This window comes from Kogia breviceps, chromosome 8 (assembly GCF_026419965.1).
Source record: "Kogia breviceps isolate mKogBre1 chromosome 8, mKogBre1 haplotype 1, whole genome shotgun sequence".
NCBI lineage: Eukaryota > Metazoa > Chordata > Mammalia > Artiodactyla > Physeteridae > Kogia > Kogia breviceps.
Genome location: NC_081317.1, coordinates 34464721 through 34696503, shown reverse-complemented (window position 1 = coordinate 34696503; position 231783 = coordinate 34464721). Strand labels below are relative to the sequence as shown.

At 42.2% G+C, this 231783-nt stretch overlaps 4 protein-coding genes across 10 annotated transcripts; 2 read left to right on the top strand and 2 right to left on the bottom strand.

Annotated features, from left to right (window-relative positions):
• Positions 1-9527: 9527 nt before the first annotated feature.
• LOC131760787 (ADAMTS-like protein 3) lies at positions 9528-131723 on the bottom strand. Its single transcript, XM_067041060.1, has 12 exons — positions 131699-131723; positions 130158-130315; positions 78032-78185; positions 66298-66580; positions 65280-66071; positions 54966-55093; positions 52702-52830; positions 27574-27762; positions 24937-25053; positions 21944-22127; positions 16895-17095; positions 9528-9573 (listed from the first exon to the last, which is right to left on the bottom strand). Exons 1-12 carry the CDS (start codon positions 131721-131723, stop codon positions 9528-9530), a joined length of 2406 nt encoding a protein of 801 aa, XP_066897161.1.
• Positions 131724-160184: 28461 nt separating this feature from the next.
• On the bottom strand, positions 160185-189456 carry LOC136794738 (double homeobox protein 4C-like). Its single transcript, XM_067041059.1, has 5 exons — positions 188981-189456; positions 187754-187836; positions 166260-166411; positions 161967-162808; positions 160185-160657 (listed from the first exon to the last, which is right to left on the bottom strand). Exons 1-4 carry the CDS (start codon positions 189454-189456, stop codon positions 162074-162076), a joined length of 1446 nt encoding a protein of 481 aa, XP_066897160.1. The 3' UTR covers positions 160185-160657; positions 161967-162073.
• On the top strand, positions 189148-203057 carry CDK20 (cyclin dependent kinase 20). Of its 7 annotated transcripts, none has more exons than XM_067041168.1 (8): positions 189148-189625; positions 189988-190101; positions 192236-192424; positions 192670-192791; positions 192979-193041; positions 193774-193897; positions 194343-194498; positions 202548-203057. In XM_067041168.1, exons 1-8 carry the CDS (start codon positions 189551-189553, stop codon positions 202560-202562), a joined length of 858 nt encoding a protein of 285 aa, XP_066897269.1. In that variant the 5' UTR covers positions 189148-189550; the 3' UTR covers positions 202563-203057. The 7 variants fall into 7 exon arrangements, with proteins under 7 accessions (XP_066897269.1, XP_066897266.1, XP_066897267.1 ...); XM_067041165.1 differs by lacking the exon at positions 202548-203057 and adding an exon at positions 195973-196964 and having other exon boundaries at positions 189149-189492; positions 189988-190097; XM_059071771.2 differs by lacking the exon at positions 202548-203057 and adding an exon at positions 195973-196964 and having other exon boundaries at positions 189151-189625.
• FBXW12 (F-box and WD repeat domain containing 12) lies at positions 197418-213255 on the top strand. The gene is given in 5 exon segments (XM_059070903.2): positions 197418-200045; positions 202601-202638; positions 209467-209630; positions 210080-210205; positions 212719-213255. Coding segments are annotated over 5 exon segments (1104 nt in total). The 5' UTR covers positions 197418-199721; the 3' UTR covers positions 213171-213255.
• The last annotated feature ends 18528 nt before the right edge of the window (positions 213256-231783 follow it).

The following is a 231783-nucleotide window of genomic DNA, read 5'->3' as shown; positions in this document are numbered from 1 at the left end:
AGGGATATGCATTTTTAACCAGCACTGCTGGTGATTCTGTTGCTACAGACACAATGCAGTGGGCAGGTATCGGACTCTTCACTGGGCATGACAGGGAACGGAAAGAAGGGCTTTCCCACTATGTTTATAGTCTTGTGGGAATGATAGTCCCACAGCAAAGATCAGGTAAACGAGATAACGACACATTATAGTCAATGAGATGAAGGAATTGAGCAGTGGGTTGAGATAGAGCAAATGGGAATGGTTGCTCTTTTCACCTTTACTCCGTTCTTTCTTGATGCCTTAATGATTCATAATGGAAATTTGAAATAACTTTCACACTGTTCATGTTTATCGAATAAACATTTTGCATTTAACCAACTCGGAGTGTTAAAATCAAGAAAGTTTAACCTGCCACATCTCTCTGTCAAAGGCAGTTGCTTTTCCATTCTGGGCTTTCCCAGTTGCCTTGTTCAAGTAGCCTGTAATAGTAAAAATAATAATAATAAAATAAAAAAATAAAAGAAAGAAAGAAATGTCCCAACTCCCAAAAGGTTCAAATATGCCAACAAAAGCAAAACTTCCATTTCTTAAATCATCGTCTTTCCACTTCCTAAAACATTAGATCTTTTCTTCGTAGTTTGACTAGGGAACTAGCAGTATTTCCAAGAGCCATATTCAAGGGGTTTGGAAGTCTTGCTTGACTCCCTCATGGGGACCACGTTGACGAGGCAGCAGAAAGCCACTGATTCATCTGTACCAACACAGAATCATGTGTCATTCTGTTCTATACTTCTCTGTAATACAGGAAGAGACTGCGTAAAGAGCAGATGTCTGGACTTGTACAGGACTTTTGATCCTTTATAGCATTACAGCTGTCGCACAGTAGATGATCGCCAGAGTTGGCCGGAAGTCTGCCCTGAAAGTATGATTCCAGACACGTCAAGGGTTTTAGGATGTATCAGATGACTAAGAGTGCATTTACCCTTTACTACTTCTCCATAGAAAGTAGCTTTGGGTTTGGAGGTAAACTTTCTAACTCCTAACTAATCTTACTAGAGAAACGAAGACTTCTAAGCTTCCTCTGTCCTCTCCACTTCCTGACTGCATTTTAGCCTATTCCTCTCTAGCTGGTATTTGGGAAGAGCAAAGAACAACTCAGATGTCTTGAGAAGCAGAGGTATGGGATTTATCCACTAAATAATATTTCATGGGCATTCGTTAAGTGTCAGGTGCTATGCTAGGCACCTGGGATAGAGTGGTGAGCAAAGCAGTCATGATCTCTGTGCTCACGGACGTTGCAGTCTCGTGAAGGTGTCAGTCAAAAACATCACTCAAAATAAGTATGAAATAGCAACAGTGATCAGATCTGTGAAGGGTAGGCGCAAGGTAACTTCGGATCCGGGATAAGAGGCTTGACTTTATCGGGGAAGTGAGAAGAATGAGCTAAAATCTGAAGGCTGTAAAGCAATTGACTGGATTAAGACGGTAAGAAAGTGCCTTCCAAGGAGAGAGCAGCCTGTAGCAGGAAGGAGCATGGAAAGAAGGAAATGGTCAGAGAAGGCCAGCAGGAGCAGAGAAAAAACAAGAGGAAGCACGGTGTGATTTGAAGCTAGTGAGAGAGGCCGTGTTCAGGTTTTTCCTATATCCTTAGAGCAATAAGAAGCCACTGAAGCTTTCTTTTATTTCTTGTTTTTTGTTTGTGTGTTTGTTTGTTGAGGGGGGTGGGGTACGAAAGAGAGGTGAGGAAGAGGCTAGGGAGATGAGGGCAAGAATGACCTGATCAAATTTATGTGTGACAGGATGACTGTGGGTGCAGTGTAAGAAAAGATTGGAGAGAGAACTAGTAAATGAGTTTAGGAAGGTATTGAATTGATTTGAATGAGCTATTATGAAAGCTTGGGATGGTGATGAGAGAGAGAAAAGCGGATTTAAGAGATATTTAAGAGGCAGAATTGACAGGAGCTGATGATGAACGAAATATAGGAGGGAGGTGAGGCGTGAAGGGTTAGTCCTAGGTTTCTGAGTGCAGCTGACGAGACGGTGATGCCAGTCACTAAAAATAGGGAAGAAGCCAATAGGCCCATATTTGTTGGGGGGGAATAGTTTGATTAGGGGTCTGCTAAGTTTTGAGGTGCCACTGAATATCCAACAGGCCACTGTAAAGACTGGTACGGAGCTAAGAGAAGAGGTCTTGAGTGGAGACGTACGAGTGAGAGGTGTTTCCACATAGTTGGTAATGGCAGCTGTGGGAGTAAGAGGCGTTGTCCTCAGGAGGGAACGTTGGGTGAGAAGGGGAGAGTGGGTAGCCCCAGTGTCGAGGAACTGCCCAACTTCATGACGGACTACAGGAGGGCGAAGCTGCGTAGGAGACCAAGAAGAAATAGCGAGGAAGGCAGGGAGAGAGAATTTCTCAGAAATAGAGGGAGTGGGCAATAATGTCGATTACGACTTGAGAGGTTAAGTAAGATGAGGACTAAAAACGCCTGATGGATTTAATCACGTAGAAGTCACGGCGCACCTTCAAGCTGTGTTAGAGAAGTGACAGTGCTGGCAACCGGGTTGAAGTGGGTTGATGGGGGTGAGGCAACGGAGTTAACAAGTCGGAGAGGTCACATCGTGACTGGAGAAGGGATTCAGTGAGTTTTGGTTTTTGGAGCTTATGGACATAAACAGAAAATATTGATTAATACAGGATGGTTTAAACAAGTGATGCAGTGAGTGGAACAGTCCATAGTGTCCCAGAGAAAAAAAGCCATTTTGAAGACGTGTAGTCATCTGTAGAGCTAACATATCATCCTTACTGTGTACTGAACACTCATGCGTATGCTGTACATGCGTGCATGTGTCAGTCCTTCCAACCGCCCGGTGAGGTAGATGGTATTCTTGTCCTATTTGATATCTAAGGAAACTGGAGCATAGACAGGGTAAAGTTATCCCACATGATAAATCTGGTGAATGACAGAGGCAGCATTTGGACCCAGGGAGTCTGATCGGTCTGAGTCCGTGGTCTCACCACCCCACCAGACAACCTCAGCGTCTGCAGTACCACCTCTGCCACATAATGTTACATAATGCCCAGGATGGCTAGGGTACCATATGACTCTGACCCACATCAATACTCTGAATATGATGTATGTCTAAAGGCCAGAGTTTAGACGTTAAATTCTTTCCTTAATTGATTACTTAATGGTGAGCAGAAAGACAGCGTTACTTCAACAAGAAGAGAGCATGCCCAAATCGTTTATTAGAGTCCTTAATAGGATGAAGAAGGATTTTGACAAAGTGGACCCAGGCGATAGAGTTAAAATTGTTTTCAGATTCATTAAATCTTTAACCTGAGATTTCCTTCCGGGTTAGGAAAACATTCAGTGATTTGAAGATGGTATTTATGTAAGAGCCAGTTAACTGAGGATCCACTTTAAAGATGTTTCGAAAACTAGGATCTCTGACATTTATTTTTCTTATATTTACTCACTGGATAGGACATAAAGGAATTCAGTAATCTCTTTCAAGGAGCTTATCAACAATCACCATTTTAATATCTTCTTAGACTTTTCAAGTAAAAAAAAAAAGTCTGGAAAATTTTACTACTGCATTGAAAAACTTAGAAATAAAAGAACCTGTGAAGCTATGTTTCAAATTTATATGTTTCAGGTCGGATTCTCGTCCTTCTGAAATAGTCAGACAGCCTCGCCATGCACCAGAAGTACTATAAACCAAAGCAGGGGGAGATTGATCTTGGTACCACCTGCACACGGCATCTTCATTCTTGTAAAGTGCAGCGTGTGGCAATAGCTCGGCCTTTGGAGAGACACGTTAAAAAAGGGAAGTTGGGTACCGTCCCGACCTATAAAGGTAACCTGCCATTTCAAAAACTAAAGAGCCAAAAACCAAAACCTTCCTTCCAGCTTTGAGATCTAACATCAGATCATGATTTTGGTGCATTGCCAAACGTAAGTCTCCGTGGCTTAGGAAAAAACTTTTTTCCCTGTTGTCTACATAGTATTGTATAGTGAGAAAAAAGCGGACTGTTGGCTTGATGGAGAGTTAAGAGGCCTGGATTCCTGTCCAAATTCAGCCACTTAATTAGTTTTCTCTGTCTCCAACCATGAAAACAAAGGATACCTCTGAACAAGCATTATGTCATATGTGTCACATTATGCCACGTTTAGTCGGCACTGTTCCTTTCCTTCCATCCCAGCATGGGTTGAAACTTTACTGAGCATACTGGAGCCTTTGAGAAAGTCAAATAAAGAGCAGCCCTCTTCTCCATTCAAGTTCTGAACCAAGCGATAAAGCAAAAGAGTGAGCAGGTAGAGAACCAAAATACTCCCTTTATACTGAGAAAGGCTGGAGTAGAGGGTGAAGCTTGCATCTGTTAGCAGATGGTCCCTGATACTGAACCTCAGAATACAATAGGCTTGTCCACCCAGCGAGACAGTGTTGGAGCACCACCTAGGCAACCTGCTCCTCCAAGACTTCCAGCCTGGAATACCTCCTGCCTCCTGGCAACTGACTTGGAAGAGTAAGGACTGTACAACGTATGACCAGGTTCTTCCGCCCCAATCAGTCTGAGTCTATAATGGTCTGTTGCTTTTGGGCAGGGAGTGGGGTCCTTTATTTTTACACAATAGGCTATCTTGTTAGTTCATATTTTTTTCGTTAATAATGTAATTGCATATTTAGGCTTATAGCCTTTTCACTGGTTATGTGATATAGCTGAACGGGTATGTCCTAATATACAACCCTTTTGTACGAGTGATGCCATCCACAGTAAAAGTAATGATGTATACGTTAAACCGGTAATAAGAGAATACATACTTTTTCTTTCAGTGTCACTCTTACCAGTTTAATGGGTAACTAAAGTATATGGTATCAGTATGGCTGTGATCTGTATGTCAGCCCAGGAGGGAGATCTGTACAAAGGATACATTTTTAAGACAATGCACATGGTGAATAAATATATTGTTAGAATCTAATACAGCATACAGTAATTGCTAAGTTATGTATTTATTGGTATGCAGAGGAGACAGTGTATTGTGTAATAATTTGACATAAAAGGTAATTGGTGAACGGTCTGTACTAGGTCTTTTAAAACAACCATAGTGAGATTTTCTTTTCTCTTTTTTTCCCCACAAAGTCTATTGAAAAATACAACAATAGTGATACTCCTTGATGCTGTGACTATTTACATATGAGACACACACATACACACACACCAACGCTAGTTCTGGCTTCTCATTAGCTGGGTTTCCTATAGATTCCTGTACTTCCACTCCCGTAATCCAGTGTTGAGGATCCCTGGGTTCCTTCTGGCCTTCTCTCTCCTCATCTTCCCTAGGGAGGAACAGGGATCCTTGTATTTCCAGGTTTTCGGGCATGGGACAACGAATACTAAGGGCCGAGGGAATAATTCGTCGTTCTGCGTGATGATTGTACTGCAGGTTTTGTAGATACCTACGGCAGGACAGACAGGTCTGTAGCTGAAGAGAAATCACAATGGGAAGGGACTCTCTCTCACTGTCACCGAAGAATTAAAGAACAGAGCAAAGGCAGAAATGGGATATGATTAGAAACAAAAACGAAAAACTCTACAAGATGGTGAGAAGGGTGACATGTAGATTCTGGAGACGTGGTTCTGTGAAACTGGTGGCTCTTAGACACAGAAACATACCTGCCCCTAGCAGCAGCCTTGCTTTAGAAAGTCATTCAGATGAACATGTAGATAATGAAAATAGGTCAGTATTTGATGTGATACTTTTAAGGGACGACTCTTCTGTGTGCTGGGCACTATAAGGAATAGAGATCTGAATTGAGCATCGTTGTTGACATTTAGAAACTTTACAGTTGAGTTGAGAAAGAAGAGCGGTAATAGCCTGAAGAATTAGGTAAGTCATACGCGAAATCAAAACAGGAGATATCACAAGAAGAGGCGAATAATTCACAAGAAAAGTAATGGAACAACTAGGGCTTCAAACACTTAGACTAAGCAAGACACCACTCCAGGCTAGTCTGGGAATGCATCACGGACTAGTAAGTATTGATATATAGAAAGAGGAGGGATATCCTAAAAGCTTAGGTTGAGGCGAGCAAAAAAAATCATACAGCCAGAAAGATAAGAGGGTGGTTCAGCAAACATGGTGGGAACCAGAGAATTTCAGGATCTGAGAGATCGGTGAATGCTTCCAAACATGTAGGTTGAGATCAGATTGTGAAGTCTTGCTTGTCAGACTGAGGAGCTTCATTAACGTTTTTCTAGTAGCCAGTAACAAGTTCTCAGTTCTGCTACCAGATAGGACATAGCAGATGGCAGAAAGCCATTACTTCCACTGAAACAGCTTAAAAAGATACATAAATTTTAAAAAATCTCTTTTTAATGGAAGCAAAGAACTAAAATTACAGACCGAGGGGAGCCCTTCCTACATGAGCTGAGATGGCCAACTGTGTACTTCTCTGGGAGCATTTGTCAAGTCTAGGCCAAGGCTGAAAATTCGGGTAGCATCAGCAGCGGGGCCCTCCTAGGGGAAGGGAAGGAAACCAGCGGAGCACCTGACATGTAGGCCAGTGTGACCAACCGGGGTCTGTAAATAGCCCTGATGTGTGGCTGGTTTTCCTCGCGGGATGTGTGCTGAGTGATGAGGGGGCATGGTAGGCTAGAGGACTGAGACTTCTAATCATCAAATCACGTTTAAAAGGAAGCTAAGTAACAGAACATTGGTTTCCCGAGGGCAACACCAATTTTCTGTGGTAGGAAAAAATGTTTATGAGAGCTGAAAAACATCCTGTTTTAAAGTTTTAAACGAGATTTAGAAAATTTGTCACCAGGAGGTGGGGAGAACGCAAGGAGGAGTGCAGACCGTGATAAATGAGGATGGCTGTACTACGAATGAATCACAGAACCACACTGCAGGGGGTGGGAAGGAAGGGGATGACCTAAGTCACTCTGGAAGTGGGTTCTCACTGGACACCATAAGGCAGTAGACAAAAAGAATACTATACAAATAGTGTACTCTAGTTGGTAATTTCTTGTTTTGCTTTCACAGGGGTATGTGTTAGCAGCTCTGAAACTACGACCAAGAAAATACATTGCAGATAACGAAAGCCTGGCTTCTCCCTGTCAGAGACAGAAGTTTACAAACAGGAAAAAGGTACGGACTATATAATAATGACCCTGTGTGCTGGAATGGCATTCAAGGTTTCAGTATGAACGCATAGATACAGGGAGGAAAAAAAAAAATTGCGTGTGTGTGCGCACGCGTGCACGCATATTCAAGGATCAGGGTATACACAGTCAACCTTTTAACCCTCCCAATGGCCAAAGCTAGCATGCTTTGAGCAACAAAATAATGATAGTGTTGGATTTCAGTCCCTCGATATATATGTAGATACAGATATCTATAACTATGTCTAGGTATATATGCATCCCCTGGAGTCTATATGGATATCCATAAAGTGCATAAATGGGGAAGAAGGGACAACTCTTCCCTTCCAGAGGATTCCAATTAGCAGAAGTAGAAGGAACGAAGGAAGTAGAAGGTCACGGTTAGAACAACTTCGGGATAATTGTTGTAGGCACAATGCACAGTGGACGCTAACATTGAGGGATAGTACTTTAAGAAGAAGCAGAGTATTTGTACAGTGTCAAAGGATTGTCTCTCAAATAAGTATTTATTAATTACAAGGAGAAAAATAGGAACTTAATAGACAGGAAACTTGGCAGAAACTACCTGAACCAAGGATCAAGTCACTAGTAATAGGACTTAGTGACCTATTGTTCCCCCTGTTAGTTTGCATTAAGAAGGGCAATAATGCATAACCGCGCTCTAATCTTGAGAAAACACTAGATAACCCCGGATTGAGGGACATTCTACAAAACCTGTAGCCAGTGTCATGGTCAAAAGTGTCAAGGTTATGAAAGACAAGAAGAAATTGAGGAAGCATCACAGATCGGAGGAGGCTAGAGAGGCAAGGCAACAAAACACAATGTGGGATCCTGGATTAGACCTCGGGCAGAATAAAGGACAATATTGGAAAAATGGTAAAATCCCAAAATGTTGCTACGTAAAAGCCCAGAATATTTGGGATTTCATCACCCTGTACACGAGAGAGGACCCAAGCCTTACATTAGTGTTTAGATTGTAAAATGTGGACTTTGTTCGGTGTCCTTGCGGAGTTACTAAAGATTACAACGTATTTCAAACTGCCAAGAAAATAGAGGGGATTTCCTAGAAAAATTTATCTGAGTTGGAAATAAAGGTGTACCTTTTCCACTGTCCCGATAATGCTGCCCACTGCTTGTAACCTATGTAGGCCTTAGAGAAGGAAGGGAGGGAGGGAGGGAGGGAGGGAAGGAAGGGGAAAGAGTCAAGGAGAGAAGGAGGAAAGGACAGAAGGAAGGAAAGAAAGGAAAGGAAAGAAGGAAGTAGTACATCGTTGAGATCTCTGAGGTGTCCCATTACTTATCTTCTGTGTGGCTCAGCCTCATTAGGCTAACACAGTCTTACAAGTTACTGTAAAATGGTTGATTTTTGTGTTCATCAAGTGACCTTGGAAACTCCAAGGCCTGTCGCAAGTGAAGGGGAATTTCAATTCCAGCACCATGAATGTTTTCTAGAAAGACTCACTGCTCATCTTGAAGCACTATACACTTGACCCTTGCACAATGTGGGAGTTGGGGCGCCCCCCTTCCCCGCCAGGCAAAATCACAAACAGAGTTCTTCTATCCCTAAATCATCTGTCAGCTCAGACTTCTATAAAAGAGGGAAGCATTTTTGTGTGTGTGTCAGCCCCTTAACGAGATAAAAGTTAATTTTATTCTCTGCTAATAACGTTGGACGTGATTCTGTGCCAACGTCCTAATCAAACAGTGTCTAGGGCTTCCCTGGTGGCGCAGTGGTTGAGAATCCGCCTGCCGATGCAGGAGACACGGGTTCGTGCCCTGGTCCGGGAAGATCCCACATGCCGCGGAGCAACTAAGCCCGTGAGCCATGGCCGCTAGGCCTGCGCGTCTGGAGCCTGTGCTCCGCAACGGGAGAGGCCACAACAGTGAGAGGCCCGCATACCGCAAAAAAAAAAAAAAAAAAAAAAAAAAAAAAACAGTGTCTAAACAAAGGAATAAAGTAGTTCCTTGAAAACACTAGGTGACAGATTTAATCTGTAAACCTAAATGAAATATTATGAGGCTCCATCAGCTTTGTGTATAGAGGGAAAGATACCTGTCTATTCTCAGTGCTACTTTTTCCTTTCTCTTTGCGGTGTCCCTGTATGTTGAACATCCAAATAATTTGTAATGATAAATAGTACATGTTAATGAGTATTTTGGTATAATACATAGTATTGAGGGTGGCACCATGAGAAATCATAATTTAGTAGGAACTGTCCATTTTGAGAGGCGGTACAGAGGACAGAGGATGCCACTTTCAGGCGATCATAGTCACTACTGAGGTGGCAGAGGTTGTGTGCTGCCCTAGGGCGGGGCCGGTACCTCCTGTCATCACAGCGGGACTCAGAACAACCTTGGGGTGTTGACAAATTATATGATGCTGCTACTGCATCCTCACAGCGTGACCCAGGCAACGTCCAGGACACTGGAACAAAAGCACAATGCGGTATAAACAACGTTGTGAGCTCATGCATGCTGGGGTTCCAAAACCGTGTGCTGCGGCGGCATTGCTGAGGACTAGCTACAGGGAGGGGGTCAGCTGTCCCCGAGGGAAGTGAGGGAGGATGGAAGCCCAGCTCTAAGGACCAGACAGCCCTCCTTCAGAGCCAGAAGTTTCCTTTCCTCCTCTTTTCCCCCAGAAACTTTGACCACCTCTGGGCAGAAGGGGAAAGGACAGGGCCAGTCTGTAATTGACCAGGCTTAGGTTCGGCAATGACTGTGCTTAAAACCAGAAGCCATGGGCAAGGTTGGGTTTTCCTGCTCAGAGCAAAAATGAAGGCTCTGTATTGAGGTGAGTTCAGTTACAGAAAAAAAAAAATATTTTGACATACATGCAGTTCTTAAATTTTTCTGTACTCATAGCACCTATTAATTTTTCTTGTAATGTGTTTTATGCTTGAAATGGTCTTTCCCGTCCTGATAGTTCTAGTCCAGTTTAGTTACTTTTACACTGAGCACTTTAATCAAGTCAGAATTTATTCTGACGTACGTGATGTATGTGAGTTTGAGCTCTCATTTTGCTTTCTTTTCTTAACATTAGTTGACCAATTTCCCTCATACAATCTTTTTTTTTTTCTAACAACATTATTGTGATATAATTCACATACTGTACAAGTCACTGTTTAATGTATACAATTGAATGGTTTTTAGAGTTGTGCCACCATCACCACAGTCAACTTTAAGACATTATCACCATCCCCCAAAGAAACCCTGTCCCCTTTAGCATCTACTCCCAATTCCTCCCATGGCCTCTCCCCCTCAGGCCTAGACAACTGACTGTTGAGCTACTTTTTTCTCTAGAGGTTTACCGAGTGTAGACACTTCGTATGAAGAGAATCATACAATTTGTGGTCTTTTGTATCTGCCTTCTTCCCTCCCTGACCATAATGTCTTTAAGGTTCATCACCTTTGTAATACATATTAGTACTCTATTCTTTTTAATGGCCAGATGATATTCCATTGTACAAATACACCACATTTACCTATCGGTCAGTTATTTCCAATTTTGGGAGCTTTATTATGGCTTTGATTTGAGTTACTCCCACTTTTTGGTTCTTATAAATAATGCTGCTGTGAACATTCACGCACAAGTTTTTGTGTGAACCTGTTTTCATTTCTCTTCGGTCCATACCGAGGAGTAGAATCACTGGGTCATATGGTAACCCATACATGGAACCTTTCGAAGAACTGTCAGACTGTTTTCCAAAGTGGCTAGACCATTTTACATTCCCGTTTGCAAAGTATTAAGGTTCCAATTTCTCCATGTCCTTATCAACGCTTGCTACTATCTCTCTTTGTGATTAGCATTTCCCCAGTGACTAATGATGCTAAATATCTTTTCCTCTTCTTATTGGCCATGTGTAAGTCTTTATTGGAGAAACGTCTATTCAGCTCCTTTTCAATATTTTAATTAGTTGATTTGCGTTTTTATTATTGAGTTTGAGTGTTCTTTGTATGTTTTAGAAACAAGTTCCCTTTCATATATATGATTTTAAAATACTTTCTCCCACTCTGTGGGCTGTCCACTTTCTGGATCATGTCCTTCGTAGCAAACAATGTTTTTAATTTTGATGTGGTCCGATTTATTTTTGTTGTGGTTGTAGCTTGTGTTTTGGTGTCATGTCTAAGAAACCATCTCCTAATCCAAAGCATGAAGATTTATGGCTACACTTTCTTCCAGGAGCTTTATTGTTTTAGCTCTTAAGTTTAGGTGTCTGATAAGTTTTGCCTTAATTTTTTATATATGTTGTAGGCTAGGAATCCAAGCTCATTCTTTTGTATGTGGCTATTCAGTTGTCCTGCACCATTTGTTGAGGAGATTATTCCTTCCCCGTTGAAGGGTCTTGTCACCTTGGCAGAAAATCAGTTGACACCGATACGTGGATTTATCGCCACACTTGCAACTCTCTTTCATCAATCTGTGTGTCTATGCTATGCTAGTACCACACTCTCATGATTATCACAGTTTTGTAGTAAGTTTTGAAATTGAGAAGTCTGAGCCCTCCAACTCTGTTCTTTTTCTAGATTGTTCTGGCTATTCTGAGTCCTTTATATTTCCACATGAATTTTAGGATCAGCTTGTCAATTTCTGCAGAGAAGCTGGGATTTTGAAAGGGATTGTGTTGAATCTGTAGATCAGCCTGGGGAGTGCTGTCATCTGAATAATAGTAAGTCTTTTGATCCATAAATATAGGATGTCTTTTCATTTATTTAAATCTTCTTTAATGTCTCGGAAAAAAAAAAAACTTTCTGTAGTTTAGTACTGTTTATTTTCGTTTGAACTATTCTTCCCTCTATGATGGGCTGCCTTTGAACGTTAAACTCATTTTACATGGGTCTGTTTCTCTACTCTAATTATATTCCATGACTCAACGTCTATTCCTGTACTAATGCTGCACTATTTTACTACAATAGCTTTGTGGCACACTTTGACATCAGATAAGGAAAGTCTTTCTATACCTCTAGTAATTTGCTTTTCTAAAACTTACTCGTCCTCACTCATTCCTCCCACATGAATGTCAAAATTATCGTTAAGTTCCGAAAAAAGAATTCTACGGTAATCTGAGTTGGAATTACGTAACATGTTTCAGTTCACTTAAAGAAATGGACTGTTCGGCTTTTCTGTTACATGGTTCAACGGTGTGTTACAGTTTTCTTTATAGGTTCTGTGATGGTTAGTTTTATGTGCCGTTTCTCACCCATACCTGATCAGGTGAAATTTAATGAGGCTTTGGACTTGGAATTGGTGTTGGAATAGGTTAAGACCTCTGGGGATATTGAGATGGGGTGAGTGTATTTTGCCCATGAGAAGGACGTAAATTTTGGGGGGACCAAAGGGCATAATGTTCCGGACCCGTTTCTGTCCCCTCAAAATTTATATATTGAAGCTCTAACCACCAGTGTGACTGTATTTGGAGGTAGGGTCTCTAAGGAGGTTAGGGGTTAAATGAGGCCATAAGGGTGGGGCCTTAATCTGACAGGAGTAGTGTCCTTCTAAGAAGAGGAAGAGACCCCAGAACTGGGTGTGTGTGTGCACGGAGAAGAGGCCGTGTGAGGATGTAGTTAGAAGGTGGCTGTCCACAAGCCAGAAAGAGAAGTCTGACCCAAACCAACCCCGACAGCACCTTGATTCTGGACTTGTAGCCTCTAGAACTGGGAGAACATAAATTTCTGCTGTTTAAGGCACCCCATCTGTGGTTTTCTCTTTTGGTGCCCTGCAGACTAAGACAGGGTCTACTACACATTTCTTAAGCATTTTTTCCAAGGTATTTTTTTTATTATAATAGCATTCAAGGTGGTATTTGGAATACTGGTTCTGAGACTTCTGTGCACATATTACTAGTGTTCCTCTGCTCCTTTTCTTGAAGCCTGCTCTTGTCCCTGTTGCCTCAGATCCATCTATCTTGTAGCTTGTTATTGAGCTGCTGCATTCAAAGGGACCCGACCTTGGTTATTAACCTTTGTACTGGAGACGGAGACACTGTGATTTCCAAATGCAGTCCTTGAGGTCAGACATGTACATTCATTCATCTTGGAGACCGGTCGGACTTTTCCCCCAAATTAAAAACAAGACAGTATTAGAAACGAGGTGATGATTTGTTACGTGTGTGTGCTTTCTTATATATTAGTCTCTTAAATCAAACAGAAAACAAAAAGCGGAGCTACAAACCAAAGTTACGACAGTACTAGCTTTTCTCATCACCCGTCTATCTACTTTTACCCGAGGTCTTTATTTCTTCCTAAGGCTTTGAGTTACTACTGTCCAGGGTCCTTGACTCCAACCTGAAGAACTCCCTGTGGCAAGGCAGGTCTGGTGGTTAAGAACTCTCTCAACTCTTGATTAACTGAGAACGTCTTGATTTCTCCCTCATTTTCGAAGGAAAGTTTTGCTAGATACAGGATTCTTGGTGGACGGTTTCTTTCCTTCAACACTTCAAGTACATTGAGCCATGCCATCTGGCCTCCGAGGCTCCTGATGAGAAATCTATCTGCTCATGACCTTCCTGGCAAATCTTCTCTCAGCTTCATAGACTTTCATAATGTGCCTTATCGTGTCTTATGCAACAGAACATTTTGTATGGTATTGTGAAGTCAGTTAAGTTGTAACATTATTTGGAGACCAGAATTTAAGGGGAAGGAATTGAATGTTTCAAGTGTAGACATTATGAGGTCTTTAAAATTATTACACATTTTCAAACTAGAAATAAAAAGGCCACTGAAGTATCCTAACCGATTTTAATTTATAACAAAGTGAATACCAATATCTAATAACACACGTAAAGAAAAATTTCTTGGGGATCCTTTTTCCTAAGTGTAAAGGGGCCTTGAACTCAAAAAGTGAGAAAACCACTGTGGTTTATCCCCAGCTGCGATGGGTCCATTTCTTGCTCTGACCTCACAGTGCACCACTGTGATGTACTTCACAGAAGCCCTATAAGAGCCCAGCTGGGCCCAGGTTTTTGGTCCTTGAAGCCCAGGAAGCTGCTTTTGGTGACCTGACGGCCTTGGACCCACAGTTAGCTTGTTTTTTCCTTGTTCCTGCCATTTTGTTGATTTTTTTTAGTTATATTTTTTTATAGTTACAGTTTTTTAGCATAGTTAGTGTAGTTAGTACCAGTTAGCGCTGTTGGCACAGTTAGCATAGTTAGCGTTGTTTGTTAGTGAGGATAGTTATTTAGCCTTGCCTAGTCAGTGTAGTTAGGCCACAAGGATGCAGGGCCTCACAGCCAACTCCGCTGCCAAGGAGGCTCATATTAGTGATTATGAGATCCTCCACACCATTGGCGAAGGCAGCTTCGCTAAAGTGAAGCTGGCCCGGCACATTCTGACCGGGACACAGGTGGCTGTGAAGGTCATTAAAAAGAGGCGTCAGAACTTCTCGGCTTTCCAGAAGCTACTGTACCAGGAAGTGCACAGTATGAAGGCTCTGAATCACCCCAATATTGTCAAACTGCTGGGGGTGACTGACACAGAGGAGGCGATGTTCTTGATAATGGAGTACCTCAGTGGTGGGGACATGTACAACTACTTAACCACACATGGCCGTATGCCAGAGGCACAGGCCCGAGGCCTGTTCCAGCAGCTGGTCTCCGCTCTGCAACACTGCCACCAGAGGGGCGTCGTGCACCGGGACCTGAAGCCACCGAACCTCCTCTTTGATGGCAACATGAACCTAAAACTTACAGACTTTGGCTTCAGCAACATGTGTGACACCAGCAGGACACTGTACACGTTCTGCGGCACACTCCCGTACACTGCCCCGGAACTCTTGCTGGGGCAGAGCTACAGCGGCCCTGCGGTGGACGTGTGGAGCCTGGGAGTAGTGCTCTACTTCATGGTAACCGGGTCCCGGCCCTTTGTGGGAAAAGACCTGCAGGAGCTGCGGGAGCAGATCTTAACAGGGCAATACCCCATCCCAACCTACCTTTCTTTAGAGGTACGGAGTCTCCTACGAAAAATGATCGCCCTCAACCCCAGTGACAGAGGCACCTTACCTGACCTCATGAGGCACCCATGGGTGACGATGGGCCGGAAGAAGCCACCCCAGCCACCCTGTGAAGAGGACCTGGAGGGGACGGTGACGAATATGCTGGACTCGGTGTGGGACGACATGCAGGCCGGAGGAGAAGGCAGCGTGGGCTCCAGGAAAGCAACGGTGGTGTCCTCCATCACAGCTGCAGGGCCCTTGTGTTCCGGGGACGTCCGTGGCGGTGAGCTCGAGCCTTTGCCAAGCCCTGAGTTGTCCACCCGGGAAACCGGGCAGCTCCACCAGGGAGAAAATGTGCCACAGCGGGAAGACCGGCAGGCAGGGCAGAAGACCAGTGAGCCTGCCTGTCCCCCAGCCAGCCTGGAGTCGAGGACTGCCACCCCCAGCCCAGCCCACCAGTGTGGCCCTGGGGCGTCCCCCTCCCCCAGCAGCAGGACTGGAGCCCCAGAGGGAACCAGCTGCCCCCTGCGTGTGTCCAACAGTGGAAGGTCCTCCCGCGCTGCGCAGCCTGAGAGTATGTCCTCATCCATTCCCTCTGGCCACAGCCAGAAAAAGCAAGGGGTGGCTGGGAGAATCTGGACCTTCTTTGCAAGGCATCTTTGTTGCAGTTGCAAACTGCCCAGCATGAGGCGTCACAATAAAGTGAAGCCCATCTGAACCCCATGGGTGACCGAGGCAGGAAGGTCAGGCTGCCGCGCTCCCTGGGACCCGGTCCAGTGGAAGGTGTGTGTGTGTGTGTGTTCTCTGCACGGCCTTCAGAAGCATCGTATCCAAGACCCTGGCCAGCTCAGAGGATGGTCCGGAGCAGCCAGGGCGACTGAGAGAGAGGCCACCGTGGCTGCAGGTCCGCCCCTCAACCCCAGTGTCCCGCTGGGTGAAACTTAAGAGACTGGACTGTGATTCCTGGGGCACGTCTCCCCTCCCCCAGTCTTCTGTCTTCCGTGTTGGTGGGGGAGGCGGTGGGGGGGATAGTTCTTGTTCCAAGAACTCCTTGCTTCTTCCAATTCTAGTTAATAAACTTGATGCTCCAGAAAGATGTATCACACTCTGCTTTGCGTCTTCCCTGCACAGAATTGGGGCTGTGCATTTTCCAGGTAGACAAGTGTGTAACCATGTAGCGCTTGGAGTTAATCAGAACAACTAAAGGGCAAGATGACCTAAGAGAATTAGCACAGTGACTCCCAACAGCAACAACTGCTGCACCGCAGGGCAGAGATGCAGAAAGTGTGAAATACCTTCCTGCGCTAACATTACCGAACATTTTCAGAAGGGCCGAGGGGAACGTTTGGTCCCTGCAGCCTGTATTCATGACAACCGAGAGGCCCCTGAGAGGATAAGAAGGTCCTGTGAACCAGCCTGTGCGCGGTGTGGTAAGGTCCCTGTGCAGCTGAGTTTCATGACTGTCAACGTGGCAGTTGGGCTCTCCTCTTCCCCCGTGCGGAGGGGGCCCTGATGCATGGGTGTATTTTATTTTTTGGATGTGCACCATTTTAAAAGTCTTTATTGAATTTGTTACAACACTCCTTCTGTTTTATGTTTTGGTTTCTTTGGCCGCGAGGCATGTGGGATCTTGGTCCCCGACAAGGGATCCAACCCGTACCCCCTGCCCTGGAAGGCAAAGTCTTCACCACTGGACTGCCAGGGAAGTCTCTTTTTAAATTTCATTGTTTTGATACAGGGGTTTGACCACGGGGACTGGAAGATTATACTAGATGAGCATACTTTCAAAACACTAGATTTGTCAGCGTTCCCTGGTTCCCTGGTTCCCTGGTTCAATGAGCCCTTGAACACACGGGTGACTGGAGCAGGGTCTTCTTCCCAGAGGCCTCTCTCTGGGGGCACATGCTCTCGGAGGCATCGCCTGCACAGTCCCGTTGGCTCTCGTGCGCTTACAGGTCACTTGCCGACTGCGGAATCCTTCACCGCAAGACACAGAGCGCTCTGACCGCGTGCCCGTGAACCACCTAAACAAAAAGTACAGCAGCTTAGTAAGGACAGGTAGGACAGATCCTACAGGAAGTGCCTTCCAAAGGAAAAATCGATCCTAACGTGATGACTTGTCGCAGGGCCCTCACACGTCTCTCTGGGAATGGGCAGCAGCACAGATAACTCCCAGCCATACGCTCAGCTTTTCTTTTACTCAGAGAAGCAACAGAATCACCACGTGGAGACAGCCAGTAGAGGGGCGGGATAGAGCCGTCTTCAAGTACGTAAGGAGCCATGACTTGTGCGGCTTCATAGAGTAGAGCTAGGGCAAAATTAGGTGGAAACTTCAAAAAGGTGGGTTTCAACTCACTGAAACCAAAGGGAAGAAAATAGTGCTAAGTCACCTATGTGCTCTTTGTGCTCTGAGACATTTGCATGTTTTCTAATGTAATTGTCATCTTGTTCCCATTCTTGCAGTGAAGACACCGATGTCCACAGGGTTAAATGACTCTGGTCATTTAACTAACTCTGGTCACATGACTCTGGTCACATGACTAACATGCCAGCAAAGCTGGGACTGCTTCTAGTTTTATCTCTCACCCTAAAGTTCACAATGATTAAAGGGGACTGAACCAGGAACTGGACACCTTGGAGATATTGAGTGCTCTGTCACTCAAGATGTCCGAGCTGCCACCAGGAGGCTGCAGAGTAGGGGTTCCTAACGTGAGCCCCATGGTTCTCCAAGGGAACCATGGACTTGGATGGGAAAAGGAGTACATCTTCATTGTCACTAAGCTCTAACGGCGGTTGAGTATTGCCTTCAGTTGTAAAAATGCAGGCCACAACGTGTAGTAGGAGTAGCAGCAATACCTGTGATTTTGTTACCAATAGAAATCATAGCTCTTTTCACATGACATGAAAATTGTGGCAGGCATCCAAAACAGCAATTGCATTCATCACCGTTTCAAAATCAGTGGTACTAGTAGATCCTATTATTTCGTGTGTTAATAGAGAAGCAGCTTTACTACTACATCACATTTAAAACTCCTGCAGTTACTGTATTTCAGTATAATTAGTTGGCTTCCTTTGGAATCAAGTGTATTTTATTTTATAGATTTAAAACCCTTGTTTGAGAAGGGAGCCACAGGCTTCTCTAGACTACGGAGGGCTCCGTGGCACTGAAATGGGAAGGACCCCTGATGTAGAGGGACCTAGGGTTAGATGATCTCTACTGTGTCTTCTCGGTCTGAAAGTGTATGACTCTGCTTTTTCTAGGAGCGGCTAAAGGCTTGAGAGCACTCAGTAAATAAGGATAAATTTCCCAGTGTGAATTCTCACTTTGTGAGAATCAAGAATTGACGTAAACCAGTTTTCTTGGATCAAATCCCTCCCAGTTATTCTAGCATGGGTTTGCTGCTTCCTGAGGGACAGATGACTCTTGCACAAGCTCTTCCTTTGAAGGATAGGAAGAGCTCATGCCAGAGTCAGGGTGCCTGCGGCACTGGAAGAGAGGTCAAGGGGTCTGCGGTACCCACGGCTCTTCTAAGAACGTGTTCCGAGGCATCTCCTTTGTTTCACGGTGTGACCATGCCTCCCGCTTCTCCTCCAAGGCACAGATCATGGATCCGGGGTGGGCATTTGCACAGAGCAGTGAGCTGTACAACATTATGTACACCTCCGATTCCTCCTCGGTAAAATGAGGTTGATAATAGTGTCTGCCTCACAGGTTTATGCTCAGTAAGTGCTACTAGTGTTTGGTTTTTTTGTCTTGGTTTGTTTGGTTTTTTTTTTTTCTTTGTTTTTACTGTGAATTTTGGCACTGTGAGCTACAATATTGCCTGCCATATCAGTAAACAAAGGATGTTGCAGCCATCAAGCCATCACACGGCTGCCCTGATGGTGCACCACGCCGAGAAGACTCAGGATGAGAAAGCACAGGACACTGGCCCCAGACCGTGGAGGTGCACATCCAAGGAATGATTTCAGTGAGCCCAGACTCTTGCATCTTCCCATAGAGAGAAAGACGCTAAATTCCTTAACTTGAGATAGCTGGTTTTCTTTAACTAACAGTAATCTTTTCATGTTCCAACTCCCTGGTCTTTTGTTGCAAAAACTCCTGTATATCGTGGCTCCCCAATCCGCTCCTTGCCACTTCAGGACAGTTTCTCAGCATTATCTGGGATGCTGTGTCCCAAGTTTGAAGTCCTCAGAATGTCTATCGAATAAAACATATCTCTCGACTTTTAGGTTGTGCATTATCTTCAGTCGACGGCATCACCGGTCAGTTATCTTCTAGGGACTATGCTATTCAATCATTCATTCATTCATTCAACAAATATTTTTAGAGTGTGCAATGGGGCAGTCGGTGTGCTGAGTGCTGGGGATAACTTGTTAAGTACAGCTGCGGTGGATTTGCTGTCCTGGAACTCATGGTCCAGTACGTGGGCAAGACAGGCAGATTGTGGTAAGAGCTGTGCAGAAGAGTGACACGGAAATAGAAAAACATATAGCACAGGGGTCTGGTTTAGTTTGGGGCCTAGGTGGTTTCCCTGAAAACAGATGAATAGAAATAACTAAGTGAAAAGAGAGGAAGCAGTATGTGCAAAGGCCATGAGTCAGGAGACAGAACGGTATATCAAAGGGACGAAAAAGACTATTGTGGATGGAGATCCAATAACCAGGCTGGGAGACACAGCAATGAGGCAGAAAGGTGGCCTGAGACCCAAGCACGGAGGGACTTTTATTCTTTCACTCATGTATTCCGGTCAGGCAGCAAATAGGTACTGGGCACTTACTGACCATGTGCAAGGCATTATTTTAGACATTGGGGGGACAAAGTGAACAGGATAGACACAGTCCCTATGCTAGGAAATTTGACCTTTGTCCTAAGTACAATGGGAAGGCATGGAAGGTTTTTTTTTTTTTTTTTTTTTTAACATCTTTATTGGAGTTTAACTGCTTTACAATGCTGTGTTAGTTTCTGTTTTATAACAAAGTGAATCAGCTATACGTATACATATATCCCCATTATCTCCTCCCTCTTGCGTTTCCCTCCCACCCTCCCTATCCCACCCCTCTAGGTGGTCACAAAGCAGCGAGCTGATCTCCCTGTTCTATGCGGCTGCTTCCCACTAAATATCTGTTTTACATTTGGTAGTGTATATATGTCCATGCCACTCTCTCACTTCATCCCAGGTTACCCTTCCCCCTCCCCGTGTCCTCAAGTCCATTCTCTAAGTCTGCGTCTTTATTCCTGTCCTGCCCGTATTTTCTTCAGATCCATTTTTTTGGTTTTTTGTTTAGATTCCATATATATGTGTTAGCATACGGTATTTGTTTTTCACTTTCTGACTTACTTCACTGTATATGACAGACTCTACGTCCATCCGCTTCACTACAAATAACTCAATTTCGTTTCTTTTTATGGCTGAGTAATATTCCATTGTATAGAGGTGCCACATCTTCTTTATACATTCATCTGTCGATGGACACTTAGGTTGCTTCCATGTCCTGGCTATGGTAAACAGAGCTGCAATGAACCTTGTGGTGCAGGACTCTTTTTGAACTATGGTTTTCTCAGGGTATATGCCCTGTAGTGGGATTGCTGGGTCGTATGGTAGTTGTACTGTTAGTTTTTTAAAGAACCTCCATACTGTTCTCCATAGTGGCTGTATCAATTTACATTCTCACCAGCAGTGCAAGAGTTTCCTTTTCAACTGAGGAGCATCATGATGAGTTTGTATTTAGGGTTTTTGTTTTTGTTTTTGTTTTTGCTGTATGTGGGCCTCTCACTGTTGTGGCCTCTCCCTTTGGGGAGCGCAGGCTCCGGACGTGCAGGCTCAGAGGCCATGGCTCACGGGCCCTGTTGCTCCGCGGCACATGGGATCTTCCCGGACCGGGGCACGAACCCATATTCCCTGCATCAGCAGGCAGACTCTCAACAACTGCGCCACCAGGGAAGCCCTAGGGTTTTTTTTTTAAGGTTTTTTTTTGATGTGAACCATTTTTAAAGTCTTTATTGAATTTGTTACAATATTGCTTCTGTTTTATGTGTTGGTTTTTTGGCCGCGAGGCTTGTAGGACCTTAGCTCCCCAACCAAGGATCAAACCCACACCCCCTACATTGGAAGGCAAAGTCTTAACCAGTGGACTGCCAGGGTAGTCCCATGAGTTTGTGTTTTCAAAGATGGTTCTGCTTATAGAGTGGACAAGGCACTCTAGAGAGGAGACAAAACTCAGGAGGCTCCTGGAGTGGTCCTAGTGAGGAATGATGATGGCTTGTACTCCATTGGTAACAGTGGGAAATTGACAAGAACGGATGGAAGTGAGAGGAAGGGGGGACTTTAGGATGCTGTCAATGTGATCTGGAACACTGGCGACGGATCAGATGTGGTGGAGATCATGGGTTTGACTTTGGACATTTTTAAAACCACTGCTTTGTGTTGTCTGTGACACAGAAAGGTTAGTAATGGTTTTACCCCGTCTAAGGAACTGTGCTTTTAGCTAGTGCCTCCCATGATCTGGCCCACTGCCTTATCTGCAGGGTAAACCCATGAAATCAGCTTCCCTGTGCTCTTAAGATACACTGTGAGTACAAGAAACAGATATGGGTAGCAATTAAGAGCACAAGCTGTGAAATCAGACTATCTCAATTTGAATTCTGGCCCTTGTAACTGTGAGGCCTAGGGGAGTTGTTCCAACTGTAAAATAGAAAATGAACGACATCGATCTCATAGGTGACTGTGAAGTGATCCACATAAAGCACTTAGCAGAGTGCCTTGTATGGTACATGCTAAGCAAATCATAGTGGTCGAGTTATTAAATCCAAATGACTGGGCATTTTAAAACAAGCCAAAACCTGGTACTGATGAGATGACTACACATACCTTGAGGGGCAGTCCCAGATGTTACAGGGCTGGAACCCAGCCATCGGCTTCTGGAGGTGCTCACAGAAGGCCTCACTCACTTCCTGCCCGTTGGCCATTACGCACTGGGGTCTCTGAACTCGGGCTCCCAAGTGGCCGCAAGTGGCAGAACAATGTGTCCAGCTATCAAGCTCCCAGAAGGTCTCTGTGGAAAGAAAATGAATGTCTTGACAGATGAGAAATGATGAGGGGCTGGAGACAACCCTGCCAGAGACCACCGCCAGCTGTTTTCTGGTTAGCTGCCTGTCTGGTACTCTGAGTATCACACTGAGAATAAGCCATCATACAGTGCAAGGGAGTCCTTTAAATCTCCTTTTCCCTCAACTAGCTTATTGTAATAACTGGTGGGAATGGCAGCCAGAATGGGGCCCTTGGACCACAGCCTGGGAAAGGGGCTACTGCAGACCAGCTGGATCTGCCAGAAAAATCTCAGAGAGAAGCCGGAGGTATCCTGTGCAGTGCGCTGGCTCCTCAGGACTCTCCAAGCAGAGCCAACAGGACAAGAGTGGAGGGTCTCTCAGGGGATGCCCTAATGGATTCTATTTCTCCGAACTGGATCAGGCCGAGAAATGAAAGATGTTTAGCAGGGAGCAGGGATTAACCAGAAATGTTAAAGTTGCATTTCAATTCCATTCTTACTTTTCCATTAATTCTGAATCTAAACTTCAGATTAGTCCTGAAACTGCATATATAATTTGTCCTGGAGACATCGAGAAAGATGAAAATGGGAGTTTCCTTTAGAAACGTTGAAGCTGACCCCCTCCAATAATTATAGCGGTTTTTTCTTTAATCCCCATTCCAAGCAGCCTTTCCCTTCCCTTTTGACACATGGTAAAAAGATGAAGGACACGATGATGACACATTTGTGTATGATCACAGAAAATGCCAGTTTTTTTGTAATAATCAAATAATTGACAGCTACCAGCTGTGTCCAGAGGCTTCCTCACAGAGGGACTGATTTCTTTAACTTGTTTTCCCAGTTTTCCTTTTGATTTTGCATTTTTTTGTCCTAAGTTGCATATGGTATTATTTGCAAAGGAGAAGAGAATATATTTTTAGTTGCCTCTCCCCCCCAGGATTACAGTTTATTTAAAACAAATTTTAAAAATTAAGTTTATGGGCTTCCCTGGTGGCGCAGTGGTTGAGAATCCGCCTGCCGATGCAGGAGACACGGGTTCGTGCCCTGGTCCGGGAAGATCCCACATGCCGCGGAGCAACTAAGCCCGTGAGCCATGGCCGCTAGGCCTGCGCGTCCGGAGCCTGTGCTCCGCAACGGGAGAGGCCACAACAGTGAGAGGCCCGCATACCGCAAAAAAAAAAAAAAAAAAAAAAAAAAAGCTAAGTTTATTGAGAATTTTCCAGGTGATAGGTATTGAGTTAAACACTTTAACATCAATTTTCCATTTAATCCTTATGGCCATGTTGTGAATTAGATTAGTTTTACTTGCAGAGGTGGACACTTAAAAAAGCTAAGTGACTTTCCCAAGGTCCTTCGACTGGATTGGAGCCCAGTGTATCTGTCTCCAAATCTAACTCTTTCTAGTCTGTCACATTTCACAAAGACACCTTGATGATTCAAGGCAGGACACACGTGCATTTCTTTAAAAAAAATATGTATTTTTTTATTGAGGTATAATTCATATACAGTAAAATGCTCAGATATCAGGCATGTGGTTTTATGAGTTTTCACAATTGTATGCACTTATGTAACCGTGATCCAAAGCAAGGTATATAACGTTTCATCACCCCGATAATTTACTCCTTCCTCTTTTTAAATCAATCCCCCCCCCTCAGGCAACTACTTCTTCATTTCTATTAATATACCTCAGTACTATCTGTTCTTGGACTTCATACAATACGTACTCTTGTGTGTTTGGCTTTTTTTGCTTAACATAATGTTTTTTAGATATACCCATATTGTCCTGTATATCAGTCATTCATTCTTTTATTTTTATTACTGAATAATATTTCATTGTATGAATACACCCACAAAGTTACACGTTTTTCTCATAAACATTTCTGATTTTCTTAACTCTGCCTCTCTCCCTTGGCCTCCTAAGGAGTTTTGCAAGCTTGAAATACCTAGATCAGGTTCTTGTGACCAAGTAGTGATATGTGTGGAAAAAAATATTTGTGAAAGAAGACAAATGAAAGAATTGATTGCATAGTTCTTAGCAAATCTTCCTTCTATTAATATTTACCAAGTTAGCAATTGTTTTGCAACTAGAAAACCAATGTCTGCATTACCACCAATAATAATGCAGATTTGGGATATGACCTCTGTGGGCTTCCTCAGGAGTGAATTTTTGTTTGTTTGTTTTTTCCGGTACGCGGGCCTCTCACCGTTGTGGCCTCTCCTGTTGCGGAGCACAGTCTCCGGACGCGCAGGCTCTCACGGGCCCAGCCGCTCCGTGGCATGTGGGATCCTCCCAGACTTGGGCACTAACCCTCGTCCCCTGCATCAGCAGGCGGACTCTCAACCACTGCGCCATCAGGGAAGCCCAGGAGTGAATTTTTTAAAAAAACGTTCAACATCGAAGATAAAAGTTGAATCCCCGAAGGTTGAGGGGGAAGGGAAAAGCTAGCTGGATGCCTAGGAATAATTTTACTTATTGCAAAGTGCAAAACATGGAGGGTCTTTTTTTTTTTTTTTTTTTTTTTTTTTTTTTTTTTTTTTGGTGGTACGCGGGCCTCTCACTGTTGTGGCCTCTCCCATTGCGGGGCACAGGCTCCGGACGCGCAGGCTCAGCGGCCATGGCTCACGGGCCCAGCCGCTCCGCGGCATGTGGGATCTTCCCGGACCAGGGCACGAACCCGTATCCCCTGCATCGGCAGGCGGATTCTCAACCACTGCGCCACCAGGGAAGCCCCTGGAGGGTCTATTAACTAAGTCCTTTTCTTAGCACATGCCTTACCACCAGCAAATACCCCCAAAAAACCCAAATCCCAGAGACCTGAAGGTAAGGGTTCTCTTGTTGGCCCATTACTGTTGGTTCCAGTGTTGGATGCCTGGAGCATATGCTGTTTATGGTCCTTGGGAAATAGAAGTTTACTGCCTGACTGTCGTTGTACTGAGACAAAAAAAAAAGGAACACTTGTTTACCAATTAGAAGTTATCTAATTCTTGTTCCAGCTTGGGTGTTCTGAAAGACGACAACTCCTGGGAAATAATTCCTTTGCAATAGAATGCTCTGTCCCAGGACACTCAGGCTCCCACAGATCTGGGAGCTATGTGTGGGGCTGGGTGTGCGGAGTGCCACGGGGGCTTAGTTAGAGTTATCAACTATGCTAACATGTAGCATCTCTGCATGTTTTCAGGGTTTATAGCCTAACTAACAAGGTAGGAAAAAATATATTCACCAGAATTCCAAAAGGGACTGGAGGAAGCAGCTGGGGCTTAGAGGGCTCTTCCCCTGCAGACAGCTTTGGGAACAGAAGAAGGGTGATGTCTCATAGGGCACCTCACATGGTGAGGAGTGCATGAGTGTAAGAGCAGAAGGATGGTGGAGGAATGCTGTGTATTGTGTGATGTAAGACATTCTTGATTCCTCAGTCATGTGACCAAAGTCACGAGCTGCCTGACTGGAGAGACTTCTGAGAGAAGAGGCATGCAGGGCAGAACTGAGACACCCACACAGACTCATGAGTGGAGAGGGGGAGAGGCAAGGAATAAGGCTGGGACTTCTCAGGGAGCTTGGGGAAGGCACTCGAGAATCAGACAGGTTAAGCTACCCCATTTGTTGACAATATTCCATATTAAGATCCTAGAGGACCACAGAGGCTCTTTGGGAAGGGCCACATGGAGGTACACCAGTGCCTTTCTGATCACTGAGAGGGAGGGCAGTATGGAGAACACTGAAAGAGATGACTATATATTTGGGCTCTAGTAAAGCTTTCTTTTTTTTTTAAAGAAGTTTATTTATTCATTTATTCATTTATTTTTGGCTGTGTTGGGTCTTCGTTGCTGTGCATGGGCTTTCTCTAGTTGTGGCGAGCGGGGCCTACTCTTCTTTGTGGTGCATGTGCTTCTCATGGCGATGGCCTCTCTTTTTACGAAGCACGGGCTCTAGGCATGCGGGCTTCAGTAGTTGTGGCATGTGGGCTTAATAGTTGTGGCTCACGGGCTTAGTTGCTCTGTGGCATGCAGGATTCCCGGACCAGAGATCGAACCCATGTCCCCTGCTTTGGCAGGTGGATTCTTAACCACTGCGCCACCAGGGAAGTCCTCTAGTACAAACTTTCAATGAGTAGCACGTTTCCTCATTTATACAACGGGATAAAAGATTACTGCCCCCAACACTGTGCTATTGTAAATATCTAAAGAGTTCATGAACATCAAAGTGCTTTGTGCATGACACCTATTCCAACTCCCCATCTATTTATGTCTCTGGGCTCCTCTAACTGCCAACAAGAAAAGCCATGGAGAAAGCTCTTTCCATAATCCTCTTAGTTTGGCATTGGATTCTATAATCTCATACCAGTTCTGCCAGTGACTCAGTTTTATTCATTTATGAAACATTTAATACTTAACACCTGTGTTAGGTGCTGGAGATACAAAGGACAATAATACATGATCCCTAACGTCAGTCTAACTGACTTCTGTGATTAACTCTCAATCACCTCCAAACTCTGTGGGGGAAAGAGGAGTATTATTTATTGAGTACTCAAACCCCTGCAAGTTAAAGCTCATTCTGGTGACAAGACTTCCGTGAGCTCCAGATCGTATCCCTGACAGACAAAAGCAGAAGAAGTCAGCTTCTCACCCTGTGCCGGGGGCTCACTGCAATGACCTTCCCCAGATTACAATACTGACCCCACTACAAGGTGTCTTAAGACTCAATTGATTAGTATTTGTTGAGCACCTACTGTGTGCCTCCTACTCTATTATATTCTTAGGAGTGCAAAAGAAACATTAGACATGGTCTGTACCATTAAGGGACCCACAATTTAGCTGAGGAGACATAAATGAAAGAAGAAACAATTGGAGACCAATGTGTGTTAGGACTTAGGGACCAAGGGGTGAGACCACAGAAAGGAGAGGTCCAAAAAAATCAGAGACGGATTCACACAGAAAATAGGAATCAGTTGGCCCTACAGGATGGGAGGTATTGGGGCAACATGATAAAGGCAGTGAGTAGTATACGTGCAATGAGCACTTTTTCTGGGTAAGCAATATGAATGGAAGCCACACTTCCAGGGAAGCAGCATGGGGTGTGTGTGTGGAGGGGGTTTGGAACACAGGGCAGGAAACCATGTTGCCTAGAACATAGTTTAGTGCTAGCTTACAGTGGAGGTCAGGGAAAAGAATTAAGCAGATGTAAAGGTGGGATATGAAGGATCTTGATTCTGGGCAGAGAGTTTATATCCCAATGTACGTTCTTAGGCAGAGAAGGAGCAGCAAGAAAGTCACAACCTTCTAAGAGAAGAACTGGTAAGACAGTATTAGATTTAGTGCTCGTTTGTGAGTGGGCAGTGGCAGCAACAGTTAAAACCATTTAATGTCCACTTGTTTAATCCTCGACCCCAGAATCAACCAAACCAGGTCCTACTTTGTACATATTATAGCACTTGAAGGACAACAAGAATTTGACGCTTAACCAGCAAGTGGAGGATGGATGTTGCCATCGCCTTTCCAACAGCATTGGTGGCTGTACAGACATAGGTCCCTTCACTTTCAAGGGAAACATTCTGCAGCAACAGGGATCCATTGAAAAGCAAGGAAATATTGTCACTCAGAGATCCTCCTTTCTTCAACCAAGTTACATTAGGTTGAGGGACACCTTTGGAAGAAAAACAAATATGACAAAGGCAAATTCCTTTAAGAATAGGGCCACAGGAACATATGCAAATACCATTTAGCATTTTGACCACAAGTCAGGAAATGGGTTTAATCACATATAATAGGAAAAACGGCTCTATTTCTATAGCTCCTCTATGGCAGGTGGGGGATGCTGCTGAAGCAAAGGGCTTTGGTCTACTGAGCACCGGGTTAGTTTATGTATATAAGTCAAGGAATAGGAGCCAAAGAGGGTGGGCTTGCTCTGTATTGGGAAGGGAGAGAAATTTGAAGTTGAGTGGGGGTAACGGGAGAGTGGTTGGAAAAGAGGAGCTGATTAAGCCGGATGAATGTGGAGGCAGAGACACAGAGAGAAATTCCTAGCAGTGGGTTGTCACAAAGAAGCCTTTTGGAAACAAAAGTATTGAATATGGATGTTTAAGTGGTTTGCTGTGCAAAAGGCAATGCAACGTTCCTCCCTTCAGGTGGAATAAAAAATCTTTAGGGAAGTAGATTTTGTTCATCCCTGCTTTTGTGAAAGAGGATAATTTCAGGGAACAAAAAGAAGTGTTGCATTTTAAGTTTGGGTCAACGTAGGGGTGAGCAGACTGTAAGCAACATTTCTGGACACAGAGAGGAGCGTGAGGAATTGAAAGAATTTCTTCCCCCACATCTTGAGAAGTCTTAGCAGTTTGCTGGGCTTTGGGAGGTGAAACTAAGAGGAATCTTCTTTCGTTCTTTTTTTTTTTTAACATCTTTATTTGGGTATAACTATTTTACAATAGTGTGTTAGTTTCTGCTTTACAACAAAGTGAATGAGTTATACATATACATATGTTCCCATATCTCTTCCCTCTTGCGTCGCCCTCCCTCCCACCCTCGCTATCCCACCCCTCTAGGTGGTCACAAAGCACAGAGGTGAACTCCTTTCCTTCTTAAGAGCTGGGGCAGCCTCCAGTGATCCAGCAGGGCTACTGGTTTTGAGGATGTCCTTTCTTCCTGCGGTGCTCTGGCTAGAGAGGCTATGGCAGACATGGCAAGGCTTTCTGACAAGAAAGACATGGCATCGCTCTAATCATGACATCTACAATGCACCTTACAAGAGGCAAAACACATGCTCCATGAACACTGAGACACTTTCTCACGATTATTCCCAACTCCTGGGAAGCAGTCATTGTTAGCTCTGTTACAGCTGAGGAAGTTAGTCAAGTCAAAACTAGCTCAGAACCTAAATACACAGAGAAGTGCTAATCACAAGTGCATATATATAGTTTTGTAGTTTCTTCTACAAATATAAACACATGGAGAGGTTAAACTTTCCTAAGGTCAACAGCTAGTAAACACTGGATCTGAGATTCACACCCATGCAGCTTACTCCAGAACTTACCTTTTAACCACAATGTAGGTAGGTCTTGTATATTTCTTGATAGATTTATTCCTAGGCATCTTATACTTTTTATGGCCATAGTAAGCAGGCTCTTTTAAAGTATATTTTATAGTTGTTTATTCCTGACAATTAGGAAAGCAATGAACACTCACGTCTTTATCTTGTATCTAATCATCTTACTAAAGTTTATTATTCTGAATAGTTTTCAAATGATTTTGGTTCTTTTAAAGGTCAACAATCACATCACTTATATGTAATGACAATTTTATCTCTTTTTTCCTATATTTATACCTATAATTTCTATTAACTATTGCATTGTATTAGCTAATGTCTCTAGAACAATGCTGAATCATGTTACAGCAGGCAAATTTGTCTTGTTTCCAGCTTTAAAGGGAACATTACTAATGTTTCGTCCTTAAGCACGTTGTTTGCTTTTGTTTTCTGTTAGCTGTTGTCAAATCAAAGAAATTTCCTTCTGTTTCTAACTCAACGTGGAAATTTCTAAACCTTTGAGCTAATATTTAGTTTATTTTAATTGGATTTTTTTTAAATTAAAGTATTTAAAGTTATTAATTTTCCTTTGAGTACAGCTTTGACTATATATAATATTTTGAGGTGAAATAAACCATTACCATTATTTCACTCATTCAAAAATGTTTACAAAGTGCTTATTATATGTGAGACTTTATGCTGGTGCTAAGGATATGTGACCTAAGTTTCCTTCAGAAACTTGATTTTAGAAGCCTTAATTTTGTGGTCCTCTAGGATCTTAAGATGGAAGATTGTCAACAAACGGGGTAGGCTTAACCTGTCTGATTCTCGAGTGCCTTCTCCAAGCTCCCTGAGAAGTCCCAGCCTTAATTTTTAAATTTTAATTCCCTCCTTTAGAGGGAAACATGATTGCAATAAAAGGACATGAGGGCTTATGATAAACATAAACACTGGATGCCACTGACACGTAAAAGCTGTATTTAATGCAGACTGGAGAGAGGGGAAAGATTCCGACATGAAGGAACATCTAAGCTAATACTTTAGGACAAGTAGAAACACGTCAGGTGAAGGGGGTGGATGTGGCGGTGAGACTGTTTTAGCCAGAGGGAACAGCATGCAAAAAGGCACAGACACGAAGGAAAATATAGTGCATTTGGGGAATCATAAATTGTTTTGTGTGTGTGTGTGTGGTACGCGGGCCTCTCACTGTTGTGGCCGCTCCGCGGCATGTGGGATCTTCCCGGACCGGGGCACGAACCCGCGTCCCCTGCATCGGCAGGCGGACTCTCAACCACTGTGCCACCAGGGAAGCCCATAAATTGTTTTTTATGACTGGAGCTTAAAATACATGGAGTAGGAGTGAGGAGAGATGACTACAGAGGTCAGCAAGTACCCATAAAATGAAAATTTATTATCCACAGTAAGGAGTTTGGTGGCATTTATCCTAAAGGAAATAGGAAATAGTTTCATTCTTTTAAGCAGTGGTTAAAACTACTGGATTGCTGCTTCAGAAACATCGTTCTGGGTGTGATGTAAAATGGGGACGAGGGAGGTAAGGGTCAGTAGGACCACTTAGGTGGTTACGAAAGCAATCGAGGTGAGATGCAAAGGGCGCTGAAACAATGGTGGGAGCAAGGGATCTGGAGAGAATAGATTCACTTAGTAAATATTACAGAAGAAAAATCAGTAGGATTTGGTGACTGATGTTCTACACGGGAGTGAAGGAGAAAAAGGATTTAAGGATGACATGCAGATAGAGGGTGGTGCCATTCATTGAAACAGGGAAAATAAGAGAAGGAGCAGACCTGCATGATAAATTCTTATAAGCATGTTGCGGCCTGAGAGGCAGGTGTCGACTTTTACACATACTCCTAGGAGCCTGCGGGAACACTCCGGGGACGAGGACCGGTGGGCGCCATTGTCATGCTCTCCCTCTGCTGTGCTCCAGAGCTTCAGAATCTCCCAGAAGAGAGCTTTTACACAAGTCTGCCCTGATTTTTGTGGCTGCCACCTGCGGATGCCTCTGGAGGACAGGGCAGCCTGTGTTCCTGGTCCCTTGAGACCGTAATAATTGGTGTCACCCAGAAAAGAGCTCATACTCCTATCTGGCACCCTGATTTTTGTGATTGCTGTCAGGGGAAACCTCTGTATCACATGGCTCTGGTGGCCAATGGGGCTTATACTTGTGGGTCCCACAGGATTGTGGCCAATGGCGAAAGAGTTCTTAAACAGGTACCGCCCCCCAGGGCACAGCAAGAGGCCACAGACCCAGGTGCTCCTTCTTTCTGTGAAGGAGGCCTATTAGCTAAGCATCTTGACTGCACCCGAGGGGCAGGCTTCTGATTAAATATGCATCTTGGGGCTGACTGTGATCCCTTGCAGAGACCTCTGAGGGTGGGAGCTGTCTTCATGCTCACCCTCTGCCATGCTCCGGGGTGCCAGTGTTTCCTGCAGGCAAGCTTTACGTGCATCCAGTGCCCTGGTTTTTACCTCTGGTATCCTGTTTTTATTTTTATTTTATATTGGAGTATAGTTGATTGACGACATTGTGATAGTTTTGGGCGTACAGCAGAGTGATTCAGTTATACATACACATGTATCCTTTTTCAAATTCTTCTCCTATTTAGGTTATTAAAGAATACTGAGCAGAGTTCCCTGTGCTATACAGGTCCTTGTGTGTTGTCCATTTTAAATATAGCAGTGTGTACATGTCAATCCCAAACTCCCCATCTATCCCTCCCCCCAACCATGCTTTCCCCAGGCTAACCATAAGTTCATTCTCTAAGTCTGTGACTGTTTCTGTTTTGTAAGTAAGTTCATTTGTATCTGGCACCCTGGTTTTTGTGGCTGCCACCCAAGGGATGCTTCTTGATCTGGTGGCTCTGTTGGCCAGGGTTGGAAGGGGTGGGTGTGGGGTTAGCGGTGGGATGGAGGTGGGGGAGGCGGAGGGTGGCGGCTTGCATTCCTGGGTCCCACAGGACTGTGGCAATCAGAGAGGTAGTTCTTGACAGGCTACCACCGCCAGGGCACCACATAGACGACGGACTGAAACACACCCTTAGTCTTTCTATGAAGGAGGTCTCTGCTTGTCCTGGAGTTTTGGCCTGAAGGGCTGGCTTCAGGTCTGGCTCACATTTAGTGGCCTATGGAGTTGCTTTTCAAGGAACGTAGGCTGTAGAATGTAGCACCCCTTGGCGCTCTCCCTCCGCCTCACGCTAGCTCACCACTATCACCCAGAAAAGGAACTTACACACTCATTTGGGGCCCTGCTTTCAGCAGCTACCACCCAGGAGACCCCTCCAAATCTTCTGACGCTGGTGGGCATCAGGGGTTACACTTACAGTCCCACAGGACTGTATATATCTATATACTTAAAGGAAAAACTGATCCTGAGGGTCAAGCTTGCAGTCGGCCTGAATCTAGGTTCTGAGAGCCTCCCGTTTGAGACAGTGACAGGTCTTAGCACATCCTCAACTATGAGGAGTTGTTAAATACATACATTAAGTCCCCTACATGCAAACCTTCAAGTTGCGAACTTTCAAAGATGCAAACGTGCATTCGCGTGTCCAATCACGAAGTTAGTTCACGTGTCTACAGTACATTGTCACATCGTGTGCATCTTCTACAAGTGGTTGTGCTTTTGTGTACTTTACAGTACTGTATAGAGGGCAGTAGTACAGTATCTTTAGTTCAAGCCCAGGAAGTCTGGAAGCAAGTGTAAAAGCAGCAGTGATATAGCTGGTACTTTTCAAGGTAATGTACTGTAAGATTAAAAATGTTTTCTTTATTTTTTGTTTTTTTTTTAATGTATTATTTGTGTGAAAAGTATGACAGACCTATTACAGTTCAGTACTATAGAGCCAATTGTCTTAGTTGGGTACCTAGGCTAACTCTGTTGGACTTGCCAACGAATTAAACTTACGAACGCACTCTTGGAACGGAACTCGTTCATACGCAGGGGACTTAACTGTAGTAGGTTAACTGTAGTAGGCTGCTTGCACAAGCACAAAGGTTAGAGAGACAACCAGGAGCTGAGGCAGAGCTGAGTGACAAGGTTCATCTCCTGCATGAGGCTACTCCTTCAAAACTGGGAAAGGTTGTTGCTTCATCTCTATAGAAGCCAACACAGACACAGAGTGGTTGAATGGATGAAAAACCAAGACCCATCCACATGCTGCCTACAAGAGACTCCCTTTAGATGTAAGGATACACACAGACTGAAGGTGAAGGGATGCAAAAAGATATCCCATGCAACTGGAAGTTAATTTCATGAGGAAAACTGTAAAATCACATAGATGTGGAGACTGAAAAACATGCCACTGAACAACCAATGGATCATCTTGCTTTTGTAGATTTTCTTGGGACATAGCACATACACTACCTAAGATTGACCTTGGTGATACAGTGGATGCTCTCGTGTGCTTCTTGAGTGCTAGTTCAATGCCATTTTTTACCGCCTAACCTCAGCATTCTGACTCAGAGCTCTAATGAGCAGAAATTCCTCCTGGCCCCATCTAGATAGATCCCATCCAGCATCTCTGCTCCCAGTGCTGACTATACTTGGTATCTCTTTTACACACTTTATTTTTATTTCAAAGGGTAACATTAGGAACAGCAAATCACGTCTCCCTCTTTTCTGCCTACAGACCACAGAAGTAAATCTGCGGTTTCCTGAAAGCCTCAGACCATACTGCTCAAAAATGTCAAGAGTAAAGTTGAGAGACTAGGTTAAATTTCTCTTGGGATTCCTTTCAGCTGAAAGATATGTGTGAGATAAATTCATCCGTTCGTCCATCCACCCACCTGTCACTTTATATATTTATTCAACTCACTTTTATTATGTACCTCCTATGACCAGCACTCTTCTTGAGCATTATTACTGCATTAATCTCTCACCTCTCCAGTAGATCATGAGCATAGCGCCTGGCAAAGAGTAGACAAATGAATATTTGCTGAATGCATAAATGAGTGAACTACTAGAAGAAAATTATATCCCAAAGATTCGTCAGCATGACTTCCTGGTTATTCACGCCAGTGTTCTCTTCCAAGTGGCAAAGATAAAATGCTGACTCTATTATTAAAAATCTTCATAAATTCAGATGCTATTATTTTGGAATCTGTGGTAATTTAGAAAAGGGCGGTATTAGCTGGGAGGAAAATAAACTCCGTAAATATTTTGAGGCAAAAAATGTGAAACATTTCAGAAATCCTTTCAAACACTTAACTAGCCTCTGTGTATATGAATTTAAATTGTTATTTATTAATTAAAGGGATTCCTTTAAGACCTCTGCTAAGTCATTCTCTCTTGAGTAACTGAACATTTTTTAAAGCAACACTAAGTTTGAAAATATTTTACAATTTAATTTAATTTTATTTTATCTCCTGCAACTAGTCCCAATTAAGGGGAGTTTTCTCAAGTTATAAAACCTCTTACAGTGAGAGACCCTGAAGCACTTCACATATATTGGCTTATTCATTATGCCTCTATCATAAGAAGCATGCAAGCAACAGTGCTGTCAATTCTAAATTGAAAACAGGTGTACTAAAGCCCTTCAGCCAGGTAAAACAAGCCACGTGGAGTCCTCGGGGAAGAGCACTCCAGGCAGGAAGAACAGCTCACGCTTCAGCCCTGAAGCAGTGTTCTTACCATGGGGTCCCTGAACCTTATGTAGGTCCACAGATGGAATTCAGGGGTTTGTGACCTTTCCACTTACTCCAGCTGAGATGTAGCATTTCCATCAACTAGGAACATAAGCAACAAACCAAGGTAGCAGTACCTTGGACGAAAATATCTGGAAATCACAGATATTTTCATATCACATTATAATTCTTACAGATATCTCACAATATCTTTTATACCATCACTACTTCAAAACTATGGTATTTATTGGATGAATGTTAGCTTTTCAATTGAATGCATTAGTAAAAAAACGATTAGATCGCATACTTACTTTATTAATATTGTGATATCTGTATTTTGATTATAATTGGTTTTCTTTGTAATATATAGTCTGCATCTGAAAACACTGTTCTGAGAAGCAGTCCCCTAGGCTTCATCAGACTAGACGTCAGGGCATGCTTCTCTTACTTTGGAAAAAGATAAAAGAACACTGGCTGCAGGGATGTGAGCAAGGTCAGAGAAATGGCAGGTCAGGTGGGGACGCAGATCACAGAGAGCCTTATAGGTCATTGTAAGGCTCTGGTTTTTATTCTAAAGGCTTTGAAGAGTTGTGTGTTCTGACTCTTGATTTTAAAGGATTACTGTGACTGCTACGTTGAGAGTAGATTGTAGGGGGCAATGGCAGAGAGGGAGACCAGCGAGGAGGCTGTGATTACAATCCAGCCTAGAGGTGATGGTGGGTTGGAGCAGCTTGGTAGCAACTGAAGTGGTGAGAAATGTTCAGATTCTGGATATATTTTGAAGGTGGATATATTTTGAAGGGTTTCTCTGGGGAATGGGGGATTGATGGATAGAGGGCTATGTCAGAGAGAAATGCAGGTCAAAAATGATGTCAGGATTTTAGGCTCACGCAACTGAAATAAAGGCACTGCCATTCTCTGAGACTCAGAGAAAAACTCCATGAAGAAGTAATTTTGGGAGAAAAACTCAGGCATTCAGTTTTGGATAAGTTAGGTTTGAAACATCTGATATTCACTGGGAGATGCTGAATAGGCACTTGGATCTGTTCACCTAGAGCTGAGAGGAAAGGTCTGTGCTGGAAATACAAATCAAGGAGTTGTAAGCATACAGATGACATTTGAATCCTTGGGCATGAATGAGATTGATGAGGGAGTGAGTACAGCTAGAGAGCAGAAAATGTCTGAGGACTAGTCCTGAGGTACCTTAACTTAGAGATCAGAGATATGAGGCAAAGCTGGCAGAGGAGGCTGAAAAAGAACAGGTGACACGGTGGGTGTAGAACTGGGAGCGTGGTTTCCCAGAAGCTGAGGAGAAAGTATTTCACCAAGGAGGGAATAGCAACTGTCAAAGGCAGTCACTGCCAAGTAAAAGGTCTGAGGATTGACCACTGAATTGGCAATGCACAGACTTACATGGTGGGCCTGTTGGTAACCTTGAGGACAGCTCTGAAGGTTGAGTGGTGCTGATAAACTTGGCTGTAGTGAGCTCACGGGAGGATGAGGGGAGATGAAATTGGAGACTGTACAAACTACTCTTGAGGTGTTTTGCTATGATGGAAATTGAGGAATGAGGCAGTAGCTGGAGGGGGGAATGGAGTCAAGGTCAGGCTATCTAATGATGGCTTCACTCACCTGGAATTTGCAAACTCTTCCTAACCGTTCTCCCTGCTCCTACACTGGCCTTCCTTTCACTCTTTGATTCCCTACAGTCTATTTTCAACATGGTAGGCAGAGTGTTTCTCCTAAAATATAAGTCAGATCAGCTCATTCCTCCAATGGCTTCCATCTCATTCAGAATAAAAAACAAAGGGCTTATGATGGCTTATATGGCATTACGTGATCTGCTTCTATTATCTAAAAAAAAACAAAAAACAAAAAACAAACAAAAAAAATGCTGAGAGCCAGAGAGAGACAGATTCTTGATGAAATCATTTATGTTCCTGAATCTAGATGTGTCCAAAGTTAGCTACACCCTAGGACTTTTCAGTTTCCAGGGCCAGTAACTTCTCTATTTTTCTTGAGCCAGTTAGAGGTGGGTCTAACACTTGTAACCATGGGCGTCTGGACTAAAAAGTTAGGTATGAAAACAACCCAGATGGCCAAATGGCCACAGCAGCACGCAATTCTGGGAACAAACTGGCATCATCGTGTTCCAAAAGAAAATGTTGGAGATAAGAAGTTTGCAATGAGGAGGGTGAGACCATAGCACTCTACACGAGTAACCTGACCAAGTTCATCAGCTTTTAAGAACACAGTGATAATTCCTATGCTGACAATGCCCTCATCTGCCTGTCCAACCTGAACCCATCCCTCAAGTTCAACACCAACAGCTCCTAGACGTCTCCCATCCACAAGTCCCAAAGATGCCTCAAACGCAGTAGGTCCTACAGCAAATTTGTTCTCCCTCTCCTCTTACCTCCCCATAGGCTTGTTCCACATCATCATTTCAGCACTGCATCTGTCCAACCTCCCCACCTCAGAGCCTCAGAGCCACGCCCGGATCTCGCCTCTGCATCCTCCATGCTTCATTTGCCACCAAGTTAGAAAAAAAAATGACTTCTAACTTAGGGTGTTCCTGGATCATCTCCTCTTCTCCATTCTCATGGTCAGTGCTGTGGCTCAGAGCCAGAGTTCCTGCCTTAGTTACTGAAACAACCTCTTAGCTGGATTCCCCACTCTCCAACAATTCTTGTTTTTTTAAAAATTTTTATTGGAGTATAGTTGACTTACAACGTTCTGTTAGTTTCAGGTGTACAGCAACGTGAAACAGTTATACATATACGTATATCCACTCTTCTTTAGATTCTTTTCCCAAACAGGTCATTATAGAGTATTGAGTACCTCCTAGACCATTGGTGGGAGTGTAAATTGGGACAACCATTATGGAGAACAGTATGGAGGTTCCTTAAAAAAGTAATTACAGAACTACAGTATGATCCAGCAATCCCACTCCTGGGCCAACAATTCTTCACGCAGCGCAAGTCAGAGGGAGCCAAGTGCTGAGCCCTGACTGCCTTCAGAAGCTCGTGGCCCTGGCATTGTCAGTTCCACATCATTTAGCTCCAGGCACACTCCTAGCCTGACTTTCCAACCCTCCTGCCGGGTCTCTCCTTGCACAGACCTCAGACTGTAGCCAATTCCGTGTCCTGCAGCAAGCCTGCCCTTGCATGCCAGCTGTCCTCACTCATGCTCTTCACTCTGGAATATTCCTACCTTTTTGTCTTCATGGGCCTGGTCACACCTCCTGGGACCTCCCACACAGAGCTGCTTGTCTATTCCTCCCAGTTCCTACAGTGTTTTATTCGTGCGGACACTATCGCATTGACAACGTTACGTCATGGTCAGTATCGCGTCTTTCTGGGAGCTCCTTTCTGTCAGCTGAGCATGTAGGAGGTGCTCAGAAGAGTGTGTTGAATTGAAAGTGTTCAGGCTCTTCTTGGCGACGGCCATTCTGACTGGTGTGACGTGATACCTCAGTGTAGTTTTGATTTGCATTTCTCTAATTAGTGATGTCGAGCAAAATTGGGTCATTTGTAGAGATGTGGATGGACCTAGAGTCTGTCATACACGGTGAAGTAAGTCAGAAAGAGAAAAACAAATATCGTGTATTAACGCATATATGTGGAATCTAGAAAAATGGTACCGATGAACCTATCTGTAGGGCAGGAATAGAGATGCAGACATAAAGAACAGACGTGGACATGAGGGGGGAAGGGGAGGGGGAGACGAATTAGGAGATTAGGACTGACATATATACACTACCATGTGTAAAACAGATAGCTAGTGGGAACCTGCTGTATAGCACAGGGAGCTCAGCTTGGTGCTCTGTGATGGCCTAATGGGTGGATGGGGGCGGCTGTGGGAGGGAGGTCCAAGAGGGAGGGGATATATGTATGCATATAGCTGATTCACTTCGGTGTACAGCAGAAACTAACACAACATGCATGGTGAAGCAACTATACTCCAATAATAATTTTTAAAAAAGCATTCAAGGCTCCTGTTGTGGACTGGATGTTCATGCTGCATTCCTCCCACCTCCACCACCAAATTCACCTGTTGAAGCCCTAACCGCCCACAGGATGGCATTTGGAAATGGGGCTTTGGGAAGGTAATGAGCTTTAGATGAGTTCATGAGGGTGCATCTCCCATGATGGGATGAGTACCCTTATTTAAAAAAAAAAGGAAGATACTGGAGATCTCTCTCTCTTTCCATCATGTGAGGAAACAATGAAAAGATGGCTGTCTGTAAGCCAGGAGTTCTCACTAGACACCGAGCCTTCAGGCACCTTGACCTTGGACTTCCCAGCCTCCAACACTGGGAGAAATAAATGTCTGCTGTTTTATCCACCCAGTCTATGGTATTTCAGTATAACAGCCTAAGCTAAGGCAGCTGTAGAGGAGGACTTGACTTTGGGGTTGTTGCCTGTCATGGGGCTCACCCGTCCTCAAGGCCTTAGGAAACAGGTTCTGCTGCATTCACACCCCAGGCTGGCTGAGACCCTAAGGGAAGGACGTCACCTTAGAGCATCTAGCGGGGCGCAGTCTCAATTCCTGCAGTGCCGTCCTGCTCTGGCCGCACCGGCTCGGAGTGACCAGGCTCCTCTGCCTACCCAGGGCTCCTGACAAGCTCCAGAGCCTCTCCGCAGTTCAGCCAACCTGAAGTCTGAGCTGCAGGTGATTCCATGAGGGGAATGAGCTCCCGTTTCAGGGTGCTCCCTGAAGACACCCCACCTCAGTTGTTCTGAAACGCAGAGCAGGGGCTGGTGAGGATGGTGGTGTGAACGCTGTGCTCAGGAATTCTGCGGTTCATCTCAGCAGAACTTACTGTTCAGCAGAAATTTTTTTTAAAAAGGGAAATCTCCCAGCATGATGTTTTTGGAGTCCATTTTGGTCAGTAGTTATTGTGATTCTCTATGACTTCCTAGTTGCTTTCAGTCTCCCGTGCCTGTGCTTACATCACGTGGTGTAGGAGATGACACATCTGCTACTCCGACTGTCCCCCCACCCACAATCGCCTACACCTTTATGCAGACAAGATCCATCCATCCACTGAATGCTCTGGAAGTGCCTACTATGTGCCCACACTCCTCTAGGTACTGGGGTCCTAGCTTTGCTGAAATGCTGAACATCAGCTTCTCCCACCGTTAGGCTTTCAGCAGAGTACAAGGAGGGTAAGACTTCTCTCAGGAGTCGGCCTCTTTTTTCAGCAATCTAAGGAGACACACTCTATGGGCCTCTCACTTCGTATGAGGCCTCAGGCAACCATCAGCCAGCGAGTTTCCTCAGGGCTGAGACATGCAGATTGACCTCAGGAACACCAGAGCAGTGCATTACACACAGCAGGCGTGTTGAAATAAATTGAATGGAACAAACTACAGGTCAGAGAAATTGTTCTGATCTACAGTATACAACTCTGGTTTTCTTTTTTCTTTCTTTTCTTCTTTTTAAGCTTTAGAGCTCTTTCATTTCATTTAAAAAAAAAAGTTTTTTTAAAAATTTATTAATTTTAATTTTTGGCCGCATGGGGTCTTAGCTGCAGAGCACAGGCTCTTCATGGCGGCACACAGGCTTCTCTTCTAGCTGAGGCGTACGGGCTCAGTAGTTGTGGCGCACGGGCTTAGCTGCCCCGCGGCACGTGAGATCTTAGTTCCCCGACCAGGGATCGAACCCGTGTCCCCTGCATCGGAAGGTGGATTCTTAACCACTGGACCACCAGGGAAGTCCCTCTGGTTGTCTCCTAAAGAGGGTGATGCTTCTCCTTCAGAATATCTTGCAAGGTTTAGATGCGTGCATTTGTAGGCAGCGGCTGCGTAAGAGGGAGAGAAGAATATAGAGTTCCTATGGCGATCCCAGGAGGTTACAAGTGAGGACAGGAAGGCTGAGGGTGAAGGAGAACAGGGAGAAGAAGGGCTGAGTCATGACATGCCTTTGCCATGATCCCTGCATCTTCGGCCTTGCTTGAAAACCTTGCCAAATGCTTGGTATTAATGGATGTACTCCTATGAGCAGAAACCAGTCAAGGAAGTGAGTTTTTCATCCTTGGTTGATGGAGGGCAAAAGAGAGACCATACGAGGTCGGTGCAAGAGAGAGTGAGAAGTAGAGGGTCCAGGGCAGTGTAAGCCCCCAAGAACTATCCGAAGTCACTTCCAGAAGGCTTTGGAATCTCCAAACCCTTCTGGAACTGACAGGGGTCAGAGACAATTTAAACCTAAACCAATGATACTGAGTTTACGCAGATAGTAATGTTCTACACAGATAAGGAATTTCAGAAAACAAAACTAAACTTGGCAACTTTTTAGATGTAAAGGGGGAGACAAAGGTCTCCAGTGCTGAGGAAAGGAGCTGACCCTGCAACTCAACACCTAGAGCATCACTGCACCTGTGAATGTTTTCAAAGAACTGCAGAGGCCAGAGGAAACTCAGATGGAATTCTTTATGGTCTTTCAAACCTACAAATGTTTGCTCTGTTGAAACAGCCATAAAATGTCAGAAATAGTTTAAACTTATTTATCTAACCTCAAAGACAGGCTATTTCCCCTAAGACTTACAGCTCAGAAATATTCAATGTTCTGTTTCCACAATGCTGAAATCGTTTTTGAAAGGCAAATGTTATGGAAAAAAAGTTCAGATCTGGAAGGGCTGTGAAAAACGCGTGTTGCAAAAAGTCTGCACCTCTGGGGTGTCTTTAAAATAGTCACTGTTTAAAGACAAATTTCCTTCACCCTTGAAGGGCTCATGAAATATTCTATACTATAAAATCCTTGGCCTCTTCAGACTGCTCTAAAATGCTAGATTTTTCTATCAATGTATCACATATATTACACTTGTATGTTTTGTTCATTGGTTTGTTTCCTCCAGCTACTCAACACTCATAGTCTCTTTTTCACAGATGAAAACTGAACATTTAAGCTACCACTAGTCACCTCCAGGGAATGGGAAGAAATGATGCTGCCAGTTTATAAGATTAGAGGCAAACTGAACACAGTGTAGGCAAAGCACAAAGGAATCGTTACTAATCGATGAAACAAATGAACAAGAGTTCACAGTTTCAGTGTCAAAGAAAGTATCTCAAAGCTACTAGCACAAAAGGTACATACCCTTCTTGACTGGCAGGGTCAATCTTCACAATGCAGTACATTTTGCAAGGCATTTCCCTCTTTTGAGTTAACTGCATACCCTTTTGTTCTTTTGGCAACAGATATGTAACTGTGTTTTCTGGATATAAAGGATTTTCCTTCAATGAGGCCATATCCAGAACTTCCTCCAAATATAAGGCTCTGGCTTTTACCATTCACAGAATTCTCTTGAATAGCTACGGAAGTACGTCCTCTTTAGTAGAATTATGTTAACATATTGGCATAATCAGGTCCCCAAGTAATTTGATCTGAGGACCTTAGAAATAATCTCGGTCATAGCATCGATCCCCAATTCCATAATCAAGAGTCTTTCCTCAAAGGCTTTTATTTTTATTTTTATTTTTTTATTTTATTTTTTTGCGGTACGCAGGCCTCTCACTGTTGTGGCCTCTCCCTTCGCAGAGCACAGGCTCCGGACGCACAGGCTCAGCGGCCATGGCTCACGGGCCCAGCATGTGGGATCTTCCCGGACCGGGGCATGAACCCGTGTCTCCTGCATCGGCAGGCGGACTCTCAACCACTGCGCCACCATGGAAGCCCTCCTCAAAGGTTTTTAAAACGTGTTTATTTTGCCATAGAGGAAGGGTGCCTGCCAGCAAGTCCTCTTCCTGGTGTGGTCATCCCTGACCTCTCAGCAACCCTGGACTCCTGCTTTGCTTGGGACTGAGCAGATCTCTCTAACTCCAACAGTCGTATCTCACAAGCACTCCACAGTTCACTACTGGATAGTGTCCTCTGGGGTCCCGTTTATAGGCTAGAAAGGACCCCTGAGAGTTATTCTACATATTTTCTGAAAACCGAAAACCTCCAGTGGTTCCCTGAAGAACAAGACTCAAAGTCAAAGCTGGTGCAAATCAAGCACAGGGATGCATGCTGGAGTTTACAAGTGTTGACAACCACTGACCCCAGCACAGGGAATTCCTCAACAGCAGCTCAAATGGGGATAATCTTGGGACATTCGGAGGCCTTTCCTGATAAACATCAATTTTGGTAATCTATCAATGTAACATTGGGACGTGGATGGACAAATAGCTTTGATACGTTCCTTAAAAGCTACATTCAATGTATGGCTTGTTTGGAAGTCATACACCATGACCTACAAGTTGATCTTGCTGCGGCCACCAGCAAACCCTGGGAACTACGTGTGGGCTGCTGTCAGTGGAGCTCCCGGGGTGATCTCTCAAGGCCTGGTTGACTCCCCAAGGCTACTTTTCCTTCTCCCTCAAGGCATTGACACTTCTCTTGTGTCTCTGAGCTGCCCCACTTACCCTGTTGAGCAGTTCCTCTCTCCTCAGGAGTGATGGGGAGTAAGATTCAGTTTTCCTAGCTCCATAGCTTTGACACTTCTTGGAGGAGAAAAGCACAAAAGCCCTTCACTGTACGGGTACCACTGCTCACAACAGCTCATCCTCCGGCCCCGGGAACCTCACCGTTCTCACCTCACTGTGGGTAACGCTAAGATTTTCTATGTGCCTTCTCTCCACTAGGGACTTAGTTGCTATTCTCTTTTATCACTTGGAAAATTTCTACTAATTTTTAAAAGAGCCATCTTAAAGCCACTCTTCCATGACCCCCTCTGACACTGAAGCTGATTCCTCCTCTGTGGACCTTTGAACATGCTGACATGCCTATTCCACCTTCAGAATGAGCCCAGAGCATGGCCCTGGCCCTGCCATTTAACCCCGGTTTCTGGTTCACTCCTTGTTACCCACTGTTTCCTAAGGGAGAGTCTCTCAATTTTGAGATAACATTTGAGATAAGTTCCAGGAGGCACTTTGGCCCCACTTACTGGCTAAAGCACTGGCTCTTTACCTTAACCTTGGCTACACATTAGAATCTTCTTGGGAGTTTTAAAAAACCTTGATTTCCAGGCCATACCACGGACAAATTAAATCAGACTCTCTCAGGGCAGGGTGGGGTGGGGTCTGAGGTGATGTCCAGGCCTGAACTGACACTACCCATGGTAATAAAATGGCTTGAGCAGATTGTCTGTCAGTCATGAAAATGAATACATGGGTATTCAATTATCAAATACATAACAGGCAGGAATAAATGAATGAAAAATAAGAAGAAACAGAGGGGCTCCTAAATTGGGATGTTACCAAAGATGCTGAAATTCTATTCCGGTCCTCTGTTATCGCACCCTAATGTGGGGTGTTCTCCTCACAGTGACTCTTTTTCTAACATCAGTAGTTCCTGAATGCCTTTTTCAGGCTGTACTGAGAAGCTTTTAAAAATTTCTGGAGATTGAATTCCAACTAAATTTCCTCTCCTCAAGTCCCCACCTCCTGTGGGTCCTGTGCACCCTGCTCTCTCTCTAGGAAGGCGCGATTAGGGCAGAGGAGTGAACGTGGACAAACATGTCATCCGAGGGCTTCTGATGGTTCTGTGTGTTTAACACGAGAAGGATTCCTCCAGCCTCCACAGCTATCCTGAGCTCTCCACCCACGTCCAGGGGATCTCAGAGCATAAAAGAGCTCAAGTTGAGACCCCTGGGGGGCAGAGAGCAAGTAGGCCCTTTCTAACAAGAGAAGCAGATACGATTGGTTTGAGGCGTTGCCTCTTACTGCCTTTAAAGAAAAGCTCTCCAGCTGCTCCCTAGCAGATCTCAGACAGGTCTGGGGAGCTCAGCACCGACCACGCTGGCTTCCGCTCTGACAGCATCTGAGGAGCCAAGAGGACACAGGGCCCGCCCCAGGCATCACTTGGAGACCCAGGGGAGTGAAGCAACTTGTCACATTATAAAACTGAGCTTCAGAAGATCACCAAGAGAAGACCTGAAGTCGGAAAGCAAAGAGGAGGAGCCCAGGAGGAACCCTGCCCACGGGATCAGCATCCAGCAGGCTCCCCCAGGACCCAGTCATGACAGTGTAGGTGGGCTTAATGCGTCTTCATATCAGAACTGTGGTAATAAAAAACCATGGGGGTAAAAGCTGTCATGGCAGAGAGCTTATATATTAGTTTGGGAGTCATAAGCCCTATTCTAGTATTCCAGCCAGTGGCTTTCAAACAGTAGCAGAACCGATTCTTAACCTTTTTTTTGTATACATATAAGGAAGTCCAATTGACAAAACTGCAGAAATGTGGAGGTCTCTTAGTTTGTACTGTATGCTGTGGGAGAGGCTAGGTAAGGTTGAAAGGTAAGTTTGGGGTCCCTGACAAGGCTCCATGGAACCTACAGTTTGAAACTCGGTTTCTTCACTAGTCTGTTGATGGCGAATAGAAGAAAAGTGCATGGTGGTTTGGAGGTCAGAGAATAAATGGGCACAACGTGAAATTACATGATAAAAGGCCTTGTGGGTCAGCTCTTTTTACAGTGTGAAGGGGTGAAGGTTAACACAGGGCTGGGTGTCTGTGAGGTTTTTCAGGGCAGAGAAACATATTGGTGAGACTGATGACATGAGTGGGGAATAGATATTTGGGGAGGAAAGAAGTGTTGCTGATGACAGGCCTGGCCCACGAGAGCTGTGGTCTGAATGCTTCAGGAGATGGCGGGACTCAGTCTCTGCAGACACAGAAGCCCAAGCACATGGCTTTTTGCAGTAAGTATGAAATGTGACAGGTGCTTGAATAGTCCTTTCTGTTTTTCATTCTGCACATGTAGCTACCTTATGCCAGCATTTCCTTCTACTTCTTGACTGTGTAGAGATTCATGTTTCCTCCAAATGGGAGATTGACATGGACCAAAGGAGAAGAAAATCATGTTCCAAAGAGCATTCAGAATCTTCAGTGGATCTTCAAAGAACAGACAATTGCTTTACATAATCCAAGTATGAGTACAAAGAGGTCTGGGGCAAGTATATCAAGGGTTAGGTGAGGCAGCGGGGAGTCACTACCGCACGGTGCATGACTCGCCATGTTCCTTTCCTGCTACTGCAGTGATGGGCGAGGCATGCATCAAGGTGGGGCCTCAATCCTCCTGGGGACAGATGGGGACACTCAGGCAGACCTCTGGCCTAACACTGGCTGGCATCCTGCAGGTTGGCGAGAGGCCAGCCTCTCTGTGGACTCTGCCTGGATCTTAGACCTCCCACCATGGGACAGTTCTCCAGTGGGCCCTGACTGCTGCTCATACCTGAGCCTCTGACACCTTGTCCCTAAGCTGCAGCACCTCCGAAATCCTACCTCAGACCTCTGCTTTGACACTCTCCTCTCTGATTAGACCACCTGGGTGCCCATTCTGCTGTCTCAAGCCCAGAGCCTCCTTCTCCCTCCAGTTCCTTTGGAGTCACACAGATTTGGGATTAAATCTTAGCTCCCAAACTCGTTACATATACACACACGGGTAAGTAACTGCACGTAGGGACGTTGCTGGCAGTCCAGTGGTTAAGGCTTCTCCTTCCAATGCAGAGGGGGCGGGTTCGATCCCTGGTCCGGGAGCTAAGATCTCACATGCCTTCTGGCCAAAAAACCGAAACATAAAACAGAAGCAATATTGTAACGAATTCAATAAAGACTCTAAAAGTGGTCCACATCAAAAAACAAAAAAATCTTAAAAAAAAAAAAAAGTAATTGCACATCCCTGAGCATGTTTACTCTTTAGCAACACAAAGATAATGATAATATCCACCTCATAACCTATTCAAGCTGATACATATTAGGTACTCAAGTTATTGTTATCTGGGGTGATGAGTGTTGATGGTTTTTCAACATGTTTCTTACTGAGATGCTGCCTGTCAGCATATAATCCTTAGCTCTTTGCAATGTAGTTTCTCTCCATGTTTGACTTACCTCTGTGCCAACATCCCAGTCCTAGCCTGGGGACGACTGTGTCCCAGATCCTCAATTAATGACACATCCATTGCTAACTGCTTGATATGCCTGCTCTCTCTTGGATAAGCTCTCCAGAGGCATGGAATCATAATTTAGTATCTTGAGTGACTGGCTCCACAATCCAATCGATGACCACTGAGCTTAATTTATGACTTTCTGCAGTTTCTTCTCCCCCCAGCTTTGCATCCATACTATAGACAGAATGTTCTCTTTAAACACAGATTGGGTCATACTATTACTCTACTTAAAACATTTCTTGGGACTTCCTTGGCAATCCAGTAGTTAAGACTCCACGCTTGCAATGCAGAAGGTGTGGATTTGATCCCTGGTCAGGGAACTAAGGTCCCACGTGCTGCGCAGCCGAGCCAAAAAATGAAAACAAAAAATGTTTGCCTCCCCGCCTCCAATAAAAGAAAGTCCAAGGGTTTTAGCGTGGCATTAAAAGCCCTTCACAATCTGGTCCCAATGTATACTTCCACACCCACCTCTTCCTACTCTCCCTCACACCCTCTGCTTTATGTGGATCTGCTTATGGTTTTGCAAATAAGCCAGGGGCTCTCATGTTTCTGTGCTTTTGCATATATGCTGTTTCAACAAAAATGGCCTTCCTTTTTGTTCCAAGTGGCCTGGTTATAGTGTCATCTCTTCAGTCAACCTTCTCTGATCCTTTGGGAGCCTTAACTCTTCTCTCCTCCGTGTGTCTTCATAAACACTTATACTTTTGCATTTGCTATATCATGGTTTCCGTGTCTATATATCTGCAAAAACAAGATCTTATTCATCTCTGTACACTAAGGAACTAGATTGGGCTTAGTAGATGCTTAGTGAATGCTTGTTAAATGGATGGAAAGGTGGATGGAATTTCCAACCTTCTGTGATTGATTGTTTGATTGAATTTAGGGTTCAGAGAGGAGAATGGTGGGAAAATTTCTGTATCATAGGCAGAAGTAGGAAAAATGAGGGGGGTAGGCTTTTTGCATGGCAGAAGAGGTTTTAAAAACACTTTAAAACATATTAGCTATTTCAAGGATTGTATATGGCGTAAATAAGAGATATAAACATAGTACAGAAGAGGATACATTTCAAAAACTAGAGATGAAGCAAAATAAATTAGCTTTGATTTAGAATATGGTCAAAAGCACTAAAATGTTCGGTTCATAAAACAAGAGGAAGCAGATTATCCTCAGGTTTTCTCTTTAAGTATTCTGAAAGTTATATGGAAAACGTCGTGGGTAAATGTATTTTTCTGGAGAGAGAGTTTTTTGCAGGGCGTGGGGGGTGGTCAGAGAGATTTGTGACTAAAAGATGTTGAATCACTGCAACTGAGTTCCACACTGCATAATGTCAACCAGTAGCTGGTAGGGGAAAATAACTGTCAGACACATGAGGCTGTGTTCAGGAATTTAAGCATATAATCTTGCTGCACCACAAAAATTTTCTCAAAGTCCTCCCATGTAAGGAAAATCATTAAAGCCAGTAAAGAAAGCTAATAATTCAGTTAGACATCAACAAAACTCTAGGCATATTTCACAGCATCTTAAGCCTAAAAAATTCTCCAGATTAAGAAGATACTTTTAAATTTATGTAATACGTTTCTTCTGAAACTGACCAGCATCTCTTAGGTATAAATGGCTTACCTTCTCTCTGTTCATCTCATGGAGCACCAGGCACCCTGCTGCTACCTGCTTAGACCCTTGCTTCCCACCATCTGCTTGTACACACACTGTGTGCACTCAGCTTTGTACCTTCTACCTACTTATTCTCCCATCCTCTCCTATCAGTGGGGAACTCAGAAATAACAGAGGTGTAGGGCTTAAATCTTCATCACTAGTAAGTTTAGACTTCCTAGGAAGCAATTTGCCTTATTTGCTTTAGTTCTTGTTTAAGCAATAGAGCATTACACCTACAGCTAACGTTCTGTCCCTAAACTTTGCTTTCTTTTCTCTCCCAGGAGTACCAACAATCCTGACATTGGTATATATGTCCTTCCTATGAATGTTTGTATATTTTTGCCATATAGTCATACACTCATAAGTAAAATATATGATTGTGCCGTAAGTTTTAACTTTACATGCTAATATGTTGTGAGTATTATGATTATGATTTTAATGAGATATAATTTAAATCCTATAAAATTCACCCTCTCAAAGTATACAATTTGGTGTTGTTTTTTTTTTTTAGTGTACTCATAATAAAGTTGTGCAACCATCAGTACTATCTAATTCCAGGACATTTTCATCACCGCAAAAAAGAAACCCGTGCCTATTAGTCATTACTCTCCATTCTCTTGGCATTTTCCTCTCCTCTTCGCCACTGGCAGCCTTTAATCGGTCTCTATGGATGTGCCTACTCTAGACATTTCATGGATATGTAATCATACACTGTGTGATCTTTTGTGTCTGGCTTCTTTCACTTACCATCATTTTTAAAGATTCATCCATCTTTTAGCATGTATCAATATTTCATTCCTTTTTATGACCAAATAAAATCCCATTGTATGGCTATACTACATTTTCTTTATCTATTCATTAGCTGATGGATATTTAAGTTGTTTCCACTTTTTGGCTGTTAAAAATAAAGTTGCTATGAGCATTTGGGTACAAGTTTATGTGTGAACATATGTTTTCATTTGTCTTGGGTATATAACTAGGAGTGGAATTCTTGGGTCATATGTTTAACTTGGAGGGAAATTGCCAAACTGTTTTCCAAAGCATCTTCCTAGCTTAACCTCATTCCAACCTATGGACCAAGAGAGTTTCTTGGAGACTAAAGAGGAGCCCAACACACAAGAACACTTTAGAGCAAAGACTCAGATCAGCTGCACCTCTAATGAGCTTAAGGAAGAAGAAAAACAAGCAACCCAATACACACCTAACATGAAATTATAGGATAAATAATGTTCTTGCTAAGCATTAACACACGAAAAAATAAAATATGCAGCTCTTGATATTTACTGGTCATTTTACTCAGACGAGCTTCCCTGTCTTACCAGAAGGTGGCAGGAAGGTGCATTTTAAACTCCCCACCCCTCTCATTTTTAGAAGAAACATTTTTTTTAAAGAATAAGACAAATAACTCTCACAAATAATTTAGAACTTTTAACCCTTAGAAATGCAGATTATCAGGTTCTATTACTTAATAGCATGATTAGAAATATCATCTAAGAGTGACTACGGACAATCACTATTGATATCTACACCACATGCATTAAATAAAACATATTTGGCTATAACAAAGAACTATGAATCTGTCTAAAAGGTCTGAATAGATAAGCTCACTCTGATTAGTAGAAAACATTTTAAGGGTAACTGAAAAGTAAGAGAAAAATTGATACATGCCACTGATTGACAGTAATAATGTAATCTCAGTTTGCAATATGAGAATGTAATTTTGGAAAGCAGTATTCAAGTTTGTAAATGTTATAATGTCCTCCTCTATCAAATGGGGCTGAGTTAGATGATAACCCAGGTCCCTTCTTCCACTAATATAGTAGTGTATTTCCTATTTTAGAGATGGGAGTAGCACAGACACGGGACTCACCTATGGTCATATACTAGCTACTGACGGATCTGTCTGTAAAACCCAAGTCTTCCTACCCTTCGTCAACTTCATCATTACTTCCTCTTCACGAGTGAAGTAAGTCAGAAGGAGAAAAACAAATACCGTATGCTAACACATATATATGGAATGTAAGAAAAAAAATGTCATGAAGAGCCTAGGGGTAGGACGGGAATAAAACAGAGACCTACTAGAGTATGGACTTGAGGATATGGGGAGGGGGAAGGGTAAGCTGTGACGAAGTGAGAGAGTCTCATGGACATATATACACTAACAAACGTAGGGTGGATAGCTAGTGAGAAGCAGCCGTGTAGCACAGGGAGATCAGCTCCGTGCTTTGTGACCACCTAGAGGGGTGGGATAGGGAGGGTGGGAGGGAGGGAGACACAAGAGGGAAGAGATATGGGAACATATGTATATGTATAACTGATTCACTTTGTTGTAAAGCAGAAACTAACACACCATTGTAAAGCAATTATACTCCAATAAAGATTTTTAAAAAATAAAAAGATGAATCTCCATAAAAAGCCAAGTTAGCTATGACTTCTGCCAATAAGAAAACACAGTAAGTTCACTGCAGGCTTATTTAAAATGGCACATCACTCAAAATGAGGTGTTTATTTTGAAAAGGAAAGACCTCCTGATGAGTTCCTGGGGTGTAGGCCATAGGGGATGACTGCCCGGTAAAGCAAGACCAAATGGGTCCATTCCTAGTAAGAGCTGAAAGGGGGTGGGGGGGAGGGCAGAGGAAGACTGCCAACACTGAGCTGCATCGTGGGCCCGAGGGGGCACAGCACAGGGTCCAAGGGACTGCAAGAGTCAAGGAGGGGCCAGAGACGGCACAAACGCTGACTGGGCCTGGCCGGAGAATAAACCAAGACAAGCTTAACGGTCTTAGCTGGAGGCTTCATTCATGAAAACAGTTTCCACTGAATCCAGTCCCTGACTTACGACAGCAAATAATACACCACAGTCCTTTCAATGGCTCATCCCCCCAAAAGCCTAATTGTAAACTATTGTTGGGAAGTAAGAAATTTAGAAATAATGTTAAAAGCTGAGGTTTCTCTTAATAGAAGTCAGATCTATTTTGCAGAATCCTCTGCAGGTGTAGAGCTGTAGAAACTCTAGACATTTGTGGCTTGGCAACTACAGAGTTCCGTTCTTCTCTCCTTGCTGCAGCCAGAGAACGCCACCGGCTCTGTGATGGTAGGTGTGTTTTGCCAGAAAACTCGCATATTTGTGGGTGGAGTCATTTGGGAGGCTGGAGGGATTTTTCAAAAGTCTGCGTAGGCCAAATACTGCAGGGACTTCCAAGGGGTGAAAAATAATACCTTGGGCGTTAGCAACTTTCCACTGCTTGTGAAGCCAAAGGTGCAGCTCAGGAAACATGGCAAGTAACTAACTGACAATGACAGGGAGGGAGAGCCTTAGAGGTGGATGGCTGTGTCCTAGGATCCTGTCATTACATGCACCTTTACTCTGGTACCGAGACCAGCCGTGAGGGCTCCTCTGGTTACCCTGGGCTCTCTGGCCTCGGCAAGATTCATCTTAAGTGGCTGCAACTACAGGTACCCCGTTAGAACTAGGAAACCAGGCAAATACAGTTCCCCAGAGAATTAAATCAATGCACAGTAAATGGCAGGCACATGCAAGGTCACCCTAACATTGTAGATCTTAATTTTGAGTTTATAAGTCTCTCTGAGAAACCGATCAAAGCTATTCACACAGGCCCCCTGGCCCCAATAAAATGTATGTGTGTACAGCGTATAATATTAATCTCAGTTGGGGCATGCATGGGCCCGGGGTAAGACTTAAGAATCCATGGCTTAAAGAGACAGAATGGCCCTAGATTAAGAAAACGTCAGACTGAAAATGGCATTTCTGTTAAAGAAAGAATGAGTCAGTTAGAAAGAAGGTTTAGCTGCTGTTGTTAAACAAAGCAGAAAGAGCCGCTGAGGCACAGACTGGCGCTGCTCACCCAAGGACAGTCCAGGACAGACAGTCTAGGCCACGGGACTCTGACATTCCCACTCTCCGACCTGGCCTTGCCTAGCACAGCCTTTGTCCAGATGGAGGACACAGCTAATGATTTCCAACAAACCTCCTTGCTCCGACTCCACACTCACCAAGCAATCACCTGCTAGAAGCTGGCCTTTTGTGCAGATCTGCCCACCGGGACAGGGTGTCCTGGTCTTGCCAATATGAGCATGCCAGTGTACAGGGCACGTCCTGTACATGTCCTCAGAGTCCTCAATGAGAATGATTAAACTGCATTCTGTTTTACACACTGGTCTCACGAGCTGGTGTCAGCTCACCCTTGAGAGAGATCCTCTGTCGGGTGCTGGAAAATCAGATTTTAAGCTTGTAGGGCTGTCTGAGCTACCAAAATGCCAGCTGGCGACTCCCGGCCACACTGGGCTGGCATTGTGCCCTCCCACTGGAAATGACCACGCTCACCTTTTACAGAACATTGGATGGTCACGTTTGCTCGCTGGGGTGCTTCCACGATGCCTCCAATCACGACAGAGAGATGGCTGTGCTCTGGTCTGGTGATATTTCTTCCAATAGCCAAGATGACAGGTGCGCCTCTTAATTCAAAGGGAGCAGGAAACTATGTTAGGTTCAGGCTTTTCCTCTGAGTAAACCGTGCTGCATTTGGTAAGCTTTGCTGAGTTCTCTGAGAGCAGGGGCCGAGTCCTGGCTCTCTCCGTATCCCTCGTGGTGCCCCATGGGGACCTGCACATCCACAGCCTGGAGGTGCTCAGGGGATGGATGGACGGATGGGTGCATTCAGAGAGGTATCTACAAAGAGACTTTGCAACAACCATATACAGACTGTGAGGACAGTTTGGTTTTATAACCAAAATTGAGGATAAAGTCCTCTTTGATACTTTGAAAAAGAAGGAATTCAGAAGTTCATGCAAACAAGACATGGCACGGCAGGACTAACATCTCTGCAGTGCAGCCTTGGATGAGTTAAAGCAGGACCAATACACACGAGGGCTTGGGACCACCTGACTCTTTTCCTGGAAGGAAAATTTGAAACAAACCTGTATAACACTTGCACGGAAAAGATGAATAATAAAAACAAGGTCATAAAGAATCAGGAATTCATTCACAGAATTCTATTTTCCTGGATTTTAAGAACCATGTAGTTTTAACCAGATTCACTTATGAACTCACTCAGGAAACATACTTTGTGCCTGGGCTGGACAATGGGAATATGAAGTTGGAAAACAACCATTCTTGCCCTCAAGCAACGCATAGACTGGTAGGAGACACCATTACCACCATTACAGGGTGCTGGCTGTTGAGGTAGGGAAAGGTGCTGGTTGCCCAGGTGTCTCTCAGGAGCATGTGGGGGTCAGAGAAGGCCACATTCCTCTACTGCAGAACTATTGCCATGGTTGGTTTCCCTCCTCCACCCCATTAGCAGGTAAGCTCTTGGAGGGAGAGGCTACATCGTATTTCTTTAATCTGTTTTATCACCAATGTATAGGACATGAAAGAATAACATTTTGGTGTTTGGTAACCATGTATTCTGTAGAAGAGAACTTGGGAATGACCATGTTTGGGTGAAAAAAAAAACTCCATTTGCTCCTGGAGTGCTTGGGGCACTGAAATGCTATCCTGAGAATTGAAAAAGATAGGAACTCTTCGGCTGGGAAAGGGCTGTCATTGTCCTATGTCCTCTGGCCCCTGAGGACCTTGCACCAGCTCTCCCATGAATCTGAGCTGTTCTGGGATGGACTTACGGGGAAATCTGTGAGCTGCAAGAGAGACTTCTATTCCTCCCAGCAATTCCAGAACCTTGGAACTGAGGTTTTCTGGAAAAGAGCTGATGCTCACAGGAGAGGACAGTCCAGGAGGGTCAAGGCACAGAAAATCAAGGCCTGAAGGCCCTACCTTGGGAATGCAGCCAGGAGAGGGACTTAGCATCAAGCCTGGCACATTCAAGGAGCTTTTAAAATCAACTGGTCCAACTTCCTCTATTTAGAGATGTGATGTACTGGCTACATCAATGCTTAGTTGTCTAAATGCTGGGTTGCAATCCCTGATATTGTCTTTTCCTCACCGTAGTTTATTTGAGCCATAGATACCAGAAACCACACAGCAGAGAGTTGGAGGATAACTTTCTTATTTTAGTTTTAATCCCAGAACATGAGCCTGACACAAGGAAGCATTGCTTACAACTTTGCCACCTAAAAATGTTCCTTCATAAAAAAAGCACACTTTAATATTAAAGTGACTTTGTCTACATCCTGGGACAATTTACAATGACAATTTCCTGAAAGTGTTTCTAAGGATTGGGGGGGTACGCCATTGCGAGGTACATACATCAAGCTTTAAAGGATAATTACTCTCTTTCGCCGGCTGGTGGCGCTTTAAAAATGAAAAGTCCATACTATCAACACTGCCGACTAAACCCTGTCTCATTAATTCCCAATTCTTAGAAAGCAAACTCCAGAGCAGCTGTTTTCCAGTGTGCTCCTCAGGCCAGCAGCACTGGCATAACCTGGGGACATGTCAACTATGCACATTCTCAGACTCCAACCCAAGCCTGCTGTGTCGGAACCTCTGGGAATGGGGTCTAGAGATTTGTGTTTTAACCCCACCCCGTGGTGATTCTGCTGCATGAAGTGTGAAAACTGCTGCTCCAGAGTTTAATGTTCAAAACAAAACAAAACCCAGGCATTCCAGGTTTCAACAATGGGCATTACCTGCATACAGCACAGAAGAACTTTCCACATCCGAACCCAGATGATTAGCGACAGAACATCCGTATATTCCTTGTTCTTTCTTTGTAGGTTTCTGTATCTGCATTTTCCCCATTCCATCCACAATGACTCTGTAGAACAGTCAGAAAGAGGATGCGCTCATGTAACACACTGAACTGTTCTAGAACCACAGCAACTCACAGAGAATGAAGATGGCAAAATTATTGACTTTGGGCTGGCAAGGATCCCAGAAGATGATGTTGTCAAGCTTCCTGCTTATAAGCGGACAACTATATAGACTAGAGGGTGGAAAAGTCCTTCTCGGCTGAAACTCAGGGAAATGGTAGAGCTGGACTGTGCTTAGAGATCCAATCATCCTATCTCACTTTGCATGAGAACAGACTTTTCTGGATGGACTCAATGCTTAATCTACCATGTTTTTAAAAAGACAAACGAGATTGCAAACAAATTATAAGATTCGTTTAATTGTAAGATTATACATTTCAAGAAAACGCAACTGCAATTTTTCTTGGTACATTACATAGTTTTCTTTCAAGCATGAAAAATACAGTACTGAATACTAATAGTGAGTTTAAATAATCTGATTTTTCCCTTTCTTTTATAATTTGTTAGTCATTATTAAAATTTCACTAATGTTGCACCTTACAAATCCATATGAGACACGTGTGTCATTCTCTACAGGAAAATCAAAAGTCCAAGTAAGGTAAACTCTAGGTGAAGTTACAAAAGAAGTATAGCAGGGATTATTAGGCACACACAGTCACCACGCTACTGTTCCTTAATAGTATGGTTTACTGGGAAAGACAATCTCAAACAGGGATCAGCATTGATTCCCTTGTGTATAGTTCAGAGATACTAAGTGATGCTGTGTCTCCTGCTTCTCTATTTCTCAGTTCTACACATACTGAATTTCACCTGTCTGTCATCATTATTGACCCACACCTTACTGTGTTACAGTTGACTTTAATGGGTACTACTCCTTTGAAAATGTTAGAAACATTTGCAGTGGGAGTAGCAACTCTGAAGACTAGGGCTGCTTCTAGGCTATCTAGGATAGCCTAGGATATCTAGGATATCTAGCCTAGGATATCTGTATGAATTTGAAAAAAAGTTGACCCTCATCCTTGGCAAATGTAGCCTCACAGTTCAGGGGTTAGTGAGCAGAGAGTTCCCTTCTGTCCACCTCCTTCCCTTCCTCTGGAGAGACAATGCCTTTCACAGCTTTGTGGGCAATTTGCGGGCTCAATTTCAGCCAGAGATTTGCCCATTCAGCTGGGTACCTTTGTGCAAAGTACAAACAGTATACACATGCATGGTGGTCCTGAACATGATTTTGGCTATGGAAGGAAAGAGAGAAATAGAAAATTCCCAAGTGTTCAGTGAAATATTAGGTATAAGAGAGTGGAAGAGGTTTTTAATAAGGAAACAAGAAGGAAACAGTTGAAAGGGAAAGTTAAAGACAGCAAAATCTGTCAATGGCCAATTGAATCTCCTTTACTAATTTTTTAAAAATTCAGTGTTGACCCACTCTACCACTTATGAACAGAAAATAAACATTGTGCCATAAATTATTATACTCTATATCAATTTTTGCTTCATATTATTTTAACTGGAGTTTCTCTTCTAATTCTATATGAAATAATAAATCTTTTGGTTTATGAGACTAGAGGACCATCCTATATGACTGTCAGTAGAAAATGATTTCACTATTGTTTATATTCTTTCAAATTTCTTCAGAATAAATGTTGAAAACTTAAGAAAATTTCTTCAAATGTTACTTACTTTTTATTATAGCAGTTTAAAAGTCATTGAAAATAGAGAACTTAACTTTCTCCTGAAGTCACAAGTGAGAAAACAGAGATAATGGATTCTACTTTGTAAATGACATGCCTAAAATTGGATGTTATTAATTTTTTAGTTTTTTTAATGAATGAGGACAAAATCCTCATTTCTAAATCTGTCACGCTTAAATTATGCTCTTATTTGAGTCCTCAAAGGATCAAGTCCAGTTTTATGACTGTCACTCCTATAAACTCATTTTTATCCAAGTGACATAACCTCCAGAAATACATAATTTTGAAACTCTCTTCAGACTGGCTTCCACTATTATCGCTCATAATAATAAATAAAGAACATCTGTAAGTTTCATTTTCCAATGTTTACAATACCCAATCTCCTAAAGAACTTATGGGCTAACTGTATTGAGTTTCCTGAAAATAATTTGTTCAGTGAATAAGAACATTTTAAAAATAAGTTTACAGTGTTATTTAGAATGCCAGAGATCTATATCATATGTAACGTTTAATCAATGTTACACTTTCTGTGTGTCAATATTTTCCCACACAAAAGTTTTAAAACTTATATTAAAATGTTTAAAAACTAAAAAAAATTAAAAATAAATGAAAAAGACAAACAAGCAAACCTTAATTTGCCGTTTGTTAAGCCCTCATTTTCTGCCCCGCTCCTTCCAAACAAACTGTAGATGTGGACTTTACATTTCAGATTTTCACACTGGAAGTGAGTAGACCTTTACTGCTGCCTGGCAATGGTTATTATCTCACTCTCATGGTATGAAAAAGTCAGTGTAGGTAACAAAGCTCAAGCTGCATTATATTGGATTTTGACCATGCTGTTAAGAATCAGGACTACACTGTGTGAGTTCCTTATGGCTTCCCAAGTATTACACCTTCATGTAAATACCACTTGATATTCACAAACACCTGCATGTAAATACCACTTGGAGAATCAGAGATGGTCAGATGTATCCTCACGGGTGAGATAATTATTCAGGAAATGAGAAAGAGTACTTGCTCTGCTTTAATTTCATTTTAATTTTTTCTTAATGATTTGAAGTTGCTAATAGGTTGTCAGGATCAGTGGTCCATATACTTTTTTTTTCCCTGCCCCTTCCCACCTTACAGATCTCAGCAATATGGACTGTTCTGACCACTAAATACTATATGTTTCTTCATGAACTGAACGGGGCCACTTCATTTCCTGTCACTTCATGTTGCTCGCTCATCCTATGCTCCAGCCATAATGAACCTCTGACAGGTTCCAGGACATTCTATGATCTGTCATCACCCCGAGCTTTTGCATATGTTGTTCACTTTATTTGGAATGCCCTTCCCCACTGCAGGCAAACTCTGAATTACCCACTGAGTCCTGGAGCAAATGTAATTCCCCCGGTAAAGCTTTCCCCAATACTCCTAGAGTTATCTTCTGCCCCCTCTGGGCTCCTTCTTCTCTGGTTCATATCTTTAAAAAGATATTTATAAAATATCTTTTTATTCCCACCAGACTGTGGTCTTGTCAAGAGTAGGGACCAAATCTTTCTAGCTGTGCATTTTCAATGCTTAGTACAGTGCCTTGTATACAGCAAGTTTTCAAAAACATTTAATGACAAAATACATGAATGATTAGAACAGAACAGAATAATGGTAGAGAATAAATGTACTAGGAGAATGCAAGCCCCCCTGCAACCCACAAATGAAATATACAAGGGTGGGCAGAAACCAAAACAGCTGAATTGCTCAGAACAAAAACAGGAATATGGCAGACCTAGCTATTACTAGGGCTAGACTTGCACTGTCAAATCCCCATTAAGGAATAGTTGATTAAGAACAAAAGTATAACTAATAACTCTACTTGACAAATGTTTATACACTAAAATGTTTTATTAAATTATTTCATATGTACGTTTGTATGACTCAGCAATTCTCAGATGATTCCTTTGTTTTCTTGGCCTCAGTTTTACAGCCCAGTGAGAAATCACTGAGATTAGAAATAGTCGAGGGCTTCCCTGGTGGGGCAGTGGTTGAGAGTCCGCCTGCCGATGCAGGGGACGCGAGTTCGTGCCCTGGTCCAGGAAGATTCCACATGCCGCAGAGCGGCTGGGCCCATGAGCCATGGCCACTGAGCCTGCGCGTCCGGAGCCTGTGCTCCGCAACGGGAGAGGCCACAACAGTGAAAGGCCCGCGTACCGCAAAAAAAAAAAAAAAAAAAGAAAAAAAAAAAGAAATAGTCGAGCACATGTGAACCTTCCTGCTAGGTGGTGCCACCCAGTGTCCAGCCTGGACCAGTCCGTGGGCTGAAAGTTCTTTAAGGAATCTGATCTTGGCCTTTGCTGCATAACCTTATTCTTAACCTGAAGTAATAACAAGGCTGATCTTTCCATAACATCATCCCTAGTGAATCCACCCACAGCCTTCCCTTCCTAGCTGAGATTTCATACTCTGCTGGCATCCAAACGTTCTCCACGCCCACGCTGTTTCCTCTTAAGGGAGAGAGGCTCTCAGAAACATAATTCCATTTCAGAATTTCTTCAGTTGAAAAGATTTGTGAAATTCAGAAAAATATATCTAAAACTGAGAATCTTTGTTGCATAAAGGAGTTTAAACATAAGTTTAAAAAATTAATTAGGTAAATTTGAGAAAAAAATGGAAATAAAAATAGATCTTCAAAAAATTCCCTTAGGGCTTCCCTGGTGGCGCAGTGGTTAAGAGTCCGCCTGCCGATGCAGGGGACACGGGTTCGTGCCCCGGTCCGGGAAGATCCCACATGCCGCGGAGCGGCTGGGCCCGTGAGCCATGGCCGCTGAGCCTGCGCATCCGGAGCCTGTGCTCCGCAACGGGAGAGGCCACAACAGTGAGAGGCCCGAGTACCGCAAAAAAAAAAAAATTAAAAAAAAAAAAAAATTCCCTTAAAGCATTAAAAACAAAACTCTTAATAGCCATATAGGATTGTTTCCATATCAAATGGTTGATCCTCAGAGTATGCAGAAACACATGTGAGTGGGATGTCAGAACCTTTACAGAATTAACAGGAGTCTCAGCCTCAGAAACGAATGTTAATTCCATTTGAACAAATCAAACAATCTAAAATCAACTCAATTCAACAAACATTGACTTAAACTGACCACGCTCTACTACATCCCTGTAGTACTTTATGGCCACAAGTCAACTGATCAACCTTCTCAGCCTCTGTTTCCTTATAATTTCTAAAGTGAAACTGTTGAGCCGTCCTCAAAGGGTAGTCCCTGGATGCCAGGGGTCCGTGAGCTCAAAACTATCCTCGTAATAGTAAATACTAAGCCATTATTTGCATTTTTCACTGTGTTGACATTTTCACTCATAGTAAAAGCAGTGGTGGGTGAAACTATTGGTACCTGAACTGGAACCAAGGCAGTGGCACCAAAGGGTACCAGTAGTCACTGTATTCTTGGTACCACACACTTGCAGTAAAAACAAAAATGCCAGTCCCCCTTAAGAATGTCCTTAATGAAGCAGTAGAACTTATTAATTTTACTATAACTCGACCCTTGAGTGGAAGTTTTTAAATATTCTGTACGACAAAACAGGAAATACAAAGCACTTCTGCTGCATGCCCAAGTGTGTTGGTGTGATTGTGTGAACTGCTAGCTGAACTAGCTGCTTTTTCATGGCATACCACTTTACTTGCAAGAATGACTGACAGACAAACCATGATTATTCGGACTTGGGTATTTGGAAAATAATTTTTTAAATGAACAAAAACGAGCTAGCCAATTCAAGGAAAAGAGCTGACAGTATTTGTTGCCAATGATAAAATTCGAGCTTTCAAGGGAAAATTAGAATTTTGGAAAATCAGTAACCTTCATTGTGAGTTTGACTGCTTTCGAAAACTCAAAGATTCTTCTGAAAAACTGGGTAGTAATATTAAAGAATATACGTCCTTTTTGTACCGTATAATGAAATGTGTCAACATTTGGAAGACGCGTATAAATCAGTCAGCCAGTATTTTCCAAATGACCAATGTATGATGTTATAAAATCTAGTATAGTTAAAAGATTCATTCAAAGAGCAAGAGAAACCAACAGATTTCATTGTAACAGAGTACCAAAATCTCATTAATATGATTTTAGATTCCACATTCCAGCTAACCTTTAAGAAACTACCACTTGTCTAGTTTTAGTGTAGCATAATAAAAAAATAGCCACAATTACCTGAAAGGGCTATGAAAATATTCCTTCTCCTTCCAACTGACATATCTGTATGAAGCCAAATTCTCTCTATAAACGTCAATAGAAACAACACATCTTTTTTTTTTTTTAACATCTGTACTGGAGTATAATGGCTTTACAATGGTGTGTTAGTTTCTCTGTATAACAAAGTGAATCAGCTATACATATACATATATCCCCATATCTCCTCCCTCTTGCGTTGCCCTCCCACCCTCCCTCTCTCACCCCTCTAGGTGGACACAAAGCACCGAGCTGAGATGTTAAAAAAAAACAAAAAAAATATCATTTGTATTCAGAACAAAAGAAATATTGTATGCAAAGAAAAACCAAAAATGCAAATTAAGGAAAATATCCATTGTGCTGGCTTTTTATGATAATCCACTTGCACATGTTTAAAAAAAAATAGCACACCTAAGGAAAAAGAGAAAGCCAACAGAATATTTCAGGGAAATAAAATTTTCAAGTGAAGAAACCAAAGAAAAACAGGTTTTAAATCTGTATTTGCACTTGGACTTGAAAGATCTCAGTGTCAGGAATAACAGGGTGTAGCTTCTTTTTTTTTAATTGAAGTATAGTTGATTTACCATAGTATATTAGTTTCATAACTTCTTTTTAACTATGGGAAAAACCACCAGGAAATCCAATGTGAGGTGATAGATCCCCATCTTACTAATTCTAAAGGGGAACCTTATGGCACCCCAAAGGCATGGAAATACCCCAGAAGTGCTCACATGCACACACACCGTCATACTAGTCACACTTTATAGAGATTTTCCTAGAATATATGTGTTTTTTAGAAATCGTCTTGTTTCCCTTTCGTTAACTTGGGCTGTAGGAATGAAAGGTGAAGCTAGTGTAATGTCATGATGCATTTTTTCGTAGCCTTCTTATACCCCAATCTTACAGAAAAATGGTCTGAGAAGGGGAAGAAAATCATTAATTTTTTGTTTCCATTTAAAATTTATGACAACTGTTTCTCAAATGGGTGTGAAGTCAGAATGATCCTGGTTACTTGACCAGCTGGGAACTAAATTATTAAATTATCCTTCGAAAATTAAAAAAAAACCCACAACCTATCACAACAGATTGAATGTAGAAGCATTTAGGAGAATCCAGCTGTATTTTATTAAGCCAGGAATGAAAGAGATTTGCAGAGACGTAGAACAATGTCATTATCAGTAATTTTTAAAATACTGCTTTTCAAAAATTATGTTATTTATGTGAACATGAATTGGGCTTATTACTTATTTCTAAATGGATTAATAAATGGCTCTTTTAAATGTTTCATGGTTTTAATTTCTAACATCACTAGATATAACTCACATTACCAAAAGCTCTTCGGGCTTCTCATCATTTTTTTAAGTTTAAAGGGATCCTAAGAGCAAAAGATTTGAGAACTGCGAAGTTAGTTGATCTGGAAGGTTAATTCCACTTCAAAAACTTCATTATACTCTTGTGTTCAGCGTTCCAGGCAAAACAATAAAAAATTAGACTTGTTCTATCTTTTCATTCTAAGACATAGCCTAACAATTTAATATAAAATTTGAATTTTACCTACATTTCTTTTAATGTTTCACATATTAGGTGATGCACAAAAAACGACATGATAAAAATAAAATTTGCATTTTTAAAGTAACTTATGGTTTGCAAAGCAATTTAACATCTGGTGTTTTGTGTCTCTCAACAATCCCTAGAGGCAGATAAGGTGCAGCTTGAACTCTTAAACTCAAATTGAAAGAAAGCAAAAGGTCTATAACCCTATGTGTACAAACAGCCAGATGTGGAGACAGAAAAAAACACAAAAGTGAATTAATATTTCTGTTATCCCGTTATTTTGTGTAAAATGAATGAAATGTGATATTTTTGCACTGATATGGATAACTATCCATAAAATAAGGTGACTTAATATTGTGTTTCGAACATCTCAAAAAACTTTGATCCTTATCATCTTATTTTTGGATTTTGTGACAATTACTTCAGATTCTCAATCTTTCTACCAAAGCTTTTACTTGTGTGATCTTCAAACAGCACTGGCAGTGTTCAGGAGATAAGGTCCCTGGTTCTGACTGGCCGTGAATTAGTCATGAGATTCTGTTTTTCAACGACCTCATCAGAAAAGTATTAACCCCTACCCTGCCAAACTCATGGGGCTGGTGTGAGTTCATATGAGATACCACATCTTCTAGATATGGAAGATTCTAATTTACAGTTCCTACACAATGTAAGGTTACTGTAAGTATGCTTTTTTAATGCCCTTATGTTGATTTTATTTTTAAATGTTAAGTGACCTGCAAAGAGAGAGTCTGTACATGCTTAAATTCAATCTTAACGGTATCCAGTCTTGTATCACACCTATGTGATAGTGATTGGGAAAGTACGATTTCATTTTGAGAATTCCCATGCACATGTGAAAACCATACCCTGACTTTTTTTTTTTTCATTTAAAAATACCTTTAATTGACAGGTGATTGTATGGAATACATACAGTAGCAACACATTTTAGAGTATATAATGTAAGTAGAAGTAAAATGTATGATAAAAAATAGCACATGAGAGAGGGGAAAAGGAAGTATAATACTATTAAGATTTTTTTGTTTTGAGACACATAAATTGAACTGTAATTATCAGGCAATAAAATTCACTAACTTTAAGTGTACAATTTGATTTCTGACACATGTATACATTCGTGTAGCCACCACCACAAGCAAGATATATAACATTTCTATAACCTCAAAAAGTTTCCTTTGCTCTCTTGCAGTCAAGTCCCCTCCCCCCAAACCTTAGGACTATGACAACCATTGACCTTCTTTCTATCACTGTAATTTTGCCTTTGCTACAAGTTCATATAAATGGAATTATTATAAAGTATGTAGTCTTTTATGCTTGGTTTCTTTCACTTAACATAATGGTTTTGATATTCATCCACATTGATGTATATATCCGTAGCTCCTTCCTTATCTATGATAAGCATTTGCCATTTTATGGACATACCATAATTTGTTTACAAAGCCATCAGTTGATGGACATTTGGCCTGTTTCCAGTTTGGGGCTATTATGAATAAGGCTGTTAGAAACATTCAAGTATGCGTTTATTTGATATGCTGCTTTCCATCCTTTTACTCTTAACCTATCTGTGTTTTTACATTTGAAGTGCACTTCTTGTTGACAACCTATATGTTAGTTGTTGCTTTGTTACCATCTGACAATCTGTGGCTTTTAGTTGGAGCTTTTGGATTATTTATACTTAATGTATAATCTTATACTTTACATAATATATACAGAAATAGAAGAACACCTTGACAAACTATCAAAAATTATTCAACAATCCACAAAATAACCAAACAAAACTTCTAAAAATTATATATGTGGTCACTGAAATGGAAAACTAAGTAGGTGGGCTAATATCCACTTAGTTTTTTACAATGCTGAAGAGACAAGTAGCAAACTAGAAAGTAAAAGAGGCAATATGAAAGAGAGGTTAAAACACAGGGAAGATTGAGACAGAGAAATTCTCACATACATTTATTTGGAGTTCTAGAAAGAAAGAAGAAAAAGCTATATTCAGAAAGGAAATGGGCTGAGAATTTTCCAGAACTGATAAAATATATGTATCCTCAGTACAGAAAGTGCAACAAATTTCAAGCAAGATCAATAAAACAAGACACTCACGTAGATTTATCATCATAAAACTGCAGAGCACCAAAGATAAGAATAAATTTTGAAAGATAAACAGAGGGAAAGGACATATTACCTACCAGTGAATAATAATTACATTGACAACACACTTCTCAACAACAAAAATGGAAGCCAGAAAACAATCTTATCTATAATAGGCTGAGAAGAAAGTAACTGTTCTCCTAGAACTGGTAGCCACTTAGCCCTCCACTTTAAAATGATGGTGAAGTAAAGACTACTTTGATTTTCTTTCTTTTTTTTTTTTTTTAAATAGATCTTTATTGGAGTATAATTGCTTCACAATATTGTGTTAGTTTCTGTGGTACACCAAGGTGAATCAGCTATAGGTATACATATATCCCCATATTTCCTCCCACCCTCCATATCCCATCCCTCTAGGGGGTCGCAAAGCACTGAGCTGATCTCCCTATGCTATGCTGCAGCTTCCCACTAGCTAACTATTTTACATTCCATACCCTAACATTTTTGAGTTTCTTTCCTAAAGAATCCTGTTGGAAACACACTTAGGAGAAGGGATTTGAAAATATTTTCAAGAAAGCTGGAAGAAGAACCATTAAGACGGTATTACAGAGGAAACACTGTATTCTTATTTTACTTACTTTTCAGAGGGTCGTAACAATGCTCCATCCTTGGTCCACGTATATGTGGCCTCACCGGGGGTAACAAGCTCACACAGTATATTGATGACCTCCGTCCTTCTTGTAATGTAGACTGTATTTCCAATCCTTGAATTTACTGTTTTATTAAGAGAAATCGAGGTGGGCTGGCTTTGCCTCAAGAGAACAGGTCCCTTTGGCTTGAACGTCAGCTTGCCTGAGTTTTTCGAATTTGAGCTTTGGGGCACACTTCCCGGGTGAGCCGCGGGAGGCGCCTCTCCCAGGATGCCCCTCCATTGCATGTGTGCAGACTGCGCCTTCGCTAACTCGGCCACCAGCTGATATATCACCTGGGACGCAAGGTCATCACTGACCTCTCCGGTCTCCATGAGCTGACTCATGTTCCTTATCAGTTCATCAAACTGGGCGGTATCCGTGCTGTAGGCTCCCTGTTTCACTGCAGATTCAAACTGCTTTTTCTCAAACTCCCAGGAGTTGGCGTTTCCTGCAGAATGGCTGCAGTGGCCCAACAGAGCTCTTAAGAGAGGCTGGTGATGAATTTGGCCATCGTCCAAATAAAGCTCATTTTTATTACTCCACTTATGCCTCATCTTATGCCATGTGGCTCCCAAATTATTGGCTTCGTTATGGTCCATCCCAGGATATTCCCCTGTGTGCCCTCCGAGGGCTGGGGGTGCAATGAGTTGGTTGTCAGTGCCAATGAGCTTGAGCACCACTGTCTCTTGGGCAGAGCCTGCAATGCACCGGTACATGCCGATGTCGGAGGCTGCAAGGCTGTGGATTTTTTTTTTTTTTTTTTTTTTTTTTTTTTTTTTTTTTGCGGTATGCGGGCCTCTCACTGTTGTGGCCTCTCCCGTTGCGGAGCACAGGCTCCGGACGCACAGGCCTAGTGGCCATGGCTCACGGGCTTAGTTGCTCCGCGGCATGTGGGATCCTCCCGGACCAGGGCACGAACCCGTGTCTCCTGCATCGGCAGGCGGATTCTCAACCACTGCGCCACCAGGGAAGCCCAAGGCTGTGGATTTTTAGTGAGCCTGACTTGGTGATGCCGAGTCGTTTGGATTTCTGCAGACAATGGCCATCCTTCTCCCACTGGATCAGAGATTTCTGGAATCGTCGCACTGGGCATTTAATAATCACAGATGTGTTGGGCAGCAAATAGGCTCTGCTCCCGAAGGTCAGGTTAAGGCGCTTCTCTTCCCTTGTCTGAATGTAGACTCTCTGGACACCAAGGATCTGAGGACCCTGCTTGCCAAGGTTGGTCTTCACCTCTGGTTGCATTTCTGTAGGAAAAAAAAAAAAAAAAAAGAAAGAAAAGAAAACACAAATATCTCAATAATGAAAGCTTTTTGACTGTAATCTTCCAAAGCTGGCACAAGTCAACAAATTCTTTTTTCCCCTTTTAAAACATTTGAGAACTAAAACATAAGTAATGACATACATATATATATAAAATACATCCTTAGATGGGGGTAAATTTCACAACTATCTGGTACTTTAGCAGCAAAGAATACACGTTTGAATGAATTGCACAGAAGCATGTAAATTATTTTACAAAGCTCTGGTTTGGGGAGGCATGAAGTTAAGTGGTTGTTTCCATCAGTAAGGGTATGTCTGATATGTGGGGCCTCCACCACCTAGGGGAGGAGGCCCCTGAGAATCTAGTATGGCTTGGCCAGGGGTACCCCAAATCTGAGGGAGGCAGTGATTGAGGAGATAGATGAGTGAATGCATTTGAAGGATCTGAAAAGGAGGATGAAGCTGGCCAACTGCAGCAGATAACCCAAGAGGGTCAGTTAAACTAGCATGGGGGCCTAAAGAAGCAAGTGATCAAAGAAGAAAAGGTGGGACAGGCACTTGGAAGCCAGATGAATCTGAGCTTGAATCTTAGCACTGCCATTTGCACAAGTCATTTAATCTCTCTGAGCCTCAGTTTTCTCACTCGTAAAACGTGGGTAATGTTAGCAGCTTTGTCAGAGGAATGTGGCAGGTTAGAGCATTTATATCAAGTGCACAGCACATTAACCGGCACTTAAAAGCTCTCATATATGACTATTGTCAGCGGACAAAGGCAGGTCCAGCCAGCAAACAACAGGGCAAGCTGAGACGGATCAAGGGTCAGCTGACTCTTGCTTGTTCCTGGGCATTGGCTGCAGTTAATGGGCTAAGGCCAAAGAGGACACTCCTCAGATCCCATCGGCCAAGAGCAGTGGCTCTCTCCCACTGTCCACCTGCAGGAAGGAAGGCCTCAATGCGTCCTAGGGTGATTCTGAAGTGAGCAGGGGGCGCTTGATGCAGGTGGGAGACTGATTCCTCTTTGAAGATGTACTTAGGTCCATGGGCAGATGGTGGAGCGTGGGCTAGAGGGCCTGGAAGGAGGAAGTGACAGAAGAGAGACTGGATCCACAGAAATGGCACTGTGGAATTCAGGTCATGAGACGAGGTGGGGGGGAGGGTGGGAATCAGAACCTTGGAGGACCCCGGTTACGGCTCCTCCTGGTTGTAGCACTGGCAGGGATACGCTGGGAGGAGAACCAGATTAAGACTCCGCTTAGATGGGCTTCTCAGGCCCTGGGCACGAACTAGAGTGTGTTCACCCGTACCCTGGTTTGCCAGAATAACTCCTGGACTCCTCTCCGGTGGCTCATGACCCCTTTAGGGTCTGCCTGCCTGCTGGGGTGTGGTGGCGCCCGCGCCCGTATGTTCAGAAAAGCAACAGGGTTGGGTGCATAACAACAGGGTTGTGGTAGAGAATGTGCTAAGTGAGGGACAGGCATAATGAGTTTGTATGCAAATTCCACAGAGATGCAATTAATAGGCCAGGCCCCTTGCCCACGGTTCTGCCTGTGAATGCTCCCCTCGGCTCATCTCTAAGTGGAGCGGGGTGGCCTGTCATGCATACACCTTTTCTAGTGGGATGCAGACCCTTCACAGAGGATGTCAAGCTCCCCTCAGCCAGTTAAGGCATCCAGATTTCCTTTCGGTTGGCAATATAGAGTTTTGGACTTACTGCTGTTCAAGTGATCAAAAGCAGGAGGATTCCTGGTAAATTTGCGGTTCATCTATTATTATAGGCAGAGATGCTACGCCAAATACTTAACAATCTGCATGGCGAGGGTGCAGTCAACCAGAGCTGATGGCAGCTGTAGCACTGGGCCAGGTCTTTGCAGTGTCCCCTACTCCCAACATTGTTACACTATGAGGAGGTCAGACGGCTCCTGGCAGGAGGGTCCCAGCAGCTGGGAGACAGTCGTGGGGTTCAGGCAGAGGCTACTTACTAAACATTTGGGAAGTATTTCCCTACTTTAACAACCAGTTACAACTCTGGTGTGTAGAGCTTCAATATCAACTCTGACTACAGGCAGTGGCTCTCAAACTTTGCTGCGCATTCGAAACACCTGCTATTATTGGTTTTTTTTTTTTTTTTTTTTTTTGCGGTATGCGGGCCTCTCACTGTTGTGGCCTCTCCCGTTGCGGAGCACAGGCTCCGGACGCGCAGGCCTGGCGGCCATGGCTCACGGGCTTAGTTGCTCCGCGGCATGTGGGATCTTCCCGGACCAGGGCACGAACCCGTGTCTCCTGCATCGGCAGGCGGATTCTCAACCACTGCGCCACCAGGGAAGCCCGCTATTATTGTTTTTTAATCTCAATACCCTGGGTCTCACCTCTAGAAATTCTGACTTATGGGGAAACAGCCTGGGCATCAGACTTTTTAAAAGCTCCCCAGGTAACTGAAATGGGCAGCAAAGGTTGAGAACCACTGCCCCGGAGCGTCCCACTGCATTAACTCAAAGGCAATCTGATGGGATGCTGCTGGTGAAGGGGGAAGGGAAAATCAGAAAGAGCATCTGTGTTTTCTGTGCGAACCTTGCCAAAGTCTTTACAACTTGTGGTGTCCTCTGTAAGGAGGAGTAGGAGGATTTCTTTGTGGTCTCACCATCGGGAACTCTTATACTTTCCTCTGAATAATTAGTCCATTTCCTACCCAATGAACACTGAACCGTGTAATCGACCAGGTTGCCTTTTCCAAGATAGTTATGTTATCAAGTTTAGAGCTAAATTTGTGCCCACATATAACAGAAGTGCAAAATTCAAGACATAATCCTATAATAATCCTAACAAGGCCTATATTAGCCTTGTTTGTTTTCCTTTTTTATTACTCAGTGGTTTCTAATTTTACTCATCTGGTTGCATTTTATGAATACTTATCAGTGGCCTATTGTTGTCACAATGCACGGTATGTATGTATGTCTATACACGTACATATCCATAATATCTACACTACATATAAAAAGAGATCTATAAAGATCTCTTTTGGGCTTCCCTGGTGGCGCAGTGGTTGCGAGTCCGCCTGCCGATGCAGCGGACACGGGCTCGTGCCCCTGACCGGGAAGATCCCACATGCCGCGGAGCGGCTGGGCCAGTGAGCCATGGCCGCTGAGCCTGCGCGTCCGGAGCCTGTGCTCCGCAACGGGAGAGGCCACAACAGTGAGAGACCCGCGACCACAAAAAAAAAAAAAAAAAAAAAAAAAAAATCTCTTTTTATTATCATTTAAAAGGATTCAGTTGAACACCCTGTCTGGTCATTGATCCCTCAGTGGCGGACAATGGGAAAATAAATGTGCACGTGGATGGCTGTGAAACTTGTTCTTCAAAATCAGAGTTTATGCTGGGTCAAAGTCAGACTTTTGAACTCATGCAACTGAGAGAGATGTGTGGAGACAGACTCTGAGGGCTGCTACAGATGAGGCCATAGCTTGAACGTTCCTGCTCTTACTGGGAAGGTGCAGAAGCCCACATGGGGAATGCAGCACATGCCTGGCTTGATACTTCAAGCTGGAGATGATCTGAGGCTGGTATAAGCCCACACAGCATCCTGTGTGGAGATGGGTTCTAATTGCCATGGAGATGGTTTCTAATTACCATGGAGAAGGGTTCTAATTACATTCAGGTCCACTGGTAGCCAGATGTCCCTCAGCTGAGCTTGGGGCTTAAAGTAGATGGGACCTGACTCCTTCAAAAGCAGGCTGGGGAGTCTGCAGGTGACAGGCAGTGTTGAGCCTTGGTAAAGGACCTGCCCATGGCTGGGTGAGCCACATAAGCAGCTCCGCCGCTCCCTCTGGCTGCATATGCCCATCTGTTGGAAGGCAGGCCCTGTGGCCCCAGCTCCATTCCCAACCAGGCCTGTTTAGCAATTACTCACGCTGGGTATGCGGCAGTTCAGTTAGCATGTATGCTTGGGGAGGGGATCAGGCTCTGCCAGGCTGCCAGGTCCCACGGCGTGGGCCAATTCCTCTCTTGGGACTCCAGTGAGTTCCTTTGGAGCAGTGCCTGGAGCGTGGCCTCATCAGACACAGTTGTTGGGCAAGAAACTGGTCTGGTTTCAGGTGACTGCCTCCTCCTGCATCTGGACATGCCCCCAAACTGCCACACTGGACAAGCCTGATGAGATAGAGAGTGGCCAGGCAGTGATGGCATCCTCCTGGAGGGCCTGCGGGCAGTGCAAGGGTACCAACCCATCCCTCCACTCTCCCACTGTGCTGAATGTGAGAAATGCCACGTCTTTTGGCATTTCTAGAAAATGAAAAGATCTTTCTTCTGGAGGTCCTCTTTCTGGCCTCAGTGTCAACCTGCCCTACCCAGTAAAGGCCAGCTCTGATGCCCGAGGCTGTTGATCACAATTGCCTGCTCGTGTCCAGCCCTAATTCCAGCTGTGTCCCTGCCACGACGCTAAGTCTTGGCGCCATGCCAGGTTTCTGCCCCAAGCCGTCTGTGCTGGATGTTTACACTTGGTCTCACCATCACTTGACTGCTGCCACTCCCGAATGGGCTTTGGCTGCAAAGCAGCCTCTAAGCCTTCCTATTACCCTGTGGAACCCAGGCCCCTCAGAATCCAGCCCTGCATGGGGCTGCTTGGTTGGTGCTGACTCCCATGGCTCCCACTGGCATGGAGGATCTCACAAACCCCTTTGGAGCTCCATCAAGAACCCAGGCAAAGGGCTTCCCTGGTGGCGCAGTGGTTGAGAGCCCGCCTGCTGATGCAGGGGACACAGGTTCGTGCCCCGGTCCGGGAAGATCCCACGTGCCGCGGAGCGGCTGGGCCCGTGAGCCATGGCCACTGAGCCTGCGCGTCCGGAGCCTGTGCTCTGCAACGGGAGGAGAGGCCACAGCAGTGAGAGGCCCGGGTACCGCAAAAAAAAAAAAAAAAAAAACAACGAACCCGGGCAGCTTTTTTTTCAGATTCTCTTTAGGGTAGAAACACAGGTAGCTGAGAGGAGGCTACAAGGGATGCTATAGGCGGTACTGGTTAAATGGGCTGTGAAGCCCCACGAAGACTACACAGTAAGTGTATCATCAGGCTGAAGGAACGGCTTCCACACTTGGTTCTCATGCACTTTTCAACCAAGGATAGATGAGCTTCTGCTCACAGCACCGCACTAAAAGCTCTCAGGGAAAGGCCACCGATGGTCCCCTAGTGACAAATACAATGTCTCCCTTCAGTATTCGTGCTTGACCCTTCTAGGACACATGGTGCCCGTAATCACTCAGTTCATGGAAAAGTCTCGCCTCCCCACAAATTTTTTAAACCCTTCTTCTGGTCCTTTCCCACCACTGTTCATTGCCAGCATGCTGCTGGCTGTTGCTACCATCCCTTAGGTGTCAGTGCTTGGCCACTTCCTCCCTTTCTCTTCTTGCTCTAAACTTTTCTTTGGATGATCTTGTAGTTGTAACTAACAACTCTACGTTGATGCCTCCCAAGTTGATCTGTCTAACCTAGACCTTTCTCTAGAGCACAAGATCTAATAGTCCACTGCTGACTGGAAGTCTCTTCTTGCTACTACAAGTTTAAAATATTGTAACCTAAACACTTTATCTCTGCCTCCCTCACCCATTCCAATAGTCTTCCTCTTCCTATATGCCCTAAGTTAATGGCTTCATATTCTACCAACCTCCTCAAGGCAGATTCTAGAGTGATCTCGATTATTCCCTGTCCACTGGCATGCCGGCTCTTCCTCTCACAGACTCACAGGTTGGTGAGACTGTTACTATCCATTCCCAACTCTGCATTCAATGATGCCACATTGGTGGCCAGAAACCAACCACGACGGGAGTATCTACACCACAGAAATCAGCAAAGGTAACAAATGACAGCAACCTCTCCCTCCTTGCCACCCACCTTGCCCCAGAGCTGCTTGTTAAACGCTGACAAGCACACCACTGTCCTTTTCACTCCCAACTCTAGCCAGCCGTCAGGTACTTAGATGGGACATCTGAAACACTGTTAGAATGTAGCCTCACTGCTTCTATCCTCACACTCTCTCACCTAGAGATCGTCATATCCCCTTGACTAGACTCCCTGCCTGCACGCTCATATTTTTCCAATATATCCGTATATGAAGCACTATTGACAACAGCCAGGACATGGAAGCAACCTAAACATCCATCAACAGAGGAATGGGTAAGGAAGATGTGGTACATATATACAATGGAATATTGCCAGTTGCAGAGACGTGGATGGACCTAGAGAGTGTCATACAGAGTGAAGTAAGTCAGAAAGAGAAAAACAAATATCGTATAATATCGCTTATATGTGGAATCGAGAAAAATGATACAGACAAACTTATTTGCAAAGCAGAGACACAGATGTAGAGAACAAACCTGTGGATACCAGTGGGGGAAGGGAGGCTGCGATGAATTGAGAAACTGGGACTGACACATATACACTACTATGTATAAAACAGATATAATAAGAATCTGCTATATAGCACAGGGAACTCTACTCAATGCTCTGTGGTGACCTAAATGGGAAGGAAATCCAAAAAAGAGGGGATATATGTATACGTATAGCTGATTCACTTTGCTGTACAGTAGAAATGAACACAACATTGTAAAGCAACTATACTCCAATAAAAATTAATGTAAAAAATATATCTAGACAGCTGTCTGAGTAAATAAACCAAAATAAAATCTGACTATGTCACACTTCCTTCTTTGATAAAATCTAAACTCCTCATTATGGGGTTCAAGATGCTCTACAGCTCACCTCTCAAGCTTTCCCTTTCACCATAACCCACCTTCAACCTCAGTTCTAATCCTATGGAATTGCCTGCAGTTTCCCCAAACATACCACTCCATTTGTCATACCCCACCTTTGCCAAAACTGTTCTCTTTTCCCAGGTCCTCCTGTGTCCCGTGTGGGTCTGATGAATGGACACAGCTTTCAGAATTCTGCTCAAAGCTTCCTCCTTTTTGAAACTCTTCCTCACATCCCCCAGAAGCAGTGAGCACTTCTGCATCCTTTTATGATATCATTGGCACTTTATTCTCCTTATTTGTTTATATATGTCTCTCTCTGTCCTTAGGGTACAGCATAGTGTCTGGTACATGTAAACAAGAGTAAACAGTAAGTAAGAGTAAACAGTAAGAGAAAAACTCTTACTGTTTATTGAATGGATAACAAATGAATGACTGAGAAAAAGATAAAATAACTGTATGCTGTTGGATGCTGCAGGAGGTGACACAAGCCCAAGAGGGGTGCTGGCGAGGTAGCCCTGAGCCTGTCTGGGTTTCCAAGGGCTACAGCTATGTCAGACAGGCAGGGGTGGGTGTTACTGGAATCTGAGAAGGCATAGAGGAAGAGTAGAAGCTCTCTATAATGAAAGCTGAAGAGGCAGATGCTGGGCTGGTACAAGGAGGAAGACCAAGAGCTGGAGAGAAGCGAGTAGGTTTGAGATAACCTGGGAATGGGATGAGGCATATGTTTCTTGATATTTTCATCATATAGTACATGCCTGGGTGCCTCCCCTCCCTCAAAAAAAGGGGTTTTTTTTGACCGCACCATGTGGCATGTGGGATCTGAGTTCTCTGACCAGGGATCGAACCCGTGCCCCCTGCAGTGCAAGCGTGGAGTCTTACCACCGTACCGCCAGGGAAGTCCTCCAACTATTTTGATGTCAGTACTTGGGTGAAAAATAAGAATTCTTCACCAAAACTTGGGAACCTTTAAAACCAGGAGCCATAATTGAAAAAAGTCTAAACTCAAACACTATATTCCTATTATCTTTTGTTTTCTTTAGATGCCTGATTGGAAGCCAAGACAGGTGGGCTTTTAATAGCAATCTGAGGATGATCAAGACTGACATATTTGAAAAGCATGTCTTTGGGTACAACTCATTATGATAAGTACTTTGGGGGCCTACACGGAGAAACTGTCCAGAGCTACTGTCTAGCTACCCCATATGAACTTATACCCTAGTAAGCCAGAAGACACAATACTAGTTACTCTGTTACATTTTGTCCTATCTTAAAGCTATAATAGGAATTAGAGGAAAGTGGTAATGACATTAAAAATAACTAATACTTTTGAGCCTATAGTATGTGCCTGGCACTGTTTCTAAGCACTTTCTAGGCATTAATTCTCAAAACAATTCTATGAGGTAGGTACAACTACTATTCCCATTTTATAGATAAAAAACTGAGACTCACAGAGATTAAATAAGCTGCCCAATGTCACATGATGAGATACTGATAGAAATGAGATTTGAATTCAAGTTGGCTTAACCAAAATGTCATATTACTTTTCAGAGATTAAGTGCAACTGAGAAAGATTACTGGGGAAGGTAGGGTTTGTATTGGTCCTTCAAGAATGGGAAGAATGTCTGTTGCTAGATATGGTGGAGGGAAGAATTTAAGCAAGGGGTAAAAGCTGGAGGTGGGAGAATGCAGGGAAGGTCTGGGGAGAAGCAGGCAGGGGGGTATAACTGGACTGTATGGTGCACCGCTGGCCTCTAGGGGGAGCTCAAGACAACTTGCCCCCACCTGCCCTCCACCCCACTGCACATTAAAAGGGTCAAAACGAGGAGCAAGAAGACTCTTTCCTCCATAGAGGATGGGTTTTTACTTAAACTCAAGGCATGATTAGGACACATTTCTAGAAGTGGAGCCCTGAAAGGGAATAAAGATCACAGCATAGTTGGGCTTGATCTTTCTTGTCTTCACACCTCTTCCATAACTGAGGGATTAGGCCTATAAAGAAGACCATACTTTTCCAGTCTGGTGAGCAAAGGGCGTGGATGTGACGTGAAGGAGAGAGGACAGTCAGGATAATGGAATAAAAGATGAGTTTATCCACAGAGAAATGGGAACTTGGGGCCAGTAGAGTGGTTACGAAATAGCTGCTATGATGAATTTCTTGGGAATTCTTATGAATAGGAAAAACACCCACACATTATTGCCCAGGTAAATCAGATAGCATGAATATGAAGTATGTCTAATCAGGATGGTGATATTATTTTCTTCAGCAAATCCCCGTAGCTCAGGTCAGGGAACTAAAAAACAAGCAAATAAAAATCACCTAAAAGGTGATGTCATCCTAATTGCTTTGAGACATGACATTATGGATTCTTTTAAAGGAGATTTCACAAAGTACCTAAGCCTGTGTGTGATCTGCAGTGGTAGGTCAGAAAATATGTATGACAAGAGATGTTCAGTTTATATCTAGAAAGATGGAATTCTGCTTGAACTGACATGGTGAAATGCATTGATTTTGTACACTGTTAAAAATATTATGTATGCACATTTGTTAAATATGCATGCAAACCGATCTTTGTATAATGTTTGTTCTTTGCGTTATTTTGGTTAAAATATAAAAGAGGTTTCTTAGGTTTTAAAATCATGTGGATGTGATAAATTACCATGCTTTATTATCTGAAACAGTCAACTCTGTGAAATAGGAGCCCTACTCAGCTGTTATCTGATCTGTGATACAAGATAAAATCATTAATTCCTTTATATCCCCTTGTTCTCTCAACTTATCCTGTGTGTTATCATTTATATACATGGTTGTAATTAAAGTTAAAAGTGATGACACAGTAAAAAAAGATCACCTAAAAGGTAATCCACCAGGGTTGAAGATGAGCAAGGTGACTGAGGTAGTGGGTTAAGGAAGGGCATAGTGATCTGACCCTAGAATTGGTTAAGTGAGTGATGAGGAAATGCCAGCCAATAGGAGTGGTTTCTAGTGCAAGAGCAGGAAGTTTGGGGACAACAGGGAAGGAAGAACCAGAGGTCACAGTGAAGCATTAACTAAATAAGCAGGGGCCAGGTGGGGAACGGTAGAAGAGCAGGAAGCTATTTAAGTACCAAGAAATGAGGAAGTCTAGGTGTCACCCTGCCAAGGGGATGGCTGTCAGTAAAATTGTCCATGTTGGGCAACTGGGATACCAGGGTGTGAGAAAGTCATCCGCACGGATGCTGGTTGTCCTAGGTGTTGGCAGATGTTGGAGAGAAAGAATGGACCTGGTAGTGGTGTGTCCTGGCGAAAGGTAGAAAGGATGCTGGAGGTCGGCACACGATGCATTTGAAGGTGGGATAAGGGCGGTATACGTGCTAAGTGTGTGATGACAGGAGGGAAAACAGTACAGAGGCAGGAGGGGTAGGGAGGATGGGTCTGTGCCAAGCTCATCCCTTGGCTCTCATACAGTGTGTGGGGGGGAAGAGGATGCCATAGGAGAGTGCAGAGGGAGAAGCCAAATTTATGCAAGCCAGGGCCATTGATCCAAGGTGATGGCATCAGGCCAGGCTGCGGCCGAAGTGGACGCCCAGCTCGGGGTGACTTGGCTGTGCTGGGAGCATGCATTCTTGTCTCTTGTCTGCTTCCATGACCTACATGTTAGCAAGCTAGAGAATGAGACAGGGTCAAGGGGAAATATGACTGTCTTTTTCTCCTGCTTTTTTTTCTCCCTAAAACTTATCCTTTTACTCTGTTTTCTACCACATGCCATAATAATTTACAATTTCATCTTCTACCATATTGCATGCCCTAATAACCACGATGTATTCCCACATGTTATTCTGTTATTATTTTAGAGGAAACTGCCAGAATTTAATTTCACTCTCCTCTAAGACAGTTTACGGTCCAGCCACATTGCTAGGCAACCATCCACAATGAATACAAATCAGAGAGGTAAGCAGCTTGAAGCATGACACTGCGCCACACGCCACAGACATTCTTGAATTCCAGGATACGATAAAACTTGGGATCTCGAATTTTTGGAATCTCAAGATTTTGAAAACTTGTTCTCAAAGAATTCCCAGGGGGAAAAAAAATCAATGTTGTCTATGAATCACCACAGAGAGGTGGCTAAGAGCGTGGGCTCAGGAATCAGACAGATTTGTGGTCAAAGAGGCCAAGAGGCCCAACTGGCAGCTACAGATCCTTGGTCAAATCTCGGACCTTCTCTACGTCTTGGATTCCTCATCTCTCAATGGGGATAATACCTGGCTCACAATGTTGCTGGGGACTAAATAAGACAGTGCAATAATGCCTGCAAGGAACTCCACAGAGTAAGTGCTCAATAAATGCCAGGAATGCTATGACATTTTTTAAAGTTACTATCGTTTTTCTTACTTGGTAAGTTTCTTCAGGAAAGTTGCTGGTAAACTAACTTAGTAGTATATATACATACATATACGTACATACATATATGTACGTATATGTATGTATATACACAGGATGCATTTGTTAAACGGGTGGATATTTCTTCAAACTGACTTTTCTTAGAGCTGTATCTTGGTCTTCAATATTATACCATTTGCCGCTTATAACAATCCTGAATTCTGCTTGATTTGTTTTACCTACAGATTAGAAACGTGTTGCCCTATGGAAGATGAAGCCACTCGGGGAGAGGAACAGAATCGGCATATCTGGTGAAGCGTGGACTTTCCATACTTACTCCTGCACACAGGCATTCGGCAAGATCTCGCAAGAGGGGGCCCAGGAAGATGCCTGCACACAGTCTCACTGAGGGGGACACGCCGGCCTCTGGCCGTCAGCCTTTGGCATACCTGCTGTCTCCGCTGGGTTCCAACACCACAACTGACAGAACACTGTAATGAGAATTGGGCGACAGAGTCAAACGGAGTGTGAGCAGACACATCCCCCGCAGCAACAGCGACGTCTCCTACGGTGAAACAGGAGGGGTGTTATGTATGGGTGCACCAATAAATAAGCATTTCCTAGGATTGAACATCTTTTAGGAGATGGAGATTTTCCCTCACCCCACCACTCCCCATCACTCCCCTCCCCTCCCCTCTGCCTTTTCTTTTCTCTCTTCCCTTCTCCCCTCCCTTCCTTCTTCCTTCTTTCTTTCTGAGATAGTAACTAATTTCTAGTATTTATTGTCATGCGGTTTTATGGTCTTGTAATTGATGTCTAATTTATTTTTTAGATGTCTAATCTAATTTAATTTATTTTTTAGCTATTTATTAATATAGTGGGATGACTTTGCTTTTTAAAAAAATGACAGACAATAATATGGTATTAACTTTGAATGGTGACTAGAATTATTGTGGTGATCTTGTCATAACATATAGAAACATTGAATCACTATGTTGCACACCTGAAACGAATATAATATATGCCAATTATAGTTCAATAAAAAAAATTAAAATTAAAAAATGACATACACCCATGATCAAGAATTCAAGGAGCAGAAAAGTATGAAAGGAAAGTTTTCGTTTTAAAAAACACCCAAACGTGTAAAGAACATTGAGGAGAGCGAGAAGATGGCGGAAGAGTAAGACGCGGGGATCACCCTCCTCCTCACAGATACATCAGAAATACATCTACACGTGGAACTTCTCCTATAGAACACCCACCGAACGCTGGCAGAAGACCTCAGACCTCCCCAAAGGCAAGAAACTCCCCACGTACCTGGGTAGGGCAAAAGAAAAAAGAATAAACAGAGACAAAAGGATAGGGATGGGACCTGCAACAGTGGGAGGGAGCCGTGAAGGAGGAAAGGTTCCCACACACTAGAAGCCCCTTCGCGGGCGAAGACTGCGGGTGGCGGAGGGGGAAGCTTTGGAGCTGCGGAGGAGAGCGCAGCAACAGGGTGCAGAGGGCAAAGCGGAGAGATTCCGCAGAGGATCCGTGCCGACCGGCGCTCACCAGCCCGAGAGGCTTGTCTGCTCACCTGCCGGGGCGGGCGGGGCTGGGAACTGAGCCTCGGGCGGATCCCAGGGAAAGGTCTGGAGTTGGCAGAGTGAAAACAGCCTGAAGGGGTTAGTGCACCACGGCTAGCCGGGAGGGAGTCCAGTTGAAGTCTGGAGCTGCCGAAGAGGCAAGAGACCTTTTCTTCCCTCTTTGCCTCCTGGTGCGCGAGGAGAGGGGTTTAAGCTCGCTGCTTAAAGGAGCTCCAGAAACGGGCGCGAGCCGTGGCTGTCCGGCTGTCCGCACGGACAACAGCGACGGGTGTGGGACGCTAGGGTTGCTACTGCCGCCACCAAGAGGCCTGTGTGCGAGCACAGGTCTCTCTCCACACCGCCCCTCCCTGGAGCCTGTGCAGCCCGCCACTGCTGGGGTCCCGGGATCCAGGGACAGCTTCCCCGAGAGAACGCACGGCGTGCCTCGGGCCGGTGCGGCGTCACGCCGGCCTCTGACGTCGCGGACTCGCCCTGCCTCCATGCCCCTCCCTCCCCCTGGCCTAAGTGAGCCAGAGACCACGAATCAGCTGCTCCTTTAAGCCCGTCCTGTCTGAGCGAAGGGCAGACGCCCTCGGACGACCTACACGCAGAGGCGGGGCCAAGTCCAAAGCTGAACCCCAGCAGCTGTGCGAACAAAGAGGAGAGGGGGAGGTCTCTCACAGCAGCCTCAGAAGCGGCGGATTAAAGCTCCACAGTCAACTTGAAGTGCCCTGCATCTGTGGAAAACCTGAACACACAGCGAAATATCCCAAGTTGAGGAGGTGGACTTTGGGAGCAAGATATACTATTATTTTCCACTTTTTTCTTTTTGTGAGTGTGTATGTGGGTGCTGCTGCGTGACATTTTGTCTGTACAGCTTTGTTTTCACCATTTGTCCTAGGGTTAGACCGACCCGTTTTGTTTTTGGGTTTTTTTGGGGTTTTTTTTTTTCTTTAATAGAAATTTTTCTTCTTAATAATTATTTTTTATTTAATAACTATATTTTATCCTACTTTATTTTGTCTTCTCCCTTTCTTTCTTCCCTCCTTTCTTTCCTACTTCCCTCCTTCCTTCCTTCCTTCCTTCCTTCCTCCCTTCCTTCCTTTCTTCCTTCCTTCCTTTCTTCCTTCCTTCCTTTCTTCCTTCCTCCCTTCCTTTCTTCCTTCCTCCCTCCCTTCCTTTCTTCCTTCCCTCCCTTCCTCCTTCCTTCCTTCCTTCCTTTCTTTCCTTTCTATTTTTTTCTCCCTTTTATTTTGAGCCATGTGGAGTAAAGGCTCTTGGCACTCCAGCCAGGTGTCAAGGCTGTGTCTCTGAGGTGGGAGAACCAACCTCAGGACACTGGTCCACAAGAGACCTCCCAACTCCACATAATATCAAATGGCGAAAATCTCCCAGAGACCTCCATCCCAACACCAAGACCCAGCTTCACTCAAGGACCAGCAATGAACACTGCTGGACACCCTAAGCCCAACAAAGAGCAAGACAGGTCTACAGCCCCATCCATTAGCAGAGAGGCTGCCTAAAATCATAATAAGGCTACCAACATCCCCAAACACACCACCAGACATGGACCTGCCCACCAGAAAGACAAGATCCAGCCTCATCCACCAGAACAGAGGCACTAGTCCCCCCAACCAGGAAACCTACTCAACCCACTGAACCAACCTTAGCCACTGGGGACAGCCACCAAAAACAACGGGAACTACGAACCTGCAGTCTGCAAAAAGGAGACCCCAAACACAGTAAGATAAGCAAAATGAGAAGACAGAAAAACACACAGCAGATGAAGGAGCAAGATAAAAACACACCAGACCTAACAAATGAAGAGATAATAGCCAGTCTACCTGAAAAAGAATTCAGAATAATGATAGTAAAGATGATTCAAAATCTTGGAAATAGAATAGACAAATTGCAAGAAACAGTTAACAAGGACCTAGAAGAAATAAAGAGGAAGCAAGTAACGATGAGCAACACAATAAATGAAATGAAAAATACTCTAGATGGGATCAATAGCAGAATAACTGAGGCAGAAGGATGGATAAGTGACCTGGAAGATAAAATAGTGGAAATAACTACTGCAGAGGAGAAGAAAGAAAAAATAATGAAAAGATCTGAGGACAGTCTCAGAGACCTCTGGGACAACATTAAATGCACCAACATTCGAATGATAGGGGTCCCAGAAGAAGAAGAGAAAAAGAAAGGGACTGATAAAATATTGGAAGAGATTATAGTTGAAAACTTCCCTAATATAGGAAAGGAAATAGTCAATCCAGTCCAGGAAGCACAGAGAGTCCCATACAGGATAAACCCAAGGATAAACACACCAAGACACATAATAATCAAACTGTCAAAAATTAAATACAAAGAAAACATATTAAAAGCAGCAAGGGAAAAACAACAAATAACACAAAAGGGAATCCCCATACGGTTAACATCTGATCTTTCAGCAGAAACTCTACAAGCCAGAAGGGAGTGGCAAGACATACTTAAAGTGATGAAGGAAAAAAAACCTACAACCAAGATTACTCTACCCAGCAAGGATCTCATTCAGATTTGATGGGGAAATTAAAACCTTTACAGACAAGCAAAAGCTGAGAGAGTTCAGCACCACCAAACCAGCTTTACAACAAATGCTAAAGGAACTTCTCTAAGCAAGAAACACAAGAGAAGGAAAAGACCTACAAGAACAACCTGAATCAATTAAGTAAATGGTAATAGGAACATACATATCAATAATTTCCTTAAATGTAAATGGATTAAATGCTCCCACCAAAAGACCCAGACTGGCTGAATGGATACAAAAACAGGACCCATATATATGCTGTCTACAAGAGACCCACTTCAGACCTAGGGACACTTACAGACTGAAAGTGAGGGGATGGAAAAAGATATTCCATGCAAATGGAAATCAGAAGAAAGCTGGAGTAGCAATTCTCATATCAGACAAAATAGACTTTAAAATAAAAACTATTACAAGAGACAAAGAAGGACACTACATAATGATCAAGGGATCGATCCATGAAGAAGATATAACAATTGTAAATATTTATGCAGCCAACATAGGAGCACCTCAATACATAAGGCAAATACTAACAGCCATAAAAGGGGAAATCGACAGTAACACAATCATAGTAGGGGACTTTAACACCCCACTTTCACCAATGGACAGATCATCCAAAATGAAAATAAATAAGGAAACACAAGCTTTAAATGATATATTGCAAAAGATGGATTTACTTGATATTTATAGGACATTCCAGCCAAAAACAACAGACTACACATTTTTCTCAAGTGCTCATGGAACATTCTCCAGGATAGATCATATCTTGGCTCACAAATCTAGCCTTGGCAAATTTAAGAAAATTGAAATCATATCAAGTATCTTTTCTGACCACAACGCTATGAGACTAGATATCAATTACAGGAAAAGATCTGTAAAAAATACAAACACATGGAGCCTAAACAATACACTACTTAATAACCAAGTGATCACTGCAGAAATCAAAGAGGAAATCAAAAAATACCTAGAAACAAATGACAATGGAGACATGACAACCCAAAACTTATGGGATGCAGCAAAAGCAGTTCTAAGAGGGAAGTTTATAGCAATAGAATCCTACCTTTAGAAACAGGAGGGGCTTCCCTGGTGGTGCAGTGGTTGAGAGCCCACCTGCCGATGCAGGGGACGCGGGTTCGTGCCCCGGTCCGGGAAGATCCCACATGCCGTGGAGCGGCTGGGCCCGTGAGCCATGGCCGCTGAGCCTGTGCATCCGGAGCCTGCGCTCTGCAACAGGAGAGGCCACAACAGTGAGAGGCCCGCGTACCGCAAAAAAAAAAAAAAAAAAAAAAAAAAATAGAAACAGGAAACATCTCAAATAAACAACCTAACCTTGTACCTAAAGCAGTTAGAGAAGGAAGAACAAAAAAACCCTGAAGTTAGCAGAAGGCAAGAAATCATAAAGATCAGATGAGCAATAAATGAAAAAGAAATGAAGGAAACGATAGAAAGATCAATAAAAGTAAAAGCTGGTTTTTTGAGAAGATAAATAAAATTGATAAACCATTAGCCAGACTCATCAAGGAAAAAAGGGAGAAGACTCAAATCAATAGAATTAGAAATGAAAAAGGAGATGTAACAACTGACACTGCAGAAATACAAAAGATTATTAGAGATTACTACAAGCAACTCTATGCCAATATAATGGACAACCTGGAAGAAATGGACAAATTCTTAGAAATGCACAAGCTGCCGAGACTGAACCAGGAAGAAATAGAAAATATGAACAGACCAATCACAAGCACTGAAATTGCAACTGTGATTAAAAATCTTCCAACAAACAAAAGCCCAGGACCAGATGGCTTCACAGGTGAATTCTATCAAACATTTAGAGAAGAGCTAACACCTATCCTTCTCAAACTCTTCCAAAAGATAGCACAGGGAGGAACACTCCCAAACTCATTCTAAGAGGCCACCATCACCCTGATACCAAAACCAGACAAAGACGTCACAAAGAATGAAAACTACAGGCCAATATCACTGATGAACATAGATGCAAAAATCCTCAACAAAATACTAGCAAACAGAATCCAACAGCACATTAAAAGGATCATACACCATGATCAAGTGGGGTTTATTCAAGGAATGCAAGGATCCTTCAATATACGCAAATCAATCAACGTGATACACCATATCAACAAACTGAAGGAGAAAAACCATATGATCATCTCAATAGATGCAGAGAAAGCTTTTGACAAAATTCAACACCCATTTATGATAAAAACCCTGCAGAAAGTAGGCATAGAGGGAACTTTCCTCAACATAATAAAGGCCATATATGACAAACCCACAGACAGCATCATTCTCAATGGTGAAAAACTGAAACCATTTCCACTAAGATCAGGAACAAGACCAGGTTGCCCACTCTCACCACCCTTATTCAACATAGTTTTGGAAGTTCTAGCCACAGCAATCAGAGAAGGAAAAGAAATAAAAGGAATCCAAATAGGAAAAGAAGAAGTAAAGATGTCACTGTTTGCAGATGACATGATACTATACATAGAGAATCCTAAGGATGCTACCAGAAAACTACTAGAGCTAATCAATGAATTTTGTAAAGTAGCAGGATACAAAATTAATGCACAGAAATCTCTGGCATTCTTATACACTAATGATGAAAAATCTGAGAGTGAAATTAAGAAAACACTCCCATTTACCATTGCAACAAAAAGAATAAAATATCTCGGAATACACCTACCTAAAGAAACAAAAGACTTATATGCAGAAAACTATAAGACACTGATGAAAGAAATTAAAGATGATACAAATAGGTGGAGAGATATACCATGTTCTTGGATTGGAAGAATCAACATTGTGAAAATGACTATTACCCAAAGCAATCTACAGATTCAATGCAATCCCTGTCAAATTACCACTGGCATTTTTTACAGAACTAGAACAAAACATTTCACAATTTGTATGGAAACACAAAAGACCCCGAATAGCCAAAGCAATCTTGAGAACGAAAAATGGAGCTGGAGGAATCAGGCTCCCTGACTTCAGACTCTACTACAAGGCCACAGTAATCAAGACAGTATGGTACTGGCACAAAAACAGAAATATAGATCAATGGAACAGGATAGAAAGCCCAGAGATAAACACACACACATATGGTCACCTTATCTTTGATAAAGGAGGAAAGGATATACAGTGGAGAAAAGACAGTCTCTTCAATAAGTGGTGCTGGGAAAACTGGACAGCTACCTGTAAAAGTATGAAATTAGAACACTTCCTAACACCACACACAAAAATAAACTCAAAATGGGTTAAAGACCTACATGTAAGGCCAGACACTATCAAACTCTTAGAGGAAAACATAGGCAGAACACTCTACGACATAAATCACAGCAAGATCCTTTTTGACCCATCTCCTAGAGAAATGGAAATCAAAATAAAAATAAACAAATGGGATCTAATGAAACTTAAAAGCTTTTGCACAGCAAAGAATACCATAAACAATACCAAAAGACAACCCTCAGAATGGGAGAAAATATTTGCAAATGAAGCAACTGACAATGGATTAGTCTCCAAAATTTATAAGCAACTCATGGAGCTCAATAACAAAGAAACAAACAACCCAATTCAAAAATGGGCAGAAGAACTAAATAGACATTTCTCCAAAGAAGATATACAGATTGCTAACAAACACATGAAAGAATGCTCAACATCATTAATCATTAGAGAAATGCAAATCAAAACTACAATGAGGTTTCATCTCACACCAGTCAGAATGGCCATCATCAAAAAATCTACAAACAATAAATGCTGGAGAGAGTGTGGTGAAAAGGGAACCCTCTTGCACTGTTGGTGGGAATGTAAATTGATACAGCCACTATGGAGAACAGTATGAAGGTTCCTTAAAAAACTAAAAATAGAACTACCATACCACCCAGCAATCCCACTACTGGGCATATACCCTGAGAAAACCATAATTCAAAAAGAGTCATGTAGCACAATGTTCATTGCAGCTCTATTTACAATAGGCAGGACATGGAAGCAACCTAAGTGTCCATTGAGAGATGAATGGAGAAAGAAAATGTGGCACATGTACAATGGAATATTACTCAGCCTTTAAAAAACATGCAGTTGAGTTATTTGTAGTGAGGTGGATGGACCTAGAGTCTGTCATACAGAGTGAAGTAAGTCAGAAAGAGAAAAACAAGTATCGTATGCTAACACATATATATGGAATCTAAAAAAAAAAAAAAAAAGGTCATGAAGAACCTAGGGGCAAGACGGGAATAAAGACGTAAACCTACTAGAGAATGGGCTTGAGGATACGGGGAGGGGGAAGGGTAAGCTGGGACAAACGGAGAGAGTGGCATGGACATATATACACTACCAAGTATAAAACAGATAGCTAGTGGGAAGCAGCCGCATAGCACAGGGAGATCAGCTTGGTGCTTTGTGACCACCTAGAGGGGTGGGATAGGGAGGGTGCGAGGGAGGGAGACACAAGAGGGAAGTGATATGGAGATATATGTATAACTGATTCACTTTGTTATAAAGCAGAAACCAACACCACTGTAAAGCAATTATACTGCATTAAAGATGCAGATGAATGGATAAAGAAGATGTGGCACATATATACAATGGCATATTACTCAGCCATAAAAAGAAATGAAACTGAGTTATTTGTAATGAGGTGGATAGACCTGGAGTCTGTCATACAGAGTGAAGTAAGTCAGAAGGAGAAAAACAAATACCGTATGCTAACACATATATATGGCATCTAAGGAAAAAAAATGTCATGAAAAGATTAGTGGTAGGACAGGAATAAAACACAGACCTACTAGAGCATGGACTTGAGGATATGGGGAGGGGGAAGGGTAAGCGGTGACGATGTAAGAGAGTGGCAGGGACATATACACACTACCAAATGTAAATTAGATAGCTAGTGGGAAGCTGCAGCATAGCACAGGGAGTTCACCTCTGTGCTTTGTGACCACCTAGAGGGGTGGGATAGGGAGGGTGGGAGGGAGGGTGACGCAAAAGGGAAGAGATATGGGAACATATGTATATGTATAACTGATTCACTTTTTTGTAAAGGAGAAACTAACACACTATTGTAAAACAGTTATACTCAAATAAAGATGTTAAAAAAAAAAAAAAAAAAGAAGTTCCCCGTATTTCCTTAGCCGACAACTTAAGTGAGAAATATGGCAATGGACCACATCTTTATCCATTCCTCTGCTGATGGACATTTAGGTTGCTTCCATGTCCTAATGAGAACCTACTGTATAGCACAGGGAACTCTACTCAATGCTCTGTGGTGACCTAAATGCGAAGGAATCCAAAAAGGAGGGGATATATATGTATACGTATAGCTGATTCACTTTGCTGTACAGCAGAAACTAACACAACACTGTAAAGCAACTATACTCCAATAAAATTTTTTTTAAAAAAGAAATATGGCTCTATAAAACCCTGTGCCTGGCTCACTGCAGGTGTGGTCTCCCCAGGGATGAAGCACGCATTGAGCTGGTCTCTTCCCAAGACTGCAGGTTAGAGAGCAAGACCCACAAGGAAAGTGCCCATCTGTGGGATATATAAGACTGGATCTCCAGGATGCCCTGACTTATTTGATCCTCACCCTCACCACTTTCAGACCATGAAGGCAGGAGTTTCTGCTTCATAGCCAACACATCTCATGGAATCAAAATCAGAAAGACCAAGAGAATTCCAGAAGCACAACTTATTTCCTGAATAAACATAAAAACCTATCCTTACTCCCGTATGGCACGGGACACAATAAACTTCCTCAATTACTTAGGGTCCTAGACATAACTAAACTCACCTTTAGTGAATACAGGTACCTCATTAGATAGTTGATATAATTACTAAGAGGCAGGAAAGAGAATCTGGCAACAAGAGAGAGGAGGTGATTGGGAATGGGCTTTAAATTTTTGGTTTTAAATTTATCACAGAAGAGTGGTCAAGATTATAAAGGTAAAGGATAGAGAAGAGAAAAAAATGGAGCCTGGATTTTGGAAGGTCTTGTGTGACAGACTAGTGATGCTGAGTTATAATCCTCTGTAGCCAGCAACACGCAGGGATAGAGGAAGCGGGGGAAAACCTACCCTTCCTTCTGATAAAATTCCCCAGGATCTTAAAAGGACTTGTGAGAGGAAGCAGATTAACTTTTAAGTTCAAACTTTCAGACCAAGGAGACCAAAAATAAGTCAACCTCGCCTACTCTTTGGGGCCTGTAACATTACACCCCATAATCTTGAGATCTATGGTAAATCAGTGGGAAGGTAAGAACACACTGGTGTGAGTTCTAGGTACCAAATAGGAGATCACTCAGTCATTCAACAAATATGGACTAAGCACCTACTGTGTACCAGTGCCAACTCGACCTCAGATCCTGTGCTCTTGGATGTGGCTTTAGGCAAAGAAATGTTCTTGAGGAGACAGACAGGAGACAGAACAAAACTGCTGACCTCATGGTTTTGCCAGCAGCAGGCCAGTTCGTGTTCATTCATGTTTGATGCAAACAAAAGTCAGACTAAAGGGGTTTCCTGCTGAACTTGGCAGTATCTGTGCATCTTAGCAAGAATCTGGCTGGGACATAACTTGAACACAGAAGGGAGAACTCCGAAGTAGGCCAGGCTGATGTACTTTGGGTGGACCCACCAGTCTCAATGCACACACGTGTTTCTCTGCAAGGGAGGGTGTTACCATTCAGATGGTGTGTCCTGGGAGCATGAGACAGCACATACCTGGGTGGGCAGGGTTCCGTGTTACAAGCCTGGCTCACTGCTGGAGGACGGTGGACCATATCACACAAGGAGTCATTGACTGTCTGCTGGGTCTGGCTGTGTAAGCACACTGCAATGGCTTCTTGATGGCCTGGAGGTTGGAAAGAGAAAAAGTGCAAATGACTTAGAGAATAACTCATTGTGGGGAAAAAAGAAAACAGGGTCTTGAGACTTCTTGTTCTTAAGCTACTGCCCTTTTGACCATATTACGTGGCTGCAGGCTGCATTTCAGGGTACAGGTGGAGCAAACGACTTTGCATTTTGCAAAGTCTCCCAGTCTTTGATATTCTCTCCATCACCTTTTGAACTTAGTCCCTCTACTGTCCCTCCCCCAAAGATACTCACTTTAAGACATTAAGAAGCATCCCGACTCCCCATCCACCTTCAGACTGATCTGCATTCCAAATATGCTCAAAGCTAGGAGTTCCCTCTAGTGAATCATCAAAGTGTTCCTTCCAAACATATACAATAATTTCCCTAAGAGGAATTCTCATATCAGCTCCTAAAGAATAACACTCTCTTTATATAATTGAATATGTGCTAAATTTGACATATAACCCTTATTTAAATTTTCATTAGAGTTGGAGTTCCTTTTCACTAATACTATCATTAGTAATATTTCTATTACTAGCAAAAACAACAGCAATGCCTCCCATTGGGAAAGTGATTTGCAGTGTATGAAGTGCTTTCAAATACATCATTTGAGCCCACCATAATCTTGTGAGGTCAAAAGAATGGTATCATTATCTCCATTTTATTAATTCAATCATAAGGAAACAGTTGAGAGAGAAATGAAGACTGCAAAAGAGTGGTAGATTCAAAACTGAAAATCAGATTTCCTGCTTCCGAATTCAGTGGTCTTTCTTTTGTACCCGAGGGATTCCAAAATGCAATACAGCCAACCAGCTTCCCTGTTCAAATATGAACTTTCACAGGCACATTTTTCCTTTGAGGCTAGACAGGTCTGTCTGACCCCAAAGTCCATGTCTCAACCACTCTTCTTTTTTGTTGAGACAAAAAAAAAATTATTGGAAAATAAGAAAGAACTGAACAAAATATAAATGAAACTTTTGATGAAAAAAGTCAAATGAAAATTGTAATGGCGACTGACTATGCTATTTGAAACACACAAATGTATTCAGTTTCATGCAAAAATGTGTGTTCCATTATAAGATTGTGGTTCTTTTTCCAAATGCCATGTTTCAATTCAACCATTTTACAATACTTCGTAGAATGCAGTACAGGCCAAAAGTATGTATAAAATATGTATTTGAGATGTTCAGTTCTTTTCACTAAATTTTCTTTTGCTTTCTTCAGTTGTAATCTTATGCTCCCATCCATGGCAGGATGCGGTCTTAAATCTCCATGCATCTTCCATGAACCTTTTTCTTTTTTTAAATAAACACTGGCTAACCTGAAATACAAGGAGACACTGCTACAACGTCACACCTTGGGTTCTCACCAGCAAATGTTAAACTTTCTTAGTGATTTTACAGGGACATAGATGTTCATTTTCTAGCAGGTTTCATTTCTTTTTAATCTGAGAAAAATTCAGTTATCTTTCACATATATTTTAATTTGTAATCAAAATTATTTAGAAACTACACTTAGCGACTATTTTGAAACATTTTCTGGAGATTGGGGGGTGAGTCTGAAAGCACCAAAGTTATCTCATTTTAACCATTTTGATGGAATTTCACATTTGTGACAAATCTTTGGGTCTTAAAGCAACTTTACTCAAAAAAATATAAAAGTTTAATAGGCGATTTAGGATACTTATTGAGATAGAATGCATTTTCCAAAGACGACCACGAGAATATCTCCCTTCCCATGTACTGGGCCTACAACATGACTTCACCACGTTTTACTTCAAGAGGTTTGAGCAAACCTTTATCCGCAAAAGTAAAAACTATAAAAATAAGTTTACTTCATCTTATACTTAAAATGTGGGTAGTAATTGCAAACATGCATTTAGTAGTAATAAAATAAATCAAGTGTTGATATTTCGATGTAATTTTTCTAAGAAATTCCTTTGGTAGCATGAGGCAACATCCCACTTCACATTTGACTTCTACAATGTCATAGTAAGAGGGTTGTTTTTTCTTTGGCAAAAAAAATATCCAAAGCCTACATCAAGAAATGAATTCATAATTAAAGGGTAAAAACACAGACTGAGGGGAAGCAGAGCCAATAAATGAGCTAATACATTCCATTTTGTTGGTTTAAGGTTAGTTTGAGTTGGATTTCTTGCAAACAAATCTTGACTAACTCAACATGCCAAGTTACGTCTCTCTCTCTCTCTCTCTCTCTCTCACACACACACACACACACACACACACACACCCAGTAAGAAATACCTGGAGCAAGAAAAAAATCTATAGTTAGAACCTTTAAGATGACACCCACTATTTAACATATCAAATTATTTTTCAAATTGGGAAAATGATTTGAATAAGAAAATTATGTTGATAAAATAACCAAATAGCCTTGGCCCTTAGAAACAGATGTAATATGCTCTTCTTTTTTTTTTTTTTTTTTTTTTTTTTTGCGGTATGTGGGCCTCTCACTGTTGTGGCCTCTCCCGTTGAGGAGCGCAGGCTCCGGACGCGCAGGCTCAGCGGCCATGGCTCACGGGCCCAGCCGCTCCGCGGCATGTGGGATCCTCCTGGACCGGGGCACGAACCCATGTCCCCTGCATCGGCAGGCGGACTCTCAACCACTGCGCCACCAGGGAAGCTCTAATATGCTCTTTTAAAGCACCAGTGGCACAGTAAAAAAAATTGATTCTATATGGGTCTATAAAGAAAACACTAAATTCCAAAAGCCAGAAATTATGCAAGTAACATTCTTGACCATAAGAGTCCAACTATAAATGAATAATAAACAATTAACCCACCCCCCAATCCAAACATTAGAATTTTTTTAAAGTCATTTCCTATAAAACTCCTAGGTCAAAAAGAGTGACTAGGTTACACATTGTGACAAGAAAGAAGAGAAAAGGAAGCCTTAAAGCAACTTGAGACTTGATGAACATCTCTTGATGACGGTTTTAATATCATGAAATAGATGACTTTTTTCCAAGAAAATCTAAATTATGAAATTCACTTTAAAATTAAGACCTTGTGTATAACAATAAGCAGGGGGGAAACTCAAAAATGATGTTGAAGATCCAGCCACAATGCTCCCCCCTCAATCCTGCCCTCAAGAGGGAAAAGCAAGAACTGAATTTAGACAGTTGTAGAAACAAATTCTTTCAAACTTTTTAAACAGATAGCATCTATGATATGAACTATTTAAATTACTGAAAGGTATGGAAAACTCCAATTCATCTCACAAAAGTAGTATAAACCTGATGACAAAAATCTATAAAAGAAAAAAACAGATCTACTTCATATAGTGTTGCCTTATACAATGCTATATGACAAATGCAAGCCTAGGGCCATATTGAAAAGAACAGTTAGCATAGGTTTTTTTCCCTCTGCTGATCAGCTAGTATGATAGAATAAATACTACTATAAACTCCCAGGTAATGAAAAAAAGTAGAACCATAATATGGTATGGACCCAGAGGAGTGCAATTTTGGTATGAAAATGCAAGTTTTAAAGCACTCCAAATAGGTGAGTTCTTTTTAGGAGCCAGATGAGGAGACAGCTGGTAAAAATTAAGGACTGTTGAAAGCCATTTGGCCTTATGAAGGGCATCATAAACATCACTGGAGACTGAAAGGAAGTGACCAATTATATCAAGAGTAGCTGGAAGAAACTACAGCTAGAGGCCTGTTATGATTTGAAGGGATTTGAAGAGAACAAAACAGCTATTGCTGATGTACCATGTCGGGAACACATCTCCATAGGAAGTATGCTAAAATGAGCCCATAGTGGGCCAAATCAGCTTGCAGTCCTACTTTCCCATTTGCAGGAAGGCATTCTTGTACTCCACCACGCTCAATAGATGATACCTACATGCATCAATATCATTCATACATGCATGGAAAAGCCTAAATACTAGCACATTGTAATCAAGTTAAAAGAATACTACATGTGACCTCAAACAACTGGGCATTCACATACCAAATCACTCACACACAAATATTCACACACACTCAAACAGAAACAACCAGATAGGAACTTCCTGCGATCAAGCAGATAAACCCACCTACCCTCACATCCATCCTCAACTTTCACTTGCCAGTTTCCATTAGGAGCTGCTCCTCCAACTATTTAAGACTGAGCTCCACAACCAGGCTTTGAATTTCACTCCCTTGCATCTTAGGACATTTGTTGATACTTTGCCTTTTGCTTTCATTCTGGAACTTTCTCCTTGCCTTTATTTTTGTATGTGTATTTTTATTTTATTTTACTTTACTTTTAACATATTTATTGGAGTATAATTGCTTTACAATGTTGTGTTAGTTTCTGTTGGATAACAAAGTGAGTCAGCTATACGTATACATATATCCCCATATCCCCTCCCGCTTGTGTCTCCCTCCCTCCCACTCTCCCTATCCCACCCCTCTAGGTGGTCACAAAGCACCAAGCTGATCTCCCTGTGCTATGTGGCTGCTTCCCACTAGTACCTATTTTACATTTGGTAGTACCACGCTAACTTTTAAAATCAGCTTCAAAAAAGCAAACGTGTCATTTCTAACTCTGAGCTCTAAATATTCATGAACAAAGTCTGTGCCTCACCTCCTCCACATGTCACAGTGCAGGGAAAGAAGTCAGTTTGTCTCCACTGATGACTGATTGGCTGGTAAAAGAAGAACTGGACCACGCTGTCCTTGGCCGCAGTGTACCTGGTCTGGACGGAGACAACTTTGATAACATATTCGCAAGCAAGGAGCTAGTGCCTTCCACATCTTTCAACACAGGTGAACACAAGTCACCTATGTAGACAAACACATCTATCACAATAAACTCTGGTACATGAAGATTCCCAGAATTTTAAGATGTGACAGCATTTCGATTAGATTTGTCATAAATAGGATCTCAAAAGAGCTTTGACCAATCTCCTTGGAGTCATTTTTCAAGATAATTCTATGCCTATGAATGAGTTCACAAAAATGTAGGTGCATTTTTAGTTTATTTATTTGAGTTTTATTTTTCTTCCCGATACATTTGATTTTAATTTCCATGAGAAGAGGAAATGAGACAGGAAATGTAATCTGGGTTTGCTTACAATATGGCACAAACTGCAATTCTTACATTTATAATAACATCTTCAAGCATCTTTAAGCAGATCCTTCTGAAAAATCCTTCTGAAAGCACAACTATAGAAACTCAAATGTACACAAATCCATGGTGTTTGCATAGAAGTCTTCCAGTATCTAATTAAAATAGAGGAGGGGGCTTCCCTGGTGGCGCAGTGGTTGAGAGTCCGCCTGCCGATGCAGGGGACATGGGTTCGTGCCCCGGTCAGGGAGGATCCTGCATGCCACGGAGCAGCTGGGCCCTTCAGCTGTGGCCACTGAGCCTGCACATCTGGGGCCTGTGCTCCACAACGGGAGAGGCCGCAGAGGTGAGAGGCCCGTGTACCGCAAAAAAAAAAAAAAAAAAAAAAAAAAAGTGAAAATAGAGGAGGGGCACCACTGAGAGTGAGCAAGCAGTTATAGACAGAGGTAAGTTTACTTTCAGGTTATTTTACTCAGGCAGCAAGTCCTCTCCCTACTTTTCTTTTCCTTCCCTCCTGATTGAACAAATGAGTGAATTGAGGAAAAGTCCCAGAACACAACACAAAGAGAAAAAGAGAGGGAAAACAAAGGTTAAGCTGTGGGAGACAGATCCAGAAATGCCAGCATCACATTGAGTTCAAGAGAAAGAATAGAAAAAATAATGAAAAGGTGATATTTGATTACATCATTGTTGAGAATTTCCTAGACCTTAAGAAAAACAGAAGTACTCAGTCTAAAAATATTCATAAAGTTCTGAGCAGACATTGTAAAAAATACAACAAGGATAAAGAGAAATTCTGAAAGTTATCAGAAAGAAGAAAATGATTCCCTACAAAGGAGTGAGAATCAGAATGGCATCAGACTTCTCACAGGCAATAATGGATGCAAGAAAACAAAAGCATACCTTCAAAGTCATGGGGGACAATAGTTTTTTAAATCTAGAATTCTACAACCAAATTATTAATTGCTAATCAATTATCAATTGTCAACTTATAAACAATCTATGATCAAATTATCAATCAGTAATCAGTGAAATAAAGTTTTTCTCAGACACAAAATGACAGAAACTTTACCACTCAGAAACTCTCACTAGGAAAAAAAAAAACTATGAAAGGATATACTGAAAAAGAAGTAATATAAATCCACAAGAAAGTAGTGAGATGCAAGAAGCAGTAATGATGAAATAAATCAGAAAAGCTTATTAGTAAATCTAAATAAGGGTTGACCAAAAAAGAAAACTTTGATGTATTTAATTATAAAATGAAATTGTAAAATTATAAAATGGTGAAAAATTCCAGACATGAGATGTGTGTGGAGGGAGGGAGGGGTAGGGTTACAGTGATGGGATGAGGATAGCACAGAAAAGACTTCTAAGTAGTTTTGCTTCTGGCTATGGAAGAACGGGTTTGTTTCTGATGAATCCTCCCACTGAGAATAAGTAAAAGTGCTGCATAAAATACTTTTTAATGTATTTGAAGGCATCAGAAAACTACCATAGTAGTGAGGATGTGCAGGGCCAATATCCCAGACACAAAGAAAGGCAAGACACGTGAGCATAACATTTGGTACCACCTTTCTGCTCAAGACATTTTCCATTTTACAAGTGGTGACTGAGCAGCTGAGAAGCTGAGCAGGCCTGTCATCAGACTCAAGTGGCTGAGGCACTAAAACCTGGAGCTCCAGGCCCACCAAGGTGAGGAGTGTTGGTAAACAGCCCAGGCTCCCAGCTAGGACCCCAGAAAGCTGTATCCTAGGAATAAGAGTAGACTGGAAAGGACTTCCCTGGTGGCACAGAGGTTAAGGATCTGCCTGCCAATGCAAGGGATACAGGTTCAAGCCCTGGTCTGGGAAGATCCCATTTGCCACGGAGCAACTAAGCCTGTACACCACAACTACTGAGCCTGTGCTCTAGTGCCCATGAGGCACAACTACTGAAGCTCACATGTTCTACGGTCCGTGTGCAGCAACTACTGAGCTCACATGCTGCAACTACTGAAGCCTGCGTGCCTAGAGCCTGTGCTCTGCCACAAGATAAGCTACTGCAGTGAGAAGCCCGCACACTGCAATGAAGAGTAGCCCCCACTCACCACAACTAGAGAAAGGCCGTGTGCATCAATGAAGACCCAATGCAGCCAAAAAGAAAAATACTGGAAATATTCCATTTTTCAAAGGGAATGATGCCCAGATTCAAATTATTTCAGTCCCTTGGATGAAGGTGATTGGCTGCTTATCTGTCTTCTAGAAGCAATAATTAATCCAGTCTCATATGGTATCTATAATCTTTGCTCTACTATATGCAGTAAAACTTTAACCCTAGATATACAACAAAGATAAAATTTAACACCAACCAAAAAGTGGGAAAATAGACATATAATCAGAAAAACAGGAAATCCAGATATGGGGATTAACTGATAGAAACTTAAAAATGTAAGTATACCACTACCATTTCCTGTAACTCTGGCCTTGGCTTCATGTCTTGTTTCCCAGCTTGAGGGCCTAGCAACACCTCATTCTATTCCCATGGTCAAAAAACATGTGTTAGCACATAGCTTTTGCCTCAGGCTCTGTTTTTAAGAAAACCTAGACAAAGATACTGTGACTAAATGTTCAAGAAATTAAATGACAAGATGGAGAATTTCACCAGAAACAAAGAAACTAAAACAAAAATAAAATGTGATTGTAGAAATAAAAAGCAAAATAATTTAAATAAATCTCTCAATGAATAGACTTAGTAGACTAGACTGGGGTTCAGCAAATATTATCTTAAAGAACCAGATAGTAAAAGTGAGTTTTCAGGCCACATTATCTCAGTTGTAATTATTCAACTCTGTTGGTGTAGTGTAAAAGCAGCCACAAGTAATATATAAATAAATGGGGGTAGCTGTAAACTCCATTTACAAAGACAGTTGGTCAGCTTGCTGGTTATAATCTGCTGACTTCTGGATTATATACACCTATTCAGAAAATTAGCAAACTGACAGATAAAAAGAAAATGGAAATTAGACATTTGAGATAAAGGTATAATTGTAGTCCCAGAAAAAGAGAACAAAGAGAGTAAGATAGAAGCTATATCTGAAGAGGTAATAAATGAGAAAATCTTCCAAAACTGATGATGGATATCAAGCTACAGATTCATGAAGCACCAGGAACCTCAAGCAGAAGAAAGTTATTAATTGTATCAGAGTCAAATTGATGAAAACCAAAAACAAAGAGAAAACACTTGAAAGCAGGCAAAGAAAAAGGACACATTACCTTCTAAGGAACAAAAATAAGACTGACAGCTGAATTCTCACCAGAATAATTGGAAGCCAGAAGACAATGAAGCAATATCTTCAAAGTGCTGAAAGAAAATAGTTTCACAATGATAAAGAGGTCAAGTCACTAGAAGAGGTAATGATTCTAAATGTGAGTGTACCTAACCACCTAACTTCAAAATATATAATTCAAAAATTGACAAGAAACAGAAAAAATACAGAAAAATGCACAATCATAATGGTAGCTCTACCAGGTCTCTTGTGGTAACTTACAGATTAAGCAGACAAAAATCAGTAAGGCTATAATTTTGCATAAAACCATTAATAAATATGATCTAATTGACATATGTAGAACATTGTGTCCAACATCAGAAGACTACATATCACAGTCTTCCAAAATTTGCTACATTCTGAGCCACAAATTAAGTTTTAACAAATTTCAAAACATTAAAATAATATAATGTTATTTGACTATAGTAGAATTAAGGTATAAAATGATGAGATTACTTGAAAATTCCCACATACTTGGATGCTACACTTCTAAATATTCTGTAAGTCACTATATCACTATATCATATATATCACTATGGAAATTACAATACAACTTAACTGAATGATGAAGAAAAAGATTCCACATCAAAATTTGTGGAACAAAATCTAAAGCATACTTTGAGAGAAATTTATAGAGTTAAAAGCATATGTTATGGAAAAATTGGATGAAAATCACTGATCTAAACAGCCATCCCCAAAAGATAGAAAAGGACTTCCCTGGTGGAGCAGTGGTTAAGAAGCCACCTGCCAATGCAGAGGATTGGCATTGGCAATGCCAATGTTCAATCGCTGGTCCAGGCAGATCCCACATGCCGGGTAGCAACTAAGCCCATGTGCCACAACTACTGAGCATGCACTCTAGAGCCTGAAAGCCACAACTACTGAGACCGCCTGCCACAACTACTGAAGCATGCGCACGTAGAGCCCATGCTCTACGAGAAGAGAAAGCCACCACAATGAGAAGCCCGCACACTGCAACGAAGAGTAGCCCCCAATTCGCCAAAAATAAATAAATAAATTTATATAAAAAAAGGTTAGAAGAAGAGTAACATATTGAATCTGGAGAAAGTAGAGAGATGGTAACAATAAAGATAAGAGCAAACATTAATGATATGAGAATGAAACTACTTTAAAGTGGTTTATAAAGCCAAAAGGTGTTTCTGTGAAAAGTCTCATAAAACTGATAGACCTCCAAAATGACTGATTAAGGAAAAAAAAGAGTAGGGACAAATAATCAAAATTAGGAATGAGAAAGAAGACTTGCTACACAATGAAGATTCTCCACACAATGAAGAAATAAGACAATACTATAAAAAAATCTAAGCCAATAACTTTCAAAGAGCTAGTTGAAATAGAAAAATTCCTTGAAACAAAACTGACACATAAGGGAATAAAATATCTGACTTGTCAAGTAATAGCAATCTCACACAAACTGTTACAGAAAATAACAGAGGAAATATTTCTCAGTTTGTTTTATAAACTTAGTGTAAAATTAATACCAAGACCCAAAAAAGACATTACAGGAAAAAACAACCCAAAAAACAAAAACATCTCCTGGAAACAAATACCAAAAAAGAATCATAAATAAAATAATTTAACATCATTGGGAAAGGGAACAATAGAGGTTCAACATGGCAGAGTAGAAGGACATGTGCTAACTCCCTCTTGCGAGAGCATCAGAATCACAACTAATTGCTGAACAGTCATCAACAGGAAGACACTGAAACTCAACAAAAAAGATACCCCACATCCAAAGACAAAGAAGAAGCCACAGTGAGATGGCAGGAAGGGCAAAATCACAATAAAATCAAATCCCATAACCGCTGGGTGGGTGACTCACAAACTGGAGAATAATTATACCACAGAAGTCCACCCACTGGAGTGAAGGTTCTGAGCCCCACGTCAGGCTTCCCAACCTGGAGGTCCAGCAATGGGAAGAGGAATTCCCAGAGAATCAGACTTTGAAGGCTAGCGGGATTTAAGTGCAGGACTTTGACAGGACTGGGGGAAACAGAAACTCCACTCTTGGAGGGCACACACAAAGTAGTGTACATATCAGGACCCAGGTGGAAGGAGCAGTGACCCCATAGGAAACTGAACCAAACCTACCTGCTGGTGTTGGAGGTTCTCTTGCAGAGGTAGGGGGTGGCTGTGGCTCACCACAGGGAAAAGAACACTGGCAGCAGAAGTTCTGGGAAGTACTCCTTGGCATGAGCCCACCCGGAGTCCACCATTAGTCATACCAGAGAGCTGTAGCCTCCAGTGCTGGGTCACCTCAGGCCAAACAACCAACAGGGAGGGAACCCAGCCCCACCCATCAGCAGACAAGTGGATTATAGTTTTACTGAGCTCTGCCCACCAGAGAAACACCCAGCTCTACCAACCACCAGTCCCTCCCATCAGGAAGCTTGCACAAGCCTCTTAGATAGCCTAATCCACCAGAGGGCAGAGAGCAGAAACAAGAAGAACTACAATCCTGCAGCCTATAAACGAAAACCACATTCACAGAAAGGCAGACAAAATGAAAAGACAGAGGACTATGTACCAGATGAAGGAACAAGATAAAATCCTAGAAAAATAACTAAATGAAGTGGAGATAGGCAACCTTCCAGAAAAAGAATTCAGAATAATGATAGTGAAGATGATCCGGGACCTCGGAAAAAGAATGGAGGCAAAGATCAAGAAGATGCAAGAAATGTTTAGCAAAGACCTAGAAGAATTAAAGAACAAACAAACAGAGATGAACAAAACAATAACTGAAATGAAAAATACACTACAAAGAATCAATAGCAGAATAACTGAGGCAGAAGAACGGATAAGTGACCTGGAAGACAGAATGGTGGAAATCACTGCCACAGAACAGAATAAAGAAAAAAAGCATGAAAAGAAATGAAGACAGCCTAAGAGACCTCTGGGACAACATTAAACACACCAACATTCACATTATAGGGGTCCCAGAAGGAGAAGAGAGAGAGAAAGGACCCAAGAAAATATTTGAAGAGATTATAGTCAAAAATTCCCTAATATGGGAAAGGAAATAGCCACCCAAGTCCAAGAAGCATAGAGAGTCCCAGGCAGGACAAATCCAAGGAGAAACATGCCAAGACACATAGTAATCAAACTGGCAAAAATTAAAGACAAAGAAAAATTATTAAAAGCAGCAAGGGAAAAATGACAAATAATATTCAAGGGAACTTGCATAAGGTTAACAGCTGATTTCTCAGCAGAAACTCTATAAGCCAGAAGGGAATGGCATGATATATTAAAGTGATGAAAGGGAAGAACCTACAACCAAGATTACTCTATCTGGCAAGGATCTCATTCAGATTCTATTGAGAAATCAAAAGCTTTACAGACAAGCAAAAGCTAAGAGAATTCAGCACCACCAAACCAGCTCTACAACAAATGCTAAAGGAACTTCTCTAAGTGAGAAACACAAGAGAAGAAAAGGATCTACAAAAACAAACCCAAACCAATTAAGAAAATTGTAATAGGAACATACATATCAATAATAACCTTAGGGGCTTCCCTGGTGGCGCAGTGGTTGAGAGTCCGCCTGCCGATGCAGGAGACACGGGTTCGTGCCCTGGTCTGGGAAGATCCCACATGCCGCGGAGCAACTAAGCCCGTGAGCCATGGCCGCTAGGCCTGCGTGTCCGGAGCCTGTGCTCCGCAACGGGAGAGGCCACAACAGTGAGAGGCCCGCATACCGCAAAAAATAAAAAAAAAAAAATAATAATAATAATAATAATAACCTTAAATGCAAATGGATTAAGTGCTCCAACCAAGAGACACAGGTTCGCTGCATGGATACATAAACAAGACCCATATATATGTTGTCTACAAGAGACCCACGTCAGACCTACGGACACATACAGACTGAAAGTGAGGGGATGGAAAAAGATATTCCCTGCAAATGGAAATCAAAAGAAAGCTGGAGTAGCAATACTCATATCAGATAAAATAGACTTTAAAATAAAGAATGTTACAAGAGACAAGGAAGGACATTACATAATGATCAAGGGATCAATCCAAGAAGAAGATATATTATAAAATTATATTATAATTTATATTACAAATTATATTTATACATAATTATATTATAAAAATATATTATAAAATTATAAACATATATGCACCCAACATAGGAGCACCTCAATACATAAGGCAAATGTTAACAGCTATAAAAGAGGAAATTGACAGTAACACAGTAATAGTGGGGTACTTTAACACCTCACTTACATCAATGGACAGATCATCCCGACAGGAAATTAATATGGAAACAAAAGCTTCAAATGACAAAATAGACCAGATAGATTTAATTGATTTTTATAGGACATTCCATCCAAAAAGAGCAGATTACACTTTCCTCTCAAGTGCACACAGAACATTCTCCAGTATAGATCACATCTTGGGTCACAAATCAAGCCTCAGTAAATTTAAGAAAACTGAAATCATATCAAGCATCTTTTCCAGCCACAATGTTATGAGATTAGAAATCAATTACAGGGGGAAAAAAGTAAAGTAAAAAACACAAACACGTGGAGGCTAAGCAATACGTTACTAAATAACCAAGAGATCACTGAAGAATCAAAGAGGAAATCAAAAAATACCTAAGGACAAATGACAACGATGATCCAAAACCTATAGGATGCAGCAAAAGCAGTTCTAAGAGGGAAGTTTATAGCAATACAATCCTACCTTAAGAAAAATGAAACATCTCAAATAAACAATCTAAACTTACACCTAAAGGAACTGAGAAAGAAGAACAAACAAAACCCAAAGTTAGCAGAAGGAAAGAAATCATAAAGATCAGAGCAGAAATAAATGAAATAGAAAGAAAGAAAATAAGAGCAAAGATCAATAAAACTAAAAGCTGATTCCTTGAGAAGATAAACAAAATTGATAAACCTTTAGCCAGACTCATCAATAAAAAGAGGGAGAGGACTCAAATCAATAAAATTAGAAATGAAAAAGGAGAAGTTACAACAGACATAGCAGAAATACAAAGCATCATAAAAGACTACTACAAGCAACTATGCCAATTAAGTGGACAACCTGGAAGAAATGGACAAATTCTTAGAAAGGTGTAACCTTCAAAGACTGAACCAAGAAGAAATAGAAAATATGAACAGACCAATCACAAATAATGAAATCGAAACTGTGATTAAAAATCTTCCAAAAGGGGGAGGCGAGAAGATGGCGGAAGAGTAAGACGCGGGGATCTCCTTCCTCCTCACAGATACATCAGAAATACATCTACACGTGGAACTTCTCCTATAGAACACCCACCAAATGCTGGCAGAAGACCTCAGACCTCCCAAAAGGCAAGAAACTCCCCGCATACCTGGGGAGGGCAAAAGAAAAAAGAATAAACAGAGACAAAAGAATAGGGACGGGACCTGCACCAGTTGGAGGGAGCCATGAAGGAGGGAGGGTTCCCACACACTAGGAGCCCCTTCGGAGGCAGAGACTGTGGGTGGCAGAGGAGGAAGCTTCGGAGCCGCGGAGGAGAGTGCAGCAACAGGGTGTGGAGGGCAAAGCGGAGAGATTCCGCATTCACCAGCCCAAGAGGCTTGTCTGCTCACCCGCAGGGGCAGGCAGGGCTGGGAACTGAGCCTCGGGCAGATCCCAGGGAAAGGTCTGGAGTTGGCAGAGTGAAAACAGCCTGAAGGGGTTAGTGCACCACGGCTGGCTAGCTAGCCGGGAGGGAGTCCAGTTGAAGTCTGGAGCTGCCGAAGAGGCAAGAGACCTTTTGTTCCCTCTTTGCTTCCTGGTGCGAGAGAAGAGGGGTTTAAGCGAGCCACTTAAAGGAGCTCCAGAAACGGGCGCAGAGCTACCAAAGAGACAAGAGACATTTTCTTGCCTCTGTCTCCTGGTGCGAGAGGAGAGGGGATTAAGCACACCGCGTAAAGGAGCTCCAGAAATGGGCACGGAGCTGCCGAAGAGACAGGAGACTTTGTCTTGCCTCTTTGCTTCCTGGGGCGCGAGGAGAGGGGATTAAGGGCACCATGTAAAGGAGCTTCAGAAACGGGTGCGAGCCGCGGCTGTCGGTGCGGACAGCAGAGACGGGTGTGGGACGCTAGGGTTGCTACTGCTACCACCAAGAGGCCTGTGTGCGAGCACAGGTCACTCTCTACACCACCCCTCCTGGGAGCCCGTGCAGCCTGCCACTGCCAGGGCCCCGTGCTCCAGGGACAGCTTCTCCAGGAGAAAGCACGGTGCGTCTCGGGCCGGAGCAGCATCACGCCGGCCTCTGCCATCGCAGGCTCGCCCCGCATCCATGCCCCTCCCTTCCCCCGGCCTGTGCCAGAGCGCCCAAATCAGCCACTCCTTTAATCCCGTCCTGTCTAAGAGAAGGGCAAACGTCCTCGGACGACCTACGCGCAGAGGCGGGGCTAAGTGCAAAGCTGAACCCCAGCAGCTGTGCGAACAAAGAGGAGAGGGGGAGGTCTCTCCCAGCAGCCTCAAAAGCAGCGGATTAAAGCTCCACAGTCAACTTGAAGTGCCCTGCATCTGTGGAAAACCTGAACAGACAGCGAAATATCCCAAGTTGAGGAGGTGGACTTTGGGAGCAAGATATACTATTATTTTCCCCTTTTTTCTTTTTGTGAGTGTGTATGTGTGTGCTGTTGTGTGAGATTTTGTCTGTACAGCTTTGTTTTCACCATTTGTCCTACGGTTAGACTGACCCGTTTTTGTTTTTTGTTTTCTTGTTGTTGTTGTTGTTGTTGTTGTTTTGGATTTTTTTTGGTTTTTTTTTCTTTAATAGAAATTTTTCTTCTTAATAATTATTTTTTACTTCAATAACTATATTTTATCCTACTTTATTTTGTCTTCTCCCTTTCTTTCTTCCTTTCTTCCCTACTTCCCTCCTTCCTTCCTCCATTCCTTCCTCCCTTCCTTCCTTCCTTCCTCTCTTCCTTCCTCTCCTCCTTCCTTCCTTCCTCTCCTCCTTCCTTCCTTTCTTCCTTCCTTCCTTCCCTCCCTCCCTCCTTCTTTCCTTCCTTTCTTTCCTTTCTATTTTTTCTCCCTTTTATTTTGAACCGTGTGGATTAAAGGCTCTTGGCGCTCCAGCCAGGTGTCAACGCTGTGTCTCTGAGGTGGGAGAACCAACCTCATGACACTGGCCCACAAGAGACCTCCCAGCTACACGTAATATCAAATGGCGAAAATCTCCCAGAGATCTCCATCTCAACACCAAGACCCAGCTTCACTCAAGGACCAGCAACGAACAGTGCTGGACACCCTATGCCCAACAAAGAGCAAGACAGGTCTACAGCCCCATCCATTAGCAGAGAGGCTGCCTAAAATCATAATAAGGCTACCAACATCCCCAAACACACCACCAGACGTGGACCTGCCCACCAGAAAGACAAGATCCAGCCTCATCCACCAGAACAGAGGCACTAGTCACCCAACCAGGAAACCTACTCAACCCACTAAACCAACCTCAGTCACTGGGGACAGCCATCAAAAACAGCAGGAACTACAAACCTGCAGTCTGCAAAAAGGAGACCCCAAAAACAGTAAGATAAGCAAAATGAGAAGACAGAAAAACACACAGCAGATGAAGGAGCAAGATAAAAACACACCAGACCTAACAAATGAAGAGGAAATAGGCAGTCTACCTGAAAAATAATTGAGAATAACGATAGTAAAGATGATGCAAAATCTTGGAAATAGATTAGACAAATTGCAAGAAACAGTTAACAAGGACCTAGAAGAAATAAAGAGGAAGCAAGCAACGATGAGCAACACAATAAATGAAATGAAAAATACTCTAGATGGGATCAATAGCAGAATAACTGAGGCAGAAGGACGGATACGTGACCTGGAAGATGAAATAGTGGAAATAACTCCTGCAGAGGAGAAGAAAGAAAAAATAATGAAAAGAACTGAGGACAGTCTCAGAGACCTCTGGGACAACATTAAACGCACCAACATTCGAATTATAGGGGTCCCAGAAGAAGAAGAGAAAAAGAAAGGGACTGATAAAATATTTGAAGAGATTATAGTTGAAAACTTCCCTAATATAGGAAAGGAAATAGTCAATCCAGTCCAGGAAGCACAGAGAGTCACATACAGGATAAACCCAAGGATAAACACACCAAGACACGTAATAATCAAACTGTCAAAAATTAAATACAAAGAAAACATATTAAAAGCAGCAAGGGAAAAAAAACAAATAACACACAAGGGAATCCCCGTAAGGTTAACATCTGATCTTTCAGCAGAAACTCTACAAGCCAGAAGGGAGTGGCAAGACATACTTAAAGTGATGAAGGAAAAAAAACCTACAAGCAAGATTACTCTACCCAGCAAGGATCTCATTCAGATTTGATGGGGAAATTAAAACCTTTACAGACAAGCAAAAGCTGAGAGAGTTCAGCACCACCAAACCAGCTTTACAACAAATGCTAAAGGAACTTCTCTAAGCAAGAAACAAAAGAGAAGGAAAAGACCTACAAGAACAACCTGAATCAATTAAGTAAATGGTAATAAGAACATATATATCGATAATTACCTTAAATGTAAATGGATTAAATGCTCCCACGAAAAGACCCAGACTGGCTGAATGGATACAAAAACAGGACCCATATATATGCTGTCTACAAGAGACCCACTTCAGACCTAGGGACACTTACAGACTGAAAGTGAGGGGATGGAAAAAGATATTCCATGCAAATGGAAATCAGAAGAAAGCTGGAGTAGCAATTCTCATATCAGACAAAATAGACTTTAAAATAAAAACTATTACAAGAGACAAAGAAGGACACTACATAATGATCAAGGGATCGATCCATGAAGAAGATATAACAATTGTAAATATTTATGCACCCAACATAGGAGCACCTCAAAACATAAGGCAAATACTAACAGCCATAAAACGGGAAATCGACAGTAACACAATCATAGTAGGGGACTTTAACACCCCACTTTCACCAATGGACAGATCATCCAAAATGAAAATAAATAAGGAAACACAAGCTTTAAATGATACATTAAACAAGATGGACTTAATTGATATTTATAGGACATTCCACCCAAAAACAACTGACTACACATTTTTCTCAAGTGCTCCTGGAACATTCTCCAGGATAGATCATATCTTGGCTCACAAATCTAGCCTTGGCAAATTTAAGAAAATTGAAATCGTATCAAGTATCTTTTCTGACCACAATGCTATAAGACTAGATATCAATTACAGGAAAAGATCTGTAAAAAAATACAAACACATGGAGGCTAAACAATACACTACTTAATAAAGTGATCAATGAATAAATCAAAGAGGAAATCAAAAAGTACTTAGAAACAAATGACAATGGAGACACGACGACCCAAAACCTATGGGATACAGCAAAAGCAGTTCTAAGAGGGAAGTTTATAGCAATACAATCATACCTTAAGAAACAGGAAACATCTCAAATAAACAACCTAACTTTGCACCTAAAGCAATTAGAGAAAGAAGAACAAAACACCCCCAAAGTTAGCAGAAGGAGAGAAATCATAAATATCAGATCAGAAATAAATGAAAAAGAAGTGAAGGAAATGAGAGCAAAGATCAATAAAACTAAAAGCTGGTTCTTTGAGAAGATAAATAAAATTGATAAACCATTAGCCAGACTCATCAAGAATAAAAGGGAGAAGACTCAAAGAAATGAAAAAGGAGATGTAATAACTGACACTGCAGAAATACAAAAGATTATAAGAGATTACTACAAGCAACTCTATGCCAATAAAATGGACAACCTGGAAGAAATGGACAAATTCTTAGAAATGCACAAGCTGCCGAGACTGAACCAGGAAGAAATAGAAAATATAAACAGACCAATCACAAGCACTGAAATTGAAACTGTGATTAAAAATCTTCCAACAAACAAAAGCCAAGGACCAGATGGCTTCACAGGTGAATTCTATCAAACATTTAGAGAAGAGCTAACACCTATCCTTCTCAAATTCTTCCAAAAGATAGCACAGGGAGGAACACTCCCAAACTCATTCTATGAGGCCACCATCACCCTGATACCAAAACCAGACAAAGATGTCACAAAGAAAGAAAACTACAGGCCAATATCACTGATGAACATAGATGCAAAAATCCTCAACAAAATACTAGCAAACAGAATCCAACAGCACATTAACAGGATCATACACCATGATCAAGTGGGGTTTATTCCAGGAATGCAAGGATCCTTCAATATACGCAAATCAATCAACGTGATACACCATATCAACAAACTGAAGGAGAAAAACCATATGATCATCTCAATAGATGCAGAGAAAGCTTTTGACAAAATTCAACACCCATTTATGATAAAAACCCTGCAGAAAGTAGGCATACAGGGCACTTTCCTCAACATAATAAAGGCCATATATGACAAACCCACAGCCAGCATTGTTCTCAATGGTGAAAAACTGAAACCATTTCCACTAAGATCGGGAACAAGACAAGGTTGCCCACTCTCACCACTCTTATTCAACCTGGTTTTGGAAGTTCTAGCCACAGCAATCAGAGAAAATAAAGAAATAAAAGGAATCCAAATTGGAAAAGAAGAAGTAAAGGTGTCACTGTTTGCAGATGACATGATACTATACATAGAGAATCCTAAGGATGCTACCAGAAAACTACTAGAGCTAATCAACGAATTTGGTAAAGTAGCAGGATACAAAATTAATGCACAGAAATCTCTGGCATTCTTATACACTAATGATGAAAAATCTGAGAGTGAAATTAAGAAAACACTCCCATTTACCATTGCAACAAAAAGAATAAAATATCTAGGAATAAACCTACCTAAGGAGACAAAAGACTTGTATGCAGAAAACTATAAGACACTGATGAAAGAAATTAAAGATGATACAAATAGGTGGAGAGATATACCATGTTCTTGGATTGGAAGAATCAACATTGTGAAAATGACTCTACTACCCAAAGCAATCTACAGATTCAGTGCAATCCCTATCAAATTACCACTGACATTTTTTACAGAACGAGAACAAAACATTTCACAATTTGTATGGAAACATAAAAGACCCCGAATAGCCAAAGCAACATTGAGAACGAAAGATGGAGCTGGAGGAATCAGGCTCCCTGACTTCAGACTCTACTACAAGGCTGCAGTAATCAAGACAGTATGGTACTGGCACAAAAACAGAAATATAGATCAATGGAACAGGATAGAAAGCCCAGAGATAAACCCACACACATATGGTCACCTTATCTTTGATAAAGGAGGAAAGGATATACAGTGGAGAAAAGACAGTCTCTTCAATAAGTGGTGCTGGGAAAACTGGACAGCTACCTGTAAAAGTATGAAATTAGAACACTTCCTAACACCACACACAAAAATAAACTCAAAATGGGTTAAAGACCTACATGTAAGGCCAGACACTATCAAACTCTTAGAGGAAAACATAGGCAAAACACTCTATGACATAAACCACAGCAAGATCCTTTTTGACCCATCTCCTAGAGAAATGGAAATAAAAACAAAAATAAACAAATGGGATCTAATGAAACTTAAAAGCTTTTGCACAGCAAAGGATACCATAAATAAGACCAAAAGACATCCCTCAGAATGGGAGAAAATATTTGCAAATGAAGCAACTGACAAAGGATTAATCTCCAAAATTTATAAGCAACTCATGCAGTTCAATAACAAAAAAACAAACAACCCAATCCAAAAATGGGCAGAAGAACTAAATAGACATTTCTCCGAAGAAGATATACAGATTGCCAACAAACACATGAAAGAATGCTCAACATCATTAATCATTAGAGAAATGCAAATCAAAGCTACAATGAGATATCATCTCACACCGGTCAGAATGGCCATCATCAAAAACTCTAGAAACAATAAATTCTGGAGAGGGTGTGGAGAAAAGGGAACCCTCTTGCACTCCTGGTGGGAATGTAAATTGATACAGCCACTATGGAGAACAGTATGGAGGTTCCTTAAAAAACTACAAATAGAACTACCATACGACCCTGCAATCCCACTATTGGGCATATACCCTGAGAAAACCATAATTCAAAAAGACTCATGTACCAAAATGTTTATTGTAGCTCTATTTACGATAGCCAGGACATGGAAGCAACCTAAGTGTCCATCAACAGATGAATGGATAAAGAAGATGTGGCACATATATACAATGGAATATTACTCAGCCATAAAAATAAATGAAACTGAGTTATTTGTAATGAGGTGGATAGACCTAGAGGTTGTCATACAGAGTGAAGTAAGTCAGAAGGAGAAAAACAAATACAGTATGCTAACACATATATATGGAATCTAAGAAAAAAAAATGTCATGAAGATATTAGTGGTAGGACGAGAATAAAACACAGACTTACTAGAGCATGGACTTGAGGATATGGGCAGGGGGAAGGGTAAGCGGTGACGAAGTGAGAGAGTGGCATGGACATATACACACTACCAAATGTAAAAGAGATAGCTAGTGGGAAGCAGCCATCTAGCACAGGGAGATCAGCTCGGTGCTTTGTGACCACCTAGAGGGGTGGGATAGGGAGGGTGGGAGGGAGGGTGATGCAAGAGGGAAGAGACATGGGAACATATGTATATGTATAACTGATTCACTTTTTTGTAAAGGAGAAACTAACACACTATTGTAAAACAGTTATACTCAAATAAAGATGTTAAAAAAAAAAATCTTCCAACAAACAAAAGTCGAGCGCCAGAGGGCTTCACGGGTGGATTCTATCGAACATTTAGAAAAGAGCTAACACCCATGCCTCTCAAACTCTTTCAAAAAATTGCAGAGGAAGGAACACTCCCAAACTCATTCTACGAGGCCACCATCACCCTGATACCAAAACCGGACGGAGATACTACAAAAAAAGAAAATTACAGACCAATATCACTGATAAATATAGATACAAAAATCCTCAACAAAATACAAGCAAACAGAATCCAACAACACATTAAAAGGATCATACATCATGATCAAGTGGGATTTATCCCAGGGATGCAAGGATTCTTCAATATATGCAAATCAATCAATGTGATACACCATATTAACAAATTGAAAAATAAAAACCATATGACCATCTCAATAGATGCAGAAAAAGCTTTTGACAAAAAGTTTTGACAAAACACCCATTTTTGATAAAAAACTCTCCAGAAAGTGGTCATAGAGGGAACCTACCTACCTCAACATAATAAAGGCCATATATGACAAACCCAGAGCAAACATCATTCTCAATGGTGAAAAACTGAAAGCATTTCCTCTAGATCAGGAACAAGACAAGGATGTCCACTCTCGCCACTCTTTTTTTTTTTTTTTTTTTTTTTTTTTTTTGTGGTACGCGGACCTCTCACCATTGTGGCCTCTCCCATTGCGGAGCACAGGCTCCGGACGCACAGGCTCCGGACGTGCAGGCTCAGCGGCCATGGCTCACGGGCCCAGCTGCGCCATGGCTCACGGGCCCAGCCACTCCACGGCATGTGGGATCTTCCTGGACTGGGGCACGAACCCACGTCGCCTGCATCGGCAGGTGGACTCTCAACCACTGCGCCACCAGGGAAGCCCACTCTCGCCACTCTTATGCAACATAGTTTTGAGAGTCCTAGACACAGCAATCAGAGAAGATAAAGAAATAAAAGAAATTCAAATTGGAAAAGAAGAAGTAAAACAGTCACTGTTTGCAGATGGTATGCTACTATACATAGAGATTCCTAAAGATGCCACCAGAAAACTACTAGAGCTAATCAGTGAATTTGGTAAAGTTGCAGGATACAAATTTAATGCACAGAAATCTCTTGCATTCCTATACACTAACAACTAAAGATCAGAAAGAGAAATTAAGGAAACAATCCCATTCACCACTGCAACAAAAAGAATAAGATACCTAGGAATAAACCTACCTAAGGAGGTAAAAGACCTGTACTCAGAAAACTGTAAGACACTGATGAAAGAAATCAAAGATGACACAAAAACAGATGGAGAGATATAACATGTTCTTGGATTGGAAGAATCAATACTGTGAAAATGACTATACTACCCAAAGCAATCGACAGATTCAATGGAATCCCTATCAAATTACCCATGGCATTTTTTCAAAGAACTAGAAGAAAAAAATCTTAAAATTTGTATGGAGACACTAAAGACCCCAAATAGCCAAAGCAATCTTGAGGGAAAAAAATGGAGCTGGAGGAATCAGGCTCCCTGACTTCAGACTATACTACAAAGTGACACTCATCAAAACAATATGCTACTGGCACAAAAACAGAAATATAGATCAATGGAATAGGGTAGAAAGCCCAGAGATAAACCCACCCACCTATGGTCAACTAATCTATGACAAAAGAGGCAAGGATATACAGTGGAGAAAAGACAGTCTCTTCAATAAGTGGTGCTGGGAAAACTGGACTGCTACTTGTAAAAGAATATAATTAGAACACTCCCTAACACCATACACAAAAATAAACTCAAAATAGATTAGAGGCCTAAATGTAAGACCGGACACTATAAAACTCTTAGAGGAAAACATAGGAAGAACACTCTTTGACATAAATCACAGCAAGATCTTTTTTGACCCACCTCCTAGAGTAATGGAAATAAAAGCAAAAAATAAACAAATGGGACCTAATGAAACTTCAAAGCTTTTGCACAGTAATGGAAACCATAAACAAGATGAAAAGACAACCCTTAGAATGGGAGAAAATATTTGCAAACGAATCAATGGACAAACGATTAATCTCCAAAATATATAAACAGCTCATGTAGCTCAATATTAAAAAAACTAACAACCCAATCCAAAAATGGGCAGAAGACCTAAATAGACATTTCTCCAAAGAAGACATACAGATGGTCAAGATGCACATGAAAAGATGCTCAATGTCACTAATTATTAGAGAAATGCAAATCAAAACTACAATGAGGTATCACTTCACACCAGTTAGAATGGGCATCATCAGAAAATCTATAAACAACAAATGCTGGAGAGGGTGTGGAGAAAGGGAACCCTCTTGCATGGTTGGTGGGAATGTAAATTGATACAGCCACTATGGAGAACATATGGAGGTTCCTTAAAAAACTAAAAGTAAAATTACCATATGACCCAGCAATCCCACTACTGGGCATATACCCAGAGAAAACCATAATTCAAAAAGACACATGCACTCCAGTGTTCACTGCAGCACTATTTACAATAGCCAGGTCATGGAAGCAACCTAAATGCCCATCAACAGACAAATGAATAAAGAAGATGTAGTACATATATACAATGGAATATTACTCTGCCATAAAAAGGAACAAAATTGGGTCATTTGTAGAGATGTGGATGGACTTAGAGACTGTCATACAGAGTGAAGTGAAGTTAGTCATAAAGAGAAAACAAATATTGTATATTAATGCATATATTTGGAATCTAGACAAATGGTACAGATGAACTGGTTTGCAAGGCAGAAATAGAGACACAAATGTAGAGAACAAACATATGGACACCAAGAGGGGAAGGCGGGGGCAGTGGGGGGTGGTGTGTGTGGTGGTGTGATGAATTGGGAGATTGGGATTGACATATATACATTAATATTTATTTTTAAGAATAACTAGTAAGAACCTACTGTATGTAGAAAATAAATAAAATAAAATTGAAATTAAAAAAATCATACCTCATGATATATAAAAGGAAAATCCTTTTTATTAATAATAAAATAAATACTTGTAAGTAAATACTAATAATAAATTCTAACAAAAAATAATAATGACCAAGTGAGGTTTATTAAAGGAAGGTAAGATTGGTTTAACATCCAAAAATCAATGGAATTCACTATATAAAAAGGAAAAAAAGAAAAAATATGATCACTTCAAAAAATGCAAAAAGACATCTAATAAAATTCCATGCTTATATACGTTAATGATGCAAACTAGGAAAAAATTTATTTCATCAGATAAAAACATCTACAAGAAATTTATAGAAAACATCATATACAATTGGGGAATTATAGAGATCTTCGTCCTGAAAGTGAGAAGCATGACAAGCATAGCTGCCATCACTACTTCTATTCAGCATTATACTAGATGTCCTAACGGAATATAGCAGGAAAAAATTTTTAAAGCATAGAATAATTGGAAAAAAGAAACAGAACTCATTATTTTCCGGTGTCATAACTGTGTATGTACATAATCCAAGAGAATTCACAAACTATTAGTATTAGCAAGTGAATATAGTGAGAATATAACGTCAATATACAAAAAACAATTAGATTTTCATACTCCAGCAGAAAACAAACAGAAAAAAATTTTAAAACATTTGCAATAACATCAAAATAGCAAACATTTGGGAATTAACTTAACAAAAGATATGCAAATCATACACATTGAAAATTATAAACATTATTGAGAAGAATTTAAAAAGAACTAAACAAACAAAGGGATGAATATACCATATTTATGGATTGGAAGACTTGATATTGGAAAGTCAATTTTCTCCAATTTGACCTACAAATTCAATGCAATTCCAATCAAAATCAGCAGAATTTTATAAAAATTTAGAAGCATATTTCAAAATTGATATGGAAATGGAAGGATTCAAGAATATCAAAGATAATCTTCAAGAACAAAGCTGAAGTACTTACACTACCAGATATGAAGACTTATTTTAATGCTACAGTAATTAAGTCACAATGGTATTGGTGCATATAGGTCAATGAAACAGAACAGAGTGCAGAAATAGACCCAGACATATACAGTTTGGGATTTAAGAGAAATGGGGAAGGGATTGTCTTTTTACCTAATGGTTTTGGGTCAGTTGCATAGCCATGGGAAAAAGATATTGATTCCACTTCACAACATATACAAGTATCAATTCTAGTTGGATTATAGCTCTTAGTTTGAAAGGTAGAACAGTAAAATTTCCAGACGAAAACATACGAGAATATTTTTGATCCTAAATAAGGCAAAGATTTTTTAGCCAGGATACAAGTAGCTTACACATAAAGTTTAAAATTAACAACCTACACCACAACAAAATTAAGAACTTCTGTATGGGGAAACTGATAGCCCTAAATACATTTAATGGAGAACAAAAATTGAAAATAAAATGAATTAAGAATTTAGCTCTAGAAGGTAAAAACACAATACCAAAATAAAACCAGGTAAAGATAAAGGAAACAAAAATTAAAATTTACATAAATAGAATTTTTTAATGAACTCTGAGAGTTACCAAGCTTCGAATCTAGTTCTTAAATGTCTCAGAGACAAACCTTTGGATGGTTTGAACAAAACAAAAATTAGACAAGGAGCCAATGAACAAGTTTAGGAATGAAAGAGACATTGGTACTGTTGAGTCTGTTTTTGTTGTTGTTGTTGTTGTTTTAGTGATAAAGGAATGCTATGATTACTTTTGAAAAGTTAAGTTTGAAAAATTAGATGAATTGGACACTTTTCGAGAAAATAATAAATTGTAAGATTGACTCGGAAATAGAACCCTAAATAAATCAATAAACCTAAGAGGTACTGAAATGGTTTTCTAAGTCTTGTTCATTACCACCAAAAAGAAATAGAATAAAGGAAGGAAGCAAGGATGGGAAGGAGAGAGGAAAGGAGGGAGGGAGGGAAGAAAGGGACAGAGGGAAAGAAAAGGCATTAAGCCCTGATGTTTTACAGAAAGAAATAATCCTTATTGTTGCAGATGCATTTACTTGCTTACCAATATCCATTTCCCTTTCCCTTTCTGCCAGAGGCTTAATTTTGTTCCAAGGTTCCTTCCTCCCACAGGTGTCTCAGATAACTCTCTTTGCAACTTTCAAATATACAATAGAGTATTGTTAACTTTAGTCACTGTACTATACATTACATCCCCAGAACTTATTTATCTTGTAACTGGAAATCTGTACCTTTTGACTCCCTTCACCCATTTCACCTGCCCCACCCTCTTCCTGCCTCTGGAGAACAAAACCACCAATCTGTTCTCTGTACCTGTGAGCTTCGATTTTTTTTTAGATTCCACAGGTAAGTGAAATCATACAGTATTTGTCTTTCTCTGACTTATTTCACTTAGCATAATTCCCTCATAGGTCCATCCATGTTGCTGCAAATGGTAGAATACCCTTCTTTTTATGGCTGAATAATATTCCTCTGTGTGTGTATGTACATATAAGAAAGTTGTATATATATAAATATATATATTTAAAAAAAAATATATATATATATAGAGAGAGAGACCACATCTTCTTTATCCATTCATCCACTGATGGACACTTAGGCTGTTTCCATGTTTTGGCTATTGTAAATAATGCTGCAGTGAACATGGGGATGCAGATATCTTTTTGTCACAGTGATTTTGTTTCCTTCAGATATGTTCCCAGAAGTAGAATTACTAGATCATATGGTAACTCTATTTTTAATTTTTTAAGGAACCTCCATACTGTTCTTCATAGTGGTTGCACCAATTTACATTCCCAACAATAGTGCAAAGGGGTCCGTTTTTTCCATATTCTCAACCAACACTTGTTTTCTCTTGTCTTTTTGATAATAGCCATGCTAACAGGTGTGAGGTGATAGCTCATTGTACTTTTGATTTGCATTTCCCTGATGATTAGTGATGTTGGGCACATTTTCATGTACTTGTTGGCCATTTGTATGTCTTCTTTGGAAAACTCTCTATTCAGGTCCTCTGTCCTTTTTTTTTTTTTTTTTTTTTTTTTGGTAATAACACAATTCTGAAAAAAAAATCAATCAATCCATATATTTTCCTCAAGCTACACACTACTCGTCACTTAAATTTATAATACTGATGAAACTTCACTCAATTCTAGTTCTCCACATTGTCATTTTAAAAGACAATGCAATTGTTTAGAGGTCTATTAATATTATAATATCTTTAAATGTCATTAAAACATGATGCAGTATTATCATTCTTCCTTGGAAAAAGTCCCTGTTACTACCACTGAGAATTTCTGACTATTGTAAGAGAATTTTAATCCAAACTTGGGGAAGGAGTCATATCTGGATATTTGTTCTTCAATTCCAAGAACGCTGGCATTATATCGTATTATTTTAGAGAGCAAAATAGGCAAAATGGGAGATAAAGGATTCTTTCTTCAAAGTAAATAAAAACTACAAATTAAATAAAAATGCCCCTTCCTCCAATCCTAAAAACTTTAGAAAAATGAAGTTATTAAATCTGTAGGGAACTTTTTCTCCCCCAAGATTTTGTTTTTGCTTTTGTGTTTTGTGACCGGGCAGTAGAGTCACAAGTGCTCATACTCTATGAAGACAATCACAAAGATGCAGTTTCTTTCCTTATAACTGCTCTGATCTTCTTCACAAGCCCCCTCCTGACTAGGGAGGGAGGGGAAAACAGCTTACATGAAATTCAGTCCTAGGAGGTAAGTCTGGTTCACTCATTTAAAGAGTTCTCTTTAGGTACCGCTGTTTCCGGTGGGGAAGCATCCAGGCTTTCTGCTGTGCCCTCATCCAGACCAATCTCCTCTATGGTGGTCTTTTAAAAAATATTTATTTATTTTGGGCTGTGTTGGGTCTTTGTTTCTGTGCGAGGGCTTTCTCTAGTTGTGGCAAGCGGGGGTCACTCTTCATCGCGGTGCACGGGTCCCTCACTATTGTGGCCTCTCTTGTTGTGGAGCACAGGCTCCAGACACATAGGCTCAGTAGTTGTGGCTCAGGGGCCTAGTTGCTCCGTGGCACGTGGGATCTTCCCAGACCAGGGCTTGAACCCATGTCCCCTGCATTGGCAGGAGGATTCTCAACCACTGCACCACCAGGGATGTCCTACTATGGTGGTCTTTGATGTAGGACCTCACAGAGGCGGGAAAGGAAAGAGGCCTCGGATCCAGGCCTGGAGGTCCTCATCTTGTTCTTGGGCCCACAGCTGTGTCCCTTGTCCCTCTGGCCACTGGGAGGCCCACAGGGAACCTCAGTGCCTGTGAACTCAGCTGTGTTCTTCCCCAGCCAGGGAGGGGTGGGCTCCTCTGTTGCCCTGCCCAGTCCACATTACTCTTGTGCTCAGTTTCTCGGTGGTGTGGCTGGGACTCCTCCCCAGTCCCTGGCCTGGCTCACAGCCCCTTACCAAGGAGACCAGATGCTGTATTGTCCAAGCCAGGACGTTTCTGAGGATGAAAGGCAGAGCTTCTAAGAATTAAGTCAGGGCTGAAGGTGGAAACTGGGTCTTTTCTGAACAAACTAGGATGTCTGGTCACTCTACATTTACCCCTCTGCTGTAGGGTCATTTTGCCCCCACCATGTCAAGGCTGGCCAGCCAAGAGTACATGGAATGTTCTAGATACCTTCCATGCCACACAGGAGCTGAGGGAGACTCCGGGGAGCTGAACTCAGACGCAACCTGTGACTAAACATTTCACGGCACTCATGCCAATTTCATTCCAAGGTAGCTTCCCCCAGTGGTGGATGGAGATGGCCACCCTAGGAGGCATTTTCCTCTTGGGTCCTAAATGAAAAGTGAAGCAAATCTCCTCCTCTGCCTTTAGCTTTGAAACCTACTTAATATGCTTCCCTGCTCTGCAGAGTGACTGCTGTCATGATCCATGTCTCACTGCCTTGCTTCCTCCATCTTGTCCTCAGTTTTCTTCTTTTACCCACAATGCCCTGAGGCAGAGGAAGCCGACTGTCCACATCCTGGCTGAGGTCTCCCTACAATGAATGTTCCTCCTGAGTGTAGGGTGCTGAGGACACTAAGCCCACAGCTCAGCCTTACTGGGGGTAGAGGCATCCTCTATATTGCAGAAGAAACACTTTGATTTAGTCCCTCAACCTTGGTCCTTGAAATGTTATGGGAACTAAATCAATTTATCCAAGGCTTATCTCCTTCTATAAGCCTGATGTTCAAGACAAAAGTCTAAACTAAAAAAAAGAAGAAAATCCTACCTTAATAATCAAAAGTTGAACATGAATGCTCTTTCCAGTCCTGTTAACAACAGCCCAATCATTAACCACTACTTTCAAACCCCCAGGGTGAATAGGTCCACTGACAAGGGAGATGGTCAAGTAAAGAATGGCAAAAAGGGAAAGATGGCGGAAGGGTAAGACGCGGAGATCTCCTTCCTCCTCACAGACATCAGAAATACATCTACACGTGGAACTTCTCCTACAGAACACCCACTGAACGCTGGCAGAAGACCTCAGACCTCCCCAAAGGCAAGAAACTCCCCACATACCTGGGTAGGGCAAAAGAAAAAAGAATAAACAGAGACAAAGAATAGGGACGGGACCTACACCAGTGGGAAGGAGCCGTGAAGGAGGAAAGACTCCCACACACTAGAAGCCCCTTCGCGGGCGGAGACTGCGGGTAGCGGAGGGGGAAGCTCCGGAGCCGCGGAGGACACCTCGGCCACAGGGTGCGGAGGGCAAAGCGGAGAGATTCCCGCAGAGGATCGGTGCAGACCGGCACTCACCAGCCCGAGAGGGTTGTCTGCTGATCCGCCGGGGCGGGCGGGGCCGGGAGCTGAGGCTCGGGCTTCAGTCGGATCCCGGGGAAAGGTCTGGAGTTGGCAGAGTGAAAACAGCCTGAAGGTGTAGTGCGTCACGGCTGGCCGGGAGGGAGTCGGGTTGAAGTCTGGAGCTGCCGAAGAGGCAAGAGACCTTCTCTTCCTTCTTTGCTTCCTGGGCGCGAGGAGAGGGGATTAAGCACGCCGCTTAAAGGAGCTCCAGAAACGGGCGCGGAGCTGCCGAAGAGACAAGAGACTTTTTCTTCCTTCTTTGCTTCCTGGGCGCGAGGAGAGGGATTTAAGCGCGCCGCTTAAAGGAGCCGCAGAAACGGGCGCGGAGCTGCCGAAGAGACAAGAGACTTTTTCTTGCCTCTTTGCTTCCTCGGGCGCGAGGAGAGGGGATTAAGAGCACCGCGTAAAGGAGCTCCAGAAACGGGCGCGAGCCGCGGCTGTCAGCACGGACAGTAGAGACGGGTGTGGGACGCTAAGGTTGCTGCTGCCACCACAAAGAGGCCTGTGTGTGAGCACAGGTCACTCTCCACACCGCCCCTCCCGGGAGCCCGTGCAGCCCACCACTGCCGGGGTCCCGGGATCCAGGGACAGCTTCCCCGGGAGGACGTGCGGCGCACCTTGGGTCGGTGCAGCGTCACGTCGGCCTCTGCCGCTGCAGGCTCGCCCCGCACCCGTGCCACTCCCTCCCCCCAGCCTGAGTGAACCAGAGCTCCCGAATCAGCTGCTCCTTTAAGCCCGTCCTGTCTGAGCGAAGGGCAGACGCCCTCGGACGACCTACACGCAGAGGCGGGGCCAAGTCCAAAGCTGAACCCCAGCAGCTGTGCGAACAAAGAGGAGAGGGGGAGGTCTCTCCCAGCAGCCTCAGAAGCGGCGGATTAAAGCTCCACAATCAACTTGAAGTGCCCTGCATCTGTGGAAAACCTGAATAGACAACGAATCATCCCAAGTTGAGGAGGTGGACTTTGGGAGCAAGATATACTATTATTTTCCACTTTTTTCTTTTTGTGAGTGTGTATGTGTGTGCTGCTGTGTGAGATTTTGTCTGTATAGCTTTGCTTTCACCATTTGTCCTAGGGTTAGACCGACCCGTTTTTCTGTTTTTTTAATAGAAATTTTTCTTCTTAATAATTATTTTTTATTTTAATAACTATACCTTATCCTACTTTATTTTGTCTTCTCCCTTTCTTTCTTCCTTTCTTCCTTCCTTTCTTCCCTCCTTCCCTCCTTTCTTCCTTCCTTCCTTCTTTCCTCCCTTCCTTTCTCCCTTCCTCTCTTCCTTCCTCCCTTTCTTCCTCTCCTCCTTCCTTCCTTCCTTTCTTGCTTTCTTCCTTCCTTCATTTCTTCCTTCCTTCCTTCCTCCCTTCCTTTCTTCTTTCCCTGCCTCCCTCCTTCCTTCCTTCCTTCTTTCCTTCCTTCCTCTTCTTTCCTTTCTATTTTTTCTCCCTTTTATTTTGAACCGTGTGGATTAAAGGCTCTTGGCGCTCCAGCCAGGTGTCAACTCTGTGTCTCTGAGGTGGGAGAACCAACCTCACGACACTGGCCCACAAGAGACCTCCCAGCTACACATAATATCAAATGGCGAAAATCTCCCAGAGATCTCCATCTCAACACCAAGACCCAGCTTCACTCAAGGACCAGCAACGAACAGTGCTGGACACCCTATGCCCAACAAAGAGCAAGACAGGTCTACAGCCCCATCCATTAGCAGAGAGGCTGCCTAAAATCATAATAAGGCTACCAACATCCCCAAACACACCACCAGACGTGGACCTGCCCACCAGAAAGACAAGATCCAGCCTCATCCACCAGAACAGAGGCACTAGTCCCCCCAACCAGGAAACCTACTCAACCCACTAAACCAACCTCAGTCACTGGGGACAGCCATCAAAAACAGCAGGAACTACAAACCTGCAGTCTGCAAAAAGGAGACCCCAAAAACAGTAAGATAAGCAAAATGAGAAGACAGAAAAACACACAGCAGATGAAGGAGCAAGATAAAAACACACCAGACCTAACAAATGAAGAGGAAATAGGCAGTCTACCTGAAAAATAATTGAGAATAACGATAGTAAAGATGATGCAAAATCTTGGAAATAGATTAGACAAATTGCAAGAAACAGTTAACAAGGACCTAGAAGAAATAAAGAGGAAGCAAGCAACGATGAGCAACACAATAAATGAAATGAAAAATACTCTAGATGGGATCAATAGCAGAATAACTGAGGCAGAAGGACGGATACGTGACCTGGAAGATGAAATAGTGGAAATAACTCCTGCAGAGGAGAAGAAAGAAAAAATAATGAAAAGAACTGAGGACAGTCTCAGAGACCTCTGGGACAACATTAAAAGCACCAACATTCGAATTATAGGGGTCCCAGAAGAAGAAGAGAAAAAGAAAGGGACTGAGAAAATATTGGAAGAGATTATAGTTGAAAACTTCCCTAATATAGGAAAGGAAATAGTCAATCCAGTCCAGGAAGCACAGAGAGTCACATACAGGATAAACCCAAGGATAAACACACCAAGACACATAATAATCAAACTGTCAAAAATTAAATACAAAGAAAACATATTAAAAGCAGCAAGGGAAAAAAAACAAATAACACACAAGGGAATCCCCGTAAGGTTAACATCTGATCTTTCAGCAGAAACTCTACAAGCCAGAAGGGAGTGGCAGGACATATTTAAAGTGATGAAGGAAAAAAACCTACAACCAAGATTACTCTACCCAGCAAGGATCTCATTCAGATTTGATGGAGAAATTAAAACCTTTACAGACAAGCAAAAGCTGAGAGAGTTCAGCACCACCAAACCAGCTCTACGACAAATGCTAAAGGAACTTCTCTAGGCAAGAAACACAAGAGAAGGAAAAGACCTACAAGAACAACCCTAAACAATTAAGTAAATGGTAATAGGAACATACATATTGATAATTACCTTAAAGTAAATGGATTAAATGCTCCCACGAAAAGACCCAGACTGGCTGAATGGATACAAAAACAAGACCCATATATATGCTGTCTACAAGAGACCCACTTCAAACCTAGGGACACATACAGACTGAAAGTAAGGGCATGGAAAAAGATATTCCATGCAAATGGAAATCAGAAGAAAGCTGGAGTAGCAATTCTCATATCAGACAAAATAGACTTTAAAATAAAAACTATTACAAGAGACAAAGAAGGACACTACATAATGATCAAGGGATCGATCCATGAAGAAAATATAACAATTGTAAATATTTATGCACCCAACATAGGAGCACCTCAATACATAAGGCAAATACTAACAGCCTTAAAAGGGGAAATTGACAGTAACACAATTATAGTAGGTGACTTTAACACCCCACTTTCACCAATGGACAGATCATCCAAAATGAAAATAAATAAGGAAACACAAGCTTTAAATGATACATTACACAAGATGGACTTACTTGATATTTATAGGACATTCCATCCAAAAACAACAGAATACACATTTTTCTCAAGTGCTCATGGAACATTCTCCAGGATAGATCATATCTTGGCTCACAAATCTAGCTTTGGCAAATTTAAGAAAATTGAAATCGTATCAAGTATCTTTTCTGACCACAATGCTATGAGAGTAGATATCAATTACAGGAAAAGATCTGTAAAAAATACAAACACATGGAGGCTAAACAATACACTACTTAATAACGAAGTGATCTCTGAAGAAATCAAAGAGGAAATCAAAAAATACTTAGAAACAAATGACAATGGAGACACGACCACCCAAAACCTATGGGATACAGCAAAAGCAGTTCTAAGAGGCAAGTTTATAGCAATACAATCATACCTTAAGAAACAGGAAACATCTCGAATAAACAACCTAACTTTGCACTTAAAGCAATTAGAGAAAGAAGAACAAAAAATCCCCAAATTTAGCAGAAGGAAAGAAATCATAAAGATCAGATCAGAAATAAATGAAAAAGAAGTGAAGGAAACAATAGCAAAGATCAATAAAACTAAAAGCTGGTTCTTTGAGAAGATAAATAAAATTGATAAACCATTAGCCAGACTCATCAAGAATAAAAGGGAGAAGACTCAAATCAATAGAATTAGAAATGAAAAAGGAGATGTAACAACTGACACTGCAGAAATACAAAAGATTATTAGAGATTACTACAAGCAACTGTATGGCAATAAAATGGACAACCTGGAAGAAATGGACAAATTCTTAGAAATGCACAAGCTGCCGAGACTGAACCAGGAAGAAATAGAAAATATGAACAGACCAATCACAAGCACTGAAATTGAAACTGTGATTAAAAATCTTCCAACAAACAAAAGCCCAGGATCAGATGGCTTCACAGGCGAATTCTATCAAATATTTAGAGAAGAGCTAACACCTATCTTTCTCAAACTCTTCCAAAGGATAGCAGAGGGAGGAACACTCCCAAACTCATTCTAAGAGGCCACCATCACCCTGATACCAAAACCAGACAAAGACGTCACAAAGAACGAAAACTACAGGCCAATATCACTGATGAACATAGATGCAAAAATCCTCAACAAATTATTAGCAAACAGAATCCAACAGCACATTAACAGGATCATACACCATGATCAAGTGGGGTTTATTCCAGGAATGCAAGGATTCTTCAACATATGCACATCAGTCAATGTGATACACCATATTAAGAAATTGAAGGAGAAAAACCATATGATCATCTCAATAGATGCAGAGAAAGCTTTTGACAAAATTCAACACCCATTTATGATAAAAACCCTGCAGAAAGTAGGCATAGAGGGAACTTTCCTCAACATAATAAAGGCCATATATGACAAACCCACAGCTAGCATCGTTCTCAATGGTGAAAAACTGAAACCATTTCCACTAAGATCAGGAACAAGACAAGGTTGCCCACTCTCACCACCCTTATTCAACATAGTTTTGGAAGTTCTAGCCACAGCAATCAGAGAAGAAAAAGAAATAAAAGGAATCCAAATCGGAAAAGAAGAAGTAAAGCTGTCACTGTTTGCAGATGACATGATACTATACATAGAGAATCCTAAGGATGCTACCAGAAAACTACTAGAGCTAATCAATGAATTTTGTAAAGTAGCAGGATACAAAATTAATGCACAGAAATCTCTGGCATTCTTATACACTAATGATGAAAAATCTGAGAATGAAATTAAGAAAACACTCCCATTTACCATTGCAACAAAAAGAATAAAATATCTCAGAATAAACCTACCTAAGGAGACAAAAGACTTGTATGCAGAAAACTATAAGACACTGATGAAAGAAATTAAAGATGATACAAATAGGTGGAGAAATATACCATGTTCTTGGATTGGAAGAATCAACATTGTGAAAATGACTTTACTACCCAAAGCAATCTACAGATTCAATGCTATCCCTATCAAATTACCACTGGCATTTTTTACAGAACGAGAACAAAACATTTCACAATTTGTATGGAAACACAAAAGACCCCGAATAGCCAAAGCAATCTTGAGAATGAAAAATGGAGCTGGAGGAATTAGGCTCCCTGACTTCAGACTCTACTACAAGGCTACAGAAATCAAGACAGTAAGGTACTGGCACAAAAACAGAAATATAGATCAATGGAACAGGATAGAAAGCCCAGAGATAAACCCACACACATATGGTCACCTTATCTTTGATAAAGGAGGAAAGGATATACAGTCTCTTCAATAAGTGGTGCTGGGAAAACTGGACAGCTACCTGTAAAAGTATGAAATTAGAACAATCCCTAACACCACACACAAAAATAAACTCAAAATGGGTTAAAGACCTAAATGTAAGGCCAGACACTATCAAACTCTTAGAGGAAAACATAGGCAGAACACTCTATGACATAAACCACAGCAAGATCCTTTTTGACCCATCTCCTAGAGAAATGGAAATAAAAACAAAAATAAACAAATGGGATCTAATGAAACTTAAAAGCTTTTGCACAGCAAAAGATACTATAAACAAGACCAAAAGATAACCCTCAGAATGGGAGAAAATATTTGCAAATGAAGCAACTGACAAAGGATTAATCTCCAAAATTTATAAGCAACTCATGCAGTTCAATAACAAAAAAACAAACAACCCAATCCAAAAAGGGCAGAAGAACTAAATAGACATTTCTCCAAAGAAGATATACAGATTGCTAACAAACACATGAAAGAATGCTCAACATCATTAATCATTAGGGAAATGCAAATCAAAACTACAATGAGACATCATCTCACACCGGTCAGATTGGCCATCATCAAAAGCTCTAGAAACAATAAATGCTGGAGAGGGTGTGGAGAAAAGGGAACCCTCTTGCACTGCTGGTGGGAATGTAAATTGATACAGCCACTATGGAGAACAGTATGGAGGTTCCTTAAAAAACTACAAATAGAACTACCATACGACCCTGCAATCCCACTACTGGGCATATACCCTGAGAAAACCATAATTCAAAAAGACTCATGTACCAAAATGTTCATTGCAGCTCTATTTACAATAGCCAGGACATGGAAGCAACCTAAGTGTCCATCAACAGATGAATGGATAAAGAAGATGTGGCACATATATACAATGGCATATTACTCAGCCATAAAAAGAAATGAAACTGAGTTATTTGTAATGAGGTGGATATACCTGGAGTCTGTCATACAGAGTGAAGTAAGTCAGAAGGAGAAAAACAAATACCGTATGCTAACACATATATATGGACTCTAAGGGAAAAAAAATGTCATGAAGAGATTAGTGGTAGGACAGTAGTAAAACACAGACTTACTAGAGCATGGACTTGAGGATATGGGGAGGGGGAAGGGTAAGCTGTGATGAAGTGAGAGAGTGGCAGGGACATATATACACTATCAAATGTAAATTAGATAGCTAGTGGGAAGCTGCTGCATAGCACAGGGAGTTCACCTCTGTGCTTTGTGACCAGCTAGAGGGGTGGGATAGGGAGGGTAGGAGAGAGTGTGATGCAAGAGGGAAGAGATATGGGAACATATGTATATGTATAACTGATTCACTTTGTTGTAAAGGAAAAACTAACACACTGTTGTAAAACAGTTATACTCCAATAAAGATGTTAAAAAAAAAAAGGCAAAAAGGGAAATTAACAAATGTAAATTACTAACATTTACAAGCGTATACTACTCCTGTTTGGTTAGGAAAATGATTTTATAACAATGGTAAGAAAATGAATTCAAACTCAACTGCCTTACTTGGCCACATCTAAATAATTTCCAAAATTTATGGAATAGATTTTTCTGTAAAACTCTTTTTTCCATATTTGTGTATATATTACACCAATAATTTAGCTGTGAATTTAGGTAACTACTAGAACAGTATTTGAACTGCTTTAACCAAGAAATTTCCCTCAACAGACCACATTACAGTAACTATCATGTAATATTTCAACAGTTTCTACCTTTATGATTCATGGCAAATGCTTAAAATGAGGTGGAATTCTGATTGGGAGGCATGATGAAATAGGTAAATTTTCTTTTGTGTTAGACTGTTATGGGCTGAATTGTATCCATCCCCAAAAACATATGTTTAAGTCCTAACTCACAGAACCTCAGAATATGATCTTATCTGGAAATAGGGTCTTTGCAGATCTAGTCAAGTTAAGATGAGGTCATTAAAGTGGGTCCAACCCAGTATGACTGGCATGCTTATGTAAAGGGGAAATTTGGGCTCAGGGGTGGACATGCACAGAAGGAAGGTGGTGTGAAGACAAAGGGAGAAAACCTGAGGATCATCCAAGAGGCTAGGAGAGAGGCACAAAACAAATTGTCCCTCACAGCCCTTACAAGGAACCAGACCTGCCCTCACCTTGATTTTAGAGTTCTAGCCTCCAGCAATGTGAGACATAAACACTGTTGTTGTTTAAGCCAGCCAGTTTATGGTGCTTTGTTACAGTAGCCTCAGGAAACTAACACATGCACAGTCTCTAAAAACTGTCTTGCTGTGTTTTGAAATACCTGTGAACATATGAATTTAGCCAGCATCTGCATCACATTGCAAGGCTGAAATCTTCTCTTTGAGAGAGAGGAAAACAGGCAGTTTCAAATCCTCTCGGCCCTGGATAAGTTAGATATGCTATCATAACTCCCCAGAAAGAAAAGAAAGACTTTGTAGGTAGAAAATATACAAAATATCTGGAACTGTGTTTGGAGGAAACCAGAGACAGAGGCTTGCCTAGCTGAAAACTAATGGGAAAAGAAATCAGAAAACATTTTCCTACAGAAACACAAAGTATCCAAACGGGAGAAAGAGGAAGATTTCAGACCAGGAGGAAGAGAAACCTTTTTTTTCCTTGAAGATGGACACGTTTTTTAAAGAGGGGAAAAGCCACCATCAATGATTAAAATACTTAACCACAGAAACAGATGTCTTTCTCAAAGCCATTTAAGTTTATTTTACTAGATTATTTTCATAAGCATATACTGAAAATTGATATGCACAAGTATCGACTCACAGATATTCAGTAAATTTTCATTGAATGGATAGTGCCTCTTACAGTCCAATCAACAAAGCATACAGCATCAACCACTGGCTCAAGACTCTCTACTGCTCCCAGGTGGCAACATGCACATATTGCAGAAGCAAAATAATACCTCAGGGGCTCTCATGAAAAATACCCATGACTCAGTAACACAGTAACAAGAGTCATCCATGAGAAACAGATCATTGAGGAAAATAAGAATGTATAGTGAGAAACCCATTGGGAAGAAGAAAAAGTGCACTTTTCAAGAATGGTCCAATCATGAAAATATAGCTTCTGAAAAAGTAGAAAAAAGAAATTTTGTCTCATTGGTGCAGTGAGTTGCCAGATTTCAGAATCCACACAATAACCACAAAAGACTCTAACATCCCATGGATGCCTTCATATTTTACTCTCTACATCAGAATATAGTCGTTTTCAACAGTCCATTTATTAAAAGTCCATGAAATGAGGTCTAATCTAGGAACGGTATAAAAGAGGGTGCCTTTATATCTCAGTGCACCCATGGCTGAGTGAAATTAGCACTCGGGGGCAGAGCTGGTTTTCACATTCTCTCTCAGGTTGAAGCCAGGTCTTCCTTTTTTTAAATTCAGCTGCTCTTGGTTGATTGGAAGGGAAAGAGATACAATGAAATACATGGCTGACCATCATCAGGGACCTAACACACACTTTTAACCTCCCACTCAAAGGACAGCAATCCCTTGATTGCATCCTGGGCCAAGCAGAGATGAATGGAAGCAGAGTTCCTTATCTTACTAACAACACAGGCTGGGTAATACTACAGTGCTCTGAGGAAAAAAAAAAAGTAACTAATGGAAAAGGATATTTCCTAGAAACCCACAACATTTGGACAAGCTTATAAGGCAGGGAAAATCATCAGTCATTCTTGCTTCATCAGAGTGTCTCTGATTTTGCCAATTTCTCTCCCACCGAGCACACCAGGATCATGAAAGAAAATGGCTGTAGGCACGAAAATGAGTTTCTATTTATGCATGAGTCCGACAGCTGTGTGTAACACCCTCTTTGATAAATAAATATATATTTTTTTTCTTAAAAAAAAAAACCTTTCCAGTCAAGGGAGATCAAAACCTTTCCAGAAATTGAAGTTAAAGCCCAGAATTGTTTATTAAATCTGAGAAAACTAGAACTCGGAGACAGGAAAATAGAAGGTTGAGTACAAATTCAGACAGTGGCAACATGCTGCTAAAATGCATTCTATTAAGAGGTGAATATATAATTGGGGCAAGAAGGTGTAATTTTTAATTACACATGTGATATATGACTGTATTTTTTTAAGAACTATTTTAAGTATTAAAATATTATAAGTAAAACTGAGATCACTCCCCCAAAGCACCAATCCCCTCTAAAATAGCTATTGCTTCCTCAGTGTTTTCAGTTAGGAATGTATCCTCTCAAATTAAAAAAAAAATGTATACACACACATATTCATATACATACACGTGTATGTGTACACATACACTTGTAGAAGCAAACAGTTTATGTGTATATGTGTTTTTATGCATGGGATCAATAAACAGTACATTTTCCATGCTAATACTTTCACCAAACAATATCTTAAAATTTTAACCTTTGTGACTTTCTCCCATCCCATCACTGTAATAATGTCTCCTACTTGGTCAGATATCTCCAAACTGACTTGAGAAGAATAAAGATCTTCTGAGTAGGAATGAGAAGAGAATTTTTAAAAAGGGTGTGTGTGTGTGTGTGTGTGTGTGTGTGTGTGTGTGTGTGTTTTACCACTTGAGCATCAAATGGGAAAACCCTAAGAGAAGCAAACCAAGCCCAGAATTTATGTATAACAATGGATGAGAGAGAATAGAAGGAAAGAGAGATGACAGTTGGCTTCCCCAAAAGCCTTTCACAAAGCTATTGTCAAGAATTACATTGGGTTGACACATCAAGGGTCTGACACAGAAGTCATTTCAATGTCTAGGAATGGCATGTCCAGGAATGGCAACTTAAATGTCTACGAACGGCAACTGACACTTACACCTTCAATGTCAGGAACACATTAGGGCCTGGTGTGGACCCTGGCAAATGAGGATGTGTGCCCTAATGAAAAGGCTGCTGTTACCCAGCTGCAGCCAATTATCGCTATGGCAACATGCAAGCTAGTTGTCAGATCTTCCCATTTTTAAAAAGAAGCAGGAAAAAATACTGGTATTTTAATATTATAATCTCTTGATTTTTTTCAAGGTTGACTATTTAAAACCCAAAGATTCAAAACAACAACTCCACCCAGACCGACCCTTGGCTGGTCACACTGTAGGCAAACAGGACGTCAGTTTGCAAGTCTCATCTAATTCCAAAAGTATTTCTCTGCTGGCACAACCGATGTCTCAATGAAACACTCTTTGACAAATTAATGTGGAACACAGACAGTTCTTTTGAAGACACTGGGTCTTTTCACAGGTAAAGAAATCCTTGGCAATTAGAGCTCTTTTCTTTCTTCCCTTTCCATCTTGAAGTTTCCAAAAAGGGATAGGACAAAACCATCCACTGAAATGCCCTTTTATGCACGTCTTAGGTATTTATAGTTTTTATCAGAAGAATTTCAGATTGTGTCACCTTGGAAATATATTGGCCACTACATTTCATATCCTCTGACTGAAGGAAGATGCCCCCGATGTGCCCAAGAGAGGAAACACAGAGTCATGGTTACAAGGCAAGAAGAATTCTTGTGAGGGGACCTCATGACAAGTGTCCAGACAAGGGCTCATTATGAGACATTGCAGAGGAAACAGGAAAGGGGATTAAGGAAGGGGGCCTCTGTCTTTTCTGCTCCCCTTTGCAAGGACAGCAATAGCACAGTTGTGGTTTAAGACATGAAGCATTTAACCACTGACCGTTTTCACCGAAATCCAACTGGAGGTTTAAAACTGAACACAGCAACTAGAGGTTATACATGCAAAAACAATCATTCCCCTATAAAAGTGAAGCTTGTTTCTTAATTATTGCGGTTGGGGAACAGAAACTACTTTAGAGAGATGAACAGTTTTTAAGAACTGACTGTCAAGGTGAAAATATTAATGACACATGCCCTGTATAAAAACAGTCACTGGCTGCCTACTAAACAAACGTGTTGTTTTTAAAATTCAAGATGTGCGGGGCCCCAGATGCATGACATTTATGAAGAGGCTCATCCTACCTTGAAGATGAAATCAGCCATCAGAGGTCCTGGAATCTTAAAGGCCTGCCTCTCGGAGCCCCTCTGAAATTCAACTGTTGTGTTTTCTACAACAAAAACTCCAGGGCTGTTAAAGCTGTGCTCTCCTTTGCTTCCTTGAAGTGTTTTTGATTCAATGACTAAAATTTAAAAATAAAGTTTCAATGAGAGAATATCTTAAAAGCATTTTATTCCAAAAGATACTACAAGTAATAGCATCTGACATCGACACAATATCAATACATCCACTCAGTTTACAAACATTGATTCAAATTTGTAGAATAAATATATAAGCTTCTTAGTTATCTATAAAAAGAAGCGAACAAGAGTGCTAGGTCCAGTTACATCTACCCAACTCTTTGGAGTCATTTCTATAATAAGGGGAAGAAGAAAACATCTCTTTCTTTATATTTTTTTCATGATGTAGCTATTACTTAAAATAAAGCGATGTTACTCATTTTCTCACCCATTCAGATAGTAAGCCTAGACTTTTATTTAGACAAAACCACAATAAATTCTAAATTTGCTTTAAAAAAAAATTTTTTTTTTCTTTCGGTACACGGGCCTCTGACTGCTGTGGCCTCTCCCGTTGTAGAGAGCACACGCTCCGGACGCGCAGGCTCAGCGGCCATGGCTCACGGGCCCAACCGCTCTGCGGCATGTGGGATCTTCCCTGACCAGGGCACCGACCCGTGTCCCCTGCATCGCCAGGCGGGCTCTCAACCACTGCGCCGCCAGGGAAGCCCAAATTTTTTTTTATTTTGAAATAACTGTAGATTCACAGGAAGTTGCAAGAACAGTAAAGAGGTCGTATGTACTTTTCATCCAGTTTTACCCAATGGAATGGTTACAATCTTACCCAACTATAATACAATATCAAAACCAAGAAGTAGACATTGGTACAATGTGTGCATAGAGTCCTATGCCATTTTGTCACACGTGACCACAACCAAAATACAGAACTATTCCATCACCACAACGAACTCTCTCATGTGTCACCTCTTTATTCACATTAGCTTTTTTTTTTTTTTTGCGGTATGCGGGCCTCTCGCTGTTGTGGCCTCTCCGTTGCGGAGCACAGGCTCTGCACGCGCAGGCTCAGAGGCCATGGCTCACGGGCCCAGCCGCTCCGCAGCATGTGGGATCTTCCCGGACCGGGGCACGAACCCATGTCCCCTGCATTGGCAGGTGGACTCCCAACCACTGCGCCACCAGGGAAGCCCTCACATTAGCTTTTAAAGGAACAGTAGTGCTTTTAGATCTCTTACAGAACACTGCCGACAGTTTAACCAAAATACCACTTCTACCTTATTTCAGTGATTTCTTTCTTTCCCTTCTCTTTTATTTTTCTTTCATTTTGTAAATGTCACCATTCTTAGTGGACCTGGTTCACCTGCATTTCTGGCTCCAGATCTATTCCTAACTCACTGCCTTGGGTTTTCATTGCCTTATTTCTAAAACGAGGAGTCAGAGCAGACAATCTCCCAGGTCCTCTGCTCCTCAGAAACCTACGCTTGACTCACTGGTATTCAATGGTTCTTTAACCATCTCGAACAAAGGACACAACAGAACCAGAACACCATTCCGTCTCAAACTTAAAAAGCTGATAAAAACTCAACAAAATGATCTGGATTTTATGAGGCTGCAATCCACATGTGCTGTGCTCCGGAGGTGTTATTTGCAGATTTCTGTCTGCCACCGGAGCAGCTGCAGGAATTCAAGCGCCCTGAGCAGACTGTATAACAGGCATTAGGAGACATCCCTGATTATCCCTGACAGGCAGGCTGGGAACTTTTCTGGGAAAATTCAAAGGCTGGACATGAGCTCCTTGATCTGCAGGAGTCATTAGCAGTCAAAGAATAATGCTGGGTACTGTCAGACACACAAAACCCCTAACACTTTGGCCCTGGTCTCCATGACCGCAGTAGATTTTTGGAAAGTGTGAGATTAAATTCATTTCCTAGTTCCAATGAAGATATCAAACAGAGTGTTAGAAAGTGAATTGTCAGTAAAAATGAGATGGGAAACTGGAGATAGTAAGAGGGACCCACCCTGGATGTATTAGCCCTCTAAAAGTAAAGGAGGAAAAATCATGTGTTCAGGTAATATCAAAACACATAATGAAGCTGGACAAAATCCATCCACGCAAAGAAGAAGGCATGCAAAACACTGCTTCTAGACCGAGATTTAGCCTGAAGTGACTTGATTAAATTCAAATAGAGTGCAATGGATTCGATGGCTGTGACTGTTTTACCACTGCGCTAACCTTCTGGATCAAAGCTCTCCAAGTTTCAACTGGCTGCAGAGTTATGGCAGGGGGTGTCAGAATCTGGAAATGCGATCTGGGGGGAAGGAAAGACCAGTGTGACATCCATCTTTTAAACCTGTTAGTTTGGTTTTGATGTTTTGGTTTTTGACGTTGAGTCTATTCTATTACTTCAAAGGTGTCCAAGATCTTTAGTGGCAAGGATGTGAGAACACAGGGGCAAAACCAGTTTTCAAGTACATATGAATTACCCAAACCACTCTTCTCTGATTCTCATAAAATATCTTTATATCAATTACTTCAAAAGGCTCTCTGGGTCACAAACCCTGGCTGCATACATAGGAGGTCAAAAGCAGGTGCTCTGACCTCAACTGTGTAACTTGAGTCAGAAGTGGGTGGTCAATAAAGACAAGGGAAGTGATTTGAAGAAGGCACCTTTTTATGGTTTATGGATGCAAACGATTCTGATAGTTTGGATTAACAAAGCCCCTGTGATGAATTCACAGTGAAGCGGAGGTCAGTGTTGCTCTTTAAAAGTTGTCATTTTTATCGGTGGTAAACTTGCTTCTCCTTAGTGCCTGTGCCTCTTAAATTGGCAGAAAAGGAGTTTTTGAAAATCAACAATTCAGATGATGTGTTGACTTATGGATATGTTTTTAAAGTTTTTATTAGTGTCTAGTACCCCATGTGTATACTTCAGCCCTGTGTTGTGATGTGCAATTCACAGCTCATGAGAGCTGCACACACAGCCCTTCAATTCTCAGAGCTTCCACAGACCCTCTGAGGTTTCTATAGCAAAACAGACAGTGCTGGGTGGAGACCCCAGGAAATCTATAAACAGCCCCACCACTGTGAAAGGCAGAGGGTAAGAGCCTCCTTTCCTGCTACCCACTGCTGCCTTTTTTCTCCTCTTCAGGCTTAAAATGATGGAGGTGGCAAAGAGCCAAGGAAGAGATCTGTATCCTCAAATAGATAAAAGAGAAACATCGTATGATATTGCTTATATGCGGAATCTAAAAAAGAAATGATACAAACAATCTTTGGAATTTATTAACTGTCTCAACAAAGAAACATATTAGAAATCCCCTCATTTTTGTTGCTTAATCTGAAAAATGAAGTTAGTGTTGTTGTGAGAATAAATAAAATCACATACAAAAAAAAAACAGCATCAGAAATCAAGACCCTCTTAAATCCCCAAACCTTTACAACTCAAGTCTACCGTGGTACCTTTAAATATTTTGATCCACACTTGTTATTTTTAAAAGAAATGACTAGAAAAATGGTGAGTGCTACTAACTGCTTCTAGTTGAAGGGCTTGCCCTGAGAAGTATCCGTCCAGGTTTCTTTCAAAAGAGACAGGGTCATGCTAATCATCCCAAGAGGTCTCCTTAAATTCTAAGAAGGCCACAAAAGTATTGTCAGGTAAACATGTAATGGGCATTTAGCACAGCTGACTTGGTTATAAATACATCAAACTTATGCTTCGAGTTGTATATTATAGTGTATGCATACTTTATTCAGTATTCATTTCCTTTGATAAGTCATTATGTTCAGTGTTCACGCTTATATTAATACATCTCTACATATGGTCGTCAGACCGCACTTAGAGGACCAAAATAATCCCAATTCTTACAATTGATAATGGAGGTTTTCAGTTTATGGCATCTTGGCTTCTCGAGTTTATTGCTAGTCAAAACACATTTAATGCTGAAGCTTTGCTACAATAAAATCTCTTTTGCAGGAACTCTCTTATTATTTCCATTTTTGGAAGTTTAGGGAAATCTGGAGCTGTGTGCTTGATATAATGCTGAAGCCAAGCTTGCAAAAGGACTAGAAATTCAGTATTTAAACACCTCTGGGTGATATGCAAGATGGACATTCTGTAATTAAATTCCATTCCACATCAGAGAGACTAACAGTACGTTACTGGGTGTCCTCAGTGCTTCACGATGCAGCCTTTTGGAGGGTGGCAGTTAATATGGATCTTAAAAAGAACAATTTATTACTGCAAAGTGAGCTTAATTTCAGGAATATATCTTTGAATAAAAAATTAAGAAAATACTTGTATAAATCAAGAAAATAAAGCCACTTCTATATTTAAGTGTTCAGAAATGGTAACTAAATCCTTTGTAAATGAAGCCAGTTCATTCTATTCACTGGAAGAGAAGGGTAACTTTCGGAACACTTCTAGAGCCAATTTTGAGATTGTTCAGAAGGAGATATATTCCAAGCAACAGATCTGTCACCTTTGGAGAAATGGGAATATATTTGTGCTCTGTTCCTGGAACCATGCCAGTCTTGAGTATAAAGTTATATTTAATATGCCAGAACATATATGTATGTAAATGAATATTCTACCTCAAAGTATTCATCTCTACCTAAACTGTTTACTGTGTACTTACTCTGTTTTTAGAGCTTATAAAACTCTTTCTAGAGCTGAATGTTAAAGAATTGTCTGTAGTATCACCAGAAAATCAGGGCCAGTCACTGCAATTTTTTTTATTTTTTAAAACATCTTTTTGATATGCCATAAAATTCACCCATTTAAAATGTAGTTTCATGGCTTCAGCATATTCACAGAATTGGGAAACCATCATCACAATCTAAGTTTAGAACATTTTTGCCACCCCCCAAAGAAACCCTATATCCGTTAACAACCCCAGACCCGCCACCAACCCAACTCACCCCAGCCCTAGGCAACCACCAATCTACTTTTTGTCTCCTTAGATTTGCTTTACTCTGGACACTTTATATAAAGACAATCATAAAATATGTGTCCTTTTGTGACTGGCTTCTTTCACTTAGCATAATGTTTTCAAGGATCATGTCTATTGTAGCATGTGCCAGTACTTCATTCTTTGTTAGAGCCAAATAATATTCCACATATGCCCATTTTATTTATCCATTCATCAGTTAACAGACATCTGGGCTGTTTTCATGTTATTGCTATTATGAATTACGCTGCTATAAATGTTCAGCACTTCACAGTTTTGAATCCAGGACACTATTTTACAATGTGATCACTCAAATGATTCACAAAATTTGGATCTAAATGATTTTCACCTGTTCTCAAACATCAAGTTTGCATTTACAAGGATGAAGACCTACTCTCATCAAGAGCTGTGGGCCTTAAGCCATTTTAAAAAGAAGCCTAAACACACAGACCTACTAGAGCGTGGACTTGAGGATATGGGGAGGGGGAAGGGTAAGCTGTGACGATGTGAGAGAGTGGCAGGGACATATACACACTACCAAATGTAAATTAGATAGCTAGTGGGAAGCTACAGCATAGCACAGGGAGTTCACCTCTGTACTTAGTGACCACCTGGAGGGGTGGGATGGGGAGGGTGGGAGGGAGGGGGACAAAAGAGGGAAGAGTTATGGGAACATGTGTATATGTATAACTGATTCACTTTGTTGTAAAGGAGAAACTAACCCACTATTGTAAAACAGTTATACTCAAATAAAGATGTTAAAAAAATAAAATAAAATAAAATAAAAAAATAAAAATAAAAAGAAGCCTAAAAAAATGTTTTGATGCTTCATTGTAGAGAAAGCCTTGAGTGAACTGACCATTATATGGCTATAAACACTTCAATATTTTAGTTACATACATCAGTCACATTCATTCTTTTAGTCATAATTCATATAATAAAGTAAGGGTTGAAAAAGACTTTCCAATAATTGTTCACCCTCATTGTCCTAAAGATACTCTCTTGCTTCTCTAATTTAGGTCATAATTTACTAAAGAATTTCTTTCTTTTTCCAAGATTTTAATCTATACCCTGGTGACCTTAAACATTTTGATATAAAGTTTTCTCAAAAGACATTTCTGGTTAGACTACCGGTACTGCAGCCAAAATATACAAACACATATAACACACATGGACAAACACATTTAAAAGCTACCAAAAATGCTTGTGTCCCTGAGAAATTTTTACAATTTGAAAATCTAAGATGGTGGCTCAGAAAAAAATATGTCACATTTTAATCCGGTAGACCTTGATTTGTGTGGCTTTAAAACAGTTACAAATAGTGTTTCGTACTGTTTACAGAAAGACAGAGCTGAACACAGTAAGCTTCTTCAAGGCCAGGGGCTCAGTCTTGGCAAAAACTCATTTTCCTGGGAAAAAGACTAAGAAAGCCCTGCCTATGGCCACAGGAAACCTTGGGAGGGAAGCAGACAAACTTTGGTATTTCTAGTTCCTTTGGGTCCTAAGAGACCAGAAAAGCTAAGACAGAAAGATGCCATGTGACTTTGGCCAAAGAAACAATACAACTTCAGTCCTCTATTGTTTCAGACTCTTAGTATTCTGGGAAACCAGTGTTTACTTTCAATGCCCCCTAGACCTGAGGTTGTGATATTTCATCGCAACAGAGCATGTACTTGTCAGCTATATTCACTGATACAGCTCTGTATTTTAAATTTCGTTTTGTTATTTTTTATCCCAAACCTCAAAGCACTGTCTCCCCGTGTGGTTGGACGGGGTGGAGGGTGGCACAGGGTTAAGCCTGGGGGTATGCATATTCATGAAAGGGCAGACAGATCATCTCTAAGTATTGTAATGAGGCAAAGGTTACTCTAGGTTGCCAAAAACTGCAAGCAAGCAGATGCTTGGATGTTTGCTCGCACTGTGGTCATCTTGTTGACTGGAATGCACCGTAACCTTTTCAGAACATTGGGTGTTTGGAACTTTCTGCCATCTAATGGTTAGTTTCTACAAAACAAAAACACACTTTAGTTTAACCCCGCCCTTTCCCTACTGCTGTCCAACTAACAGAATCTGTAAGTTGGCTCGGAACCAAGTACCTTCCTCTTATCTGTTTTTATTTTTTTGCCACTACTTCCATTAATTATAGTTTCAAAATGGCATTAAAGAATAACAAATTGCATTAAAAAATATTCATTGGGTACAAAAGTGAGACTTTCATATATAGATACATAATTTTAAAAAAATCATATCTGAGAGAGAAAACAATTAAGCCAACTTCCAGTCGTCCAAACCTAATAGTTATTCCTTTCTTATACGTGTTTCACAATCAAAAACGTGTCAGGTACAACCAGAGATGTTGATGTGAGAGGGCTGGTCCACTGGGTTATCATTTGTGATGAAACGGGATTGAGAAGCAGTAAGAGGGAAGGGAAACAACGGATTTTCCTCTAAACTAAAACTCTTAAAGAAATGGAAACCCATTCCTGCTCTGAAGGAATAGCAGATTCTTTTTCTTTATCTTTTTTTAAAAATGGAACTTTATTGGAGTATAGTGCTTCACAATACTGTGTTAGTTTCTGTTGCACAACAAAGAGAATCAGCTATATGCATACACATGTCCCCATATCCCATCCCTCTTGAGCCTGCCTCCCATCCTCCCTATTCCACCCCTCTAGGTCATCGCAAAGCACCGAGACTATCTCCTTGTGCTATGCTGCTGCTTCGCACCAGCCAACTATTTTACATTTGGTAGTGTATATATGTCCATGTGACTCTCACTTCACCCTAGTTTCGCCCTCCCACACCATGTCCTCAAGTCCATTTTCTATGTCTATCTCTTTATTCATGCCCGGCAACTAGGTTCATCAGTACCACTTTTTATCTTTTAGATTTCATATATATGCATTAGCATACGGTATTTGTTTTGCTCTTTCTGACTTACTTCACTCTGTATGACAGATGTTAGGTCCATCCACCTCACTACAAATAACTGAATGTCGTTTCTTTTTATGGTTCTGAGTAATGTTCCATTGTATATATGTGCCACATCTTCTTTATCCATTCATCTGTCAATGGACATTTAGGTTGGTTCCATGTCCTGGCTATTGTAAATAGTGCTGCAATGAACATTGTGGTACATGTCTCTTTTTGAATTATGGTTTTCTCAAGGTATATGCCCAGTAGTGAGATTGCTGGGTCATATGGTAGTTCTATTTTTAGTTTTTTAAGGAGCCTCCATATTGTTTTCCATAGTGGTTGTATCAATTTATATTCCCTCCAACAGTGCAGGAGGTGCTGACACCTGGATCCCAGATTCCAGCCTCCAGGACTGGGGGAAATAAATGTCTGTTGTGGGTCAAAAAAGATCTTGCTGTGGTTTATGTCAAAGAGTGTTTTTCCTATGTTTTCCTCTAAGAGTTTTATAGTGTCTGGTCTTACATTTAAGTCTTTCATTCATTTGGAGTTTATTTTTGTGTATGGTGTCAGGAAGTGTTCTAATTTCACTGTTTTACATGTAGTTGTCCACTTTTCCCAACACCACTTATTGAGGAGGCTGTCTTTTTTCCATCGTATGTTCTTGCTTCCTTTGTGGAAAATCCGGTGCCCATATGTGCATGGGTTTACCTCTGGGCATTCTGTCTTGTACCATTGATCTATATTTCTGTTTTTGTGCCAGTACTATACTCTCTTGATTACTGTAGCTTTGTGGTATAGTTTGAAGTCGGGGAGCCTGATTCCTCCAACTCTGTTTTTCTTTCTCAAGATTGCTTTGGCTATTCGGGGTCTTTTGTGTTTCCATACAAATTGTAAAATTGTTTTGTTCTAATTCTGTGAAGAGTGCCATTGGTGGTTTGATAGGGATTTCATTGAATCTGTAGATTGCTTTGGATAGTATAGTCTTTTTTCAAGATATTGATTCCTCCAATCCAAGAACATGGTATATTTCTCCATCTGTTTATGTCATCTTTGATTTCTTTCCTCAGTGTTTTATAGTTTTCTGAGTACAAATCTTTCACCTCCTTAGGCAGGTTTATTTCTAGGTATTTTATTCTTTTTGTTACAATGGTAAATAGGAGTGTTTCCTTAATTTCTTTTGTTGATTTTTTGTTGTTGGTGTATAGGAATGTCAGAGATTTCTGTGTATTAGTTTTGTATCCTGCAACCTTACCAAATTCAGTGATTAGCTCTAGTAGTTTTCTGGTGGCATCTTTAGGATTTTCTATGTATAGTATCATGTCATCTGCAAACAGTGACAGTTTTACTTCTTTTCCAATTTGTATTCCTTTTATTTCTTTTTCTTCTCTGATTGCTGTGGCTAGGACTTCCAAAACTATGTTGAATAATAGTGGTGAGAGTGGACAGCCTTGTCTTGTTCCTGATCTTAGTGGACATGCTTTCAGTTTTTCACCATTGAGTATGGTGCTTGCTGTGGGTTTGTCATATATGGCCTTTATTATGTTGAGGTAGGTTCCCTCTATGCCCATTTTCTGTAGAGTTTTTATCATAAATAGGTGTTGAATTTTGTCAAAAGCTCTTTCTGCATCTATTGAGATGATCATATGGTTTTTATTCCTTAATCTGTTTATGTGGTGTATCACATTGATTGATTTGCATATATTGAAGAATCCTTGCATTCTGGGGATAAATCCCATTTGATCATGGTATATGATCCTTTTTTTTTTTTTTTTTTTTTTTTTTTTTTTTTTTTTTTGTGATATGCGGGCCTCCCACTGCTGTGGCCTCTCCCGTTGCGAAGCACAGGCCCCGGACGCGCAGGCTCAGCGGCCATGGCTCACGGGCCCAGCCACTCCGCGGCATGTGGGATCCTCCCAGACCAGGGCACGAACCCGCGTCCCCCGCATCGGCAGGCGGACTCTCAACCACTGCGCCACCAGGGAAGCCCTGATCCTTTTAATGCACTGTTGGATTCTGTTTGCTAGTATTTTCTTCAGGATTTTTGCATCTATATTCATCAGTGATATTGGTCTATAATTTTCTTTTTGTGTAGTATCTTTTTCTGGTTTTGGTATCAGGGTGATGGTGGCTTTGTAGAGTGAATTTGGGAGTGTTTCTCCCTCTGAAATTTTTTGGAAGAGTTTGAGAAGGATCAGTGTTAGCTCTTCTCTAAATATTTGATAGAATTCGCCTATGATAGCATCTGGTCTTGGACTTTTGATTGTTGGAAAATTTTTAATTACAGTTTCAATTTCATTACTTGTGATAGGTCTGTTTATATTTTCTAATTCTTCCTGGTTCAGTCTTGGAAAACTGTACCTTTCCAAGAATTTGTCCATTTCTTCGTGGTTGTCCATTTTATTGGCATATAGTGGTTTGTAGTAGTCTCTTATAATCCTTTGTATTTCTGCAGTGTCAGTTGTGATCTCTCCCTTTTCATTTCTAATTTTATTGATTTGCCTCCTCTCCCTTTTTTTCTTGATGAATCTGGCTAAGGGTTTATCAACTTAATTTATCTTCTCAAGGAACAAGCTTTTAGTTTTATTGATCTTTGCTATTGTTTTCTTTGTTTCTATTTCATTTATTTCTGCTCTGATCTTTATTTCTTTCCTTCTACTAACTTTGGGTTTTCTCTGTTCTTCTTTCTCTAGTTGTTTTAAGTGTAAGGTTAGATTGTTTATTTGAGATTTTTCTTGTTTTCTGAGGTGAGATTATATTGCTATAAACTTCCTTCTTAGAACTGCATTTGCTGCATCCCATAGGTTTTGGGTCATCATGTTTTCATTGTCATTTGTTTCTATGTATTTTTTTGATTTCTTCAGTGATCTCTTGGTTATTTAGTAGTGCACTGTGTAGCCTCCACGTATTTGTGTTTTTTACAGTTTTTTCCTGTAATTGATTTCCAGTCTCAGCGTTGTGGTCAGAAAAGATGCTTGATACAATTTCAATTTTCTGAAATTTTATGAAGCTTGATTTTTGACCCAAGATCTGATCTAACCTGGAAAATGTTCCATGTGCACTTGAGAAGAAAATGTACTCTGCCACTTTCAGGTGGAATGTTTTATAAATATCAATTAGAGGTATCTAGTCTATTGTGTCATTTAAAGCTTGGGTTTCCTTATTTATTTTCTGTTTGGATGATCTGTCCATTGGTGTAAGAGGGATGTTAAAGTCCCCTACAATTATTGTGTTGCTGTCGATTTCTCCTTTCATGGTTGTTAGCATTTGCTTTATGTATTGAGGTGCTCCTATGTTGGGTGCATAAATAATTGTTATATCTTCTTCTTGGATTGATCCTTTATTATGTAGTGTCCCTCCTTATCTCTTGTAACAGTTTTTATTTTAAAGTCTATTTTATCTGATATGAGTATTTCTACTCCAGCTTTCTTTTGATTTCCATTTCCATGGAATACCTTTTTCCATCCCTTCACTTTCAGTCTTTATGTGTCCCTAGATCTGAAGTGGGTCTCTTGTAGACAGCATATATATGGGTTTTGTTTTTGTATCCATTCAGCCAGTCTGTGTCTTTTGGTTGGGGCATATTAATCCATTTACATTCAAGGTTATTATTGATACGTATGTTCCTATTACCATTTTCTTAATTGTTTTGGGTTTGTTTTTGTGGGGTTTTTTTCTTCTCTTGTGTTTCCCACTTAGAGAAGTTTCTTTAGCATTTCTTGTAAAGCTGTTTTGGTGGTGCTGAATTCTCCTTGCTTTTGCTTGTCTGAAAAGCTTTGACTTCTCCATCAAATCTGAATGAGATTCTTGCTGGCTAGAGTAGTCTTGGTTGTAGGTTTTTCTCTTTCATCACTTTCAGCATATCCTTCCACTCCCTTCTGGCCTGCAGAGTTTCCATTGAAAAATCAGCTGATAACCTTATGGGGATTCCATTGTATGTTATTTTTTGTTTTTCCCTTGCTGCTTTTAATTTTTTTTATATATTTAATTTTTGTTAGTTTGATTAATATGTGTCTTGGTGTGTTTTTCCTAGGGTTTATCCTGTATGGGACTCTCTGTGCTTCCTGGACTTGGGTGACAATTTCCTTTCCCATGTTAGGGAAGTTTTCAACTATAACCTCTTCATATATTTTCTCAGATGCTTTCTTTTTCTCGTCTTCTTCTTGGACCCCTATAATTCGAATGTTGTTGAATTTGGTGTTTTCCCAGAGGTTTCTGAGATTATCTTCAGTTCTTTTCATTCTTGTTTCTTTATTCTGCTCCTTGGCAGTTATTTCTACCATTTTGTCTTCCAGCTCACTTATTTGTTCTTCTGCCTCAGTTATTCTGTTATTGATTCCTCCTAGTATATTTTTCATTTCAGTTATTGTGTCATTCATCTGTTTGTTTGTTCTTTAGTTCTTCTAGATCTTTGTTAAACATTTCTTGTATTTTCTCAATCCATGCCTCCATTCTATTTACGAGATTCTGGATCATCTTTACTATCATTACTCTGAATTCTTTTTCAGGTAGATTGCCTATTTCCTCTTCATTTATTTGTTCTTGTAAGTTTTTACCTTGCTCCTTCATCTGTGACATATTATTTTGCCATCTCTCTCTCTCTCTCTCTCTTTTTTTTTTATGAGTGGGATTGTGTTCCTATCTTACTGGTTGTTTGACCTGAGGCTTCTAACACTGGAATTTGTAGGCTATTGTGCAGAGTTGGCTCTTGGTGCTGAGAAGAGGAACTTCATGAAACCTCACTCTGATGAATATTCTCTGGGGTCTGAGGTTCTCTGTTAGTCCAGTGGTTCGAACTTGGAGATCCCACTGCAGTAGCTTTGGCCCAACCCCAGCCTCATGAACCAAGAACCCACAAGCCGCCTGGCAAAAAAAAAAAAAGCAAATAAACAGTAACAAAGTAAAAAATAAAATTAGACTAGGAAATGAACAGTTATTTTAGGAAGAATATGAAAATACAAATATAGATGAATCAACAACCAGAAGGTACATCAGTACCACAATAGTAAAAAAGAGGTGGAGGGAAAAGAAAAAAAGAAGGGGGGAGAAGGCCTTGGCTGTGGAGGGTGGGGCCTAAGCAAGGGCAAGGTTTGGGTAGTGGGGAGGGCCAATGCTCAGGACCCACAGGGCTGAAGAAGGCCCTGGGGGCTCTGGGGCAGTGGGCCTTAGGCTCAAGGAACAGAAGGACCCAGGTGTGCCCCCCACCCCTGGTCTCAGAGGGCAGGGGACCTCATCTGGGAGCCCAGCAGGCTTTCTGGGCTCAAGTGAGGGTGGTAAATGCCCTCCTCTCCTCTCCTGCTTCTCCCGTCTGGGAGGGCCCATCCTGCCTGCCTCTCCTGATCTCCCCAGCCTCCCTTTTATGCCCCCAAGGACCCAAGCAGCCTGGAGGGGGGTTGGAGGGCAGGGGATCAGCCTGGGATCTCAGCAGGTTCTCTGGGCCCTAGTGGGTGGGGCAATCACCCTCCGCTCCTCTCCTCCTCCTCCTGGATGGCTCCTCCTGCCTGCTCTCCTAATCCCCCTGGCCTCCCTCCTATGCCCCCAGGACCCACAAGGCCTGGATGGGGATTTGGAGGGGGCAGTACCCTCCTGGGATCTCAGCAGGCTCCCCAGCCAAGTAGGCCAGGCAATTGCCCTCTGCTCCTCTCCCACTCTTCCCAGAGAGTCCCTCCCACCTGCTTTTCCTGCTCTCCCCGGCCTCAGGGGCACTGATCCTGCCTGGCCTCCACTTCTCCTCCCCCCTCAGTCCCCCTACGTCTTACTGGTTCACTTTAGGATTCCTCCCATCTCCTCGGGCGTCAGAGTCCTCCATGTCTTCCCACACTGCCATCTTGACTCTGCCTCTGTTTTTTCTGTTCAAGCTCTGTTAGGAGTCTGGCTGAAGGGCAGTGCATTTAGATTCAGGAGAAAGGGTTTCAGTCTTATAAGAAAGCTGGGTCCTGCTGGAGAGGGCAGGGCTATTTCTCATAGAGGAAGAGCCAACCAGCAGTGCACCTGGCTGCAGGAACTGCAGGTGGAGAGTGCCCATGGGAACATACAAAGTAATTGTTCTATGTTTCCCCCAGATGGCTGACTACAAGAAAATTAGTTGGATTCATAGTAAGTGAGTTAGCTCACACCTAAGTACAAATTCCTTGCCCAGAGGATTAATTGTCAGAGAGATAAGAGATTCTCTCTTCCCAGAAATCTTTAAAAGGGAGAAACAAGTATATGGCAACAACACCTCTGGCCTAGTTTAAGATCTTACAAAATCTCCCAATAAAAACAGAGAAGCTAGAAAGCAAAAATAAAACCCATGAGCATTACTTACACAAAACTAGGTGATGAGGTATCTTCACAAACACCAAAATAAAACCAGGACAGGGACAAACCACTAACTGAGACCCACACAGCATGTGCAGCTGCACAGGAGAAAACAGAGGGAAGAGACAGGGCATTTGATGGACCCAGGACAGAAAAGCCCCAAAGAGGCCACAGTGATGGCCCTGGCACACACAGGTGTCTGCTTGGTGAGCAGGAGGCATGAGGCAAAGGACCCACAGTGAAGGCTGCCAGACAGCGGGGACAGACCTCTGCACTCTCAGAACCAAGTTGTTGCACGAGAGGGAGATGTCACATCCTGGGACCCACAGGAGTCCTTAGGACGGTTCGCCAAGTGAGGGTCCTTGGCTTCAAGCAGGAAAGAATTCAAGAGCAAGCCAAAGAAAAACAAAAGTGAGTCTATTTGGAAGGATGCACAGTATGTAGGCAGAATGCAGACCTTCTTGGAAAATGAGAGCAGCCTCAGGTCACGGAGGTCATTTGTTTTTATGGGAAAAGTAATTTCATATGCTAACAAGTGGGAGGAATATTCTTGCTATTTCGGGGAAGGGTGAGGGTTATATATTATATATCTCATATCTTCTTCATCCATTCATCTATTGATGGGCTCTTGGGTCACTTCCATATCTTGGCTATTGTAAATAATGCTGCAATGAACATAGTAGTGCATATTTCTTTTCTAATTAGTGTTTTTGTTTTCTTTGGATAAATGACCAGAAGTAGAATTGATGGATCTTATGGTAGTTCTCTTTTTAATTTTTTTTTTTTTGTGGTATGCGGGCCTCACTGTTGTGGCCTCTCCCTTGCGGAGCACAGGCTCCAGACGCGCAGGCTCAGCGGCCACGGCTCACGGGCCCAGCCGCTCCGCGGCATGTGGGATCCTCTCGGACCGGGGCACGAACCCACGTCCCCTGCATCGGTAGGCGGATTCTCAACCACTGCGCCACCAGGGAAGCCTTCTTTTTAATTTTTTGAGAAACCTCCATAATGTTTTTCATAGTGGCTGCACCAATTTACATTCCCATCAACAGTGCAGGATGATTCCCTTTTCTCCACATCCTCGCCAACACCTGTTATTTCTCGTATTTTTTATAACAGCCATTCTGACAGGTGTGAGGTGATATCTCATTGTGGTTTGATTTGTATTTCCCTGATTATTAGTGATGTTGAGCATCTTTTCATGTGTCTGTTGGCCCTCTGTATGTCTTCTTTGGAAAAATGTCTATTCAGATCCTCTGCTCATTTCTTAATTGGGTTGTTTGACTTTTTGATGTTGAGCTGTATGAGTTCTTTATATTTTGGATATTAACCCCTTATTGGATATATCACTTGCAAATATCTTCTCCCATTCAGTAGTTGACCTTTTCGTTTTGTTGATAGTTTCGTTTGCCGTGCACAAGATTTCAGTGTGATGTAGTCTCATTTGTTTGTTTTTGCTTTTGTTTGCCTTGGCTGAGGAGACATATCCCACCAAAAATGTTACTAAGACTGAGGTCAAAGAGAGTACTGCCTATGCTTTCTTCTGTAAGTTTTGTGGTTTCAGGTCTTACATGTAAGTTTTTAACCTGTTTTGAATTTATTTTTGTGCATGGTGTGAGAGAGTAGTCCAGTTTGATTCTTTTGCACAAACTGTCCGGTTTTCCCAACTCTATTTATTAAAGAGGTTTTCTCCCATTGTATATTCTGTCCCCTCTTTCATAGATTAATTGACAAAAATTGCATGGGTTGATTTCTGAGCTCTCTATTCTGTTCCATTGACCTATGTGTCTATTTTCTATGCCAGTACCATACTGTTTTGATGGCTAGAGCTTTGTAACATAGTTTGAAATCAGGGAGCATGATACCTCCAGCTTTGTTCTTCTTTCTCAAGATTCTTTTGGCCCTGGGAGATCAATTTGTCTGTACTTGACTGGTCAGAGAGATAATGGGTTGTCCAGTTATCAAGATAATCTTGAAACAAACTTGGTAAATATCCAGTGGGACACCAGACACATGTTGTTACTTATTCTCAGTTACTGAGTACAGCAGTGGAATGATTGCCCTCAGCAAATGCAAAACCCAATGCAGTTCCTTTAGCTAGATAAGGAGGGTCTAGCAGAAGTCTACTAGATGGTATATCAGGAATAATGTTGTGTCCCTGGAAGATACACAGACACTAGTTTCACCAACAAGGTCTTAAAAGGTGTGCTGATGACTTTCTTACCCATTGTCATGGTTTGTCCAATTAAAAACAAAACAAAGACTGATGGACTTTTCAAAATTATAGTGTATTATTGTAAACTAAACCATGTAATAATTCCAAATTTAACTAATTTTCCTTGTTGCAGCAAATTAATACTCTCTCCCACCCTCCAGCCCCGAATCCCTGTATGTGGCTATCAAATGGTGCATCCCTATATCTCCTTTGCACCCCACACAGCCAAGCAACACTGCCTACTCTCCCCAGCAAAAAGACCAAAATTTGATCAGAAAGGCTTCATGTAGTAAAGATGAGGATGGCAATGACATGTAGTAAAAGGGGAATTAGATGAAAATTGAAACAATAAAAGGAGAGATACCCCACTCCAGTCATATGTTCCCCACTCTGCCCTGAGAATCCCAGCAGCTAGGCTTCCTGGCAAGTACAGGAGAAGATGAGAAGATTCTCTCTCAGAAAATGACCAATAGAAGAGAAAAAATACACAGATATCAGCAATGAGGGTCCCTTCCAATGAAATGGTTCATCTTCACCTGAAACAGAGAAGCCCACACAACAACCCCTTAATCAAACTTCCAATAAGATATTTAATGCCTCACTCTTAAAATTAAATGAACATTTGCAGATTACCAAATATTTGAAGGAAGACTTTATAAAAGACAGAGACCAATACAAATACTTAAAAAAAATTAAGCATAAGTAGGAACCAGATGAAAGCAGAGAAAAACCAAAAATAGCAAAACACTATAGTATGTTCAAGCAATAAAAGATACTGACTCCATAAAACAATAATGGAAAGTTATTCAAAGCCATTTTCAGAGAACAAAAAAGAGCACTTTAAAATAATAAAATTAAAATCTTATCAAGCATCTTTTCTGACCACAATGCTATGAGACTAAAAATCAACTACAAGGAAAAAAAATGCAAAATCACAAAACACGTGGAGGGTAAACAATATGCTACTAAACAACGAATGAATCACTGAAGAAGTCAAGGAGGAAATTTTAAAAATGCCTAGAGACAAGTGAAAATGAAAACAAGACAATCCAAAACAATGCAGCAAAAGCAGTTCTGTTTATAGCAATACAACCTTACCTCAGGAAATGAGAAAAATCTCAAATAAATAACCTAACCTTACACCTGAAGGAACTAAAGAAAGAAGAACAAACAAAACCCAAAGTTAGTAAAAGGAAAAAAATCCTAAAGATCAGAGCAGAAATAAATGAAAGACTAAAAAAATAAATAAAAATAAAAAAAGATCCATGAAACTAAAAGCTGGCTCTTTGAAAAGGTAAATAAAATTGATAAACCTTTAGTCAGACTCATTCAGAAATAGAGAGGGCCCCAATCAATAAAATCAGAAATGAAAAGGAGAAATTACAACGTACACCCCATAAACACAAAAGATCATAAGAGGTTACTATGAGCAACTATTATATAAGTCAATAAAATGGACAACCTAGAAGAAATGGACACATTCTTAGAAAGGTACAATCTCCCAAGACTGAGCCAGGAAGAAATAGAAAATATGAACAGACCAATTACCAGTACTGGAATTGAATTGTAACTTAAATACTCGCAACAAATAGAAGTCCAAGACCAGATAGCTTCACAGGTGAAACTACCAAACTTTTAGAGAAGACTTAACACCTATCCTTCCAAAGCTACTCCAAAAAATTGCAGAGGAAGGTATACTCCCAAACTCATTCTTTCAGGCCACCATTACCCTGATATCAAAACCAGACAAAGATACCACAAAAAAAGAAAATTGCAGGCCAATATCATGGATGAAAATAAATGCAAAAATCCTCAACAAAATAACTAGCAAACCAAATCCCAAAATATATTAAAAGGATCATACACATGATCAAGTGGGATTTATCCAAGGAATGCAAGGATTTTTGAAAATCCGCAAATCAATCAGTGTGATACACCACATTAACAACTGAAGAATAAAAAACCATACAATCACCTCAATAAATGCAGAAAACACTTTTGATAAGATTCAAAATCCATTTATGATAAAAACTCTCCAGAAAGTGGGCATAGAAGGAACATACCTCAACATAATAAAGGCCATATATGACAAGCCCACAACTAACATCACACTCAACAGTGAAAAGCTGAAAGCATTCCTTCTAAGATCAGGAATAAGACAAAGATGCCCAATCTCACCACTTTTATTCAACATAGTTTTGGAAGTCCTAGCCACACAATCAGAAAAGAAAAACAAATAAGAGGAATCCAAATTGGAAAGGAAGAACGAAAACTATCACTGTTGGCAGATGACATGATACTATACTATATATATACTATACTATATACTATATAGTATATACTATACTATATATATACTATACTATATATATATACTATACTATATAGAAGATCCTAAAGACACCACCAGAAAACTATTAGACCTCATTAATGAATTTGGTAAAATTGCAGGATACATAATTAATATGCAGAAAACACTTGCATTTCTATACACTAACAATGAATATCAGAAAGAGAAATTAAGGAAACAATCCCATTTACCATCGCATCAAAAAGAATATAACACCTACAAATAAACATACCTAAGGAGGCAAAAGACTTGTACTCCAAAAAGTATAAGATGCTGATGAAAGAAATTGAAGGTGACACAAACAGATGGAAAGATATACTGTGTTCTTGGATTGGAAGAATCAATACTGTTAAAATGACAATATTACTCAAGGCAATCTACAGACTGAATGCTATCCCTATCAAATTGCCAATGACATTTTTCCCAGAACAACAAAATTTTTTAAATTTGTATGGAAATACAGAAGACTTCCAATAGCCAAAGCAACCTGAGAAAGGGGAACAGAGCTGAAGGAATCATGCTCCCTGGCTTCAGACTATACTACAAAGCTACAGTAATCAAAACAGTATGGTACTGGCACAAAAACAGACACATAGATCAAGGGAACAGGATAGAAAGCCCCAAAATAAACCCACGCACATATGGTCACCTTATCTTTGATAAAAGAGGCAAGAGAATACAATGGAGAAAAGACAGCCTCTTCAATAAGTGGTGCTGGGGAAACTGGACAGCTACCTGTAAAACAATGAGATTAAAACATTCTGAAACACCATACATAAAAATAAGCTCAAAATGGATTAAAGACCTAAATGTAAGTCTGGATACTATAAAACTCCTAGAGGAAAATATAGGCAGAACACTCTTTGACATAAATCACAGCAATATTTATTTGTATCCTTCTCCTAGAGTAATGGAAATAAAAGCAAAAATAAACAAATGGGACCTAATTAAACTTAAAATATTTGCACAGCCAAAGAAACCATAAACAAAATGAAAAGACAACTTACAGAATGGGAGAAAATATTTGCAAATGATGTTACTGACAAGGGATTAATTTCCAAAATATACAAACAGCTCATACAGCTCAATATCAGGAAAACAACCCAATCAAAAAATGGGCAGAAGACCTAAGTAGACATTTCTCCAAAGAAGACATACAGGTGACCAACAGACATATGAAAAGCTGCGCAATATCACTAATTATTAGAGACAATGAAAATCAAAAATATAATGAGGTATCACCTCACATCGGTTAGAATGGCCATAATCAAAACATCTATAAATCATAAATGCTGAAGAAGGTGTGGAGGAAAGGGAACCCTCCTACATCGTTGGTGGGAATGTAAATTGTGCAGCCACTATGGAGAACAGTATGGAGGATCCTTAAAAAACTAAAAATAGAGCTGCCATATGATCCAGCAATCCCTCTCCTGGGCATATATCCAGAAAAGATGAAAACTCTAATTCAGAAAGGTACATGAACCCCAATGTTCATAGCAGCACTCTTTACAATAGCCAAGACATGGAAGCAACCTAAGTGTCTATCAACAGATGAATGGGTAAAGAAGATGCAGTATATATACACAATGAACTATTATTCAGCCATAAAAAAAGAAAGAAATGATGCCATTCATAGAAACATGGATGGACAGAGATTATCATACTAAGTGAAGTAAGTCAGACAGAGAAAGGGAAAATATCATATGATATCACTTTTATGTGGGATCTAAAAAAAAATGGTACAAATGAACTTATTTATAAAACAGGAATAGACTCACAGAAAACAAACTTATGGTTACCAAAGGGGAAAGCAGGGGACAGGGATGGATAAATTAGGAGTTTGGGATTAACAGATACACACTGCTATATATAAAATAGATAAATAACAAGGTCCTACTGTATAGCACAGGGAACTATATTCAATATCCTGTAATAACCTATAATGGAAAAGAATCTGAAAAAGAATATATATATATATGAATATATGAATCACTTTGCTGTACACCTTAAACTAATACAACATTGTAAATCAACAAAAATTCAATTAAATAAAAAAATTAAAGGAATTCCCTGGTGGTCCAGTGGTTAGGACTCCTCACTCTCATTGCTGAGGGCCTGGGTTCAATCTCTGATTGGGGAACTAAGATCCCACAAACCATGTAGTGTGGCCCCCAAAATAAAATAAAATAAAAAATAAATAAATAAAGATTAAAATTTTTTAAATAAAATATATCATTTTAAAAAATCAGAAGGATCTGACTGAAGGATCAGAATGAAGATTTTTTTAAAAAGCTTCTAGGAAGTAGAACAAAAAGATGAAAAATAAGAAAAGAAATTAGGAGATTGGTTTTGGTGGCCAAAATCAAAATAATGGAATCGTAAAAGAGAGGGCAAAGAAAACAGAGAGAAAGATATCAACAAAGAAGTACAAGAACATTTTCTAACATGGGAAGACATTAACTCTCAAATTTAAAATAGCCACCAAATGCACAGCAAGATAAATGTAATTTAATGTGCACACACAAAGGAACACAAAGAATGGAGAGAGGATTCTAACAAACTCTATTTTTCTTGTTAGAAAAATAAACTGTCTACCTACAAAGCATCAGGGTTCAGTATGACATTGAAATTCTCATCAGCAAAGTGTAAATTAAATGATCATAAGAATTGTCTTTGAAATTCAGAAGGAGGCCTTGCAACCATCAGTTGTCTGTGCCCTTCTGATTCCATACCTTGGTGCGTTCAGTTCCCTACCCCCTCTCGTCGATTGTTGCTACACTTTGAGGACCCGCCGCGGCTGGCGGCAAGTGGCGCCCGAACAGGGACTTGATAAGAGGGACATCTGAATCTCGGTAGGTGAATCCCCGGAGTGAAGAGTGAAAGTGTGGCCACATAGTAAAGTTGATAGTAACTCGGGGCAATAGTCAGAAGTAAAAAAAATACGGGACAAAAAGTATCCAAGAACCGACCTGAGATCACTGATCAAGAGAAGGAGTTGTCCACCAGTGCTTTCCAGGCTTTCATAGCTGGAAATTATGATGTCTGTCTGCAACATCTTGCCTGCCTACAAGATATAAACAAAGACGATTATAATATAATTTTGAATACGGCAGTAGCTGAGTTTTTCAAAAGTAACCAGACAACAACAGATAGTTTAAGAGAGACACTTAACCAGTTGAAGAATCAGGTGCACTCGGCTGTTGAAGAAATGGATGGACTAGATGATCTTGAAAACAGTATGTTGTATTACAATCAAGCAGTCATCCTGTATCATGTCCGACAGTATACAGAAGCCATATCCGTTGGTGAAAAACTTTATCAGTTCATAGAACCCTTTGAAGAAAACTTTGCCCAAGCAGTGTGTTTTTTGCTCGTAGACCTGTATATATTAACCTACCAAGCTGAGAAAGCTTTACATCTTCTTGCTGTTCTAGAAAAAATGATTTCACAGGGCAACAATAACAAAAATGGAAAGAATGAGACTGGTAATTACAGCAACAAAGATGGGTCTAATCATAAAGCTGAAAGTGGAGCTCTAATAGAAGCTGCAAAGTCAAAGATACTATTTTTGTGTTGAAATATATGTAGGAGGACAAGGGACTTTACTGGCCGGCCATAGTTTAAAGGTAGTTAAAGCTGTTACAAGTTTGAAGTTTCCCTCCTTTTTTCCTTCTGATTTTCCCCAATCTGATTTTGAATTCTCAAATCTGGTGCACCTTAAATTATAATAATGGTACCATTTTAATTTCTTCAGTTTCTGTTACTAATAATAGTTTGGTTTTTTATAAGCATTGGGATTTTGGGAAGTTTGCATTGTCTTATTCTTATCAACCAGTTATTACTTGTGTTACACCCTCATATGCCTTGCTAATAGGAGATTTACAGATTGAGTTTACTTCTGGTTCCTTAGGATATAATATAACTTGTCAGAATTGTATTTTTAGTACTTGCATCCTGCCTATGAAAGGAACTTTTTCTGTTATGATGTTAAAACAACCTTCCTATGTAATGCTGCCTGTAAATATTTCTGAACCATGGTATCATATTACTAGCATGCAAGCTTGGCTAGAATTATCTGAAGTTTTAAAAAGACCTAAATGATTCATTGGAATATTAATATGTAGCATATTAGCCTTAGCCGCTTTAACAGCCACAGCCGCTACCGCCGGTTTAGCATTAAGTAAAACTGTACAACAAGCACATTATGTTAATCAATTGTCTAAAAATACCAGTATTGCATTAGCATTACAAAGTCATATTGATACTCAACTAAAAACTGAGGTTGATGAGTTTAAGAATGCTCTCATAGGTTTAGGAGACCAAATTATGGCTTTAAAGTTGAAAATGCGTTTGATTTGCCGTGCTAAATATACTTGGATTTGTGTGACTCAACACGCTTATAATGAAACTGACTGGGATTGGAACAAAGTAAAACGGCACTTTTTAAGTGTATGGACTGATGGACACATTAGTTTGGACATACAAAAACTTAATGCAGAAATACAAGCAATTCAAGAAGCTCATCTACAAGAAGACGGGCCCCAACAATTAATTCAAGGACTCTTGGATCAGCTTCAATGGTTAAACCCAATGCATTGGTTTCAAAATGGACTCACAGGATTGATTACCGTGGGGTCATGTGTATTGTTGATGTTAATCGCCTTACCTTGTTTATTACGCTTTGTTGTTGGCCGTCTCGCTGCTCTTCGTCAGGAGGTGTATGGGTTGAAATTGCATTATCAAGCTTTAAAAAATAAAAGAGGGGGAAATGTGGCGAGCATTGCCCTCTGAGGAAGGCGCCATTAAGACCTTCATAAGCCTCAGGGCCCGATTGTACTCTCCTTGGTATGCATCCTGGACTTTATGGTATGAACGTAAAAAAGGAGATGGCCTTTGGCCAAATCGCTCCAGGGACCTGCTCAGTTACTGGGAGTCCCTGGTTGTTCCCTAAAGCTAGGAAAAGCAACCCTGGGGGGGAAATTGGTGCCTTTGAGGGAGAAGCCGAGAAGCCAATCAACCAGCTGATGCCGATAAGGCGTGACTAAGCCGAGAAGCCAATCAACCAGCTGATGCCGATAAGGCGTGACTAAGCCGAGAAGCCAATCAACCAGCTGATGCCGATAAGATGATGACTAAGCAAATTCCCTGCTTTAAGGGGGATATATATGGCTATGCTTTGTTATTAAACTTGCCTTGCAACCAAAAAAAAAAAAAAAGGGCTTCCCTGGTGGCCCAGTGGTTGGGAGCCCGCCTGCCGATGCGGGGGGCGCGGGTTCGTGCCCCGGTCCGGGAGGGTCCCGCGTGCCGCGGAGCGGCTGGGCCCGTGGGCCGTGGCCGCCGGGCCTGCGCGTCCGGAGCCTGTGCCCCGCAATGGGAGGGGCCGCGGCGGTGAGAGGCCCGCGTACCGCAAAAAAAAAAAAAAAAAAAAAAAAAAAAAAAGAAGAAGGAATATGACTGCCAGTATATATCCAGCCAAACTGATACTTTCAGAAATGCAGAGTCTCAAAAAATTAATGTTCACAACCCATTCTTATGAAGCTGCCTGAGAGTATGATCCACAAAATGATAGAAAAAAATTAAGAAAAAGGACGATATGGGATCTGGAAAATGTGAGCTCCGACAGAAGGCAGAGGGGGAGGAATGTCCCAAGATGGTGGAGAAGGAAAATTCCAGGATAACGGTGGGAAGAGAAGCCCAGAGAGGAGGTGATATAGATTGGAGTAGGGAAACTGAGGCCTCCAGGAGAAACATCTCAGAGGAAAGGAGAATTAAACGGGAAAAGGAAACTGAGAATATCTGGTGTATTTTTGGTTTATATGGTCATCAGAGGGGTGGGGAATTAATGAATGACTAATGATTGAAAAATATGCAACAAAATTGAATCTAGAAGAAGTTGTACCATAAAGAGAACCTAATCAGATATGCTATGAATGTGAATAATGTGATCATGATAATGTAAACACTGTAATTTTACCCAGAAATTATGATGCTTTATGATGAGAGAATGGGGGAAAAAAGTAAATACTGAGGTACCAAAAGAATTAAATTCTCAGGAATTCCGTGGCGGTCCAGTGGTTAGGACTCTGCCTTCTCACTCCTGGGCGGGTTTGATCCCTTGTCAGGGAATCAAGATCCCTGCAAGCCTAATACTTCAGGCAAAATTAATAAATAAACAAATAAAATCTTAAAAATTAGGGTATTCACCTGCGGTCCAGTGGTTAGGACTCTGTGCTTTCACTGCCAAGGGCACTGGTTGGATCCCTGGTCATCAGGGGACCAAGATCCTGCACGCCATGTGATGTACAGAAAAAAAAAAAAAAAAAAAGAGTAAAAAGGTAAAAAAAAAAAAAAAAGGAATTAAATTCTCATCTACCATAGTAAGAAAACAGACAATACATAAAACTAGAAATCAAGAAATACCATTATATTTTTGTCATGTATAAATGTAGACATAAAATCATAATAAGCACCTAAAAGATTTAAATCTTCTTGCATTTGGTAAATAAGAATTTGTTGTGTGGAGGGGTGGAGCAGGACAGTGCTGTTTCTCTTTATAAATACTTAAAAAGCATTCCATTTTAAAAAACGAGTACATGTAGCATTATGATAAAATTAAAACAAAAACTAAAGAATCCTCAAATCTACCTGACGTTTACTGTATGGCATTTAAATTCAAAATCATGCTTAGAACGGCTTTTCTACACGTGATTCTAAACTTAAATATAATACCAAAAAAGCGCCACAAAACTTTTAGAACATTTTCCTAAATCTTATCCATCTGGAATTCATTTTAGTAGAAGAAATCTGATTATTGAGATTTTGTTTTGTGCTTGTTTTTGTTGTTTAATTGACACAGAGGCGACCCTCCATCACGCATGATTCTCAGCCAAATGACGTGACATCGTGTCTGATGTGCGAACCCGGGGGACTTCGGCTTGTTTAGGGAGCTAATGCCTTGGTCCCCAAGGAAGAAAAAGGGGTTTTGGAGAGGATGATGAACCAAGGTGGGAGAAGCTGAGGGCTTTGAGAGACGTTAAGGAGAAAGGAAAACAGGACTGGGTGATGAAAGGACGAGAGGGACCTTTGGTGAGAAAGAGTCAGGAGGAGTCGCAGGTTTCTAACTTGAGTACCCAGACAACGACTTTACCTTAAGTTTTGCACCCTGAGGCTCCACACCCTGCCAGGATGTTTTATTCATTTTCCCGTTGTTCTGTCATTGCCGTTTGTTGACATTTTTTTTTTTTTTTAATCTCTGCCTCTTTCACTAGTATCTTATTATCGTTCGTAGCGCCATCTAGAGGTTTCTATCTCCTGGGAGGTGAGCGTTTCCCAGTTGCCTCCCCTTTAAGAGGCTAATTACGGTTAATCATCTTAAACAGAGTTTGGGGGTTTTTCTTTTTTCTTTTTTTTCAAATCGATCTTGTGGATCGCTCTTCTCTTATATTAAGTTCTCCAGGTGGGAAAACTTTTTCTTGCTGTGTTTGCTAAGTCTTGCTCAAGGCAAATCATGTTCCTAAAGGTATGTCTCTCATGTCTGTCTATTTTATTCTATATATTCTGTTCTATTCTATTATGTTATTTTTTTGGATCTTATTTCCCGGACCAGGAATTGAACCCGGGCCCTGGGCAGTGAAAGCACTGACTCCTAACCATTAGACCACCAGGGAATTCCCTAATTTATTTTTTATTTTTTAATTTTAATACAATTTTTAAAGGTTACTTTCCCCAAAGTTACTATAAGCAAAATATTGGCTATATTTTCCACATTGTGCATTACATCCTTGAGCCTATCTTACCCCCGGTAGTTTGTACCTCCCACTCCCCCACCCCTATATTTCCAGTCCCCCTCCCACTGGTAACCACCTGTTTGTCCTCTATATCTGTGAGTCTGCTTCCTTTATGTTATAGTCACTAGTTTGTTGATTTTTTTAGTTTCCATATGTAGGTGATATCATACAGTATTTGTCTCTCTTTGACTTATTTCACTAGCATAATGCCCTCCAAGTCCATCCACGTTGCTGCAAATGGCAAAATTTCGTTCTTTTTTATGGCTGAGTAATACACCATTGTATACATATAACCACATCTTCTTCATCCATTCATCTGTTGATGGACACTTAGGTCTTGGCAATTGTAAGTAATGCTTCTGTGAACACTGGGGTGCATGATCTTTTCGAATTAGTGTTTTTGTTTTTGTTTTCGTGTATATACCCAGGAGTGGAATTTCTGGGTCATATGGTAGTTCTATTTTTAGTTTTTTGAGAAACCTCCATACTGTTTTCCACAGAGGCTGCACCAATTTACATTCCCACCAACAGTGTACAAGTGTTCCCTTTCCTCCACAACCTCACCAACATTTGTTATTTGTAGATGTTTTGATGATAGCCACTCTAACAGGTGTGAGGTGTCTTGCCTTTATATTTAAGCTCATCTCCAGAAGAGCTTTTTCAGAGTATCTTCATTCAGGGGCATTTTGACATTTGCCTTTGATGTCACCCCAGGACTGCTGTTCACTAACTTCTCAGCTAGATGTTGAATAAACCTACTTTGCAATTTCTCAATATTTTTTCAACTGCCTTAAGGTTCTGAAAAAAAAAATTTAACGAAAACACATCAAAGCACACAGATGGGGATGCTCATTTTCCCATTTGCCTTAGGCTCTGATGTGGCTCAGCCTGGCACTGTGAGATCTTGTCTTTATTTATTCATCTTGTTGTTATTTGTTTTGTTTTGATTTGTTCTTTTTTTAATATATGCATTAATACCAATAGTTTTTGAATATCACATTAAAATATTATTCATGCTGATTACTGAGATTTGGGGCATCCCCTTAAATTTTGCCCCCAGGGGAATGCCTCACTCTCTTCACCCTAGTCCCAGTGCTCCCTGGATGGATAGTCTGTCTACTCAGATGGCTCTGACTGCATCTGGTAAACCAAACTCCCACTAACCGAATGCAGGTGTGAGCACCAGGCCTCCAACCTGCTACCTCTGCTCTGTCATCCTCCTCTCCCAGACCCTCCAGGAAGGGGGCCTGAAAGGCAAGGAAGAGGGGCTGCAAAGATGCATAGATAAGGGGAAATTCCCTGAAGTGAAATGCATTCTAGGGATTGGGACACGTTTCATGGGGGTAGGAAAGGAGAGAGAGGCTCCCTTGGTCTTGATGTTTGGCCCTCAAAACTTAAAGATGCCATTTCTTAGCAAATGTCTTTAGCCACCAGCAAGGTGTACTGAACCAAGCCAGGACCAGGAGCATTTAGAAGTTTCATATGATTTATCTGAACAGTGTTGATGCACATTTAAAGGCATTTATAATTAGCTGGAAAGATTTGGTGAAATGGAGAAGGAAGGAAGTTGTGATTTGGCTAATTATCTGCTCAGATTCTTTCCCTGTAAAATAAGGGATTTAATTAGCTAAATGGTTCTAGCTCAGATGTTGAAAACAATTCATTTAGGACACTGAAATCAGTGCATAATAATTCTTGCAGTAGAAGATCCAAATAATTAACCATTCTATTTTCATTAATTTCCCCCCAAGTTTTACTATTATAAACAAAGTTCTGTTATGCATATCCTTAAATATTTGACCATATGTGACAAATTTTTCATTTTTAATCCAATATAATAGGTAAAATATAGCATTTTAAGTTGTGTTGCTTTTTAAAAAAATTTATTTTATTGAAGTATAGCTGATTTACAATGTTGTGTTAATTTCTGGTGTTCAGCAAAGTGATTCAGTTATACATATATATATATATATTCTTTTTCATAGTCTGTCCTATTATGGTTTATCATAGGATATTGAATATAGTTCTCTGTGCTATACAGTAGGACCTTGTTGTTTATCTATTCTATATATAATAGTTGCATCTGCTAATCCCAAACTCCCAGTCCATCCCTCACCCACTCCCCCCTTCCCTTTGGCAACCACAAGACTATTCTCTATGTGAGTCTGTTTCTGTTTCATAGATAAATTCTTTTTTCTTGGCTGCACCACGCAGCATTCAGGATCTTAGTTCCCCCACCAGGGATCAAACCTGGGCCCAAGGCAGTGAAAGTGCCGAGTCCTAACTACTGGACCACCAGGGAATTCCCATTTGTGTCATATTTTAGATTCCACAGGAGTGATATCATATGATACTTGTCTTTCTCTTTCTGATTTATTTCACTTAGTATGATAATCTCTAAGTCCATCCATGTTGCTACAAATGGCTTTATTTCATTTTTTTAATGGCTGAGTAGTATTCCATTGTATATATGTACCACATCCTCTTTATCCAGTCATCTGTCAGTGGACATTTAGATTGTTTCCAACTCTTGGCTATTGTAAGTAGTGCTGCTATGAACATAGGGGTGCATGTATCTTTTCAAATTAGTTTTCTCTGGATATATGCCCAGGAGTGGGATTGCAGGATCATAGGAAACTCTATTTTCAGTTTTCTGTTTTTTTAATTTAGAATGACTTTTTAAATATGTTGATTGCCCACTTATAGGAACACTTTCATTTTGGGGGTTGCTATTCATCATTATCTGAATTTATTAATTTCTCTACCATTATAAATGCTCTCACTTTTTTCCCCCAACTTGTCATTTGCCTTTCAAGTTTTGTCCATGGTAACTATACTGTATTAATGGCAGAGCAGTCTCTTTTCTGTGTTTATTTTTACCCTTGGAACCATCATCTTAACCTGAGTGGGCATTCATTTGCTGCCTGGTAAGTAAGAAAACTAGGCTTTAAGAGAAGAAATGTTGCCCAGACCCTACATCTAGAAAGTGTGGGGCCAGAATTGAACCCCAATCCTACCTCAGGCTCTTCCCCTTATTCCTCAGCCTTTCTCTGATCAGCTGCCTGGCAGACAGACGCACAGGAGCCTGGGGAGAGAAAGGGAGGCGGGTGGCCAGGGAGTTGCTCATCTGAGAGGAGCAGGGGCATGGAACCTTGGTGAGCCAGCCTTCCAGTTGTGTATCCTAAATCATTTCCTTCCAAAAATACCAATTCCCTGGTTTTTGTTGTTGTTGTTGTTTCGGCCATGCTGCTCAGCTTCTGGGATCTTAGTTCCCCGATCAGGGATTAAACTGGGACCCAGGCAGTGAAGAGTGTTAACCACCGGCCCTCCAGGGAATTCCCAAGACCTTGCCCCTGTTGAGGACAAATTTCCTGCAAAGAAAATAAGAAAAAATAGAGACAAAAAGCAAGAGACAGTGTATTTTATTTCTTCTGCATCTACAGGAAGCTTGGAAATGCTGAGGTCTTATTTCAGAGGAAGAACATCACTCACCAATCGTCTTAGCATGGGCACATTCTGTGGCCAGCTTTGCCACTGCATATAATAAATGGCTGGTGAATCAGTGTCTTCTCTCTCTACCACAACCTGACAAATAATAAGGACCAATTAATATTTATTAATGCATTCCAATGTGAATTTCACACATTGTAAGGTGTTATGGGGGCAGAAAGACAGGAGACCAGAGAGAAACCTTACCCTTTAGGTCAGTGCTCAGCCAAGCCTTCACGCTGGTCCATCTGAACAGAGGACAGCCATAGAGTCCCCTGCCATGCATCTCTGCTCCTATCCCTTCAGGCCCCGGGCCTGGGAAACCCAGCACATCCCCTCACGAAGAGACACAGGGGGGCAGTTCCTTGACGACCTCTGTGGGCACAAGACAGCCTGGGGCTCTGCACTCCAGTTCAGTCTGGTGGGAGTCACATCCCCTCTTTACCTAGGACTGTCATTTGGGAAGGAAAATGGGGGTGGGGGTGGAGGTATAAGCTAGAAAAATGTCTACTGATCAAACCTGAGTAGTTTGGAGTCAAAACCCGAAGTGCTGATCCAAAGTTGTTGTAGATCCAATTTTAGACTCATCAGGATGTGAGGCCTCCCTAGGCCTCACCTGACAAAGGGGGAACGAGCCAGTGAATTGGGCTCACCAAGAAGCCACTGCACCGTCATTCACAAATGTCCTGGCAGTTTGTGTGTTGGCCCTTTCCTAACTTCACAGAATGGCAGGGTAGCAAGGAAGGTGAAATATGTGATTGGACATTCCTATGGACAAACGGCCTGTGCTCTTCTTAAATTCAGACTGTGCAGGACAATTTAAGTCTCCTGGAGTTCATCTCTGACTTATACCAGATCCTTATTTATAAATTGGGTAAAGCTAACTTTTGCTGCTCTGTAACCTCGAAGGTATAGTCTTCCAAGTGAATGAGAGGGGTCTTTATGATTTCCCCAACCTTAGTCCCTGTGGCTAAGCAGATTTCCTCCACGCAGGTATGCTTCCCTCCCTCTCCCTCTCCTTCTCTCTCTCGGCATGGATGGATAGGTAGTGGAGGGACCCAGGCAGCACTGTGTGAACTGGAGAGAAGAAATGCATTTCCTTCATCTTCCAGTTTCTCTCTCTACTCAGACCCATTCATTTTACATTGGGGTTTCCATTCGGCCCTGCAGGGTGAGTTGGGAGAGGAGGGCTTGCTTGCAGGAAACTGTTTGCCCAGGAGCAGGGGCATGCTCAGCATCCAGAGAGAAGCCACACTTGTCTGGGCACAGGGAGAAGCAAGGACTGGTCCGGGAGCACCGTGAAGGCCTGGCCAAGGGAAGGGGCCATTGTGCACACAGAGAAGAGGGAGGATCCATTCCAGGCACACAGAAATAGCTAGCGACTCCTCATTCTTTATTGATTTTTGAGTATATTTCTACAAATCAGCCCTCACCCTATCCCTCAGTCCCTTCTAAGGTTTATAGAACAATTTAAGTGCTCCATGTGGATCAACCACAAAAGGCAGGACAGATGGACTTTTAAAGATCCTTTTTCCTCACATCTAAGGAAACCCCTTTGGTCCTCTGCCTCTCCTCCGTATCCCCGGATATGGACTTTATGCCCTTCCATCCTGACAACTTCATTTCCTGAGAAGTATGTCTAGGAGACCTCTCCATGGCAAAATATACAAATATTCAAATCCCTTTTCAATTCTGCATAATATTAAAAGTATAGATGAGCCCTAGTTGATTTAAGCTGTCTTCTGTCAACTCACACTTACTTAGGTTATTTCCACTGTTTTGCTGTAGCAAAGGCTTCAAGTGCTGTTCCCACTGCTGCAACGGCTGAGGGCTGTGGTGCTCTAGGGTCTCCCACCAAGGTCCTTTCTCAGACGTAGGGATGGAAACGGCTCCTGATGCTGGCAGGTGCCGTCACTGGATAGGGCTGAGGAGAAGCAGGATGGGAACAGGGCTTCTGGGGCAGAGAGGGTTGAGCGGGTGAAGACGCTGGAGTGGGCAGAAGGGGCGAACAGGACCACAGTGGCGCCCAGGCCTCTGGGTTCTGGGACAGCAGCTGCTGGGGTGCCACCTCTGACTCCAGAGCAGGCGGAGGCTGCCAGCTCCACCATGGTTGCTGTTCTGCAGAGGGAGGATGCTGCCCGCACCACTGCAGGCCCCAGTTCCCATATGCCAGGAGCTGTCCAGGGTCCCCCAGATGAGTCTCTGCACTGCGGTCTTCCAGCTGTGAGAAGCACTGTTGGGAAGCGTTAAGAACTTTGGGGCTGAAGCCCAAGGAGAGAGATGAGTGGAGGTCTCCAGAAAGCTCATTAGCTGGAGCCTGCAGGTCAGGCGAGGCCATATTCACACCCAGGTCACCAGCATACCCCCAAAAAACAGCTTGACCAGAAGCATCTTCCGGCTTCCAGGAAAAAACACTGGCATCTCTCTGGGCCACCAGAAGACCCTGCTGGCAAGGGCTGTCGGGGGCACAGAGTCCACCTTGACTGGATCCTGGAACTGGGGCGCTGACTCCTCCCTGAGTAGGTTCTGGAATTGGGGGTTGTGCCTCTTCCTTCTGGGTGTTCTTCAGAAGAACTCGAGCTCTCCTGTTCTGAAACCAGACCTAGGGGGGTGGTGGTGGGGAGATGGAGAGAGGAAGAGAGAGACAAAGGGAGAGAGAAAAAAGACATTTTCCAATGAAGCCCAGTCCCATAATCATTGCCACCAATTAGCATGTGACCTAAGGTTAAACAAGTGTCAAAACTACTAGAGTTTAGAATAAAAGTAAAATTCTTGTCTAAGCGGATTCAAACCATTCAACGTGCGGTCCAGCCTTACCTTCTGGGCAAATCTCCCCAAAGTATCCACGTGCGCATGTGCACAGACCCACACAGGTACACGCCAGGACACTGTGTGGAAGCTGCCAGAGTGAAACCCTGGTCCTCTCCCATTCACCTTTCCAATCCTCGCTTGTACTTTCACTCCTGCCCCTTCTCTTCTCTGCCAACTGCAATTCACCCTTTCTTATCCAGACTATCTTTCAGATAAGCCTCCTCCCATGGGGGTGGGGGAAATGGGGAGATGCTGCTCAAAGGGTGCAAACTCTCAGTCATAAGATTCACACGTTCTGGGGATCTAATGCACAACATGGTGATTATAGCTAATAATACGGTAACATATATTTGAAAGTTGCTAAGAGAATAGACCTTAAATGTTCCTGCCACAAAAAAGAAATGTTGGGCTTCCCTGGTGGTGCAGTGGTTGAGAATCCGCCTGCCAATGCAGGGGACACGGGTTCGTGCCCCGGTCCGGGAAGATCCCACATGCCGTGGAGTGGCTGGGCCCGTGAGCCACGGCTGCTAAGCCTGCACATCCGGAGCCTGTGCTCCGCAACGGGAGAGGCCACAACAGTGAGAGGCCCACGTACCACAAAAAAAAAAAAAAAAAAGAAAAAAAGAAATGTTAACTATGTGATGGGATGGAGGTGTTAGGTAAGCTACAGTGGTAATCATGTGGCAATGCATAAGACAGAACCCCTCTGAGTAAAACCCCTTTTCACCCTAAGCCCCAGTTCAGTGTCAGTTCCTCTGTGGGTCCTTTCCAAACCTCATCTCGCACAGATGAGTCCTGAGAGCAGGACACATGTTAGTCCGGCCTCCTCTCCTTTGCCCAAACACAGGAAGTCCTCCTCTCTCCCCATTTTCAGGCAGGCCTCCTCTAGTTTTGAGATGTGGTTCCACTTCCCCCAGGGCTACTCTTTCTCCTGGTGGGCTCCCCTTCACCCCTCAGCCTGGTCCAGCTCAGCCAGGCCTCCCCTTTGCCCTCGGGAACACAACAGTGGCCTCTTTATAGGCCCAGCCACCAGGCAAGCCCTGAAGATGGAACAGAGCAATAGGGGAACTACACAAACAACTCCCTCGCATTTTCTTTTCCCTTAGGAAAAACAACTCCTCCACGAAAATTGCAAGACAAAGGCCCAGTCCTACAGGGGGGCATTCCCAGAACTCCAACCTTGCACCCTCCTGTACACACCCAGGCCCCAGGGCAGGCACAGGGTGCAGGCTTGTACCTAAACTAATCCAGCTTTCTTCCTCCAGGGCCTTTTCAAATGCTAATCTGATTTTCAACCAGCAAATTTTGCCAGCCCCTCTGGACCTTCTAATAGGGTGTCTCCTAGGTGCCCTCTGAGGGACACCCTATAGCTGAGCTATTTGAACTTCAGGGTTTCCCATCTGGCTCCAGGAGCTACTTGAACTGTAACCGGAACCCCAGAACCTTTTACTGAACTAGTGAGGCCAGTGCTTTCGCCCCATAAGTGGTCATGAAGTTGCACCTAGATCACAGGATTGTTTGAGGCTTCAAGGAAATAATGACTGGCAAGCCTTCTGCTTGCGATCAAGTCCTTGTGGACTGCCTGCCCCTCCCTCTGAGTGAGGTTCCCCAGGCCAGCTGATAAGAGGCCACTGCAAGGCTTTCAATTCTCTCTAAATCAAGTCACTGGCTTAGGGCCATCACAAGCTTTTCTGTACTCCAGTTCACTTTGGAACACCTGGGGTTGGGGGGGGGGGGAGATGTCCCCTAGGAAAGATATGGAAATTAATTTGGAAAAATTCAGTTCAGGTTACCACTTCTAAAAATAGGAAGCTACATAGCCCTCACCATTCAGGTTTACCTCTCATCCTAGTACTGGGTGTTTTCGGTAACCCTTCTTCCCTCTGGGCGGTGGTTTGTTTATCTCTGGAGTTAACATAGTTTGTTTTTGAAATATAAAATTCTTAAAAGAGCACTTGGCACACAGCAAACCTCAAGGGATGTTCATTGCCACTCCAGTGGCCGCAGACTCGGCCGCAGACTCATTCCACCATCATCAAGCACCTCGAAAAGTGCTGGGTAGGAAATGGTGGCATGGGGGACCCCGGGAGCTGAGGCATGCTGTGGAGTGACTCAGACTCTCCAGCACAGGAGAACCACCTGGGGAGATTTCAGAACTCCCTGGGCCCAGGCTGAACCCCAACCATCAGTGTAGGGTGCAGGGCTGGGGGTCATCGGCATGCTGGAATCACTTGACAGTTTAAAAATTTCTGCATGCCGAGGGTCACACCCCCAGAGATTCTGGATCAAACTTCGCGATGGGACCCTGTTAGTCTAGGATTGAAAAGCACTGGTCGAGGACAGAGATTTCAATCCTGGCTACACATCAGAATCACCTGGGAGGCTTTCCAAACAACCCGTGTGTATTCCAGCTCCACTCTGAGAGACCTGAATTTCATTTAGGGCAGCAGTTCTCAAACTTGACCTCACACTTCAATCACCTAGGGAGCAGAGGAGGGGGTGTAAGATTCCCAGGCTGCACCCAGACCTATCCCGGCAGACTTCCTGGAGGTGGAAGCAGGACCCAGTCCTCTCACGCCTTCCAAGAGAGATTACAGCATGTCCCCAAGGCTGAGACCCAGAGGTCCAAATGATCCAAGACCCCTGGGACCTCTGGCCTCCTTTGGGGGATCCCTGTGAGATCAAAACCATTTTCTTTACAACACCCAGATGTGACCTGCCTCTGCCCTTTTGCCTACTTCCTATTCTCTCAGTGATTCCCAGAGCCCAGGAGACCTGCTGCAGAAAAGGGAAAGCAAAGCAGAACTGAGAAGCCAACTTCCAGTTCTCGTACTGTCATTCCTCTCACTAAATCAGTTTTCTGGCTTTGGGACTATGGTTGCTTTTCTTGAAAAATACTTAAGTTACCGTGTAATGGGTTTATTATGGTTATTTTTAATGAATTAATTTTTTGAAATTTCTCAGTTTCAATTTCTAACATGTTAAATATTTGACAGATATAACCCACAGAAGACAGTTTAGACTCTACCCCTTGCCAGAGTAGTAACATAAATTACTAAACCTCTCTGACCTTTATTTTCCTAATCCAGTAAATGGGGATAATGCCTACCTCACAGGGATATTAAGAGGATTGACTTCAAAGCGATTTTTTAAGCCAGTGTTAAAAACCGGCTGTTAATACACGAACTGGTTCCTCACCCAGACCCACCCTCCTGTCAAGGAGCACAGATTTATATTTTTACCTGGATTCTCGGCTCAGGAATCTGGGTTCGCTTGGCCAGATCTATTCTGACATTAATATCAGGGTAAGCGTCACTTTCAAAAGCCTCAATAAGAATCTTGTATTGGTTTTTGTCGAACTTGGTTCTCTTGCGCCTGCGGCCATCTTGGGGCCCTGGAACAGATCCAGAATAAGAAAAAAAAAGACTTTAATCTCAGGCCTCACATTCAGGTTCACTCTTGACCCGTGGACTTCCATGTGAGACCTGAGACTTGCTCCCTTAGTCCATGGAGGTCAGTGTAGAACCTGCAAGCTCCCGATAAGAAGGAATTTATTTCCAGGCATGAAGCTTAGGGTCCCGTTGCAGAGCTCTCTCAGGGCCGCTCCTGGGATTCTGCTCCTGGTGCTGGCACCCTCTGAGTAATCCCATGAAATACGGACACAGAATCTGCTCCCAACTCTCCCTCAGCTCCCAACTCAGGGGTTCCAGCCACACATCTTACGGATACTGCAAAAGTCAGTGCACCCCAAATAGTTCTGGGGGCATCTGCCATATAAACTATAATGACAACTCAATGCATAGGTCCAGACACTGGCCTGGGCATGCCCAGATGTGTCAAGACTCCTACTAACATGTACCTACCACCTATGCGAGGACCCCAAATACACAGATATCAGGAGATGTCAAAAACTAAAACAAGGAAATTTCATCTGAGAAAAAACCTAACATCGGGGAATTTGCTATACGTTAACATTTGTATTTCCCCTTGTGACGTGGGGAAGCTCCCCAGTCCTTAATTTTAGCTTTGGGCTCCCCAAGTCCATCAAAGCTGGGCTCACCACTGACGCAGTTCTAAACAGAATTCACTCCATGATGAAAAATGGGCAAAATACCAGGCCCCAGTGAAGCTAGGCTCCCTTCCCCTCCCAGCCCGCCTCAGAGCAATCCAGTTGCCGCCCCACCCTGCAGAGGGAACTTTCCACACTTCCGAATTAAGAAAGCACTGTATCGCCATGGATTCCTACTACCGTCCTGTGCTCCTTCTCCAAGGCAGCTTCTTCAGGGCCTGATTTGGTTAGCCTTCCCCCTTTCCAAGTCTCAGCACCAAATGTCACAGTGAACAGAAGACTTCAAGCCACTCCAGGGGAGCCCTGCCGGGATCCTGTTGCCTTTCCTGCTGCTGGCGCAGGCCCTCCTCCCAAGGACTCACCCTTCGAAGACATGAGGAGGATGCGCCTGCAGACGAGCAAGGAACTTCAGCGCGAACCGCCTCCCTCTCTCTAGGAGTCCTGTAGATGCACTGGAGGGACCCACCCAGTTAAGCCCCCTTTTAACGCTTTGCAAGGCCCCTCCCTTAATTCTATCTTCTCTGAAAGGAGTTCAGGGAGTGGCGCCACCGGGCTCTTCCTTCCGGCTTCCTTTCAGAGCACAGGTTTTGGGAGCGCAGAGCTCCCGGGCCTTGGGGAGCTACCGAGACGTTGAGCGCGGAGTCAAGGCTTAAGAAACAGAGTTAAGGGACTTCCCTGGCGGTCCAGTGGTTGGGGGTCCGTGCTCCCGCTGCAGCGAGAGCGGGTTCTATCCCTGGTCGGTGAACTACAATCCCACATGCCCAGAGGCACGGCCAAAAAAAAAAGAAACATGATTTAAGATTGCCCTGCACAGCCGCAAAATAGCATGGGCCAGACCACACATGTCATCAAGGAGGTTTGATGCCGTTGAGGGATACAGCGGCAAATGAATTCATCACGGAGTGAAAAGACCACGACCCCTTTGCACCCCACATGTGCCCTTCCTGCCCATCTGCAGTGCAGCAAGCGTCCCCCAATAGCAAACGTTGGGCTGAGTCACGCTTGCCTACTCAGTTACTAAGGCACTTGCCACTGCTGTTTCCTCATCCATACCCTCGGATCGACTTTTTGATCATGAAATGAGCTATTATAAAAGCTGCCGCTATGCCTACCTAGTACATAGAAAGTGATGAGTCAAAATTTAGACTTAGGTTTATGCTGTATATCAGGGCCCCCTTTTCTTGAATCCCAACAATTGAGCAAGTCTCCAGGAGTTTTAGTAGCATGTAAACCCACAGAAGTAGAAAGGAAATAGGTTGAGAACTGCCCCCAAGCTGCAGGTATCAGGAGAGGAAGGGGTGGAAAGCTGCATGGCGGTTGGCTTATCTCACTTTGGTGATTAGCAGGGTGGGGCATTAGTTATGATCACATTTTAACCACCATAAAGTGTTTCCTTTCAAGCTCTATAGTTTTGTTTTGTTTTACTTCTGGCTGAATTAATTTGCAGTGAGTTGGATTACTTTGGGATTGCCTCAGAAAAAGAAAGAAATTGTTTCCACCAAAGTCTACCCTGAGCTGAAAGATCTAAATAGCAAGAGCAGCCTTGAAAAGATATAGTTGTTGAGAAGTAGAGTAGGAAGGTACCTTGAAAGTTGCCAAAAGGACAGCCTCAAAATGCCATGTAAGGCTTTCCTGATGGTCTCTCAGGGAGAATGCCATCTCAGAAACCTGGTTCCTGCTCCGCCGTCCAGGAAGCTCAGAGACACATGGGCATCATCCTCCTGCTCTGCCCTGAGGATGGTTCTGCTGGCCTGTCTCCCTCCTGCAGAAAGGAGAAGCAGACTGAAAACCCAGAATGCTTCCAGTCCTGAAAGGTTCTCCATCTGCACCAGTTCTGTTTAAAAATGAACTCCAAAGCTGTGTGTCCATGAAGGACATACTCTGCTTGAATAGGTTCAGCATCAGAGATGCCTTCTGGAGCAGAAGGAATCATCTTACGGGTATGATCGTCCCTATCCCTTCACCAGGGAACAACTATGCCAGCTCCAAGCAGTCATACTTCCCCAACCCACACAGCCCCGTGAGACCCCACAAGACCCCCCTCAGCCCCACAAGATCCCACAACCACCCTGCAAAGACCCCAAACGACCCCACAACAACCCAACATGATTCCACACCATCCCACATGACGCCCAACAACCACCACCACCTCTTTCACCCTTGACACCTCTCACTTTATTTCTTGTTCCTAAGTTTGAGAAGACTACTGCACTTGCAGGGGCTGGTGGGAGTGAAGCTTTGTGCAGGGAGGAGAGAGATGAACGGGAGGTGCAGAAGTGAGGAGACGCTGCAGAACTTGCAGGGGAACAGAGGGAGCTCTACACATGGGTGGACATGGGTTTTAGGAGAAACTTGCTTTAGAATGGGAGAAACCCAAGCGTTGTTATAGGAAAGCGTGGATCAAAGCAGAGATGAGATGACCGATGGTGCGACGCCACAGAAGGATGCGTCCAGAGCTGAAGGGATCTGGATCTCTGCTCTGGGCCAAGCCCTGCCCATGTGTTTGCTGGTCCCCAGAACAGCTCTCACCCGCATTTCTTCAAGAGTGGAGGCCAAGCCCAGGCCCCTTGGAAGGTGCAGTGCTGGGATCCAAGCCAGTTTTGGCAGTAAACTGCTGCCCTGTTTCCTCCTCTGAAACAGGCTGTAAGGGTGTTTATGTCCAATACAGTGGCTGTGAGCCACACGTGCTATTGGGCACCTGAACGTGGCAAGTCAAAACTGAGATGTGTTGTGAACATAAAACACCTCATTTTGGGCACTCAGCACAAAACACAGGATGTGAAATAGCTCTGTCCATGAAAAAAATACTCAGTAGCCAATCTAAGAAAGAAATGAAAAATTTTATTCAACCCAAACTGAGGATTATAACCCAGGAGACAGTCTCTCAGAAAGCTCTGAGGACTGTTCCACCCATTAGAGGTAAAAGCAGTTATATACGTTTTCAAGACCAAAGGTTAGACATCAGAGAAACATATTGACAGTTTACATAATCCAACAAGGCAAGTAGTCATTGTGACCTCTTAACAGAATTGAAAAGGGAATGTTATTCCCTAAGGAGTTACCCTGCTAGCACTGGAAGAAAATTGGTGGGTGCTTTTTTAAAAATTTATTTATTTATTTATTTTATTTTGGCTGCATTGGGTCTTTGTTGCTGTGTGTGGGGTTTCTCTAATTGCAGTGAGTGGGGGCTACTCTTTGTTGTGGTGTGAGGGCTTCTCATTGCAGTGGTTTCTCTTGTTGTGGCGCATGGGCTCTAGGTGTGTGGGCTTCAGTAGTTGTGGCACGTGGGCTCAGTAGTTGTGGCTCATGGGGCCTAGAGCGCAGGCTCAGTAGCTGTGGTGCACGGGCTTAGTTGATCCGCGACACGTGATATCTTCCCGACCAGGGCTCGAACCCGTGTCCACTGCATTAGCAGGCAGATGCTTGAACACTGTGCCACCAGGGAAGCCCATTTGATGGGCTTTTTACTTAGTTTGGTTTTTTGTTGGTGAGCAGGCATTACTGTGTCTTCTAAGGGGATCTAGTTTATGTAGAGTTCAGATGCACAAAGCATACAAAGGGGATGGAGTAGAGGCCCAAACAGCAGAGAAAATTTTATGTTCAATTTTTCTTGCCCTGCCTTAAAATAATTTTGTTTCATCAGCTCTATGATTTTTCTATCCATTACAGAGTTGAAACAACATTTTTTTTTGGGGGGCAAAATAAAATGTATTACTAAAATCAATGTCACCTGTTTCTTCTTACCTTTTCAAGATGATTACTATAAAATTAAAAAATACATATGTGGGGAGAGACCTTCAAGATGGTGGAAGAGTAAGACATGGAGATCACCTTCCTCCCCACAAATACATCAGAAATACTTCTACATGTGGAACAGCTCCTACAGAACACCTATTGAATGCTGGCAGAAAATCTCAGACTTCCCCAAAGGCAAGAAACTCTCCACATACCTGGGCAGGGCAAAAGAAAAAGGAAAAAACAGACACAAAAGAATAGGGACTGGACCTGCACCACTGGGAGGGAGCTGAGAAGGAGGAAAGGTTTCCACACACTAGAAGCCTCTTCACTGGTGGAGACGGGGGTGGCAGGGGGGAAGCTTCGGAGCCATGGAGGAGACCACAGCAACAGGGGTGCAGAGGGCAAAGTGGAGAGATTCCCGCACAGAGGATCGGTGCCGACCGGCACTCACCAGCCCGAGAGGCTTGTCTGCTCACCCGCTGTGGCAGGCGGGGGCTGGGAGCTGAGGCTCCGGCTTCAGAGGTCAGATCCCAGGGAGAGGACTAGGGTTTGGGAGTGAACACAGCCTGAAGGGGGCTAGTGTGCCACAGCTAGCTGGGAGGGAGTCCGGGAAAACTCTGGACCTGCCTAAGAGGCAAGATACCATTGTTTCAAGGTGCGTGAGGAGAGGGGATTCAGAGCACTGCCTAAACGAGCTCCAGAGATGGGCACGAGCCACGGCTGTTAGCTTGGACCCCTGAGACCGGCATCAGACACTAAGGCTGCTACTGCAGCCACCAAGAAGCCTGTGTGCAAGCACAGGTCACTATCCACACCTCCCCTCTCGGGAGCCTGTGTAGCCCACCACTGCCAGGGTCCCACGATCCAGGGACAACTTCTGCTGCAGAACACACGGCGCACCTCCGGCTGTTGGAACATCACGCTGGCCTCTGCCACATTCCGTATCCCTCCCACCCCCGGGTGAGTGAGCCAGAGCCCTCGAATCAGCTGTTCCTTTAACCCCGTCCTGTCTGAGCAAAGAACAGATACCCTCAGGCGACATACATGCAGAGGTGGAGCCAAATCCAAAGCTGAACCCCAGGAGCTGTGCGAACAAAGAAGAGAAAGGGAAATTTCTCCCAGCAGCCTCAGGAGCAGTGGATTAAAGCTCCACAATCAACTTGATGTACCCTGCATCGCTGGAATACCTGAATAGACAACAAATCAACTCAAAATTGAGGTGGTGGACTTTGGGAGCAAAGATATATATATATTTTTTCCTTTTTCTCTTTTTCTGAGTGTGTATGTATATGCTTCTTTGTGTGATTTTTCTGTACAGCTTTGCTTTTACCATTTGTCCTATGGTTCTGTCTGTCCGTTTTTTTTTTTTCCTGGTATATTTTTTAGCACTTGTTATCATTGGTGGATTTGTTTCTTGGTTTGGTTGCTCTCTTCTTTCTTTCCTTTTTTTATACTTTTAAATTTTTTTAAATTTTAATATCTTTATTTTATTTTATTTTCCTCTTTCTTCCTTTCTTTCTTTTTTTTCTCCCATTTATTCTGAGCCGTGTGGCTGACAGGGTCTTGGTGCTCTGGCCAGTGTCAGGCTGGTGCCTCTAAGGTGGGAGAGCCGAGGTCAGGACATTGGTCCATGAGAGACCTCCCGGCCCCACATAATATTATATTATTATATTATTATTATATATTATTATATTATATATAATATTTGCGACTACAACGTAAATCACAGCAAGATCCTTTTTGACCCACCTCCTAGAGAAATGGAAATAAAACCAAAAATAAACAAATGGGACCTAGTGAAACTTAAAAGCTTTTGCATAGCAAAGGAAACCATATGCAAGATGAAAAGACAACCCTCAAAATGGGAGAAAATATTTGCAAATGAAGCAAGTGACAAAGGATTAATCTCCAAAATTTACAAGCAGCTCATGCAGCTCAATATCAAAAAGCAAACAACCCAATCCAAAAATGGGCAGAAGACCTAAATAGACATTTCTCCAAAGAAGATATACAGATTGCCAACAAACACATGCAAGAATGCTCAACATAACTAATCATTAGAGAAATGTAAATCAAAACTACAATGAAGTATCACATCACACCAGTCAGAATGGCCATGATCAAAAAATCTACAAACAACAAATGCTGGAGAGGGTGTGGAGAAAAGGGAACCCTCTTGCACTGTTGGTGGGAATGTAAATTGATACTGCCACTATGGAGAAAAGTATAGAGGTTCCTTAAAAAACTACAAATAGAACTACCATATGAGCCAGCAATCCCACTACTGGGCATATACCCTGAGAAAACCATAATTCAAAAAGAGTCATGTACCACAATGTTCATTGCAGCTCTATTTACAATAGCCAGGACATGGAAGAAACTTAAGTGTCCATTGACCGATGAATGGATAAAGAAGATGTGGCACATATATACAATGGAATATTACTCAACCATAAAAAGAAATGAAGTTGAGTTATTTGTAGTGACGTGGATGGACCTAACATCTGTCATACAGAGTGAAGTTAAGTCAGAAAGAGAAAAAAAAAAACCGTATGCTACACATATGTGTGGAATCTAAAAAAAAAAAAAAAAAAAAGGTTATTAAGAACCTAGGACCAGGACAGGAATACAGACACAGACACAGCGAATGGACTTGTAGACACAGGGAGGGGGAAGGGTAAGCTGGGACAAACTTAGAGGGTGGCATGGACTTATATACACTACCAAATGTGAAATAGATAGCTAGTGGGAAGGAGCCACATAGCACAGGGAGATCAGCTCGGTGCTTTGTGACCACCTAGAGGGGTGGGAGGGAGATGCAAGACGGAGGAGATATGGAGATATATGGATATGTATAGCTGATTCAGTTTGTTATAAAGCAGAAACTAACACACCATTGTAAAGCAATTATACTCCAATAAAGATGTTAAAAAAATAAAAACATAAAATAAAATTACATATGGAGCTCACATTATATTTCTTAAGAGTCTGTGCCCTTAATTGCTAGGCAGTACCTCTACACCTATGAGATGCAGATAATGGACAAGATCCTGAAGATAATTATATGAACAAGACAAATACTATTCCTTTATGGCTTCAGGAAGAGTCCATAATCCTCATGGGAGAAGGCCAAGGCTCCAGATTCCTTTAGAGAATAATAGGGAAAAAGGCAAAAAAAGTAAGGAAGTTTCATGTTTAGCTCCAAAGATATTTGACAAGTTGGTCTATCCCAGATTTTGTTTATTTTTTATTCAGTTGAAGTGTTAGACACTCATAAGTTAATCAATTTTTTCCCACAAGAAATGGCAGTATTTGTAACATAGTTTTGAATATTAGTTGATTATTTGAGGTTAATATTTTAAGAATCGTGGCAAAATTTTTTAAAAAAGCATGACAGAGCAGTAGATGAAGATAGAGGAGAGAGAAGAAAAAAAAAAGGATTGTGTGTGAGAGAGAGATGAAGATTGACTGAGAGGGAATCAAAAAGATTCTTTTCATGCATGTCTTCACCTAGGCCTGTGTAAGACCCTCAGGACCATGCTTCCCGCACCTGGCTAAAATGAACTCCATCATTTTTTTCTCTATCTTCCCTTCTCCCCCTGCCCCATTCTCTCCCTTTTCTTCCAAGGGGTGGAGTGTGGCATTAGTATCAGGTAGATTTTGTTGTGATTCTGGCTTCTCCCTTCCTAGCTCCCTGGAATTGAAATATTTAGAAAAATTCTCTAAACTTCATTTTTCTTATGTGAACAACAGAAATAACTATACTTGCTGCCTCATTGGGTTATCAAGTAAAGTGCCTTCAGTAGGCTCTGGCATGTGTTAAGTACTTATTAAACATTAGCTATTTTATTTTCTTCAAAAGTCTGAGGACCAATGAATTAATGCCCTCACTTTATGCTTGAAACTTCCCTGATCCAGAGACCACAGGGAAGAAAGATCAGCCTGAGCAGACAAGGGATTATGGGTGATATCCTGTGGCCCTTCAGAGGGTTCTAGCCATTTCAATTCTTGACTAAGCAAAGGATCCAGGTCTTCCTCCCTTAACTCATTAAAAATAACTACAGGGCACATAGCTGTGCTAGGGCTGCTTAAGGGAAAAGACAGCACTGGATGGAGCTGTTTTGTAGCACAAAGAACTACAAAGAAATCTGGGATTTAAAGATTTAGAAGACTTGGGAGTACCGGAGCAGCTGCTGCCAAGTCCAGATCCAACGCCGTCAGTCACCCGCCTGATGTGCACTCTATTTAATACAAAAGAAGCCAATAATGGAGGAATAGAGAAATAAAAAAGACATGGAAAATAAATAGCAATTGGTAGATGTAAATCCTACTTTATGAATCATTACAACAAATGCAAATGAATTAAACATTACAATCAAAAGGGAGAGATTGGCAGAATGGATTCTTTTCAAAAACATGATCCAACTATAAGCTGTCTACAAGAGATTCACTTTAGAAAGTTAAAAGATGGGAAGAGATACAGCATGCAAATAGTAACCAAAAGAGAGCCAAGTGGGGACTTCCCTGGTGGCACAGTGTTAAGACTCAGTGCTCCCAATGCAAGGGTCTTGGGTTCGACCCCTAGTCAGGGAACTAGATCCCAAATGCTGCAACTAAGGAGCCAGTGAGCCACAACTAAGGAGCCTGCCTGCCACAACTAAGACCCTGTGCAACCAAATACATAAATAAATAAATATTTTTTAAAAAAGAGAGAGAGCCAAGTGGTTATACTAGTATGAGTCAAAATAGACTTTAAGACAAAAATTGTTATTGGAGACAAAGGACATTTTATAGAGGTATTTAAGGAAATAAATGGGTCAATCAAATAAGAAGAATAACAATTATATACACATATCCACCTAATAATAGAGTCCTAAAATACATGAAACAAAACCAGACATAATTGAATGAAGAAATACATATTTCAACAATAAAAGTTGAAGACATCATGCCCCACTTTCAATAACAGACAGAACAACGAGGCAGAAGATAAGCCAGGAAGTAAAAGACTAGAACAACACTAAAACCCAATTTGACCTAACAGACATCTGTAGAAGAGTCCACCGACCAAAAGCTGAATGCAACTTTCTTCTCAAGTGCACATGGAATATTCTCTCTCCAGGATAAACCATATGCTAGGTTATAAAAGTCTCAATAAATGTAAAAGGATTGAAATTACACAAAATATGTTCTGAACCCATAATAGAATGAAATTAGAAATCAACAGAATAGGGCTTCCCTGGTGGCACAGTGGTTGAGAGTCCGCCTGCCGATGCAGGAGACACGGGTTCGTGCCCGGGTCCGGGAAGATCCCACATGCCGCGGAGCGGCTGGGCCCGTGAGTCATGGCCTCTGAGCCTGTGCGTCGGGAGCCTGTGCTCCGCAACGGGAGAGGCCACAACAGTGAGAGGCCCGCGTACCACAAAAAAAAAAAAAAAGAAAAAAAAAAGAAAAGAAATCAACAGAATATAATTTTTCAAATTTATAAATATGTGGAAATGAAACACACTCCTAAATAACAAATATTTCAAGAAGAAACACAAGGAAAATGAGAAAATGCTCTGATATTGTTGAAAAAAGATATAAAACATACCAAAACTTATGGGATGCAGCAAAAGCAGTGCCTAGAATGAAATTTATACTGGTAAATGCTTATATTTTTTTAAAAGGAAAAATCTAAAATCAATAACTTATACTTCCATCTTAAAACACTGAAAAAAGAGTAGCAAAATAAACCCAAACCAAGCTGAATAAAGAAAATAATAAGGATTAGAGAGAAAGTAAATACAACAGAGAATAAAAAGCCAATAGAGGAAATAAACAAAACCAAAAGTTGCTTATTGAAATAATCAATAAAACTGACAAACATTTAGTACAGCTAGCCTGACCACGAAAAACAGAGAAAATTCAAAATACTCTAATCAAGAATGAATGTGGTGGTTAAAACTCTTAGAACTGTACACCAAAAGGAGTGGATTTACTGTATATAAGTAACAACAAAAAAAAGCAGCCTGGACTTTCCTTAAGAAATTGCAAGTACAAATAAGTATAAGTTTCTTTTAGTGAGAAGAGTATTATAAATCCACATAAGTCAAAAACTCCTAAAAAGTGGCCCTTGGACAGCATGATGGGTCTAGACCCCTCCTGTATACTAAAACACTTCAAATTCTACACTTACTAGGGGTAGAGATTAAGCAGTACAGAAGCGTAAGCTGTGCAGAAGATGGCCTACCTCATGGATAAAAAAGACCCTGTAAGTCAGCACGGACCTAAGGGCTATACTGAATTTCCCATTATGAGCAAGTAAATTATACCAAGAGTTTATAACCTACTCGTTGGTTGGAATTAATTAATTATTGACTCATTCCTCCTGAAATTTTTTCTGACACAGCTGATTTATTTACAAACTGTGACTTCAGATGTTGCCTTGTGCTTGTTAGGAATTTCCTATCAGGTTCCAGAGAATTAAAAAAAGGGAGAGGAAAGGACTTTCCTGGTGGTGCAGTGGTTAAGAATCCACCTGCCAGTGCAGGGGACATGGATTTTTTTTTTTTTTTTTTTTTTTTTTTTTTTTTTTTTTTTTTGCGGTACGCGGGCCTCTCACTGCTGTGGCCTCTCCCGTTGCGGAGCAGAGGCTCTAGACTCGCAGGCCCAGCGGCCATGGCTCACGCGCCCAGCTGCTCCGCGGCACGTGGGATCCTCCCGGACCAGGGCACGAACCTGCGTCCCCTGCATCGGCAGGCGGGCTCTCAACCACTGCGCTACCAGGGAAGCCCAGGACATGGATTTGACCCCTGGTCTGGGAAGATTCCCACATGCCACAGAACAACTAAGCCAGTGTGCCACAACTACTGAGCCTGCACTCTAGAACCCGCAAGCTACAACTACTGAAGCCTGTGCACCTAGAGCCTGTGTTCCACAACAAGAGAAGCCACCACAATGAGAAGCCTGCACACCAAAAGGAAGAGTAGTCCCCACTCACTGCAACTAGAGAAAGCCTGCACGCTGCAACAAAAACCCAACGCAGGCAAAAAAAAAAAAATCAGTAAAATAAATAAGTAAATAAATTTAAAAAGAGAGAGGAGAGATTTCCATTTCCCCATTTTCTATGACCCTTACTTAGGTTTTCACTAAGTATGGGAATATATCAGTTTGGTACCCAGAAATAAAACCAGATTCATTCAATATTATTCCACAAAGAACAAAATCTATAAACAAATAAAAAATCTTAGCTGTAAAAAAAAAAAAAAGAATGAATGAAAAACATCACTACTGACCTAACAAATGTAAAAAAAAAAGATTATATTGGAATACTATGAACAATTGCATGGCAAAAGAAACTAGATAACCCAGATGAAATAGACAAATTTACAGAAAGACATGGACTCCTGAAATTGTTCAAGAAGAAAAGAAATTTTGAATATATACATAGCAAGTAATTAATAATCATAAAACTTCCCACAAAGAAAAGCCCAGGAATAGTTTCACTGGTGCATTCTCTGAAATGTCTAAAGAATTAACACCACTCCTTCACATATTTAGAAACATAGAAGAGAAGGGAACACTTTCCAACATATTTTATTAGTCCAGCATTACCCTGATACCCAAATCAGACAAAGATATCAGAAGAAAACTATGAACTAATATCCTTTATGGATAAAATGAATATGGATAATGAAAATGGACTTTAAAAATCTTCAACAAAATACTGGCACAGCAAATCAAGAACGTATAAAAAGGATTATATCAAAATAATGAGAAGACAAACCACAGACTAGAAGAAAATATTTGCAAAAGACAGCTGAAAAAGCACTGTTATCCAACCTGATTTTAAAATGGGCAGAAGATCTGAGCAGACAATTCACCAAAGAAGATATACAAATGACATATGAAAAGATGCTCTATATCAAATGCCATTAGGAACTGCAAATTAAAACAACAATGAGGATACCACTACACACATATTAGAATGGTGAAAATCCAAAACACTGACAACACCGAATTCTTGTGAGGATGGAGAGCAAGAGGAATGCTCATTCATTGTTGATGATAATGCAAAATGATACTGCCACTTTGGAAGGCAATTTGGTAGTTTCTTACAAAACTAAACATACTCTTACCATTCAGTTCAGCAATGATGCTCCTTGGTATTTACCCAAAAAGTGGAAAACTTAATTCCACAAAAACACCTGCAGATGGATGTTTATAGCAGCTTTGTACCATAATTGCCAAACCTTGGAAGCAACCAAGATGTCCTTAAGTAGGTGATTGGATAAATAAACTGTGGCATATCCAGACAATGGAATATTATTCAGTGCTAGAAAGAAATGAGCCACCAAGCCATGAAAAGGTATAGAGGAACTTTAAAGAAAAGAAGCCAAGAAAGAAGCCAATTACTGTGTGATTCTAACTACATAATATTCTGGAAAAACTAAGACTATGGAGACAGTAAAAAGTTCAGTGGTTGCCAAGGGCTGGGGCGAAGGTAATGAATAGAATGAGCACAGGGGACTTTTAGGCAGTGAAATAATTATATATGATACTATAGTGGTGGGTGCATGCCATTATACATTTGCCAAAATCCGTAAAATATACAACACCAAGAGTGAACCTTAATGTGATCTATAGACTTTAAATGATAATGAAGTGTCAATGTTGGTTCATTAATTGTAGTAAATGTACTGCTCTGGTGCAGGATGTTGATGGTGGGGGAAGCTGTGTGTGCAGAGCAACAAGGAGTATAAGGGGACTCTCTGGACTTTCTGCTCAGTTTTGCTGTGAACCTAAATCTTCTCAAAAAATAAAGTATCTGTGTGTCTGTGTATGTGTGTGTGTGTTTAAAAGACTATACACAGCAACCAAGTAGAATTTGTCTCAGGAATGCAAAGTGTTCAACATAAGAAAATCAATAAATGTAATATATCATATGATAAGAGACAAATCTCACATGCTAATTTCAATAGACACAGAAAAAAGCACTTGACAAATCCAAACCCTTATAGGATAAAAATATTCAACAAAATAAAAATAGGAGGGAACATCCTCAACTTAATAAAGGCGTCTATGGAAACCCCACAATTGACATCATACTTAATGGTGAAAGACTGAAAATTTCCTCCCTATTATCAGGATCAGGACAATAATGTCTGCTCTCTCCACTTACGTGCAACATTTTACTGGAGGTTCTAGCCAGGGCAATCAGATAAGAAGAAGAAATAAAAGGTACCCAGATTAGAAAGGAAGAAGTAAAACTATCTCTATTTGTAGAGGATATGTCTTTGTATATAAAAAATACTAAGGAATCTACAAGAAAACTATTAAGCTAATAAAGTTCAGCAGTGTTGTAGGACACAAGATCAATATACAAAAATCAGTTGTATTTCTGTAAAGTAGCAATGAACAATCTGAAAATAAAATTAAGAAAACAATTCTATTTACAATAGCATAAATTGAATAAGCTTCTTAGGAATAAATTTAACAAAAGTAGAACAAGACTTATGCACTGAAAACTACCAATAAAAAGAAATTAAAGAGGATCTAACTAAATAGAATGATATCCTGTCTTCATGGATTAGAAGACTTAATATTCTTAAGATGGCAATACTCCCCAAATTATGTACGGATTCACTACAATTCCTACGAAATTGACTTTTTCCACCACAAATTAGCAAGCGGATCCTAAAATTCATATGGAAATGCAAGGGACCCAGAATAGCCAAAACAATCTTGAAAAATAGGAATATAGTTTAAGGATTCACATTTCCCAACTTCAAAACTTACTACGAAGCAACTGTAATCCAGACGAGATGATACTGGCATAAGGACAGACATATAAATCAGCAGAGTAGAATTGAGACTCCAGAAATAAATCCAATCATTATGGGCAGCTGATTTTTGACAAGGGTTCTAAAACAATGCAAAAAGAGAAGAATAGTCTTTTCACAAATACTGATGGGACAACTATATATCCTCACGTGCAAAATAATGAAGTTGGACCTCTACCTCACACTATCTACAAAAGATGGATGAAAGACCTAAGTGTAAGAGCTAAGCCCATGGAACACTTAGAAGAAAATATAAGCATAAATCTTTGTGATCTTGGATTAGTCAATGATTCCTTAGATATGCTACCTAAAGCACAAGCAACCAAAGAAAAATATAGATAACCTGAACTTAATAAAAAAAAATTGTGCTTCAAAGGACGCTATCAAGAAAGTGAAAAAACAAAAAACAAAAAAACAACAACCCCTGAGTAGAAGAAAACATTTGCAAATCATATATTTGATAAGAGTCTAGCATCCAGAATACATTAAAAACTCTTACAAGTCTACAATAAAAACACAAATATCCCAAACACAAAGTTCTCCAAAACACAAATTTCTCCAAAGAAGATATACAAATGGCCAACAAGCACGTGAAAAAAGGCTCAACATCATTGGTTATTAGGAAAATACAAATAAAAACCAGAGTGAGATACCACTAGGATGGCTGGAATCAAAAAGATGGTCAATAACACATGTTGGTAAGGATGTGGAGAAATTGGAACCTCATACATTTCTGGTGGGAATGTAAACTGTTGCAGTTGCAGCTACTTTGGACAACAATGTGGCAACTTCTCAAAAAGTTAAACATAGTCAACATATGATCCGGCAATTCCACTCCTACAAATACACCAAAGAAAATTGAAAACATAATTTAACACAAAATCTTGTACATGAGTGTTCATAGCAGCATTTGTCAGAGTCAAAAAGTGGAAACAAATGTCTATCACCTGATGAATGGATAAACAAAATGAGGTATATCTGTATAGCGAAATATTATTCAGCCATAAAATGGAATGAGTACTGATGCATGCTACAACATGGATGAACCTTGAAAACATTATGCTAAGTGAAAGAAGCCAGACACAAAATGTCACATGTGTATGATTTCATTTACATGAAATGTCCAGACTAGGAAAATTCACAGTAATAGAAAGTATATTAGTGGGTGTCAGGGGCTGGGGCGAGAGGGAATGGGGAGTGAATGCTAATTGGTATGGGATCTTATGGAGTGTGATGAAAATATTCTGGTTTAAATAGTAGGGATGGTTGCAGTCTTGTGGACATATTAAAAATCTTGTGAATATACGAAAAACGACTTAATGTACACATTAAAAGGGGAAATTTTATGGTACGTGAATTATATCTCAATTTAAAACAAAAACATTTGACCATACTTGTGTTGATCTATTCTTGGACTCTATTCTATTCCATTGATTTATGGATCTATTTGTCTGCCAGTATCACACTGTCTTGATTACTATAGATATATACAACTCCGTAAAATTGGGTAGGGTGATTCTTCAAATTTTATTCTTCATTTTCAAAACTTTAAAAAATAACGGTTCCAGTTTCTTTGCCTTCCCACAAAATCTGATAATCAGTCTATCGACATCTACACAAAATACTGTAGGTATTTTGTTGATAGTGTTGTTCTTCCATACCCTTGCTGCTTTTACCGGGTGGTTCTATTGATGACTGTGAGATGAGTGTCAAAATCCTTGCCTATAGGGCTTCCCTGGTGGCGCAGTGGTTGACAGTCCGCCTGCCGATGCAGGGGACTTGGGTTCGTGCCTCGGTCCTGGAAGATCCCACATGCCATGGAGCGGCTGGGCCCGTGAGCCATGGCCGCTGAGTCTGTGCGTGCGGAGCCTGTGCCCCGCAATGGAAGGGGCCACAACAGTGAGAGGCCCGCGTACAGAAAAAAAAAAAAAAAAAAAAAAAAAATCCCAGCCTATAATTGAACATGTGTCTGCTTCTCTTTTCAGTCCTATCAGTTCTGTGTTTTGGTGCATACAGTTTGGATTATATTTTTTTAGTGAATTGACCCTTTCATCATTATCATCTCTTTGACGCTGGTAATTTTCTTTGTTCTGAAGTCCATTTTGTCTCACATTAATATAACCACTCCAGCTTTCTGTGATTAATGATATTAATCACAGAAATCAAAATAATGATACTACTGTTTTAATGATATCTTTTTAGAGGAAGCTTTAAAATTTAGAATAGCTTTAGATTTACAGAAAAATTGCAAAGATCAGCTTGCATATACCTCACATCTAGTTTCTTCTATTAACATTTTGAATTAGTATGGCACATTTATGACAATAAATGAATATTGATACATTATTATTGACTAAAGTCCACACTTTATTCAGATTTCCTTAGTTTTTAAAAAATTTATTTATTTATTTATTATTTTTGACTTCATTGTGTCCCCTTTGCTGTGCACAGGCTTCCTCTAGTTGCAGCAAGCGGGGGCTCCTCTTCATTGCAGTGTGAGGACTTATCATTGCGGTGTCTTCTCTTGTTGCAGAGCACAGGCCCCAGGCACACAGGCTTCAGTAGTTGTGGCACACGGACTCAGCAATTGTGGCTCACGGGCTCTAGAGCACAGGCTCAGTAGCTGTGGCGCACGAGCCCAGCTGCCCCGCGGCATGTGGGATCTTCCCGGACCAGGGCTTGAACCCTTATCCCCTGCACTGGAAGACAGACTCCCAACCACTGCACCACCAGGGAAGTCCCTAGATTTCCTTAGTTTTTACCTAAAGTGTTTTTTCTGTTTCTAGTATTCCATCTAAGATACCAAGTTACATTTAGTCTCCTTAGGCTCCTCTTGGCTGAACTGTTTCTCAGACTTTCCTTGGTTTTGAAGACCTTGACAGTATTGAGGAGAGTTGGTCACCTATTTTGTAGAATGTCCCCTGTTTGGGATTTGCCTGATGTCTCCTCATGATTAGATGGAAGTTATAGGATTTGGGGAGGAAGACCACAGATGTAAAGTGCCATTCTCTTCACATATCAATGGTACATATTATCAACATGACTTATCCCTAGTGATGTTGACATTAGTCTCCTGGCTGAGGTGGACTCCTGTCAAATTTCTTCACTGTATAGTCTGTTTATTCCCTTTCCATATTGTCCTCTTTGACAGTATGACACAATGTACAGCCCACAGTTAAAAAGTGGGGAGTTATACTGCATCTCCTGAGAGCAGAGTACCTATATAAGTTATTTGGCATTCTTCTGTACAGGATACTTTCTATCACCCTTCCTTCCTGTCTTCCTTTCTTTCTAATTTATTTATTAATATGGATTCATGGATATTTATTTTATACTTTGGGTTATGACCCAATACTACATTATTTATTTTCTTTTTTCTTTTTTTTTGTGGTACCCGGGCCACTCACTGTTGTGGCCTCTCCCATTGCAGAGCACAGGCTCCGGACGCGCAGGCTCAGTGGCCATGGCTCACGGGCCCAGCCGCTCCGCAGCATGTGGGATCTTCCCAGACCGGGGCACGAACCCGTGTCCCCTGCATTGGCAGGCGGACTCTCAACCACTGCGCCACCAGGTAAGCCCTCTTACTCAGCTTCTTGAATCTGTAGGTTATGTCGTTCCCCAAATTTGTGAAGCTTTCAGTCATTATTTATTCAAATATTATTTTTCAGCCTTGCCCTCCTCCTCCTCTCCTAAATGTTAGATCTACTGTTATTTTCCTACCAGCCCTTCATATTGTTTATTTTTTTATTTAAATAGTTTTAATTGTGGAAAAGAACACATATAAAATTTACCATTTGAACTATTTCTAAGTGTACAGTTCAATAGTGTTAAGTATATTTACAGTATTGTGCAACCAATATCCAGAAGTTTTCATCTTGTAAAATTGAAACTCTATACTCATTAAAAAACAGCACTCCAGGGCTTCCCTGGTGGCGCAGTGCTTGAGAGTCCGCCTGCCGATGCAGGGGACACGGGTTCGTGCCCCGGTCTAGGAAGATCCCACATGCCGCGGAGCGGCTGGGCCCGTGAGCCATGGCCGCTGAGCCTGCGCGTCCGGAGCCTGTGCTCCGCAACGGGAGAGGCCACAGCAGTGAGAGGCCCGCGTACCGAAAAAAAAAAAAAAAAAAAAAGATAAAAAACAGCACTCCATTTCGTCCTCCCTCCAGGTCCCAGCAACCATCAATCTAATTTCTGTTGATATGAATTTGACTTCTCTACATATTTCATATAAGTGGAATCATACAGTATTTTTCTTTTTGTGACCTGCTTATTTCACTTAGCATAATGTCCTCAAGGTTCATTCACATTGTAGAATGTGTCAGAATTTTCTTCCTTTTTAAGAATGAATAGTATTCCATTGCATGTATATACTGTATTTTGTTTATTCATTTCTCTGTCCATGGACACTTGGGTTGCTTCCTCCTCTTGCCTATTGTGAACAGTGCTACTATGAAAATGGGTGTGCAAATATCTCTTCAAGATCCTGCTGTTAATTCTTTTTATATATACCCAGAAGTGGAATTACTGGATCACAGAGTAATTCTATTTTTAATTTGTGAGTAACCACTATATTGTTTTCCATAGCAGATGCACCATTTTACATTATTTTGTGTCATGTTTCTTTGCTGAACATTGTGTTTGGGATTCATCCATGTTGTTGCCAGTAGTTATGCTTTGTTTATTCTCATTACTGTGTAGCACTCCATTAGGTAGAAATCCTACAATTTATTTATTTATTCTTCTATAGACTTTGGGGTTGTTTCCAGGTTTGGACTATTAAAAAGAGTGCTGGGCTTCCCTGGTGGCGCAGTGGTTGAGAATCCGCCTGCCGATGCGGGAGACACGGGTTCGTACCCTGGTCCGGGAAGATCCCACATGCCGCGGAGCGGCTGAGCCCGTGAGCCATGGCCGCTAGGCCTGCGCATCCGGAGCCTGTGCTCCGCAACGGGAGAGGCCACAACAGTGAGAGGCCCGCATACCGGAAAAAAAAAAAAAAAAAAAAAAAAAAAAAAGAGTGCTGCTATGAATATTCTTGTGTGTTTCTTGTGAATATATATATATATAATATATATTATATATATTATATATATTATATATATATATATATATATACACACACACACACACATTTCTGCCATGTTAAATTCCTAGGAGTGGAATGATTCTGGTGATTATAGTAATATTGTATTATGGTTTTGATTTGAAATTTCCTGATGACTAGTGGAGTTAGCACAGACCTTTTCAAATAGTTATGGGCCATTTGGGTGTCACCTTTTGTGAAGTGTCTATCACAGGTTTTGCCAATTTTTCTGAAGGTTTGCTTCTTCTTTATGATTTTGTAAGAGTTCTTTATAAGTTCTGGATATGAGTGCTTTGTCAGATACATGTGTTACCATACCATGTCCCTTTTTGTGGCTTTGCTTTTCACTCTCTAAATGGTTTCTTTTGATGAACAGATGTTCTTACTAATGACAAAGTCTGACTTCTAATTTTTATTTCCCTTTTAGTATTTTCTGTAACGTCATTTAGAAAATCCTTACCTAACCCAAAGTCATTAAGATATCGTGTTTTCTTCTAAGAGCTTCATTGTTTACCTTTTTTTTTTTTTTTTTTTTGCGGTACGCGGGCCTCTCACTGTTGTGGCCTCTCCCGTTGTGGAGCACAGGCTCCGGACGCACAGGCTCAGCGGCCATGGCTCATGGGCCCAGCCGTTCCGCGGCATGTGGGATCTTCCTAGACCGGGGCACGAACCCGTGTCCCCTGCATCGGCAGGCGGACTCTCAACTACTGCGCCACCAGGGAAGCCCCATTGTTTACCTTTTATATTTAGGTATGCAGTCCATCTGGAATCAATTTTTGTTTATGATTTGAGATTTGGGTCAATAGACATTTCTTCCTCATATGACTTTTCAAATGACCCGTACTATTTTTTGAAGACCATCCTTTCCAATTCCACCACTGTGTCTACCCTCACCATTTATAATAGCTGTAAAGCATGTCATTCTAAGTTACTCTCATAACTTATTCAGCCACTCTTCCATGGGATATTTGGGTTATTGTCTGGCCTCTGCCATCATCAAACACGGTGAACATCTTTGTATGGTCATCAAGGTCTTCTTCTGAAGTTGTTAGAACAGAGTAGAATTTCTGAGCCTGAAAATTCTTACATTTTTTAAGAATTAGTAAATTAGGGCTTCCCTGGTGGTGCAGTGGTTGAGAATCTGCCTGCCAATGCAGGGGACGCGGGTTCAAGCCCTGGTCTGGGAGGATCCCACTTGCTGCAGAGCAACTGGGCCCGTGAGACACAATTACTGAGCCTGCACGTCAGGAGCTTGTGCTCCACTACAAGAGAGGCCGCGATAGTGAGAGGCCCGTGCACCGCGATGAAGAGTGGCCCCCTCTTGCCACAACTGGAGAAAGCCCTTGCACAGAAACGAAGACCCAACACAGCCAAACATAAATAAATAAATAATTTTTAAGAAAAAGGATTAGTAAATTTTACAGTTCACATCTCAAAGAATACGAAGAGCCCCAGTGAAACATCTGCCTCCTACCCTGTCCGCAACCCTCCCAGTCCCTTCACCAGGTAAGCACAGTCATGAAATCTTGAGTATTTTCCAGATATCCTGTAATGCACGAAAATTCATTCTTTATATTCTTTTCTTCTTTTCTTGTTACACGGCTAGTGGTACTCTATATGCTCTGTTCTTCATCTTGCCTTTCTAAATTAACACAACATCTTAGAAATCTTCCTATCACTGTAATAAAAAAGCATCCTTGTTCATTTTTAAGGTAGTGAGCATAATTTTCCATTTGATGGGTGTATAAGAATTTAGACAGTCTCCTATTGATTGGCATCTATGGTGTTTCTAATCTTTTGCCATTCAAACTATGCTTCAATGAATAACTTTGAACATGTCATTTCGCTGTGTGCAATATATCTGTTGGAGGTACTTCTAGAAGAGACCTTGCCGGGTCCAAGGGGATATGCAGTTGTAATTTGATGAGCATTGCCAATGCTTCAGCAATATATGAAAGCTCCTGTTTTCCCACAGTATGGCCAATGTGAGGCAGGAGATAGATGGGCTCCAGGCTAGACATTTACAGCTGGCCTCCTGTTTGCCCTTCCTGGGGTGAGAAGATGTGCTCCAGGCCGGATATTCATAACCAGCCCCCTGTTTACATTTCCTGAAGCAAGAGATAAATGGGTTCCAGGACTACATATTTATGACTGGACGCCTGTCTATATTTTGAGATCTGCATCTCAGTATAAAAACCAGCAACAGAAATAGGGTAAATAACTGGACACTGGACATTTTTATGGCAGGAACAGAGTGGGACTAAACCCTGTTAAAAGATCAAGAGGTCATACATTTCCCACCCTCGGGGCACATGTGCATAAAGTCTCGTTGGGGGTCAAAAGGGAGGGGGCACCACCCCATAATATGTGATGCTAAGGCCATCCCATAGGCCTCTGGGCTGTAATCCATCTTGGAAAAAAGTTGCGCATGCATATTGGGGAGGGTCCTAGGGCAGGTCAGGTGTGGAAAAAGAAACCAGATAATTGGCCAAAGGTACACAAAGACCCAGAAGAACTGCCCTATATAAATGACTTAACCTCCTCTTTACTGCGCTCCTCATTAGGGAGGACACCCACACCCTTTGTCTCCAGGTGTGCATCTCTGCCTTGCTTCTATCTTAACTAAACAAACTGTTTCTCTGTGTGCTCTCCCACTTGTTGTTGTTGTTCTGTGTCTCTAATAATAAACTTTGTACCTGTTTTTACAGTTTTGCCTCCATGAGAAATGCATTTTTCACAGGGGGCAAGAGCCAAGGGGTGTGGTGGCTAGGATTCCTGGTTTTCATACAGGCTACCCAGGTTTAATTCCTGGGCAGGGGATTAAGATCTTGCTTCACCACTCACTGCTGCCTCTCCAAGATTAAATGGACTGTTAGATCTGTTAGATCTTTAGCTATCCCAAAGATAGAAAATTGTCGATTATTTTACATTTATCTCATTGTGTATGAGATTGAGCACCTTTTCAGAAGTTTAAAGAGCTGTGTTTTTTGTCAACTTCCTTTCATGGCATGAACTTCTTAAAAATCACTCAGGCTGCAAATTCCTCCAAATGTTTCCCCATGAGAAGCCCTTTTGCCAACTGACGCTCCCTCCACAATGCAGACCCGAACCGGTCTCGCTTCAATCATCATTGGCTTTGGGGCTCATAGGTGGAAATGGCACCTGTGGGTTCTCATAGGTGGAAGCTTGCCCCTCTAGGTATGGGGGCGAGGGTACCCTGGCCTGCCCGAGGAGCCGGCCCCGCCCCGTCACCTTTCGGCCCCGCCCTCGGCGCCGTCGTCTCGCTCGCCCCGCTCGCCCCGCTCGCCCCGCTCGCCCCGCTCGCCCCGCTCGCCCCGCTCGCCCCGCTCGCCCCGCTCGCCCCGCTCGCCCCGCTCGCCCCGCTCGCCCCGCTCGCCCCCTCCACCTCGGAGAGCGGCTCCACCCTCCCGCGTATGTAGGCCGCTCCCAAGGCTGTTCCACTTTGCTCCCAGGCTGCATGCCCCCGCCCCTCTGCGTAACCTGGCGTCTCTCGTCACGTGACTCCCAGCGGTGCCGCGAGGGGTCGGCGGTGGCTGTGGCTCCCGCTGGCACGGTCTGCGCACGGGTGATTTCCGCCGAATGAAGCGCACTGAGGCGTGATGGCGAGGGCCTAGGGGAGGGCGCAGACAGGCCCGGACGCCACCTGTAGCTGCCCTCGGCCTCCCGGCCTCTGTGCTCTTTCCTGCGCCGTTGCTAGTCAGCCGCATCTGGGCGCGGGAGGCAGGGCGGGCTAATGCGGAAAGGTACGGGTGCCGGGGAGGGGCTGTGATTGCGGAGGGTCCGGGTGTCTGGCAGAGGGCTATGGAGCAGTACTGCATCCTGGGCCGCATTGGGGAGGGCACGCACGGCATCGTCTTCAAGGCCAAGCATGTGGAGGTGAGCACCCAGCCCTTCCTCCTTCGGTTCCATTGAGATCTACCCGTTTTCCCGACCCACGCTTGAGCTCTTGCCTCCCCGCAGCTTTTCGTGGCGAGTTCCCGCATCTTTTGCTCTCTTGAGTGGAGGGCGTCCAGGTTGCGGCGAGCTACCAGCGGTGCTTTCTTCCGGCGAGTGCCCCCTAGGAGGGTGGCGTAGATGTCTCTGAGCTGTTCGCTCAGCGTTGCGCCTGCTGGCCCTGATTTCCCTCCAGCACGGGGTGGGGGGCGCGTCCCACCCCCACGAGGGCCTCAGGCCTCAGCGTCGCATCCCCTCTTCCAACCGGGGATGGGGCTGCAGTGTCTGCGTCCTGTCCCAAACAGACTGGAGAGATCGTTGCCCTGAAGAAGGTGACCCTGCGGCGGCTGGAGGATGGCATCCCCAGCCAGGCCCTGCGGGAGATCAAGGCCTTGCAGGAGATCGAGGACAGTCAGTATGTGAGTGGGGCTGGTGTTCTGAGGTGCTGGTTCCCGCCCACCTCCACTCACTCCCACTCTGAGGTCCTGCAGTCACTCTGTTCACTCCTTTGCTTCCTCACCCCTCACTCACTCCCTTTCTTCTCCACTTGTTGTTCACCCTCGTTCACCCAGTTACTTCACTCATTCATTCCCTCTCGTTCACTCACTTATTTCTTCGCGTACTCGTTCGCTCATTCACTAACTTATCCCTTTTTTCTCAAAACACTTAGTGATTTCTGATGATAATGATAATTGCCACCTGTCGAGCTCCTGTTATGTTCTGCATGCCAGGTTAACTGCTTTATGTATATTGTCCTTCTGAGTTTTGTCCTCTGCTCCGCAAGGCATGTTCAGGCTCTCCCTATCTCAGGCCAGGGGAGGAGGCACAGCCAGCAGCTTATGGGTGCTCAGCTTGTTCTGCTTGTCTGTGGAGGCTTTGGCCCAGGTCTGATCGCAGAATCAGGACGGTTTAACATTGGTGCCTCCCATAGACTCTACCCTCTACTGGCCACTGGCAACACAGAAATCAGCCCCTACCCTGCTCTTGAGAACTGAAGTGTGGTAGGGGAAATGGACAAAGGCTACAGCGCCCATCTGGCGTGGTTTGTGCTGTGACAGGCCTGGGAGGGGCTGTGGGCACACTAGGAGAGACACCTCACACACCCAGTTTCATTCTCTTTGTGGTATTCTCTCTTGTCCATGTCCTGAGTAGAGGACGTGCTTAACTTCCTGGGGAGTGACAAGGGTAGGTCCACCCACCTAAGGGTGGGTGATACTCTGACTTGTTTCTTATTCTCTGGAGATGTCCTTGATATATTGGGTGACACAAGCATGTTATAAAACTGCATGTGTCATCTTGGTTTTGTATATATATACGAATACATGTCTGTGTGTGCCATGTCTCTTGTAAAGTCTGGTGGAATAGACTCCTAAGGTTGACTATAGGTGATAAGAGTTTTTCTTTTGCTGTCTTTTTCAGTATAATTTTGGGTATTATCTGAATGTATTTGTTTGTCCCAATCTGTAAAATGAGTGTCTACTACCCTCAACATCAGAAGAACAGCAATATGGCCATTCTTGTTTCTTGAGGAAAGTAAAAGGGCTTTGCTGACAGCTTGTGTGTGGGAGAGGTGGAGGGCCCATAGGAAGCTGGTGATATGGTTCCATGTCCTGTGCATCAGCAGGCCTGAAGAGTCTATCTTTAAAACACTCCAGATCTTACCCTGGCCCAGGCCATCCTCACCTCTCATCAGAACGACTACAGCAGGATCCCCTGCCCCCCCGCCCACCCGCCACTGCCTCCACTCCACAGTCAAAAAATGTACATGAAATCATCCACTCCCTGGCTTGAAAAGCTCCAGAGGCTTCTCTTCACTCTGAAAGAACTGTCACCATCTGCTTCCACCCCACTCCAGCCTCTTTTTTCATTCATTCACAGCTTCTTAAGTGTCTCTCCCGTGATAAGCACTGTCTAGGCTCCAGGAGTACAGAACAGAGCAGCTTCCTTCCTGTTCTTACCTCTGGGCCTTGTGTTTGCTGTCCCCCGGCCCAGAGCTCCTTCCCAGATGCCTTCTCTTCTTTCTTCATCAGAATCTTCATCAAAATACCCTATATGTTTGTTGTTTGATCATTTGTCAGTCATTTGTCCCCTGAACTCGTTAAAGTCCTTCAGGACCCACCAGCCCTTGCTTCTGTTCACTACTGTGCAGCCTGCCCTTGTGACCTTGTGGGCCCTCAGGAAGTATGTGTGACATGTCTCCTGCTCTCCCAGTGCTAGGAGTTGTGATCACCTGTGTGTGTGTGTGTGTGTGTGTGTGTGTGTGTGTGTGTTTCCAGGTGATTTTCCAGTTCGTGGGCTGGGTGGGGGACCAGACACTGCCCTAAATCGCCTTTCTTAGACCTCCTTTTCCCTGAGTGTTTACTGGAGCATTAGAGTAGGGACTTGCCTTCTTCTGGGAGAGGGAAGCAAGAGATCACCAAGCTCCCTGATTCTGAGCTCAGATCTCATGCCACCATCTCTGCCTGCCTGGTCCTCTGTTGGTGCAAGGGCTGAGGGTCCAAGAGAGAGCCTGAGCCATGTAAGTCTGAGGCTGACGGGATGCCCCACTTGCAGGTGGTACAGCTGAAGTCCGTGTTCCCGCATGGCGCAGGCTTCGTGCTGGCCTTCGAGTTCATGCTGTCAGATCTGGCTGAGGTGGTGCGCCACGCCCAGAGGCCGCTGGCCCAGGCGCAGGTCAAGAGCTACCTGCAGATGCTGCTCAAGGGGGTCGCCTTCTGCCATGCCAACAACATTGTGCATCGGGTCAGTTCCAGCATGGGCTGGGGTGGGACCGGGGGAGTGGCTGGGCTGTGGGTAGGCCAGCCCTTGATGAAGGGCATGGTTAGAAAAGGGACAGAGGGGGCAGGGCCTATGGGTAGGAGGCCAGGGCTGGGGCCCTGGAGGAGGTCGGGTCTTGCACTGACCTGGGTGCCCAGCCTGCCAAGCCCTCCTGTCCCAAGGTCCTGAGGGGGCTCTGGAGGAACTGATGCCTCTTTTGGTGCTCTCAGGACCTGAAACCAGCCAACCTGCTTATCAGTGCCTCGGGCCAGCTCAAGATAGCGGACTTTGGCCTGGCCCGGGTCTTTTCCCCAGATGGCAGCCGTCTCTACACGCACCAGGTGGCCACCAGGTAGGGAGGACCAGTTCCCAAGCAGGACCTGGCAATAGACAGGCTCCAACCCTCCTGGGAAGAGATGCTTCTGAACCTTCTGTCCAAACAGTGCTCTTGGGGCTGGTGTGGGTGCCAGGATGACCGTCCGAGGCAGCTTCCTGACAGACCGGTGACCTGGCTGTGACCACCTGCCCTCCTCTCACAGGTGGTACCGAGCCCCTGAGCTCCTGTATGGTGCCCGCCAGTATGATCAAGGTGTCGACCTGTGGTGAGACTCCTATGGGCTGGGAAAGGGGGAATGTGGGTCGTTGGGTCACCTTCCTCCTGGGCATTGAGGTCTCTATGCCATTTGGGGGATTTTCCTGCCGTGAGCTCTAGGTTGCCATGGGGGTGTCTCCCCTGGTTAGAGTATCTCTGAGGAGTTTGGGAGTCAGTGTTCCTCTCCATGACGGTTTTGAGCTGAGAGGGGTCAAGTGGGATCAGAGTGGTTGTCCCAGTAGGAAGCTTCTGGGCTGAGGTTGGGGAGGTGGTCCGAGGCATGGGGTGTCTAAGCGGCTGTGCAAGGGGTGATATCCCAGGATGCAATGTTCCTGAGCTATCTAGAGGCCTGGGTTCCTGGATATGAAGGCCCTGAACCTTTATTTGGGGGTAGGTTTGTATACGCCTAAGAGTTTGAGATTTGGGGGCCGTTTTGGAGTCTGCCCCAGAATGGGAGGAGGTGGCAGTGTGTCCCAGAATGTGAGGCTCTGAGAAGTCTCAGAACTATTGAGGGGTTGATGTGTGTTCCAGAGTTGAGGCCTGAGAGCTGCTTAGAGAGGGGGATATGCTCTGTGTTCTAGGCTTGAAGTCTTTGACCGTTTGGGGATCTGTATCCTTAGCTATGAAGCCTTAAGTCTACTTTGTGGGTATCTGGACCGCAGTGTGAGGTGTGGGTACTGGTGTGGGGAGATCTGTTTCCATGGTGTGAGATCTCTGAGTTGTTTGGTTTCTGTATCTGCAGGGCTGTGGGCTGCATCCTGGGGGAGCTGTTGAACGGGTCCCCCCTTTTCCCAGGGGAGAATGACATTGAACAGCTTTGCTGTGTGCTTCGAATCTTGGGCACCCCCAGTCCTCAAGTCTGGCCGGTTTGCAGGGGCCTACAGTGGGGAGGGGTGGGGGCGGGTGACTTCTATTACCCCAATAGCTAGTGACTCCCCTGCCCCGCACCTTCTCTCTCATGGCCCCATGCCTCCTTGACTTCCCGGACCTCAGTCCTGGCCCAGCGTGGGGTCTCCTCCACCCCTGCCCTGCTGGAGGTGAGAGGGCCAGGGCCCAAGCCCTATCCCTTCCCACCTGTCCCCAGCACACATGCATCCAAACCGAACTGGGCATGGAGCAGGCGCCTGAGATGTGGAGGAAGGACTGAAGGACTGAGTGAGCACGTGATGTCATGAGTGACGTGTGAGCAGGGGTGCATGGATGGGGGAGTAATGAGTGAATGGGAGCAGGTAGGTGACAGGGAGCGAGAACTGACACCTAAGGGGGCTGGTGGGGTGGGTGCCGGCCCTGATGGACCCCCTTCTCCTCCAGGAGATCAAGGACCTGCCTGACTACAACAAGATCTCATTCAAGGAGCAGGCTCCCGTGCCTCTGGAGGAGGTGCTGCCCGATGCCTCTCCCGAGGCCTTGGACCTGCTGGGGCATTTCCTCCTCTACCCTCCATGCCAGCGCATTGCAGCCTCCCAGGTAGGGTGACACCCGTTGCCCTGACCCTCCTCGTCCGTGCCCTTTTGACCCAGCAGGTTGAGATTCTCAGAACCTGTGATGGGCTGGGACCAGAACCCCTGGAGCCAGGGGTAGGAGGGTGCAGGGCAGGTGTGCCTCTCCTGAGTGGACCCTAGAGGGCAGGTGGCCAGGGGTGGCCCATTGGAAGGGCATGCACACCTCGCAGAAGAGTGAGTCTCGGGTTATTGGTGATTCGCTTCTTCATCCCTTCGTTCCTTCAACAAGAATTTACTAGCATCTGGCATGTGCTGAGCATTGTCCTGGACCCTGGTCCAGAGTGAACAGACGTGGCTTGTGCCTGTGGGGTCTCCACCCTGTGGTGAGGCAGGGCTGTCAGTCTGTGGGAGCCGAGGGAAGGGATTTTGGGACTGACTTTGGGGTCATGCAAGGCTTCCTGGAGAAGGGCAAGTTTAAGCATGGGGTGCTGTTTTCCCAAGAGAAATGATGAGCAGAGGCCTGGAGAGGAGGACCCAGGAGGGGTGAGTTGTGGCTGGAAGGCAGGGAAGGAGGGGAGGACCATGGGCTGATGGCTGATGGAGTGAGGGCCTCTGTCGGGTGTACCTGTCCATCTGGCCTCATGGCAGCCTCCCATCCCTGCCCTCGGCACTAGCAGTGTGTGTTTACACATGCCCCTGGCGAGTTCCCATGTCAGCAGCACCTTCAGAGTGTACTGAGGCCAACTGACCACCTCTCAGCCCCCTGCTGCTGCCGCCAGTCTAAGCGCCGCCACCCCCCCATTGCCTCCCAGAATCTGCTTCTCCTGCCCAGTTAGTCTCTCCTCCACGTGGCAGAGGGAGGGAACTTGTCCAGGTAGGCTGTCGCATCCTCGCCTGCAGGGCCCTCCTGGGGCTCCCTCAGAGGAGAAGCCAGGTCCTAGTGGCCCACAGGCATCACACATTCGGGGCCATCACCTCTGTGACTCTGCCAGCTCCCATTCCCCTTGCTCACTCCCCTCGGGCCCCAGGGCTCCTCCATGTCCTGGGGTTCTGTGCATTTCTGTCCCTAGGCCTCACTCATTCACCTTTCAGGTCTCTGCTTGAGCGCCACCTCCCAGGGGCCTCCCCTCACCATTCTTCAGGCCTGCAGCCCCTCTAGTATTCCTCATTCCCCCCTCATACTTTCTCTTTCCCACAGCACTAATCATTTGATGCACTGTTTGTCTTACTTCTTTATCGTGTTTATTACCCCCACCCCTCACTATGTGGAAAACTTGAAGGCAGAGCTCTTTGTTCTGTTTACCGCTGTATCTCCTGTCTCTGGAGCAGTGCTCAAACAGTGAGCACTCAGAGGTGTTGGAGTCACCTGAACGATGAACAGATGAAGGAAAAATCCTCTTCAGGGCAATGTTCACATCTCCTCCCCCGAGGGAAGTGGCTGAAGCTGGGACGGGGAGGTGACCAGTTTCCTTTTACTGCTCCTTGCTTGCTACCCGCAGGCCCTCCTGCACCGGTACTTCTTCACAGCTCCCCTGCCTGCCCACCCCTCGGAGCTGCCGATTCCTCAGCGCCCAGGGGGACCTGCCCTCAAGGCCCCCCCAGGACCCCCCCACGTCCATGACTTCCACGTGGACCGGCCTCTCGAGGAGTCGCTGTTGAACCCGGAGCTGATTCGGCCCTTCATCCTGGAGGGCTGAGATGTTGGGCCAGGACCCACCGGTGTGTCCCCCACTTCCCTCCCCAAGACAAGCCAGGCCTCTTGTTCTTCTGCTCCGGCCTGGTTCGGCCACAGTGGTCCTGCTCCTGGCCAGGCCATCCAGCCTCAGCAGAGGGGACCCTCGGCCTGTGCTGTCGGCCTCCCATCTGTGTGCTGGTAACAGATCCATCAGAAGGAGGCAGTGCGTTCCGCTGTCATGCCTGCCATGGGGCTGGTTCTCTAGTTGCTGCCTTCCTGGTTGGGGACAGTCCTGGTAGAGCCATTTGGGGGAGTGCTGAGTGTAGGATGTCCTCATGTCGGAAATCCAAGTGGGAAGGAAAGTTTGGGTTGATTTTGTTCTCAGAGACATTAAACACTAGTTCACTTTTGAGATTTATTATAAAACCCCCCTGTAATTCTATGTGATGTATGCCCCTCTTCCTTTCCAGTTGAGGGAAGTAGCTGAGGTAGCATCATCCCCTGGCCCTTGCTTCTCTGTGGTCACTGGGAAAGTGGCCCCATTCATGGCTACTTTACTCTTGGGGGATTGCTAGGTGCTTCATGTGACAGAGCTCCCTTTTGGAGGTGAGTTGGCAGAAATCAGGACCCAGGAATGGCTCAAGTTGGGGACCCAATAAGTGACCCTCCACACCTTAAGCTGGTTTACCAACATCACCCTCAGGATACGGGTGAGCCTGGACCACATGGGCCTCCTCTGAACTCAGATGCTGGGCAAATAAGACAGGCATTCCTGGAACTCATTTGTTAATTCAGTAAATCCCAATACAATCTGAACTGGCTCTTATTTTTCTTATTAAATAATTTGGTATGCCAATTCTAAAATATCTATGGAAATGAAAGGGTTAAGAGGAAGCGGAAGCAGAAGAAAAGGCAAAAAATGATGAAAGGACTTACCCTGTCAGATACTAAGACTATCATAGGGCTGTAATAAATAAGTAATGTGGCATTGGTTCACAGATAGATAAAAACAGATAAATCAGAGAAACTTATTCTTAGCAATCTTTTATTCTTAAAATATTCATTTTGTGCTCATGTGGATAGATTCTGTAAGCACTGCAGTCACAGAGGTGACTAACAGTGCCACAGTCACTGCCCTCCAAGCTCTTAGAGGGCAAAGCACAGTAAACTCCAGTTGTTGCTTTTAGGGAAGAGTCTGAGTGTCTCATTTGTCTTTAAAGATGTTTTAAGGATCTGGCCTCTGCCTGTTTGTCCAGCCACATCTGTAGACTCTAAGCTTCAGTCTAGCTCAGTTTCTGGTATCTCTCACCTCCATATGAATGCAAGTCTGTACCCAAACCCTGACCACTGACCCTCAGCCAGTTCCACTCACAAAGACTAAAGCTTACTCCACCCTGACATTGACCCTCACCTTGACCTTAAACCTTACACTTAACCTGACCCTATCACCCTGACCCTGACATAGACACTGACTCTCACCCTCACTTAATTCTTTGCCAGCCCCTTCCCCACCCATGCCTGGCTTTGATCTTGGCATTGACTGTGACCCTCACCCAAACTCTGACCCCGTTTGACCTAGAACTAAACCTTGTCCATGAACTTGGCTCTCATCTTCACCGTAACCCTGAGTCTCTAATTGACATTCCTCTTACCTTGATGCTCATTATAATCCTGATCCTGACCATTAACATGTCCCTCACACTTGCCCTGAACTTGACTTATCTTTGACAATGACAGCTTCTCTCACACTGATTGTGAATACTGTGATAAATGAGATACTCACCACCTTCAATCTGTTTCTGACCCTCAACTTCACTCTGCCCCTAAGACTGAATCCTCACCTTGACAAGGACCATCATACTGACCCACCCTGCCCTTGATCTTGTGCCTTGATGCTGAACTACACTGTACACTCAAGCTGAAACTAGTCTGCACCCCAAGCCTGACCGTAATCCTGATCCTGACACTCACTCATCTTGACCTAGACCTCAATTTCACCCTGACCTGGGTCCTCATCCTAATGCTGAGCCTCACACACAATATGGACTCACACTTGGCATCACTTTCATCTTTTTTTTTTTTTTTTTTTTTTTTTTTGCGGTACGCAGGCCTCTCACTGTTGTGGCCTCTCCCGTTGCGGAGCGCGGGCTCAGCGGCCATGGCTCACGGGCCCAGCTGCTCCATGGCATGTGGGATCCTCCCGGACCAGGGCACGAACCCGTGTCCCCTGCATCGGCAGGCGGACTCTCAACCACTGAGCCACCAGGGAAGCCCAATCACCTTCATCTTGACCCATCCTCACTTTGAAACTTAACCTTGAACTTGATTTTGACTATAAACCAAACTGACCCTCTGTGGTAAGCAGAATAATGTCCCCCCACCAAAGATGCTCATGTTCTAACCTATGAATACATTGCCTTACACACAAAAGGGACTTTGCAAATATGATTAAAGGGTACGGACTTTGAGATGGAAAGAGTATCCTGGATTATGCAGATTGGGCCAATGTAATGGGGGTTGGGGGGAGGGAGAGTTGGAGGAGGAGGACTTAATTCCTTCCAGCAGCAATAGAAAAGGAACCCACCTTGACTTTTAATTGACCTTCACCTTCACAATGAACATGCTCACCCTGACATTACCTCACATTGATCTTTACCCTGAACCTGACACTGACTAATCCTGAACATCAACCTCACCCTCACCTTGACCCTGAATCCTACACGGAACTGGACATCCACTGTCAACTTGAATCCAACTTTAAATCTTACTTTCACCCTGACAATAACCATCATCCTAATCCTGACATTCATCCTCTCACTGATCCTCTCTAATGGAGCCTCAACCTGATCCTAACCTTGGCTCTCACACCGATTTTGAACTTGATCTTGAGCCTAACCCTGGATCTAAAATTTCCCTCATAGTGACCTTGTCCTTGAACCTGATTCTGACAACATGACCTTGACCATTCTCGTATCTTGATCCTTAACCTGACATAGAATTATACCTATAACTGGATACTCACCCTCACTCTGATTCTTATCTTCATCACTCTGTCCCTGATCTTACCCACTTCCTGACTGTGACTCTGGCTGCTCTGACATTGAGCTTGATCATGACCTTCACTCTTACACTAACTCTGATCTGATCTTGGCCAGGGTCACGACCAAAACCAGGGTGAGGTCCAGGGTTGGGGCTAAGGCTAGGTAGGGTGAGAGCCCGGGCAGGGGCCATGATGAGGGAGGTACCAGGGCCAGGGCTTGAGCAAGGACCAGTGCCAGTGTAAGATGGAGGCTGAGGGTCATTCTGAAGGTGATTGTGAAGGCCAGGGTCAGGGCTAGGGCAAAGCTCAGGATGAAGGTGTGTATTAGGGTGAGTCAGGGTCAGGTGCGGGTAGGAACAGGAGTATGGTAGATGTCAGATACTAGTGAAGTCAAGGGTGACGATTAGGGCGAGGTTGAGGAAGACGGTCAAGGTCTGGATAAGGGCCAGCACCAGGGCAAGGGCTCAGGATGTGCTGGGTTCAGGGGCACCACAAGGTCCCGCGTGAGGGTCAGGGCGAAGGTCAGAACGAGGATGAATGTCAGTATAAGCGGGTGGGAGAGGGCCTCAGGTAATGTCAGGACAAGGGCAGAAGCCAGTCTGAGGCCAAGTAGAAGCGGGGCTGGTGAGTGGATTAGTAGGAACAGCTGTTCCGAACGGAAGCGCGGAGGCTGGGCGAGGATTAAGCGAGTGGGCGGGGCTTGGCCTGCTGGGGCGGAAGCCCACGGAAGGCGTAGCGGGACCCAGGCAGCCACGCGGGCGGGCGCCGTGGAGCTGCAGGTGGGTTTGCACGAGCTGCTGCACGTCTTCTCCTTCTTGGAGGCCCGAGACATGCTCTGTGTCGCCCAGGTGGACAAGGTAGTGCGTCCTGTCCCAGGCGGGAGGCAGGCTGGGCTCGTGGTCACTGGCGTGTCCACGGTCGGCCCGTCCCCTCGGATCCTCAGTTTCCCAAATCTGGGAGGGGGCGTCGAATGGCCCTGAATCTGCGATCTGCAGAGGACGCCCTTGGTCCCCGGGGTGGCGACCTCGGCGACCTATGAAGGGGTCGCTCTAAAAGCCTCTTATCCCTCCGTCCCTCCGTGTGTCCAGAGCTCCTGCGCAGTGGGCTTGCACTGGGCACCTGTGAACACGGTTCACCCCTAAGATTGGCCTAGGGATCCCCACCTCTTCTGGAATATTCTGGAATTTCCTTCTGGGGCCTGCCTGGAAAGCTGTGCTCTCCCCGTGAGTGGCACCTCCTCCTGCGGGCTCCACCTGGCCCTTCCCAGCCAGTCGAGCTGTACTGCCTGTGCGCCCTAAGTCCCTGTTTAGTGCATTAGGCTGATCTGCGCTTCTGCCCCTGTTGTGTTCCGAGCTCTTCCTGCTCTGTGCTCTTACTCAACACAACTGTAACTAAATGATCACATACTGTACTTGTTAAATGTTTGCTTCCCCCCCACCCCCTACCCCTGCTAGACTCATTCTTTTGTCTCTTGCAACACTGTGTGTATAACCACTGTATGATCACTGTGTGTATACACTCAGCGTATGGCTTGATATTTAGTGTACTCTAAATAAATGTTTGTTGAGTAAATGAATTTCTTTACTTTTAAAATACATTGTTATATCATTTTATAAGAAGATTAATAAACAGACCCTCACCTGAATTGTGTAATTATAACTTAAATGTATCAAGTAAAATACTGGGTTGTTAACCCCATTTTTACCAATAGGGAAAGTGAGTATCATGCCTGAGTTCGTTGGCTGAGGTCACCCAGGTAGTCTCCCAGCAGATTTTGAAAGGGAGGTGCCTTTTACCTTTTGATAGCAGCAACTTCTCCAGGTTCTGGTTTCCCTGTTAGGTAAAATGGGGTCAGTAAACCCTGCCTCCTAGTGTCATCATGAAGATCAGCATCTAACAGAGGCATTCTCCAAGGTGGGTGACACCCATTTTGCAGGTTATATTACATACTGTAATTTTACGTTAGAGAAGTAAGAACATCTCAGTTGGGTTTTGAACTGGGAACTATAGAAAAAAAATGCGGAAATCTTCTTTCCTGGTTTTATTATTGCAAAATATCAACTTTACATTCCTGCTAGCCAAAAAGATTTCTTAAGGACTGAGAAACTTTGATTTCGGGAGAGTGAGGGCTGTGGAAGTAGGAACCTGGGCTCAGACAGGGTGGTTGTTATTTCTGCCAGGGCCTAGAAAGCCACGTATCTGGATGGGACCCTCAGTAGGTCTGGGCCACAGAAAGCTCCAGAGTGGTTTCTACTGAAGCTGTATGGGCTCCAGAATCCAGGGTGGCCCAGCTGGAGAGGCCAAGAAGTTCCAGGATGCAGGTGTGGGCCTGAGGGAGGGGGAGGCAGGGTACTCTGATCCCTTCCCAGGGCCACCTGAGCCTCTTCCAGATACTTCTGCAGAGAGCAGTTTGTGGGAATAGGGCCTGTGTTTCCTCCCCAGGTAGCAGTTCTGTTCCTCCACCTTGGCATCTCTGGGACATCCCTTTAGCCAAAGCTTTAATTTACTCCATTGCAGCAGCCTTCTTATGGGTGCTGCTGCTCTGCCCTCGTTTCCAGTCCTTCCTTCTCTCTCTCTTTTTTTAAAATTGGCCCTACCACGTGGCTTACAGGATCATACTTCCCCAACCAGGGATCCAACCCATGCCACCTACAGTGGAAGCTCAGAGTCTTTTTATTTTATTTTATTTTTTTATTTTGCTGCATCGGGCCTTATTTGCGGCACATGGGATCTTTGTTGTGGCACGAGGGATCTTTTGTTGGTGGTGCACGGACTCTCTAGTTGTGGCACACGGGCTCTAGAGCACGCATGGGCTTAGTTGCCCCAGCATGTGGGATCTTAGTTCCCCAACCAGGTATCCAACCCATGCCCCCTGCATTGGAAGGCGGATTCTTAACGATTGGACCACCAGGGAAGTCTCCAAGTCCTTCCTTCTCATAGCAGCCTAAAACACAGTTTGACTTGCCACTCTTCCATTCACAGTTCTCAAGTGACTTCTCACTGTTTTTGCCCTTCTGACTTCCAAGAGCTGGTCTAAGCCTGTCTCCAGCTCCTTTCTCTGTTCTGATTAAGGCAACTTATTCATCATCTTTTTCATACTTCTGAATCTTTGCCCAGATGTATCTTTTTCTCCCTGAAATGCTTCAGCCGTTTTCTTAGAGGATAACTACACATCCTTCAGGAGTTGATCAGTAATTAGTTCTGAACCCCTTGGCTCCAGTTGAGTTGGTCATTCTCTCCTTTGTCATTCATTATTTGGTGTGTTTTATTTGATTATCTGAATTTGTCTCTAACTCCCCAGGGTGTGTGTTCTTGAGTGCAAGCACTGGGTCTCATTTAGCTCTCTGTCCCCTCCACAGGGCCTGGCAGGCTAGGCACTAATTCCATGTTGACTGACCAGATACTCTTCTAGGTCTGGAATGAGGCTTCAAGGACCAAGGAACTGTGGAGGTGAGTGGAGGAAGAGCCAGGCCTGCTCAGGAGAGTATCCCTCAAAGAAAAGAGGGGTGTACTTTTCAGCACTCACTGTGTTTCTTTTAAGTAGACAAGAAGGGACAATCCACAGCCCTTACCAGCAGGAAACTCCTCCCTAGTTGGGGGTGTGAGACTTTTTTTATAGTATATTGAAATATAAGCGATTTTGTTAATCAAGTGGAGGTTGATGTAGGTGGGGGTACCAAACTCAGGAGCAGAAATGTACAGCAAATTGAATGCAGCTGGCTGATAGACAAATCAATAGACAAATAAGCCACATTTATTTGATTTCAACTTTGTTGTAACAACATAGTTATATAAGCATGTTTGATATTAGAACTTAAATAAAATTCAAAAAATTAAAAGTAGAAAATAAAAATATTTTAATCATTAAATTATTAAATTTTTCTTTTCTGTTCATTCCTCCTTTGGAACCTGACATCTTTTCTTTTGTCCCAAGAGGTAAGTGTCAGATCTTCTGCCTCTTGCAGAATATAGGACAGACTATATAGCCTTGACTATCAACTAGGAGCTATATTTAGTTTTAGTCTTTCCTGATGGAAAACAACTGTTCACATGAAGTTTCCCCCAAACATGGAGGGAATCTTTGCTTGATGGTTTTTATTTTTAGAATAACTGTGAATTGATAAATTTGAGAATTGTGGAATGCCAATCTTGCCATATTTAGTTTTCAGTATCATACAGCACTGTTCTGTTTGTTGCTTTTTATTCATTTTTTAAATTGCTAATAATATTAATTAGAAAAATGGTGTTAATCTCTAGTCAATTTTAAAGTACGGAAACTTTTATTGGATTTCAGTCTTTAGCTCTACAATTTGGGGAATGTACTCTACACAGAACATTCAATTCTGGAAATTGATTTCTCTGTAGATAAGTGGACAAGAGAATGTCTTGCCAAATGTGATTCTCAAAGACACTGTGTCACTAGAAATAAATGAGTTGACTCATAATTGGTGTAACTATTTGTGGAAGCCCTTGGAGGGCAATTCTCACAGTTGAAATGGGTAGGATGCCAACCCTAAACCCTAGTCTTTGTTCTCATCTTTACTGATAAGCTGGGGTAGGAATTTCCCTTTGAGTTACATAAGTAATATATTTCTTTCAGCAGTTCAAAAAATCTCTTGAGCAGCTTATCACCTAACCCCCACATGTATGCATGTGTTACCATATTGTGTGTACCTCCAGGTTCCTCAAGCAGATTCTTCAGCTGTCTGCAAGCCAAGTCACGAATGGGTTTTTGGTTCATTACTGTTTTATAGTTTTTGGTGCTAAACTCTTTTTAGCATACAGTCATTCTTTGGTATGGTATCCTTGACATATGTTCATATAAAAAACACTGGGTTTATGTTTCTGGAACTGGGACAACTGCAACAGCATTCCAAGAGCATCGTCACATGCATGTGTCATTTCTAATGTTGTGCCTGTCATGGGTACTAGGCCCCAAAACTCTCCAGGCCCATAGAAACTCTTACAGACACAGTAAGTGAACATGGTTAACTGGTCATATGTTTTTAATATGTACTCTATAATTCTAATTTAAAACACTGCAAGTTACTTCTTTAAAATGCTTCATGACTTTTAAATTCTGCCATCTCTTTAACACACTATGCGTTAGATTTTTGGTTAAAAGTAAAATTGCAAATATTTGCTTTTGTTTAAGGTACAAATATTGTTTTGTTTGTGTACAGTAGATTGTTTTGCTGTTAACTGCTGTCTGAAAGCTTTTGGTGCCATGGTGTTTTTTTCACTTGATACATCCTTGTATTTCAGAGGCTTATCTCATACTTTATTCACGTGCACACTTCAGCCTTGTTGACAGTCTGCCCTTTTTTTGGTCAAATCACTTGGTTTTATTTCTTCTGAATATTGGTCATGGTTCCTACTTATGGTTTGATGTATAATGGCCTTAAATATGCAGAAATAGACTTCACTTTCACAAAGAAATGTTATCCCCCCATTTTTCTTAAACCACATTATCTTCTTAGTCTAGCTTTTATTTTCACACTGTTTAGGTTGAGATATGGGTACAAGAAATTTCCCTTTCTGTTTATTTCAACTAAAAGAAAATCAACAACATAAGAATGATGATGTGAGGCAGCTGATACTCAGCCTCTTAGTCCAAGAGATAAAAGGGATGGTGAAGGCCATGGTGGAGCTGAAAGTTCTTTTTTTTTTTTTTTTTTTTTTGCCTGTGCCATGCGGCTTGCAGGATCCTAGCTCCCCAACTAGGGATCGAGCCCAGGCCCTCAGCAGTGAAAGCACAGAGTCCTAACCACTGGACCACCAGGGAATTCCCTGAAAACTTATTCTTGTCTGAGGAGTACCATTCTGTGTGGCCCCAGATAAATTTTTCCAGGTGAGAATTTGATTTCAGTATAGTTACAGATCTTCTTCTTTTACCTAATTTGTATATGAAATCTCTTGATTTTTAAGTATTGGCAGCTAGTTCATGTAGGCCAATCCTATGCAGGCCAGACAAGGTAATCTGGATGCCCATTCTGCCTGCAGGCTGTGAATATGCTACTTCTGGTAGGAGTACAGGAGTTTCAGTGAGTACAGGAAAACCCATATCCGACATAAGCACTGGATCCTTCCCAGTGTGTTAGAAGGTCACTAGTGCCTAGTACAGAGCCTGACACATGGGTGCTCAGTGGGTGTATAGGCTTTGAATGGAGAGAAACTCTTTGCGTTGTACTTATTGGGACCATGGGCTGTGAGCTACTTATTTCCCACCCAGCCTCATTTTTTCTCCTCTGTGAGATATGACTGGAGTCCTCTGATGCTGTATCAACTCTGGTGACTGTAAATTTTGAAAGCCTTTGTCCATGGGGCCTCCCTAATCCTCTCCCAGATGTTCACTCTCCTTGTGTTTTACTCCCATGGCACTATAGGCTGCCCCTTCTGAAACTCAGCATATCTCTCCAGAATTTTGGTTTTACTTATCCTCCTAACCACCAGCTTGAAAGTACTCATAGGGCAAGGGCCATGTCTCACTCACTTTGGGGTCCACAGACTAGGTGGGGATTCAGTATTCTCCATAGTGTGGATGAGCTAATGTTTTATCTTCAACAACCTTATAAGCGAGTTGCTATCATAGAATTGACAGTAGTTACTGATACATACAAGTTAAGGATGCAGACTCTTGGAAAATGGAGGATTAATGACTTCTGAAAATTTTCTCTTCCATAAAAGCAATGAGAAAACTGGCATAAATTGTCAAAATCAACTTTTACAGAACTCTGGAAATTAACCAGAGACAGTAGTCTGGGAAGTGTTTATTCAAGAAAAAAATGGCTTATTCTCAGTAAGAGCAACAAGTGTTCACTTGCTCTGTTCCCATAACAACCTTCCAGCTTTGTGTTAGCCTTGAATACCAACAGTTCACAATCACAGTGAAACCAGGAGCTGCAGTCACTGGAAGGGTAAGAATGGGATTAGAGATTCTTCAAAGCCTTATTCCCAGAGAATTGTCATTGTTTGACCTGTCTGGTGTTTCCTGGAAGAGCTCACATGTAAGCTGTCTTTATTTTACCTTGCTTGGAGTTCACCCAGTGTGAAAAACCTTTACCTTGGGACATTTGTCAAGACAACTAAAGAGAATTGATTAACTTTTTAATTAGTCTTTACTCAGAGTTGATGAATGATAGTTAAGGAAACAATAGGCTAACCAAAGAGTTTAAAAGGAAAAGCTGGGAATGTGATGTTCTTAGGGGTTTTGGAAAGCTCCAACACATTCCTAGGAATCTAGAAGGCCAAGTGCTTGTGCAGGGCTGTGTGCTATCTCAGGGAAGATATGAAAGGGCTCTAAACTTTTAGCTCTGGTTAACCTTGAGGTTCTGTGGAAGCAGGAAGTGAAGACTAAGGCAGAGAAGTCAACTGCCTGGCTGAGTGTTGAACACATGCCCCAACCTGCACATAGAGCCTTTGGCAATGACTAGGAAACTTAGTGGTTCCAGAAATTTAGGAAATCTCTGTCCTCTCATTACTGCACATTAATTTAACTGAGCAGAGACATAAGTGGCCCTACATAACAAAGAATACAGACTTTCAGAGTTACTTCAGAAACTTTTCAGAGTTACTTCACTAAACAGACAAAAAAATAATAACAGCAATAATAACAAACCGGGGGTGGGGTGGAATCAGATTTCCAGAGTTCTACATTATGTTATTTAAAATGTTCAGTTTTCGGGCTTCCCTGGTGGCGCAGCGGTTGAGAGTCCGCCTGCCGATGCAGGAGACACGGGTTCGTGCCCTGGTCCGGGAAGATCCCACATGCCGCGGAGCAACTAAGCCCGTGAGCCATGGCCACTGGGCCTGCGCGTCCGGAGCCTGTGCTCCGCGATGGGAGAGGCCACAACAGTGAGAGGCCCGCATACCGCAAAAAAAAAAAAAAAAAAAAAATGTTCAGTTTTCAACAGAAGTTATAAGTCATGCAAAGAAATAAAGTGTGGCTAATATGCAGGAAACAAAGCAAACAATAGAGACTGTCCCCAAGGAAGCCCAGGCATCAGACCTACTAGACAAAGACTTTAAATCAACTATTTCAGTATGTGCAAAGAACTAGAGGAAACCACGTGAGAAGAACTAAAGGGAAGAGGGAAGAGATATGGAGATATATGTATATGTATAACTGATTCACTTTGTTGTAAAGAGAAACTAACACACCATTGTAAAGCAATTATACTCCAATAAATATGTTTTAAAAATAAATAAAAATTAAAAATAATAATAAAAAGAATTAGAACATCCACATGAAAATTCAGTTTTCTAATTACTTTGTCTACATGGCAACACCGAACAACAAATAAGAAGAAAAAAAAGAACTAAAGCAAAGTATGAGAACAATGTCTCATTTAATAGAGAATATTAATAAAGAGAAATTATAAAAAAACTAAACAGATTATGCAGTAGGAAAGTACAATATCAAATTAAAAATTCAAGAGCAGATCTGAGCAGGAGGAAGAAAGAATCAGTAAATTGGAATATAGGTCAGTTGAGATTATCCAGTCTGAGGAACGCAGTGAAGCTAAAGATGAAGAAAAATGAATAGTGCCTAAGAGACCTGTGGGACACCACCAAGCATGCAAGCAACACATAATAGGGAGTTCCTGATGAGAGGAGAAAGAAAGTAGAAAGTATTTAAAGATATGGCTGAAAACTTCCCAAATTTGATGAAAAATGTTAATTTACACATCCAGAAGCTCAGTGAGCTGCAAGTAGGATAAAGTCAAAAGAGTTCCATTTCGAGACACATTATAATCCAACTTGAAAGCCAAAGACAGAATCCTGAAAGCATCAAGAGAGAAGCAACTCATCATGTACGGGACAACCCCAATGAGATTAACAGTTGGTTTCTCATAAAAAACCATGGAGCCAAAAAAGGAGTGGGCTGATGTATTGAAGGTGTGGGAAGAAAAAGATTGTCATCAAGAATTCTATATCTAGCAAAATGAAGGAGAAAATTAAGACATTCCCAGATTAACAAAAGCTCTGAGAATTTGTTGCAAGTAGACTTGCCCTACAAAAAATACTAAAGAGAGTCTTTCAGATTGATATGAAAGGACATTAGACAGGAACTTGAATCCACGTGAAAAAGTAGCACCAGTAAAGTAACCATATGGGTGTATATAAAAGGCAACATAAATGAATTCTGTTATTTGTAACTCCTTTTTTCCTAAGTGATTTAAAGAACAACTGCATAAAACAATAATTGTGACTCTCCATTGGGTACAGAATGTATGAAGATGTAATTTGTATGACAATAACAGCATGAATGAGAGGGGCATAAAATGGAGCTACACAGGAGCTAAGTTTTTTGATACCATTAAGTTGATATTAATCAAAACTAGATTGTCATAAATTAAGATTTTATCCGGTAATCCCCAAGGCAACCACTAAGAACTAAAAGAATATACAGTTGAAGAAATGACAAGGGAATAGGACAAAAGAAAATACTTAATACAAAAGAAGGCAGTACCAGAGGAATAGAAGGAAAAATGCATAGAAATAAGCAAAATGACATATGTAAATCCTATCTTATCAGTTGTATCAAATATATATGGATTAAACACTCCAATGAAAAAGAAGAGATTGGCAGAAGGGATTAAAAATATCCAAGTATATGCTCTCTACAATAGACACACTTTAGATTCAAAGATACAGGTTGAAAATAATAGAATGGAAACATATACCATGCAAACAGCAACCAAGAGAGAGCTAGAATGACTATGCTAATATCAGACAAAACAGACTTTAAGACAAAAAGTGTTACTAGGGACAAAGAAGGATATTTTATAATAATAAACAGATCAATCCATCAAGAAGATCTAAAAATTATAAATGTATATGGACCTAATAACAAAGCAACAAAATGCATGAAGGGCTGACAAAATTGAAGGGAGAAATAGACAGTTCAACAATAGTTGGAGGTTTCAAAAAAATGCAGACTCTTGAGTTCCAGTTGCATGACCAAGGCTGCATGACCCTGGGTTAGTTGTTTAACCTCTCTCTCATGTCTAAAATGGAGATGAGGACCTACTTGATGGGGTTGTTATATAGATTGACTGGAAACACAAAAAGCACCTATTCCTGACATGTGGTGAGCACTCATTCAGTGTCATATCCTTATCCCCATTTGACGGTGGAGGAAACTGAGGGCTACATAGGCAAAGTGAGTTGTCCAAGCTAGTAGATGGTGAAGCTGGGAATCAAAGCTAGGCCTATTGATGCCAAAACACCTTCTAATACTCCTGTTCTGCCTGGGACTGTGGGTCTTTGTTTCAGGCAGCTGTGTCTGAGACGCTGGTCCTCCTGTAAAGCCTCCCAGACGACCCTGGGCACACAGACATGGAAACAGTACTATCTCTGCCGATCTGAGCTGGAGTTCCGAGTGGAATCTGGGTGACCAGAGAAGGACTTTATCTGCAAAGCCATTGCTGGGCACAAAGGTACGGGGTGGGGAAGGTGGTAACTCTGTGCATTCCCACTCTTTCCCTGGCCAGATCTCCAGGGATTTGGTTTTTCAGCCAATTAGTTGGAAAATGCCACATAATAAGGACATACCCTGCTATGTTCTATATCTGTGTTATCATTTGATCATAACAGAGATCATTACATCTATTTCAGAGTAGAAAGAAACAGAAACTAAGAGATAAGGATGTTGTAACTGTTGTTCACAGTAACATGGCTGGTGGGTGGTAGGCAGTCCTGGGCATGATACCCAAATTGTAAGTCTGAAGTCCCAGCTCTTTCTGTCCACTGCTCTCCCCAGAATCAGCACCTGTCATGCTCCTGAGAGAGAAGAGGAATGACTTGCCTGCCTCCCCTTCACCAGGTTGAATGTTCACATCCCAGGCATCCATGTGTGTGCTTAAGGCAAGTCTGTGTTCTCTTTCAGGAGAGATAGATGAGCTGGGCTACATCTCAACCAAAGAGTACTGGTTTGATGGGCGGGAGAAGTCCGTGGTGTGCACTGTGTTGTCAGATGGCACTGTGTGTGCCTGAGATCTGCAAGAGGTGAGCTGTCCAGGAGGGGGCCAGGATGAGAAGTGACCAGATGCTGCTGAAGCGACCAGATGCTGCTATGTCCTCAGTCTTAGCAAGGCCCTTTGCCTTTATTCTTTTTAACCATCACAGCCAACTTGTGAGGTGAGGAGTGGGAGCCCCATTGTACAGATGAGAAATCTGAGCTGCAGGAGGCTCAGTTACTGTGCCAGGTCACACTTCAGACTTGAGTCTGATTGATCGCAAATGCCCTTGACTTTCTGCTGTCCTGCCTCAGGGAGATGGGCATTTTTGCAGTGCCTGATGGAGGCTGTTTATGCAAGGGGATGACAGCTGCCATGCCTAGTTCTGTGATGTCTATATTGGAGCCAATGCCAGCCTCTGGGTGGTTTTGCCCAGATAATGCAACTTTCACTCACCCTACTTACAAACTTAAGTGCTAACACCTCGATAACTTGGTTGGTACTAATTGTTAAAAGCTTTCCTATCCATTTTCATATTCTCTGATTGCTCTTTTTTGTTGTTTAAAGGATACAGTTATTTGCATCATATGTCTTTCCTCCACGGTCAGTTTTTCATTTGTTTATCATGTTTTTTTTTTCTCTTCCATGTGCTTTATTTTCCTCATATACATTGTGATGTTTGACATAATTTCGAGTGAAGGTCTCTGGTGACTGATGGGTGCAGATGGCTGGTTTCTGTTTCACTGCAGTTGTGTTGCCCTGAAAGAGACCCACCTTAGGCTGTGGACATGAGACCACACAGGCTTTGATGAGGGGCTCTCGGGCAGGAAGAAGACTTGAAGGCTGGGAGGTTCCATAGTTGCCAAAACAAAAAGGGCTTGACTTGAACATAAAGAGCTTTGGTGCTGGGGTGGCAGAGCTTTTCTGTAAAGGGCCAGAGAGCAACTATTTTAGGCTTTGCAGACCACGTGGTCCTGTTGCAACTACTTAACTATGTGGCTGAAATGCAGAAGCAGCTGTAGACAACAGGTAAACAAAAAGGGAGTGGCTATGTTCCAAAAAAACTGTACTTATGGACACTCACATGTGAGTTTCTTGTTTTTTCATGTGTCATGAAATATTCTTTGATTTTTTTTTTAACGAAAATACAAAAATGGTTAGTGGGCTGGGTTTGGCTGCAGGCCGTGGTTTGTGAACTCTAGTGTGGTCCATTGGTCACAGTGTGGGACTGTTAGACAGGGCTAGACCCCTCTGCACCCATTCTGCCTTGCTTCCCAACCTTAATCCTCTTTGTGAACACATCTCCAATCTTATTTTTAAAAAGCTCAGTCATTTTGTTGGAGTCATGCAGTATGTAGCCTGTTTTCTGTGCTCTGTTCCCCTGGTTGCTACTTTCTATTCTGAAATGGGAAGGGGAGTTTCACTGCTTCCTTACCCACTTCCATACTACTAGCCACTGGTGAATAATGTGTATTCTCTGAGACCTAGTTGACATGAGCCAGTCACCGGTGCTGAGTCCCTACTAGTAATAGTCTTGTTAGCTGTTTAAGCAACAGAAATCAACTGTTGATTTGTTGATGTGAGGGGGAAGAAAGAAAAGAATGGAATACTGGGATATCAGGATTGGAAAAAGATCATGCTAACATGATAACACCTGATAGAAAAAGAACCGTAATAACTCCAAATTGGGAAAAAACCCCATGTGGCAACTCTGAGAAACTCAGAAACAGCAGTTAGAGGACTGGTTCTCTGACGCCCTGTCCTAATGTGCTGTGGGCCTGCTGGACCTGGGCTCTTTACCTCGCTGTTCTAGCTTTCAGAATCCTGGGAGAGACCATGTATCCAGGAATCAGCCCATCTCAGACCAGTCATTTTCCTCTGTGCTAATGGACAGGGCATGGGCCTTCGCCAGGCCTGGCCCGCGGTGGCACTGCTGGGCACACTACTGGGATGGGCATGTTCTGAGCAGGGCAGTTTTGCAAATATGCAACAGAAACTGTTTACAACTACAAGGCTGAATTAGCTTATCTGTAAACCTGGGTTCCTTGGGGACCAAGTGAGATGCTCCATGTGGAAGTTCTCTTTATGCAGCCCTGCACAGCCCAGGTCCTAAGTACAGCCCAGGTCCCCAGCACAGCCTGGGTCCCAAGCACAGCCCAGATCCCAGGCAGGGTGGGTAGTGTTGGGTCCTGCCTCCCTTCCCAGCCTTCTTCAGTTGAGCCATAGGTAACCACTGGGAGTGCTTCATACATCCTGTGCCCAATGCACATGAAGGACCCCACCCTCAGTTGCCCTGCAATGGCACCAACCCCAGGCAGTCTCAACACCCACGCTCAGCCACTGCTCTCCTCCAGGACACACCTGTCTCCTCTGTGGTAGAACATTGCTTCTGTGTTGTGTTCCCTACCATGCTGTGCAGCCTGTGAGGACGGGGATCACATCCTTTACACCTGCACGTTCCCAGTGTGCACCGGGTGATGGTCGAACGAATGAAAATAATAAGCGTTTAGGAAATAAATGGGCCCTATGTGAGTTGTTACATTAATTTTGTTGTTGCCTAGGCACGGAGCTCTGTCGAGCCCTCTACAGCCTGCAGCTCTGGTGAATTTGGTGACTTACCCTTGGCTGCAACTGGTTGTCACCATGGACGAGCGGGGACTGATCAAAGTATGGAAAGCAGAGAATGGGTGTGAACAAGCTTCCTGCCTGCCTACATACTCATCTTCATTGGAGACCTGTGACTTTCCAGAAGGCCCCCTCCTGCTGGTGAGTGACCCAGCTCTCAGGAACCTCTGCTGTTTCCCAGGGTCTGTGGACCTGGCACCAGACCACTGTGCCAGGCGGCACTTCAAGCCAGGCCCTCCACATGGCAGACCAAGTGACCACGTAATTCTGCTCGGTCCCCCAAGCTTCTTCTTGCCTGCCACGTGGAAGGCAGACTCCTCATCCCCCTTCGGCTCTAGTGTGCCACAGCCTGTTTCCCTGGCCCCATCTCTGCAGCCTCTCACCCTCTCAGAGTGAGGTCCAGTCCTGTGGGCTGCCTGGGTTTTCTTGTTAATGGGTCCCTGCTTTCCTGTCTCCTGGTTCTACTCATAGTCTTTCTTCCCCTTGCAGTTCCTTCTCACTACTGCATTCTCACCCTTCTTTCCCCCTTTTCAAGTCTCCACGAGGGCCCAACTGAAAGGAAAATGGAGGCATGTTCGACAGAATGCAAGCATTTGCCTCAGACGATGAAGGCCTTCTGTTGCCAGGACATTTCTTTTAGAGGTGATTCTTGGGCATCGGGAGGGAGCATTTGGCCAGAGAGAAATGGCAAAAGTGGGTGTTAGCTGGCAGATTGAGGAAGTGGCTCTCACCTGGGGGCAGTATCCTCCTGGAGGGAAGGACATCTTTGAAAGTGTGGGCAAACTGGCATCCCAAATATCAAGATGAGCAGACATCCAGGAACAGTTTCATATGTAAACAGAACTAATTCTGTAAAAGAACTAAGCTTGTAAACAAAAAGGTAAAACCTGATGAAACATTTCACATAAACAACTCTAGCTGTTTAAAGAAGACTTTGGAATAAGTATAATTAACATCTCCAGAGCAATTTGAGAATATATTGTATAGATGAAGAGGAAGCCACTAAGGTTCTCTCCTGGGAATGGTAGAGCACATGATTCACACATACTTGTCAGTGAAGGACAAAAAAAAATTAGAATATATATCAAGTCAGAGAGCTAAAAAGAGCAAATGGTTTCTAGGCCAAGATTCAGAAGATGGCAGAAATCAAAGTGCTGAGCCTAACAATGGGGCTGCTTTTGCCCTGGAGATATTTACTACAAAGCTAAGGGGTGAGCAGAGCTTTAATAGCCAAGTAGACAAAAGTTGGACTGCAGGGCCACCAAGGAATGGAGCCCTGTGAATCCTTTTTACATTGGGTGGGTTATCAAGTTGCAACCTAAGAGTGAGGGTGGTCTGAAAGTAAACAGTCCCTGCACTGGCTGCAGCTGCACAGTTACTGGGTGGGAGTAAATGAAAATATTTTCTGGAGAAGGTTAACAACTCCCAAGGCCTCTCTTTTCAAATACAGTGTTCAGCACTCACTTAGAGATAAGTAGGCACATGAGGTAAGATGATATGAACTACCCAAGGCAATCTACAGATTCAGTGCAATCCCTATCAAACTACCATTGGCATTTTCACAGAACTAGAGCAAAAAAATTTTTTAATTATATGGAAACACAAAAGACCCTGAATAGCCAAAGCAATCTTGAGAAAGAAAAATGGAGCTGGAAGAGTCAGACTCCCTGACTGCAGACTATACTACAAAGCTACAGTAATCAAGACAGTATGTATCCTGCTACTTTACCAAATTCATTGATTAGCTCTAGTAGTTTTCTGGTAGCATCTTTAGGATTCTCTATGTAGAGTATCATGTCATCTGCAAACAGTGACAGCTTTACTTCTTTTCTGATTAGGATTCCTTTTATTTTTTTTTCTTCTCTGATTGCTGTGGCTACAACTTCCAAAACTATGTTGAATAAGAGTGGTGAGAGTGGGCAACCTTGTCTTGTTCCTGATCTTGTTGGAAATGGTTTCAGTTTTTTACCATTGAGGACGATGTTGGCTGTGGGTTTGTCATATATGGGCTTTATTATGTTGAGGAAAGTTCCCTGTATGCCTACTTTCTGCAGGGTTTTTATCATAAATGGGTGTTGAATTTTGTCAAAAGCTTTCTCTGCATCTATTGAGATGATCATATGGTTTTTCTCCTTCAATTTCTTAATATGGTGTATCACATTGACTGATGTGCATATGTTGAAGAATCCTTGCATTCCTGGAATAAACTCCACTTGATCATGGTGTATGATCCTTTTAATGTGCTGTTGGATTCTCTTTGCTAGTGTTTTGTTGAGGACTTTTGCATCTATGTTCATCAGTGATATTGGCCTGTAGTTTTCTTTCTTTGTGACATCTTTGTCTGGTTTTGGTGTCAGGGTGATGGTGGCCACATAGAATGAGTTTGGGAGTGTTCCTCCCTCTGCTATCTTTTGGAAGAGTTTGAGAAGGATAGGTGTTAGCTCTTCTCTAAATGTTTGTTAGAATTTGCCTGTGAAGACATCTGGTCCTGGGCTTTTGTTTCTTGTAAGATTTTTAATCACAGTTTCAATTTCAGTGCTTGTGATTGGTCTGTTCATATTTTCTATTTCTTCCTGGTTCAGTCTCGGCAGCTTGTGCATTTCTAAGAATTTGTCCATTTCTTCCAGCTTGTCCATTTTATTGGCATAGAGTTGCTTGTAGTAATCTGTCATAATTTTTTGTATTTCTGCAGTGTCAGTTGTTACTTCTCCTTTTTCATTTCTAATTCTATTGATTTGAGTATTCTCCCTTTTTTTCTTGATGAGTCTGGCTAATGGTTTATCAATTTTGTTTATCTTCTCAAAGAACCAGCTTTTAGTTTTATTGATCTTTGCTATCGTTTCCTTCATTTCTTTTTCATTTATTGCTCATCTGATCTTTATGATTTCTTGCCTTCTGCTAACTTTGGGGTTTTTTTGTTCTTCCTTCTCTAACTGCTTTAGGTCCAAGGTTAGGTTGTTTATTTGAGATGTTTCCTGTTTCTTAAGGTAGGATTCTATTGCTATAAATTTCCCTCTTAGAACTGCTTTTGCTGCATCCCATAAGTTTTGGGTCGTCGTGTCTCCATTGTCATTTGTTTCTAGGTATTTTTTGATTTCCTCTTTGATTTCTTCATTGATCACTTGATTATTAAGTAGTGTATTGTTTAGCCTCCACGTGTTTGTATTTTTTACAGATCTTTTCCTGTAATTGATATCTACTCTCATAGCATTGTGGTCAGAAAAGATACTTGATACGATTTCAATTTTCTTAAATTTGCCAAGGCTAGATTTGTGACCCAAGATATGATCGATCCTGGAGAATGTTCCATGAGCACTTGAGAAAAATGTGTATTCTGTTGTTTTTGGATGGAATGTCCTATAAATATCAATTAAGTCCATCTTGTTTAATGTATCATTTAAAACTTGTGTTTCCTTATTTATTTTCATTTTGGATGATCAGTCCATTGGTGAAAGTGGGGTGTTAAAGTCCCCTACTATGATTGTGTTACTGTTGATTTCTCCTTTTATGGCTGTTAGTATTTGTCTTATGTATTGAGGTGCTCCTATGTTGAGTGCATAAATATTTACAATTGTTATATCTTCTTCATGGATCGATCCCTTGATCATTATGTAGTGTCCTTCTTTGTCTCTTGTAATAGTCTTAATTTTAAAGTCTATTTTGTCTGATATGAGAATTGCTACTCCAGCTTTCTTCTGATTTCCATTTGCATGGAATATCTTTTTCCATCCCCTCACTTTCAGTCTGTATGTGTCCCTAGGTCTGAAGTGGGTCTCTTGTAGACAGCATATATATGGGTCCTGTTTTTGTATCCATTCAGCCACTCTGTGTCTGTTGGTGGGAGCATTTCATCCATTTACATTTAAGGTAACTATCGATATGTATGTCCCTATTCCCATTTTCTTAATTGTTTTGGGTTTGTTATAGCAGGTCTTTTCCTTCTCGTTTTTTTTTTTTTTTTTGCCTAGAGAAGTTCCTTTAGCATTTGTTGTAAAGCTGGTTTTGTGGTGCTGAACTCTCTCATCTTTTGCTTGTCTGTAAAGGTTTTAATTTCTCCACCAAATCTGAATGAGATCCTTGCTGGGTAGAGTAATCTTGGTTGTAGGTTTTTCTCCTTCATCACTTTAAATATGTTCTGCCACTCCCTTCTGGCTTGCACAGTTTCTGATGAAAGACCAGCTGTTAACCGTATGGGGATTCCCTGTGTGTTATTTGTTTTTTTTCCCTTGCTGCTTTTAATATGTTTTCTTTGTAGTTAACTTTTTATAGTTTGATTAATATGTGTCTTGGCATGTTTCTCCTTGGATTTATCCTGTATGGGACTCGCTGTGCTTCCTGGACTTGATTAACTATTTCCTTTCCCATATTAGGGAAGTTTTCAACAATAATCTCTTCAAATATTTTCTCAATCCCTTTCTTTTTCTCTTCTTCTTCTGGGACACCTATAATTCGAATGTTGGTGCATTTAATGTTGTCCCAGAGGACTCTGAAACTGTCCTCAGTTCTTTTCATTCTTTTTTCTTTATTCTGCTCTGCAGTAGTTATTTCCACTATTTTATCTTCCAGGTCACTTATCCGTTCTTCTGCCTCAGTTATTCTGCTGTTGATCCCTTCTAGAGTATTTTTAATTTCATTTATTGTGTTGTTCATCATTGCTTGTTTCCTCTTTAGTTCTTCTAGGTCCTTGTTAAATGTTTCTTGCATTTTCTCTACTCTATTTCCAAGATTTTGGATCATCTTTACTATCATTATTCTGAATTCTTTTTCAGGTAGACTGCCTATTTCCTCTTCATTTGTTAGGTCTGGTGGGTTGTTACTTTGCTCCTTCATCTGCTGTGTGTTTCTCTGTCTTCTCATTTTTCTTATCTTACTGTGTTTGGGGTCTCCTTTTTGCAGGTTGCAGGTTTGTAGTTCCTGTTGTTTTTGGTGTCTGTGCCTAGTGGCTAACGTTGGTTCAATGGGTTGTGTAGGCTTCCTGGTTAATGGGACTAGTGCCTGTGTTCCGGTGGATGAGGCTGGATCTTGTCTTTCTGGTGGGCAGGTCCATGTCTGGTGTGTTTTGGGGTGTCTGTGGCCTTATTATGATTTTAGGCAGCCTTTCTGCTAATGGGTGGGGTTGTGTTTCTGTCTTGCTAGTTGTTTGGCATAGGGTGTCCAGCACTGTAGTTTGCTGGTTGTTTAGTGAAGCTGGCTGTTGGTGTTGAGATGTAGATCTCTGGGAGATTTTTGCTGTTTGATATTACGTGCAGCTGGGATGTCTCTTGTGGGCCAGTGTCCTGAAGTTGGCTCTCCCACCTCAGAAGCACAGCATTAACTCCTGGCTGGAGCACCAATAGCCTTTCATCCACATGGCTCAGAATAAAAGGGAGAAAAAATAGAAATAAAGAAAGAAAGGAAGAAAGGGAGGGAGGAAGGAAGGGGATAAAAGAAAGTAAGATAAAATAAAGTATTTAAAATAAAAAATAATTATTAAGAAAAAAAATTTTAAGTAAAGAAAACAAACAAACAAAGAAAACGGACAGACAGAACCCTAGGACAAATGGTGAATGCAAATATATACAGACAAAAATCTCACACAGAAGCATACACATACACATACACACTCACAAAAAGAGGGAAAGGGGAAAAAATAATATATCTTGCTCCCAAAATCCACCTCCTCAATTTGGGATGATTCGTTGTCTTTTCATGTATTCCACAGATGCAGGGTACATCATGTTGACTGTGGAAATTTAATCTGCTGCTCCTGAGGCTCTTGGGAGGGATTTCCCTTTCTCTTCTTTGTTCGTACAGCTCCTGGGGTTCAGCTTTGTATTTGGCCCCACCTCTGCGTGGTGGTCTCCTGAGGGCATCTCTTCTTCACTCAGACAGGACGAGGTTGAAGGAGCAGCTGTTTCGATGGCTCTGGCTCACTCAGGCCGGGTGTGGGAGGGGTATGGATGCGGGGCAAGCCTGCAGCAGCAGAGGCCGGCGTGATGTTGCAGCATCCTGAGGCGTGCCGTGCGTTCTCCCGGGGAAGTTGTCCCTGGATCACGGGACGCTGGCAGTGGCGGGCTGCACAGGCTCCCGGGAGGGGGTGTGTGGATAGTGACCTGTGCTGGCACACAGGCTTCTTGGTGGCGGCAGCAGCAGCCTTAGCATCTCATGCCTGTCTCTGGGGTCCGTGCTGTTACCATGGCTCGTGCTCGTCTCTGGAGCTCCTTTAAGCAGTGCTCTTAATCCCCTCTCCTCGTGCACCAGGAAACAAAGAGGGAAGAAAAAATCTCTTGCGTCTTTGGCAGGTCCAGACTTTTTCCTGGACTCCCTCCTGGCTAGCCGTGGTGCACTAACTCCTTCAGGCTGTGTTCACGCCGTCAACCCCAGTCCTCTTCCTGCGATCCGACCGAAGCCCAAGCCTCAGCTCCCAGCCCCCGCCCGCCCCAGTGGGTGAGCAGACAAGTCTCCTGGGCTGGTGAGTGCTGGTCGGCACCAATCCTCTGTGGGAATCTCTCCGCTTTGCCCTCCGCACCCTGTTGCTGCACTCTCCTCCGCAGCTCCGAAGGTTCCCCCCTCCACCACCCGCAGTCTCCGCCTGTGAAGGGGCTTCCTAGTGTGTGGAAACCTTTCCTCCTTCAAAGCTCCCTCCCACTGGTGCAGGTCCTGTCCCTATTCTTTTGTCTCTGTTTTTTCTTTTTTCTTTTGTCCTACCCAGGTACGTGGGTAGTTTCTTGCCTTTTGGGAGGTCTGAGGTCTTCTGCCAGCATTTAGTGGGTGTTCTGTAGGAGCAGTTCCATGTGTAGATGTATCTCCAATGTATCTGTGGGGAGGAAGGTGATCACGTCTTACTCTTCTGCCATCTTCCTCATCTCTAAAGGGTAGTCTTTCCAACAAATGGTGCTGTCAAAAATGAATAATCCGCATACAAAAGAATGATATTTGATCCTTACCTTACACCATATACAGAATTGACTCAAAATGGATCAAGGACATAAATATAAGACCTCAAACAACAAAACTCTTAGAAGAAAACACAAGATAAAAGCTTCATGATATTTGATTTGGTAATGACTTCTTAGAAAACGAGTACTGACAATGATGTGGTGAATTTGGCACTTTTGTGCACTGTCAGTGGGAATGTAAAATGGTACAGGTACAATGGAAAAAAGTATGGAGGTTCCTCAATAAATTAAAAGTAGAATTACCATATTACGTAGAAATTCCACTTCTGGGTATATACCAAAATCAAAGTCGGGTCTTGAAGAGATAGTTGTACACTCACATTCCTAGCAGCATTATTCATATTATTTAAAACATGGATGTAACTCAAGTGCCCATCAAATGATGAATGAATAAGCAAGATGTGGTATATACTTACAATGGAATATTTTGTTGTTTTATTCTAAAAACTTCCTTTTTGGGAAGGAAATTCTGCAATATGCTACAACATAGACAAACCTTGAATACATTATGTTAAGTGAAATAAACCAGGAACAAAAAGACAAAAACTGTATGAGTCAGAACAAAAAGACAAAAACTGTATGAGTCCACTGATATGAGGCATTTACAGTAGACAAAATCAGAAAGACAGAACATATCATAGTGGTTGCAAGAGGCTGGGGTAATGGAGAAGTTGAGTTGTTTAATAGGTATACAGTTTCAGATTTACAGTGAAAAGAGTTATGAGGATGGATGGTGGAGATGGCTGCACAACTATGCGAATGTATTTAGTACCACTGAACTGAACGCTTACAAATTATTAATATGGTAAACGTTATGTTAGATATATTTTAACTCAATAAAAAAGAAAGGTTAAAAAAAAGAAAGAAAATAAAGAGACATCACTGAAGGCTAACATGAAACAAAGCTGTGTCTGGGTCCCACTCTGCATCCTGTCTGGGTTTGCTGGCATCACAGAAACCCATCTGGGTACTTGGCAAATTTGAGAATAGGATGTGGGCACCTGTAGGAAACTTCAATGTGTGGGTGACAAATGCTTCCCTGCCACTTGGAAGGGCACCTCACATTGGGTATAATAAATTAAATGGTGCCCCCACTGAATATGTCCATTTTCTAACCCCTGGAACCTGTTAGTGTGACATTATTTTGGAAAAGGGTCTTTGCATATGTAATTATATAAAAAACTAATTTGCAGTCATTCTAGATTATCCAGGTGGGCCCTAAATCTAATGACAAGTGTCCTTATAATAAAAGCAGAAGACACAGACAGAAAGGAGGAGAAAGACCATGTGAAAATGGAGGCAGAGATTGGAGTGAGCAGCCACAAGCCAAGGAATGCCAACAGCCATTTGCTGAAGTTGAAAATTGCAAGGAAAGGAATCTTTTCTAGTCTCCGGAGAGATCATGGCCCCACAAACACCTTGATTTTGGACTTTGGGCCTCCAAAACTGTGAGGAAATAAACTTCTGCTCTTTTAAGCCAAAAACCAAAGAAAGAATGGCTGATAACTTCGCAATCTGGGGAGAGAAGATTTGGACATACAAGTTCATGAAGCTAATAGGTCAACACCAAATATCAACCCAAAATGATCTTCTCAAAGACACGCTATTAAAAAACTTTGTAAAATCAAAGACAAAGAGAATTTTTTAAAATGTCAAGAGAAAAACAAACCCTCACATAATAAAGGAATCCCCAATAAGGCTATCAGTGGATACTCAGTGGAAACCTTGCAAGCGAGGAGACAGTGGTATGAAAAATTCAAAGCGCAGAAAGAGAAACACTGCCAAAGAAGTTTACCCAGCAAAGCTATCTTTCAGAAATGAAGAAGAGATATTTGTTCTTAAACAAAAGCTGAGGGAGCTATTCTACACTAAACCTGCCTCACAAAAAATGCTGATAGGATTTCTTCAAGCTGAAAGGAAATGACAGTAATTACTAACATGAGAACATATGAAAATATAAAACATTCTGGTAAAGGTATGTATGTGGACAAATTCAGAATACTGTAATACAGTGTTGTGTTAATCACTTTAGTATAAAGGTTAAAGGATAAAATTATTAAAAATGACAATAATAATTTGTAACAATATATAATATACAAAGAGGTAAATTTTGACATCAAAAACATAAAATGTGGGGTGGGGGAGTAAAAGGGTAGCATTTTGGTATGCAATTGAAGTTAAGTTGTCATCAACTTAAACTGTTACATCTATGTTTTATGTAAGGTTCATGGTAACCACATAGCAAAAACCTACAATAGATACATAACAGTAAAAGAGAAAAGAATCAAAGCTTACATTACAGAAAATCATCAATTCACAAAGAAGGCAAGAGAGGAAGAAAGAACAATGGAACTACAAAAGAGTCAGAAAAATATTAATAAGATGGCATTAGTAAGTCCTTCCCCATCAACAGTTATTTTAAATATAAATGGATTAAATTCTCCAGTCAAAAGGCAGAGGAGCTGGATTTTTTTAAAAAAAGATCCAACTAGGGCTTCCCTGGTGGCGCAGTGGTTGAGAATCCGCCTGCTGATGCAGGGGACACGGGTTCGTGCCCTTGTCCGGGAAGATCCCACATGCCGCAGAGCAACTAAGCCCGTGAGCCATGGCCGCTAGGCCTGCGCGTCCGGAGCCTGTGCTCCGCAACGGGAGAGGCCACAACAGTGAGAGGCCCGCATACCGAAAAAAAAAAAAAAAAAAAGATCCAACTAAATGCTCCCTACAGAAAACTCACTTCAGATTCAAAGACACATACAGACTGAAAGTGAAGGGAAAAAAATATTTCCTGAAAATACAAACAACATGAGACCATGGATAGCTGTACTAAGACAAACGACTTTATTTAATTTTTAAAAACTTTTATTGGAGTGTAATTGCTTTATAATGGTGTAGTAGTTTCTGCTGTATAACAAAGTGAATCAGCTATACATATACATACATCCCCATATATCCTCCCTCTTGCATCTCCCTCCCACCCTCCCTATCCCACCCCTCTAGATGGACACAAAGCACTGAGCTGATCTCTCTGTGCTATGTGCCTGCTTCCCACTAGCTATCTAGTTTACATTTGGTAGTGTATATATGTCCATGCCACTCTCTCACTTCTTCCCAGCTTACCGTTCCCCCTCCCCGTGTCCTCAAGTCCATTCTCTATGTCTGCATCTTTGACAAAGAGACTTTAATTCAAACACTGTAACAAGAGACAAAGAAGATCATTACATAATGATAAAGGGGTTGATTCACCAAGAGAATATAACAATAGTAAATTCATATGCACCCAACATTGGAGCACCCAAATACAGTAACAGTGAAGAAGGCAGAAATAGACAACAATACAATAATAGTAGAAGACTTTACTATCCCACTTTTAAAAATGAACAGACCATACAGACAGAAAATCAATAAGGAAACACTGGACTCAAACTATACTTTAGGCCAAATGGACCTAACAGACATATGCAGAATATTCCATCCAAGAGCAGTGGAATACATATTCTTCTCCAGTGTACATGGAACATTCTCCAGGATAGATCATATGCTAGCTCACAAAACAATTCTCAGCAAGTTTAAGAAGACTGAATTGATACCAAACAACTTTTCAAACCATGATGGTATGAAACTAGAAATCAAATAACAGGGAAAAACTGAAAAACTCAGAAATACGTGGAAATTAAACAGCACACTCTTCAACAACCAGTGGGTCAAAGAAGAAATCAAAACAAATAAAATATCTTAAATGAAAACACAACACACTAAAACTTATGGGAAGCAGCAAAAGCAGTTCTAACAGAAATTTGTAACAATATATGACTATATTAAGAAAAAATAAATATCTCAAATAAACAACCTAACTTTACACATCAAAAAATTTAAAGAACAAACTACATCCAAAGTTAGCAGAGGAAAGGAAACAACAAAAATCAGAGCAGAATCAAATGAAATAGAGACCAGAAAAACAATAGAAATAATGAACAGCACATTAAAAGGATCATACACCATGATCAAGTAAAATTTATCCTTGTGCTGCAAGGATGGTTCAACATATGCAAATCAATAAATGTGATACACCACACTAATAAAGTGAAAGATAAAAATAATATAATCATCGCAATAGATGGGGAAAGCATTTGATGAAACAAAATATCCTTTCATGATTAAAAAAAAACCTCTTCACAAATTGAGTATAGAATACAGGTCATATTCAACAATCATACAGCTAAAATCACACTCAAGAATGAAAAGGTGAAAGCTTTTCCTCTAAGATCAGAAACAAGAAAGTAAGACAAGGGTACCCAGAGTGGCACCACACATATTCAACGTGATACCAGAAGTCCCAACCAGAGAAGTTAGGCAAAAATAAGAAATAAAAGGCATGCAAATCAGAAAGAAAGGAGTAAAATAGTTTGCAGATTTATGATCTCATATATAGAAAATCCTGAAGACTCCATCAGAAACTGTTAGCACTAATTTTTAAAATTCAGTAAAGTTCCAGGATACAAAAATCATCATCCAGATATCAATTGCATTTCTATACACTAGCAACCAAATATCTGAAAAAGAAATAAAGAAAAAAATCTTATTTATAATAGCATCCAAAACAATTAAATACTTAGGAACAAATTCAACCAAGGAGGCAAAAGATCTATACACTGCAAACTATAAGACTTTGATGAAAGAATTTGACAAAGACACAAATAAATGGAAAGATACCCCATGTTCATGGATCAGAAGAATTAACATTGTTAAAATATACACATTACCCAAGGCCATCTACAGATTCAATGTCATTCCTATCAATTTCCAATGGCATTTTTCACAGAAATAGAAAAATCAATCCTAAAATTCGAATGAAACCACAAAGATCATGAAAAACCAAAGCAATCTTGACAAAGAATAAACAAACCTGGATTTACCACACTTCCTGTTTTCAAACCTTATTACAAAGCTATAGTAATCAAAAGAGTATGGCATAAAAACAGACACATAAAACAATGGAACAGACTAGACAGCCCAGAAATAAACCCACACATATACAGTCAATTATTATTTGACAAGGGAGCCAAGCACACTCACTGGGGAAAGGATAGTCTCTTCAAATAATGGTGTTAGGAAAACTGGATATCATGTGTAGAAGATGAAGCTGGACTCTTAACTTACACCACTTACAAAAATTAACTTAAAATAGATTAAAGACATAAACATAAGACCTGAAACTGTAAAACTCCTAGAAGAGAACATAGGGTAGAAGCTCCTTGACATTTGTCTTAGTGATTTTTTGGATATGACATCAAAAGCACAAACAACAAAAGCAAAAATTTAAAAATGGGACTACATCAAACTAAAAACCTTCTGTACAGCAAAGAAACAATTCACAAAATGAATAGGCAACATATGGAATGAGAGTAATATTTGTTAACAAACTAATAAGGGGTTAATATCCAAAATACATAAGAAATTCATTTAACTCAACAGCAAAAAACCAAGCAATTCAATTAAAAAATGGACAGAAACACTGCAGAAAGTAGGCATAGAGGGAACATTCCTCAACATAATAAAGGCAATATATGACAAACCCACAGCCAACATCGTCCTCAATGGTGAAAAACTGAAACCATTTCCGCTAAGATCAGGAACAAGACAAGGTTGCCCACTCTCACCACTCTTATTCAACATAGTTTTGGAAGTTCTAGCCACAGCAATCAGAAGAAAAAGAAATAAAAGGAATCCAAATCGGAAAAGAGGAAGTAAAGCTGTCAATGTTTGCAGGTGACATGATACTCTACATAGAGAATCCTAAAGATGCTACCAGAAAAGTACTAGAGCTAATAAGTGAATTTGGTAAAGTAGCAGGATACAAAATTAATGCACAGAAATCTCTGGCATTCCTATACACTAATGATGAAAAATCTTAGAGTGAAATTAAGAAAACACTCCCATTTACCATTGCAACAAAAAGAATAAAATATCTAGGAATAAATCTACCTAAGGAGACAAAAGACCTATATGCAGAAAATTATAAGATACTGATGAAAGAAATTAAAGATGATACAAATAGATGGAGAGATATACCATGTTCTTGGATTGGAAGAATCAACATCCTGAAAATAAATCTACTACCCAAAGCAATCTACAGATTCAATGCAATCCCTGTAAAACTACCACTGGCATTTTTCACAGAACTAGAACAAAACATTTCACAATTTGTATGGAAACACAAAAGACCCCGAATAGCCAAAGCAATCATGAGAACGAAAAATGGAGCTGGAGGAATCAGGCTCCCTGACTTCAGACTATTCTACAAAACTACAGTAATCAAGACAGTATGGTACTGGCACAAAAACAGAAATATAGATCAATGGAACAGGATAGAAAACCCAGAGATAAAACCACACACATATGGTCACCTTATCTTTGATAAAGGAGGCAAGAATATACAGTGGAGAAAAGACAGCCTCTTCAATAAGTGGTGCTGGGAAAACTGGACAGCTACATGTAAAAGTATAAAATTAGAACACTCCCTAACACCATACACAAAAATAAACTCAAAATGGGTTAAAGACCTAAATGTAAGGCCAGACGCTATCAAACTCTTAGAGGAAAACATAGGAAGAACACTCTACAACATAAATCTCAGCAAGATCCTTTTTGACCCACCTCCTAGAGAAATGGAAATAAAAACAAAAATAAACAAATGGGACCTAATGAAACTTAAAAGCTTTTGCACAGCAAAGAATACCATAAATAAGACCAAAAGACAACTGTCAGAATGGGAGAAAATAGTTGCAAACGAAGCAACTGACAAAGGATTAATATCCAAAATTTATAAGCAACTCATGCAGCTCAATAACAAAAAAACCCAAACAACCCAATCCAAATATGGGCAGAAGACCTAAATAGACACTTCTCCAAAGAAGATATACAGATTGTCAACAAACACATGAAAGAAAGAATGTTCAACATCATTAATCATTAGAGAAATGCAAATCAAAACTACAATGAGATATCATCTCACACCGGTCAGATTGGCCATCATCAAAAAATCTATAAACAATAAATGCTGGAGAGGCTGTGGAGAAACGGGAACACTCTTGAACTGCTGGTGGGAATGTAAATTGATACAGCCACTATGGAGAACAGTATGGAGGTTCCTTAAACAACTAGAAATAGAACTACCATACGACCCAGCAATCCCACTACTGGGCACATACCCTGACAAAACCATAATTCAAAAAGAGTCATGTACCAAAATGTTCATTGCAGCTCTATACAATAGTGAGGACATGGAAGCAACCTAGGTGTCCATCAACAGATGAATGGATAAAGAAGATGTGGCACATATATACAATGGAATATTACTCAGCCATAAAAAGAAATGAAACTGAGTTATTTGTAGTGAGGTGGATGGACCTGCAGTCTGTCATACAGAGTGAAGAAAGTCAGAAGGAGAAAAACAAATACCATATGCTAACACATATATATGGAATCTAAGAAAAAAAAATGTCATGAAGAGACTAGGGGTAGGACGGGAATAAAACACAGACCTACTAGAGCACGGACTTGAGGATATGGGGAGGGAGAAGGGTAAGCTGTGACGAAGTGAGAGAGTGGCATGGACATACATACACTACAAAACGTAGGGTCCATAGCTAGTGGGAAGCAGCCGCATGGCACAGGGAGATCAACTAGGTGGTTTGTGACCACCTAGAGGGGTGGGATAGGGAGGGTGGGAGGGAGGGAGATGCAAGAGGAAAGAGATATGGGAACATATGTATATGTATATCTGGTTCACTTTGTTGTAACGCAGAAACTGGCACACCATTGTAAAGCAATTATACTCCAATAAAGATGTTCAAAAAGATTCCATTTAGATTCATTCTTAATGTTTTTTAGTGCATCTCTGTAGTTTTCTTAGTGGTTGCTCTGAGTATTACAGTATACATACATGCCTTTTCCCAGTATATTACCACTTGTAGTTAAGTGTGAAAACATTACTTACATTTAGGTTCCTTTATCTTTCCCGTTTTTAAATATCATTTTCTAGAGTACCAATATTATAATTTTTGCTTCAATCCTAATATAATTTAATATGATTTAAAGTCATGATTTTTAAATGTGGGTAGAAGGAAGATCTATTATATATACTCACATTTCTGTTCTTTTCATTTTTTTCTTCCTTCCTAATACTCCAGTATTTCTTTTTACCATTTACTTCCATTTGAAGAACTTCCTTTAGACATTGTTTAAGGGTAGGTCTGCTAGCAACAAATTCTTGCAGTTTTCTTTCATCTAAAAACATGTTCATTGCACTCCATTACTAAATAATAGTCTTGCCAGATATACATTCATCAGTTGACAGTCTTTTCTTTCAGCACTTGAAGAAAAAGATTGTGCCATCTCCTTGTGAGCCCCAACGGTTCATATGGTATCTGCTGTCATCTGAATTGGTGTGTTCCCCTCTCCCCCATGGGTAATGAGTCATTTCTTTCTGGCTGCTTTCAATAGTTTTTTTGTCTTTACTTTTCATAATTTTAAATATGATGTCTTAGTGTGGATATATTAGGATGTACTTAATAGTCACTTGGTTTCTTGAATCTGCACACTTAGGTCTTTTGCCAAATATGGGAAGTTTTCAGCCATTATTTCTTTAAATATTTTTTAGTCCCATTCTCTCTTTCTGGGACTCTGATAACATAAATGTTAGCTTTTTTATTCTTGTCCCAGAGATTCTTTTTTTATCCCAGTCTGTTTGCTCTCTCTTGTTCAGATTTGCTAAGTTCTATTGACCTGTCCTCAAATTCTCTGATTCCATTTTCTGTCATATCAACTCTACCATCGACCCACACCAATGAGTTTCATATTTTCTATTTTTTAGTTCTATCATTTCCAACTGACTTTTTGTATACCTTCTTTTTCTTCAAATTTTGTACTTTTTCCTTTGTTTCAAGAGAACTTAAAATTGCTTGAAGCGTTTTTATGATGGCTGCTTTACTGTCCCATCTCAGTATTGCTGTCAGTTGATTATCTTTTCTAATTTGTGATTCCTGGTTCTTGGTATGATGTGTAATTTTCTATTGTATCCTGAACATTTAGCTGTAATGTTAAGGGACTCTGCATCTTATTTAAATCTTTCATTTTAGCAGGAAGTCACTGTGTCTTTAGGTTTGGCCCCCAGGTCCTGGCCTAGCAATATGGGCTGTGTTTGTTCTAATGACAGTTTTCAAAACTCTTGTGATATTATGAATGTGTTTGGTTTATTTGGTAACACTGTTGCTCCCACTTTTCCCTGCTGGTAGTTTTGGAGAGTGTGGATGGAGCTTCCTAAAACGGGCTTCTTTGTGTCTCTAGGTAGGGGATGCTGTGCCCCCAAATAGGAAGTTTCCCTGGCTGAGCCACTGATGTATCAGGGTCCCCCTTCCCACTGTCTCCTGGCCACCTGGTATCTGTCAGTCGGGGAGGAGAATCTCTTCCTCTGCTGGGCAATTTTAGGTGGGTGAGAGGGGATATGTCCTTGCTGGTGCTGCCTAGCTGCCAGGTGTCTTGCATGTAGATGGGGAGTCTGAGGTATGTGGGGACACTTTGTGGGACAGGTATTTCTTTGGCAGAATTGCCCTGGCTGCTACCAGCCAACTACCTAGTGTCTCTAGGTGAGGGGAGGGGAGTGTCAGTCCTGCGAGAAAAGAGAGCACCTCCCTTCACCATTTACTGTTATCAGGGGTCCTAACTGATACCACCTGCAAGTGCTGCTGGGCTCACCTGGTGTTGTCAGCAGGACTTCCGTTCCATCCAGGGAGAAATGAGCCTATTTGGGCTATCTTTTGCTAGTTTTGGATCCAGGAAATACTGGGCCACTCTCTTCTGTAGGGTGGGGAGTGTAAGGAGCACTGTCAGGATGTTGTTATTCTAAATCACAAGGTCCATTCTTCAGGAAGTAGAGCTTAATTGCCCTCCCTAGGAGTATGAGCTACACTTACTAATTACTTTTAATGAACAGGGTATGCAAGGAGATAAATGGTTGATTTTGTAGTGGAGAAACCTGTCCAACACTACCTTTATCAAGTGATCAAGGTTAACATCACCAGGATTAAATCATGTTGGCATCATGTACCCCTTGATAGGGTACACTTCTCTTCTGTGGTATTCTTGCAAAAAGTCCATGATGCAAGTCTAAGGAGAAAACTTCAGACAATCCTAAATTGAGGGGCATTCAATAAAATAGCTGAGTAGCTCTTTTCAAGTGTCAAAGTCATGAAAGACGGAAACACTGAAACTGTCACAGATTTGAGGAGACTAAAAAGACATGATGACTAAATGCAGTGTCAGATCCTAGATCATAAAAAGGACAATAGTGGAAAATCTGAATACAGTGTACAGTTCCTAATAGTGATGCCCCAATGTTACTTTCTTAGCTTTAATAAAGGTACTATGATTATATAAGCTGTTGATATTAGGAAGAAAAAGTGAAGTTATCAGTTGCCTTTGGCATTCTACTGTACGCAATAGACTTCATTGACCTATATATTGATTGTTATAGACTTGTAAGTTTCTCTTTTTCTTCCCAGTGGTTTATAAGTGTACTCAAGTAGTTTGGTGCTCAAATCATCCCAGAATTGGCCAGTGGGTGGGAATCCCTTCAAACTGCCTGCCCAGTCCTAGTGTCATCCTGCAACATGTTTTTTTTTTTATCACTTTTTTACTTTCTGGATCCAGAATCATCTTGTGCTTACCCTATCCTAACCCTGGAAGCAGCCAGTAAGTGAAGAAGCCAAGGTTTCCACTAGTGGAAAATGGTGTTAGAGACTAAGATCTGGATGCTAGATGTGCTCACTGCTACTGGAGCATTCTTCTTGCACTTTTCAGTGGACATAGAAAATACATGTGTGTATACACACATATACCAATATATATGCATACAAACATGAATGGGCACTTAAGCATGTACAGACACACATATACAAATCTTACCAGATCTTAAGTTCACATCAGTACTTCCAATTCCCGCTCATCCTCATGGGATTCTTCCCTGCTTTGTCCCATTCTGTATTTGTATGACTTTTCTTCCACAGTGAAAACCCTGGCTCCCAACAACATAGACACATGTACTCATTTGCTCAATCCTATAATGTATCCAAAACAGCTTCAAAACTGCTTCACCATACTGCTATAAGAAACAAACCTACTAAAGAGTTTAAGATTTCTTTGTAATTCTAACACACATAAAAATAAACTGCCCAAGACTTTGGATACATAGTCAAATACTATGTTCATTATTTTTCCTTCTTTCTGACACAAGAAGTAACAAACTATATATGCTTTTTTCCCTTTGCTCTTTTCACTTAATAACACTTCCTCCATAATATTTCATTAATATCTTCTTCCTCTGACTTTTTCTCACATGCGTTTTACTCCATTGTGTATATGCTGCAGTTGATAGAGCCTCCTATGCTTAAACATTCAAGCCATTTTCAATATTTTGCAACTGTAAATAATGCTGTGAAAAAGAACCATGTGCATGTGTATATTCATAAAATTGCAAGTGACTCTTTAGATTCTTAGAAGTGTGCTTGCTGTGTCAATAGGTATGTATGTATATACAGTTTAAATATTGGCCAGTTCCCCTCTAAAAGGCTTCTACCGTTCTGCATTCCCACCAACAATGCAGTAAAATATCTATTTCCTAACAGCCTCACAAATAACAGAATACTGTCAAGCTTTTGAATTTTTGTCAAGCTAATGAGTGAGAAATGGTATCTCAGTGTAGTTATAATCTGCATTTCTCTTATCATGAGTGAAGTTGAACATCTTTTCATTTCTTTATATCTCTTTTGGTAAACTGTCTGATCATGTCTTTTATCCATTTTTCTATAGGACATCTGGTATTTTCCTCTTGATTTTTAAAAGTTCTTATAAAGTGGGGATATTAACCCTTGAACTGTGAAGGATGTTGATTTATATGTTGATATACTTTTCTTCCAATCATTTGTCTTTTGATGTTACTTATGGTATTTTTTTGCCATGTGAAATGTTTTTGGGTTTTTGTTGTTTTTTTGTATACTGTACTTTATTAATCGTTT

Bases quoted from the DNA above. Each gene is read 5' to 3' on its own strand.
- LOC136794738 (XM_067041059.1), bottom strand. From the start codon at position 189,456: ATGCGGCTGACTAGCAACGGCGCAGGAAAGAGCACAGAGGCCGGGAGG. The intron at 187,837-188,980 runs GTGACGGGGCGG...CTCTTGCTTCAG, and splicing joins GCCGAGGGCGGGGCCGAAAG to GAAATGTAAACAGGGGGCTG. The intron at 166,412-187,753 runs GTAAATGTCTAG...GATCTGTTCCAG, and splicing joins GGGCAAACAGGAGGCCAGCT to GGCCCCAAGATGGCCGCAGG.
- LOC131760787 (XM_067041060.1), bottom strand. From the start codon at position 131,723: ATGGTTAAAGAACCATTGAATACCA. The intron at 66,072-66,297 runs GTGGCGCAGTGG...AAAAATCCACAG, and splicing joins CACAGCCTTGGGCTTCCCTG to CCTTGCAGCCTCCGACATCG. The intron at 17,096-21,943 runs GTATGTGTAGTC...CTTTTTGTTTAG, and splicing joins ATCTGGGACTGCCCCTCAAG to GTGGTTCACGGGCACGCGGT.
- CDK20 (XM_059071771.2), top strand. From the start codon at position 189,551: ATGGAGCAGTACTGCATCCTGGGCCGCATTGGGGAGGGCACGCACGGC. The intron at 192,792-192,978 runs GTAGGGAGGACC...CTCCTCTCACAG, and splicing joins ACGCACCAGGTGGCCACCAG to GTGGTACCGAGCCCCTGAGC. The intron at 193,042-193,773 runs GTGAGACTCCTA...CTGTATCTGCAG, and splicing joins GATCAAGGTGTCGACCTGTG to GGCTGTGGGCTGCATCCTGG.